This window comes from Girardinichthys multiradiatus, chromosome 7, assembly GCF_021462225.1.
Source record: "Girardinichthys multiradiatus isolate DD_20200921_A chromosome 7, DD_fGirMul_XY1, whole genome shotgun sequence".
NCBI lineage: Eukaryota > Metazoa > Chordata > Actinopteri > Cyprinodontiformes > Goodeidae > Girardinichthys > Girardinichthys multiradiatus.
In genome coordinates this window covers 26,067,626-26,307,801 of record NC_061800.1, presented here as the reverse complement: position 1 = coordinate 26,307,801, position 240,176 = coordinate 26,067,626, and the positions used below count along the sequence as shown (strand labels likewise).

The 240,176-nt window shown below is 40.1% G+C and overlaps 10 protein-coding genes and 2 long non-coding RNA genes across 20 annotated transcripts; 3 read left to right on the top strand and 9 right to left on the bottom strand.

Annotated features, from left to right (window-relative positions):
- Positions 1-22,162: 22,162 nt before the first annotated feature.
- On the bottom strand, positions 22,163-42,896 carry hat1 (histone acetyltransferase 1). The gene is made up of 11 exons (XM_047371623.1): positions 42,810-42,896; positions 40,528-40,599; positions 40,343-40,418; positions 37,454-37,574; positions 27,964-28,140; positions 27,738-27,859; positions 27,046-27,150; positions 26,577-26,683; positions 24,662-24,813; positions 24,409-24,525; positions 22,163-22,772 (listed from the first exon to the last, which is right to left on the bottom strand). Exons 1-11 carry the CDS (start codon positions 42,877-42,879, stop codon positions 22,602-22,604), a joined length of 1,290 nt encoding a protein of 429 aa, XP_047227579.1. The 5' UTR covers positions 42,880-42,896; the 3' UTR covers positions 22,163-22,601.
- Positions 42,897-47,594: 4,698 nt separating this feature from the next.
- Positions 47,595-76,137, top strand: LOC124871244 (calcium-binding mitochondrial carrier protein Aralar1-like). Its single transcript, XM_047370393.1, has 18 exons — positions 47,595-47,846; positions 48,300-48,353; positions 52,575-52,717; positions 54,284-54,399; positions 55,493-55,632; positions 57,252-57,398; positions 57,476-57,614; positions 58,475-58,568; positions 60,690-60,774; positions 64,222-64,303; positions 67,751-67,909; positions 68,769-68,821; positions 69,007-69,087; positions 72,211-72,351; positions 74,520-74,658; positions 74,896-75,054; positions 75,165-75,255; positions 75,611-76,137. Exons 1-18 carry the CDS (start codon positions 47,835-47,837, stop codon positions 75,795-75,797), a joined length of 2,022 nt encoding a protein of 673 aa, XP_047226349.1. The 5' UTR covers positions 47,595-47,834; the 3' UTR covers positions 75,798-76,137.
- On the bottom strand, positions 76,075-100,657 carry dync1i2a (dynein, cytoplasmic 1, intermediate chain 2a). The gene is made up of 18 exons (XM_047370394.1): positions 100,534-100,657; positions 99,006-99,117; positions 98,498-98,615; positions 95,885-95,972; positions 94,897-94,956; positions 94,465-94,580; positions 86,798-86,887; positions 86,186-86,191; positions 85,396-85,558; positions 85,212-85,311; positions 84,345-84,470; positions 81,935-82,081; positions 81,737-81,850; positions 81,317-81,450; positions 80,210-80,354; positions 78,557-78,697; positions 78,319-78,444; positions 76,075-77,763 (listed from the first exon to the last, which is right to left on the bottom strand). Exons 2-18 carry the CDS (start codon positions 99,105-99,107, stop codon positions 77,650-77,652), a joined length of 1,890 nt encoding a protein of 629 aa, XP_047226350.1. The 5' UTR covers positions 99,108-99,117; positions 100,534-100,657; the 3' UTR covers positions 76,075-77,649.
- Positions 100,658-102,385: 1,728 nt separating this feature from the next.
- LOC124870918 (plasma membrane ascorbate-dependent reductase CYBRD1) lies at positions 102,386-106,497 on the bottom strand. The gene is made up of 5 exons (XM_047369776.1): positions 106,278-106,497; positions 105,758-106,145; positions 104,301-104,509; positions 103,968-104,122; positions 102,386-103,869 (listed from the first exon to the last, which is right to left on the bottom strand). Exons 2-5 carry the CDS (start codon positions 105,942-105,944, stop codon positions 103,599-103,601), a joined length of 822 nt encoding a protein of 273 aa, XP_047225732.1. The 5' UTR covers positions 105,945-106,145; positions 106,278-106,497; the 3' UTR covers positions 102,386-103,598.
- Positions 106,498-107,621: 1,124 nt separating this feature from the next.
- On the bottom strand, positions 107,622-118,394 carry dcaf17 (ddb1 and cul4 associated factor 17). 2 transcript variants are annotated; one of them, XM_047369626.1, is made up of 14 exons: positions 118,260-118,394; positions 118,072-118,175; positions 115,890-115,980; positions 115,655-115,791; positions 115,478-115,556; positions 115,115-115,204; positions 114,930-115,037; positions 114,727-114,829; positions 113,379-113,518; positions 112,137-112,246; positions 111,930-112,014; positions 111,748-111,831; positions 109,746-109,901; positions 107,622-108,245 (listed from the first exon to the last, which is right to left on the bottom strand). In XM_047369626.1, exons 1-14 carry the CDS (start codon positions 118,386-118,388, stop codon positions 108,138-108,140), a joined length of 1,524 nt encoding a protein of 507 aa, XP_047225582.1. In that variant the 5' UTR covers positions 118,389-118,394; the 3' UTR covers positions 107,622-108,137. The 2 variants fall into 2 exon arrangements, with proteins under 2 accessions (XP_047225582.1, XP_047225583.1); XM_047369627.1 differs by having other exon boundaries at positions 118,123-118,175.
- Positions 118,353-126,850, top strand: mettl8 (methyltransferase 8, methylcytidine). 2 transcript variants are annotated; one of them, XM_047369629.1, is made up of 11 exons: positions 118,353-118,480; positions 122,047-122,203; positions 122,352-122,443; positions 122,536-122,693; positions 122,805-122,885; positions 122,996-123,045; positions 123,617-123,677; positions 124,535-124,674; positions 125,499-125,605; positions 126,138-126,203; positions 126,569-126,850. In XM_047369629.1, the coding sequence occupies exons 2-11, from the start codon at positions 122,052-122,054 to the stop codon at positions 126,721-126,723; spliced, it is 1,062 nt and encodes a 353-aa protein (XP_047225585.1). In that variant the 5' UTR covers positions 118,353-118,480; positions 122,047-122,051; the 3' UTR covers positions 126,724-126,850. The 2 variants fall into 2 exon arrangements, with proteins under 2 accessions (XP_047225585.1, XP_047225584.1); XM_047369628.1 differs by having other exon boundaries at positions 122,536-122,885.
- A 2,290-nt stretch (positions 126,851-129,140) lies between these two features.
- Positions 129,141-148,798, top strand: tlk1a (tousled-like kinase 1a). The gene is given in 23 exon segments (XM_047369631.1): positions 129,141-129,543; positions 129,545-129,580; positions 129,582-129,621; positions 136,316-136,437; positions 136,528-136,599; positions 138,887-138,962; positions 139,076-139,119; positions 139,231-139,326; positions 139,417-139,503; positions 139,586-139,678; positions 139,806-139,916; positions 140,016-140,152; positions 140,252-140,440; positions 143,610-143,676; positions 143,973-144,070; positions 144,259-144,340; positions 144,430-144,521; positions 144,635-144,724; positions 144,807-144,976; positions 145,058-145,193; positions 145,430-145,541; positions 145,615-145,722; positions 147,753-148,798. Coding segments are annotated over 23 exon segments (2,271 nt in total). The 5' UTR covers positions 129,141-129,501; the 3' UTR covers positions 147,924-148,798.
- Positions 148,799-154,414: 5,616 nt separating this feature from the next.
- On the bottom strand, positions 154,415-167,674 carry LOC124870812 (Golgi reassembly-stacking protein 2-like). Of its 3 annotated transcripts, none has more exons than XM_047369620.1 (10): positions 167,477-167,674; positions 162,594-162,674; positions 162,289-162,507; positions 162,121-162,207; positions 161,548-161,678; positions 159,796-159,922; positions 159,555-159,687; positions 159,343-159,426; positions 158,425-158,538; positions 154,415-155,029 (listed from the first exon to the last, which is right to left on the bottom strand). In XM_047369620.1, the coding sequence occupies exons 1-10, from the start codon at positions 167,537-167,539 to the stop codon at positions 154,815-154,817; spliced, it is 1,254 nt and encodes a 417-aa protein (XP_047225576.1). In that variant the 5' UTR covers positions 167,540-167,674; the 3' UTR covers positions 154,415-154,814. The 3 variants fall into 3 exon arrangements, with proteins under 3 accessions (XP_047225576.1, XP_047225577.1, XP_047225579.1); XM_047369621.1 differs by having other exon boundaries at positions 162,289-162,492; XM_047369623.1 differs by having other exon boundaries at positions 162,289-162,492; positions 167,374-167,509.
- A 6,548-nt stretch (positions 167,675-174,222) lies between these two features.
- LOC124871199 lies at positions 174,223-181,305 on the bottom strand. Its single transcript, XR_007038968.1, has 2 exons — positions 181,227-181,305; positions 174,223-174,961 (listed from the first exon to the last, which is right to left on the bottom strand). It is a non-coding gene; the product is annotated as an uncharacterized LOC124871199 (long non-coding RNA).
- LOC124871198 lies at positions 175,316-177,499 on the bottom strand. The gene is made up of 2 exons (XR_007038967.1): positions 177,406-177,499; positions 175,316-176,291 (listed from the first exon to the last, which is right to left on the bottom strand). It is a non-coding gene; the product is annotated as an uncharacterized LOC124871198 (long non-coding RNA).
- Positions 181,306-182,151: 846 nt separating the features above from the next.
- gad1a (glutamate decarboxylase 1a) lies at positions 182,152-206,848 on the bottom strand. Of its 5 annotated transcripts, none has more exons than XM_047370263.1 (17): positions 206,367-206,848; positions 205,553-205,755; positions 204,133-204,192; positions 201,889-202,044; positions 200,393-200,635; positions 200,176-200,266; positions 192,938-193,050; positions 191,570-191,685; positions 191,381-191,460; positions 191,240-191,294; positions 190,778-190,894; positions 190,610-190,674; positions 188,676-188,754; positions 188,414-188,563; positions 188,220-188,327; positions 187,968-188,057; positions 182,152-185,988 (listed from the first exon to the last, which is right to left on the bottom strand). In XM_047370263.1, exons 2-17 carry the CDS (start codon positions 205,638-205,640, stop codon positions 185,815-185,817), a joined length of 1,785 nt encoding a protein of 594 aa, XP_047226219.1. In that variant the 5' UTR covers positions 205,641-205,755; positions 206,367-206,848; the 3' UTR covers positions 182,152-185,814. The 5 variants fall into 5 exon arrangements, with proteins under 5 accessions (XP_047226219.1, XP_047226220.1, XP_047226218.1 ...); XM_047370264.1 differs by having other exon boundaries at positions 205,553-205,737; XM_047370262.1 differs by having other exon boundaries at positions 205,553-205,654; positions 206,367-206,847.
- Positions 206,849-225,588: 18,740 nt separating this feature from the next.
- sp5a (Sp5 transcription factor a) lies at positions 225,589-228,483 on the bottom strand. The gene is made up of 2 exons (XM_047370282.1): positions 228,050-228,483; positions 225,589-227,576 (listed from the first exon to the last, which is right to left on the bottom strand). Exons 1-2 carry the CDS (start codon positions 228,098-228,100, stop codon positions 226,500-226,502), a joined length of 1,128 nt encoding a protein of 375 aa, XP_047226238.1. The 5' UTR covers positions 228,101-228,483; the 3' UTR covers positions 225,589-226,499.
- Positions 228,484-240,176: the final 11,693 nt, after the last annotated feature.

The following is a 240,176-nucleotide window of genomic DNA, read 5'->3' as shown; positions in this document are numbered from 1 at the left end:
TCCTTTGTAACGCTCCAAAGTCACTTGTTTGACTGGTCAATTGCTATGTTTTTCCCCTTCACAGCCACAGAAAGTCAAATTGATATTTTCACAGTTCTGTCTTATGTTAAAGCTTGAGGGGAATATTCAGAGTCTGCTTTTATCAAATAACGTGAAATAGGCTAATGCAGAAATAGGAGGGATTCAGAGAGAAATTCCAGCACCTTTTACCTTTCTTGCAAAAGAAAAAAACAGATTTTTTTGCCTGTTTTCTTTCTGCAAAGAATAAAAGGAGTGTTTTCATATACAGTAGCTTTGAGATATTCAGTGTGTTTTATGTCAAGATGTTAAGAGTTGGGTTTCACATTGAAAGTTGCCCTCAGGACAGCCAAACACAGCAATCTGCTCCGGAAACACCTGCAGAGACCAACACATGTTGGTCTGCTCCCACGAACTGTTCAAACTAAAGAGACCGGGATCTTGTTTGGAGCATTTTCAGCTCTGGATGTTGTTCAAACTCCGTTGGAAGTGAAAGATAAGCAGCAGTGATGGCAGAATGTGCATCAAGCTTTTTGCTGTTGCTGTGCAGCAGCTTGGCTTCTCAGTACGGTGTAAGAAAGTTTGCAGCCTGGATAAATTAGCCCCAGAGCCAGAGTGTGGACAGCAGCTGGAGTGCAAGAGTCAGCTCTGGCAGCGGTGATAATCAACAGGGAGGATGTAGGGAGAGAAACCCCTGAGGGAGGAGGAGGAGGAGGAAAAAGGGTTGACTGTGATCTTACAGGCCCAATCAGAACACAAAGTGGAGCTGAGGCCTCACACAGTGTAACAGCACACCAGCGCACTGCAGCTCTCTACATCCTGGACACAGAGCAGGTCTCCTCCCTAACCCGCTGTTTAACCCTTTCACAGTGTGTGTGTGTGTGTGTGTGTGTGTGTGTGTGCGTGTGTGTGTGTGTGTGTGTGTGCGTGTGTGTGTGTGTGTGTGTGTGTGTGTGTGTGTGTGTGTGTGTGTAAGCAGCTCCCTGGGCCCTCATTCGCTCATCACTGCACTAATCAGCCTCAGAGACGGCAGCTGCAGGGAGCCCCACTCCTAACCTGGGCTGGAGAGGCTGTTGTACTCAGCAAGAGCAGAGCAAATACAGAGCTTATTGTTCTCAACGGGGACCACGGAGAGCCAGCATGTCCAACATCGACGGATTCATCTACTGTGTCGCACTCCGATAAACAACATCTGCAGACATACTGCCTCTTTATCCGGAGTGGTCGGACACAAGTGCTGCTCAGTAACTTCCAATATCAATACAAAGTTAATTTGTTTTAGTTCTTCAGTTCAAAAACTGAAACTAATATTATATAGAATCATTACAGAGATGCAGGTGTCATTTTGATGATTATAGCTTAAAGCTAATGAAAATACAGCACCTGGCCATGGGGCCTTTTGGATGAATTACTGCATCAATGCAGCATTGCATGGATGGGATCAGTCTGTGACTTTGCTGAGGGGTTAAAGAAGCCCAGGTCGCTTTAAGAGCGACCTTCAGGTCATCTGGATTGTTGGGTCCGGTGTCTCTGATCTTCCTCTTCCTCATAGATTCCCTCTGGGGTTCATTTCAAGCTAGTTTGCTGCCTAATCAAGCATAACGACACCAATGGGCGTTGAAGCAGAAACTTTTAGCAGTGTAGGCAGGTGCCAAATCCTGCTGGTGAATTAAGTCAGCATCTCCATAAGGCTTGCCAGCAGAAGAAGGCATAAACTGCTGTATATTTGCTGGTGGATGTCTGTGCTGACTTTGGACTTGATAAAACAATGTGGATCAACACCAGCAGGAAGACCTGAAGCAAATTGAGATCATGTGCCTCTTCACTCTTCATCCAGACTCTGATTTTCAAAAAATGCTACATTTTAATTTAGTAAGACACTTTTGACTGTGATCTTTGGTTCTGGAGTGGCTTAATACAACAAATGTAAGTTGTAGCCCTTATCCTGAAGACGTGTGTCTAGTGGCTCTTTAAGCACTGACTTCAGCTACAGTCCACGCCATGTGAATCTCTATCAAACTCTTGGACGGGCTTTGCTTCACAATCCTCTCAAATCTGCTGTTGCTTTTGCTACGCTTAGGTTCAGCACTGCGTGAACAGTCAGCTTCTTTAACAATTACTTTTTGTGGCTTTGGTGACTGTCTGCTGGAACACTGCCAAGTCAGTGGTCCTCCACCATTACCGTGTAAGCAATAACATGACCATAACACAGCAATTCTGTATTAAAAATATTTTGTATTGGTCTAATGTAATAACGCCAGATTAATATAAGCAGAAATAAACACATAAACTACTCAATACGCATAGTGTATTGCATATTATTAGATATTATTTATTATAATAAATCTAAATATAAATAAACTTTTTTAATTGAATAACTGAACTAAAACAACTCTTTGATGATAATTTATTGAGATGCACTTCTATGAAAGATGGCAAGAATGTCAAAGATTTTACTGAATAGGAACCACATTTGGCCACATCACTGACGTTAATTGTTTACACAAAAATGCCAATTTATAAAGTGTCACAAAAGCAAGCAGTTCTTCACCTATCCTCCAATGACAATATCAGGTTTAAATGTTTAATTTGTTAGCATTTCACTGAATGAAATGGACTGAAAAGGATTAAAAGGTATCGCTGAAACCTCACATAGACCTGGACATAATAATAGAAAACATTAAAAATACTGAATTTGTTAAAATTATGCATTAAGCCTCTAAAACAACATAATGGTTTCACGTTTACATAAAATACAAGTGTGCTTAGTTTCATTTTCTCCATATTGACCATAGTCAGTGTCTGCATTACATTAAACTAGAACTATCATCTGTCTTTGCCAAAGAAGTAGGGATTCGGTGCAGCACAACATCACAAAGATGCACACATACAGTTTAGTTCAGTAGTGTATATAGGTGTATATAAAAAGACCTTTTTCCTACATCAGAGAAGTGAGGCTCAGGCAGGTGGAGGACAAAATGTTTCTTCCTGTTTCTGCAGAAACACTAAAACTGAGGTGCTTCCTCCACAGATATAAAGGTTGGGATTGTAGTGTCCCTCATTTTGTCATTTATGAAAACAACCAGATAGAGCAACCTGTGTCAGATTCATTAGTTCATACCTTAGAAAAATAAATCACAAAATGTTGTCTGTATCTAATGTAGTTAATAAGTTGATCAATCTCAAAGCTCAGTTTTTAGAGTCCAGAGAGGGGTCAGGTGTATAGTGGGCAGACGTCAACATTTTACTTGCTACAAACTTAATATGGCCTCCAGATTACATCCAAACCAGTGTTTAGAGAACTTTATGGAATAGATTTTCAATGCTGAGCAGCTGCAGTCATGCATTATATTACCAAGTGCAATCCAAAGCAGTGGTGTAAAGCACACTGCCACTGGACTGTATAGCAGTGGAGACATGTTCTCTGAACATCACCTCTCTATGTGGCAGTCTAATGGATGAGCCTGGGTTTGGTGGTTACTAGGAGAACCTGCCTGGCTGCCTTTGGGGAGCAGATTATAGTGTGGGGCTGTTGTTCAGGAGATGGACTCACCCTCTTAGTTCCAGTAAGGAGAACTCTTGCAATGCATAACAAGACATTTTGGACAATGTTATGCTGTTTGGGAACAGTTTGGAGATGGCCCCCTTCATGTTCCAACATGGTTGCACACCAGTAAAGTAAAGGTAAGGTCCATAAAAACATGGATAAGCAAAGAGCAGAATTCTGACCTCAACCCAATAAAATCCATTGGTGATGAATGAGAGAGGAGACTGTGAGCCAGGCCTTCTCGTCCACCATCAGTGTCTGACCTCACAAATGCACTTCAGTTCCCAAAGACACAATCCTAAACCTTGTAGGCAGCCTTCCCGAACAACTAAATCTGTTGTAGCTGCAAAGGAAGCGCCGACACCATTATGGTACCCTATTGATTAAGAATGGGATGTCATTCACGTTTACATGTGTATGAAGGCAGATAAGTGGTTAATTTTGGCACACTTGTTTTTTCACATTTACCTTGTTTAATTGCACATTTTTTCATAACTATTTGCACCTACTTGTGTTTTACTAAGAGCTGCTGTAACAAGTTCATTTCTCCATTGTGGGATCAATAAGACCTATCTTATCTTATCTTATCTTATCTTATCTTATCTTATCTTATCTTATCTTATCTTATCTTATCTTATCTTATCTTATCTTATCTTATCTTATCTTATCTTATCTTATCTTGTGTCCCTCCAACTGAAACTACAACCTATCCCCATTTACGACACATGCATATAAGCAACAGAACACAAAAAGCTTACTTTCTGTCCTAGTGTTTGCAGCGTCCCCTAGGCTGTGCTGATCTGAGCATATCACCCATATCTTAGTTCTTATATGAATGGTGATCGGGGTGAGCCCCTCCTGTTTAACAAATACTGTAATAATAAGGTTTCACAGATCACAATATTTATTTGACTCCATCTGTAGCAATACTAATGCAAAACAAAAAATCATAAAAAATGCCCTAAAGATTTCATAAAACTCAGATTGTGTTTAAAAGAATCGATATGTGTAGAATAACCCATTTCAAGACTGACCAGTCTATTTAAGGTCTTGAATAAAATACGGTCCAGGTTCCACAAAAAAGTGAAATATGCCTTTATTTTAGTGCCTATTAGGAAAGTGAGAATCAGACAGCAACTTTAGCATGATTAGCCGTGCATTCATATTCTCTTGCAATGCTTACGACTGACTAGGTATGCAAATAATATTAAAGAAAAAAAAAAAGAAAAGTTGCAAATACCGGATATAAAACTCTTTTTGAAATTGGATGATTTTTTTCTTCTTTGGCTCACACATGCCTCCCCTAGACAGGATGTCACCCTGGGTAGTGAGCCACATGGCACATATCAAAAACCAGCAGATGTCAATTATTTTGTATTTTCATCAACTGGAGAATAAAGTTATTAAATTAATTATTAAATCCTTACTTGAAACAGTCTCAAGTCCAAATCATGTGACCTGAGTCCTCACCCTTGTCATGTAATGGTAAATAATGTTTTGTAATGACACAGATGAAGCTGGAACATGTTGGTTTACTTAACGCATGTTGGTCATTATAATCTAAACTCAGAGTATTTCAAATTGTGCTGAGGAGAGCAACTAATGATGCTCTTCCCTGCACAGCTTGAGTGGGTGCAGAATAAATCACAGTGAGTTTAAATAAAGCCCTGATGAATGTTAAAGGGAAATAAGTATCCACTGTTCTTCCCTGTTAGTCTCTGCAGTGCTGGTTGCTGTGGCTTATCCTTACTAAGTCAGGCAGCACGCGTCCAGAGCGGTTCATCAGCGTGTATGTGACACTCTGCAGTGATGGAGGGCATGAAGGAACGTCCGGACAGGTGGGGTCAGAGCTGGGTCCTGATTGCACAGCTGCTGGTCCTGCTGTAAGACTCAGAGGCAAAGCAGCGCCTCATTCCTGCTCCCTGACCTTTAAATCTATTCATCCACTGATAAAACAGACATAGTTGCTTTATTTGGTCCAGTGCACTGAAGTCTAATATCAGAAGTCTGATTTGCCTGTGATGTAGTTTGTGTTACTCTTTAAACAATCACAAATAAACAGCATAATGAACATCTCTGTAAAGCATGGAGTCCAAGAAAGATCTGTGTGATACTGGTGGAGCTAACGCAGTCTCTGAAGCCCTGCTTGACACGACATGAAACAACAATTTCATGTTGTCTGTCAAATATACAGAAAAAAAAATCAATGCAACATGACAGCGTTACATAAAGAGCCTTTGTGTCTTGATATGTCTTTTCTGCTAACGTACTTTTGTCTGGGGTGCAGCGAGTCGCTCTGCATGCCCGGGAGGGGGGGGGGAGCAGTTCTGCAGAGAACAATGTGGGAATCAAACGGCATGTGTTATCTTTTCTCTGTAGAATTTCTGCTGCATCTTCACAGATCATTTCATACAGCAACACCATCCATCACAGCAAACAGGTTACACAGAGTTTACCTTCAACAGGAACTCTGGACTGTGGATGCAAAACAGCTTCAAAACACAAGATAAATGAGGAGAGTTAAGATAATATCAATTCCACACGATATTATTTTTGGCGTCATTCATTTACTTGATATTTATTTTTGTAATCTGACTCGCTGTTCTCTATTTTCACTGCTGGCAAACTTGTTTTGTGGCTTTAAAGAGACAATTTCTGAATTAATAACAGTGCTGTTTATAAAACTGATCAATTGTATTTAAATCACTCACTCAGCATCCTCAAAATTAGTGCATCGATTGGTACATAATTATCCAGAGTTTATATTCACATTTCCATGGGAAATTTAGGGAAAAGGGAAAACACCAGTACATGTATGGCAAGATCAGAACCGGCCCAACGGATAACCAAACCAAACTGCAGCAGGTAGCCCCCAAGAGCTCTTGACATTTCACAGAATAAAGATTTGTTAAGAATAGGCCAGCTGTTATAATTAATTCTTTCTAAACAGTCATAGTCATTTTCTACCACTTATTCCATAGTGGGTCACGGGGAAGCTGGTGCCTATCTCCAGCAGTCCATGGGCGAGAGGCAGGGTACACCCTGGACAGGTCGCCAGTCCATCACAGGGCAACACACAAACAACCAAGCACACACTCATTCATACACCTAAGGGCAATTTAGAGAAACCAATTAACCTAACAGGCATGTCTTTGGACTGTGGGAGGAAGCCGGAGTACCCGGTGAGAACCCACGCATGCACGGGGAGAACATGCAAACTCCATGCAGAAAGACCCCAAGCCGGGACTTGAACCCAGGATCTTCTTGCTGCATGGCAACAGATTCACGTTTTTTACAAGCTGTGACTGCAAATATATCTCAAAAAATAGTTTACTATTAATGGATTTATTCATTTATACATGTTTGTAGTTCCAAAACTAAACACTTTGAACTACGTTCACAGCTCCAACTTGAACTAAGATCTCATTCCTGTATCCTAATTTGTCTGAAATAAAGTAACTTCGACATGGATCATGTCTGTCTTCTGTTTTATTCTCTGCTGTTTTCTTTGGTCAAATAAACTGTATTTTGAAAGGGCAAAATTTTCAAGGCAGCTAATATCATTTACATGTTTTAATAGTTTCATAAACAGAAAAGAAAATTTTACGTCCCTTTAGACTACGTTTGGAACTATGCTCACTTTTAACCCTGTTATTACCATCAAGTCAGCACAGACCGGATTTGTCAGAAGCTTTTTTTTCTCGCTGTAATTCTCTGAAAGCTGAAGCTGTGCAACAGAAGCAGCCACTTTTTAAATTCTACAACTATAAAAACATTTTAAAAAATGCCAACAAAGAACCCTTCAGTGTAACGTGGTAGTTTTGAGGGTTACGTAGAAAGCGAAGTGAAAGGTGACATGGTCAAGTTTAAAGCAAGGGAAGACACATAGGCCTAAATTACCAATATGGTTCCTTTACATGTGCTCTCAGGCATCCAGATTAAAAAACTGAAGAAAAAACAACCGAGCAGCGGTTTAGTTTTGAAATGTTTTGTTATGTTTTGAAATCTTGGGCTGCCACCGTTGTGGATGGGAGTCTGCTTTAACTAAATCTATAGTCCTACAAGGCCATTTGAAAAGTCCTGCGAAAAGACAGTTCACTGCTTCGCAGCAGGATTAAATTATTTGCTTACTAGTAATCTATTAATGTGGAGATGCTAATTTTGCGACAAAATAATGTTAGTGGTGCTGTGGTGATGTAGGTGATGCACTTAACTGCAAGTCAGCATCTAAATCAAATTCTGCCTAAATATTGGGCCCGCTCTGGATAATCTTATTGAAACCTCAGTTCAGTGATGCTCTGCAGCAGAGGCGATGAAGCTGGAAACACTGCTGATTATCCAGGTGCAGTTAGACAGCCTGAGATGGGTCCGTCTGCGTGGACCTACAGGCTTCAACCTGCAGTGTCTCAGCCATGGGTGAATGCTGCAGCCTCCCACTCCGCCTCTCACTCTGAAGAGGATCAGCGGTGGCTTAGAGCTGCCGGGCCGGGGAGGTGAACAAGTGGGGCTTTTGAGGAGCCCTCTGCCAGTCAGACAGAGAGCTCCGGGCCTCCAGCCCTCAGGGGTTAACCTCTCAGACTGCCAAGCAAAATACTGCAAGAGGCTCGCAATTACAGAGACAGTCAAAGGCCACACGCAATTTCCAGAGCTATTTACACAGTTAAAAGCCCCCCACCCCCCACCTTTTCTTCCTTCCAGACCCGCCAAGAATAGGCAGAATTAAGATGGCAGAGAGAGGGAGGGTTCTCCTTAAATATCTTTTGACCTCTTGCAGCTTTAATCCATTCACAAAGCAGCTGAAGGCTGCATGTTTGAAGTGCAGCAGCCATGCAGCATGTATAATACACAGGACACATCTACAAATGCACTCATAAATTCATGGAGCGCATACACTGAAAGGCACCTGTTCACTAACAATAAAGGGAAAAACATTTTTAGCAGTTCACGTTCTTCATGGCGGTTTTGAGCAAATTGGACATAACAAAATTTTTTTACTGAATAGTTCTAGATTTTCTTCATTGTTCAACAAAAGTCAGGGATTTGGATATTTAACTGATTTTCCTGTACACATTTTTCTCTGAACTCACACCTTGATTTTATTTGGTATGTTACTTCTCTTTGTGGTAATTATTTCCCTAAATGTCCAATTGTTAATGTGTGTGGGCTTTCAGGTTTCTTGAGTTATTCTCCTCTTTTAATTTTGACCTTTGCTTGTGTCTTTGGACAACTACAGACTAATTTTACCCCCACTTATTCTTTTGCAAAGTAGATCAAAACTAGTCAAATTGAATGGACAGCATCCAATTTGAACAGCAGTTTTCAGGTCTTGCTATATATTCTCAGTTGGACTTCGACTGGGCCATTCTTGATCTAAATCATTCCATTGTAACTCTGGCTGCATGTTTAGGTTTGCTGACATGCTGAAACGCGAACCTCAGACTCAAGTCTCTTGCAGCCTCCCCGTCCCCGTTGAAGAAAAGCATATTGTTGCCACTGCCATGTTTAACAGTGGAGATGGTGTGATTAGAGTGACAAGCAGTAATATCTTTCAATCCACACATGGTGTTTTGCACGTAGGCCAAAAAGGTCAATTTGGATCTCTTCTGACCTGAGCATGTTCGTTGGGGCCCCATAGGGTTTGTGGCAAAATGCGAACAGGTTTCTTTACGGCTTCCTTTTATTGATGATTTTTTCTTTCTGACCACTCTTTACAATAGGCCAGATTTGTCTTGACCAGTAGTTGCTCTGTCAACAAATTCTCGCATGTGAGATGTGGATCTCAGCAGCTCTTCCTACTACTTAAGACAAGAGGTTGCACTGTTCGTTACAAGAAAACCCAAAAACGTTTATTCCTCTCGTTACTCTTCAAAATTTTGCTCTCCTTTGTGTTGATGATCTATCTATAAAATTCAAAGGAAATGCATCAAAGTCTCAGGTTGTAATTAGACTAAATGTGAAAGAGTTAAAGGGATATGGATATCCTTGCAAGGTGCTGTACGTGATCATTTATGAAACCTTACTCCAGCCCTTTGGCTCATTTTAGTCATTTTAACTCCCTTTGTTTTGCCTTCATCTCTTCCTCTACATCTTGTACATATTTTCTTTAAAGCAGCTTTGTGCGGTTGGTGTAACACGTTTTAAATGGCAGTTTGATAACTTCTAATATCTAAGAGCCTGAGAGATGAAAAATAATCAGAAGAGCTATTTTTGTAATTAAACTTTTCCCTTTGAAGCCGACAGAAATCCTTCACGTTACCAGGTTTCCAAATAAAACAAAGAGGCAAAAATATTCTCTTTTGTCACTTGCCAAAAGACAAAATAAAAAAAAGAAACTCAGATCAGATGCTCCAAAGCCCTCACAGAACTGCAGACCAAAGTATATATTTGATGGTTCACAAATTTCTAATGTTTCGCAGTGCTCTGCAGAATTTTGCGAGTTCAAAGCTTCCAGTTACTGTACCATCTCACTCTGCATTAGACACTCTGCCCACTATATCCCTCAGTCGGTCATGCACAATGAGATTGTGCAGAGATGTCTGTGCAAAACACTCCACCAGCTCACCCTCCCAGGGGATCCGAGCAGCCTCTAACCCCGCACAGCTGTTCACCAGGTCTAGAGCCTCTGCGGAGCCTGGCAGTTAGTTTTACTTTTGAGACGGCCTGCCTGAGGGGGGAGGGGGAGGTGTGGGCGAGGGGGTTGGGGGGTCCTGATAATAACAACATCTAACATGGGGTCAGGCAAAAGACCGTGACCCCTTTTCCCAGAAACCTGGACAGGAGCCAGGACACAGAGCTACGATGCTGCCTGGGAGAAAAGGGCAAGGAGATCCATTGGTGGGTGGCTGGGGCTTTTTAGGTCTCCTTTCACTTCCTGCTGAATGCACCACCTCTACCACCAGTCTGAAAGCCCAGGAAGGGAGGGTTGGATTATAGTTTGGGGCATCAAACTTAAAAAACGTGGGAAACGTTAAATTATGAATGCAACAACTAAAATGCATCCTGTGCAGTTAAAAAATAATGGAAACTAAAAGCAAGGTGAAAATGTTTTGCTGCAGAGTGCCCACACAAATAAAACTGAACATAAATGACAAAACATTACAAAGGACACAGGGAAATGTCTACTCCTTTCAGATTCTTTGCTTTTCCTGAATTATCTCAAGTCTTTAGCAAGAATGTAATATTATTCTCCACAAAGGAACCAAAGCTGCAACCTGTATATGACTTCTATTCAAACTGGACAAACATCCTAACAGTTTATGTTCACGTGTTCAAACAGCTCCAGCCCAGTCAGGTCTAACAGGTCGGCCAGTGGTGCACTCACAGGTTCTCACACACTCGTTTGGGGAAAACTTGGCTCTAATTATCACCGAGCATCTGGCAAATGTCAGCACGTCTCTGTGCACAGAATTTCTTATTCACTCAGTGAACCTCGCTTTCAGCTGGAACATACACGGCAGAAAGCTTTGCAGTGTTTCAAACAGGCGTCCTGGGAGAGTGACATACAGTGTGGGTAGTGTCATTATCCAGCCACTCTTTAGAGTTTGCTGAGCATTCCTGGTGCCGCTGGAAGGTCCTTCACAACCACACAAACATGTCAGTTACTCTGTTAGTGAAGTAAAATACTCCTGATGTGGATTTGTAAAAGTTTCAATGAGGTTTGAATTGATGATAAGATTGCTTCTTTTACTGCCTGTGTTGTTTTTACTGCAGGTAGGTGGACTCCAGCTAGTGCAAATGTCATCAGAAAGTGTGCCAAGATCCATTTAGCTATCACTCACGACAAAACAAAGTGTTTCCCATTATTCTCTCATCCTGCTGGGAGTGTTTTCCCTCGATATTGCCTGTTCTCTAATAATCGAGTCTCACATTATGACGGCATTTCTTATTCACCATTAATCGGAGCACGTCTGACATTTTCGGGTCTTTTGAATTTGCAGCATGGTTTAGCATTGGAAAACATAGATCCTTACTGAAGTATTCAGACCCCTTGAACTGTCTCACATTTTATCACATCACAACCACAAACTTTATTGTATTTGTTAAGGGATATTATGCGACAGAACAACACAAAACAGTGCACAATTGTCAGGTGAAATTAAATAATTTATGTTTTTGCTCTGATACGCCTAAAAAATATCCAGTGCAACCAACTGCCTTCAGATGCTTAGTTTGTAAAGGACCCGCTGTTTTGTGAAGGTCTCAAAGGTTTGTTAGAGCACCTAAACCAGCTAAACTGACAGTTAGGGCAAGGAGAGCATTAATCAGAGAAGAAACCCGAAGTTTCCCTGGTAACTGTAAAGGAGCTGCAGAAATAAAAAAACAAAACTCAGGATGGAGAATCTGTTGACAGGACAAATATTTGTTGATTGCTCCATAAATATGTGAGTAATCCAAGACACAAATCTGGCCTTATGGAACAGAAGAAAGACAGCTGGTAATCTGCAAAAAGTCCAAATTGCGGTTATCTCCTAGTCATGTAGGCCAGGTGAAACACAGCAATCATGTGAAAGGTGTCTGTACAAAAGACCTTGTGTTGTGGAAAACTAACACTGAAAATCACCCTGAACACACCACCATCACTGTGAAACTCGGTGGTGGCAGTATCATGCTGTGGGGATGCTTTTCTTCAGCAGGGACAGGGAAGCCAGTCAGAGTTGATGGAAAGATGGGTGGAGCTAAATATATAGGACAATCCTGGAAGGAAACCTGAGAAGCTGCAAGAGCTTTGAAAACGGAGTGAGGTTCACCTTCCAGCCGGACGATGACCCTGAACATGCAACCTGAGCTACAACACAACGGTTTAGATCAAAGCAAATTCATGTTTTCAAAGGGCCTAGTCCTGACTTCAGTCAAATTGAGAATTTGTAGTAAGACTTGAAAACTGCTGTTCATAGATGTTCTGCATCCAGTTTGACTGAGCTTGAACTTCTTTGAGAAATGGCGAAAAGAAAATCCATCTCTGGATGAAAGTTGGTAGATGAATCTTCAGCTCTGGGGGTATGAATACAGATGCCAAGCTAATTTGATTTTTATATGTAAACATCATGAATCATTTTTCTTCCTTGTTCTAAATAAAATCCCAAAAAACACATCAAAATTTATGTTTTTTGAATTTATTTTATATATACTGTATATTTTTCAAATCTCTAATTCTGTGCTCTCTCCTTGTTAGGTGTTCCAACATGTAAACACCAAGCTAGGATAAAAGCTGGTGTAGACGCTCACACTGTGCAGCAGAAGACAAGCAGAGCTCAGTCCGATCGGCTCGATCTCAGCCCAGATCTCCAAGCTGACATGATTACTCAGAGGCTTCCTGTCTCCTGGACCTTGATACCATCTCAGTCTGACTTCTTGCTCCCCTCCCTCACCGCTCAGACCCAACCTTTAGATAACAGCAATTACAGCCTAATGGGACAGTCTGAATTAGAAAACTCCATCCAGCAAAGCAACATGTTCATCTAGCTCCAGCGGCACAGCTCGTTTAAGAGATTAATACCCGACGAGGCCCCGCAGCTCAAGAAACCTCACATTTTGGCTCATTCAAGGAGGCCATTCATGTGCAGATCACAACATAAAGCCCACTGTTAATGCTATTTTTCTACAGATACAATTAAATCCTCCACGCTGGGCATAACACTGACACATGAATGTTTCTTTCACCTCATAATTACTCACAAGTAATTTTTAGTTAAACACACACTGAAAATTAGTTCTCGGTGGATTTTTAACCAACTTCCTGGTGGATGTTGTTAATGTCATATTTCAGGCTGCACACGGAGCAAATGAAAACCAAATGCCACAGCAGGTTCCAGTCAGAGTGATTATATGACTTGAAAAGCTAGGGGTCGTCTGCATTTGTTCAAGTCAATTAAAACAGCACAACAGAAGGAGAGGAGCACAAAAAACAGTTTAGGAAATTAGGCCTTTTCAATAAGCGTTGTAGTATTTAATGAGCTGTGAGGAAGGAAAAGATTGTTCTGCGAGCATGCATCACTTGTGGCAAAAATAACAAGTCTACTCATGCCCGCTGTCAATCAGACTAACAAAATCCAGCACATTATGTGCAAAACTGATCTATTTTCATGTCATCTGAATAGAAATCCAGCTTAACGCGCTCTTGATTTGAAAGGAAAGCATGACCCCAATTGGGAAACAAAACCACACAGAAATCAATCACAACAAACACACTTTTCAGCTAAAGAAATCTACAAAGATTTCTTTCTACTTTGCTTTCAAGGATCCAGACTTCCGTCTGTTCTTTTAAAGTGGTTCCCATCAATAGTTCTCTAGAATTACTGAAGTTCTTTCATTTGACTTTTGCTGCCTTTTCACTTATTTTGAGGCCAGTGTTTGTACTACAGTGAAAAAACCTCCTCCTTGTCTGCATCACAGGTGGCTGGTACTCCAGCAGTCATTGGGTGAGAGGTGGGTACATGCCTGGAGAGGATGCCAGTCTATCACAGAATAACACAGATAAACAACAATACGCAAACATTTACTCCTAAGGGAAATTTAGGAAATTCAATTAACCCAACATGCATGTTTTGGACCGTAAGACAAACCAGGAGCATCTAGAAAGAACCCACAGAGGCATGAGGAGAACACACAAGCTCCATGCAGAATGGCCTTGGCTGGGGTTCAAATTCAGGACCTTCTTCCTGCAAGGCAACAGCGCTAACAATAGCTCTATTGTGCAGCCCAGACCATAACGGTGTGTTAAACAGTGGAAGCAATTACTGTCGATGCGACTGGCTGTGCTAGTATCAAAAGTCCCTAAAGATCTATGCAGTCCCTTGCAAAAGTATACGTAGCTCTTGAACCTTTTCATATTTTTCATGCTACAACAACAGCCTTAAAAGTAATTTGTTACTGTTGTATGACAGACCATCAAAAATATTTATATAATGTATATAAAATTGATCTCCTCCCACCCTGTGCAAGCATGCCCCATAAAGGTAATGTCCCTACCCACATTACATTTCTCCAGACTGAAACTTTTCTCAATTCTTTGCAAAACATGCCAAACATATGTGAGCATGAAATCGTGAAGTCTTGCCACAGCTCTATACTTTGAGTGGGGCATATATTTATCCTTTAAACCTCCAGTGTGAGGTATTTTGCAACCCCTAACATATTTTCTTCCGGGATTGCTCTATATTTAGCTCCATCCATCTTCTCATTAACTGTGACCAGTTGCCCTGTCACTACATAAAGCTGCTTTCGCAGTGTTGCACTGCCAGTATGGTTTGCTCAGGTTGAAGTGCAGTGTTCATTTTCCATCCCTCATGGTGTCCTACAAGTAACCCAAAAAAGTCCAGTTTTGTTCTCATCTGACCAGAGCACCTTCTTCCACATGTTTGCAGCAACCATATGTAGCTCGTAGCAAACTGGAAAAAGGAGTACTAGTGGTTCAACAATAGCTTTCTTTTTGCAGCTCTTCTACAGAGTTCAGATTTGTGTAGTGCACACAAATATTTTTCCAATGAATAGATTTTCTCATCTGAGTTCTGCTGCTCCTCCAGTTATCTTGACTGCTCCTCTGATTAATACTCTCCTTACCTGTCCAAACAGTTTGGGTGGGCGGATGATTTGATAACTCTGCAGATGACTTCTCCACTGGCCTGTCTGAGGTGTTCTTTGGTCTTCATGATGCAGGTTGTTCACAAATGTTCTCGAACAAACATTTAAGATCTTCACAGAACACCTGGATTTATATTGACATTTAATCACACTCACAAGTGGCATTCATTTATTTTTGAGGGGACTTTGGACACCTATTGGTTGCACTAGATTTTATGTTGGGGGATCATACTGAAGAGGGCTAAATATAATTGCACAACATACGTTTCAAGACAAAGAGCAGTTCAAGAACCGCTCATGACGACTATTAAATCGAGGCACGTGACGTCGCCCGGTACAGTGGAGCCGGGGTCCCACACTGGAGACAGGCCTGGGGTTAGGACTCGTCAGAGAGTGCCTGGTGGCTGGGTTGCTCCTCGCGGGACCCGGCCGGGCCAAGCCCGAACGGGAGACGTGAGGCCATCCCCCAGTGGGCCCACCACCTGCAGGGGGAATCGTGAGGGACCGGTGCAAAGAGGATTGGGCGGCAGACAAAGGTGGAGACCTCGGCGGCCCGATCCCCGGATGCTTAGGCTGGCTCTAGGGACGTTGAATGTCACCTCACTGGGGGGAAAGGAGCCTGAGCTTGTGCGGGAGGTCAAGAGATATTGACTAGAAATAGTCGGGCTTGCCTCCACGCACAGCGTGGGCTCTGGAACCCATCTCCTTGAGAGGGGCTGGACTCTCTTCTACTCTGGAGTGGCCCGTGGGGCGAGGCGGCGGGCTGGGGTGGGTTTGCTTGTTTCCCCCCAGCTCAGCTGTCTCGTGTTGGGGTTTACCCCGGTGGATGAGAGGGTCGCATCCCTGTGCCTTTGGGTTGGGGACAGGTCTCTGACTGTCGTTTCGGCCTACGGGCCGAGCGGTAGTGCGGAGAACCCGGCCTTCTTGGCGTCCCTGTCAGGGTTGCTGGATAGTGCCCCTCCCCGGGACTCCATTATTCTGCTGGGGGACTTCAACGCCCACGTGGGAAACGACAGTGACACCTGGAGAGGTGTAATTGGGAGGAATGGCCTCCCCGATCTGAATCCGAGTGGTGTTTTGTTACTGGACTTCTGTGGTAGTCACGGATTGTCCATAATGAACACCATGTTCAAACATAAGGGTGTCCATCAGTGCACTTGGTACCAAGACACCCTAGGCAGAAGGTCAATGATCGACTTTGTTGTCGTATCATCAGACCTTCGGCCGCATGTTTTGGACACTCGGGTGAAGAGAGGGGCTGAGCTGTCCACTGATCACCACCTGGCGGTGAGTTGGATCCGCTGGAGGAGGAGAAAGCCAGACAGACTTGGCAGGCCCAAGCCTGTTGGGGTTGGACTCTTTCATCACCCAGGTTGAAGTCACCAAGGAGGTTAAAAAGCTCCGCGGTGGCAGGGCTTCGGGGGTGGATGAGATCCGCCCTGAGTACCTCAAGTCTTTGGATGTTGTGGGGCTGTCATGGTTGACATGCCTCTTCAACATTGCGTGGCGGTCGGGGACAGTGCCTCTGGACTGGCAGACTGGGGTGGTGGTCCCCCTACATAAGAAGGGTGACCAGAGGGTGTGTTCCAACTACAGGAGGATCACACTCCTCAGCCTCCCTGGTAAGGCCTACGCCAGGATATTGGAGAGGAGAGTCCAGCCGATAGTCAAACCTCAGCTTCAGGAGGAGCACTGTGGTTTTCGTCCCGGCCGTGGAACACTGGACCAGCTCTATACCCTCTACAGGGTACTCGAGGGTTCATAGGAGTTTGCCCAAACGGTTCACATGTGTTTTGTGGACCTGGAGAAAGCATTCCACTGTGTCCCTTGTGATGCCCTGTGGGGGGTGCTCCAGGAGTATGGAATCAGGGGCCCTTTATTAGGGGCCATCCGGTCTCTGTACAAGCGGAGCAGGAGTTTGGTTCGCATTGCCGGCACTAAGTCGGACCTGTTCCTGGTGCATGTTGGACTCCGGCAGGGCTGCCCTTTGTCACCGGTCCTGTTCATAACTTTTATGGACAGGATTTCTAGACGCAGCCAAGGGCCGGAGGGGGTCTGGTTTGGGGACCAGAGGATTTCGTCTCTTCTTTTTGCGGATGACGTGGTCCTGCTGGCCCCCTCTAGCCAAGACCTACAGCATGCGCTGGGGCGGTTCACAGCCGAGTGTGAAGCGGCTGGGATGAGGATCAGCTCCTCCAAGTTCGAGGCCATGGTTCTCGACCGGAAAAGGGTGGCTTGTCCTCTTCAGGTTGGAGGGGAGTTCCTGCCTCAAGTGGAGGAGTTTAAGTATCTTGGGGTCTTGTTCACGAGTGAGGGAAGAATGGAGCGGCAGATCGACAGACGGATCGGTGTGGCTCCCGCAGTAATGGGGCGCTGTACCGGTCCGTTGTGGTGAAGAGAGAGCTGAGCCGAAAAGCGAAGATCCTGATTTACCGGTCGGTCTACGTTCCTACCCTCACCTATGGCCATGAACTTTGGGTCATGACCGAAAGAACGAGATCCCGGATACAAGCGGCTGAAATGAGCTTCCTCCATCGGGTGACCCACCACTACCTTAGAGATAGGGTGAGGAGCTCGGTCATCCGGGAGGGGCTCGGAGTAGAGCCGCTGCTCCTCCACATTGAGAGGAGCCAGTTGAGGTGGCACGGGCATCTATACCGGATGCCTCCTGGACGCCTTCCTCGGGAGGTGTTCCAGGCACGTCCCACTGGGAGGAGGCCCAGGACACGGCCCAGGACATGCTGGAGGGACTATGTCTCTCGGTTGGCCTGGGAATGGCTTCTTGGGCTCCCCCCGGAGGAGCTGGAGAAGGTGTCTGGGTAGACGGACGTCTGGGTGTCTCTGCTGAGTCTGCTGCCCCCGCAACCCGGTCCCAGATAAGCGGAAGACGACGAGTACTATTACAACAAGTGCGAGTACATACGTTTCAGATTTTTGGTCGGGTCGAGGAGAAAATACAGCAAAAGTAAAAGTTAAAGCAGATCAGAACCACTTCATAAGATTAGAAAGTATGTAGAAATGAGGGATGATTTAACACATTTGAACAATATAGCTATGCAGGGGTGCCCAAGTCCAGTTCACAAGAGTTACTATCCTGCAACTTTTACATGCATCCCCGTTCCAACACACTTAATTCAAATGACCGAGATCCCCAATCATCATGTCATTCAGTTCTACAGAGGCCTGGTAACAAGCATTTGATTCAGGTGTGTTGTAGAAGATATGCATCTAAAGGTTTCAAGATAGTAGCTCTTGTGGACTGGGCTGAGCACCCCCTGTTATAGAGGATTAAAAACTGAAACAGATGCACTTTAAATCTGCACAGTTTAATGTTGTGTCATGTTGGTTGTGAGAGGAACCGTTCAACAAGACTCCAGGGACTCCTGCCTTCAAACTATCAACAGCAGCACTTTCACCGCATCTTTCACAGGAGCAAATTACCGTATCAGCATCAGGATCTGAAAGCAGCCCTAAGAAACCACAATCTGTGCTTTCTGACGCACAATTAAAAGATGTCAAACCTGGTTTCTCTTACACTGTTTTGGTCTCGACTGTCAGCGCATCAAACATTATCTTAAAGAGGACTCATTTAGGGAAGAAAAGGAACCGTCCAGGTTCACTGACTGTGATGGGCAGATTTAGTAGCCCGGGGGTATCTGGGGAAGACAAAAGAAATGGATACATGGGTAGGGTGGTGGGAGGAGGTGGAGGTGGTGTTGGGGAAGGGAGGGGGACTCCAACTTCTCCGCATGGCTTTTTCCTGGGAACCTGGAGGCCAGGATGAAGGAACTCCTCCACACAGGTATCATGTTCAGCAGGTCCTTCAGTGCAGCCGGGCTCTGGTCCAAACACACTGACTGTCTGCCTCAGCGCAGAGATGTGGGGGCGCCACGAAAAAACAGAAGCACAAATGCCAACAGGCGAAACCAAATCTTCAAGCTGAGCTTGATACTGTTGTCATTCCACAGGAGAAGTGGCATTAGGTCTTTCTGCCTATTTCAGCCTGAGTGACGGGCAATTACTGGAATGAATAAACATCCACAAACAAAATATGGAAAAACAAGAACTGATGTGACTTCCTGTCCTTTTATGACAAGAAATGTGAAAATTAGAAAAAGAGAAACTGAAGATGTTTCAGGCGCACACCTCCACTCTGAACACAGGGACGTTTTTTTTTCCAATTTAAAAACCCAATAATGGAAAAACTATGCTTAATGAACTCCCGATTCATGCCCTAGCTGGTGGTGACCATTTCTATTTCTATGTCTAGAGCTGATCATTATTTGTTCCTGCATACTTCACTGATAGAGAACCAACAGCAGGTTCTCAATGGAGTTTAGATCTGGGGAGTTTCCTCATCACAGATTAAAAGTTTCAACATAATGATCTTCAAGCTCTTTGGTTATCACTTTTGTCTTGATATACAAAGCTCCATCATGTTGGAAAATATACAGATCATCATCAAACTGTGCCTGAATTGTTGAAAAATGTTCCTATGAAACGGTGCCTTGCAAAACTATTAATACCCCTTGAATTTCCATCATCCAATCGTCACATGTATTTTATTGGGATTTTATGTGAGAGACCAACACATAGTGGTGCATAAGAACTAAACAGGGCCTTACAGATCCTCCAGGCAAACCACTTCCACATCAGCTTGTTGCCTTTCACCATACATGTGCAGACCAGAGCTTTAGCATGCACGTGTTGCAGGCCAGAGAAGTCAGGATCAAAACTTATGCGCCCACTAAACAATAATCCCACTTCCCATTAACAGGTCGATGTGCTGAGTTAGTACAGTGCACTGCAAAATGTTCACTCAGTGCAGAAAAAGCAGATAAAACTAAAATGAGATGAGGCCCCTCATGGCCATGAGTGGATTCAATCAGTCTGAATTAGAGATGTGAAGGGTTCCAAGGTTTGGTCTTGTTTCAAGTGGAGAAAAATTGAAAATTGACCCGCAGCATTCATTTAGTGACAATGTGCTAAAGTAATATAAAGTATGATGGGTATTCATCACAGTGATCCGCACAAGCAGGGGCAACACAGCAGCACAAAGGGTTCTCAATTGAAAACTGTAATGCTCATTAGTCTCAACACTCAACACCAGCACCAATCAGAAGTTACATTAGCTGTAAGAGGGTGTCCTGGAAAAATTACCCAACAAAAAAAAAATCCCAGAACACACTGGGAAGTGAATCAGCCTATTGTGTTCTACAACAAGGCTGTCATATTTTATAGGGATCTATCTGTATATTACGCACTTTGTTTTATTCTGGGATCATTTAAGATGACGGCTCAGTGTTGCAGCCATGACAAGATGGAGATTTCCATCCTCGTAATTTCACATCATTAATTGTCTCAAAAGAGCGTGATGCCTGGGGATGAGGGAAAACCCAAAGATACTGCAGAAATGACATATAACTATTTTAGTCAAGAAGCTACAAATAGCCGTGAGTGGAGAAAAACAATACGAGAAGGAAGAAAAGAGAAATAACTGAAGGATTTTTCTCCTGGTTGAGAAAAAGAAAAACAAAAGTTCAACAGATCAAAAATATTTACAAAAAATGTCTCTGATAGTAACTCAGCAGTTCACACATTTAATTACAGTATTGTGAAAAAGTTTGGAGTCACCACTCTGTTCACCTTTAAGAAGCCAGTCCTAATCTTCATAGAGATCCATAGCCATAGTCAGAAAGATGTTCTACATTTGCATTAATCTTCCCTAAATCAATGTTTTTTTTGCTTTTGGGGTTTGTCTCATCTAGATGTTTTTTACATCTAGATACTGAAATGTTTGCCTATTCTTCTTTGTAAAATAACATAAACTCCATCAGATTAGATGGAGAGCATCTATGAACATCAATTTTCAATTCTTGTCACAGATTCTCAGTTGGATTAAGGTGTGAACTTTGATTAGGCCATTCTCAAACATGAATGTGCTTTGATCTAAACTATTTAATTGTAGCTCTGCTTGTATGTTAAGGGTGAATGTCCTGAAACTCTGCCTCATGGAAAAGCAAACCCACAGCATGACACTGCCACCACCATGTTTCACCTTAAGGAGGATGTGTTTAGAGTACTTTAGTTTTCCACCATACATACTGTAGCAATCGGCACGTATGTAGGCCAAAAATAAGTTTGGTCTCATCTGTCCAGGGCACCATTTTCCTACAACCTACAGGACTAGTATCAAACTGCTGGATGTATGGCTTCCTTCTTTCCACTAATCCTTAAAGGTCAGATTTGTGGAGTGCATGAATAAAAGTTGTCAAACGAATCTCCCACCTGAGCTGTGGATCTTTGCAGCTCCTTCAGTTATCATGCACCTCTTGGCTGCTTCTCTGATTGATGCTGTCTTTGCCTGGTCCGTTTTTGACAGCGATGTCTTGGTAGGTTTTGTAGTTTGTCAGACCTTTTTATTTTCAGATAATGGATTGAACAGAGCTCTGTGTTTCCAGTGCTCACACAGCACCAACTATAACTATAAACGTGAACTTTAGAGGAAATAGAAATAATGATAAAGTAGGATTATGTGCATGTGTGTTTACAACCATTTTTTTTTATAACCTAGCCCTGCTTTAACCCTCTCAACAACTGTTTGCTGTCTGTTCTTCACAACAGATCTGGGTTTTACTTCAGGGCATCACAGGTAATGGGCTGAAAAAAAAAGTCAAACTTCTTGGATCATCATTTGTAAATCAATGTTGCGTGTTTTCCTTCCATTTCTCAATTAAGGAACTTTTTTGTGTTAATCTTTCACATGAAATCCCAATAAATTGCATGTTTCCGATTGTAAGGTGAACAACTTGTAATGGTATGAATACTTGTGCAAGGCTTTATATCCAGGTCAAATTTGATCTATTTATGGGAATTCTTTCCATAATATTTTCCATTTTACTATGTCTCCTTTCGTTCTGTATGCTCTACTCATGCTGCAGACCCGTTTTAGACATTAGAACGTATCTGTAAAACATGTAAACTGACAGGATCAGAAATGAAAACAAAAAAGACAAATTCAGTTCCTCGGTTTTATTTGTTTTCTTAAGAATCTCCCCTGTTCGAACGACATACAAAACACTATTTAATTTTTACAATGAAGAGCTTCAAAAAACACATGAAACTGTAGACAGAAGTTTAGAAATGAATGGAGGATAAACCAGGTTTATCTGAACATTAAGAAGAACCTGCAGTTCCATGTGAAAATATTAAAGATCACTTCATATCACACAATGTGATTAAACACATGGAGGAGACAGGGAACCACGCCCTCCATCTGAATTAATTACCTCCTCTAGTATATAAAAATCAGCTGGGAATCAGAGAGGACGTTTCTGTTACGCCTATTATCACCAACAGACTTAAAACAGCATCATCTTGGCTGCAGCTCCAGTCCAATGGTGATGAGGGCTTCTGTACAGACCGGACTCCAGGCCAGCAGGATCTCTCAGTCAGATCAGGCCTGCGATGCTAGCCTTTCGATGATTCTCCTGTAATCTTCCAGGGCGAGCTGATAGCTCTTCTCCAGCTCCTCGTGCTGTGTCTGCGTGTCCAGTTGACCCATGTGGGACACCAGCTCCTCCGGCCGTAAGCACTTCCGCATCTTCGCCAGCTCCCTCTGGTTTTTCTGTATCGGCAGAAACGGAAACGCCACATTAGCCTCATCATTTCTACCGTCAAACTATGAACTTGTGATGAAAAATCTGGAGCTTTAACTCTTGACATCTATGTGACATCCATTGGACAAGGAACATCACAAAGGCGGCCCTTTCTGTCCTCTTCTGATGAGAAACTTTACCAGTAACTACAAGAATCTGCTACCATGTCTTAGTAGGATTATGGTGCTCTGTGGTGAAGCTGAAGAGGACAGAATCCAGCATAATAAGGAGAAGGATGGATGGATGGAAAGAATAATAAATGGAAGGATGGCTAGAATATACATGCGTGATACACACTTAGATGCTACACACAATAAAGTCTAAAAATACAAGTATTTTTCCAAACTATTTTCATTTTCATAATTATCCCACCCTGGAAAGTCCTTGAACTCAATTCGAGGCTTTTCCAGACTGTGTGGGAACCTTAATGACAATTCAAATAGCAAGGTAATAAAAGAGACAGCTAAGAGGACAACTACACAGCAAACATTAGTGACAGGGTTGTTAATTTCCCAGAGTACCAGCACGTTGCAAGACAAAACAGGCACGCACGCACACACCCCCCTACACACACACTTAGTCCTAAACAATGTCCTGTGTGTGGAGAAGCATGCTCACGCATGCTTGCAGATATATTCACCAGGGAACCGTGGCTCAGACCAGAAATGTACAGACCCTCTTACATTTGCAGGCCTGTGGCCTCTGTCATTCAACCAACTACAAGCTAAAATCTCCTGAGGGAAGCAAAAAAAAAAAAAAAACCCCCTCTGCATCTGGCCACCAGATCCCTCACTGCCACTCTCCCAAGGAATTCCTCCGTCCCACTTCGCCACATAGGTCTTTTCAGTGTCAGTTTCTGCCTTTTGCCTGAGACGTGCGGTTTCCCCGATGACAGCATATTCTCTAATGGATGGTATGCAAAGTTTCACCAAGCAGCTCAAGTACAAAATGTCACAGGCAAACAGGATGTAGGGAGTTATTCTGGTGCACATATCTACTTAGTGTTTCCCATGTCGAGTCTGAAACACGGACTCAGAGGAGTTTCTGTATTTTCTGGTGCAGTTCACCCAGAGCACAAAAAATAACAAAAACATGAGATAAAAGTGGACTGGTTTTATAAAAGCGCAGAATTTCAAATAGAAGCAGTTTTTTTCTTCCTTGAAATAGGGCTTCAAATGCACGATCATGAAATGATTTCTCCCAAAGATATGCAAACCCCGGCTAATGTCGTGCCTGAATAGAAAAAAGCCTGAGCTGCTGCAAAACCACAGACGCCTGGTGTGCCCCATTGTGGCTCTAACAATACGCCACTGGTAATCTATCAATTTTCACAGGCCTGCAGATCAATATCTCTGCTGTTTTAAAAAGGTAACATGATAACTAGTGACAATACCAGACTGAGCCAATCAACTGTGAGCGTACCATTTGTCTTCTCCCAATCAAACGATTGTCATTTTATGCTAAAAGGAGGTGGAGGGCTACACACTGATCCGTGTTTGACAGCAGAGACAGTCTGACGTTCACATTGATTTGAATACATAAGGAAATCGCTCAGAGTGACGCTCTGAAAGCCAACATGTGGAGCTGTGGTAATCATAACCTCACCTTGTAGGGTCCAAAGAGCCTTTTCTTCACCTGTAACCGGTACGCTTTGGCTTTCTCTTCGTCACTCATGTCTGTTGCTCTTAGGCGCAGGATTTCGTACACTCGCCTCGCATGTTTCTGCAAGAAACAAAAACCTAACAGTTGGCATAATGTCTCAACTGGAATCTTGGTTTCTTGACAACACAACCAGCCATAACCAGCCGGCCAGATAAGCTTAAGCGAAGTGATGCCTGTGGCTATTTTCTTGGAGCACCTTGTTGATTTTCAGCTTTTCTTGGGCCTCTTTGATCATGTCGGCGGAGAAGCCAAGGTGCAGCTTGTCTACATCGAAGGACGGCAGGTTTTGGCAGAGTTTCGTCAGCACGTAGTCTCTCAGCTTCACGTAGTTCTCTGAGGGGTCTTCAGCTGCAAAGACGAATCATTGAAACCATTTAAATTAGATGACTGTTGACGGTCAGGTTTTAGATTAATTTCCTTCCTGCCTGGGCAGAAACTTTGACAATGTAGTAAAACTGTCCAACTGGCTAAATACACTCCTGACAAACATCTTAAGACCAGGGAAGAAATGACAAGTATTTGCATTTTGTGTTGGTGGATAAGAACCAGGTTTTGTAAATGCTTCAACCTCAAACAAAGATGGTTGATAAATTAGTTTAATACAAAATCTACATCTTTCCTTTAAGGGTTTAACATTCATGACCCCATGAAGCTAAAAGGCAGAAAGGCTTTCTGTTTCTGAATGTGGTCGAATCATTGAGATGCACAAGTGAGGCCTCCTGCAATGTGCAAGAAACCCCTGCAGAGGTTGGACGCAATAAGACGGCCATTTTAAATTTCTTACAAGACCCAGATGAGGTTGGGACAAAAATGTCAAGTGGCTGAAAAATTCCCCCTGCATAGAGCTGGAGCAACTAATGTGCCATCTGTGAAGACACAAGGAGACCTTCAAACCCAAATTAAGACCTTCACAGATGAGGGAATCTGTGAGAGACGGGTTGAAAGCCCAAAAAAGTTATTCAAAGGCTGTTTGGACTTTGCGAGCTGACGGCATTCAATGTTACCGTGATGACAAGGAGATGCCACTGGAGATGCTTTCTACACGGCAAGGATGGATGAGGTTTCATCATGATCTGGGAGCTTTTTCCTTTAATGGAACCACAGAGCTTCAGGTTGTGGAGGGGCTATCTGGAGATGTCGAAGCAGACGTCCAGATGAGGGCAGAGGGCAGAGGGCCCTCATCTGTGTGATGATCACTGGGTCTTTCAAAGCGATGCTTTGACCCACTGAAGATATTCAGGGATGAATAGAGGGATTTCCAAACCATGGATGCTCTTCATAAATCCATCTTTACCACATGGAGCAAAATTCCCACTTGATAATGCAATTATTATTGAGTTTTCAAAAATTCACCTTTTCTGATTTCTTCGTTTTTGCATTTTGAAGCTAAACCTTGTTATTGATCCAGCAGCACAAAATGTTAATAATAGAAACCTTTTGCTCCAGGCCTTAAGATTATGATCAGAAGCCTTCATGCTCTGCATACTGGCAACATGCAGAACGTACAAGCATGATCCTTTAAATATAGCATCCTATTAAAAATTGAATCTCTGCAGTCCTTCAAGATTGCAGCGTTGCACTCACAAATTCATCAAAACATATCTGAATCTGCAGTAATTATTAAAAAGTTAAAAACAGCTGGAAATGTGACAAACAAGGTTGGATGAAGTGATATCTTTGGGTCCCCAAGTCTCCATCTAAAATCATTTGAGGATTTTTTTTACAAACCTTTAACACACTGAAGGTAAAAATGGTCTAAAACATCAGAAGTAAGTTCAGATGTTTATTGGCCTTCGTTTAGACACAAAAGCTCCTGGCTGCAACTGAAGAGGCCCTCTACAACACAATCCTGTCATTTTTGTATTATGAAAGAGAGAAAATCTGAAAATGCTTTCAGTTGATAGATGTGGTGAGACTGAAGGAAAATCGTTTTACACAAACATAATCAAATATGTTGTCTTATTCGTTCCAAAGTTACTTCTGCACACGTGATTTGCATATATATAATTATATTTTCATCTTGCATTTCTAGGAAAAGCTTTAAAAGCAAAGCACGCCTTTTTATCTTTTAAAGAGGTCTGTCCAGTTCTTTGAGGGAATCTGACGCTCACCGGTGATGTCCTGCACTTTGGGCAGGCCGCAGTAAAACCTGTGCACCGCCTCCAGCAGCTGAGCGCCATGACCCTCTCCTTGGAAAGGAGGCAGGATTAGCATCTGGCTGTTCGGTTAAAGGGACGACATACAAGCAAATGAGAAGAAAAAAAAACCAGCATATTTGTGAGTGATGTAAGTTGTTTTTCTGACAAGAAAGAGAAATTCCTTGATTGAAAGCAGCAAATAATAGACTTTTATACTGATTCGTCAATGCAACAAATCAAATCACATAAAAAGCTTATCTATACAGTTGTTTTCAGATACAAATATCCCTGGTTTTGGTTCTGAAACAAAGTCTGGATGAATAGCTGGCTATAGAAGCCAGTAATTTGGGCTCTTTGGGAAGAGGATAAAGAAATGTATAATTTTCCACTGCTTTTTTTTAATACAATAGAATGGGAAGGCACGCGCTGCCCCAGCAATTACCTTACACGTGGTCGGGTTTTGTCTGGGTATACGTAGTAATTATAAACTGTCATGTAGCCAACAGCGGCGTAGAGCGTCTCCCCGTCTTTATTGTACTTTTCAAATCTGCAGATAAAACACAAAGGCAAACAGGTCAATTACAGGCACACTCCCATGCAGTGTCCGTTTTAGCCTCTCTGTTCCTGCAACCCCCCCCCACCACCACACCGGCGCGCTTCGAGCCGCTGGGCCCCGATTGGTACACCTGCTGCAACCTGAATACATTATGCACTTAATTGGAGTACTGCAACTTAGAGGAAGAGAAGGGGTTGGAGGAGGGTTTGAGCTCCTCCAAATCACTTCAGTCCTTTTTGCCCATTGTCACTTCTAATAGGTGCCAGGGTAAAGAAAACACTGGCAGAGGCTCTTTTTACTGTTAAGACATTGTTCAGTGTTTCAAAAGACAACAGTATTCAATTCAGCCCTTTGCCCCTAAAAAAATCTGAAAAGGGCTTTGGGTACAAAGGAAGCTCTTGGCTGATCAACAATTCTCTGACAGGGGGAAATATAATCAAACTAGTCTGGTAATTGGTCACAAGCGCCTCAAAGGGGGGCTTTGTTTTTCAATGACACAATATAGGCTTTAGGGTAAAGTGTGGGGGTGGGAAGGCCCGGGGGGGAAGAGATTGGTGTCAATTAAGGAGGGTACTCACACAAGAAAGAAGTCCCAACGATCGTCGTCTACGTCGAGGAAACTTGCGGTCTCAATGAACCACATGAGGAAGGTCTGCAGGCGCTTGTGGTACTCTAAGAATCCGGGGCAGTGGATGTCGGCCTGGAGCAAACGCAGCGAACACCAGGCCGTTACGTTTACTGTGAAAAAGCTTCCCAAACAGCCTCAACGAGCCGCACTGGGAAGGAAGCGAGAGACGCTTGTACCTTGTGAATCTGGTAGGTGAGGTCTTCCGCCTCCTCGTTGTGGACCGTGTATGAGTGGAGCATTGTGCCGAAGGGCTTGAAGTTGGCCTCCTTCTCCAGCAGTGAGATGAAGTCATCGGTGTTGGAGGTGAAACCAGCAGGAATTATTTCCCGGATCTTTCCTTCAACATCGTCGGGCTGGTTGACACAATGAAACCTGACTTAGTCAACAAACATACAAGGCCTTTCACACCCGTTCGACTTCTCACATTTTCCTCTGTTAAAGCCTCAAGCTTCAATGCATTTTTTGTGACAGACCAACAGCAAGTAATTGTGACATGGAAAGAAAAGCATAAATGCATTTATAAATCAGCCCCCTTTATTCTGATACCCCCCAACATAAAATCCAGGACTACCAATTACCTTCAAAAGCCACCTAAGTGGTAAACAGACTGTACTGATAGGTCAGGCAAGGAGAGGATCAATCAGAGAAGCAGCCAAGAGGCCCATGGTAACTCTGGAGGAGCTGCAGAGATCCAAAGCTCAGGTGAGATAATCTGTTCATGGGACAACCAATAGTTGGACATGCAACAAATCCGACCTTTATGGAACAGTGGCAAGAAGAAAGCTTGGGAGAAGCTCTTCTGGTCATATTAGATTAAAGCTGAACTTTATGTATCCAAATAGTTGCTTGTGGTGGAAATGTGCCAATGCACTTCACCCTGAACACACCACCACCACCCTGAAACACGGTGGTGCCAGCATCATGCTGAGGGAATGCTTTCCTTTAGCAAGGGAGACAAGAAAGCTGGTCAGAATTGGTGTGAAGATGGATGGAGCTTCCAGGCTTCCAGGTTTTTCCAGTCCAGGAAAAACCTGGAAGCAAACCTTTTCGAGTTTGCTTAAGATTTGAGAATGGCAGAGTTTGACCTTATAGCTCGAAAGATGACCCTAAACATGCAGACAGAGCTATAATGAAAATGGTAAGTCCCCAAATATGTACCTGTGCTCTGCATCTTCATACAATCCCTTTTGTTGCAATGCCCCAAATTAGTCTATTTTGTATCGCAGTTCAGTATTTTCATGAATGATGGAGAATACATTTCATCAAAATGTTCAAACCTCACAGGTTTAACTGCACATTTTCACCTACAAACTCAGTGCTAAAGTTTATTCCCCCTTATTTTGGTTCTGATCTAGAGCTGCGTGATAGTATGAGCACATGCGATATGCAGTAATGCAGGGGAATGCTGCTATGACGACATGGACATGCTGCATAAAAAAACACGTAATGGCGGTAGTGTCTTTCTACTTTGGATTCATTGCAAACATAGACACCCCCAGACAGAGTGAACTCTATGCAGCTACTGGCAAAAAAAAGTTTTACTTCTATCTTTATTTATAGGTTTATTAAAAAAGCAGCATCTGGCTACATCTGCTGTTTAGGCGGTGCAATAGCTTCATTCTGTTAAAGAGGTTTCCTTTAGGAGAAATTTCTCCTAAAATACTTTCTGCTGCATTAAACAACAACCGTCAGCCAATGCATTACCGGCAGGTCGAGCCTAAATGCATGGTACTTATGCAACTAATATTTATTGCAATGCAAGCAGTTTTTTGCTAAACTGATATCATGTACATGAAAACCGCCGTAACTGTAAATCTGTAAGACTTGGTGCAGGCCTATAATGACCCATACTTTGGTCAGCTGACAGATGATGACCCCAGATCAAACTTAAACATTGCTCAGTGACCTCCAGCTAGGAAATACTATCTACTGGAGTCATTTTTTACAGCAGCCTATGAGTTGAACATAAAATATGACTTGCAAATCTACCAAAACTGCAAAGGTGGGAAACGGTGAAAGTGGGAAATGACTCAAACCCGTTTTAGGTCAAAGCATTTTCATGTGTTAGAGCGGCCCAGTCAAAGCCCAGAGCTAAATCCAATTTAGAATCAGTGTAAGGAGTTAAAAACTGCTGTTTATACAAACTCTCTATGCAATCTGGCTGAGCTTGAGTGATTCTGCAAAGAAGAATGAGCATAAAATGCCTGTAGAGCCATGATGCCATAGATTTGCAGCAGTGATTACACCTTGCAGTGGGTCTGACTCAAATGCACAAAACACTTCTCAGGTTTTTATTTTTCAAACTTTGTTGATCTATGACATAAAATATCGATCAAATTGATAAAGCACGTAAAATGACAAAGTGTGAAATAGTTGAATTAGTTGTAGAAACAAACTAGAACACGTGACATTTTTTTCCTCTTCATTTAGTTAGAGCTGCAAAAGCAAATCCGCAAGTGGACATTTTTATTGTTGCTGAAAAGAAACCCATTAGGCAATTAAAACTGTCAGCTGAGCAGAGGCACCCCCAACTTCCCACCAATGAGGCCACTTAAATTCATACATTTACTACTTACGTTAAACCATGAATATGTGATGAAGTTGACACAATAAACACATTTCTGCTTCTCACTGAGTAAGAAAACCTGATGAATTGATCTCAGCTTAACAAACCTTTTGGCATCCATAATAGAGCCCTCTCCTCTAATCCTGCCAAGTGAACCCAATCAAATGAATTTGCCCCCACGTTTTCAAAGAGCCTCAGAGACAAAGGGCCCCTACCCACGGACTTTTTACTCAGTGCAACGTGTGGTTAGTTCAGCTGTGATGTTTGCATTGTATCCATTTCCACAAGGATTGACATGAGAACACTTTGCTAAGCGGCCCTTTCACACCATTTACATGTGTGATGGGCATTATTGGAGCACAGAGACCCTCGCTGCTCTGCATTGAAAACCGGGAAATGAAGAAGGTCTGAGCAAAACGCACTACAAAAGGCTAATGCAACATACTGCTAATTCTTCGCCCCCTTTCAGACATCAGCTAATATCTAACTGGAAGTAATGCACCTGCAGCTGAATGCCTCTTAACTATTGTGATTGTTCGGCCACATTTCTGGGGGGACGAGGACCACACTTAGAAGACCATGGACAAACAAGTCGTTTTGTCCGGGCCACTCTCCTACCTACTAGACGCTAAATTGCACTGCCTCGAAGAATAGACGCCTCGGTTTGCCCTGAATGTAACTCAACAACGCTCCTTTGCAGCAGTTTGTTGATGTTCTTTCATTTCTAACAACAAGCACAAAGCATCTAATTTGTTGTATTGTTATAATTTGATCTGTTAAATCCATTGTGAGGGCCATACTACATTTAATAGTTATATTCCCCTGATTAGAAGGCAGAGTTTAGGGCATTCTTATGAAATCAAAATCAAACGAACAGCATTTAAAAATGTATTCCAAGTATTTCCGTTTGCACTGACATAATGATGTGGCATTAAATGAGTTTTCTGGGAGACATCCAGCAGCGCGAATGTTATTCTGGCTGAGCTTTAGTGGGATGAAGGTGAGTTCTGGTCAGAGTTTTGAATCAATGTAGCAAGCAGCTGCATCAACCCCCTCATCTTCCGCCAGCTGCACCGCACCCCGACCGTCTCCACGCTCACTCAGAGACAAACACCCTTCAGACGCAGCCTGAACCGTGTGGCTCCCCTCGCTCCCTGCAGCTGCACTCAAACCCTCGACAAGGTGAACCAATGCTCAGGGGTCAGTGTTGAAGTCGGAGGAGGGCTGCACAAAACGCCACCGCTCGCCAACAAGTCTCATGGCTCTCGATGGGATAAAACCCAGCAACAATCCACATCTTTGATTGACTAAGTCTAGAGCTGAACATTATATGGAATTTGGGTAACATGCATTCAAACTCTGCTTACCGGTGATATTTTTAGCCACCTGGGTGGATGTTCACTGTATACACCTGAGCCATAGCTTGCAGACTGGGATGCTAAAGCTCTGGACAGGTGGTGTGGACATCATGAAGATGGAAAAGAGATACAGAGTAGTGGGGAAAACCTGGGTTCATCACAATCAAAATGTCATGTTTTCTTAACATTATGCAGCCCTAGATGAGACCATATAGTGAAAAAATAAATATCAATTCTTGCTTATTTTACAACTTTAACACAAGATGTATAGAGATTAATTTATTGATTAATGCCGTTTTTTTTTTATTTTGCCTGATTCATGTCATCAAATTAAAACTATACAATATTTCACATGTCAAATGTCTAAAAACCGGCTGCTAAAAATAAAAGTTTTTGACACAATTAAGTTCAGTATAAAGTTCAGCTCTCAGAAAGACATAAAAAACTATCAGGTCATTTGTTGAGCTTTTATTTAATGAATGTGATCACTACATGAAGAGACTTAATTCAGATCATTTCTAGACCAATAACTCACTCCTGGAGAGAAATCATGTCTATACATTTCATCCAGAAAGCATTCACAATGCTGCATTTTTTTCCCCCCACATTTCCTCACGTTGCTGCTTTTTTCCAAAATGGATTAAATGTGTAAATAAGAGATTTTTTTTTTGTTTAGATCACATATACATAAGTATTTGGCAGGGATACACCAATATAAAATTTCAGTCCGATAGCGATATCCAATGTTAATGTCGCCGTTATGGCCGATAACCGATATTTATATCATAAATATCTCACTACCCTTTCAGCTCCGTGAAAAACAACCACACCGGTCACGGCGCTGATGGTGTAGGGGTTAAGCGTGCGATAATATGCAGAGGCTACAGTCCTCAAAGCGGCTGTCCAGGGTTCGAGTCCCGGACCCCCCTCTCTCTACCCATCTTTCCTGGCTGCCTTGTGTCAAAAAATAAATCAATAAAGGCCACTAGTGGCAAATAAATATCTTTAAAAACAACCACACCGCTGACATTGCTTCCCTGCTTCAATTAAACACCCTACAGTCCTGCATCACATCAAATGACCAAAGAAATACCACAGCCAACCCCCTCCCCCTTGAGAAACACAAACAGCAACAAGAGCAATAAATATCGATTATTAATATCTGCCCAGTTTTATTTATCAGACCGATACCAATATGTTAAAACATTACTGATATCGGCTGATACTGATATCAATGCCGATATATCGTACATCCCTAGTATTTTGTATTATTTGTTGATGCAACTTCGGCAGCAATTACAGCCTAAAGTCTTAAATATCCTGCCACTAGTTTTCCGCATTTTCACCCATTCCTCTTTGCAGAACCCCTCTAGCTCCATCAGGTAGGATTGGGAACATTGGTTCAAAGCCATTTCTCCACAGACGTTCAATCGGATTCAAGTCTGGGCTCAGGTTAGGCAAGGCAAGTTTATTTATAAAGCACATTTCAGTAGCAAGACAATTCAAAGTGCTGTACATGAAAAAAGGAAAAAGAGACATAATAGAAAAAGTACATTACAGTGGCATAAAGGTAATTAAATAATTGAAGAGAATAAAAAAATGAATAATTAAAAAGATGATTATAAAAATATTAATTAAATAAAAAAATGTATGATAAAAAGATTGATAAGCAACTGAAAGGAAAGTTGGACTGAAAACTTAACTAATAATATTTAGATATTACATTGAAAGGCCACTCTAAACAAATAATCTTGAATAATCTTGATTTAAAGCAACTTAGGGTTTTGGCACTTTTACAGTTTTCTGGGAGTTTATTCCAGATTAGTGGAGCATAAAAACTAAAAGCTGCTTCTCCATGTCTGGTTCTGGTTCTGGGTGTGCAGAGTAGATTTGAGCCAGAAGACCTGAGAGGTCTGGCTGGTTGATACACTGACAACAAGTCTGTAATGTATTTGGTGCTAAGCCATTCAGTGATTTATAGACTAATAGAAGTATTTTAAAGTCTATTCTCTGAGCTACAGGGAGCCAGTATCTGGACTTTAGAACCAGGCTGATGTGCTCCACTTTCTTAGTTCTAGTGAGGACGCGGGCAGCAGCGTTCTGGATCAACTGCAGCTGTCTGATCGACCTTTTAGGCAGACCTGTGAAGACACTAATCAAGACAGTAATCAATTCTACAAACGATGAACGCATGGATTAGTTTTTCAAGGTCCTGCTGAGACATTAGTCCTTTAATCCTGGAGATGTTCTTCAGGTGATAGAAGATCGACCTCGTTACTGTCTTTATGTGCTTCTGAAGGTTCAGGTCTGAGTCTATCACTACACCCAGGTTTTGAGCCTGACTGGTGGTTTCTAGCTGTATTAACTGAAGCTGTGTGCTAACTTTTAAATGCTCTTCCTTTGGTCCAAAGATTATTACTTCAGTTTTGTTTTGATTCAGCTGAAGAAAATGTAGGCACATCCATGCATTGATTTCTTCTAAGCATTTACCCAGCGCTTGAATGGGTTCATGGTCACCTGGTGACATCGTAACGTATAGCTGTGTGTCGTCTGCATAGTTATAATAACTTACGTTGTTGTTTATTAAAATCTGAGTTAGGGGGAGCATGTAGATATTGAATAGGAGGGGCCCTAAGATGGACCCTTGGGGAACGCCACGTGTGATTTTTGTGGTCTCTGATGTAAAGTTACCTACGGACACAAAAAAGTCCCTGTCCTTCAAGTAGGATTTAAACCAGTTGAGTGCTGTCCCAGATAGGCCGACCCAGTTTTCCAGGTGCTCTAATAAAATGGAGTGATCAACAGTGTCGAATGCTGCACTAAGGTCCAATAATACCAGCACTGTGGTTCTTCCACAGTCTGCATTTATACGGATGTCATTGAACACCTTGACAAGAGCAGTCTCTGTACTGTGGTGAGCAGGAAGCCTGACTGGAAGACATCGAAGCGGTTGGTCGTTGTTAGGAAGTTGTTTAACTGTTGAAACACAACTTTTTCAATAATCTTACTGATGAAGGGGAGGTTTGAGATAGGCCTGTAGTTCTGCAGTAGCAGCTTGTCCAGGTTTCTCTTTTTCAATAGAGGTTTGATAATTGCTTTTTTTAGGGTCTGGGGAAAATCACCTGACAAAATAGGTTGTGTTTATTGTTTGAGTTAAATCAGACATCATGACAGGCAAAGCTTTCTTAAGGAAAGCTGTGGGTAAAACATCTAGACAACAGGAAGAAGAGGTTAGTTGCTGTACGATTTCTTCTAAGATTTTGCAGTTTATTTGGTGAATTGGGAGTTCTAGTTGGAGACAACTTTGGTACTGGCGTTGATGTGGATGTGCTGACTGCCCCTCTGATCTTTTGGGTTTTTTCAGTGAGGAAGTAAATTCATTGCAGGCCCTGGTAGAGAGGAGTTCAGATGCTACAGTTACAGGAGGGTTTGTTAATCTGTCGACCGTGGTAAATAATGCACGAGCATTGTTAATGTTTTTGCTGATGATCTCAGAAAAGAAAGATTCCCTTGCATTTTTCAGTTGTAGGTTATATCTGTATAGTCTCTCTTTATAGATAATATAGTGAACCTGGAGTCCAGTCTTTCGCCACCTGTGTTCAGCTTTTCGACACTCCTTTTCTTAATTTCTGCCTGGTGGAGCACTTCCCACGGTGACATTTTCTTCCCAGAAACAACTTTCACTTTAATTGGAGCAATTGAATCAATGATGTCCGAGATTTTAGAATGAAAGTTATCTACCAGCTCATCTACAGTGTTACAGGGCAAAGTGGAGGTAGAAGAGTAAATGTGGTTAAAGGTTTCAGCAGCACTGTCCTTAAAGATGTGTTTCCATATCATTTCTCTTTGGCAAACTGAGTTATTAGAGATGATGCTTTCAAAAATAATAGAAAGGTTGGAAAGGTTAGGCCACTCAAGGTCAGTCACTATGTCATCCTGAAGCCACTCCTCAGATATCTTAGCTGTATGCTAGGGGTCAGTGTCTAACTAAAAGATGAACTGTTGCCCCAGTCTGGAACAAGAGTGTTCTCGAACAGGTTTTCATCCAGGATGCGTCTGAACTTTGCTACATTCATCTTTCCCTTTATTCAGACCAGTTTCTAACTTGGTGCTGCTGAAAAACATCCCACAGCATGATGCTTCCACCACCATGCTTCACTGTAGGGATGGTATTGGCCACGTGATGAGTGGTGACTGGTTTCCTTTAAATATAACACCTGGCATTCATGCCAAAGAGTTAAATCTTTGACTAATTTTATTTCTCATGATCGGAGAGTCCTTCAGGTTTCTTTTGGCAAAGCTCCCATGTGACTTTGGTCTGGCCACTCTACTATACAGGCCTCACTGATGCAGAGAAGGTTGTCCATCTGGGAGGTTCTCTTCTCTCCACAAAGCAACTTTTGAGGTTCAGAGTTCAGCCATCCAGTTCTAAAAGTCCTAGTGGTTCCAAACTTCTTCCATTTCCAGAGGCAACTTTGCTCATTGGAACCTTCAAAGCAGAAGAAATGTTTCTGTATCCTCCCCCAGATTTGTGGCTTAAGACAATCCTGTCTTAGAGGTCTACAGACTTGGTTGGTTTCTGCACTGACGTGCACCATCAGCTGTGACACTTTATTTAGACAGGTGTGAGCTTTTCCAGATCCTGTCCAATTAACTGAATTTATCACAGGATCCACCTAAGCTCAATTTTGTGTATTTGTGTCAAGTTATCAGTCCTTGACGCAGGCTGTCACGGGTCGACTATTTCCTGTCAGCTCACTTTCAAATAAATTTGTAAAATAAAGGCCACTAGTACCTAAAAATGTTTGAATAAATATTTAACATATTTGTAACTCAATAAACAGATAATTTAATAAATATTTTCATTAACCTGCCTTAAATGATATAAGGATCATGGTTAAACTATAAGAATCGCCTCTCAGAGTACCGTAGTTTAACTGGATCACATAAATATTTAAGTGGCATTTTGGCACCAAAATCAATGTTGCTTTAAAAAAAAAAAAAAGAAAATCCACTCTTCAATTAAAATGATCATTATCTATAATTTCTTAAGTATGTGATAGCAAATCCATGGAAAAAATTGTTTTGTACCACCATTTCAAACGTTGAGCCCATAAATCCAATCTATTTTATTTTCTAACCCCAGTATGTAGAGTACACCCACAGGCGTGTATACTTCACATGATGAATGAGGTACTATATTTTCTGTTCTTTGGATTATAATCGACATAATAGTGATACAACAATCAATAGATCAGTGATCAGAATTGGCCAATCCCCCCAGATCAGCGCTGACCTGTGATCAGCAGGTTAAATACAGGTTAAAAACAACCAGCGATGTCATGAAATTCTCCCTGTTTTCTACTGGCTCAGAACACAGCATCTGCTCCCTGTATTTACATTTGGTTCTCCCACCCCGGACACATCTGACAGACTTTGTGGTTTGCAGTGACCGGTTTTGGTTCAATTGAAGTGTTCTCAGTGTGAAAAGAAACCGGTCCACCAGAAAAAACTTACAAAGCAAACGACCTATAGATGTGAAAATGCCCTCTTAAAGAAACCCCAGCACATTTTTCTTTAATTGTCAATGTTTGTAAAATTTTATTTGTTAAAGTATAACAAAATAATTGCAAAGGAGCTTGGATATCTTACAATCCTTGGTTAGAAATTGCTGTCTTAAGAGTAGATATATATTGAAAAGTACGACTCCACATGTAAAGGAGTCTGCACTGAATTTCTTACCTCGACACAATCAAACGTGTCTTTAACTTTTGCTGAATATTTCACTTTGAAGAGGGTGCTCAGGTTTCCAGCGGTGTAGTAGAGCTGGATTTGAAGACCTTTGTATCCAAAAGCCACCTCACTGTGGAGAGAACATAACTCCAATTAGAAAACAAGTCTAAGAGAGTTCGGATCTATGTCAGAGACTCATAAAACGTAATGTTATAAAACTCACGGCTTCATGCATAAACTCATTACAGGGTGGAAATGAAAACCATCTGATTATTCTTTTTGCATTCGCTATCATTAAGCATACACCTGGCTGGGTATAGTGAACGCTCGCTAGGGTCACTAGTTTCACTTTGCTGCATTGTGGTGTGATAATGAAAGAAACAAATACATCACGGCAAAACAGGATTCATTATTCTGCAACTGTGTGATTAAGGTTTACCAGCAATTAACGCTTGCCGAAATAATTAATGCCCCAATTACAGAGTTCCTTTTGAGTTGATTGCAGCGAGCGCAAAAATAACCGATCCAAGTTTCGACTAATTTGGAAGCGCAATTTAGAGCAGAACGACAAGCTAGTGTACGTCCGCACTCAGAGACAGGTGTCACTGCCGACAACGCAGAGCTGCTCGAGTTCAGCGTCTCTTTGGTGCAACAAATTACTGGAATCCTGCAACTCCGCAAGGATGTGCAAGTTCCCCCCGTCACTAGAAACAAATCTGTGCTCATGTGCCCACATCTGGCTCCTCATTGTTTATCTGACTTAAAGGAAAAATAATAATCACATTTTCTATCAGAGTGTGTTATATCACAGTCGCGGGTACAAAAAAGCAATTTAAAAAAATGTGAAAACAATGATGAGCTTACTGAAAAAGTAAGTAAATCTGGTTAAATTCATTGTCACTTGATGAAAAACTGGTTTGGACATGTTATGACAAGAGAAGTTGCTTTAATAGCTCTATAAATATGTAATTTAATCAAAATAAAAGGCTAAAAACAACTTAATCCTAATAAAAAACATAAAATGTGCATGTCATCACCTCTATTTATTAAATGAGCTTCTTATTGCCTGAAACAAAAGTGCACATTTAGGTGGAAAACACATTAAGAGGATTGCAATGTACCAATTTTAATTACTAGCAGATGTCAAACAAAATACTGAACGAAGTGAGAAAGTTTGTTCAAGCCATACTCCGAGTATCTGCCACCATGCAGCATATAAAGCATATGATACACAAGACAGGATGTTATGTATGGTCATAAAGCAGCGAGAACCGTCCTAATGAGCTAGTTTCAGTGTTACTATCGCCTCCCAGCAAGATGTTTCCTATATTCAACGTGCCAGTTGACTAGATCCTCTCTGTGAGGAGTTTATGTGCTGTCCCCGGGCCGATGATGCGTGTGGCTTTCCTTCTGGACTCTCAAGATTCCTCCAAGAGGTTGGCTTGTCTGGCACATGCACGAGCCAAGGCAAGACAGTTTATGAGCGCAACAAGAGCTAATAAAGATGTTGCACATCCGAACGAGCAGAAGTAGGAAGATAAAAAGCTAAGCCGTGGAGAAACAGTTGCAGCACTTTGGTAAAAGGCGTCAGGTCTAGGTAAGGTCCTCCTGAAAGGAACTGGCTGGCTAATGCATTTTTTAGGCGCAGCTTTAGGGAGTTTTCTTGGGTTGACAAGCATTAGTGAGGAGAGTAATATGTTTGAAACTAAACAACTAAGTAGAAAAGTAGCAGGCGAGTTAAAAGATTGGAGGTAAACCAATTTGAACCAATTTTAATTTGGATAAAACCATTTGCTCAGCTGATGTGTGATTAGGAGTATGAATGGCCCTCTGTTTCTGTCTGTCTGTCCTAGGCCTATATAAAGCTGTAAATATCATGTATTATTTAGTTTATTTCCCTCTTTCTCTGCATCCTTCACCAACCAAGCTGAAGAGCATCAAGTTGGTGCGACCAATAGAACACAATAATAGGAATTACATTAACCCAGGTTGAAAAAAATCTTCCATCTTAGCCTAATTTTAAACAAAATTTACACTAGAGGTAAGGTATATCAGCTGATGATGTACAAATAGCAATAAACCATAACCACCCATATTGCACAAACAGAAGAATGTCCTACAATAACTACATGCAGGCTTTAAACTCTTTAAATGAAGGTAAAGGTGTAATTACTGACTCTGCAAAAAACGCATCTCACTGAGGCTACGTTTAGAGACTCGGTGTTGGGTCACCTTTAAACTGATGCTATTTTTACTTTCATTAATATGTACAACTGAAGGTGTGTTTGAACTTTGGTATACTCAAGGTGTTTTATCCCCATAACCTTTTTATCTACCTAGAACATAATCTTCAGTGCGATTCCACTGCTGGGTCGAACACCAGGTGGGTTACGCCTGGTGTTCCGACATTACGCTGATGTTGTTACCATCTGGGAACGCAGCTCTCTGGCCAACAGAGCAAAACCATATTCATTTCAGATGGTTTTGTAGCGGTTATGGTTTAAAAGTGTACCGGCACTCCAAACTGTGTGGAAATGTGTAGCTAGAATGGATCTTAAATAAAGTGGAAAGGAGAGATCCGATCAGGAGTAGAAAATGTTACAAAAAGAAACTTTTGATGACAATTTCATAGCGGTTAAGCGCTGAAACCGTCTTAAAATCACTTAATTTTAATTTCAAGGAAGTTTGTATCAATCCCAGATCTTTAATAATTAAAGCCTGCAGGGTTTGCCTCGTAGGGACAGTAACCACAACACTCACGCAGCAGCGTGTCTGCTCGATTCAGTCTTAAAATCTGTCAATAATCAACAATCCTGGGCAGAGTAGTGGGAATAATTACATCCCGTCTTTAGCTTTGCTTCAACTTCAAATACACAGTAGTGGGAGAAAAAAACTCACTCATCTCCAAATATTTGGTGGCTGTACTCTGGGTGGAATGTGGTGCCATCATCATCAAGATCATCTGGAAACCGAACTGGAAGCAACAAATCATTGATTACACTGAGACATTAGGAGAGGCCAGCAAAAACGTTGAATAATAGACAAATAGGATCTAACTTTTGAAGCAAAACAAAGACACCTACCTAACTTCAGGCAGGTTGCTTCATTTGTATCACACTTGTATTCAGCCAGTTTCTTCTCCATCGCATTTACATCTGTAGATGCCCATAAAACATAACTGTTGCCAAGGAAACACTCTCCACTTCTCATTTTCTAAGACATGTAAGATTTCTTTGGTTTCTTATGACAATATGATTCTGTTTTATGCTGTTTAAACACGTGTGTCCACCTTTACTGGCTCCTGAGACCCATATGATGAAATCTGGAGCTATACTTTGAGTAACATTGATGTCTGCAGGTCAACTGATTAAATAAAGCAAGAGATATGAGCACCTATGATTCAGGAGTCATTTTTATTATCTTCTGAAGGCCCAAATAAAGCCAAACTGACAAATAAATAAAAAGCAAATAGCAAGTGAAGCCCCTTAAACAGCTTATAGTTCAAGTATTTAGCTTCTGTCTGAACTTGTGAGAATTTAATTTAAAGCATCAAGCTAAACATGTCTCTTATACAGAAATAATACAGCTAAGATACAATCCAGTAAAAAAAAAAAAAAAAAAAAAAGGCTTTTCAGAATTCAGGAATTTACGTAAATAACTGTACGACAGTCTGACACATAAAGCAACATGCAATGGTTGATTAGTTCTGGATACTGTGCTTTATCAATGCAATTTAATGCATTCACTCATGCTATAGTGGAAAAATGGCCAGTGGAGCTTTTAAGTGTACATGCTTTTGCTTTTTTGTCCAATCTGAATGTGTCAGATCATCAAACAGATTTTATAAACCTGAGTAAATAAAAAATTTAGTTTTCAAATGATGATGCAACTTACAAAGGGCTATCCAAACTAATCTGAGCCTAAGTGAAAAAGTAATGACCCCTTGAATCTAAAAATTTGTTGTGCCACTCTTAACATCGGTGTCTGCCATTAGGTGTTTCAAATAACTTCCATCTGCAATTTTGAATCTTTCTTCTTTGCAGAAATGTTTCAATCTGGCCCCAGTTTTCAAGCATAAATGTCCTGTTTTTGATGATGCCCCAGGATCTCAATCAGATTTAAGTCTGGACCTTTAGTAGACTGATCTCTGTTTTTTTAATCATTAGGAGGTGCCCTTGCTTCTGTGCTTTAGGATATTGTCCTGCAGCATGATCTTCATGCGCCTGAGCTCAAGATTGACTTTTTCCCTTAAGACGTTTTGGTAGAGAGCAGAATTTGAGGTTTCATCTATTACACCTGCTTGTCCGTGTCCTCAAGAAGCAGAGTGACCCCTGAACACCACATGACCAGCACCGTGTCTGACTGTCCGTGTGATGTTGTTTTAATGACATGATGTGTTAGGTGTACACTGGACATAACAGGCAGCAAATCTTCCAAACATTTTCCATTTTATCTTTATTATACGAATAAATATGTTTTTTTTACATCTTTGTTCATTTAACATTTTTATCTCAGACATTAAAGGCATAACTAAATATGGCATACAACCTTCTATTGTTGTTTTTACTGACTTTATACATTCATACAATCCCAGTATTTGGTACTTTACTTAGCAAAATAGTGGAAATGGATGTATATCTTTATCATATATTTTGACCTGCATTTATAATTTATAATATTGATTTTCTATTTAATCTGTTTATGTCTGTCTGATGTTAAAGTCTGTTTAACAACCTGCAACATTTAGGTGTGAGAAAAATAGAAAACAAAAGAACCCTCAAAATGGGCAAATACTTGATTGACAGCACTGTATGTTCAATAGCTCTTTATAACCATAACTACATTATGGGGTAACACCAAAGAATGACACGTCAACATATCTGACTGAAATCTCAAGAGTTTCTGTGCTTAAACGTGTAGATGCTCTACAAAGACCCCTCACCACAGATAAGCTGGGCTGAAAGCTCATCAATCCATAATATTATTAATGAAACAGAAGGCCAACACTATTTCTGATTAGAGAAAATACAACAGGAAAGATGTCTGCAGAATAAACTGCATCATTGCAACACAACGAGAACTCCGCACTTATTAACACATCTACAGCCAACAGAGAGTTAACTCTTAAGTGTTACGAAAACCGAAAAATATGATGCCATGACAGCCTGAAAGCTAACGTTAGCGTGCAGGCCCCCCTCGGCTTCACTTGCTGTGTCGTTAGCTCGCTTTATGCGGTGTTTTATAGACGTTTCAGGTCAGGTCTGCGCCTCTACCAGGCTAAGAGGAGTCCTAACAGCTATAGAATAGCGTAATATATGTAAATGAATAGTAAATAATTTGCTAAATGTAACATTTAGCTCCTTACCCGCCATTTCCGCACACTGTGTTATTGTCCCAAAAGACCCGCGGAAAATGGAGTACTTCCGGGTCAACATGTTTCCGTGGAAACAGGATGTAGATCGTTAGTTTGTTTTATTTTATTTTATTATTAACCTCCAACCGACTGTTCATTTTTAACCGAAAGATTTTATACCGTTGTTGTAAATAAAATAGCATATTGTATTGCTGTAAGGCTATTTGTATCGTTTAGTTAAACTATGTCAGGGATCATCTCGGCTTTTTGAGTAAGGAAATATTATACTAAATTATCACGATATTGTCACGAACTGGTTCACGGATTGTCCCCCGGATTATGGGCAGGCGGTTTTCCTATATTTTATTTTATTATCAATTAAACAAATTAGATTTTCAGGTTCTTTTGCCGTTTTTAAAATACGTATTTTAAAAATAATATTGTTTATTTGAACGTTTTGATCTTTTTTGTTGTTGTTGTTGTTAGCTATAATACGAATAAATATGTTTTTTTTACGTCTTTGTTCATTTAACATTTTTATGTCAGGCATTAAAGGCATAACTAAATATGGCATGCAACCTTCTATTGTTGTTTTTACTGACTTCATATAATCCCACTATTTGATACTTTACTTACCAACATAGTTGAATTGGATGTATATGTATATCACATATTTTGACCTGAATTTATAATTTATAATATTAACCCTGCCTGAGTTAGATTTATTCCGAAAATCAACAAGGAATTCAGTCTTGCACTGCGTTTGTTTTCTTATTAAATCCGGGACAATGTTGTTGTATAATCATTACATTCCTCAAGTGAAAGGAGGTTTCTCCTTATCAGGAGACTTAATGGATTGGGTGAGATGGATGGATAGACAGATTATCCTCTACAGGTGAGCCACTGAGGGAATAATCATCATTTTTCCTTTAATTCCAAATGAATTTAATTTAGGTAAAAACAAAATATTAAAAAAAAATCATCACCATTGAAACATTTAGACTTAGCTGTATTACTTTTTGGGGGGGGGGGGGGGGGGTTGTTTCTGCATGGAGTTTGCATGTTCTCCCTGTGTATGCGTGGGTTCTCACCGGGTACTCCGGCTTCCTCCCACAGTCCAAAGACATGCCTGTTAGGTTAACTGGTCACTCTAAATTTCCCTTAGGTGTATGAATAAGTGTGTGCTTGGTTGTGTGTGTGTTGCCCTGCGATGGACTGGCGATCTGTCCAGGGTGTACCCTGCCTCTTGCCCATAGACTGCTGGAGATAGGCACCAGCTCCCCCGTGACCCACTATGGAATAAGTGGTAGAAAATGACTGACTGACAGATTTATGCCATAACGGAAACCAAAGGGAGCAAAATACATCACCAGAGTCTAAAAGGCATGTAAGCGTCCCTGCAAAACATTCATACCATGATATTGTCAATGGGTGAGAAGTGGGACACATCCTGGACAGTGTGTCAGTACATCACAGGGCTAATGAACTATCAATGGACTGTTATTTGGTGAATACACTATTAAGGGAATTAACCCTGCAGTTTATCTTGAGTCTATTCTTTTATGTTTGCTGATGTTCGGGTGCTAACCCAGATTGTATCCAAAAAACAAAAAACCACGGCTGCCCAAATCACGGCAGAATTAAATGTGCACCTCAACTCTCCTGTTTCCACCAGAACTGTCTGTCGGGAGCTCCACAGGGTCAATATACACGGCCGGGCTGCTATAGCCAAACCTTTGGTCACTCATGCCAATGCCAAACGTCGGTTTCAATGGTGCAAGGAGCACAAATCTTGGGCTGTGGACAATGTGAAACATGTATTGTTCTCTGATGAGTCCAGCTTTACTGTTTTCCCCACATCTGGGAGAGTTACGGTGTGGAGAAGCCCCAAAGAAGCGTACCACCCAGACTGTTGCATGCCCAGAGTGAAGCATGGGGGTGGATCAGTGATGGTTTGGGCTGCCATATCATGACATTCCCTTGGCCCAATACTTGTGCTAGATGGGCGCGTCACTGCCAAGGACTACCGAACCATTCTTGAGGACCATGTGGCACCCAATGGTTCAAACATTGTATCCTGAAGGCGGTGCCGTGTATCAGGATGACAATGCACCAATACACACAGCAAGACTGGTGAAAGATTGGTTTGATGAACATGAAAGTGAAGTTGAACATCTCCCATGGCCTGCACAGTCACCAGATCTAAATATTATTGAGCCACTTTGGGGTGTTTTGGAGGAGCGAGTCAGGAAACGTTTTCCTCCACCAGTATCACGTAGTGATCTGGTCACTATCCTCCAAGAAGAATGGCTTAAAATCCCTCGGACCACTGTGCAGGACTTGTATATGTCATTCCCAAGACGAATTGACGCTGTATTGGCCGCAAAAGGAGGCCCTACACCATACTAAGAAATTATTGCGGTCTAAAACCAGGTGTTTCAGTTTCATGGTCCAACCCCTGTATGTACCTGACTGTTGTGAAGTGCCTTGAGACATGTGTTGTGAATTGGCGCTATATAAATAAAACTGAATTGAATTGAACTGAATTGAATTGAAATGTATAAAGGGATGGCCCAGATTTTGACTTTTTGTAGAGTCTCTAACAGTAGTCACTATCTTACCCAGAATAGACAGTCCCCAGAATTCTTATTTTGGAGAATCAGAGATTAATTCTCATCAAACTAATACCTATAGTCAAACTTCCATTTTCAACCTCTTAGTCTTGATCCTGTGTTTAATGAACAGGACATCCCAGCACTCTCTGTGGTGCAGGGGTTGGGAAAAGGTTCATAGCTTTTTCAACATATACCAAGTAAAACAAGTCAAAAATGTAAGACTTAAAAAAAGGACTCATAAAAACAATAAAATAAAAACATTTAAATAATCATTTTTTCACAACCTATCAGTGTGTAAGATTATGTTTTCAAATATCTATTTAACAAAAATCTGCTAAATTGATTCTTAGAATATGATTATTTTTACAAACATTTTAAAAGAAAACACTGTATATTTTTTTTCCACTTTCTTACTACACTTGTACATTTTGTAGGATATGCATCTCCTATTTTTTATACCTGGATAGTTCATAGTCTTACTTTGTATTTTTAAAATCACTATACAGTCTCTATTTTATGTGTTATTATTTCCAGTGTTTAGATGTATCTGTGTGTTTTCCATTTGCCTGTCACTGAGCTGCTGATACATTGATTTTCCCCATTTAGGGCAAAAAAGGCTAATTCTATTCTTTTCTGTATTATTCTATTCCTTTAGCACCTACAAATTTACTGTCCATGATTTTAAAATACTGTTAATTTCCTACGTTTTGACATGATTCTGGTGTCATTTGATTCCAGGGTCAGGAGGGAGAGACAGACAGACATGGAGCATTGTGAAAGACAAAATGAGAAATCTAATTTATCAAAATTAGATTCAAACCTAACCCTGCCTCCTTTAAATTAAAATGTAAAAGACATTCTGCCCATAATATTTGTCAGCTGTGCATTGGGGGATAGTGCTGGTAGGGTTGTGGTGATGGTAGCAAATTCACAACAGGTGCTTAAGAAGCTCAGTGTGTCAACAAGTTTGACTTTGAAAATTACTGGTGGTGCTAATCTACTGGGGCACGTCAATTAATCAGAATAACAATAAAAATGTAGTTTGTTTCAGTAATTAATATTTAAAAATAGTTGATTATGGCTTTCAGCAAACAAAAACCTAAAATTCAATTTCTGAATAGACAGATAGTAAGACCAATCAAACAAAATATTTTTAACACAGTGATGTCTTCATACTGAAAATGATCTCTAAGTACAGAACAGTGTGTGCACTCAATGCTTGGTCGAGGCTCCTTTTGCATAAATTACTCCATCAATCAGCCTGTGGGTCTGCTGAAATGTTAAGGAAATCCAGGTTGCTTTAATAGTGCACTTTAGCTTGTGTCCATTGTGTTGTCTGGTGTCTCTCATCCTCCTGTAAGTCCATTAAGCTTGTGGGAGGCATGAAGTACTCTAAAATTCCCTGGTAGATGGCTGTGCTGACAGCAAAATGACATGGGTCCCCAAACCATCACTTACTGGAGAAATGCCTCACTGGACCTTAAGAACTTGTGTGCAAGAATGACTCAATAAACTACACAATACAACACAAAAATAAACAAAAAATTGTCAATGGAACTCAGACACAGGACTGACAGGAAAACAGAAAGTAAATGGATCACAGCGCACAAGGGAAGACAGAAGCTAAACTAAAACAGGAACTAAGGCTTGAGAATCTCATTAAAGACCTAAGGTACAGAACAAAATCATAAAAATACTAAAGCAACCAAGTTCTTGAATGGGCTTTGCTTCACAATCATCTTAGGACTGTGGTTATCACTGTCACTTGTGCATGGTTTTCTACAACCTTTTCCTTCCACTAAACTTCCCATTAATGTTCTTGAGTACAGCAGTCTGAAAACAGGCTCCTTATTTACCAATGATCTTTGTGGCTCACCTCCCCTGTGAAGGGTGTCAATGAACAGAAATCAAAATGAACAGAAATATCGCTATGTGTGCAATGAATCTAATGTATCTGCTTCTTGTTAAGAAATAAATTACAAAAACAAAATGTACTTATATTTAACATCTTCAAAAATAAATTTTTCAGACTGTAACAGAGAAAAATACATTTGCACTTGTGCGGTCACCTTTCCTAAATTTAGCCATGTGACCGTTGTGTTTGTTGCTTGTTTCTTGTATCATGTGTTGTGCTTTCGGGCAACAGGCAGCACGGACAGGTGTGTCATCTTTCCACCAGAGCAGACAGGAAACACACTGCAACACCGCAGGGGCAGCGGGGTTTTCTCCCAGCCCAGCGGCTCTCATCACCACACACACCGGCCAGGCCGCAGAGAGAGAGAGAGAGAGAGGGGACAATACTTGGATAAATTTAGCTCAGGGTCCCAGACATCCACAGCGTCGCTGACATGCCCGCGTGCTGTCATTCCGAACCCTGGCGCGTGCGCTAGTACGGTCCACTGCAGCTGACGTCACATCCAGCATGGCGGTCAAGGTGACTTCGTCAATATTTCTTTAGCAGAAATTAGATTAAAAAGGTGGTAAAAAAGCGGTCGCGGGCTTTGCGCTTTGGGGTGCGGAGGACGTCTAATCTGCGCGGACGTGTTGGGTTTTTACTGCTTCAGCGCAGCGGTCCCCTCCTCCCTTTTATTGTATTTTAGCTCTGCATCCTGACATATAGGCGCATCTCTCTGGCCTCAAAGAGACAACTAATTTGTTTCGAAGCTCTTAAAAAGACGGCTTTCTGCTGTGCTGTAACTAGTTACTTTTGCTCCTATGATCGATCCTGCTGAGCCGCCTGCGTTAAAAAAAAATCAAAGGAGAAAAGTGACAAAATGAAGTCCAGTTTTATTGATGACAGAGTTATGTGTGAATCTTAATTTTCGTACATCACTGTGCTCTTCTGAGAACTTTTTTTCCATGGTGACTTCAAACTTGTGTGTTACAGGTGCAAGCCACAAGAAGAGCTGACCCCAGTGAGTTGAAGACTATTTTTTTAAAGGTGAGTTTAACTTTTTGTGCCTCAACCTATAACATAAACTTAGTTTGTATGCATGGTTTATTACTGTATCTGTCAGTCCTGTTTTTGTAGTGCTGGGTATAAATACATCAAAGGTCATACAAAACATTTTGGCCAGCTTTGGTTCTGCTCTAATGTAGAATTACTGTGCAAAGTCTGAAAATTAAGCTTCTTACTCGTCCTCTATATTTAAAGCCTTTTAAAAACACATTTCTGTCCACTGGTGGTTTTTGATATGGGAGATATGGTTCTTTGCCTAGGGCAACACCTCCTTGGGGGCGCTCCAACTATGTTTTCTATTGCTTATTTGCATTTCCTCATCAGAGGGTAATGAGTCCCCCTCAGGATTGTTCACAATGGGAGAACTGTAAGAAAATAGGATCACACATGGTTGCTGGCTATAGTTACCATCTGATTTACAGCTACTGATTGGGTCCTTCAGTAAAGGGCAATTTAAGTTTTTATAAGAAATTGGGCGTGCATTTGAACATCCAGTTTGGTCAAACTTGAACTGAATTATTCTGCACTGCACAGAGATGTTCTAAAATACAAAGCCTTTATTCTTTCTATGAAGACACACAAGAAAACAAATTTCACCTACTTTATTTTTATGGCATTAGTACCACCTTAGATTGTTGCTGCAGCAGAGATCGCCAAGGGTGCCATTCAAGCAAGTATCGCTACTGTTTTCATCACAAGCCTGTAGATTTGTTTACCTTTTATAGGAGTATTGTTGGAAGTATAACCTTGTTCTTGAAAGGCACAAAGCTGGACATGCTATCTAATTCGCAGCCTCTGATTGTGCCCTTCTATAAAGGGCTACTTTATAGATTTTTTAGGATTATAGGCTGTATTTATTCATCTGTAGCTCAACATCTAAAATGCTCAGGCTGGTCAAACCTTAACTGAAATTTTCTGCAAAGTACATTTACAGATGTACTAAACCTTTGTTTTGTTGTGAAAACAAACATAAAAAGTAATTTCAGTACCTTCGGTTTTGGTCCGGACCAAACAAGCGGACCAAAGGACTTTCCTGGTGTGAATACACCCTAAGACATCCCTAGTTGTTGCTGAGGTGCAGACGAAGGGGCTTGTCCAGAGTTGTATTTAACCAACCCTGGACTATTTCTGTCTTGTTTGGAGTATAAACTTGTTCCTGAAAGAAGTGACTCGTTTGATATGCAGGTCTCCTTGTAGCCCTCAACATCCCTTCACCCAGCTGTAACAGCGCTGTGTAATTTCAATGCATATTCAGGTGGAAGGGTTAATTATTCACTCTGACTGCCTGTATAATTTGATTAAGAACTACTTGAGGCCTACTGTGAGGGTGAATAGATACACAATTGTGATGGAGAAGCATGGCAATGGATTGCTTGAAATTAATATTTTCTGTCTAAAACATTAATTCAGCAGAGTGCATTGAATTGTAGCTCTGAAAACACTTGGAGTTGGAGGGGTCTCCTCCTACGCCCTTGCTTTCTCTCTCCGAACTTGGCTCGGACCCATGAGTGTGGCCTTTCTGCTGCCGGTTCATGCTCCCCTTTTGCTTCCAGAGCTATCTTGGTGCCAAACTTGAAACCCTATCCAGTCTCTATAAATGACCATACATCTTAAAGCCCTGAATAGCATCAAGTTTTACCTCAGTCATGTGGAGTAGAATATTTTCAGGGCTCTAAAGGTTGGTGCTCTTATTTGTGTTGCATCCATTTAAAGCACATGTATGGGAAAGCAGACGTTCTAAATCAGTGATTGTAAATGCTTAAGGGAGACTTAAATCGTGATTTTCATATTTAATTTTCTGCTATTATGATGATGTTTCATGATAAAGTTTTATTGTTTAAACTTAAAAGATGCCACGATATACAATATTTAAAGATACTAACAATTTGTCTATTTGTTTTTTAATAACAAAGCTAATAAAAACACATATCTGGGCAATAAACTATAGTTGTGCACAGCAGGATTTCACGAAATATTTAAAAAAGTGTGCTGCACAAAGCCAGCTATTAATGCTTTGTGCATTTGGTTGATTACATCACAAGTGGTATGAGTAGAGCTAATCGGTTGAAGTTCGTAAATATTGTGGCAGTTAAGCGACTTTTCACGAATTTTAATACAAATTCTGGAGCATCCATTTCGCCTGAGATGCAAGAAGCTCAACTTACTGGGATGACGCCCAAACCATGACAGATACTCCAGTAGATGCCAATACTGAAGCAAGTGATGATGATTACAATAATATCATCCTCAGGATCTATTTTTATTCCTGCTTGAATTTTTCCTCTCTTGATTTCTATATAAGTGTGTTTCCACTCGTCAAAAAAATTGGTATATTGGCATATTCTGTTTGTATCACCTTCAATTTTCAATTTATTTTATTGTTACTAAATTTTCCTGAAATCCACGAAGTGTTCTCATATACAGTGTTGTGAAAAATGTTTTTCCCCCTTACAGATTTGTTTCTGTCTTTGCATTTTTGTCTGACTTACATGTTACAAAGATCACCTGAGCAAAGACAAAATGGAGTTTTCAAATGATCATTGTATTCATTAACGGAAAGCAGGTATCCAAACTAACCTGACCCTTTCTGAAAATATAATTGCCTTCCTTGTTAAATCATGAAACAACTGAGATTACCCACATTTTTAGGTTTAATTTCACCAGTCACACCCTGGCCGGATTACTATAAGATCAAGAAATCACTTATATGTTAGACAACATGAAGTAGGCTAAAAGATCTCAAAAAGTAACACCTCATATCCCAATATAAATAAATGCAATAACAGATGAGAAACATCGTCATTGACATTTGATATATTGAAAAGAGTTACAAAGCCATTTTGAGGCTTTGGGACTCCAGACATTACCCACACATGGAGAAAACATTGAACAGTGGTAAACCTTCCCAAGAGTGGCCAGCCTACCAGAGTTGCCACAAAGGAACATCAACAATTCATCCAGGAGGTGACAAAAGACCCAGAACAACTTCTAAAACATTGTAGCTTCATGAACCATGACTTCTGGTCTCTAGCAGACAATCATGAAGGAAAATATCCATCAGTTTGTAATCTTAACCTGAAGCACACTTGTTATGCAGTACGACAATGATCCAACGCTCACCAGCAAGACCACCTCTGGGGTGGCCTAGTCAAAGTCTGGACTTAAACCCGATTGAGTTACTCTGGTATGAACTTAAACTTTTTGCCTCCAAGAATGGCACAACCAGTGAATAGGTCTATGGAGCTTTACTACTTCACTTAGGGCTAGATGGGTTTTCTCCCATGTGACGACCCCACCATCAGGGGGTCTGTTTTTGTTTTCTTTTTCAGGCGGGAACCTGCCATTAGTGGCATGAGACACACCTGGGCGCGGTATCCTCCTGCCTGCTCTTCTGTGTGTGTCCTCTGTCTGGGGGTGTTCCCCCTGACCACCTCTGATGTTTAGTTTTGGTTATGTCTGGGTTTTTGCACCACATAGATTTCCACACACTTGTGCAATCTAACATTAATGCCATCTGATCAAACGTATTAGTTTTTGGTTTAAATGAATTGCTTTCTTAAAGGACTACCACCTCGTGTTGTCTCGGTCTGTTTGTTCGTCTTCAAGCCAGGCTGTAACACTTAATAAATGAAAATCATCATTTAAACATTTTTTTATTAACAAGAAACAAGAAAAAGACAAATTGATGAAACTAAAAGAGCTGTAATTAGTTGCCTTATTCCTTTTATGATGTCACCAGAGGCATGTTGGATTGGAAGCTTGTTTTTTTCTGAGAGTTGATTATAATCTTGAACAAAAAAATAAAATACAATAAAAACTGACCATGACATGCTGTTTTATAGATGACTGACTGTATCTAAAGTGAGTTTGACTGTTTCTTACAGAACAGTCTGGCAAGTAGCCTTAAATGATAAATGTGATATGAAAGAAAATGAACAATTCGGTTGTATGTGTCATTATAGCCTAAAGCAAAGCATTGTATAGCTTTAAAATACTCCAAAGCGTGAGTGAACTGAGATTCCTTTGTTCTTGTAAAGCACAAAACCATATTGTGACACAGAAAAGAGATCCCCATAGAGAGGGAAAAGCTCCTCATCTTTCTGTGCGCACAATGGAGTTTCTACCTTACAATTTCTCTGTCTGAGACGACATGTCAATCCACGCTTAGTGCTGTTTACAGCTCTGTGCATGTGCCCCCTGCAGTATGCCAGCGTGGTGGAGGATGGGGAACATTACATGACCCCCAGAGACTTTGTGCAGAATTACTTGGGTCTGCATTCACAACCTCAGCACAACCCCAAAACCGTGGAGCTGATAGCCGGAGTAGCCGACACCACGAAAGATGGGTGAGTAGTCTTGTGTTGGACTGAAATGTTTCAAATCATGTTCCTTATTATTAACATTGTTTTGCACTGTTTATCCACACAATAGTGTTAGAAATATTTGAATTTTCCTTTTGTGCTTTAAAATTATTGTTTGTTTTATATCAAACCTGCTATTTAGTTATTCAGTTTTTTTTCTGAGGGCAGTGAGAATTCAGACTGAAGATATGAAGCACAGATCAGTTTCCTGGTTTCAGTCTGTAGTTAAATTCCTGTCTTGATTCAAAAATAAAATATTACCCAGTTGTCAGTGTTTGCTCTACTGCCTGCATGTTTTCTGCATTGCCAATTCTCCATTACTTGATTGTTTCATTGTCTTCGCACTGCTCTTCTTTTCAGTTGTCATTTCATCCATCCCACTGCCCAAGTTCCACATCTCCTATGTCTTTGTAGCATCCATTGTGTCATGCCTGACTATGCTTTATTTAGTTTATTTTTTTTTTTTAATCTTGGCTGTCTTGATCTGTTCCACATATTCTTCTTTTCTATTGAATTTCTCCTCAGCTTGTGCAAAGCTCACTTTTGGTTATTAATTCTGCATCCAGAGGCTTGCATTGACTCAATGGTTTGAGCAGAAGCAGCCTCCTGATTAAGAGTTGTATAAGAAACTGATATATATATAAATGCATTCACATTTCTATGCAGCTGTTGCGTCATATCCGGTCGATCATGTGACAGATCTGAAAATTTTAAAGAAGTCCGTTTTATGTTTCAGATTTAAGTTATAAAAAGTAACCTTGAGTTTCACAGTAAATCATTTGGTTTTCAGCTGAACCATATCTTTCTTTGTTTTAGTTATCAATCAGTAATTCTTTACATACTTACAGAAGCAGCATACACAGCATAACATGTTGAATGTGTAAAAAAAGACTAAATATTTGTCGTTCTTAGTCTGTTTTAAACCCCCGAGAGCGTTTATACAATGTCATCCTGCACATTGTGCCCAGGTTAAAATAAATATGTGTCAAATTGGAAGAAATGATTCAGACAAAATCCAAAATTAATTAACCAGTTGGAGCTTATCACACTGAGGCTCTGAAGACTGAAGTTCTTTATTTTAACTGTTTTGTTTTTTTTGTGCAACATGGAACCCTGCAATCTCTGGTAACGTCAGCCCTGCTTCTTTGCTATTTTCCTCATCATCTTTGGTAAATATGTGCACCAAGGCTTTTACTTGAAAGCCCGGGAGAAAACTGCACACTGTGTTCAGAATCTTACTCCTTTCCCGAGTCTCCCAGCAACCAGCACAGCCAAACCTTGCCACCAATTTTGAGAGATGCATCCTCCTTCACACCTTACACTTCTTTCCAGTAGTCAGTGCATATGAAAGTCCACTAACTCACATCAAGAACGCTTTCGAGTGCTTCCCGTTTCATCTACATAGAGCTTTGTCCTTCAAATGCTTTGAAAACATGGAGGCTTGGCAAGTTTAATATGCCATCTACCTGAAGGGCATTTTTTTGAGTTTATTTCTCTGATTACTGCTGCTCTTTTCATTGAGATTGCATCTTTTCTTTCTCATCCAAACAGATTGATCTCCTTCCAGGAGTTTCTGGCCTTTGAATCGGTTCTGTGTGCCCCCGATGCCCTCTTCATAGTGGCCTTTCAGTTATTTGACAAGACTGGCACAGGAAACATCTCATTTGGTATAAAACATGCTAAGAGCAATTCAAACACTTTTTTTTTTACTTTTGACTTTTTGCTCGCTCCAAACTCTGCATCCTTACACTCTACTGTAGGAGTTAGATTAGCACTTCTTACAGCTCTTTATTAAAAATATCTTCCATGCTCTGAAAGGTTTCTACACAGTCCAGAAAAGTCTGGGATTTGGTTGTTCTTCAGGTCTTCAAAAGTATGGACAAAGTATTAAAACTGTTTCCAGCCTTTACTCCCTATCTCTAAAAGTTGTCCTTTATTCCTTCTTTGTGTCCTCCCTCCCTCCCTCTTCCTTCTCATTTCTTCCTGCTGTGCTTTCTTCTATCCTTGCACCTTTGTTTTTTATCCTTCCTTCTTTCTGTCTGGAATTTATACATATAAAATTTGCAGGAACCCTGTTTGTGGAATACCAAATTACATCAAGCATCCTATGACACAAACTCAAATAGGTTTTGTAAAGAAACCGTAGCTTTACTGGTTCTGTATACTGAACTGAGGAGAAGGCGTCTTTGATTCGGAGCAGTACTTCTATGCTGAAACGGCCTCGTAAAAAACTTTTAGTCAGGTATATAGTGTGGCGAGCCAATCTTTTACTTTTTAAATTTACTATTTCTTGTACTTTAACTATTTCATCTACCATCAAGGCTGTGGCACAGTTATATGATATGGGCACCATAGATGTCTTGTGAAAGGTCACAAGACTCTGTCTTGCCTCTTCTGTTTGACCTTTTGGAAGGACAGTGTTTGCATGTAGAGTTAAAGTTCACATGGCCAACTCAATTGGCTGGCTTGTGAAAGGCCCAGGTGACTTAAAAGGGACTCATCTTTCGGGCCAAATTGCACAACTGGTTTGTGATAAGGTCGAGCCTTGCTTTAAGCCTCTGCTTGGTGACTACTTACATTGCCGGATCAGACCTGTAACAACACCACATCGACTTTAACCACCAAAGGCTTTCCAGGGGAGTCTCAGGCACTTATTGAAAGTATTTACGTGACAGGGACAATTGAAAGGTGTGATATTACAACTGCATGTTGCGTGGTTATCCTTGAGTTGTTTTAAACCACTTCTTAATGCCTTTTCAGAGAATGTCCGAGACATCTTCAGCCAGACTACAGTCCATCACCACATTCCCTTCAACTGGGACTGTGAGTTCATCAGGCTGCACTTCGGCCATGAAAGAAACAAGAACCTCAGTTACGCAGAATTCACTCAGTTTCTGCAGGTAAACATTTTATCTCAGAGTTTTACTCAAGAGCTTTTGCAAAACAAAAACACTGAATGAAAAATAAAACACAATTAATTCCATAGAAAATAAATAGGGATGTCTTGGTCTCCCACCTGCAACCTGTTACCAACATGACCCAGTCTTGGTAAGCGAAAGACAATAGATAGGTTTTACTGTAAAATATTTCAGAATAAGATGGTCACAAAATATAATCATTCATAACTTTTAACAACTTATGTTTTAAAATGTTTTTATTAAAACATGGCTTTCAGAGCTGTACAATATATTAGATCGCAATCGATATCGCATTATCAGAGCGGACCGCTTGGATGAATATTTAGTAAGATTTTATATGTGTTAGGCTATCACTCTGCATATTGATAATACATTGGGACAGTTAGATGGACTCTGCCTGCTCTTATTACCCACACTAGATGTATATCTTCAGTAGCTGAGATGCTAAAACAGATGGAGAGTGGTGGGGACATTATATAATGGTAACGAATGAAAAGTATCCAGAAAATGCATGTTAGTCATAACCGATATTGTTAGTTAATTAATTAATTAATTAATTAATTTTAATTTGCATATTCTCTCATCTCTTTAGGCTTACAAGCTTTGAATAATGTGCCTATAAAGAACCCTAAGGTTGTTATTTTACTATGTGGGACCTGACCCCAATCTGAGTGACGGTTCTGTGCTGTGGGAGCGATAGCAGTGTATGTGAGGAGGAATCTGGTTTGGGCCTGAGGTCTGTGGGATCCCTAACAGCACTCTATGGTTTATTATAACTGACTCTAGTTTACCACCACTGCACCAAAGATCTTCGTGTGTACAGGAGTTCATACACTGGTGTCATTCTTGTTGTTTACTGTCATGGACAGGCATAGTCGGTTAGCGGTACAATAAATCTAAATTTATTTAAGTTTATTTGACTGTTATTCAGAGTTGCAGTGCTGCCACAATGTGTATTTGATTGAAACTGCAGTACTGGTGAGTATTAGATGCGTCAGCTGATGAAAATTGATGAAAGTTGTCTGCTTTCAACAAAAGACAAAAGAAAAGAAAGCATTGGGAGAACTCCATTTCAGGTCCAATCCAGTAATTAGGCCAGTGTTTCAATGACAGTGCTCCACACTTCTCTGGTTGAAGGTGATGAGCTCTGACAGCAGGGTTCAGCTTCCCCCGTATCCTCTTCTGAGTGCATGGTTGTCAAATTAAATCATGTCTTTGTGAACACACACCTGCCGGCCGCCGTGCAGCCGCTAGACTCTCAGATCAGGGTTCTTAGGACGTGGACTTCGTGAGTTTCCGGAGAGACCGTGGTAATTACAATAGCTTGTGTGTGACACTATTGTACCTGATGGCTTCTACATCTGTGAAGTTCTCAGGGGTCCTACAGAGTCTGGAATATGAGTGATTTTCTAGAGCTGGATAAGTATTAGAGAATAAAATAAAGTCTGTCTGTCCATCCATCCGCCGTGAATTTTATAGTGAACATTTACCTAATAAGAACTCAGAGTTCTTAAAATGTGACTCCAGTAATGATTTGGTGTTTGTAATGATTTCATGTAACTTGTCCTTTTGTCCTTAACCATTTGTATCTGTTTTTGTAGGAGCTGCAGCTGGAGCACGCTCGCCAGGCGTTTGCACAGAAAGACAAGAAGAAAAGCGGCACCATCACTGCCTTGGACTTCAGCGACATCATGTCCACCATCAGGCACCACATGCTGACTCCTTTTGTAGAAGAAAACTTGGTTTCAGTAAGTCGTACAACACAATAGTGATGCTATTTAAAATAAAAATCCTGCTATTCTGACAGAGTTGACTGATTCTTTAGGCTGCGGGAGGCAGCACCTCCCACATGGTGAGCTTCTCCTACTTCAACGCCTTCAACGCCCTCCTCAACAACATGGAGCTGATCCGCAAGATTTACAGCACCCTTGCTGGCTCACACAAAGAAACTCTAGTCACTAAAGGTACTTCAAATCACCTCCTAAAATACAGCAATCTCCTGAATTTAACATGTGGTGTGAAACTTGGCTGTTCGATCCTATCTTTAACTTTCTCGACAGAGTGGTGTGAGTGAACACACAGGGAACATTAACTGTAGCACTAAATTACACAGGTAAATGAACATTTTAAATGTGGTAATCCAATGACCCCTCCTCTACATGAGTAGCTGATCCTGTCAGTCACACCTGCTCCCAACTGTGTTGTCCATTGAGATCCAAACATCAGACTTCTTCTCTATCTCCATGGTTTTTCTGCCATTTAGAGATGACTTTAGGCAAATAGTATTTGCAAATAGTAGCCACATATCCTCCAGGTTTAGACAAACACTCACTTTTCATTTTTCCGTCATACTGAAGCAGGTTACATATTTGAGTCTGATGGAAAGGTCTTTTTCAGGAGTACTGAATAACTAACTCTTTTCCTTTCCTCAACAACTAACATTAGGTTTCCTTTTAGAAGAACACCAGATGGCCACTTTGTTACCTAGCAGGCAGCAATAAAGAGCTAAATTTGAAGCTCAAATAATAGAGCGATGCTAAGAGAGTGGATGTTCATGTGGCTAGTACTTTGGGAGAAGGAACTTAAGCACATAGGAAAGTAGTTTAATGGTTTATACTTTTCTTACAGCTCTACGTATTCTTTCCAGCAGCAAACATCAAAACTAAGACCATAGCCTAAACACATTAGGACCAGTATTTGCAAATACTATAATTAAAGCCTACTGTAGAAAATACCTTTTTTATTTCAACCTCTTGGCCTCTAGTTTGGCTTTTTGAGGCACGTTTGTATGATTTTGTTTTCTCTTCCCTTTTTTGAACCATAGAGGAGTTTGTTCACGCCGCGAATAAGTTTGGTCAAATCACTCCGATGGAAATAGACATCCTGTTCCAGCTCGTCGGCCTCCACTCTCACTCTGGGTAAGATGCTGCATCACGGCAATGCAACAGTGTAGAGATTTCGCACCTAACGTCTTAAGACTGCGGTTACAAGAGTGGGAAAACTATTGATCACGTCTAGCCTGAGAATAAATTTACAGTCGATTGTAGCAGATGGCCACTCATACTGAGCCTGGTTCTGCTGGAGGTTTCTTCCTGTTAAAAAGGAGTTTTTCCTCTCCACTGTCGCTATATGCATGCTCAGTATGAGGGATTGCTGCAAAGTCAACGCCAGTGACTGTCCAATGTCTCTACATGCTCATCCAGGAGGAGGGAATGCTGCAAGTCACTGACTGGATTCAATCTGCTGGGTTTCCTTAGACAGAAAAAGTTTTTATCCAATTTGAATAAAAAGCTAACTCCGACTGCACTGTTCAATGGTTAGTATTAATTGGAATGTATGTACCTGACTGTTGTGAAGTGGTTTGAGACGACATGTGTTGTGAATTGGCGCTATATAAATAAACTGAATTGAATTGACCGTTAGTAACAACCCAAGTGATTCACACATACAAATGAAAAAAAAAGGATATAAATAAATCTGTATCTAATAAAGTAGAATGACGCAGGGAGCAGGTATTGAGCATGTGAAAAAAATAAGCTGCAAAAAGGCAGTCCTAGAAACAAGCTTAAATCTGTCAGTCTATAGAAAGTAACCCTGCTCCTTATAAATAGATATTATCAGATGATTTTTTGTAATTGATGGCTTTCAAATGGTTTCTCATTACGAAGACATTGCACATTCCTGTTGCAATATCATCTGATGTCATTGGTCACAGACCTACAGTATTTCTAACCTTCTAAATGTTCTAGTGAGCACAGTTAGGGCTATAACCTGGAAGTAGAATTAATGTAATCTGAACTCAAACTAGCCATAGACAGGTACTCTTTACAAATGTCTGACTGATGAGTCAAAGAATAATCCAGTTATCTAAGGCCCACTCACAGAGAGCTTCAGAAAAAAAAATGCTGGTATAGTTTTTCTGTGATGGCACCAATGCAGGCTTATTACACAAGACTCCATTCCTGAAGAAAATGCAAGCTGGAGCTCATATAAAGTTTGTTACAAAATTTAGACAAGCCATTGAAATACCCAAAAATATAGTCTGGTCAGATGAGACAAAAATAAACGTCTTTGGTTGTTGCACACACCATATCTGGAGCAGGAATGACACTGCACACCAATAGTGCAGTTTGGAGGTGGTAAAATCATGGTGATGGATTATCTGTAAAGACAATCTAATGAGATGCCAAAAAATATGTAGATGTAAAAAACTGTTGCTGTGCACTACTGGTCAGCTGGCAGAAAGGAGGCTTCTAGATATTTTCCACGAAATGTTTCTAATTGCAAAAAACATGTCTAGGTGTGAAATCTAAAGTTGCGCCATCTTTTACTCTAAACGTCGGCATGCTACAAGCAAAACTACTGTAAAGAAGCCTGCTGCAGGCTACCTGCCTGAGTAGGCAACCTGGATAATCTAATATCACATTTTTTACTGGATCTGCTCTATAAAGAGCAGAAATGCATGTAGCTATAATATTCCACACAATAATCACTTGGAAACTACTACTTTATGTAGGTGTTTAATCCATAGTTTGGCCTAAGTCTGTGTAGAGGAAGAGTAGGAATAATTGTGGCTTCAAATAAAAACGATTAGATCATGTTTTTCTTTGTAGATATTGTGACACATGAAACTTTTTGTTTTTTATTCTTGCTTAAATGGAATAAATATGTTACAGGTCTTGTTTATTGGCTGCAAAGACGAAGTTGATGCCCATTTAGTTTAGTAACAGTGGCTCCACTAGCTTATTTTTACAAGACAAACATAAAACATGGATGCAGACTTTATGATGCGTCAGGCCAGCGGGGAACATTTTTGTCTCAAATATTCAGCAACAAAACACTTTCATTTACCTGCTGGGCCTCTGGCGTTTATCCAGCTTTGTTTGTATGTTGTTTTTGTAAGTTAGAATAAAAGTTGCAATAACTTCAATTTATTTGGTAGTAAAAACGACTGGAAAATCTTACATCACTGGCTGCTGCAGCTCAGTGGAGATGCGGGTTTTTTTCCTGGCCTAACTCTCCGGTCTCCCTTCTTTAAGGCGGCTGAACAATGCAGACATCGAGAGAGTTGCCCCGCTGGAGGAAGGAGCCATGCCGTACCACCTAGCTGAGACCCAGAGACAGGTATTCTGAGTGACTTCTCTAATACTCCTTGCATCCTCCTCCTCTTGCCTTTCATCAAAGCCTTTTCCTCCTCTCCGTCTCAGCTTTCCTCTCAGAAAAAGGAGCAAAGGAAGGCAACATGTTCGGGCTCTGAATTAGCAGAGAGCCCATGTTTTTCTTCCCTTGTGAAGTGCATTTCTTAAACTCCCAGATAAAAGTACACCAATTATAGTCACAGAAGAGGAATGGATTGTTGCGTTGCAGCTCTCTATGAAAGGCTCTTCCTATTTTATTCAGTACGACTGCACATACGCATCAGCTGCAATCACACATCTGAGGCGCTAATAAGAGGCTTTTATCACCGTGGGGCTTGAGTAGTTTTAGAAGCCTTTAGCGAAGTCTGCTAATGGCAGGAGGGGAGTGGGAGGCAAGGTGGATGTGGGAGAACAAAATAGTTCCTGCCTCCACCGGATAACACAGCTCTGTCAGAGCTTTCAGGCCACTCGTGCTCCCGAGACTCATGTTCAGAGGTCTGGAATTTGACTCCTTCTGGGGGGGTGCTGTAATTCTCAAGCCTGCCCTTCAGTGGAAGTAGACTAATTGGTTAAAGCCTTTGATCAAGACCTCGATCTTGTTAGCATGCGGCCCTCGATGGAAGCATCTGGGAAGAAGAAAAGAGCGATCTGCTTCACTCCCTTAACGTCTAGTCTGGGGGAAGTTACTCACACCCCCCAACCTGTGCACACTCATACTTTAACTTTCATTATGGCTGTTATAGAGTGCCTTGCAAAAGTTTTTACACCTCTTGAACTGGCTTACATGTTGAGTTACAACCACAAACTCCAATGTATTTCGTTAAGATTTAGTGTGGTATGCCAATACAAAGCAGCCGAGAGAAGGAAAATCATGCATGGTTTTCAAAATTAGTTTTGAGAAATAAAAATCTGTAAAATGTGGTGTAAATTTTTATTCAGGCCCCTTTAGTCAACACTATTCAGAACCACCTTTCACTGCAGTTACAGCTATAAATCTTTCACACAGAATAAATAAATCAAAACAAATGTCTCCATACTTCTTTGGGAAATATCTAAGCTTAGTTTGGATAGATTTAGGATTGTTGTCCTGCTGTAAGGCCGCCCTCCGCCCCAGCCTAAAGTCTTTTCACCCTCTAAACAGGATTTTTTTCAGGATTGTCCCTTTATGTAGCTCCATCCATCTTCCTATGAAATTTGACCAGTTTGTCTATCCCTGCTGAAGAAAAGGATACCCACAGCATGATGCTACTACAGCAATGTTTCACAGTGGGAAGAGTGTCTTCAGGGTGATATGCATGTAGGCCAAAAGGTTACATTTTGGTCTCATCCCACCAGACCGCTTTCCTACAAATGGACTTTTCATGGCTTTCACTCTTCCACAAAGGCCAAATTTGCAAGACTAGTTGTCCAATCTACAGATTCTCCCACCTAAGCTGTGGATCTCTGCAGCTCCTTCAGAGTTACCATGGACCTCTTGGCAGCTTCTCTGATTGCCTGTCAGTTTAGATGGACGGCCACAGCTTGGTAGATCTTCCGTAATGCCACACCTTTTCCATTTTTGGACGATGGATTGGGCAGATTTCTGTAAGACCTTCAAAGCTTGTATATCGTTTTTTACCTTAACCCAGCTGTAACTCACCCAAATGTTCATCCTTGACCTGTCTGCTGTGTTCCTTGGTCTTCATTGAAATTGAACAATTTTTGTACTTTTCTTTGCATTTATTCTTCGGTGGCTGCAAACCAAGTTGCCTCTTGGGGACAATACAGTTCTTGATCTTTAAATTTAGTCTTGAACTATTTTTTCTCTAATGTCCTCTAACAAACCTACAAAATATTCACAGAACAGCTGTATGTATCACACACAGGTGGACTCTATTCACTAATTGGGTGACTTCTGGAGACAGTTTGTTTCACTGGATTTTATTTATGGGTATGAGACATGACAAAAATGCTTTTTCTTATTTATATTTCAAAAATTTGAAAGCCATCAGCCATTTTACTTTCACTCATGGCTGGTTTTTGATGTGGGCGGTATAGGTCTACGCTTTGGGCGGCATGATAAGAGGGGCGCCATTAGCACTTTCAGTTACCCCAAACAAATTTTCTATGGCTTTTTTACAGTTGGCAGGTCCAGTCACTGATAGTTGTCGCCCCCTAGTGGCTAATGACACTGAAGCCGGTTAATGGTATGAAGCTCACAAGCCATGACTAAATTAAAAGGCTATTTAATTTTTTATATTTATTGTCTGTAGTGCAAAATTGAAAACACATGCACTGTTTTATTAAACACAGTTTGAGATTTGTGAAAGGTTTATTTTATTTGTCAAAACAGGCCTACCTCTATTAAAGACCAGAGCAACATTTTTTCAGTTCTTAATGTGTGATAAGTGACAGAAAAAAAAGGTGACGGTGTTTTGCAGAATGATGACCTTTGGGGCTTTGGGTGTGTTGGGTTCAGAATAGGACAAAAACACTTAATGTGATTAATTGATTACTGAAATAATCGTCAACTAATTTAGCAATCAAATAATCGTTAACTGGAGAATACTCTCTAAAACTCTAAAACATGCAACTTGCTGAAAAAACAACCCGCTCAGAGCAGTAATTAGTAATTAGGCTCTAGGTATTTAAGATTAAAAACCTTCTTTGTCTGTAAATATTCTCTATCCAGAAATCCTCGAGTGGCATAGTTTTAGCTTCACCTGGTTCAAATTCTGTAAAAAATCTCCTGTTAAGCAACTTTTGCTATCTGATTATTAATCGATTAATCGAAAAAAATAGTCGACAGTTTAATCGATTGTCAAAATAATCATCAGCTGCAGCCGTAGTTCAGAAGCTTTGGGCTCATCCATGGCAGCATTCATGCAGGAACCGGCACTGCTTCCACTTCACTACATTATGTTGGTCTGTCACATCACATCCCAAACCAAACACAATAAAGTTTGTGAATGTGAAGTGAAAAAATGTGGAAAGCCCAGGGAGTGTGAATATTCTTACGAGGAAATGTGTTTATGTAGATTCTTATCTGAACATGGAAAAGGGTTGTCGGCTAATCTGTTCCCCTGCACCCCAGTGGAAACAAAGAACATCAAACACTAATGCAGTGATGATGTAGATAGGAGAGAAATTATACTTCTTAAATAGAAACCAAATGTTTAGATCACAGCCTCCTTGATGGAGCATGTGTGGAAAACCCAGCTACAGGTTCACACAGTCACCCAGAGCTAATCTTTCTCTGACATTTAATACTGGCTGCTGGTGGAGCAGACTGTATATGAAACGTCCGCATTCCAGCTCCATAACATTTTTCTTTCCACAATGTATCTGTTTCACTGTGGCTTGATAGCCAGCCGATTCATGATTAGTTCTGTGATCCAGTCTACATCTTTCCCCAAATCCATTTGACCGCTGGTGTCTCTTTCCTCCCATACAGCACGCTCACGAAACGTCTCGATCCGTCTGGCTCCAGGCTGCAGAATCTGCCTACAGGTTTGCCCTGGGCTCAATCGCTGGAGGTGAGTGACATGTCTGCGGCGGAGGCCCCCGGCCCGTTCCGAGGGGTAACCTTAGCCGGCCCGACTGGGGCAACTGAGGCCTCGGGGCCCAGCCATTGTGTTTCAGGGGAGAAGGGCTGTGATGTGAGGCTCGGGCATTGTGCTGCCGTGCCACCGGTGGCTCCAGGCTGTCTTTGGAGACGGAGCTTTGGAATGACACAAATCTTCCGGAACCGCTCTCTCTGGAATCTCCCTCCCTAATTACACTGGAGGGACCAGAAACAAGGAACCACTGACATGACCGCCCCACAGACTGGAGCGCACTCTGACTTTGTGGGTGTATAAGACTGGGCAGTCGTCATTCAGCAGTAGCCGATTAAGACGGGGTCTGAGTGAGATTTCTGTCGCAAGACATTACAGTAAACTGCTATTTCTTTGTTGCAATGAGTTTCAATGAGTTTTTTTTTTAGGCTCTTTGCATGTTTAAGAAGAGTCAGTCCACCAACAATTAATGTCAGACAAGATGCAGCATGTGCAGCTGGGAGCAGGGATTTACTGCAGTTGACCTCAGCATCACTCAGGGTTACAGGAACAAGTCATTAGCATGAATGGCATTACAATTTGGGGCTTTTAAAGATGCATTTGAGCTGTCCATTTTTCAAATTGTAAGGATAATAAAACAACTTAATAAACACTGCAGTATAAATCTCAGGAAATGTCCCTTTTGCAGGTTGCATGTCTGCAATTCTGTCTGGATAACATTTTAACATAAAATTTTCTTTGTAAAACACTTTAAAATGACTACCAAGCCTGACTATGGAACATACACACATGTATGAAAGAATAAAATGGTGGTTGAGGTCTCACTGTGGGTTGAGTTTTCAAATGAGATTTAAAACCAACCACTGACGGTAGGGATGGCCAATTATCGTATCGTTTATCTCTGCAACGTTTTTTTATTGTGATAAGGATTGTTTTTTTTTATCATGACAACAACAAATTACTGATGGCTGGAAACCCCAGAAACCTACAGCATGGCTGGGATTGTTACTTTTACTAATTTTCTCCACTGTTTGCTCCATGATCAGTAAATATCGATCTTGTTTTAAATAAATGTACTGAATGCCGTTATTGTGTGCTTTTCAGTGGTACAGTTGCACTATTTATTGTAGCTACAGAAGTACACTATTTGATAATGGATACGTTTCATTTTTCAGGATAGTAGTTTTGTTTGTGGGTCTTTTATTACATTCAGTCACATAGCCAATATAAACACTTCAATGGATTTGTATGTACTTTTTATAGTCACATAAATACAACATGATTGTAACATCTGGAGTGTCACAGCGTTCCAAATGTAATATCTGCAACGGCAAAAACCTCTCGAAGCTGATCTTATTGAACAAGATGGGACCAACTTATTCATTTCCTCTGTCAAATTTAGATTTAAAAATTTGTTTTATTCAACAAACAAGTTTGTTTCTAATGGGTATTGAGATGGGCATCTCTCAGTAGATTAAAAAAACGACGTAAAAAAGGAGTGTCAAATTTTAAAAATAAAACTTAATATTTACGTCCTTGAAAAAGATTCATATCAGGAATCTGGACCGTTCCGAAACGTTAATATTACTTGGAGTCAGAAGATGGATGGATATTTTGGTCTTAACCGTATATATGTTGAAGTTTTGACAGGAAAGACGGCGCACAACTTTTAAAAGACTTGAAAATGTATAAAAGGATTCCAAAATGAATTAGAAGCCAGTAAAGAAAGCCTAGATTGATGCCGCTGCATTGTGAACCAGTTGTTGATGTTCAATAAAAGCCTCATTCTAAAAAAAGTGTGTTTAAAATGATCTAGAGGTAATATAAGCATGGGTCACTGTTTCAGGATTGCTTTTGGACAGAACAGGCTGGAAAATGCCATCAATTTCCAGATTTCATCTCAGTCCAGGAGAGGCCTGATACAGTCAGTAAACTATAGTAAAAAAATAATGGTGGATTTTTAACCACTCATGTTCTCAGAAATGCAGGAGTTCAAATAATTAAGTTGGTTTGTTGCTTTTTAAGTATTTTTTTCCAATGGGTCTGAGGTCGAGCCCATTCAAGAAGCTTAATGCTAGCCTTCTGATTTATGTCTTGGTCTAAATTTAGAAGTAGTCCTCATGCTACATTTGTCCATCCACTCCACCACTGGCAGCAAAACAGCCCCATCGCATGATGCTGCCACCACCATGCTTTACATCCTTTAGGTTTGAAAGCCTTGACTCCTCCAAACATTCTTCTTATCATTGTGGCCAAATAACCCAAATTTTCTCACATCTGACCAGAATATATTTGGTTGGTCCACGCAGGCAGCTGCAAATCTCAGTTGTTAACACTAGGCTCTAGGATCCAGCATCTCCAAGATAACAATAGGTGTGATCTTTGATGGTTCCCGAGTTGTTCTTTAACAACAAAACAAATTTAATTTAACTGAGGATGAGAGTTTGGGTCAAATCGTTAAAACGTTGAGACAAGAGGGTGGTCCAACAGGACAATGATCCCAAATGAACCTTAAAACTGGTTATGGGATGGATGAAGCAGGCTAACATTAAGTCTCTGGAATGGCCTCGATTAAAAATACATGGAATATGCTTAAAAGTCGGGTCTATAGCACAACCCCAACCAATTTAAACTAACCTGTCTTGTTATGAGGAAACATGGAAGTTACAACCTATGATCCATAAGTACTCTCCAATTTTACCTTCCCACTGTATGAACTGTTCTGGGCAAGAAAGCATTTAGGTTTTTGGCACCAAATGCATGGAAGAAATAACAGACTGAACTCCAGCTTCAAGCTGTTGCTACTTTAAGTTCAAAGCTATGGTAAAATCACCACAATCCACCTCGTTGGTGTGCAAATGTTTTTAATGCAAATAAGAATTCATTTTGTTAATTATAATGTAGTTGTGTTTCTGCCCTCTTGGTCAGGTCTCCGTTGAAAGAGAGACTTTAGATCTTAATGGGAGCGGCCTGGTTGAATGAAGGCCAGCCAGAATTATGATAGAAGCTTGTTGGTTGGTATAAAAAATCCACAGCTGAGATGCAGCTTGCTGAGGGACATTTTTCTCAATATTACTGGGAGTGAATGTAAATATTTGAGCCTGTATGTGTTATTTTCACCCTGTGAGGATTAAAGAAAATCCGATGTGTCTCCAGTTTGTGTTTTTAGAAAACAAAAAGTTGTTCCACCCATGATAAGTGAATGTAAAAGTCTCACCCACACTGTAGCTTTAAGGTTTTGTGTCTAACAAATGAATTGGTGTGTTAGGATGGTTTGCATTAAGACTAATGCCCAGGTGATCTAATCCTGCTTGTCTTCTTTAAAAGAAATGTGATTATAAGCAGTTCCCATTGTTGGATTTTTATTTTTTTTTTTGCGGGGAAAAGAAGATTTGAATAAGTGATGAACGTTTGTTTGCTCTGCAGCCACCGGCGCCACGGCCGTGTACCCCATCGACCTGGTGAAGACTCGAATGCAGAACCAGCGCTCCACAGGCTCCTTCGTGGGAGAGCTGATGTACAAGAACAGCTTCGACTGCGCGAAGAAAGTGCTCCGTTACGAGGGCGTCTTTGGATTTTACAGAGGTGATTACATTTCCACAGGTTTTAACAGCACCAGCATGTGCATGTCGTGCAAAGCAGCCCACGTGAAGGGAAAGTGTCAGGGTGCTAATATCAGGAGCATGGTTTTCTAATTGATACCAGAATCCTTTGCCCTCTGTGCTCAGCAACAGCCAGGGGTTTTCATTATCTCTGTACCTGTGAGAGTTCCCTAAGGGAAAACGACCAGCGGTATTCATGTACCGTCTGATCTGCCTCTGTCAGGTCGCTGATAATAGTGCTGAAGCCGCCGGGTTCTGCTTCTCACGACAGAAGTCAAGACTGCCATCTACAGCTGCCTCCATCGCTGCAGCGTCTCATTTCTCCCTCTGCACCCTCCTCTTGTTCATGATAAGAGACCGACTCAGAGACAGACACGCTCGGCTGTTTTCTGGCCGCATACCAGCAGCGGTCACTCAGCAGCTCCTTCAGAACTTTATCTGGTTTGATGAAGGACGGGCGCTGAAACAGCATGGCGGTTATCGCCACTGTAGCACCCAGACTCCCCCCTTAATCTTGTCCGTGGCCACACAGTTCTCTCTGTTCCCCACCAATAGCTGGATCAAGCCGACCCCACATTCAGGAGCGACCGTTTTTTGGACTTTTGTGCTGTTTCAATGGGACCTTTGTGTGTCGATGCATCGCATGTATCAGCCACCATCTGTAAATATTTACAGGTTTGTTTTAGGCTCCCCAGAACCCTGCTGGTCATATTGTTTCAGCTGTCAGTGGATGTATTCATATAGCTGAGATAAAAATGAGCATTCATCTAAGGGCAAACTTTGTCTCTCCCTCTCTCTCTCCGTAAGGTATTTAGATTGTTTCTATGAATAATATTTTGCAGGTCTCCTCCCGCAGCTCATCGGCGTCGCCCCAGAGAAAGCTATCAAACTCACGGTAAGTCATTCCACCGTGTAGCTAAAAAAAAGTTGCTGTGAATGAGTCTCTGAATGAAAGAACCTGAGCAATCTAAGATCTGACTGCAGCTCATGTTACATTTACTGTCGTGCTTTAAAGATTGGTTCTCATTTGGCTCATTTACGCTCTGAATATCTTCCTTTTTTGTTTTATTTTTTCCCCAGGTGAATGATTTTGTGAGAGACAAGTTCACCACACAAGATAATACCATCCCTCTTCTTGCAGAGATTCTTGCTGGTGGATCTGTAAGTATTAGATGATGCAAAAACTAAGAGGGATAAAAATGTAATCAATTCAATTCAGCTTAATTCATTTATGTTGTGCATCAATTCCCTTTACAGTGGCTCTCAAAACTCCACACACCCCTGTTAAAGTGACCAGCTTTTGTAATGTAAACAAGGAGACCATGATAAACCGTTTAAAAATGTTTTGACCTTTAATGTGACATTTATCCTGCACAGTTCTACTGGAAAAACAAACAAAAAGCTGCAGGCCACTGCAGGCTGCAGTGTGCTTAGCTTATGCACACTTAAATTACATACTCCGCCAATTCAATCCTCAGTATATTGCCAACTGGTATATAGAGATCTATCTAAGGAAGCCCAGCCGATTGCATCGAGACACTGACTTTGTGGCAATCCTCCATCCTGACCAAGCAGAGTCTAAAGGAACCAGCCCCTTTTAACAGGAGAAACTTCTCCAGCAGAACCAGATGCCCGATAAAAGACAGAGAAGCACTGCGCCAGGAATACTTTCTATGGCAGATGTGTCCAAACATTTTTGTGCACGGGCCAAAATGGTAACGTTGAAAGTACTCAAGGCTCAGAGAAACTGAATGTTTTTTGTTGCTAGCAGCATTTAGCTCAATTTAATGAATGAGTGTGCCCAGGCGGCTGTGTCAAGGACTCATAGTCCCCGTTGCACCCAAGCACTTTGCAGAAGTGCTAGGGTAAGAAGATTTTAGTTTGCCTCTTATTTCAATGCCCTTACATCAGTGAAGGTTTGGGCCTAAAAATGTTCAAAAGGGTCTGTCTGTATCAACCGATGGTCTGGCGGGTCAAACTTTTACTATTCTTAAATTGTGAGCTCAGGTCACACAAAACCATTACAGGCACCACACTTTGGACTCCCTTGTTAAATACATAGAATATACATACATCTGTCAGTGGATTCACTCAGGAAAAAGACCCAACTAAACACAGCAGCTGGGACCAGAGATATAGTGTAACTTGCATCTACATTACCCTGTTTACGACAACTGTTTGGGTTCATGGGACCTGGAACCTGTTACCTTCCTCAACAGCATGATGGCTGGACATTCTCATGCTGTTTATACTTGCTTGAAGAAATTCCAGGTTTGATTTGTTTTCCATGATGTCACACCAGCAGCCAGTGTGTTTGAGGCTTTGCCCTAAAAAAACATCCCCAGGCGTGGCTCCACTTACCTCAGATGTTGTAAATTAACCTATCAAAAGCTTACAAAGCCATGACATCATTTGGGCTTTCCCAATTTGTTTAAAGATGTACTGTGTGAAAACTCTTGATTTTGAAGAAAATATTAATTCTTTGAAAGAAAATCTTTTTAGAGTGTAAGTACAGGGTAAATATCTGGTTCCAGCTGTACACCCCAACATATATTTTGTTAACTGTCAGAAAATCTAATCTCTTCCACACCCTTTTTGTAGCCATCAGCGAGCTTCTGGTTTATTTCTGGACGGATATTTGACCGTTCTTACCGGCAGACTGGGTCACATGCGGTTAAACTGGTTGTTTTCTTGGCTTTTGAGGCACCTTTTAACTACAGTCCATTCGTTTTCAATAGGACTGAGGCCAGGACCATTCCAGAGGCTTATTGTCAGCCTGCTTTATTATTTATTTTAACAGGCTTGAAACATTCACCTTGACTCCTTCAAAGGTGGAAAAGGAAAGATTGTAAAAATGCACCTTGCTGGAATGAGGAGGTGCATATTCAAGAAACAGAAAGATATCTGGCTGTGTGTTGGTTCATGTACGAAAGGAAATGAACGGAAGTAGTTTGACGTTTTGAAGAAAATCCAATATTTCACCATCACTGGGAGCTTTGTTCAGTTTGGATGGGCAATTGTGAGAAAATGTGATTTATTGTTTTTGCTTTTATCAGACTATAATTATCAGTCTGTTTTGTCATGTCATGACTCATTAATGATGTCTCATGGTGAACCTTAGACCGTGAATCCCTCACAAACAGCACAAAATCAGCTGTCATTTTTTATTTTACACGATGTGCAGCCCTGTCACATTTTCTGAGAGCAGCGTTGGATTAAACATGTAATTCTATCACTCAGCGTAGATATGAGAAAGGCTGAGGGTATGAAGGCCTGCAGGTTGGACTGAGAGGAGTGGGGTCTTTGAGGTTGTGACCCCTGTCAGAGTGTAATTGGAGAAAGAGGCCCTGGAGGGTTCTGGATGAAGCAGGGTCTAGCTCAGCATGATTGAGTTTGACAACGGGGTCCAAACCCGTGGCGTGGTCCCGGTGCAGGTCTTCGCACAGGACAACCAGGGTGTTTCAGTTCTTAGCTTTAAACCAGAAGTTTGGGCTTCCTTAATTTGTTCTGAGGGGGGTTCCTGCTAATTGTCCCACACACACACATGCATGAAAGTTTAAATTCAGTTTAATCTGATAACTCGCTGAATTATCACTGCAGAAGATGAAAGACAGGAGATGAGTGCATCAATCTTCAGAGCAGCGGATATTCCCCCCTCCGCTTTGAAAATGAGCTTTTTTTAGCCTTCTGCTCGGATGTTTACAGATAAGACCCCTGCCCTGAATGTCAGCGGCAGCCATCCTGGGGCCTGATTAGATTTGGGGAGGGTGATAAATGTGCCCGAGTCAGAGGGTGCCGTGCCTTCGGGGCATCGCTTTCCTGGACTGTCCCGGTGATTCAGCGCTCTCCCCTGGGAATAAGGGTTGAATTAGGGAAGTGTGCGGGGGCGAGGCCAGGCCGGGCCGCTCACCCAGCCACAGGAGGTGCCTCGGGGGAGGCGGCGGGGGCAGAGGGCCGGTGCCAGGGTCAGAGCCACCCAATCATGAGCCGGTGGCTTCTCCTGCTCTGTGCTCCTGTGACCCCAGTTGTTCCTCCATCAATGACGGCTTTTTCCTCCTTCTGTCAAGGCCGTTCGGAAAACATCAGATCCGAGGGTGAAAATAAAGCAACTTTTGTGCTTAAGTTTATTGAGATGATTTTAAAATTCCTGTAAAGGGGGAAAAATGCTTACACACCATCCCGGTTCTCACCCAGAGGTCACCCCTAAGGTGACACACCCACTCATAAAACCAAAATGTCTGCATGTAAACAGCTTTATATTTGTGTGTGTGTGCTGCACTCTAGGCCGGAGCCTCTCAGGTGATTTTCACCAACCCTCTGGAGATCGTCAAGATCCGTCTGCAGGTGGCTGGAGAGATCACCACGGGCCCCCGGGTCAGCGCCCTGAATGTTGTGAGGGACCTCGGCTTCCTTGGCCTCTACAAGGTGGGTCAGCACCACGATGTCTGCAGGATCCACAGTCCAGTTGGCGCAGTGGAACAACTTACCAATAATATTAGTTTTCTATTCACTTTGGCACCTAAAATAAGGTTTCTACACATCTCCACACTTTTGCCAATTTAAATTTCCAAATATCTCACCCAGTTTTTTGGGCCATATTTGGCATCCCATTCAGAAAATTTACCAAACAAGTACATGTGTAATCTGTAACTCAAAAACCTGCTAAACCTGAGGTGACATCACTGTGCCCATTTATTATATTTCAATTATATTATTTTCTTTTGGAAAATGTAAAATGGGAAACATTCTGAATACCATAGACTTGTAAAACACTAAAAGCAACTGGCAAACTTGTCATTTTATTAGGATTTTATGCAACAGACCAACACAAAGTAGAGCATAGCTGCGAAGTGGATGGAACATGTTTTTTTCTCACACTAAATCTAAAAAGTGTGGCATGCACATTTCAGATTTTCAGACTTTTATTCTGCCCACCCGAGACAACACTTAAATACTGAAATTTTTGCCTACTCTCTCAAAGGCTACCCTTAGTCAGATTGGATGGAGAGCACCTGTGAACATCCATTTTCAAGTGTTTCACTGATTCTCAATTGAATTAAGGGCTGACTTTAACTAGGCCGCTCTACCACATAAATATGCTTTGATGTAAACCATTTTATTGTGGCTCTGGCTGTATATTTAGAGTGGTTGTCTTGTCTTGAATTGGCACTCCAATCTGAAGTCTTTTGCAGCCTCTGACAAATTTTTTCCGGGGTGGCCTTGATTTTAGGCTCCATCCATCTTCCTGTCAACTCTGACCACTTCCTGTCAGCGCTGAACAGAAGCATCCCCACAGCACAATTGCCACCACCATGTTTTACCATGGGGTTATGTTCAGGGTGATGTGTGATGCACAGTATGTGTGCGCTGTTAGCAAACTGCAAACCAGACCTCTCATGGCTTTCTTCTTGTTACTCTTCCATAAAGGCCAGGTTTGTGGAGTGCTAATAGTTTTTGTGATGACAGATTCTCACCCGAGTTGTGGATTTCTGCAGCTCCTCCAGAGTTACCATGAGCCTTACGGCTACTTATGGCCTTATAGCTTGTTAGGGAAGGTGGACGTCCATGTCTTGGTAAGTTTGCAGTTGTGCTAAACTCTTTCCATTTTTAGATGATAAATTGAACATTGCTCCTTGAGATGTTCAAAAACATTTTAAATATTAAAAAAATTGAAAACCATCGATGATTTTCTGTCCACTACACAATTATGCCCCACTGTGTTTTGGTGTATCACATACAACAGGATAAATCTCAGTTTATTGCAACATGACAATATGAGAAAGTTCAAGTGCGATGAATATTTTGCAAGGCGCTGCAGCGCTTCAACTGTCATTTCTCATCCTCGGTTGAGATCAGCTGTTATATTCTGTACTAATAGCTCGTTCATTTCATCTGATTATAACAAAAGTTGGACATTTATTGATTTATTTAAAAAAATTCAATGGGTTTTAAAATCTTATTAGAGCATATATTGGAAATATGCTCATTCAAGATAATTTTTCTTCTAATAGTTCATTATAATAATAGTTGAAAACAAAAAACACCTCATAAGGTTAAATATGTTTCATCTTTGCAAGTTTTTGCTGCTCAAACTCTTCTGTTTGTAGAAGCAGTTATATTATGTTTACATGGACATAATTTTGATGAGAAACAGAAACCTTAACATCGAACATGGTGTTGTTGACTGGTTGCTGCCTCCCAAAACAGCGTTAAACATGCAGATGGTTCAGCAGCCAACAAGCAACAACAAATTAGTGAGGGATTACGCTTTGCTACTGGTCGCCTCCAGATCCGTGTGGCTTTACTTACAGCTTTTTTTTTTCTTTTTTACATTGGCTTCCTCTTAGTAAGAGAAGCTGACACACAGAGGTCCGTGATGGATCTGTCTCCGGAGCCCCGGTGCTTCAGCCCCCCCCCTGGGGCTCTTCAGCTCCATCATCAATACTTAAGCCCCCTCCTTAGGTAGAATACATCAGCTCCCCGAACCTCTTAAGCCCTGCAGACAAACCAGCCTTACCTCTGTCTCTCCTCATCCATCAGTCTTTGAGCTGATGCATTTGTTTATGAGATGTTTTTTCTTTTTTTCTTGTTAGGGAGCCAAAGCTTGCTTCCTGCGTGACATCCCCTTCTCTGCCATCTACTTCCCGGTTTATGCCCACACCAAGGAAAAGTTGGCGGACGACGATGGAAGGCTGGGTGCGCTGCAGCTGCTTACTGCCGGAGCTATAGCAGGTAAACATCTGGGAGGACGGCACCATGTGGTTTTATAAAGAAACGTGTCACATTATCGGCTCAGAGGGGAAAAAAAAAAACATGTTGGTTTCCTTCCTGTTGTTTCCCCATCAATAGACTATAGTGTGATGGCTTTTTTTCCCCGTCACACCATGAAGGTATAGCCATTTCGGTCTCTGTGTGACACTGCCTGTGCATACCGAAACTGCAACATTATGTCTTTGTGCCACAAACAAGGCGTACCGGCGGCGTCACTGGTGACCCCTGCAGATGTCATCAAAACCAGGCTCCAGGTGGCGGCTCGGGCGGGCCAGACGACGTACAGCGGCGTCATCGACTGCTTCAGGAAGATCCTCAAAGAGGAAGGCTTCAGGGCGTTTTGGAAGGGCGCAGCAGGTAACGCAGTCCTGCATGCACTCATTCATCGTCCTGCGATTGCTACGGTGACTGCAGATGACATAAACTGTTCAGTCGTTGATCTCAGGTATACTTCTACCTCCCGTTAGCTCGTGTCTTCAGATCATCACCGCAGTTTGGTGTAACCCTGGTGACCTATGAGCTGCTACAGAGATTCTTCTACGTTGACTTTGGTGGACAGTAAGTACTTTAGGTGTAGAAATAAGAACAAACTTCTCCACGGTTTTCATGTACATCTCAACGCCCTGAAAAAGCTCACACTTTACTTACTTGATTATTGTTGAAGTCAGTCTCTATTTCTCTGGAGGCCTCAGAGGTTTTTTAGAGAACATTAGTGAACAAACAGCTTATGAAGACCAAGGAACACAGCAGACAGATCAGAAAGAAAGTTGTAAAGTTTAAAGCAGGGTTAGGTTATAAGTCAATATTCCAAGAGTCTCCCTTTGGAGATATTAGATTTGTTGCATGTAAACCAGGCATTGAAAATAAAAGCTATTCATTCATAACTAACTCAACATAACATCTCTTTCTTCAGTCGTCCTGCTGGCTCTGAGCCACTTCCCATACCCACGGTGAAGGACTTCCCCTCTGTAACTGCGGACCATGTGGGCGGTTACCGCCTGGCTGCTGCGACCTTTGCTGGTGTGGAGAGGAAGTTTGGTTTGCACCTGCCAAAGTTCAAGTCTTCTGGAGAGTCCAAATCTGAGCCTCAGTCCTCATAAACAGAGGCGTGACGGGGAGGGCTGCATGTTCCTCAGATTTCAAGTTAATGTATCCGAGAGGTCGTCTTGCTTTAAACGCTGCATGGGTGTGGCTTCTATTTTCTTTGCATTGCTTGCACACTTTTACTATACATATTGTACTTCTCAACAGAGGTACATTATGGCTCAGCGAGGAAATACTGCTTTTATTTCTTGGTGTGTGCACATGGGTTATATTTAACGAAAGATGTACAGATATTTTCAAAATTTATTTTGAAATCACCAGGGACAAGGGAAATAATTTAAATGTATTTATTGTATTTTATTGAAATAAATCAAAGTGTTTCTACTGGGAAACGTACATTCTGTTTCCGCCAGAGCTTTGTCTCATTCTGGAAATTTACACGTCAGCTATAAAACACAGCCGTGCAGCTACAGCATACACGATCAATCTGTTAGTCAAGACTCCAGCCGGGAGGATTAGTACAAAACAGCATCGAAGTAGAAATTCTGGACATTACGTCAAAATGAGCTACAGTCAGAAACTAACATACACTCATCATCCTCAGGAAAGGTCATCTATTTGGGAATTTTAAGGATTTAAACTATTATTTGAACTGTTCTTTTGTCACGGTGGAAAAATGATTCAGTGTTCAACCTTTACAGCAGATTTAATGCAGGTTTTCTCTGATCTACACATACATGGACACAAACCCAGTAATATTTGGATAAGTCACTTTTAACAAGAGGAACCACACTCTAGTTTTAGCCGTCAACACCCATAGAAGAAAGAACATTGGTTAGGATGTTCAGGACTAACCCAGGAATCTCCAACATAACTGGAAGCTGATCCATGGATCAAAATCCACCGTTACGTCCTCAGGAAAAGAGGCTCCTGCTCCGAAATCAACACCTTCAAGCAAAAAGTAGTAACTCAAGCATGGAGGTGGCAGCATCATGATAGGGGCCTGTTTAGCGGTATTGATGCCTTGCACCAATGGGTTATAAATAAAGGAGACGAGGTCTAAGTCCAAATTCTTTAATTTGCCTGAAATCAACAGCTAGATGGTTGAAACTTGGACACAAAATTAGAACCACAACACATAAGAACTGGTTTTGAAAAGGATAAACCGGCCTAAGATTAAACTTGTGGAAAGGGCCAGACCTTATCCATATTCAAAACCAACCAATTTAAATGTATTAATCAGAGATCAGATATCCAGCTAAAGAAACAAAGTGTGGTTTCTCTGCATGCATAAAAACACACTGGGTGGAAAAAACCCCCAAAAAAACCTCGGTTTTGCACCGAATATTTTATTATTTTTTGTTTTTTATTTATTGAAAGTGTTTGTTGTGTAATCAATGCATCCTGAAACAGAATGGTTCAGTTTATCATTAAAAGCCTCAAATGAATGCCACATTCAGGCCCAAGATGAGTGAAAGTAAACGTCTGACTTAAACTGCATGAGATGATTATTTGAGACCTGATTGGTTCGCCACACATTTAATGGAAACAGAGCAACTACAGCATGACGGACATGTTTGAGTGTGTGCAGCGGTGCACCTATTTGGCTTGAAAAACACAAAGTTAAGGCTCTAGTTGACAAGCTCCAACATATTGACGAATAAAGATTTTTCAGTTAAACTTTAAGGCATATGGTTTAAGAGAAGACGACCATTTTCTAAAATAAATGGCTTCATATTAGTGTCCCAGTTTGATAACCTTGCCGCTTGGATCTTTATTTGAGGAAGACTGGTGATGGAAATCAGAAAATGTTTACACTTTTATCCTTCAGTCATGTCTGAAAACAGGGCAGCAGCAACAGGCGCCCAACTGGTCCCTTAAACGCTGCAAGGAGCCACGGCGACGAGCTCACGCAGCCAGATGCTGAGCGGCCAGCTCCTCTGCATCGTCTCTGTTCTCGTTGATCTCTGCCAGCGTGCGGACGAAGCGCGCCCACTCGTCGTTTCGTGGAACCGCAATTTGCTGCGAGGGAGGTGCACAACAGCAGAGTTACTCCAACTGCTTCTAATAGGCGGCGTCCATTTTTACAGATAATGGCTAAATAACAGACTTCTGCTCAGAGTAGTTCATTAAATCTCCTAGATGATCCTTTAAATGCATCTCGTTAGACGGAAGTGGCTATTTTAAATAATTAATCACTCATTTATGCAACAAAGCTCAGGGTTCCTACACAGTTTGCATGTCAAATCTAACTTCTCATGAGAAATCTCCAGAGTTATTCAAATTTATGAATACTTAGTTAATCCCAAAGGGAAATTAAATAATGCATTATTCTTTTTAGTTCATTTTTAAAGTGTAAACTTTACTATGAATTCATGACAGATTTTCTTCTTCAATATGGAAACTGCAAAAGGGAGGGATGGATGGATCTTTAAAACAATGGGATAGGGAAACATATTCCTTATTTTTAGTTTTCCAAACAAATCCAGACCTGGAAAATAATAAAAGCTAATTTCCTGCAGCTTTCAAGCACAGAAGAATTCACCCCAAACTATATTAACAGTCATGTTTGCTCACCTCTCCGACCTCATATACAAGAACACGTCCATCGGAGTCTCCCACTGCAATCTCTCTCCCAGTGTGAGCCCATCTGACCCTGTTGAGGGCTGGGTTACCCTCAACTATAACGCTAGCAGTGGGCACCTAAAACAACAACAGTGTAGAATATCAATCAGAAGAGGAACCATGCTCGGCAAACAACACCATTCCTACATGTGGAATCTAACAGAAGATGGCGATGGAAGAGGAACCATACTTCTGTGTCGTTGTTCAGGTTCCACAGGTCCAGGTGGCCGACTCCGTCCACACATGCAAATAGAGCCGGGTGAGTGGGAGACCACATGACGTCGTACACGTAGTCAGAGTTGTCTTCAAATGAGTACAGCGGCTTGTTATTCTGCAGAGGGGAAAGACATGGGAACGCTCATTCTGCTGAAAATAGAAAAATAAACTGCTTCTTCAGTCAGATGCTGCACCGTGATGTCTGCAGCACACAGATATTCCTCTTATGACTAACCACACTTAAATAGGGTGAACAAATTAAGAGTCAAGATAAAGAAATATGTAGGTCACTACAAGCTGGAGCTTTAAGTACAGCACCACAGAAAAAAAATCAGCCGGTCACCACAATCGAATGTTTAGCTCGAATTCTCCGACCAGACCAGCTGTTTAGAAACGAGGAAAAAAATCCCATCGTTTTCTGAATTTCTTCCCGACTGTTGCTTCAACTTTATTTACAAGTACGACATTCAGACTGAAAGTTAGAAATAACACAACTTAAAGAAATATTCCAGTGGATCGCTCATTGACGACATTTTCCTCCCTTCTGCCATGTGCAACTCATGATCATCACTGGTGCTAAAAGCAACAGAAAACATTAACGACTGTGAGCGTCACACTCGCTCCAACATCTGTGCACAACATTGCACACTTAAAACCTTAAAAGAGCAGGCAAGAATGAACATTTAAAACAGGAACAGTTTATATCTTGTTTGTTATATAACACTTTAAACTGAAATAAAACTCAACTGTCTTTTACATTGTTTCACCTCCCAGCCACAAACTTCACACATTTACTATGATTGTATGTGACCAATGGAGGATAAAGCATCATTGTGACATAAAAAGAAAATGATATACGGTTTGAAAACTTTTAGACTAAAGATTTGAAAAGTGTGGCATGCATTGGTATTCAGCTTGTTGGCTACATTTTTACCAGCGTTTGCACATTTAAACACTAAAATTGTTGCTCATTTTAAATTGCAACATAATTCAAGTGTTTGTGGACATCAGATTTCTCTTGATCCGGACCTCTTAATCCGATCTAGATCTTGAGATTGAGTCAGTATTGGCAACATTTCAGCACGTTCTTGTCCCAGTCTCAAAGCTTTTGCAGCCTCTATCAGGTTGTCCTATAGGATTGCACTTTTATCAGCATCTGACCAACTTGCTTGTCGCTACTGAAAAGAAAAACATCCCCACAGCATGATGCTGCCACCACCACATTTCATTGTGAGGATGAACCTCAGAGGCCTTCACAGAACAGACGGGTTTATACTGAGATTCAATTACACACAGGTAGACTTCACTCACTGTTTAAGCGACCGCATTTTATTTAGGGGTTACATGATAAAGGGGGCTTAACTGAATCTGATTTTTTTTGTGTTGATCTCTCTCATAAAATCCCAGTGAAATACGTTGAAGATTGTGTTTGAAACATGATAAAATGTGTGAAACCTCAAGAGTTACCAATACGTTGCTAGGAGCTGTACCAACGATGTGAAACTTAACCACAGATGACCTGAAACCAAAACTAACTAAACCTTCAGTTTAAGAAACCTCTTCCAGTCTCTTTAACCAAAACCAAGAGAAGAACTTGGACCTCCTCGATTCCCTTTAGGAGTATTACCTTGGTGCTCCACAGTTTGACCGTCCAGTCGAAAGAGGAGGTGACAAACAGGTGGGAGAAGTCCATTGGCCCTGCAGCTGTGTGGCAGTCGATTCCTGTGATGGGCCCGTGGTGGCCCTCAAACATCTCACTGATCCCCGCTTTGCTGTGGAGCACACAGAGCAAGATGGACACAGACAGATCCGAATGAGCGTGATAAAAAGCAACAGATGTGAACCACCTCAGATTAGATATGCATGTTCACACACTGCAGAAGCATTCGTAACAAACAACGAAAATCTAAAAGGTTAACAGTCGGCTCCGCTGCTGGTGAGTATTTAAGCATTTCATTAAGCATGAAGGGAATCAACAGGCCCAGATGGACCTCTCCTGGACATGCTCACAGTAATCATTTACTTAGATCATGTAATTACCAGCAGGGAGGCAGAAAGTGCCTGTGTCCCTTCAACCACATGTTGCAGAGCTGTTATCCAACTGAGGCTCTGATAATTAATGTAGAAGGGTAAATACTCAGCATGAGTGATGCTTATGCATTATTAACTGCCATGAGAGTATCACACCATTGTAAATGAGGTGGAAAATTATTCCCCCAATTACAGAGGTGATTCTGCTGTGCAGAACCTCGCAGCTATGCCCTCTCTGGGTACACTGCAAAGGTGGCTGACGCGTTACTGAGTGGCTGCACTGATTCAAGCCACATTTCTGCACTCAGCAAGGGCAGTCCCAGTCTCACAAATGGGAACATTGTGGGATGAACTACAGTTTTAATTCTCTTTGGGACAACTGACTGTAAACAAACTGTCTACAGCAGAGAAACACACAGAGAAGGGAAAAAATGATTTGTTTTCCCCTGCATGTGTGCCCTGTTTATGTTGAACGACCTCTACAAACATAACTGACAAGTGGAAAAGAAAAACAGGATGACTGGGCAAGAGTGAAACCTCAAACAGCAGGAGATCAAGTGCTGGATGTGGGCTGCTCTGGGAAGCGAGTGGGTTTTATTTATTTGACACCCGGTCCTAGGTGGGCCCTAACAGGTTGCCTCAGTTTCCTGCAGCAGTTTGGGAAGAGGGGGCGTCATACGGAGGAGGGGGGCTGCGGTCGCACCTTCCATGACGACACGACATGTAGACGGAGCCGTCCTCGCTGCCAACCACAAAGTTGTTGACGTCTCCAACGGGGAAGGACATGGAGGTGACAGCGACGGCTTTGGACTGCTTGAAGACCAGCTCCATGCTGTCCTGTGGAGGGGAGGGAAAACATGGAACGACATCCGTTAACAGGCTCCCGTTTTGGGATATAGGCCAACAAGCACAACCTATAAAAATCAAACCACAGTTCAGTAACACATAATCCACTGTGACATTCGGGTGTTTGTCCTTCAAACTGAAGAATCAGTGAACTTGAACCTTGAATTAAGGCCAATGAATGAGACAACAGGAATAACATGTTTCAGTCTCCAGGATGTCGTGTTTTCACTGCAGCTCACAGCTTAAACTCTGAGTTATTCATGACCACTGCTCTCACCTGCGGCTGGGAGAGCATATCCAGACTCCAGGAGCAGATCTTGCCATCCGTTGAGATGCTAATCAGGTTGTGGGCGTTCTGCGTGCCGACTACGTTCACACAATACACCGGATGCTGCGAATACAGTGAAGGTGAATTTTCTGCTCCTATGCTGAAGATAAATCAAGTTAACTGCCGTGCGTGAGGTGCCCACAGTACCGTGTGTGCTGCCGCTGACAGCGGGGTCCTCTGCACGGGGGTCCTCTTATTGCTCCTGTTGTCCCACAGAACGATCTGACCCGAATACGTCCCCCCAACCACAACGTTCGGGTGAAACTTTGCAAACGCTGCGGACATCACGGCGGACTGTAAGACCAGAAGCAAACGGGACAAACTGTAAGATCTCTGATCATGTCAAACAAATAAAACATTTTAAATAAAATGACTCTTGGGGAGTTTGACTCATGGTTTGCAGTTCATTAACGGTGGTAAAAACAGCACAGAAAATGCAGGCGATTCACTTTTAGTGTTTTACTGTAACACTCCTGAGTATGACTGGTGCTTCAAGCTGAGGCACCGAGCCCTGATCTACAGAAACCACGTCTGAGAAGAACACTGACGTAACACAGAAGTGGTACTGCTAAATAAATTTAGTCATCCCTCGTTTCTGCATGTTTGGCTTTCAGGGAGCCAGACTTTCCTTGAATATTCTAAAATGTTCTTGCGCATTATTTCTTCAGGCTGTCTGAAGTTCTTTAAAAGTTTTCTTCAGATTTTGGCTGATTTGTTTACTTATTTTGGTCTATTTTGTTTTTTTTAAGCCAATAAAAATGTATCACTTTTAACATTTCTTAAAACATCACTATTAGATGAGTCAACTGCACAAAACACCATCATGTTCAGAGGCAACGAACCGACAGAAAAAAGTGTAAAGATAAACTTAGAATGGCCTTTAGGAAGCCTGAAGAATATTTTTCTATTAAAAAACAATTAAAATGCAAATCAACAAAAGTATTTGTCTAAAAGATTTCTTCTTCTTTTGCTTTGTCAAAATTAAGTTTCAGATCGAACTAAATGCGTTTTTTAAAAGGAAATAAATGTAACCGAACCAACCTGGCCCTCGGTGAAAAATGAATTGCCCCCTAATCCTAATAACTGGCTGTGCCACCCTGTCATCAAGCATTAGCAATAACTGGCAGTGATTCGCATTACTTTGGAGGAAATTTGACCTAATCTTTGCAGAATTGTTTTAAATCAGCCACGGTGGAGGGTTTTCAGCATAAACAACCTGTTCAGGGTCTCTCTACTGCATCTAAATCTAAGTCTGGACTTTATTTGGGGTTTTTTAAGCCATTCGGAGGTGGACCTACTGGCGTGGTCGGACATTCATACCTAGAAAGCAGAGTTTCCATCAATTCCAGCAAGTCGTTCAGATGCTAAAGCAGCAAAGCAGCTCCAGACCATCACACTACCACCACCATGCCTGGCTGTTCTTTTTCTGAAATACTGTTAGTTTAATGCCATATGTAACATTTTACAAAGTTACACTTTGTTGTCTCGACAGACCACAGAATATTTTCCCAGAAGTTTGGGGAAAAACATACAATATTTTGTGCAATAAGTGCTTTAAAACTACACTGAATATAGCGGGTTCGCTACAGTCCTTGTAAAAAATATAACAAACATACACGTGAAAGAAAGTTATTTTTAATGTAATTATTTCAGTAGAAAATAAGTCTTATTTTACCTTTTCAAATTGGAGCATTTAAATCCTGGTACACATTTTTGTTTTAGATATATTTGATGCACCGTGATATTTAACTTCATACCGTACTTACCACCGAACTCTTATTCTACCAGAATGCTAATAATCAGTCTGTTCTGATTAGGTTTCATATTAAAAGGAGAAAATCCCTTTTTTGTCCCAGAAAACAGAAATCATATGAGCTTTTTATTGCCAACAGTGTAGACAGACTAACTTGGGGTTTGTTTGGACTGCAGCTAAGGTGTTATAAACACTCTGACCGTTTCAGCTGTATCAAGCTTTTAATGAAATAACCATCCTGGAGAAAACGACAAAAATCAGCTTTTGAGCCAACTTGGAAGCACAAAGCTAACTGCATTCACCCTTCTGCTCAGGTTTATTCATCTTAGCAGCGAGCCTGCGATGACATCCGCTCTGCAGGCAACATGTGGTTCTACTCAACTTGTCTTGGTGAAGGAGCCTCGGGGCAAGCATTATAATAAAGCTGAGCAGAGCCACGGAGCTCAACCGGTCTCCCAGCTCGCTCTGTCTGAACACAGAGCCCTTGTTTAGATGCACACGATAACCAGCCCTGCCCCCACTGCCTCCCCGCAAACCCACCCACACTTAATCCTGCTGCGGTTCTTGGAGTCCGTTCAGGTCTTGCGCCACGGGTCTTCTCCGGAACATGTGTTTGTGGAAAGATGTGGCGGAGGTGAATGCCAGCGTGGTGAACTCACGATGTGAATGGAGGCAGGAGGGGGAGCGAGGGGAACGGCTGGCCGTGTTCCACACTTGTTGAGTGCGGCGGGTTGGGGGTGGAGAAGAAAAAATAAAGGACTGGAGCTCAAGAAGAAAAGGTAAAGGGATGTTGGTTACTGGTACCTGACAGTGGAAGACATACTCTGGCGTGGCTTTCTTGTACTTCGTGTTCCAGACCAAAGCCACGCCGTCTGGTTCGTGTGGAGCCTCCTCGTTGTTGTTGTATGAGGCGACCAGAAGCTCAGGATACTAGTAAAAGAAAAAGGTAAATAGAAAGATAAATAAGATGGAGCAACTTCTAAGAAGTAGATGTACTCCTCAGGCTTAGCTCTACATAGAAAAGCAACAGCTGTCAAGTGTGGCCATAATGAATAAGTAACCCTGAAATAAGTGGCTCATTTCACCCAGCTTACCCCTTTCATATCCTTAATAATGTTTTTATGCCTTTTAATATTACATAACAACATGACCTCTCCAGAATGGTTTCAAAAGCTCAATGAAGAACTTTCATTACTTAAAAATAGTGGTAAAACTGCATTAAAACCCAAAAAGGAAACACCACCATATAAACCATATAACAAACACCCTCCATGTTTGCAGGATGTTGCAGTTTTTCAGGTGTTAATGTCGCTCTGAGCTAGAAATACAGTGAACAAAGAGGTGGTGCTCAGTCACTGCCAAAAGCCATTGCAGAAACAGGAATGAAATGACCTTAGACACCAGAGGAAACAAATCATTACAGCCAGCGGACTCGGCAACAACATGCATGGGACACAAGTTAGTTTTCCTGAGGGATTTTCGCCTGAAAGGGAAATGTTGTCAAACTCAAGCAATGTACCCATAAAACATGATCAAAGCCATTTAAAAAGCCAATTAGAAACAATTATATTCGCTTTATCTTCTATTTTCTCAGAAAAAGGGAGAATCTGTGACTAAACAACTGCTTAATGGAGCTTTGAGGGAAGTGTTAAAATGTCAGAGGAAAATCACCTGCGGCGACCAGTCCAGACAGGTAACGACCCGATGTTTGGACCAGTGCTCGTCCATGAACTGCCTGTTGACTGAAAGCTTCGTACCGGCCTGGATTTCACTAGAGGAGACAAGAAACACCATAAATCGATAAACATTAATACCTCAAATAACAATTTACAGCAGTTGGATTAAATATTATTACCCCTCCTTCTCTTCCAGGTCGCGACCGCTGTAGTCAAAGAAGATGTCCACGTGCTCAGAGAGCGCTCGCTCAATGATGCGAGTGCTGTGGTCGAAGAAGCTTGCAAACTCCTCGGAGTGGAGGATCTGGAGTTTCTCCTCCTCTGTCAGCTCATGGGGGGTTGCTTGACAAAGAAACCAAAACTTACTGAGATGTTGGGAAGATTTGGAAAATAAAGTGAACTGCAAATGTGTAAAGAAATCTAAAGCTTTTCCAAATTGTGTCAAGTCGAAACCACAAACGTTAATGGTTTTTACTGGGAGTTTATGTGACACAGAGGAGCACATAACTGTGATGAAGGACAACATGGCTTCCAAACTTATTTTTTCACATGAAAACATCAAATTTTAAAATGGCTTTGGTGTTATGCTACTAGTAGCTTTTTACATTTAGACACCGACATTTTTGCCCATTTCTCAGATCAGTCAGGTTGGATGGAGGAAAATCTGTGAAAAGCTATTTTCAAGTTTTTCCACAGATTCATTTTTTGATTCAGGTCTGGCTATACATCAGATTTCTACTGGTAGGTAAACCTCTGCCCAACTGTTTTTTACAGCCTCTAAGAGGCTTTCTTTAATTATCCCCTCACTTTGAAGCCATCATGCTTCACCATGTATATTACTACCAAGATGTTTTCCTATCCAGGCTAAAAAGTTCAATTTTAATCTCATCTGACCAGAGCAGCCACATTACTTGAAGCAAACGGCAAAGAGGACATCTTCTGGCTTTCTTATAAAAATGCCACTTCCACACTTGGCTGACAGTTACCCGGCTACAGACACTCCCACATGAGCTGCAGATCTCGGCAGCTCCTCCAGAGTAACAGTGGCTGCTCCTGGCTGCTTCTCTAACTAATGCTCTCCCTGTCCAGCCTGGGAGTTAAATGGATGGCTTTGGCTTGGTAGGTCGGCAGTCGAATCATCATTATTTCCATTCTGAGCTGATGAATTGAACAAAGCTCTGAGTGAACTTCAAATCTTAGAATATTGTTTTATAACCTAACTCTGCTCTAAACCTCCTCACAATGTTATCTCTGATCTCTGCTGAGTTCCTTGGTCTTCATGATGCTGTTTGTTCTCTATGTTTTCTAACAAACCTCTGAGGGCTTCACAGAACAGCTGGATTAACAAGGAGATTAAAGTTCTAAAGGCAATTGGATGCAATTGGTTTTATTTAAAAGGCAAAGGCGACTGGATTCAAAGGCACTTTAATGAATTACTTTGTATCAGTCTCTCACATGATGTGTATGAATGCCTTTGCAAGGCATTGTGTTAACCAATGTGATCCTCTGTAAAACAATTATTTTAAATGCATTTGGAAGAAATCCCAAAAACTTTACTTTCGATCACTAGTAGTGAAGTACCTTCTTCTTCTTCTTCCTTCTGGTCCAGTTCCTCAGCTTGATCTTCGACTACTGGTTGAGCTGGAGCGATTTCTTCCTCCTCTTCTTCTGCTGAAAAAAGTCAACTTCATTAAAACTCAGCTCACAGATTAAATGAGGCTGAACCAAACTTTATCCTATCTTAGTATGTGAAAAAAAAAAACACCTAAAAGGTTATCCTTGTGATTAACTGTTTTGGTCTGAATTGCATATTAAAATAACATCAAAAATCAAAATAAAGTGGAAAACCGTATCAAAAAATGATTGCGTCTCCTGACAGACACTTCATACAGCTTGGCTGCTTTATTTCACAACTTCATTATTTCCCTTTTCAATAAGTGCTCCACCCAGAGATTACGGGCGGTGCAATAGACTGATTTGTATCTCTGCCTTGCATTTGTTTGGTTCGTCAGCACTATGTTGCCTTTCAAAGAGGAACCTGCTTCTCTATGGCAGGGAAGTTTGTCGTTTGTATTAAAGGGACACGGCGCAGCGGGTGTCTTGTTGTCATAGGGACCCCTGTCTTTTCCCAACTGTTAATGAGACACAATCCATTCAAAAGGAGTCTGGCTGTCAGTGTAGCTGTTTCCTCTGTGTCCCAGTTGCAGGTTGCTCCCTTCTAGGCCACAGGGCACAGGGTGAGGAGCAGCTGCCTCAGCCCATCCTTTTGGACTTGACCAGATGACGGCATGGTGCAAAAGCAGATGGTGATGCAGGGATTGTCTTGCGCTCTTCAGAGGTGGCATGGGGATGGCACAGAGGTTTTCCGCCTGGCCGCCTCGAGACAAGCCACCCCCTGAACGGCAAGCCTGCGCAATTACCGTCCTAGCAGGAGGTCCTGCAGCTCCTATTCAGGCTTGGAGAATGTACAACAAAATACAGGCCACACCAGCTGGCAAACTGCACACAGGTTTCACCTCAAAGAAGACTACCGTGATTCTTCCCAACACATCTTCTCGAGATAGTATTAAGCGTAAAAAGTGGGAGAAAAAAAAAAAAAAAAAAAACACATTCAAAAATGGGGGAAGTTCTTGCTTTGTTTCCGAAAGAGTTTTCAGTTAATCTAAGATTACCGCACCACAAGCAGGAATTTTTTTCCCAGCGAGATAATCTAAATGATAATGTCATCTGTCACTTTGTCCATAAAGTGATTTATCCCTTTTCTCAGACGGAGGTTTGAGGGACGAAGGTTATTGGGAGCGCTGATGAGTTTACAGAGTCGGGTTGATGACACGAGCCATTTCGATGTGCAGCCATACCCTACTCCCAACAGGAGAAGGTTAAAATCTTTCCTTTCAAGGGCCTCAATCAGGCTTAAAGGAAAACAGTAATCACTGTCTTTCAGCTAGTCCCGGCCGTGCTCGTCAGCCCTTTCTCCGGCGAGGCAGCCGGAGCAATCAACCTGCCAGGCATTAGGAGCGGACAGACAATCTGAAAATAAAGGGTATAATGCACCTGCCAGCCAAAATGGCCATTTGGAGAAAAGCTAGTGATCCTGGTGACCCCACTGGGGGGCTGTGCGCGTGTTCGGGTGGGGGGTGGTAGCAGCAAGGGTGGCTGGGTTGCATTTAACAGAATTCACCCGGATCACCAATGTCCCATATGCTGACACCTCTCTCAAAGCAAGTCCAATTATGGCTTTTGTACCACTTAAGAAATAAAAGCTTTTTTTGGCGCGCGGGGGGGCAGGACAGGGGTTGGAGCAGTGGGTTGGAAAGAGAAAGGCTAGTCCAAGTCAACATACAACATATATTAATGCAACTATGGCATGTGGCAAAGGATGAACAGGTTGTAAATGGTTGCAGATGTCTTCGACTTCAGCATGTGTGTCGTACTTCAAAGGCCAGAAGTGAACAGGTCAAAATTCTGTGGTCGATTTTGAATCTCTGGGTTTTTGTAAAGCTTTGATTTACTGATACAGATTTTAGTTGGTTCCAATTTCTCTTCAAGAACTACAATAAAAACAAATATGAGAACAACACTGAAAATATTTTCTGTAGTCTACCTGCTGTGACCCATCAGGTCTTTACTTAGTTATAATTTTATTAGGAGCAGGGGCTAAGTAAACACACATGTGAAAATTGTACCAATATTTTTAAACTGGCTTTAACAACTGATATTAACTTTCAATGACATCATTGTTGCTAGCCCTACTAAAACAGCAGGCTCTGTGTGCAATCCTCGAGAACCTAGACTCTTACCTTTAGGATTTTCAAAGAGACAACATTTAGCGCCTGTGTGCTCTGTGTCAGAGGTTGAAGGCTTAAAAGCATAAAACAGAAACCTTGCTGTACTCTGGTCAGCCTTCCTGTTATCTGTTGAAAGTGCCGCTCTCCCTCGCAGTCTAAATTCACCACAGATATGTCTCGACACGTCGTACAAATATAGTTTATTTTTAAAACAGCTGTGCCCCCTTCATTTAAATGATAGTGACAATAACTTAGAGAAGAGTGGTGCTGTTACTGCAACCTGGTAGTAATTAGTTTGGTGGATCAACGACTAAAACAATGATTTGATTTTTGAGTCTGCCACCGACCAGCAGATCACCGGTCCGGGCTAAAAATCATCCTTTTCTGGACGTTAGCCAATTCTTCAGTGTTTCTCTATTAAACGCCACTAAGGAAACATGTAATGGTACAACAATTTTTCACTTAAACATAAACCCTATATATAAGGGAGGGCAAAATTAGGTGAAGGAAAGAAAAACAACTATTGAGAGATTCACACATCAAAATCAAAGGGAGTACATTGATAAAAATCATGCACTGAGAAAATTTTAAAAAGAAAAACACAAAATAATCTACTCGAAATGATAAGCTACTCTACGACAGATATTAAGCGCTACTAATCATCAAGTGCATAAAAGCTGACAATTCCAAGTGGCATTCGAAAAAAGCGGGCATTTAAGGACTTTATGATTAAAAGTTTTGACCTAGATCTAAATTCAAAGTGATAAAAACAATGACATTCAACTAAATATGAGATCTACAGAACTGCTCAACATACGTTTTAAACCCGGAGCTGAAACCCACCAGTCCAGCCCCCAACCCACCCCACAGCGTCCAACAATATCTCACTCCATAATTACTGCCTTTTATCGAAAAGCGCGTACTGATGCAGTCTGGGAATACTGCAGCAGTGATGTCTCCACGACTCTTCATGAACTTCAGTATTTCAGCCACTAAATATTATATCAGAAGTAAGCATCGAGGGTGGGTCTAGCCAATAGACTGGATATATTATCTGCATGCAGAGCGTGAATGCATCACACTGGATCATAAATTAGCCGACCAAAAATTGCACCAAAGCAGACCCAACGGACAAATGTGATGTGATACAGTGTGCAGCTCTAACTGGGTGTGTGTTTTTTACATTGATGCAATTAAAAGTGTTTATTTAGTTAACTTTGAATAAATGCAACTAAGCTGAAAAGTCTGACTCAACCCAGGATTTGCACCATTCACATTCAGCAACCCAATTACTTTAAGCACATTGTTTAATGCAGGCTGTTAGCTCTTTTTAGCATTGCTTTGTGGATTTAAATGTCAGCTTTAAACCTCTGAAAGTGAAACAATTGTTTTCAGGCTTTTAACTCAATATACACTATATATTATTGTAAATACTATATATACACACACACTATAATATAATCAGATGTCTCCCAAACAGAAAAAAATCCAAAGATCTGAAGCCCAACAGAGTAGAGATACTCCAGTTATTCCCCTGCTGACCAAACTCTTCCAATTTTCAGCCTGACCAGATTCCTTAACCAGTGACCAGCTGATAAACCACTCAAACATCTTTACTTTTTCATAGCTAGGTGAATATTCTGTGCTAGTATTCATACATCTTAGCAGGGAAAGGTTTACTCAGACCCTCCAGGTCACCTCTCTTCTACGTCTGTTAAGTGTTTAACAGGAAGACAAAAGGAAGCACAAAGGGTTTAAGAGGCTACTTAAGTGAGCAGCAGACAGAATTTGCTCTAACCGCTCAGTAACGTTTAAGCAAACTTTTTATCTTCCTCTGAGACGGGTGAAACATTTCAATTCGGCTTCATTCACGGAGTGAGAAGTAATATTAAGAGTCCCGAATCTGTGGAGGAGCCTAAAGATTAGGGAGATGGCAAGGAGGCCTTCCAGTCTCGAAGACTTTCCACCAAAAGATAAATTATCAAAAAAACAAACATGTCTCAAATGCTGTATGCCAATGAAGATTTAACCATTGATTACTGATATTTAAATAAGTATAAATAATGTTCAACAGGCCGTTCTTTATTAAAATCTAAGTAAAACACTTTTTTTCAAACTTTATTCCTGCGTTGTTTTTGTGAAGCCTAAATCTGCCAAGGGTATGAATAATTCGGGGCTTTACTGTAGTAAAAACCTGAAAGTCATCGCTTTTAAATTATTTATTAATTATTATTACAGCTGTGGCAATCAATCTGACAGTGTTGCTGTACTGCGACGTGTTTATAGGAACCAGGCAGATATAGGAGCATCAGAATGTCTTAGGCCCCACAAAATATGGCTTCTCTTGTATTGTGGTTACAAATATTTTCTTCTATATATAAAAATAAGACCTTAAGTCTACAGGTTCTTCATCATGAATTGTTTAGCAGCTCTTTCTTGCAGCCTCAGCAAAAGCTTGTCAGCAAAAACAAAAGCTAATTAGATTGTATTCTTCCTGATTGCTCATTGTTTTGGGTTGTCTTTTATAAATGTGAATGTAGCTGGCGTTTTTCCGGGATGTCATCCCCACGCCGTTGGAACCCTCATCCTGCAGCAGCCGGGGCGTGATAGCCGCTCCCCTCTAATGCCACCTCCTGCTGACCTTGAGAGTGCGGCTGCGCTGCCTCCTTTCCACAACACGATAAATCACTCAATCGGAAAGCAGGCCAGACGCCACTCCGCGCGTCACAAATGTGGCCAACGGGAGCGAGCTGGGGAGGCATTGCCGTCTCATCGAGCGCCAGAAGTGATGGTGTGAAAACGCACAATGTCACTGAGTGCGTCTTGTTATGTGCCTGTTCGGTGAAGGGAGAAGACAGGGGAAGCGAAGGAGTTGATGAAATGATTACATAGTGGCAGAGAGGGGAAGGGGGGCTCTGTGTTGAACAGCTGGCAGAGAGCATCGTTGTTTAACACGGTTTTACTATACCCAGTGGAGGCCGGAGAAATAAAGAGCAAAAAAAGATGCTCTTCATCCTTCACTAGCTCCGTTTGTAGTGCAGCCCTCCTGCCTCCAAAAACAAAAAAGAAAAATCTGACCTAACTCACTCTGCATGTCATCTCTGCGTTTTCTACACATCAGTACAATGCTTAAAATCCAAACCAAGCTTTCATTGATGCTGAAAACATGTGTTAACTGGTGCAAACTGAGACGAGTTAAAAGACAAACTCACACAGTAGCTTAAAGTGAAGGTTCAAAACCAAAGTCCTCATCAGGACGTCAGACAAGGCTGTTATTCACCATCAGTCGTTGCAAACAAATCAGCTAACAACAAGCATCTCCACTGGGAATTTTGCATATTTAATACATGTGTTCAACATGTGGATTTCAGCACAAATATTCTGTTTGTCCACCCACATGAAAGCTTTGGAGCAGCAATTACATACATATCAACACGCTTCAGAGGCAATAAGCAGCCGAACGCACAGCACTTCATATCTTCCGCTCCAATCGCATTTCTCCTTCCTGTCACTGGTTTTCTCATCCTGCCCGTTAATTAGACCAAAGCCGAACTGCTCGTGGGGTTCAGAGGAGCAGAGCTTGTCTCAACTGAATCTCTGCCCTGATTGTGTTTCCTGGGTCTCATTTTTCCATCACTTTCATCTCAGGGCTTTGTAACGCTTTTTTAATTTGCCGTTTTTCCACAAATGTTCCTGTTACAGACCCCGCCCCCCCATTTGTCCAAACATATAATGTATGTGTGGAGATGCACAGAGAAATCAACTAGTGACCAGAAATGGATGATTTTCAGGCCAACAGCGCCTGACCTGTAACTAGGTCATGGTAACAACAACACTCTTCAGTGTGGAAGTTGTTATAGGAGGAGGAAGGCAGAAAGTTGACTATTTTCAGTGGAACAGAGATGTTTAAAAAGAAAACTGTATGTTCTACAATATCTCAAGACATGTATGTCCTTCATTCAGGTAGCGAGAGAGAGCAACACTTTCAGCAGATAACAAAAGGGCTTAAGAGAAGAGACCTTTTGAGCTTAAGTAAGGCTCTACTTTCTCTAAGAGACTTTTGTTTTGGTAATGCTAGCCACATACCTGTGCTAATCGCCAAGATGCTAAAGACAGTTTTTCACGTTAATCATTTTCTTAGTTTCAAAAGTTTCAATAGGAGTGCAGAAAAGTTGAATTTAGTCTCTCCAGGTGTTGTGGAGATTTCTTTATATTCGGTTTAGGTTGTATTTTTCAGTCCGTTCAATTTTCTCTATCATCGTTTACATTTTTCCAACTGTTACGAAGCAGTATTTACTGCAGAACAGCTAAATGAGGTCATGGACTTCCGACTGATTAATTTGACTGTGATTTTGTAGTGCGAGCTCAAGTATACCTATGCTGAGAGAGGATAGAATCAGTTCAGTTGTTGGTTGTATTAACCAACACAATTCAGTACACGGTCCTCCAGCATCAGAACCTCTTCGAAGTGCCTGGTTAAATTTTATTTTTCATGGAAATCTTCCCACATTAGTGGGAAAATTCCTATTTCCCCACTTGAAGGACGAGTTCTTCAGTGACCTCCACCAGTATCAAGTATTCATCTGATTAAGCGGTCAGTTCCTTATGTCAATGGAAACGATGGACACAGCAAAGCGGTAAGCTGCAAATAACGCTAAAATGACAAACTTTATTGTAGACCTGAATTTATTGTGTGTTGACGTCCTGGCCATTGTGTGGATAGCAGTAGTATCTTGCCTTCTGCTTATGTTAGCGCTGTGTGCTGCTTTTAGGTCCTTGGTATTATTACACAAACGGTTCACCATTGTTTTTGCCTTTATTGTCTTGTTTCTGCGTCGCTAGGTAATTGTTATCAAACTACAAAAATGGCAGAATGGGTTAAAGTGGAGTGCTCTTTGACCTGGAGGGGGGCAAGGTGTGAGGTGCCTCAAGAGCATTTAAAGAGACGACACCAAAACGAGTTGCTCTCAGATGCACCTCAGAACAGGAGTAAAAGAGGAGCCTGTGGAGCTACAATATCAAGGAGTTCAGACCAAAGCATCGCAGTTCCACTTTATATAGACCACAATTGAACGATTTAAGGGTGAAAAGGAAGGTACCCTGCCTCTTGCCCATTGACTGCTGGAGATAGGCACCAGCTCCCCGTGACCCACTATGGAATAAGCGGTAGAAAATGACTGACTGACTGTATCACAATTAAATATTTTCCGGATATACAGATGTACCAACAAAAATCGCTTCCAACATTTTGCAGCTCTAGTTCCTAACAGAATAATTATTTCTTGCTTGGAAAGCTACAAAAATTTTATGTATGGAGGCTGTTAAATGTAGTTCAGAGAAAGAAATTGGAATCGGTAGAAATCTGTAAAAAAACACACTAAATAAACAAAGATCTAAAGCTCTGATCAGTGCATCTCTGCTTTTTTTGCACAGTAAAAATAAAACATATGAATAGGTCACCTTCTTTAGGCTGGGATGGGGCTGGTGTCTGAGTCTCCTTCGTGTAGGACACCGTTTCACGTGGTGGGAAGTCCACTTGTGTGACTTTGGCCATTCCTAGTTTTGGAGTGACACGCCTATAAAAAACACACATCTACTCAAACTCTGCAACACATAACAAATTTAACCATCCTCAATGCATTTTGTAACAATTCTCACCTCACTCACAGGAACTCAGTAGCTGATCTAAAATAATTTGTCTTTCTTGGCACGGTGAAGATAATACATTACTTAAATCATTTTCAATACTTAGACTGATCTTTTCAACATGCAAGACGTCACTGTTTCTCCTGGACTGAATCGACTGAACCATGACTGAAAGCTACAGTAATCATGCCATAGATTGAGAGAAAGGAAAATGACCAGGAAAGGAGAGAAGAGAGTGTCCAGTACCCCAGCTCAGAATCAGAGTGAAGTTGAAGAGTGGACGGGTCAGAGTCCCAGTGCAGATTCCTGATTAGTGTCACAGCAACAAGGTAGCATTAGTGACAGACAGACAAGCAGGCACAAATGAGGAGAACAGATAATGTTAGCGTCGTGGCACAGAACATGCTGATTGGAACGGTCAAAAGAAAATCAATTAAACTTAGACCATTAAACATCAAGTTAAGATTTAATTTGCCGGCACAAAACCCAGAAATTGTACAATACATCTGTCCAAACTGTCACACCAAAGGCTCTGAGCGTTAGTGTAGTCAGAAAGGTGGTGGTGGTGGGGGGAGCCCTAAGGGAGAAAACATGACCTCCATGTGTGTAGGAAATGGCTATGCTGGTGAGGGAAATGAGTCAACACGTAGGGGGAACAGCTCACTGGGCCTGATGGGACACTGGGGGAGCTTGAGTTTCAGCCCAGGGAAGGGGACTCTAATTAGGGGTTAAGAAGTCCCCCAGGCGTCACAGCAGCCCGCTGTTTCATTGTTAATTTGGAACGCGTTCTAATTCGGTGACACATAAAAGAAATAAACATGTCCTCAGTTGGCATAAATTTGTCATCACTCATGCAGCGATGGCAGATCTAATCTGAGTTTAAGCTCAGCTGCAGCCTTTATCCGCATCCGTAACCTTTATGTTGCAGTAAAACGTAGCAACAGGCACATAAAAACAAAACAGACAAGCTCAGAATGCATCTCACCATATTTACAGCAAAACACATCTGCAATTTAAACTGTGCCAAAGGCAACATGCATCTGATTATATGTCAAAGCAGGAGGGGGAAAAAAAGTAAATTAACTTTTATAAAGAGATGCATTAAAGTATCTAGAATTTGCTTTAGGTAGGAAATATCTTCCTAAATAGGGAAGCCTGGATGATCTCCACACTTGTAAATCCCTGTGCTGTGGTCTGGACTCTTGCTGAGAGATTCTTGGGTGTGTTTGTGTACCTGGGTCCCACGGCTCCATCAGAGTCCTGGCTGCCTGCTTCACTTGGAGTTCCTGCTGATTTGGCAGTAGGAGATGTGGGAGGAGGGACTATGTTAGAGAAAGAGACAGAATAAGGTCGATAAGCTAAACTGTTCACGGCCCAACAGCACAAATATATCAGTGTTGCACATGTGTTACAGGAAGCTTTCCAATTTTGGAAGAAATTTCAGTGAAAGAGTGCATGTTAAGTGTATGAAACGTTTATTCAAGCAGCCAAGTATAACGCATAAATCTGCACAAACTGTCTCTCGATTAAACACAAACATATACATACTTTTATACATGAAACAAATAAAAAACCTTTGCACATCTAAACTAAGTTAAACTATCTCAAAAACACAACCATAGTGCTCGTTGCTTCATTTCTGTTTCAGGTTTGCAAAGCAGCTTCGGTGATGAATTTTTAATGGATCTCTTCTGCCACCTGCTGTTAATGTGGAGACATTGCGCTGAACTTTTTGCACGGGTGTGAAAAACTGTACACACAAAACCTTTTAAAAATAGTTTTTATGAGCATTTTCTCCTAGATTTTCTCCTTTCTGACTAAGAAATAAACAATGATTTTAAATATTAAGGGAACGGAAAAGGGTAGTTTTAGCAGTTCCTCTATGTGGTTTCTGAAGAATCGGATACCATTTCCACTACTGAATGAAACTAATGGTACAGGAGATTGTTATTTGTTCGGCCCGTTTGTGCAATTCAGCTGAAATCTATGTGCTTAATTTGTTTAAGTGGGCTTTTTTCTTTATTGTTTATAAATATGAAACAACTCAATTGGAAAAGTATTTTTATAATAATAAACAATAAAACAAATTCTATGCAGCATGAATAAAACTTAATAAACCACTTTTCGTTCCTGAGGTTCAAGTAGGTTTTGTGGCTCTATTTAATGGTTTTAAGTGGCAACAACATCTCTGTTGGTTGTAGAGGTTGTCGAATTTGTTTCCAGGTCATACGGACCTTTTTGAGAAATCTATTAATACCAATGGTTAGAACTATGTTTGACAAGTGTTCATGAAATCCTCTTAGCAATATAACAAGAGCGCATTATATATGTCTTTATACAAGGTATACAAATGAGGCTTTTTCAGTTTTATTGGCTGCGGTCTGTAAGAATTGTGCATTTTCTAACCATAAAATTGACCAGATTGACCAGAACTTTGGCTCCAAACTATTAGGATACCAGGCTTTATATAAAATTACAGAAAACAAATCACCAACATATCAAGATGCAACCTGTCTTCAGCATTAGTGGGTGTAAGGTTGTAAAAACAATAAACCAAAATAAATCAATATTCAGGTATTTAACATTGTTAACATAGTTGACACTCAATGCCATCACAGCCATCTATCTTCTGAAACCTTTCTCCGTCTCTTACACACCAACATGCCTTGCTGGCTTAAAACAAAAAATTGACCAATGTTATTTTAGTCCATATCTTTTTCAGTGTTCGAGAGCTAACACATTTGGTCAGATTTTCCAAGCTATATAGAAAGAGATACTAGGGAAAAGTGAACATATAGACATAAAAGTCTATATATTAAAGCATCACATCAGTAAGGCACCATGTATGCATCTGTCTTACTATTGTCCAGAATTAGCAAAGTAGCTTCTGGACTCAATCCCAAAATTTTTTAAAAATAAACAACAACTTGCAAGTGGCGAAAAATGCATAAATAAAAAAACACCAGATGAAACTAGTCAGTCTATACCTGCATTTTAACTGCACAAGAAACCTGATCAAATTTACATGTAGCCACATTCAGGCCAGGGTTCCCATTGTTTTTGCAAAGATGTTCTGTCCACACTTGGCGGGAGGAACACAGAGTTTAAAACGATAAAAGTGCATAGTAGTTCATTAAAATCAGCAGAATTTTAAAATGAAACATATCTATGACTGATCAGCAGCACATCAATCACATAAGACACTTGCACCCTATAAAATGCTATTAAATACATTCGATAAAACCAGCTTCCTGAGGTTCAGATCAGTTTGCAGTTGATTGCAAAAAGGCCTTGAACATTAAACTGAAACAATTTCCTTTAACAAGCAAGTAAATATGTGGCACCATGGAGAGAGCATCATCACTTATGAGACAAATATTCAATTTGAGCTCCTTAAAAAGTTGTGATTAACAAAATATTAAATGACGTTTTTGAGTTTGAGAACGTCAGCCTTGATTTATCTGCATTTAAAACTAATTTTAGGCGGTTTAAGTTGTTCTGAACAACATTAAAGTTATCAAGTTCAGGAATTCAGAAAATCTGGAAACGCAAACATTTTCCGTGCTCCATTTTCTTTTTTCCATACTTTTCCAAAATTTTTAAGAATGCATAGATTTACATCTGTCACGCACAACATTTGAATATCATTTTCCATTATTTAAAAGAGTTTAAGTAACTGATTTTTAGAAATGCCACACAAGCAGCTTTAACTGATTTAAAGGATTTAATTATAAATAAATGATTTTTTTTTTGGCTTCATGTATTTTCCTAATGAGCAAAACTGAAAAAAAAAAGCATCTCAGCAGCTTCTTTTGGACAATCCAGCATCAGTTAAATATCGACATACCAACTGCAGCATCTGGTGTTATCCCCACACTTTGCAGAAGAGCCTCAGCTTCTCGTCTTTTTTTCTCCAGGTCGGAGTCATCCTGCTGGACTGAAGTTTCCTTCAGCTGTTGGTCCGCCTGGGAACAGAGGAACATCAAGCATTAAGGAGAAATCTAGATCACATTCAGATATTCTTAGACAAAAACCATCCACACAGAGCTTGATGTCCTGTTGCGATCTTTCTGAGACCTTGCTCTGAAGGAGGTGCATAATCTCATTCAAACTATAAAATAAACAACCCAGGGATTCCTGCCTAATTTAGACCAACAACGCTTTATGAAGAAACAAGACTGAGCTGAACGTTGGTTTCACCAGCGAGCACGGTGGAAGAATTATTTCTGAAGGTTGGAACATTTTCCATCATTTGTTTTGACTATTGTGTAAATCTGAGGACTTTGTTTAATACATGTCACTTATTTAGATCCAACGTCAAACTTTGACAAATGTTTATGTACAAAAGTGGGTACCTTCTTGCGCTCCTCCTCCTTTCGTCTTTTCTCCTCCCTGATTTGTGCCAACCGTTGTTTCTTTCTTTCGAGCTCCGCTTTCAGCTCACTTTTATCAGACATGATGTCACAGCTGTAGAAACAAGAGAAAATAACGGATTTATCTAAACTTATATACTAAATATGTTTATGCTAAAACCTTTTCCCGAGATTTCCAAGAGGGATAAGTGAACGAAGCAAAGTTAGTAGTGTTTTCCAAAGCCAAGCTTCTTCTGATGAGACCTTCAACTTTAGGATCACCTGAGAAAGAAAACCACCAAACCCTACAAGAAATTCAACTACCTTTTATGGTTTTCTGTGTTTCTACTGTGTTTAAAATCAGTTTACCAGTTCGACATCTGAGAAAGTTTAAATTTTAATCTATGTGCAACAATTCAGAATATTTTAAAACCTGTTTTTGCACTAATTAATCTACAAACATAAAAAAAAAAGAACAAAAAAGCAAATATGTTTGAGTACAACCAGAAAATAAAACAAATCAAGTTCATGCTACCGTCTGTCATCCTGTCTCTCCATAAAGCAGATGCTGTTGGTGCACAGACGTCTTGATTACCAGGGTATTGATTGCTTGATAGGCTTTCATAGTCTTGATCTCTAATCTTTAAAGCACAAGTTGCACCACGGTGACAGAACCGGGTAAGAAGTGAACCAGCTTCCCTATAATGAAAACCCTAAACTGAACCTGAAGGTACCTCAATAAGCCACTAATCCAGGTGAATGACAAACTAAGTAGCAGGTCTAAAAAGAAAAAAATATTAAATTCTGCAATAAATAAAACCATTTTAAATACGCACCTAAATAAAAAAAGATTAATTTAAAGATCAATTTCAAACCTAAAATGTTAATGTGTTAATCCTTTAAGTGTCCTTTCAGTTTTCAGCTTGTTTAAAAAGGATTTATTGGCAGGAGTAAGCATGTATTGAATGAAGACTCCATCCAACAGGGTGACTTTCAGTCATTGTCATTAGGCTAACAGAGCCCCACCCTAAAGCTTCTATCATGCTTCCGTACCTTGTTAGTTTAAAACGTGGTTTGGCTGGTTTTAAATAAACTCCATAAACGTTAGAACATATAAATGAAAACTTCCAGCTCTTTTAAACTCAAAGCCAATTTATGAAGCGTCGAAATGAACGAAGAAACGCTATTATCCAACCGGCCTCTCTACTGCTGCTAGCATTAGCCTTCCTTGTTTATCAGAATTAGTCATGTAGCTACACCAGCCGTCCTATGTATAGCAGATTATGTGCAACTTTTTACTGGTATGTATCAATGTTTAGTTTTTCGTGCAACACAAAATGTGACACAGTTTAATCAACCTAAACCTGGAGAGACCGAGTTAGCTTAGCGGCTATTTAACAAGTAGACACGGTGCTGACCTGTGGTCGAAAAAAACAAAAGACTAGTTTAGATGTCAACACTGCAGAAAAAAAGTGCAATAGTATGTGATCTGTGTTATTGTCATCTTAATAATAAAACTTCGATTACAAACCTTGAAGCAGGCTTCTAACTTGACTACCAAACCTACAAAACAACTGAGCTGCCAACTCAACTACGGGTACCGAGAAGGTCCAAACCAGAAAATAAACTGTCATGGGAATTACCACAGGTGCAGAGCAAAAATACTTTATTTCGGACTTTCCGGCTGCAGCTGCTATTTTAGCAATGAAACAACTTTGCTGTTGTTTCTAAATTAACTTTCTATAACTTTTTAACGCATTTCTACGCTGCATGACCGAAAAATATTACTGGCAGAGCCTTAATGTGTGATAGTTACAATTAGCAGTCCAAGCACCTGTTTTCGAAATATTTACATTTAGAAAAATTGCATTTTATGCTAATTTTACATTTATTTACTGTATGTTTTTTTAATTGTATGTGAACTATCACATATATATTAATTTAACAAAGCCCTACTTCAAAATTAACATGATTTAACTGAAAGATTGAAGTGTCTAGCCTCAAACTTAGGCACCCTGTACCAACTGTCACACATGGTGGTGGCACCATCATGCTGTGGGGCTGTCTTCCTGCAAGTGGTTCTACTGTATTGCACAAAATGGATGGAAAAACAAAGATTCAGGACTACCTCTTAAATCTTCAACTTCATCTCAAATAAACAGGCCAGTCATCCCACACAAACAGATGGAGCAGGCTAACATTAAGTTTATTCCAATCTATTCCACCATATCCATCACTTCGCCTGCCTCTCTTCTTACCCTGATGCGACCATCACTCTGGAACTGGGTAAATCTGGACTCATCAGACCATATGACCTTCTTCCATTGCTCCAGAGTCCAATCTTTATGCTGAATAGTAAATTGAAGCTTTTGTTTCTGGTTAGCCTCATTGATTAGTGGTTTTCTTAAGGCTACACAGCTGTTCAGTCCCAATCCCTTGAGTTCCCTTCGCATTGTGCGTGTGGAAATGCTCTTACTTTCACTATTAAACATAGCCCGGAGTTTTACTGTTGTTTGTCTTTGATTTGATTTCACCAAACGTTAAAGTGATCACCAATCACATTTCTCCCTCAAAGACGATGGGTCCCCACTATCCTTCCAGTTTTTAATAATGCGTTGGTTCAGTTCTTAACCCAATTTTGGTAGTTTCTGCAATCTCCTTAGATGTTTTCCCTGCTTGATGCATGCCAATAATTTGACCCTTCTGAAACAGACTGACATCTTTTCCAAGGTCACAGCATGTGTTTATCGACATGGTTGTTTAAGAAATGAGAAGCAACTCATTGCACCAGTTGGGGTGAAATAACTTATTGCCAGCTGAAACATAATTGCCCATGCGGTAATTATCCAATGGGAGGCTTGTACCTAATTGCTTAGTTAAATCCAGGTGGCAACTTTTTTTTTGGCCAGGCAGTGTATGTTTAGACCATTTTTTAGTGGGGGTGTATGTATATATTTGAGCTTTCATGTATAATGTGTGGATTAGACAAAACAATATTTCAAATTTAAGCTAACAATTTTATTTTTTTTTAAATGTATTGAAAATATGTGTTGTCTAATCTTTCTACCAGTTCCAAATTAATATAACATTCATGACCATTATGGTCATGAATGTAACCCGTCTGTAAATTCAAGTTGGAAGATATTCCGTATTCCTAAATATTGGATTTTTGAGGGTTCAATCTACGAATGTTCGGCTTCTAAATAAAAAGATTAGCATTTTTATCCAAATGCCCACTAATTTAAGGAAACGTATGAAATTCTGATAGTTGTAAAGGAACACGAAACATAACTCTTAATTGTTAACGTAATACATTTACAGAGGGTAAGATAAATAAAAATTATTCCACACTAGAGACAAAATGAATGCAAAGCAAAAAGATGTTAAGCAAAAACAGTTAAAAATGTATTATAAACTTGGTTGTAAGCAAAAAAGTAAAAAATACAAATATTCAACTACAGTAGGATAAAGAGAAAACAAAAAGCAGGGTGTTCTGCAGTGTAAATGCCAGCATCTATTCCAATATAAGCATCTAATTCTGTTCAGCAGCTCAATATTTAAATGCACTTATAACAATACATAGTTAAGTATTATTTTAATTTCATCATTTACCTCATGTACCACAGCCTTGGGTGAACATTCTTTAGCACTATGAAGAATTAAAAAAATTCATTCTGCTGTTTCTTTCAATATTAACCTGTGAATTACTCAAAAAAGCACCTAACAAAAGGGAGAAATCACTGCTTGGTCTACACATAGCAGAAAATCTAGCAAGAAAACAAATGACATTGTGTTTTTAGACCCTTCAAAAATACCAATGGGAAAATAGGTCTTCAAAAGCCATCCAGGAAAGACAAAAACAGGGCCAAAAAAACATATCCTTTCAATCCATGTTTGTGAAAGCATCTCAAGAGACAGTACCAATGAAGATTAGCTCTCAAAAAATACAGATGAAAGTCTAAAATGTATAAACACAAAATCTCATGTAACAAAAAAAGATAAAAATTTGCATACAATTTGGTGGTTCCAACTGAAGTAATTCAAGAGGATTTTTGGAAGTTTTACAACAATAAAGCATGGTGTTGGCTCCATCATGATTTGGGGACTTAGCTAATGTTTATAAAAATTTATAGAAATACAAATGTAGAAATGGACTTTTCAGATTTTGCTCTGACAAAAAGGTGTTTGTAGCAACTTCAGAGCCAAAAGCAGTAAAACATAGAACACAGAAAGAAAAAAAACAGATGAAATACAATCATTCATGGTTTGGTCTCTGCAGAGGTTCAACCTCAAAATAATTAAATCAGCATTATAAGTTATCTTGACAGGTAAACTAAACAAAAGGCAGCCATTACCCAAAAGAAGATCTTTGAACTGTCATTCATGAAGGTTGGAGAAAACTTGATAAAGAATATACAGGGTGTGTTTTGAAACAAAATAGTGGACATTGTAAGAATTATGCAAACTTTATAGTGTATTTTCTTTTAGATGTTTGCACATTATTCAATAGATTTTCATGCCAAACCTTAGAGAAATGAAGAGTATTACAAAATTCTTGCACAGCATGTTTTTATTTCAATGATCCAAATTGTCAGCCTAGCTCTCTGATTTACTATTCCTCTTCCTGACATCTCCATCAGCCTCAAGATTGGCCCCTTCCGCCAGTTCAGAGAGGGCCGGACCAGCTTTGCTGTTGTCCTCACTTCCCCTGTTGGTATGCAGAGAATGCAGGATCTGGTCACTGGGGCGTTTCCAAGACGTTCGAGTGGCAATCCAGAGGACAAGAGCCCCATAAACAACCAGGAGGATTCCCAGAACATTCACAAAGATTGCCTCTGGGGGAGAGTCCTTGTACTTGGGGTTGCTCCTATATTGTACAGAGAAAATAAATTACACTGATTTATATAAAACATAAACATAGATAAAACATATACAGAACACACACACACATATGTGTGTACTTACAGGCCAAAGATAAGTTTTTCTGTGATGCCCATGAGAGCAACTGCTATGACGCTGGTGAAAAGAAAGAGACCGCTGTAGACATGGATGGGCATAAAAGCTGCTCTCCAGGACACAGGTGTAACTGGTATCAGGTATAGGCCGACTCCGAGAACAAGCTGCCCATTCAAGAACGGGGGAAAAAAAAGACATTTATCAGATGCTTCAGTCTTGAAACTGAAGCATCTTGGTATTCATCATGATTATGTTACAGAAATAACCAGTAAAGATGAAAAAAAACTCCTGAAAAAGCATGGCAAAATCAACTATTATGTTAGGAAAATAGGGTCTGTTTACCTGCAGACCGTACAGTATAACTGCTGCCAGACCCAGCCAGCTGTGCAGACTGTACATGTTGGGAATTTTAGCCACGTTGTGGAAGTCAAAAACTGCCACCATGGAAATAACGGCAAAAATGAAGGCTGCCAAGTTCAAGCCTGCATGGATGAACTTCATCATCAGCTTGCTGCACCGCCAGGTCCAGGGAAGCCTGTACACAATTATGGCTGCAAGAGAGGATCAGTGGCGGTGTCAATGTTTTCAACTACATGACTCTTAAAAACAGCTGACTCATTTGGCATAAGTTAGATAATATGCTTGCTGGACTTATAAAGGGTGCAACGTTTTAAAGGTCACTACACAGTGTGAAATCTTCGTTGTTTCCTGGATAGCACTTTCCTGCTGCGGATGTACAGTACCTTGAACTTGTTTTACATTTTGTATCATTACAACCACATACTTCAATGTATTCTATTGGGATTTTATGTGAAAGACCAACACAAAAAAGCACATTACTATGAAATAGTAGGAAAAGCACAGATTTTTTTAAGGAATAAAACATTATCCTGGAGTTGCAGCAGCAAAGCTTTAGGTCTGATGGAAAAGTGCTCTGTGAGAAGTTTAAACCTTAAAATGTTTGTTTTATAACCTAACTCAGCTTTAGGTTTCTCAGCTAAATAATCCCTGATGTGGTACAAAGTTTCTTTGTCTTCATGATGCTGGTTCTTCACAAATGTTCCCTAACAAACCAATGAGCTCTTTATAGGGCAGCTGTATTTCTGATATTCTAAGATTAGGTCTTATTTGGCCCTAAAAACACTCGTCACAACTTTTACACTTCTTTTGGTAAAAAAAAAACAAGAAAACTATGAATCATTTTCCTTCCACTTTACTATTAGGTTACTTTGTGTTGATCTGTCACCTAAAATAAATAAAGTTTATAGCTGAAACATGACAAAGTACAAAAACCTTTGCACTACAATTTATGGGTGTAGCACCGGTCCTGGCCCCTCTACTGAAGACATAATACCAAATCAATCTCTTAGGATGAAATGTCTTAGCAAAGAAACCGTAACTGACTGGTCACTTGGACCAATTTTTTTTAACTTTAACATTGAATTAAAAATCAAGTTGATGCACTTTTAGCTTAAGCCGTTTTGAGATAAGATCACAGGTTTCATCTAGTAGATCAAGGGTCTGCACCGTGGCTCACTTAATATATTAAATGATGAAACATTGCCCTGTTTTTTTTTTTTTTTTCATTCTTTCGTTCTGTGCCCACATGAAAAACACACCCACCCTGCCCCCCTGGTAAATTTGGTCTAGAACCGCCACTGCTACATTTCAATGCCAACACCCACCTCCCCCAAGATTCTGGAGAATAAAAAGTATTGTTTAACTCGGCTTCTTGATTTCCTCTCCAAACAGCCACAGTGTTTTCAGACGTCTTGGAATGAGAGCGTCATCCACCTTACCTATGCCCTGCAGGAAAATGAAGCCTGTGACGATCAGCACCGGATGCCAGTTGAACTCAGCCAGTCCGCCGTCCCAGGCCAAACCTTCCTTAAAGTGGAGAACCCACCTCAGCACGAATATTATGGCGACAAACCCGAATGCTCCGGCGGCGGACAGAGCGAACAGGAACTGCTTCATATTCTCCATCGCCAATTAGTGTGTGAGAAGTTCAGCAGCAGCAGGAGGAGGAGGACGGAGCGTCTGCGCTGCAGCCGCTGTTTTCCAACATCTACAAACTATTTCAAAGGTTGGCTGCTCGTGAAGGAGCGCCGTCACGTGACAGGGCGCTACGCAACAGTTTGGAGGAGCGACGTTTTGTAACTCCGGTGGTTACAAAAGTGTCTGGACCTGTGAAAAAAAACAGTATATATTTGTGCTGTGTCATCATCTGACCTCAGCTGGAACACATATCCTTGAAGTGCTTTCTTATCTGTCATGACAACCACAGACATAAACTCAAATGAGTCAGATCTGAATTACATAACTGGAGGAAGCCGTTAAAAGCTACTATTACGGTCGTTTATTAGGGGCGATATGGCTGTCCGCCCAGGGCTGAATGTTTTGGGAGCCTTATGAGCTCTTATAAAATAAAAATAAAAAGTTGTATAAGTTGCATTCCAAACATTTTTTTCTTTGTTGATCGTCAATCAATAGGTAGTGGCGCCATCTAGTGTTTACACTGCGTAAGTAATGTGAGAAAATGTGTTTCTACTGCACGGCTGGCTAATAACACTGAAATTGTTGATTGATTAAATAAAAAAGGTTATTTCATAGTTTTTTGAAGTATGTTCACCTCATTTTATTATCTTTAGTATAAAATCCAAAATACTTGGATTGGTCATACCTTTCTTTAAACACAATCTGAGATTCATGAAACCTTTATTAAAGAATTTGTAATGGTTTTTTTCTTTTTTTTTTGGCATTTTATGAGCCAGACAAGTGTCACAAAAACCAATTAAATGGAAAAATTAAAATGTGAATATGAACAAATTTGTAAAAGTTATGAAAAGAATAACTGTCAGAATTTATATCAAAATCTGTGGAAAAAACTCATATTTAATAATGACAGCTGATCAGTTTAATTATTGTTCGTTTAGTGTCACTGACCAAAATAGAAATAAAATGTAGCATTTCTTTTATTCAGTGCAATGAAAAATCCATGCTGTTACCCATTTGTCTGAGAACAAACACAAAAATTGGTGTAAACCAGTAAAAGAGAGATCAGTGCATCTTTGTTAAGGCATTATAAGAAAAAATGACGGTTCAGATCATTTACAGTGCTGTATAAAAGTATGTGCCCCCCTGATGATTTTTCCCAGTTTTTTGTTTCCACTCCTGGGAAAGTTCACCACCGTTCTTTGTTTTCTCCATTTTTGGGTAATAGCTCTCACTGTGGTTCATTGGAGTCTCAGATCCCCAGATACAGCTCTTTAACCTTTTATAGGCTCATAGATTTCAATTAACTTGTTTCCCCAACCATTCCTGAATTTCTTTAGATGTTGGCATGGTATTTTGCCCTCTGAAATCTTTTGGCCTACTTCATGTTGCGAGACAGGTTCTGCTTAAGTAAATTTTCTTGTTTCCCAGCGGTCAGGTGGTAATCAGGCCTGGGTGTGGTTACTCAAATTGAACTCAGCTTTCCAAAGATGTGGTTAATCACAGTTAATTCATGATTAACCACGAGGCCACAATCCACATTCATGATTAATGAATGTACATCACCTGGAAACTGTTTTTTGTATTTTCGTTTTGTCTGATACAAAAATTTCTTTGCTGATCTGAAACATTAAGTGTAAGAAATGAAGCAAAAACAGAACTACAGTGTAGTAAAAAGGTGAGTAAATTTGATTTATTTAGTACCACTCGGTGATAAAATTCACAAAGGCTTCACGATAAGAAACAAATAAAAGAACAAAATTCAATAAATTTTTTTAAAATTAAAGTTAAAAAAAAAATTGAAACAAATAAGTCTTCAGCCACAGTTGTGGTGTGACTGCTTGAAAGGAGCGATCTCCACGGGCTTTAAAGCAGGTCTGAGCAAACAGTACACGTTAGTACATGAAAATCTAAGCATTGCTGAATTTACTTCTTAAAATCTACTTTAAACTGGTTTGTATGTGCGTGATGGAAAGAAAGAGACAGAAAGCTAGTTGGAAAAATACATAATTTTAATGTTGTAAAAAACTAAAACCAAAGAATGTTTGCAATGACAAAAAAAACTGTTATTCAGACAAAATAAAATATACAATTACCCACAAGTTTAAAACTCTACATTGAAAAATATTACACAATATCTTTGAGGTGTTGGTTGTATTTCTGAGCAGCTTTTGGTCACATTAGTCATTTTCTGATGGTCCTGAGTTTGTAAACATGGCAGCAGAAGTTGCTGCTCTTTTGCTCGATGTGAACAATGGTGTCTTTGTCGAAGAACAGCTCATGTGGATAAGTCTGAAACAGAGGGTAGAAACAAATCCGTTCACACACAGACTACTCAGCCTGATGGTCATTTCCTTACTTTCTCAGTTTGCCCCTTCAACCAAGTCCGTTCCCATTTTATACCCACCCATTATTATTTTCTCCCAGTTTGCTTCTATTCGGTACCAATAAACAAACCATTTTGTACTTGTGTGCTTTACCATTGTGTTAAGTCAGTATTTTCTTGGTAGTTAAGCTTGTTGCTGATGTCTGGACATACAGGTACATGTAAAAAACATTAGACTATCATGAAAAAGTTCTTTATTTTTGTCACTCATTTCAGAAAAAGAAACTCATATAGATTCATTAATAATAATAATAATAATAATAGATTTTATTTGTAATGCATTTCCAACAAAATCTCAAAGTTCTACAGTTGATAGGAAGAAAACAATAACTAATAATTACACAGTGTGAAATATTTAAGCCTTTATTTCATTGCAATTTTGATGATTATTGCCCAAAGACAAAGACAATGAAAACACAAAATTCAGTATTTTAAAAAATTTGAATAATGCGTTGACTGTGAACTTTGGAAAACCCAGTGGACCAACACCAGCAAAGGACATGGGAACCCAAATCATCACTGACTGTGGAAACTTTCCACTGTACTTCAAGCAACGTGGATGCTGTGCCTCTCCACTCTGCCTTCAGACTCTAGGACCTTGGTTTCCAAGTGAAATGAATGAAATGCAAACTTTACTTTCATCTGAAAAGAGAACTTTGGACCACTGAACAACAATCAAGTCCTATTTCTTCTTAGCTCAGGTAGGAACGAAGCTTCTGACGTCTCTGGTTCATGGTTGGCTTGAAACAAGGAATCCGACATTTGTAGCCCATGTGTAGGATCCATCTGTGCGTAGTGGCTCTTGATGTGCTCACTCCAGCCTCAGTCCACTCCTTGTGAAGCTCCCCCAAATTCTTCAATATATTTTCCTTGATAATCCTCTCAAGGCTGTGGTTGTCGCTGGTACACCTTTTTCTATTACACTTATTCCTTCCACACAACTTTCTATGAATATGCTGATACAGCATGTGTAGGCCATAAAATGGCCATTACAAAACATTTAGAAATGAAAAGTGTTTCATTTAAATTAATGTAATATTCAAAATTTCTGCTTGAAATGTGTCATTATGTGTAATGGAGTTTTGACGAAAATTCAACCCGGAAGACTTCTCTAATTGCCACCTATGTATTTTTCTTTGTTAGTCTTACAGGATTGAAATGAATGTATACAAAAATAAGTTTGACCTTCTGAAATAGAGGACAATAAAATTTGAACTTTTTCAGGACATAGTAATGCGATACACCTGTAAATAACAAAACTACTGAAATATAATTTTTATTGAATGTATATAATTTTCTGAAGGTTTTATATCATCTTGTTTCTACTGATAGGAAAGAAATTACACGGGAACTGCAAGAGGACCAAAATAGCAAAGCATCAATTACCCAGCGTCCACATTACTCACCTCATCCCAAGGTTCAACCAGATCAATCTTTCGCCGTAATCTTCCTGTCTGGTTGTCATGCAGCTGGATGAGAGCTCTGCCTTCTTCGTCCTCCCCGTTAGTTACCCCTATGGCCAGAAGGTCGAGCTCGTCCTCGTATTCCAGCAACCGAAAAGTCTGAAGTATGAAAAGGCTGCTGTGAGTTCGACAAACTTACAGCTACTCCAAATAAACTCTGCATAAAAATATGAAACAAATGTAAAAAAGCTACTTCACAGTTGCTTTACTTTTTTCCACTTTAATTAAAATGTAAAATTAGTACAGAAAGGTCACAATGACATGTAAAAATAATCTGTAAGCACAAGATCTGTTAAACAAACTACACAGTAAACATTTCTACAGACTGAGCCTCGAAAGTTACCAAAAACCTTTATTTCATTATTTTAATTAGCAGCATTATCTAGAGAAAACGCTAAATTCTAAAGATACGTGACTACCAAATTCCTGAATGCATTTCATTTGCCAGACTTAAAGGTGTGACCTCAGCACGGACGGTTCGACCAGATCTCATTCATATCTAACTGTAGACTGGTCATGTGATGAGGGCCTCGTAACAAACCCAGCCTGTTCCACTGGAACTTTTTTGGTCCAGACAACTGGGTGATGTTAGACTGTGTTTATTTTAGCTTTCTGAGGGTGCTACTTCTTCTCCGAACAGAGGAGTTCAAAGATGGATTACAGAAGATCGGATTTTATGTAGACGGGATTGATTCAAAGTAAAATGTTTGTCGGATGAAAAATACATCAATGCAGAACTGTGGATCGGTTGTGTGTCCGCACAGATTCTGGGCAACTGCATTTAGAAGCATAAGCAGATTTAATCAAACAAGAACAAGGAATAAACCATGTTTGTCTATCTTTGTCTTCACATGAATTAAACTCTAAATAAAACACAAGCTTAGAGTCATTTTTGGGTCTCAAGGGAAATTATATCAAGAGTACAACAAATGTATATTATGTTTATATTAAAGGGGACATGCAAAATCCACTTTTCTAGTCCTGAAATACATTTTGTTGTATACTTGTAGTTTGTAGGAGTGCCGAAAAGTTGAATTTGGTCTCTCCAGGTGCTGCATAGATGTCTTTATATTCTGTTTGGATCATATTGTTCAATCCCTTCAGTTTTCTCTGTTATTATGTTTTTTGAACTGTTACGTCACAGTATTTGTCGGCCACCAATTTATGCATATCCCCCATTTTTATTTCTCGCTGCGATTTTGTAGTCCAAGCTCAAATACAGTGATGCTGCAGCTGGATAAGTATGAATGTTCGGTTGTTGAGTGTATAAACGAACACAATTCGTTACACCGTCCCACAGCATCAGAACCTCTTTGAAGTGCCTGGTTAAATATTATTTTTAATGGAAATGTCCAACCATCAGAGGGGAAATTCCTATTTCCCCACTTCAAGGATGAGTTCTTCAACAACCGCCACCAGAAGCAACGGACACAAAAAAACTTTATTGTACACATGAGTTTATTGTGTGTTGATATGATGTCCTGGCCATTGTTTTGATAGATGTAGCATTGTGTCTTCTGCTGATGTTAGCGTTGTGTGCTGCTTTTAGCTCCTTCAGGACAGAACCGTACTGCGTGTTTTGAATAGTATTATTATTATTACAAAACAACAGTTTTGCATTGTTTTTACTATTTACTATTTTTGTCTTGTTTCTGCGGCGCTAGGTAATTGTGTCCCTGCTTTCAAACTACAAAAATGGCCGAACGAGTTAAAATGGAGCGCTCTTCGACCTGGATGGAGGACCAAAACGCACCAAAACGAGTTGCTCTCAGATGCACCTCAAAACAGGGTCAAAAGAGGAGCCTGTGGAGCTACAATAATAAGGAATTCAGACCAAAGCATTGCAGTTCCACTTTATATAGACCACAACTGAATGATTTAAGTGTGAAAAAGAAGGATTTAAAAGCATATGTTCCCTTTAAGGTTCAGGACTGTCCATTGATACCTCCTGCATGGGGTCATCATCCAGCTGATGAAATCTCGATCTCACTGCACGGCCCGATGATGTGACGGTGACACGAGGGGAAGGCTGCAGAGCATTGACAGCAGCAACATTCAACACCCTGAATACATACTGTACATCATCAACATCTCATATATGGTAAACATTTTGAACATCACACTTACGTTGCTCCGATGTGTTGACAGAGAGAAATCCTCAGCTACCTCTGATGGCAAAGGACTGTTTAGTTCGCTGATGATTTTCAGCACACTTCAAAAGAAAGCAAAAAAAAACCCACAGAAATAATCATACTGTATGTGTAAGTGACAAAGAAGATAAAAGTGTTGTCTTATATTACTAATTAAAATGTTAACCTTGAGTGAATCACTCACTTTATAGTGGTAGGTCCAACGTGGATGACTCTCCCCGAATCGGCCGGATGGAAGAAGATGACATCAGTCTCCAGAGAGCAACAGTTCATGTTCTGGACTCCATTTGTCGCCTAATGTCATAAAGGTAAATATTTAATGTCATGCTACAAACACATCTTGCAGCTCAACCAACACAGCATCAACAACGTGCACACTGAAATTAGACTGATGGTCAGACAATGCGGGACATGCTCGGACATTTTATCACCAGCGGTAATGCTTTGCTACTCACAGTCCCATTCACACCCCTTGAACATTGTCTAACTTTGTCAGGTTACAGCGACACATTTTCATGTTTAATAGGGATTTTATGTAACAAACCAGCGCAAAGTAGTGTATAATTGTGGAGTGGAATGAAAAATTATAGTTCATTTAAAAACAAAAATCTGAAGAGTGTGTCATGTATTTACATTCAGCTTGCTGTACTCCGATACTGCTAAATAAAATCCAGTGCAACCACTTGCCTTTATAGGTCACCTAATAAGTAAATACAGTCCGCCTGACACAGGAGCGGAGGTTCACCTTCTAGCAGGACAAGGATCCTGAGCATCCATCCAGAGCTACAATGGAATGGCTTAGATCAAAGCATGTGTTAGAACGGCCCAGTCAAAGTCCAGACCTTAATCCAAACACTGATGTTCACAGGAGCTCTGCATTTAATCTGACTGAGCTTGAGCTATTTGGCAAAAAAGGATGGGCAACATTTTAGTCTTTAAATGTGTAAAGCTGCTAGAGACACAGTCCAAAATACTCCAACCTGCAATTTGCACTGCAAGAATTAGAAACTATGTGGAAGGTGAAAGTTATCACATTGCGAAGGATTTCAAACCTCATTTCATAGAGTTAAATCAGTTTCCATCCAACCCTCTGAGTAGCAACAATAAAAACTATATATTTGAAAAGAAAACAACCTAAATAAGCGCTACTGATACAATGACTGTCGCACCACCTTCAGTACTTGGGCCTAATGCTATCCCACTCAAAATTTACTGATTTGCACTTAAAAGACAACACTAATCAGGTTCATGTTCATAATTTGCCCCAAAAACTCTTAAAATGATTAGCTCATCCGTTAGTTAGTAGGAATATGTTCTTTAAATTATAAACCTCGAGGTTTATGTTATACAAAAAAACACTTTTGTTAAATGCAACATTAAAACCGGATGTTGTCCTGCAGAGATGAGGAAGACTCCCTGACTTTACCAAAGTGCTGTCCTTGAGTGAAGCGATGTGGTGAGTCCCTCTGTGTTTTTTGTGTGGTGGAGTGTAAATGTAGTGCCAAGGGTAACCACCGATCTGGATACCATTGTGAGAGAATGCCTCAAAAAGAAGTGGTGGCGGATCTGTGAATAAAAAAAATACAAGGAAAGCAGAACTATTAGATTGACTTTTAGATTAAAAACCCATGTTCCCAGGTACCATGCATGTTTAACCCAGTCTGACCTGTCCCTTTGCTATGAAGGAGGTTCAACAAACTAGTTAAGTTAACCCAGAGTTTTTAAGTGTGGATATGTATGTATATGTAAAAGCAGGTGGAGTTAAACTCTAAGAACCAATCACAATGAAGCAGCAAGAACGCTTGACTAAAAACACTAAAAAAACAGATATTTGCTGTTGTGTATTTCAATCAAATATTGTGCAGCAGATGTTTTTGGTCATGCATGTAAGAAAGTTTCAACTATCACCTTGGAGGTACAGCTACAACTGTTTTAACTGGTTCTGTGCACTGAGAAAAGGTGTCCAGCAGGCATAAATCCTGTCTCCTTTTTTGTCATCCAGAATCTGTTACATTATCACACTAAACATTACAGGTTAAAAGTGGTTCCTGAAAAAACATTTTATAGGACGGCTTTAATATTAAATTCGAAAAAATATGCTGATACATTATACTTCAATGGTAAGCTTTTAATGAGCACTTTTTGGTGTCCAATGGACACAGGTGGAGCAACTTATTTACAAAAAGATTTTCCACAAAGAATTAAGATTGATCAGAATCCATTTGCTGCCAATTTCTGAAACTCCTAGGCTCGGATAATTCCCTGGAAAATACTCTTCCCCAGTTTGCAACTGTTCGATGGGAACAAGACCGGATTTTTTGTTTTTTTCTTAAAAAAAAAAAGATGAAGAGAGAGACTTTAATCACTAAACAGGTATTTAAAGAAGTGAAAAGAAAAAAAATAATGAGCATTTAAGAGCTTATAACTTTAGAGAATTCAGGTATAATAATAACATAAAATATGTCTATACATAAAATTTCTCTGACAATTATTTTTGTGTCAACAAAAATTTTAAATTGATCCGAATCATTGGTAATTTCTGACGCTACCAGGCTCAGATAGTACCACCAAAAAAACTTTCAATTTGCGCTATGGGGTTGGAGAAAAAAATCCAACTTTTGTGTTTTTTCTTTTAGAAACAAATAGCTAAAACTCGTATTTGAGTTCCGAAAGTTTCCTGAATATTAAGTAACGTATAATGAGGACTGAGGTTTATAATGGCTTCACAGATGGAGCACAAAACGAAGGGATACCAGAGGGTTTTACTGCCTCACCTGTGACCTGGATGTTAGCTGGGATACCAAACGGAGCATCTCCGACAGTTTTGTGTCCCAGCAGTGGACTCTGCTGTCCCAGTGTTAGCTCTTCAGTCAGGTACTGAAAACAAAGACATTATTATTTTCATCTCAAGTAATCTGCAAATAAGTTTCAACAATAACATGGTGATGGAGATTGTTCCAACTGAACACATACATACTCTTTGGACAATGTGTTCCAAGCTGTAGAGTTTCACTGACTTGTTACTGTAAGACACAGCGAGGACGCCCTGGGACAGAACCACATCAGTAACACCACTTCCAAACCCCTGGAAAACAATTAGTTTCATCTTAGAACATAAATCCCAAATCAGGGACACATATATATTTAGATAAACCTACATACCTTTTTATTTATCTCTAAAATGCCCACAATTTGCAGGGGGAAAACATGAAAAATGGCCAGGTGCATCACAGCATGCTGCGATACACCTGCCTGAGGAAAAAAAAGCAAAAGGTTACATTCATTTTAACATTTATTAATAAAACTGCACGTTTCTTGGAAGAGGGGGAAAAAATACAGGCGTTTATTAATGGAGTCTAAAATGTAGCAATTAGCAACAGATTTTTGGGAAATATTTTAATAAATCAAAGCAGTCCATCAAAAATGTTTAATTCTTAAATAATACATTTATCTGATTCATTTTAATAAATAGAAAGCTGGAAAGTAATAAAGATGTAGACCCCTGAGACATGAATACTTTGTTACCTGTCTTGCCAAGGGTGTTTCTTTGTTTTGAACAGATTTAACATAAAATGTTTCTTGTAAAACATTCCAGGCAAGATACCTAAAAAATAAAAAATGAAAGGTTTCAAATATAGAAATAAATACATAAAATAAATCCTAACCAATCAAAAGACAAAGAATTGAGATCATTAAATTTACCTGAACTTGTATTTAGGAGAGAGATAAACTCTCTGTAGCTCTTTTCCTGTTTCAGCTGAAATGCGACAGAGCCAGTTATCTGCTGTCAGAGCTAATAGGCAGGGCTTATGTTCAGAGGGAGAGGATAAAGTTTTGTCCTAAAAGAAAATAAAAAATTAACAAATTAAAAATCTATCTAACTGGACTCTTTAACAGGTAGTTTGTCTTTACATAAATATGTCTAAGTTGTACTCACAAGAGGGCTCTGACAAAGCAGGGCGTCTTCAATTTTCTGCTGTTTGGACCTCTTTGGGAATTTGTATAAACTATGCGGCTGATCATGAACACTGAAAACAGAGGATTTAAGTTTCATGCTAGAACATTATAAAGGTCTGACATAAATAATATTCAGGCCCATGTTCTCCCCACTTATCTACTATTTCGTTATATAAGTTAAGCTTTGATATTTCTGAAGAGAAAATACAGATGATGCCAAAAAGTCTTAAGTGCAAAATATCCATATCCTTCAGACGTGTCTAAAGCTTAGATTGTTTCAGAACTGCTAGAAGTGTGTTGCTAATGTAGTTAAAAACCCAAAACAACAACAGGAAAAAATAATCTACTCACCACTCAACCTTTGACCGAGGTAAATATCTGTCCTTTAACTTTATGGCGTTAACTGCTAGTTTTATGCCTTTTTTAACTACAGCAGCATTTCTTATGTTAAAACTACAATATGGTATGGTTTGCTTATGGTCATATAATAATACTCTCCATCTTTAATTCAAATTCACTGACATGTTTCTGTAAGACCTTGACAGCTGAAATCTAATTGCTTAACTAAAGTCTGCGTAATTAAATTGAACAAATCTTTGTATGGATTTAGTGAGGCTCCAACCATCTTTGTCGGAATAATAATCCAACTCTGGTATTATTATTATTATTCATTTAAAATTACACAAAAGAATAGTCCACACACACACTCTTACACTCTCTTTTTCAAACAACAAGAGATTATTGTGGTTCAGTGTAGGGCCAACGGGGACCTAAAAGGGGCCCAAGTCTCAACCCATAAAAAAACAAAGAGGGAAATCTGTTTCTCTTTGGAGAACAGAAATCTGAGGCTGAAATACACTCACTGGCCACTTTAAAAGGTACACCTGTTCAACTGCTAGTAAAGACAAACTATAAATAGGCCAATCACACTGAAGTTACTCAATGCATTAAGGCATCTAAACAAAGTTAAGTCGACGTGTAGAACTTCGAACCAAGCATCAGAATGGGGATGAGAAGGGATTTAGGTTTATTTATACGTAGCATGGTTGATGGTGCCAGACAGCCTGGTCTAATATTTCTGAAACTCCTCATCTACTGGGATTTTCATGCACAATTACCTCTAGTGGACAGAGAATGGTACTAAAAAGAAAGAAAATACCCAGTGTGTGAGCGTTGTATAGATGAAAATGCCCAGCAGTCAGAGGAAAATGGGTGGATTGGTCCAAAAGATATAGAAGCAACAGAGGCTCAAATAATAACTCGTTACAACCAACCTATGCAGAGTAGCATCTCTGAAATGAGTAGCACCAGAAAGCTTGAAGCAGATAGGCTACATGCAGCAGAGGACCACACCGGGTATAACTCTTTTCAATTACGAGGAACATACTGAGGCTACAATTCACACAGGCTCATCAAAACTAGACAGTAACACATTTGAAACATAATCCTGTCCAATAGGTTTTGATTTCAGCTGCAACTTTAAGATCAAAAATCGGTGTAAACAACATAAAAGTATGGATCCATCTGGGTTTGTATCAATGGTTTATGCTGGTGTAATAGTATTTGGGATATCAGCACATTTTGACCATCTTATTACCAACTTAGCATCTTATATATACTACAGCCTACCTGAGTACTGGTACGAACAGCGTCCATCCCTTAATCACTACAGTGCACCTATTTTCTGATACAGCAGAAAAAAGCACCATGACACACAGCTCAGATCCTCCAGAAGTGGCTTCTTGAACATGACAATGAGTTTAATGGCCTTGGCAGACACCAGATCTAAGTCCAACAGAGTACCTTTGGGATGTGGTGGAACGAGAGATTCACATCATGGGTGAGCAGCCAACAAATAAACAGCAACTGTGCAAGGTCACCACGACAACATGGACCGAAATCTCAGAGGAATGTTACTAACGCCTTGTGGAATCTATGGTATGAAGAAATAATGCAGTTCTGAACGTGAAAGAGGGTCCAACCTAACCTAGTGTGCCTAAAAAAGTGGCCAGCAAGTGTATATCCCCAGTTCAACTGATAACCTAAACAGTTTAGGTATTTAATGTGTCTTCTGACACTTCTGTATCGACTAAATTTGCTGTTTTGATATGACTGCATAGAGGTTACACTGTAAATAATACAAGTCAATGATCCATACTCACCAACTGTAGCAGTTCTGGTAATTTTCACAGTAGACTCTACCACTCTCATACATGATTGCTGATTTTGAAGTCTTGCTCCATACTTTAATAAAGCTCCTGTTTTCCTACGGTGAGGAAATAATCATGTATAGTAAAACATGTATTAAAAACAGGTATAGATTAAACTTTAAATTGTTGCCTTATGTTACATGAAGAATTATGTTTCTGAGGATTTTCAAGCAGAGTCTGTGTAAAGTCCCAGCATCCCTGATTCCTCTGCTCCTTTGGTTCAAAAGCTCGACGGCGTTAAAAGCGCTCTTTCTGCGGAGGGGCGCCATCTGCAGGCGGATTTATGTTCTACAGGCGGAGCTGCTCAACGAACCAAAACCTCCAAAGGTTCGAACAGACGGAACACGATATCCATATCCAGGTAAGGACAGCGATGTTCTCCAAAAAGAAGAGCTTTTTACCAACTTTAATCTTTTCCAGATCGCAGTAGTTCTCACCCTTAGCACGAAAACCATCGGATATAACTTTTATTTTACATAAAAACCTCGATATGTCGCGAAAGTACTGCAGAATTTAAATATAGCTAGAAAATCAGACGTCTTAATGTTAGAAACAGTACGGCATAATTTGCAGGAAATATATTTGATCTGGAGAAATTAAATGTCGCTTCTCGGTTAGTGTTGTAGTTAGCTGGTTGTTAGCTCATAGAGCTGCACGTTTGTTAGCCGTCTTGTTCTACGGACAAAATAGATTAATATTTCTGATGGAAAACCACAGCGCCGCCGTTCGGTAGCTTTATTCTATTTCACTTTTTTGGACTTAAAGCATACCGTTTACTTACAGGTCCTTCTCAAAATATTAGCATATTGTGATAAAGTTAATTATTTTCCATAATGTCATGATGAAAATTTAACATTCATATATTTTAGATTCATTGCACACTAACTGAAATATTTCATGTCTTTTATTGTCTTAATACGGATGATTTTGGCATACAGCTCATGAAAACCCAAAATTCCTATCTCACAAAATTAGCATATCATTAAAAGGGTCTCTAAACGAGCTATGAACCTAATCATCTGAATCAACGAGTTAACTCTAAACACCTGCAAAAGATTCCTGAGGCCTTTAAAACTCCCAGCCTGGTTCATCACTCAAAACTCCAATCATGGGTAAGACTGCCGACCTGACTGCTGTCCAGAAGGCCACTATTGACACCCTCAAGCAAGAGGGTAAGACACAGAAAGAAATTTCTGAACGAATAGGCTGTTCCCAGAGTGCTGTATCAAGGCACCTCAGTGGGAAGTCTGTGGGAAGGAAAAAGTGTGGCAGAAAACGCTGCACAACGAGAAGAGGTGACCGGACCCTGAGGAAGATTGTGGAGAAGGACCGATTCCAGACCTTGGGGGACCTGCAGAAGCAGTGGACTGAGTCTGGAGTAGAAACATCCAGAGCCACCGTGCACAGGCGTGTGCAGGAAATGGGCTACAGGTGCCGCATTCCCCAGGTCAAGCCACTTTTGAACCAGAAACAGCGGCAGAAGCGCCTGACCTGGGCTACAGAGAAGTAGCACTGGACTGTTGCTCAGTAGTCCAAAGTACTTTTTTCGGATGAAAGCAAATTCTGCATGTCATTCGGAAATCAAGGTGCCAGAGTCTGGAGGAAGACTGGGGAGAAGAAAATGCCAGAAGTCCAGTGTCAAGTACCCACAGTCAGTGATGGTCTGGGTGCCGTGTCAGCTGCCGGTGTTGGTCCACTGTGTTTTATCAAGGGCAGGGTCAATGCAGTTAGCTATCAGGAGATTTTGGAGCACTTCATGCTTCCATCTGCTGAAAAGCTTTATGGAGATGAAGATTTCATTTTTCAGCACGACCTGGCACCTGCTCACAGTGCCAAAACCACTGGTAAATAGTTTACTGACCATGGTTTCACTGTGCTCAATTGGCCTGCCAACTCTCCTGACCTGAACTCCATAGAGAATCTGTGGGATATTGTGAAGAGAACGTTGAGAGACTCAAGACCCAACACTCTGGATGAGCTAAAGGCCGCTATCGAAGCATCCTGGGCCTCCATAAGACCTCAGCAGTGCCACAGGCTGATTGCCTCCATGCCACGCCGCATTGAAGCAGTCATTTCTGCAAAAGGATTCCCGACCAAGTATTGAGTGCATAACTGTACATGATTATTTGAAGGTTGACGTTTTTTGTATTAAAAACACTTTTCTTTTATTGATCGGATGAAATATGCTAATTTTGTGAGATAGGAATTTTGGGTTTTCATGAGCTGTATGCCAAAATCATCCGTATTAAGACAATAAAAGACCTGAAATATTTCAGTTAGTGTGCAATGAATCTAAAATATATGAATGTTAAATTTTCATCATTACATTATGGAAAATAATGAACTTTATCACAATATGCTAATACTTTGAGAAGGACCTGTATGTCCTGTAAAAAACAACAACAACAAAAAACATGGTAACACGATAAAAAATGGCCAAAACGGAAAAAAATGGACAACCATTGTTGCGCATTTTGAAATTACTACACAGCTTTTTTTCTTTGTGTTTAGTTTCTCCTCGTTTTCTAATGTATAATCGGAAGGCGGTAAGAGTTGGAGATGTTTTGTCTGAGAATTTTTCTTTTTATGTTTTGTCCAGTATTTTGTTACACACGACTCATCCATTTATCATATGCACACTTTATCCTGTGGAGAGTTGCGTTAGAAAGAGAAGCAAGAATTAGATGGTTTAGTATGGAAGCAAATCGTTACCATATTTCAAATGAAAAAGCATTTCAGAAAATGCTTTTTCATTTGAAATATGGTAACGATTTGCTTCCATAGTTTAGAGCCTAGCTCTAGTGGCCAATAGATAAATGGTGGTAAGTTTAGAACCTTCAGTCAACCTGATGTGAGTTTTTTGGATGGAGTGAAGCAGCCGGAGTACCCCAAAAATACTTGTGCATGCCTAAAGAGAAAATGTTCTCTTCTTGTTTCATTATATCTGACAATTCAAGTTTCTTTTTTCTTGTATCTAAGCTATCTAGTAATTCATCAAAACTCTTATTGTCAAAAGGTCTCTATAGTTTTAATATCAAAAAACAACTAGAATTGGACGATATAATCAAAAATATAGCAAAATATTTTTCTGCTTTAAACGGTTTTGAGATTAACCATGATACAGATTCAAATTAACAATCATGTTTCCAATGTATCATTGTTTCCAATGCAAACTGAAAGAACAAATTAAAATACTTTTGATTAATAACTAATCTGATTTATTCAAAAACTGTCATAAACTAAAGGTACAATTCCTATAAGCATTGTGGTACAATATAGGTTACAATTATGAAGTACAAAATTTCACTTTCTCATCTAGGAAAATATTATTGTACAAACCCATTTGCAGTACTGTTTAGGAGTCAAAAAATACTGCAAATTAAGTTTATACTACAGGGGTTTAAGTTTTCTCTCTTGTAAAAAATGCTTGAATAATTGTTTCTCCCCATACTGCCTGTTAGGCCACCTTTTTATTATTCATCTTTTTGAATTTTGAAGCCTCCTTTTATCTTTGTTAATTACATTTTCTGTTCCTTAATAAAATATTATAATAGTTTTTTTTGCCCAGCAACAAACAACTAATAAAGTTATTTCAAGTGGTTCTGTGTGGATGACAGCCTATTGACAGTTTTCTGTCAGAGGCCTGCAGATGTTTATGTAAAATGTCATAACCTTTGCAAGGAGTTTATCACACCAGGTTCCCAGGGTCTTTGGAAGAAAATCAGGCCCACCTCATCACAGATACTCTACCATACTTAACAGTGGGCATGAGGTGCTTTTCACGCACTTGTCCATCTTTTTTCCTGATGTGCCTCCCTATTCCTGGTCTCATTTTAAAACTGTGTATTGTTCTTAATAATTATTTTGTGTTTCAGGCTCTAGCCATAGACTAAATGTTATAATTGCTCTCCTCTTGATAATTTGCAGAGTAAATGCACAAGCAATGGAGCTTCTCGGTGTTCAAATGGGCTTCTCCCTTCATTCGGTTTTATGTGAGATTAAAGAGCACCAAAGCAAGACCCACGGCTCCTCTGGGTTCACGAATTCTGACCAACCCCGATGACGTCTTTAAACACAACATGTGGTTGGTGATAATGTTGTTAATCTGATTCTGTCTACTTGGAGTCACTCATTATTATTTAATATTTAAAGAATAGAATAGGGAGTATGTTTGAAATTATTACTTAAGTCGAGACGAGTTCTTTCAGTTTTTTTAATGCTTTCGCTATTAGGGACCATGTGCAGTGGACGGAGGCGGACCAAGAAGCTGCTCGGCAGAGGGCAGAAGAAAATTCAAGTGTACGACTTCCTTTAACAGAACAAGGTTATGAACACAATCACACATACTTTACCTCATCCGTCTGCCACTTAATGTGGAAAAAATGTTAAACATTTACTCCTTTTCCCTTCTCTCAGGTAAATTTGACACAGATGCTTGCCAGTACTGGGACCAGTTTTATGAGGTGCACCAGGATAAGTTCTTCAAAGATCGCAGGTGGCTGTTTTTAGAGTTCCCAGAACTGCTTCCTTCATCTGGAGAAAAAAGGAAGACAAACGCATGCTACAGTCATCAGGTAGCAGCAGACTCTGTTAGCGGCAGCTCCCAGACGGATGGGGAAACTGGACTGTGTCCACACAATGATCCCATTCAGCACCACCAAAGAACAGACACCTTTTATTTCCAGGAAGCAGCACCGGACCCAAATCAAACTGTCACACAGACCTCTTTTTTTCCTGGGCAGCATGCATCTTTCAGGATCTTGGAGGTTTTCAAAACTTTTAACCTACTGTTCATGTTCATCCTTTTCCTTAGTTTTACATGTTTGCAAAGTTATTTAACCACTTTAACTTAGCTTTCCATTTCTCCTCTCCTCAGGTTGGATGTGGAGTTGGTAACAGCGTATTTCCCATTGTTAATACCATAAAGTAGGTCATATTTACTACTGATTTACACATAATTACTTTTGTAAAGATTTACATATTTCATCATATTTTACAACTGTAAAGATTTCTCTAGAGACTCCAAATCTTGCTTTTCTAAGATTTCAATTTTTCTTTCTGGACTTTAAAACACACAATGTAATTTGTATAAACTTTATTTTAATACATCAATTAAATGCAACAAACTTTGGCCATAAATCTGAAGCAATGTGCTATAGGTCCTTTGATAGAGGTAGTAGTTTAAAAAGGGAAGCACCAATATGAACATTTGGGCCAATGTTGATATTCGATATTAATATTGCTGTTATGACCAATAGCTAATATATATCCCTACCCTTTTGACACCGTGAATAACGACCACACCACTGACATTACTTGTCTGCTTCAGTTAAACACCCCTTAATCCTTCGTTGCAACACACGAAACACATAGAAAAACAACAAGATTGCTTTTTCGTATCGGCCCAGTTTTACAAATCGGACCGATACCGATATGTTAAAAAATCACTAACACCAGCCCATATTTATGTTAATGCTGATTATATTATGTTTCACAGGAACACAGACTCCTTTTTATACTGCTGTGACTTCTCCCCTCGCGCCATTCGGCTGGTTAAGGTAAGCATTACTAGTAGGAAAAATGTATGTTATAATATTGACCTGAGGCTGACTGAATCCCAGACGAACTGACAGTTATGTGTTTTTACTTCATCACTAAAACAGGATGGAGATATTTAATTAAACCAAGATTAAGTTATGTTTCAAAGAATCCTGCTATACTAAGTCTACTGAAAGACAGGACTTTGCAAAAATATTCACACCCCCCTGAACCTTTTCACCTGTTGTCACATTACAACCACAAACTTAAATGTATTATTTGGGGATATGATAAAAATAGCACTTCATTTTGAATGGGGAAGAAAATAATACATGTTTTTTCAATTTGTTTTACAAATAAAAATCTAAAAAGCCTGAGTAAGGTAAGTAAGTTGAAGCTTGTTTAAAGTTTGCTGCAGAAGATTTATACAAGTGGTGAAATACTGAGAAAATAATGAGAATATAGTCTGGTCAGTTGAGGACAAAAGTGAACTCTTTGGAGGTCATTCAACTCACCATGTTTGGAGGATGAAAGGTGCACATCATCTCATAAAACAGCTTTTTTTTTTTTTTTTACAAAGTATTTGATAAATCTCTATTATTCAAAGTGAATTCCTGTGTCATTACAACTGTTTACCCCTAACTTAATTTCTGGAAAAATTTGCATTGAGTTCTTTGTATATGAAGGTAACTTAGGTTGTTGCTGACATCTGGTGTGAATTTTATGTTAAAGGTCCCATTACAAATATTTAAACTGAGAAAAACGTTGAGTTGTTCAGTACTTCTTTTACTTGCTGTGTGCCAAAGAAAAGTTCCCAGATTAATTTGGGAGCAGTGACAATTTAGTGAATGTGACTCAGTTTCTCTTCCTCTAATAGGACCATCCAGACTATGATGATTCGGTGTGTCATGCCTTTGTTCATGACATCTGTGTGGAGGCGGCCTCTTTTCCTTTTCCTCCTCAGAGCCTGGATGTTATCCTAGCAGTCTTTGTGCTCTCCTCCATTCATCCACAACGGTAGGTGAAGGTTAGAGTATAAAGGTGTTTGACTAATTTATTAGCTAGCAGCCCATTCACAACACTCCAACCCACCTTCTTGTTCCCGCATTTTTTTAAAACCTAAATACAGTGCCTCTTCTTACTGTGTCATGTTACAACTACAGACTTTACTGTATTTTACTGGGATTTTATTCAGTAGATGAACACAAAGTAGTGCATAGTTGTGAAGTGAAAGAAAAAAGATACATTAAAATTTTCTGCATTAAATTTCAAAGCAAATACGTGCAAGAAGGGGTTCTGGTCCTTTGAGATCGAAACTAAACTTTCTGGCTTTCATGTACAACATTAAGTGTGGCAGAAAACTAACACTGCAGTTCACACTCAATATGCCATACCCACCATAAAGCATGGTGGTGGACGTATCATGCTGTGGGGATTGCTTTCTTCAGCCAGGACAGAGGAGCTGGTCAGAGTTGATTTTTGATCAAATCTCTTAGAAGCAGTGAAAGTAGAGGTTAATCATCTAGCAGGACATACAGCCAGAACTACCAAGGAACAGTTTAGATCAAATCATTCTTGTCTAAGAATGGTCCAGTCAAAGAAATCCAATTTAGGTCTGGACAAGACTTGAAAATGTATGTTCACGGATGCTCTTCATCCACTTTGACTAAGCTGGACCTATTGTGCAAAGAAAAATGCTGCTTCTTGGGGTTTGGTGTTTTGACATCTGAACAAAAATATTCCTTCATGGCATATATTTTGTTCACACTTGCATTGACTTTTATTTGCTCTACACCCACTAAACCACAGAATATGATGATTTGTTTTCTGTTTCTTTGCAGAATGGAAAGAGTCATCAACCGACTTTCAACGTATCTAAAACATGGAGGAGTTGTGCTCTTTCGTGATTATGGGAGATACGACTTTTCACAGCTAAGGTTCAAGAATGGTGAGGCTTCTTATTGCCTTTAAAACTAAATATCCATTCAAATTAGAATGCCAGAATTACTAAACATTTTTCATTTAAAATTTTAGACTTAATATTTCTGGTTCATCAGTCCTTTTTTGTTCTTAAAACAAATAAGAAAAAATAAGTTCGTTATGAATTTAAGGCAGTTTCAAAGGAAGGAAGGAAACAAAGAAGGAATGACAATAAGGAAGGATAAAAGGAAGTTTGAGGAAGGAAGGGAACAAAGAAAGAAGGAAGGAAAAAAAGAAGGAAGGACACACAACATTTGGATAATAGCATAACGAAGAAAGTCTGGAATTTCTCTCTCTTTTATTTATTTATTTGTTTATTTATTTATTTATGCTCTTTTTCATTCTCCTCCATACCTTGAAAAAAGTGAAGTATAAATTGGTAATTTTCCAGTTTCCCAGACTGCCTAGCAACCCTGTAATGCACTGTGTGAGGTCTATTTTGCCATTTAAAATACGTGTGTATTCTTTAATGAAGTCATTATTGTTTTTCTAATTTTCAGGTCGGTGCTTATCAGACAATTTCTACACACGTGGAGATGGAACCTGTGTTTACTTTTTTACAAAAGGTATTGGTACTGATCTAAAGATGTACACTTTACTTCATGCATGCAGGGAAATAAATGGTGACAGCATCTTATTCAGGATGTATGACACAGAGTTCGGTGTTTACTAAACTAAGCAGTTGTGTACTTTTTGCCTTGGTAAATACTTCAAATTTGTAAATCAATTCCAATATTTTCTGACTATATATTTTTTATTTATCACTTACTTGAACAGTGAATATGTTTTTTAATTCAAGTTTTTCTCCCATGTGTATAGAATTTGAAAAACTAGCCTTAATTAAAAAAAAAAAGATAATATAAAAATTTTTATATTTTTAATAACCGGCTGCAGCTCTGGTTGCTGATTATGTTTTATGGATTATTTACAGAAGAGGTCCATGATTTATTTTCCAAAGCTGGACTTGAAGAAATTCAGAATTTGGAGGACAAACGACTACAAGTGAATCGTGGAAAGAAAGTTGTAATGCATCGGGTGTGGATGCAGAGCAAGTACAGGAAACCACCTCCACCATCACCACCCTAAAAGCCCCGAAAGCACAGCTGTGTTTCTTTTTTTTTTACATGTTCGATACTATTTAAACCTCATTTATTCAATTTGTGTAAAATTTTAACTGCAGGAAAATAAGTGAAATAAACTAACGTAAAATGTGGTTTTGCCATCTTTTCTTCTTTTCCCATCTCACTGTGTTAATAATCAGAAATAATAAGAATGGGTCTTTTAAGGAAACTTGGAAAGAATCAGTGGTGCCATGGGGGGGTACCCCACCCCAGTGGCCCCCCAGATGTGGTAAATTGTTGGTTTACCGACTGAAGCTGAGTTCTCCACGCGTCAGTGATTGCACCTGCCTTTTCCTTTAACCAGCTGTTATTACAGTTGTTCATGTAGCAGTCCTTTTGAAAGTCTGCTACCTGTTTGAAGTTATTTTACCTGTGATTGAAGTTTAGTAAATAGTTTCCATAAAGGTTATTGTTTTTAGTGGTTGCATTTTGTAAAAAGAAAAAATATTGTTTATTTTTAAGAGTCAAACTATTGAGAATATTTGAAGGCTGTGAAACTTTAATTGCTCATTTCTTGTCAGTCTGAAATATTAATTTGTAAAAATAAAACAAAAGACAAATGGTATTTGATAAGTTTTTCTGTAGTTCATTTTATACAGTAATAGCACAACAACAGCATTTTATCAGTCAGTCATTGATTTTGATTTTGGTGTGCTACGTTGAGGTTTTTAATGGCCCCATGTGAAAAATATCTGGGGGTGCCACTGCTTAAAATAATTGGGTTTGTATACACCTACAATGCAATATTTTGGAGGTTAGCAAATACTAACAAAGTTTAAATAAACTAATGAAATTGGAAGAGCTTATTAAACTTACTATCAATGATTTACCCTTGTCAAAGTTAGAATTTTATAAGAATAAGTGTCTTGAACACATTACAACCGCTATCTCTAATGTGTTATGATTTTGTGTGATAGTTTTAACACAAAGTGGTGCATATTTGTGAAGCGGAATGAAAAAATCCATGGTTTGAAAAATATTTTCCAAATTAAAATCTGAAAAGTGTTGTGTGCATTTGTACTCAACACTGTAGAACTACCTTTTGCTGCAATTGCAGCTTCAAGTCTTTTGGGGGTATATCTCCACCAGGTTTGTACATCCAGTAATTAAAGGTGTTGGAAAATGTGTGAATAGAACTTTTCATATCTTGCCACAGATTCTTGTTTATATTTAGTTCTGGTCTTTAGGCCATTCTAATGAATATGCTTTGATCTAAACCGTTCTATTATAGTTTTTAAGGCACTGTACCTTAGATGGGGAAGAAGGGACACCTGCAAGCCTTTAATGGCTTCCTGTTTGCTACCCTCTCATAAAGCCCAGATTTGTGGAGTGCATAAGTAATAGTAATCCTGTCTACAGATTCTCCCACCAGAGTTGTGGATCTCTGTAACACTTCCAGTTTTAACACTGGCCTCTTGACTGCTTCTCTGATAAATGCCCTTAACATCAGTTCTGTCAGTGTAGTTGTATGGCCACATCTTGTTAGGTTCCCTGTTGACCACTGGTTGCACTGGATTTGAATTAGAGTTATTAGAGTAAAGAAGGCTAAGTGTCAATGAATGCCACATTTTTTAGATATTTATTAATCAAAAAATGAAAATCATGATTCATTTTACAATTATGCACAAATTAAGGTTGGTCTGTTATATTAAATCCAGATAAAATACACAGAGGATTGGGGCTGTAAGATTGTGAAAACGTTCTAGGGGTGTGAATACTTTACCAAGGCACTGTACCTGACATTTAATAAAATCAAACGGATGGCATCACATTAGAAACATTTTAATTTACAAATGAACAGCATGCACATTTTTTAAAGCAAAACTTAAGATGCGTGGACTGTTGAGCTTTCTGTTTTATTAAAATGTGTTTTCTGTATTCTGCATTTTGCAAGATTCATTTTGTATAATTCTTGTATAGAACTTGTATAGTTCAACCAAAAACAGAGAGCGTCAAAACCAAAAAAGCGAGACTCGTAACCAAAACGTTTTTTCAAACAATTTTTTTCCTCCCCAAAATAAAATATTCCATTTAAAAAAAAAATGATCACAACTTAATATTTTTTGATTGAGATTAGTTTTTGTTTGATTGAGATTAGTTTTTTGTTTGATTGAATAATATTGAGACAAATTTAACTCCATATAATTCTTGTCTTTTGATTTTGTGTTCTCAACTACACCCTTGGTTTAGACTATAAATTTAAATGAATCTGGCGTCTTTCCCAGCATTGTGTTCAATATGTTGTGTTTTTACATTTAGAATAATTAGACATAAAACACCTTTTAATATTGACCAACTAAATGTTTTTTTACAATACAAACGCGCTGAACTGTATTGATTGGGTTAACAAAAAAAAAAATCATGTCTTGTGGCAGTGCCTTATTTAATATAAAGTTGACTGTTTATTTTTACACGCAATTATCAGCCATGATGATGGACATCGTCACGCACGCTCAGACACAACGCATCACCTCCACGAGAAGAATTTTTGCACACGCTGCGTGACGTTTCACAGACAACCACTCGAAGACGGGGAGAGGTGGCCCAGGAGCCCGGACGCTCTGCTTAGGTGTAAAGAGGTTCGTGTCCTAAAAGAACAGTAATTGTCCCCTTTTTTCCTCACTGGCGGTCGGTGTACCTGTGGAAAAACGAGATGTGGTACGCCGCACGGCTAGTTGCCCAGTCTGCGTGAGCGGCGTGCGCTGCGGCACCTACAGATAAAAAAAAAAAAAAAAGTAGCTTGATGAGAATCCAAAGTAGTGGAAGTTTGGAGGGGACGCCATCTTTGGTCCCAGCTCTCCACGTCCCCAACACGGACTGTGTTTTCAGCAGCATACCACGGCAGGGGTGAAGGCCTCGGAAGGTATCGTTAAATGTCTTAAAATCTCTAAATGTTTTCTGTTTGGTAGTTCTGAGCAGAGCATTAAGACAATTCGCCTTAAACTACCGACCAATTTTTTGGGGGGCGATAGCTGCTCGATACTAGCTAACGTTTACAGTGAAGCGTCAGCTCCAAAGTCCATTGAGCCTCTTTGGCTAGCTTGTAGCACTGAACACAGGACCGTAGCGTAATGCTCAGGCCAGTGCTATAACCTTTAGACAAATAACCTGCACTCGTGCAAAAAAAAATAAATAAATAAATAAAATAAATCCTATGCATTGCTTACCAAACATCACATTGCAGTGATGGCTAACACTTAACGACGAGTCAGTTGATGCAAGTAGAAAAATCAAGCAGTTTCTGGAAGTGTTTATGTGATATCAGTGGAGTCGTAACAAGCAGGGTAAAGGTGTACATCGCATCGTTAGCAATCCTTTGTGTCCTGGTTGTGGTGTTTACTTACAGTAATGCTTTTTATTATATTCTTCTGTTGCTGGAGGTATTTACCATCCGAACGGGACCGGAGTGCCTTGAATTGGCTTGTAATTTCACTCAAATTAGGCGACTGTTAGTAGATGCCCCCTTGCTATGGATGCTAACATACTGGACGCATGGTATCCTTGTTTGACCCCCATCTCTTTATTTGAGTTTGTAAAATTGTCAAGGGGGATGCAAGCTGTTGTAATTTGCTCTTATAAGGTCCTATGTGAATATTGATCCCACGTCCTTTTAGGGTCGGTACCTTTCACCACATTTTGCGGTGATGGAGGACTGAGCTCATATTTGGAAACTGGTATGGCTTCTCTCTGCTCCTTGTGTTGTCAGTGTAACGTACACTGATTGACAACAATGATGGCTGCCTACATCAGAAAGCCACTTGTCATTCATTAAAAACGTGCTTCTTCTGCTTTGAAGTTGAAGTTGTCAGTGAATTAGCTCAGGTGTTAATGGTACACTCATCATGCCTCAGATGTATTTCTAACTCTCAAAGAGTCCTGCATAAACAGGTGGTCAGCCTGCTGAACAGCATGGAGTTAAATTGACTTCCACAACAAGGGTTGTAAGGGTTCAACCGCAGGCTCCTGCAGGGGCTTCAAAATAGATAACAGTCATGCATTGAGGCCTTAGTGTTTGAGACAGAAGGAAATCCTTGATTAAAAAGGACAAATGTGTGTGTGAAACTGGTATACATATTTGGTCAACATTGGGATGTACTGCAAGGCCCCTTAAGCCTGTTTTATTCATCTTCATGTTTTCTAAGAAACCAAAATTTTTAAATCTAAAGTGTTAAATCGTGTGATGGGAGCCAAGAATGCGATTCTCATGAAGTAGCGGAATATTTACATTAAAATTCAAAATTAAAATGTTTAACATGATCTTATTGCTCCTTCTGCTGCTGAAATATAACACGTTGTTAGAGTTGTTTTCTACAATATTGTTTATTTTTTTATTTTTAAACAAAAAATCTAAAATTAACACTCACTCAATTTAATAATAGCCTTAATGTGCTTATTACATAGAACACAAGTGCAATGAGCTGATATAACCTGGCTAATTAGTCAGGCTATCTGCTCAGGTAGCCAGCTTAGAGTTGGTCACCAAACAGTTCTGTTATCTGTTGTTGTAACACTGTTTTATCTGAACAAAAGTATTGCCAAACAGACAAATTTGTCCTCCTTCTAAGCAAGTGAAAAGTGTAAGAGCCTTCTTTCAGCCAGTTGATAAGCAGTCTGCAGCAATATGTGTGGGCAGTGTTACTTTACCTGATGCTCTGTACAACCACAAAAAACTGTGGTCATTCTGGCGCTTCCTCTTCGATCTAATTAAAAAAAACTTTTAACTTTTAGAGCGGCACATATAATTTGAGAAATTTCAACAGTTTAAAGAAAAACATATAAAACTGTGATTATACAGAGATACCAATCACAGGCACATACCAAATAAGGGTAATTTAAATAGCAGCAGTTCAATTGGAGATGTTTCGGTTCAGAAACAGTTGTATTTTTAAAGTTAGTTATTCAAGGCTTTTATTAGGCAAAATAAAGCACCTTAGATGTGTTTTGCTCATTGAGAGGAGAAAAAAAGGCCCTTCCATTTGTTAAACTTAAGTGGATTACGTATAAACTTAAAACTGTACATATATTTAAAAAAATATTACATATATGATAATGTGTCCTGTGTGATGATTTCAATGCAGCTGTTTCTCGTATTTGTTTTTGTTTTTTTATGTCCTGAGAAATCTACAGGGCAACCTTCATATACTTTTTAAACACTGGGTTATCATGTTTTTGCTTATTTTTTGATAGAACCCTTTTGATATTAATCAGCCATTCTATGTTTTTCTGCAGATCCAGTTCTTATAAAAATAATTTCTCCTGGTTTATAGAAGCATTTAAATGTTATTGTGCTCTAACGTTAGCGCTTGCATCAAATGCTGGCATCTAGGCCTTGGCTGTTAAATGTATTTTGGCAGATTCCTCATGACACGGTGCCCAAATGCTGTAGAAACAGTTGCCTAGCTTTTTCCCATTCTTCTTGACATGTAAAGAACACAGACAGCGGTTTGGAAAAAACAGATGCAAAGGTCTCAAATTCCAAAATTTCGTACCTTTTTGTTTAAATGAGATATTTGCCGTAATTTGTCATTTAGTCCGCATGATCCGCACTGTTTAAACCATTGGAACCTGCCATCGTTATGCTTCCAAATCAGACAGATCAAGGTTGCTGTGAAAACCAGCAAAATAAGGAGTTTTAGAAGTAGCACTTCCCCTGTGGGTTGGTTGAATGCCTACAACAGCTGCTTCCTGTGGATTTTGCAGTTCTTATTTTGGAGATCATCATTAGCAACACTGAACATACCAGTCATTTATTACCAGCATGATTTATATTTGCCCAGTCAAGCTGGTAGAGGTTAAAGGTGAAAGCTGTGCCATTCATCTGAACAAGCTGGAAATAAAGTGGATGTTTTGCAGACCCACATGTTTTATTCAGGTTTATGCTTTTATTACAAAATGGTCTTAATAGTTGATGGCAGCTGTTTGTTTTGCTTTCCGCTTGTGGTTCCTTGAATGTGAAGCAAATGCAGACAGTATTCCTGTGGTTTGAGGCGGATGATTGCAACAATAAAATGTGCTGCAGATTTGATTGGAAGTCAAAGACCTATTGTGGGAAACGCTACAAAACTAGTTTGTGGGTTTCTTGGGAAGGGGGTGGAGGAAATTGAATAGCTGCCAAATTGTTTCCAACATTTTTCTTATTGCACAGGAGCTGGAATTTTTTAATGCAATTATCAGGAAATGTGCAGTTAAGAGTTTTGAGTTTTTTACGGACGAAATTCCCTAGATTGTTGAATTATAGATACATTTAAAGAAGAATGAAGTGTTGTTTTGATTAACTGGGAAAAAACCTTAAAAGATAACAAATGTGTCCTGGTCTAAATAATTCTGGAATAGTGCATTTAAATTGTAGCTGTAACTTGATGGCCTTATTGTGCTTCTTTGTGATTTTAGTTAATAGAATTTCATCATATTTCAGTTCTGAATATTGTTGATCTTTCTTGGTTTTGTATTGCTAGACTTCAGCCGCCTACGTGACTAAATAATAATAGTGTAATAATAATGCTTTCTAATCTAGCTTTAGAAAACAATTCATGGTTTGAGAAAAGTAGAATTTATCCATAATATTTATCCATATTTTAATTCTTAACCTCTTTAAGCATACTATTAACATATTTCTGCATAAACTTTATTATAGCACCGGATCCAGTTTAGAGATTACATTTTTTCTAGCGGGTTTTTAAGAGTGAATTGGTCAAAACTGGTTATTAATGAACATAAATATTAGTTTTGTTTGACATTGTGTTTATATTCACTAGATGGTATTGTGAATGGAATTAAATGAAAATAATGAATCTGATAACAGTTGGTTAAAATAAGACTTTATTCATCCCCCTAAGGGGGATTTGAAATTGTCACAGCAGTAAGACAGAGTAACAGGTGCACATCTAGAAAGATATTTTAAACAAAATATTTCTAAAAACAAATAGGTCAAGCAAAGCATCAAAAAGAAATAAATGCTAAATATAAAAAATAACCTCTATATATAAAACAAAGTTACAACAAATATACATAAGACACAATAGAATAAGGGTTATAAATGAGGTGAAATAATTAATGTATGGCTGCATTGTACAATTCTAGGTTTATTTTAGAGTCCTTTTGCTGATGGGAGAAAGGATCTTCTAAGGCGCCGCTGCCTGCATCTGAAGGGGCTGCTCAGAGCGCCCTCAGTGTTGTAGAGGGGGGTGAGAGGCATTTTTCATGATGGATGTCAGTTTGACTAACATCCTCCTCTCTCCCACCTTCTCTATGGAGTCCAGGGGACAGCCAACATGCAGACTGGCCCGCCTGACCAGCTTCTCTGGTCTGCTCCTGCCCCGCTCTGTGCCACAGCATAGAACACTGCTGAGGCTACCACAGTGTTGTAGAACGTCCCGAGCAGAGCCCTTCACACATTAAAGGACCTGAGTCTCCACAAAAGGTGGCGGCGACTCCGGCCCTTCTTGTACAGGGCCTTGCTGTGTGTGGACCAGTCCAGTTTATTTTCAGGTGAATGCCCAGATACTTTGTCACAGTCTCAGTGTCCAAGTCCTGTCCAAGTTCTCTTGGAAGGCAGTCACATCTCCATAGTTTTGTTGATGTTGATGCACAGATTGTGATGGCCTCTCTGTACTCCAGATCCTTCTCCTCAGAGACAGTGTCCACAATTGATGTGTCATCAGAGAACCTCTGGAGGTCACAACTGGCAGTGTTGTTTGAAGTCTGAGTTGTAGAGGTTGAGGAGGACAGTTCTCTGAGGAGCATCTTGCATCTTCTAATAAATGGTATTTTCCATTTTGATTACTGTTGTTTCTCTCAGTGGGATCATTGTTGCGTTAGCTGTGTAGTTACACAGCAGAATCCTGTAGGTTTGCTGTAATAATTTACCAAACTGAGCTTCTGCAGCAGATTTTCAATCAGTGATTTTAGTAAAGCTCAGACCTTATACATATTTGTGTTCTCTAAAGGGGCTATAAATACCATACAAGTTTTATTTAACATTGGTAGTGGCTGATGTTTGTTAACTTTTAACGTATCACATCAGTACGATATTAACAACCAATGTTTATTTGCATCTTGTTGCCGTTCATGTTTTGGGAGGGGGTCGGTCATGTGGTGTTTTTTTTTTTTGGGGCATGCAACAGTGATGCAGCGCAGGATTGTGGGATATTTAATTGAAACGGAGAATGACAGATGCGTAGTATTTCACGGTGTTGAAAAGGTAGGGACATGTATATAATATTTGTAAATATTGGTTCAGCCATAACATCAATATTAATATTGGATAATGGCTCAAATTTTTATATTACTCCATCCCTAGTTAATGTATTGCTAATATAAAGGAGCCTTTCTGTCACGATTGATCATACATTTTTTTATATGTTAAGTGGCACTGCAGTTAAACAGGATTTACTTATAATTCAAAGACAAAAATGATTATGGGGTTGACTTTAAGACTTTAAATAGTCTTTGGCATGTTGTGTTTGCCCAGTATTTCTCAGTTAGTGCATGAAAAAATTTCTGAGAATGAATGATAGAGGATGATTAGCGAACTTCACGTGCCTAGAGTTAATGTGTATTAGCCTGTGGAATAAGTAGATCCTTATCTTAACTCAGATTTCCAAAAACGTGGCGACGTTTCCTGATCCAATGTCTTCTACTGGAGAATTGGACTCTTTAAAAGAATAAAAAGGAGACGACTCTTCCTGTTATCTGCTGACTCCCTGTTGTAGCAGCATGAATAAACACCCAGAGAGCCTTGGTAGAAAATACAGCTACCTGTCTGGAAGCGTCTTACAGCCTTTGTGTTCCCTCTAACTTCACTTTATACACCTCACTGATACTGAGAAGAGCTTTGAGTCTTCGTCCAGCTAAAACAACCTTCAGCGTTTCCATTCCTACCACTCCGTAACACTACAGTTTGGTAAATTCACTGATCGGAGGTTTGGTTTCTGACTGGCAGATTTCTCTGTGTGTCTCTATTAATTAATATAGGAATAGTGTGTGGCATATTTAATTTGGCTTATTTAACCATTTTGTTAAGTACATAGGCTGTTGACCTAGGCATTGTTTTTCTAAATGATTTATTAAAAATATTTTTAAAATATAATTTTTATTTATTTTATTTTTTTCCATTGAATAATCCAACCTCTAAAAATGCTTTGCTAAGGTCTGGTAGCTTTTCAAAATGGTTGTCTCATTAAAACGCAGGTTTAGTGTGCAGGCAACTCAAAGTCTGCAGGAACACAGAATCCCAAGGAGCTCCTGTATCATTCCCAGAGGGACACAGCATTCAGCATTGCCTAGCAATTGAAACATTCTTTTCCGACTCTCAGGATGGCAGCGTTTGCAGCACAGAAAAGGCTGTAACCTCTGGTATAAACGTTTTTAATACCTGCACTATTCTTAACAGTTAGTTTGGGCAAAGGTGAACTGTATTTGAAATTTATTTTTAACTGGAGTGGATTATGTCGGTGCCCCTTGAGAATGGATATAAATTAGTTCTTTATGTAAATGTTTTTCCATTAAGTAGACCCCTAAATAACAGGCGTACTGTGAATTGTTGCTTATCTACCCAGGCACCATGGAGGAGCTGCACAGCCTGGACCCCCGCAGACAGGAGCTGCTGGAGGCACGTTTTATGGGCGGGGTCAGTGGCAGCACAGGGGGAAGCACTTGCAGCACAAGTGGAGGAACCAAAGTGAGTCAGTGTGTTGTCAAGGTTTTGTTTTTAATACATTTTGGGGTTCCTGGAACGGATTTAAACCTAAATGTATTGTATTTCCTGCAGGGACTGACCAACAATGAATGTTCAAATCATAGTTTTGGAAGTTTGGGATCCTTGAGCGACAAGGAGTCAGAGGTAAAACATCACATATGGCTTCAAAACCTCTGTACACTCATTACAGTTAGAGGAACCAAATCACAATCCCCAATCTTTCAAAATGATCTGTTTTTGCATGTAGAGCTGCAGAAAGTGAAAAATATAATTAATTAAAATATGACAAGATTTTAACTTCCTTTTATTGCAGTGAAATCAATAAGTAAGGGACAATTCAGCCCTCATTTAGACAAAATATTAAATTTAAAATGTCACTTCCCTGTTTGGTGAACAGTGAACAAGATAACACTTAGTATAAGTGTTAATATTCTTTCTGGAAGTGTGTATCTCTGATTTAATCGTGTAATTATTTTTATTATAATGGCTTATCTTTAGTGTGCAACTGTATGCTTCCATTTGCCTGTCAATTTATGTTACTGCCGAGGGACAAATAAAGAATCATTTCAATTACTTTTGTATATCAAGCCTTATATTTTCTCAATAATGGACACCAAGAATAAAAAGCCTGTCAGCTTTTAAAACATAAAATACTTCTTTAATTTTATGCGTTAGAATGATTTGAACCCCCTGGTGTTTTGTGTTCATGGCATACTCAAGTTAAATCTATTTCCTTTATTCCGTTCGTACTAATTTCTGTGTTCTTGTCAACGTGATGTGTGTCATGTTCCATTTTGTTGATCTTAATAAAGTTTGAAGAAGAAAAAAGCAAAGATCAGAGATTGGTCCGAACTCTGTACCTGGAAAGTGCATCTCGACATGGGAGCTCAAACCAACAGAACACCGACACTGGACTGGCTGTGTCCGTGAATTGAATATTTAAACAGATAGCATGATCTTATGTTGTCTGACAGGTTTACTGCAGGAGATTTACTGACCTTTCTAAGTTGCTCTCAAACTTCAGTGTTGTAGCATTGGCTTGTAGCAGGCTATAGAGGGTCACATGTTTTTTGGTTTTTTTTTTCTAGCTGTTCTCGCCATGTTAGAGTTTAAAACTTCCAGCAGCTCATTGTTGTGGTCCGGTGAGCGGCTGCAGGGAGATATTACCGCGCTGCTGCCGGAAGAGGTGCGACAATTTGGACAAATTAGAATGGGTCTGTTAATTAAACTTCTGAATAAATTATTGTTAAAATATTGATTATAGCAATATTGCCATTATTTTGACAACCCTACTGTGTAGCTAAAAATGATGAGCAGATTTGCTCTTAATTCTCATGAAGAAGAAATGATTAATGGACAAACTGGTCGGATGGTGAACTTTACTATTGTTGCTTGTCTTTAAAAAGTTGCTCTCCTAATCACTGGTAGCTGAACGTTGGTCTGATAGGGTGGTGTTAAGCTTGTATTTGTATTGCCAGACATGTATTGCAAACTGTTTTCAGGTGGAGTTTTGTTTGTCTGGTGGTTGATCGTTTGTGCTCTGGTCATTGGTCAGAAGGATTTGTGTTTTCACTAAATCATGTCATTAGTTGTATTTTGAAAATATGATCAAGAAGCTAATCTACTTAGTTTTGTAAATGAGTATTCAAGGTGCTCCGTAACCTTTGCTTTGGAAGTCACTTCTATGTTGTATGCAGAAGGACAGCTGGAAACCAGGTAGAAGATATTAGACTGTGTGTTCAGGTCACAGCAGGTGATCTGCTCATATTTTACGTGCAATCGTTTAATTTCATTGTTAATATGTAGTTAGTCTGGGACCCAGTCAGTGTTTTTTGTCACTGCGGAGAAAGTTAAATGTATTCATCTGGTTGATGTGGATTCTCTGTTCAGATGGTTTGGACTGAATAATAATTAAAATGAATGAATGAAAATAAATGCTATTGATGTTTTAATTATTATCACTTTAAAAAATAAAGTGACAGGTAAAAATAGATTATGACCCTGTCAGTCAGAATGACCGACAAGTCTAGCACAACCTCTGTTGTATTTTAGGATTAATGTTGCTGCTGCTGTTTAAACATTAGTCTAGTAAATAGTCTTTGGTTTTGGTCCAAATGTGTCCTGTTTTTCTTCATTTATTGGGGTCTAATGTTTATTGGGTATATAAAATATACCCAGTATGAAATATGTTGCTGTTTGAATTGTTTTATTATTGACTTGTTGGTCGGAAGTGGTCCTTATACTTTATGAAAAAATGGAATTTAAAAAATCAATTACAGAAAAATCAAATCAAAATCACTGATGTTTAAACACTGATTACAGTCATCAGTGTAAAGAGTTTGGGGTCAGCTGTGTTCTCACTAAAGCCACAGTTTTGGTGGATAAAAGGTTAAAAGTTGTGTTGAAATCATCACTTCCTATTAAATTTTAGACTCCGGAGAAGAAACAGTCGGAAACGACCAGAGGCAGAAAAAGGAAGCCTGAGATCCAGTCGGAGAGCAGCCAAGGTTTAATTATTTTTATTTTTCTGAGAATATGTTGAACTTTTACTAAATGAGGTGGCAGTTTGTATTTAAAATATTTCCATAAACCTAAAAACTGCCTTCTTTCCTCTTTGAAGGGAAATCGGCTGTGCGAGGACCCAAAATAAGTGATTATTTTGATGTAAGTTTGCAGTTATACATTTCTTTACCGTGCATGGCTTGTTTAATTTTCTATTTACAAGATGAGACCTCTGCAGTTGGCAGATTGAACAGAACTTTCTTCGTCCTGTAGTTTCAGGGAGGGAACGGGTCCAGTCCTGTGAGAGGTCTCCCTCCAGTTCTTCGCTCACCTCAGAACTCACATTCCCAGTCGGCTCAGGGCGTTGCTGTAAGTCATCCTAGATCTTCATATCCAGATCTTCTATGGTTGCTCCATTTGATGTGAGTTGATCCTTAAAAGGATCTTGTTCTGTTTCAGGTTAGGCAAAATAGCTCATCTCCTACTAATATGTCTTTTGGGGACCAGATGATAAATCCAAAGCAACTATCGGTCAAATTTGTTCAGGTGAGGGAAGACTGAATCCTGGCACCAAATGATTTTTTTTTGATAACCTGCATTAGTTTTATAGTTTCCTTCTTTATTGTAGACTGATCTTACAGTTTTGAAGTTGGCTGCCCTTGAAAGCACGAAGAACCTAGACCTTGAGAAGAAGGAAGGTAGAATAGATGACCTGCTACGGGTAAGAGACAAACTGGTTTATGATCACATTACTCTCTAACAATTAAAGAAAGCCATCTCAGTTTTTAAACAGTTACATTGAACGTGTAAATTAACTTTTGTGCTGATGTGTTCATCCTGCTTCTTAGGCAAACTGTGATCTTAGGAGGCAGATAGACGAGCAGCAAAAATTACTTGAAAAGTATAAAGAACGCTTGAATAAATGCATCTCGATGAGCAAAAAGTTGCTCATAGAAAAGGTACATTTATTTTCTTTTACCGTCTAAAAAAAAATCAAAAAAAATCATTGGAACCTGTAAAAGATTTGTGAAAAATAAGCGTTTGATCCAATCCTTCAGAGCACCCAGGAGAAGCAGGCCTGTCGGGAGAAGAGTATGCAGGATAGATTACGTTTGGGCCATTTCACCACAGTAAGACATGGGGCCTCATTCACAGAGCAGTGGACAGATGGCTATGCCTTCCAGAACCTCGTCAAGTAAGAACCTTTTTGACATTCTCTTTTTAAACGGTTTCACAAAAGAGATAAATTCGACTCGTGAGTTTAAAAATGCAAATCTTGTATTTGCATTCGCAGACAGCAGGAGTGGATAAATCAACAGAGAGAAGACATCGAGAGGCAGAGGAAACTTCTTGCGAAGAGGAAACCTCCAACCTCAAGCAACGCCCAAACACCGACCATAAACTCAGAGCCAAAGCAACGTAAAACCAAGGCAGTGAACGGAGCAGAAAGCGATCCCTTTCTAAAACCCAGCCTACCTCAACTGTAAGTCTAGGCCTTTGCATTTGTTTTCTATATATGCAGTACAGACCAAAAGTTTGGACACACCTTCTCATTCAAAGAGTTTTCTTTATTTTCATGACTATGAATATTGTAGCTTCACACTGAAGGCATCAAAACTATGAATTAACACATGTGGAATTATATACTGAACAATAATGTGAAACAACTGAAAATATGTCTTATATTCTAGGTTCTTCAAAGTAGCCACCTTTTGCTTTGATTACTGCTCCGCACACTCTTGGTATTCTGTTGATGAGCTTCAAGAGGTAGTCACCTGAAATGGTTTTCACTTCACAGGTGTGCCCTGTCAGGTTTAATAAGTGGGATTTCAAGCCTTATAAATGGGGTTGGGACCATCAGTTGTGTTGTGCAGGAGGTGGATACAGTACACAGTTGATAGTCCTACTGAATAGACTGTTAGAATTTGTATTATGGCAAGAAAAAAGCAGCTAAGTAAAGAAAAACGAGTGGCCATCATTACTTTAAGAAATGAAGGTCAGTCAGTTCGAACAATTGGGAAAACTTTGAAAGTGTCCCCAAGTGCAGTCGCAAAAAACCATCAAGCGCTACAAAGAAACTGGCTCACATGAGGACTGCCCCAGAAAAGGAAGACCAAGAGTCACCTCTGCTGCGGACGATACGTTCATCCGAGTCTCCAGCCTCAGAAATCGCAGGTTAACAGCAGCTCAGATTAGAGAACAGGTCAATGCCACACAGAGTTCTAGCAGCAGACACATCTCTAGAACAACTGTTAAGAGGAGATTGTGTGAATCAGGCCTTTATGGTAAAATAGCTGCTAGGAAACCACTGCTGAGGACAGGCAACAAGCAGAAGAGACTTGTTTGGGCTAAAGAACACAAGGAATGGACATTAGACCAGTGGAAATCTGTGCTTTGGTCTGATGAGTCCAAGTTTCAGATCTTTGGTTCCAACCACTGTGTCTTTGTGGGGCGCAGAAGAGGTGAACGGATTGACTCTACATGCCTGGTTCCCACCGTGAAGCATGGAGGAGGAGGTGTGATGGTGTGGTGGTGCTTTGCTGGTGACACTGTTGGGGATTTATACAAAATTGAAGGCATACTGAACCAGCATGGCTACCACAGCATCTTGCAGCGGCTTGCTATTCCATCCGGTTTGCGTTTAGTTGGACCATCATTTATTTTTCAACAGGACAATGACCCCAAACACACCTCCAGGCTGTGTAAGGGCTATTTGATCAAGAAGGAGAGTGATGGGGTGCTGCGCCAGATGACCTGGCCTCCACAGTCACCAGACCTGAACCCCATCGAGATGGTTTGGGGTGAGCTGGACTGCAGAGTGAAGGCAAAAGGGCCAACAAGTGCTAAGCATCTCTGGGAACTCCTTCGAGACTGTTGGAAAACCATTTCAGGTGACGACCTCTTGAAGCTCATCAACAGAATGCCAAGAGTGTGCGGAGCGTACTGGTGGAGGAAAACGTTTCCTGACTCGCTCCTCCAAAACACCCCAAAGTGGCTCAATAATATTTAGATCTGGTGACTGTGCAGGCCATGGGAAATGTTCAACTTCACTTTCATGTTCATCAAACCAATCTTTCACCATTCTTGCTGTGTGTATTGGTGCATTGTCATCCTGATACACGGCACCGCCTTCAGGATACAATGTTTGAACCATTGGATGCACATGGTCCTCAAGAATGGTTCGGTAGTCCTTGGCAGTGACGCGTCCATCTAGCACAAGTATTGGGCCAAGGGAATGCCATGATATGGCAGCCCAAACCATCACTGATCCACCCCCATGCTTCACTCTGGGCATGCAACAGTCTGGGTGGTACGCTTCTTTGGGTCTTCTCCACACCAGTAACTCTCCCAGGATGTGGGGAAAACAGTAAAGGTGGACTCATCAGAGAACAATACATGTTTCACATTGTCCACAGCCCAAGATTTGCGCTCCTTGCACCATTGAAATCGACGTTTGGCATTGGCATGAGTGACCAAAGGTTTGGCTATAGCAGCCCAGCCGTGTATATTGACCCTGTGGAGCTCCCAACGGAGAGTTCTGGTGGAAACAGGAGAGTTGAGGTGCACATTTAATTCTTCCGTGATTTGGGCAGCCGTGGTTTTATGTTTTTTGGATACAATCCGGGTTAGCACCCGAACATCCTTTTCAGACAGCTTCCTCTTGCGTCCACAGTTAATCCTGTTGGATCTGAAGCAAAGACACTAAAATTAAAGATAAATAAAAATACCGATAAAATCGTAACAAATAAAATAAAAAAGTTTAGAATCAGGATAAGAACAATACAATCAAAATTAAAAAGGATCGGCGCAAAGAAGAAAAGTAATCAACCATCCATAAGACAGAAGTACTGACGATTCAAAGCTTATACAGTATGCTGTATTAAACAAGTAACAGGCCTGTGAACACAGCGGTCCAGCTGCTGTATCTTAGACAAATGCACAAATGTGATGGCATATACTATTTTATATGTAAAAATGTAAAATGCTCCGGCCTCCGTTGAAAGCCAGATTCTAGAGCTGGAGTGACGTGAATATTTACTGGTACTTGTGAAAAGCCACATTTGCCAAGAGGATGGAGGTTACCTCTTGGCAGATGTGGGTTTTAACATGCTTGGAAAACATGCACTCTACTGTGCAAACTGGAAAAGCATTTAGTTTAGTTCAGGTATTTTCCAATTCTGGATAGGTTTAGAAAAAAACTAAGTGGAGTATGGTCAAATATTGCATATCCTTAGTGTATAAACTCATGTTCCAATACCTTTATCTTCCTTCCCTTCTCCCTAATTTACTTCCTGCCCTTTTTTCCTTTCTTGTTTTTTCCCTCTTTTTTATTTTTTTCCACCCTTCCTACTTTAATTCCTTCCTTCCTTGATTCCTTCTTATTTTACTTCCTTTTATGTATTTTTCCCTCTTCCTTGTTTTGCTCCTTCCTTACCTCCTTGCTTTTGCACTTTCTTATTTTTTTTTTCTATTGCTTTTTTTCTTATTTTATTACCTTGCTTCATTTGTTCCTCCCCCTCTTTCTTGAATTTATCCTTGCTTCTTTCCTTCCTTATTGTTCGCCTTCTTTGCTTTCATTTCTATCTTCCTTTGTATTTATACTTTTAAAATGAAGTGATTAATTCCCCCCCTTTAACTCTCATCCTGTTAAGGCTGACTCTAGCAGAGTACCATGAACAGGAAGAGATCTTCAAGTTGCGACTTGGACATCTGAAGAAGGTTCGTTTGAGATTCGATATTTTCCATAAAAACAGAATATTGTACGCAATATTCTGTTTTTACAGTAATGAACAGTAGTCATTTTATCTAAAAAGCATGACTGTACAGTCTCATCATTGGTGTGTATAATTTTATACTCAATTATTAGAAATTTAAGCCAATTCTTGATTTTTCTATCATTTTAAACCAAGTCAGCGTGTTTGTGGTGGAAGGTTGTGATGATCTTCTCTCCCTGCAGTCTGATTCCAACGTTGTTTCCTTGCCCTTGTGTGTTGACATGTTTAAATCATTAATAGGAAGAAGCTGAGATCCAGGCTGAGCTGGAGCGCCTGGAGAGAGTCCGCAACCTTCACATTAGGGAGCTGAAGAGAATAAATAATGAAGACAGCTCCCAGTAAGTCTAAATCCATTTCTTTGACAGTTACTGCATTGACATTGGAGCATAATGTGCGCACACCAATGCCGTCAACATCCACCGAACTGTTTCTGAGTAGTCCTGTTACTTGACAAAATACTATGTAAAGAATGAAGTAAAATAAACTGTTTTCATTTTAATCTTTTCCCCGTTCTTTTCACCTTCAGATTTAAAGATCACCCCACGCTAAATGAACGCTATCTGCTCCTTCACCTCTTGGGGCGTGGGGGTTTTAGTGAAGTTTACAAGGTAGGCCCTGAAGTGTTGCTGTCTCAAATTAAAGACCAGAAAAGGTTCTTCTGCTACTCGAACTTACCTCTACTGTATTTGCTCCTCAGGCTTTTGACTTGATTGAACAACGATATGCTGCTGTGAAAATTCACCAACTTAACAAAAACTGGAGAGAAGAGAAAAAGGAGAACTATCACAAGTATGTGGGTCCAATTGGAAACCAAGACAATTGGTTCAGTCTGTTTATAAGCTACTGTGTCCAGGCGTGTTATTATTGGTTTGTTGATGTAAATGTGGCCGTATATGTGACAGGCATGCATGTCGAGAGTACAGAATACACAAGGAGCTGGACCATCCCAGGATCGTAAAACTTTACGATTACTTCTCACTGGACACAGACACGTTAGTAACTTCATGAAGTCTCATCCTTTCAGTCGTCTTTTGTTAGATGTCTGCTTTAATCATTTACCATTGCGTTGAACAGGTTTTGCACCGTTATGGAGTTCTGCGAGGGCAACGACCTAGATTTCTACTTGAAGCAGCATAAGCTAATGTCCGAGAAGGAGGCTCGGTCTATCGTCATGCAGATTGTGAACGCACTTAAATACTTAAATGAAATCAAACCTCCCATCATCCACTATGACCTTAAACCAGGTAAACGTACCTTCTGAGCACTTAATGACTCTCGGCACACGATCATGGCTTTAGTTGACCTCACTGTGCTTCGCCATGCAGGTAACATCTTGCTGGTGGACGGCACAGCCTGCGGGGAAATAAAAATCACCGACTTTGGTCTTTCCAAAATCATGGATGACGACAACTATGGCGTTGATGGGATGGACCTGACGTCGCAGGGTGCAGGGACCTATTGGTGAGGAAAGAATACTGCTTGCATGCATGCATCATATTTATATTGATTTAGCAGGTGTTCAAAGCAATACCAAGCAACCAACAATTAATTAATATTCATCGTCTACTATTCATGTGGCCTAAATGCTGCTGCTGCAGGACGAAGTTGTATTTTTGGTTAATAGGTATTTAATGTTAAGTCCCTGGATCTAAATATTTTTTGCCAAAGAAAATAAGCAATTCTGATCTGGTTCAAAGGTACCTCCCTCCTGAATGTTTTGTGGTTGGTAAAGAACCCCCAAAGATCTCCAATAAGGTGGATGTGTGGTCAGTAGGTGTCATCTTTTTCCAGTGTCTGTATGGAAGAAAGGTAAGTGGTAATGGTTTAGGAATATTTGTCTCTTGGTAACTCGAGCCTAAAGCAAGTTTTCCCTGTTTTCCAGCCTTTTGGCCACAACCAGTCACAGCAGGATATCCTGCAGGAGAACACTATTCTCAAAGCTACTGAGGTCCAGTTCCCTGTAAAGCCAGTTGTCAGTAATGAAGCCAAGGTGAGACAGTCTTGCTTGGCTTTGATTGTTTCAGGATGGTATGTGTTTATTTTGTGTGTTTGTTTTTTTTACCTGGTACTGGAAAGTTTTAGTCAATTTTAAGGAATTGCTTTTGCTAGGAATGTACGATATATCAGTATTAATATTGGTATAGGCTGATGTTAGTCATTTTTTAACATATCTGTATCGGTCCGGTTAGTAAAACTGGGCCAACATTAATAACAGATATTTATTTCCACCTTGCTTCTGTTTGTGTTTCTGGTGAGGCAAGGCGTTGGGCGTGTGGTATCTGTTTGGTCATGTGCAGCGTAGGATGTTTAACTAAAGCACAGAAGCAATGTAAATATCTTTTTTTTTTTTTTTTTTTTGCCATAACACCAATAATATTGGGTAATATTTATGTACATTATATTGGATATCAATATCGGCCCAGATTCTCATATTGGTGCATCCCTAGTTTTTGCTATTTGGAAAAGGGATGATTTCCAGACTTTCTAAAAGATCTGATTTTCTAAAAAAATAAATTGATTTGTAAATAAATCATATCTAATGCCTTGATTTTACCATCTGGCCTTTCCTTGTCTTTTCAGTCACTCCCACAGCTTTTTAGATGTCATGTTCTAGTCCATCACCAGCCTGTTATTCAGTTTGTTTAGTGGAGTACAGCACCCTCCACGTTTAGTGTCACCCATGGAAAAGGTGTGTAAAAAGACGTAATCTTAATATATTTTTTAACACCGTTGCATCTTACACAGAAAATAAAATGAAAAAAATCCAACCTTTTAATTTTAAAGTACATTTATGCATCAGGGAAGAAATGACATTAAGCAAAAATAGTTTTTAACAAAATTGATCTAATTTTTAGAAAATAAATGTGATTTTTATTTTTTTAATCACATTTATTTAGCACCCTCACATTAATCACATGTGGGGGTGCTAAAGAAAAACAAAATTTTTTAAGCTATTAAAAGCTATTGGATTTGAAGGTGTTTGGGAGGGTTATCTTGCAGCTTAGAGGGGCATCATTGTTGTGAGTTTTAGCAATTAATTCACCTGTTTCACACAACTTTAACATCGTTAAGTACAGAGGCAGCACACTGTCAGAAATACATAGTTTATTTATATTTGCTGACCGGGTGGCATTAAGTAAAATTATAGATTCAAAAGCGAGCGCAAATGACCTAATGTGAAGACCTACCGGGGTCATCGGTGGTTATTACCAGCCATTGGAAGGCTTCTTTCCATGCTGGATCGATGCCAGACCTTTGTTTCTACTGCTTGTTAAGCCCTCCAACAGCAGAAATGACAGACGCAGTGCTAGTACTGGCTGGAGGCCCATTATTTTGCTCCTCGTCGTTGGTGGAACGACTGTCGCCCGATTTCTGCTTAGCAGCTAGCAGGAAGAACGCCGTGATATGACGCCGTTTATACCTACCCTTCGAAGGTGACATAATTTTAGAAAGCTTTACCGTTAGCGGTCACACAGAGTCATAGGGTGAAAGGAAGCGGGAACAGACTCAGCACATGCGCCATGGCTGACATAAACTAATTTCAGCGTAATGGTGACAACTTTCAGCAAATGCGCTGGCGAGACCCTGGGAAAGGAGGAAGGGAAGTTAAATGTCCAGAACACATTATTCAACTGTATCAAATTCTTCAGTGTGAGATTACATCACTTGAATAAATTCAATTTATTTAACAGATCTTTACCAGGGTACTGTCTCTTTAAGCTGAACCTTTTTTTTTAATTGTTGCTGTTTTGCAACAGCAATAAACATTCAGTGTACTTGTTTATAGTTGATCTTTATGGGCTTCAAAACTTAAACCATCATTACATAGCAAGAGTTTAACATAACAGAACACAGCTTGTAAAGTAACCTTTGGATTTCTGAACCTTTAACTATACATTGATGATAAATGTTCAATATAAACGACTCGAATCAGCTATGAAATCTGGAAAAGATGGAAATCAGATCCCTGATTGTACATCTTCCAGCTAATAGACAATTGTTTCTTTCGCCTCCTCCTAGGCCTTTATAAGACGCTGCCTGGCGTATAGGAAGGAGGATCGAGTCGATGTCCACCAGCTGGGAAGCGACCCCTACCTGCTCCCTCAAATGCGAAGATCGAGCTCCTCTGGAAACCTGCAGATGAGTGCCGCTAGCGCCGGCTCAGCCTCATCCAGCCTCATCTCATACTGACAGTTTTGACCTTTATAAGACAGGCGAATTGACAACTGAAGTTGCAACCATGAGGCTCATTGAGAGGCCTGGACTCGTGACAGGAGCAGCAGAAAGACCAGGACACAAGTGGGGATGTTTCTTGGCCTCCTCTGACCTGCACCTGAATTCTTCTCCTTCACTAGGACTTTATCAGTGGCAGGACGGAGAAGTGTGTCAAAGAACGTGGATCGTTGCTGGGGGGGGGGGGTCTGACAAAAGCACTGAAACTGTGTATTTGAAGAAAATGTGGCTGGACACCTAGTAGAAATGTTGCAGACGGATGGAGCGTTCAGTGGCTGAATGGAGATTCGGCTGTGTGCCATTTAGATTTAATAAGACTGTCCTGCCAGGATGCAAATTATTCAGCTGCTAGAAGTTAATTTACTGTGAGAAGAAGTCAGTCATTGTTAAATAGAACTACAGAAATTTCACTATTGATTTGGATAATTGTTCAGTTTTTTTCACAAATGTTAGGCTTTCATTTGAGTTACTTAGCCATGGGAATGTAATGTGTAGCATATAAGTGGCATCTAGTGTCATGTAGGCTGGAGCAGCATACTTACATACATTAAATGCACAAAGTAACCAAATGTAGAAAAATGATGTATAAAACCCTATGCAGGAATATTAATTAACATATAAATTGGAAACTGTATATGCTGTATAGGTGAATTTTCAAAATTTGAACTGCAGCAGTAATGTGTACAAGGAGTTAAAGTTTTCCTGACATAAATGAATTTCCTGGAGTGTTTTCATTTTGCTGCTTCTCTGCTCTTGCTTTTCCAAGGGCTGTATGTTCCACTTTGGGTACAAGTTCTGCTTAGAGTGAATAATAAATTCCAGGAAACAAGTTATTTTTTCCCCTCAACGAATGTTATTGATTACCTGATATCTAACACCTATCCATATTTACAGGTGTGTATCAATATATAACATGCGCTGCTCAAAAGAATCAAAGGAACAGAGGGGGTTGTTAATTAGTGTCAGCTGTTTAGCTGTTAATGAAATCAACAACAGGTGAACTAAAGGGGCAACAACGAGAACCCCAAAAACAGGAATTGTTTTGCAGGTGGAGACGCAACCCGGACTGTACAGAGGTTATACAGGCAGTCCAACTCCACCAGGATGGCACATCAATACCTGCCATTGACTAAAGGTCTCCCAGCACAGTCTCTTGAGCAAGGAGGAGATCCCAGGAGAGAGGCAGTTACTCTAGGAGAGCTGCACAGGGCCATTGGGTGTCCTCTACTAGTCCATGTGCTCACTGCTCGGCACCGTGAGGCTTGACTGGCATTTGCCAGAAAACAGGATTTGGCAGGTTTGGCACTGGCCCCTGTTTTCACAGATGAGCAGGTTCACTCTGAGCTCGTGACGGATGTGAAAAGGTCTGGAGAAGCTGCTGTGAATTAAATGGTGCCTGCAACATTGTTCAGCATGATTGGTTTGATAGTGGGTCAGTTTGTTGTGGGGAGGCAAATCCATGGAAGGACACACAGACCTGTACAGGATAATGATGGCACCCTGACTGCCTTTAGGTGTCAGGATGAAATCCTTAGACCCTGTTTTTCCATTTGAATTTCTTGTTGACTTTGGATTAAATTCTCTGTGGGTTGGATCATTTTGATTTTCAAATGATGTGGCATCCTACTGTTCCTAACACATTACCCATTCCATATCAGTGTAGATATCCAGTCTGATTTCTTTTCAAATCTTCCTTTATTCTTTTAAGCAATCAAAGCACAATTATTAGTTACATTTTAAAGTGAAACTTGTGTTTTACAAACATTTCTGTTCATTTTAATGATTGTGGCTTATTGCTAATGAAAACCCACTTTGGTTTCCTATAATATACAACACCAATAAAGGGATTGTTTTTAATACAGAAATGTCCACCTGTTGAAAAGCAGGCCAACACATACAGTACTGAGTGCATATGCTGTACCATTAGAGGTCTCAATTCCTGCTGGAAAATGAAACAACCATCTCCAAAAGGCTTGTCTTCAGAACTTTTTTTTTTTACTCCATTTTATCCTTCCACTGAACTTTCTATATGTATGCTTGCATACAGCACATTTCAGTCTGCTTCTTCAGCAATGACCTTGTTGGGCTTACCCTCATTGTGGATGGTGTCAATGACTGATGGAGAACTGCTGAATCAGCAGTGCTCCCCATGATAGTTTATGCCATAAGATTTCTTTAGCACAACTTGTTTTTAATTATCTGAGACATTAACCTTTGGGTTTTCACTAGCTGTATGCCATAATCATTGAAATGAACAGAACCAAATTTAAAATGCGTGTATGTAATAAATCTCCTAAAAAGACAAGATTCTTAATGTTCAAACTGATAAACTTAAATCCTTTTTTGCAAATATTCACTCATTCTGAATTAAAAGTTTGCAACATGTTGCAAAAAGCTGAGACGGGCAACTAAAGACTGGAAAAGTTAAGGAATGCTCAAAAAACAGCTGTTTGGATCATTCCACAGATGAACAGGTTAATTGGAAACAGGCGAGTGTCATGATTGGGGATAAAAGAAGCATTCCTGAAAGGCTCAGTTCACAAGAAATGATGGGGTGAGGTTTAGCACATTGAACAACAGTGTGACCAAGCTGTCCAACAGTTTAAGAACAATGTTTTTCAACATACAGTGGCAAAGAATTAAGGCATTTCTTTATCTACAGTCCATAATATCAAAAGATTCAGAGAAGCTGGAGAAATCTACATGTAGGCAGCAAGGCTGAAAACCAACACTGAATGCCCGTGACATTTGACCCCTCAGGAGGCACTGCATTATGTTTATGATATTACCACGTAGGCTCAGGAACACTTCAGAAAACCATTCTCAGTTAACACAGTTCGTCGCTAAATCTACAAGTTCAAGTTATGACTCTTCCATGCAAAGCAAAAGCCACATATCAACACCCAGAAGTGCGGCCGGCTCTTCTGGGCTCATCTGAAATGGACTGATGCATAATGGAAAAGTGTGCTTTGGTCTCAAGAGCCCACATTTTAAATTGTTTTTGGAAATCATGGATGCCGTATCCTCCGGGTCAAAGAGGAAAAGGACTATCTGGACTGTTATCAGCACAAAGCTCTAAAGCCAGCATCTGTAATGGTAGGGGTGTGTGTTGGTGCCCATGGGTAACTTGCACATGTGGTAAGGCACCATTAATGCTGAAAGGTACATACAGATGTTTGAGCAGCATACAGGTCCTTCTCAAAATATTAGCATATTGTGATAAAGTTCATTATTTTCCATAATGTCATGATGAAAATTTAACATTCATATATTTTAGATTCATTGCACACTAACTGAAATATTTCAGGTCTTTTATTGTCTTAATACGGATGATTTTGGCATACAGCTCATGAAAACCCAAAATTCCTATCTCACAAAATTAGCATATCATTAAAAGGGTCTCTAAACGAGCTATGAACCTAATCATCTGAATCAACGAGTTAACTCTAAACACCTGCAAAAGATTCCTGAGGCCTTTAAAACTCCCAGCCTGGTTCATCACTCAAAACCCCAATCATGGGTAAGACTGCCGACCTGACTGCTGTCCAGAAGGCCACTATTGACACCCTCAAGCAAGAGGGTAAGACACAGAAAGAAATTTCTGAACAAATAGACTGTTCCCAGAGTGCTGTATCAAGGCACCTCAGTGGGAAGTCTGTGGGAAGGAAAAAGTGTGGCAGAAAACGCTGCACAACGAGAAGAGGTGACCGGACCCTGAGGAAGATTGTGGAGAAGGGCCGATTCCAGACCTTGAGGGACCTGCAGAAGCAGTGGACTGAGTCTGGAGTAGAAACATCCAGAGCCACCGTGCACAGGCGTGTGCAGGAAATGGGCTACAGGTGCCGCATTCCCCAGGTCAAGCCACTTTTGAACCAGAAACAGCAGCAGAAGTGCCTGACCTGGGCTACAGAGAAGCAGCACTGGACTGTTGCTCAGTGGTCCAAAGTACTTTTTTCGGATCAAAGCAAATTCTGCATGTCATTCAGAAATCAAGGTGCCAGAGTCTGGAGGAAGACTGGGGAGAAGGAAATGCCAAAATGCCAGAAGTCCAGTGTCAAGTACCAACAGTCAGTGATGGTCTGGGGTGCCGTGTCAGCTGCTGGTGTTGGTCCATTATGGAAAATAATGAACTTTATCACAATATGCTAATATTTTGAGAAGGACCTGTATTTTCCATAATGTCATGATGAAAATTTAACATTCATATATTTTAGATTCATTGCACACTAACTGAAATATTTCAGGTCTTTTATTGTCTTAATACAGATGATTTTGGCATACAGCTCATGAAAACCCAAAATTCCTATCTCACAAAATTAGCATATTTCATCCGACCAATAAAAGAAAAGTGTTTTTAATACAAAAAACGTCAACCTTCAAATAATCATGTACAGTTATGCACTCAATACTTGGTCGGGAATCCTTTTGCAGAAATGACTGCTTCAATGCAGCGTGGCATGGAGGCAATCAGCCTGTGGCACTGCTGAGGTCTTATGGAGGCCCAGGATGCTTCGATAGCGGCCTTTAGCTCATCCAGAGTGTTGGGTCTTGAGTCTCTCAACGTTCTCTTCACAATATCCCACAGATTCTCTATGGGGTTCAGGTCAGGAGAGTTGGCAGGCCAATTGAGCACAGTGATACCATGGTCAGTAAACCATTTACCAGTGGTTTTAGCACTGTGAGCAGGTGCCAGGTCGTGCTGAAAAATGAAATCTTCATCTCCATAAAGCTTTTCAGCAGATGGAAGCATGAAGTGCTCCAAAATCTCCTGATAGCTAGCTGCATTGACCCTGCCCTTGATAAAACACAGTGGACCAACACCAGCAGCTGACACGGCACCCCAGACCATCACTGACTGTGGGTACTTGACACTGGACTTCTGGCATTTTGGCATTTCCTTCTCCCCAGTCTTCCTCCAGACTCTGGCACCTTGATTTCCGAATGACATGCAGAATTTGCTTTGATCCGAAAAAAGTACTTTGAACCACTGAGCAACAGTCCTGTGCTGCTTCTCTGTAGCCCAGGTCAGGCGCTTCAGCTGCTGTTTCTGGTTCAAAAGTGGTTTGACCTGGGGAATGCGGCACCTGTAGCCCATTTCCTGCACACGCCTGTGCACGGTGGCTCTGGATGTTTCTACTCCAGACTCAGTCCACTGCTTCCGCAGGTCCCCCAAGGTCTGGAATCGGCCCTTCTCCACAATCTTCCTTAGGGTCCGGTCACCTCTTCTCGTTGTGCAGCGTTTTCTGCCACACCTTTTCCTTCCCACAGACTTCCCACTGAGGTGCCTTGATACAGCACTCTGGGAACAGCCTATTCGTTCAGAAATGTCTTTCTGTGTCTTACCCTCTTGCTTGAGGGTGTCAATAGTGGCCTTCTGGACAGCAGTCAGGTCGGCAGTCTTACCCATGATTGGGGTTTTGAGTGATGAACCAGGCTTGGAGTTTTAAAGGCCTCAGGAATCTTTTGCAGGTGTTTAGAGTTAACTCGTTGATTCAGATGATTAGGTTCATAGCTCGTTTAGAGACCCTTTTAATGATATGCTAATTTTGTGAGATAGGAATTTTGGGTTTTCCTGAGCTGTTTGCCAAAATCATCCGTATTAAGACAATAAAAGACCTGAAATATTTCAGTTAGTGTGCAATGAATCTAAAATATATGAATGTTAAATTTTCATCATGACATTATGGAAAATAATGAACTTTATCACAATATGCTAATATTTTGAGAAGGACCTGTATGCTGCCATCTAAGCAACATCTTTTTCAGGGACGTCCCTGCTTATTTCAGCAAGACAATGCCAAGCCACATTCTGCACGTGTTACAACAACGTGGCCTCGTAGTAAAAGAGTGCGGGTACTAGACTGGTTTGGGTTAGGGTCTGCAGTCCAGACCTGTCTCCCAATGAAAATGTGTGGCGCTTTATGAAGCACAAAATATGACAACGGAGACCCTGGACTGTTGAGCAACTGAAGTTGAACATAAAGAAAGAATGGGAAAGACTTCCACCTACAAAACAATTAGTCTCCTCAGTTCCCAAACGCTGATTGAGTGTTGTTTAAAGGAAAGGTGATGCTACACAGTGGTAAACATGCTCCTGTCCCAGCTTGTTTGGAATGTGTTGCAAGCATCAAATAAAAAAATTAGTGTATATTTGCAAAAAAATATAAAACATGAAATATCATGTCTTTGTGGTGTAGTGAATTGCATATAGGTTGAACAGAAGTTGCAAACCATTGTATTCTGTTGTATTTACATTTTACACAATGTAAATAATGTAGTTTACACCCCAATTCCAACTTTACTGGAATTAGGGCGTAAACTGAATTACTGAAGGTTAGCACTCATGTGTAGTCTCAAAGATACAGCACCACCCTCTGGTTTTGTTTGGAACTGTATGTTTTCTTTCCCCAAAGGACACAAAATGAATCAGGAGAACAGAATCACTGCAATCAAGATTATATCCAACTTTAATATGTTCTTTGCAATCAAAGATGGTTTTACAGTGCAAACAAACCTGACAAATCCTCAGCAGCCTCCTCTTGATACTTTTCAGTAGCCTAACCACTAAAATGAAATGATATTAACATCTGCACTCAAATATTCCACATTTTATTATTGGTTTTTGAGAAAAGTGAAAATGCATAGTACCAACATCAAGTTGTTTTAATTCGGTTTTGCAAAAACGTTTTACTTCAGCTGAAAGATCTCACTCCAGTTGGGTATCTTCAGCAACCTCCAGGAGCTCGTATCTGAACGAAGTTCAGATCGTTGTCAGCTGAGTGGTGCAGCCACTGCTTATGTTGTGGAAGGACTTGAAGGCAAGGTGTCATATTTACGCGTTGCTCTGTGCTAAGAGGAGTCCACAGTCACTGTGAAATTCAATGATCCAGACTTGGGAGCTGATGAATTGTTGGGGACTTTGGTCAGTGAACTGTTCATATGGATAGTGGAAGAGGGATAAATGGTGGTGTGTGAATTAACAGCGACTGGTGGATAGATGAAGTCAGCAGGAGGAGGAGGAGTAACACTGGAAACTGGGCCTGGCTGGTTGAGAGGAGGAAGACCTGGAGAGAGCAACAGAAACCAGGCTTTACTATTAACGTTTTTTTTTTTTTTTTTTTGAAAGTCATTTCATCGGACATACCCAGACCAGATTCTTGTAAGAGCTGTAAAAGTAAAAAGAAAACACTTAAATGGAACCTTTATGACAACATGAAGTAGGCTAAAAGATCTCAAAATGAAACAACAGGCCCACATCTTAATAAATTCACAAACAAATAAACAAAGACACCAACATCTATCAATATGAAAAAAGTTTCCAAACCATTTCTAAAGCTTTGGTGTACTCCAGAGAACCACATTCAGAGTCATTTTCCATAAATGGAGAAACATTTAAATGACCAATCCCAGGAGTAACTGGTCGACCAAAATTACAGCAAGAGCTTGTTGGCAATTCATCCAGGAAGTCACTTAACAATCCAGAACAACATCTAAACCTTGAAAGGAGAAAACCTCCTGACCAAAAAGAACACAAAGGCCCGTCCCACATTTCTCCCCCAAAAAACATCTTCATGATCCTCAAGACTTTTGAGAAAATATTCGGTGGGCCAATGAGAAAAAAAGTCCAACTTTTTAAATGGCTACATCTGGCTTGAAACCAATACAGCATTTCAGAAAAAGAAACTCAAACTAATAGTCAAACATGGTGGTGGTAGTGTGATAGTCTGGGGCAATGGTACTTCAGAACCTGGATGACTTGCCAAGTTGGATGGAACCACGAATTCTGCTCTCTAGTAGAAATCCTGAATCAGTGTATTATTAGGTTTATTATTATTAAACAGGGAATGTTTAACTAACAAAAGATGAGAACATGGTGTTCCCTAACTGAATGGGTTTATCACATACTGGGTGCGTTAGATATTTGCTTACCATATCTTACTAAGCTCTCTGGCAAATGTAAATGAGCCCAGCTTGATGAATTATTACTTGACCTTAGGGCAGATATTTCTAGTATGTATTCCCCAATTATTTTAAAACATGCTGTTGTGGAACAAAAACTTAAGAAACAAACGTGCCTTGACCAATCAGATCCATAGAACTTTATACCAATATCCAGGCTGCTGTTCCTGGTTGTGTCCAAACAACTCACATCTTTCCTAGAGACTCACAACCATCGGTCTATATTGCTGGTTTGGATATTGCTGATTAGCTGCTTTAGATAGTGACATTAGCACGCATTAGCCATTGCTATTCATTGACTCTGTCTCTCACAGCAGCGCAGAGACACATAGAGACAGCCAAAGAGGAAAGGAGGAGCAGAGAGGGAAAGCAAAGTGCTGTAAATTAATATTTGTTCATAACGGAGCAGGTGAGACATAAACACTAGTGGCGAAGAATGCTAGCATAGCTTATTTTAACCTGGTGATAAAATGTCCAGGAATTCAGACTTTCCTCATTCATAAACTCCTCATATAAATTACTGTTTATGATTATTGAAATCCTGATATTATTTTATTTAACCAATTAAAATGTTTTGTTTTAGTATTTTAAACACTGCTATTATGGCATACATGTACATCACTTATTTTTTCTAGAATTGTTTGCAAATTACATTCAAGTCAAACTGTCAAAGCAATATGTTATTCCACTCATAGAACTTTATTGACCTTTAAAAAGAAACAGTTTTATGTACTTCTGACGCTACTTCTGCTTTAGTCCTAACTTAATGCATAGCAGTGGCGCATGTGTGTCATGCGATAGTTACGTGATAACCAATCTAGTAATATATATCGATGCTCACAACATTATGACACCGTCTGGCTTTCGGAAACGGCACTCCAGCAAAATAGCTTACTAAAACTGTCCAATGACATCCTAATGTCCGCCAACTCTGGGAGATGTACTGTTTTAGTCCTGTTGGACCTCTCCTTGGCTTTCGATCCAGTCAACAACCACATCCTAATGAAAAGACTGAGGGATGTGGTTGGGACGACTGGTTCAGTTTTGAAGTGGTTTTCCTCCTATCTGACTGGCAGGAGTTTTAGTATCTCCACTGCTGAACCCTGTGGGCTACCTCAGGGCTTCGTCCTGTGACCAGTTTTATTTTTGTTGTACATGCTCCCCTGAGGTAGGTTAATACAACGGTTTAGTGACGTCCTCTCACCATCTATTTGCAGACAATATCCAATTGTATTGTTCTTTTCAGATGTCTGAGGCCCATAAATTGAGCTCCTTGACCAACTGCCTATTACAAATAAAACAATAAAACTGAGACTCTCATCATTGCTCCAGATAGTGCTATCCTTGGCATCAAACAGCACCTATGCAGCCTTAGCCAGGCATCAAAACCTTGCCTAGGAGTCATTTCTGATGAAGCTATGTTCCTAGAACATCACACATAACACATGCTGTTTCTTGCAGCTGCACAACATCTCCAAACAGAACAATCGTTGCTAAAATCTAGCTTGAGGTGTTGATTCATGCTTTTGTTTCATCGCATTTAGACTACTTTAACAGTCTGTTCACCGGTCTAAACAAGAAAAAGTTGGCTTTTCTACAGATGGTACAAAGCTCTGCTGCTAGTATCCTAACATGCACTAACAGAAGGGCCCACATTACCCTCTTATCGTATTATATCGTATAAATGGTTAAATTCTGGTTTAGACATTCAGAGCGCTGGATGGGCAGGCCCATCCCTGGCCATGTGATTTAATCTATTGATGGTTCTACGCACTCGTTTTAGGACCCGAGGAGACAGATCCTTCCAAGCTGTTGGACCAAGACTGTGGAATTAACTTACAGTTTACTTGCAATCACTGGACTCTGTTGATGCTTTTAAAAAGCAACTCAAAATATAATTTTTTAAACAAGCATTCTAGCTTCCCTGGTCCCATGGCTGCTATGATCGACTGTATGTTGTTATGGTATATTTTTAAATGTCCATGTAAATGTATTTAATGAGGTCTTCTTACTGTGTAGCACATTGTGACTGCTGTCTGAAAAAAGGTACTATAGAAATAACACACTTTTATTGCCCATTAAAATGATGTTAGGATTTTTTTACAGAGTGAAAGGAAGACAGCTGCTGTGAGCAGGAAAGTTGGTTAAAAAAGGGTTATCAACTGCTGATGAATCTTCCTGGTCAAAAGCACTAGATCTTAGACCATCTCCAGCCTGTATTTATTATGTGGCAGGCTTGTTTTAAAAAAAAAAAAAAAGCTTAGTTGGTATTCTGTCAAAGTTTGGATTGGATCTTTTATTTATTATTTTATTTAACACTCCAGTATACAGAATAGTGTCACGTTTAAAGCAAACTTCAAACTTTAAACAACAGAGGATGTCTGCTGGACAGTCAGCTAATACAGCTTTTGTCTTTTTCATGGTATTTTTGTGAAACACTAAACTTCGAACACCCACAATAATTTAAAACCTAAGAGCACAGTGGCAGAACAGAACATACCTTCATGCTGTATCCCGAGTCCAGGCGGCAGAACAAGACCCACATCTGGCAAGGTAGCATTTAGGTTTGGGAAATTAGAAAAGGCTGGAAGACCTCCAGGAAGGGATATCAACCCTGGGCGACAAAATTCATAGCAGCTTTAGACAGTTTGGAGTCTATTTGTTTACAATTATGGCAGCTATCAATTATTTTCAACCCACACTGCAATTTACGTTTATTGGCAAGGTGTCCAAACTAGCACCTGTTTACAATGAAAACAAAAATCAAATAGAACAATTTAAATATCTCAACGCCACTAATATTTAAACAAGTTTCTCCAAATTCAACACAAAATGCCACTTAATGACTACTGTAGTTTTTGAATTATTCAACCCCTTCAATGCTTTTTGGTCAGTATTGGTGTACCTGCTGGAGGTCAGACACGGAGCCCTGCAGGGTTTAGTATGTACCTTTACTGTGTAAACTGAAACCCAAGTCTTGCTGCAGGACTTTTGCAGTCATTCGAGGGTTTTTAAACCACCGGATTCTTCAGGAATCTTGTGGCAGACATTTAAAGCATCGTCTTCCTGCACTGAAGCCACTGATGCTTTAAACCAGCAAACTATGCTTCCAACCGCAACTCTGTGAACATTAAGGGCTTTCTTTTTGTGTTGTGTCCTTATCCATGCTCAGGAATGATTTCTCCTGTAAACGTCTTGAACAATCTTTTTGACTTAGCAGTGAAAACGTTATTGTTAACAGTTCTGGTATTTGAGCTATTCTCAAGCACACCTGATGTAACTAATGAAGCCCTTGATTGATTTCATTATTATTTTATCACAATTATTACCTGAACAATTTTCAATTTTGCCAATATACACCTAATTTATAAAAGGAGCTGAATAATTGTAGTTGTAAAGTAAAAACGAGTTTATGAACCTGGTTGTGTTGCAGCACCATTGACAGGCAGAGGGAAAGTCTGTGTGGGGGTTACATGGTTGGGCGGTGGGATGATGGGGATTCCTGAAATAACAGAATTGAAGTATAACATGTTAACAATGGGGAAAAAAAGATCAACTTCAGGATCGGTTTAGTCCTTCCACTGAAATGTAGCTTTATTAAATGTCTAAGAATCAGAACCAGCGTTTTACCTGTCGGTGGGTTAATCAGTACAGCTGTTGGCTCAGAGCTGACTGATAAACTGCTGCGAGGCTGCTCTAATCCGGTTGGAGCAGAAGATGAGACAACAACTGGAACGGTTGGAATGACAGCAGAGAGTTGGACCTGGGAACCAGAATTTCTTTATCTCTAAATGGCCTAAAAATCTGGAACAAGATGAATAAAAGTGTATTTTTTTCTGGATGGAGTTACTTCATGAAAATGTTATCTTACCTCTGTATAACCATCTTTAGGTGTACAAGGTGCTTCATTATGATTTTGGGCAGGCGAAAAGGAGTTATTTGCGTCTTTAAGCGTAGGTATCCTGTGCAGGTATCCAAACCCAATCTTACATCCGAGACTGTGGAAACAGAAATGCAGACAAAATAGCAGGACAGCTGAATAAAATATCACGGTTTGGAAAAAGTGTTCTTGATTTTTCCAGAAATAAGGACCATAAACAAATCAAACGTATAGTTAAGCTAAATCATTACTTTAAAATCTGAAAGCAAAACAAAAATATTTAACGATTTAACATATTAACAGTTTCAAGTTAAATCCAGTCACCAGAGAAAACCCTTGTAGGCCTATAGTGTATCATAAAAGTGAGTACACCCCTCACATTCCTGCAGATATTTAAGTATATGTTTTCATCAGACAACACTGTCAAAATGACACTTTGACACAATGAAAAGTAGTCTGTGTGCAGCTTATATAACAGTGTAAATTTATTCTTCCCTCAAGACAACTCAAGATACAGCCATTAATGTCTGAACCACCGGCAACAAAAGTGAGTGAGTACATCCCTTAGTGAAAGTTCCTGAAGTGTCAATAGTTTGTGTGGTCACCATTATTTACCAGAACTGCCTTAACTCTCCTGGGCATGGAGTTAATCCAGAGCTTCACATAGCCCTTGTCAAACTCAAATTGCGACACTCAGCAACTTTTCCTGCTTCTAACACATGAACTGTAAGTACACAATGTGCATTTGCTGCATATTATATATCTTTCAGTGGTCATAATGTTATGCCTTATTTCTGCTCAAATATTGAAGGATTCATTTAATGTACAGGTTCTGAGAATAGGTCTGCACTCTCTGATCATCTCCATGCAGCACTGCAACGAAGATTTTGAGGATTCATGCACAACAGGTAAAACGGGTCGCAGGTTCACCTCTTTTGTCAGCACTTTTAACCTTTGATTATAACCCAGAATTAGTTTTAAAACATTCTATTATAAAAAGTCTGCTTTCCTTGAACACACTGGAAGCATTCCTTGACTGTCAGGCAGAACAACTGGGTCAAAACGATGACGGAGAAAAGTGGGAAGAGTTTTCAAATTATCACCCTCTGGTTGGTTGAAGCCTTCATCCTATTCAGAAGAATCAGACGTAAGTTGTTATTTAAAGTAAAAATCCTATATTGGGAGTCAACTATCAAATCAGTCACATTGTCATAGGAGGCGTCCCTCTATCTTACCGGTGTAGGAGAACAGGGGTTCCGATATATGTCCTGCTTGACCAGTTGACAAATAGTACACAGTCAGTGACGAGTGTCATACTTTGGCATTTCTTTAAGGCATGTCTAGGTGTTGCACAAATAATCTACTTGAAGAAAAATGACTAAGCAGGGAAGTGTCTTTTCCTATTCATGGCTAAAGGTGGTAGAGGAAATCAGGCTTGTACACTGCAAGATTTCACAATAACTGAGTTTTAGAGGAGACACTATTTGTAAGCAGGACCTGCTTTTTGCAAATAGGCACAGTTTCAGTCATGATATGTTTTTATGCATCCGGCCCTTAAAGATTCAAGAATAAGAATCAGATTAGCACCAGGATCAATTAGGTTTTGCACCTTTTGTTGTGTCTCAGCAAAATGATCAGCAAGATAACATCTAAAATGTGTCTCCAAACTATTACCTGAATTGTCTGCTCTTAAAAGGCGAATAGAAAAAGGTACATGGATCATTTTAACTGTGAGTATCATACCTGCCCTCTCCACCCCAGGCAGAGTTTGGGGTGATGACCACCTCGCGGCAGTTGTCTGCGTCTGTGTTGTAAACGTACAGCTTCAGCTCCTTCCCTTCATGCGCTTCAACGACGGAGAACAGGTCTTCACTCTGTTTCGGGAACAAAAAGACAGACCAGGTATAAATATGCTACAAATTTCATCTAAAGTGCCTTGTAAGAGTATCAAATCGTCTTGAACTTCGTCACATTTTGCCATGTCACAACCAAAAACTGCAAAAATTATGTGTTAGACAGACACAATGTAACGTTGGGTGGAGGAAGAGGGAAAGAAAATGATTTTAAGAATAAACTGAAAAGTGTGACATGCACACTAACTTTTATTTCTAAAAAACATGGAAAACCATGTAAGCTTCTTGTTTGAATACACAACTAAGCAACTATTCTGTTGGTCTGACATAAAGTCCTGATGAAATATACTGATGTTTGCAGTTGTGCAACAAAATGTAAAAGTCTTGAAGGAATCTGAATTATTTTGCAAGCCACAACACACATAACAACACAACACACATAACCAATCACCAAAGAGGGTACCTCACGCATGGCTGTGTCTGCTCCGATTATATAGTCAATGAAAGGCCTCAAATCAGCTAGGCCTGCAGGAGAGTTTGGCTCCACCTCCTCAAATTAAAACACATGCAAACACATTAATTCAATGGATCTAATGGAAAAATAGAGCTTCAATGACATCTGCACACCCACCAAGACATGCCAAACATTTTGATTGGCTCTTTCAAAGCTGCAGAAGCGAATGCTAAGTCCCAGAAGGCCCTGGCCGCCCCATGTGTTACTAGGTGTGATGGTCGTCTCCCTCACAGTTTGCGTCTTGCTGTTGTACAGCATCATCTTTACAGGCCTCTCCGCATTCATTTTCAGCAGCTCTTTCAGGGTGTCGTTGTCCCTGTTCTGTTGAAGAGGATACTTCAATACATTCAAATCAACATTCAGCAGGAAGGCATGGTGGTCTTCACCCTGAATCAGAAAGAAACTAACAGAAAGAAACTTACCAGTCTAGTGTCACAAACTGAGATGATAAAATCAAAGAATGGCTCCAGTCCTGCGTGATAACCCGGGGAATGTTCTTGCACCTGAAAAGGTCAGATAGATTTTTCAGTTCAGGACACCTGTACGAAAATAGAAAGATTATCAATGAAGATGTTTGTACATTCAACAGGAAGGAGTCCATACACTAAATCCCATTATATATGTATGTTTTATGTCAAAGCGATAAGATCCAAAATGCTTATTCACAGAGCTTTCCTCAAGGTTTTATTTGATAAAATGCGATTATTAGAGATGACTCCTGTGAGGCGCAAACACCTGGATGCAGAAAAAAAGAGGATCACACACAAATGTTTAAAAGTAATGACATATGTTGCTGTTAAGTGGCCAAATGTCAATACCTATGAATCAACGGAGACTGGAGAAACCCGAAAACTGTGTATTTAGCATTACATGTGTTAGTACATTAATTATTGAAAGAACTAGCTGAGGATAAGGTCATATGAGCAACTCTGGACACACTACACTGCACGTTCATAAATACAGGCAGTCAATTATAGAAAGTGTTGTGTGAAAACACGCTATGTTTTTCACATTCAGAACCACCTTTGGCATGAATAACTTGAAGTGTTTTCTGACATCTCCGAGAAGGACGTTTGGCTCACTCTGCTTTACCTTGCTGGTTCAGTCCTTTGATATCATCAGGAATTTCAAAGGTCCTGGAACATATTTTTAACGAGGCCGAGGTCTGGCTTTGGACAATAATTAATATTTTTCTTTGTCAGACATTTTTTTTGTAGTGTGGATTAAAGTTGAAATTTATTTGCTAAATTAGGCCTCACAGTCTGTCTGGGACATAATGACATTTTCTTGAGATTGAATATTTGACACTTTTAGAGATTGTATGACATTTTGTAAGCCTAATATCAGACTTTTGTTTGACTTTTGTCTTCCATCTGTCCTGTGACCTTCTGTTTAATGCTGTGCCTGACGTCTGTGTGCCCTGTGATTAGTTGAAGGAGATAGTGTGAGCGGGAACTGCTTGGACTCCTATCAATGTCCCCAGAAAAGGGATTGTTATTGCTGTTACTTCCTAGACCTCTGTGGAACCTGTAACCTGCTATGGCATAATAAAGACTGTTGGACAGCTGGTCTTTCAACTGACCCTAGAATATATTGATGAACAAAGGAATTCAGGTTTGACTCAAACATTGCAAGCTACCCTGTGTTTCTGTGGTATAAATAAGCCCAAATCGTCAACCCTCCACCAAACTTTGGTCTCTTATTTGGTTTTGTTCTGTCTTATAGTTTTTTCACAATTAACTTTAATTTACTATGTTAACTGATGTCTGAAGAGTCTGAGATGTAGCATCATTAATGTCAGACTAGTTACCAGGGTAACAGTGCATTTCCCTTTTCTCCCAACCTGTTAATCCTGTTCATTCCTATGGCAGTAAAGGTGCATACACACATTTTGGTTATCTTGGTATTAAATATTGTTGAGAATTATACATTAGACACACAATATAACTGAAATTTACTGTTATCCAGATATCACTGTATGCAATATTAAAATCGCAAAGATCTGCTTGGAAAGCTATGAAATATCACCGATGTTCAGGCGATCTAAAGCAGAAATATATTTGGTCGAAGTTTGTTGTAAACACAGTAAAAAATGTTATAGGAGGACACCGAGACGTTCTGGTAAAAGCATTAGAAAACTAAATTGTTTTAATGGCAAAACAGCAGATATTAAACTTTTCATTAAAACTATGTAGTTAAGAGAGGAATAATTTATTTTCAGTAGCTGAAAAGAACCCAAGGCAGAAAAACGTTATTACCGTTTAGTTGAAAATTAGACTGTAAGGCATATAACCATTGTGATATTCCCCAACATGACTGCATGTCGCATGTTTACCTAATAATGATACATTATATCTGGTTGGTTATTTGCAGCTGTATTTTCCTATTATCAAACCTAATGAGGGAACCAATTGTATTATGTAAAACTTTAGAATCAAGCTGATTTTTTGCTGAGACTGTGCAAGAGTAAATACTGTGGGGCTCTCTTTTCAGACGTGTTAGCTTTAAAACTTTGAGAAAAGAATGGATGCAGCTAATAATATAATTTTGTTATACAGTAAATGAAGATCCATCCATTTTCTATACCTGCTTTTTCTGGAAATTTGATAAAAGGACTAAAAAACTGCCTAATTTTCCCTTTTACTATAATAATGTAGCAGTAAGTCAAGGTAAAAAATGAAATGGCACAAGTAGAGAGCTGATAAGGCTTCCTGTTTTTTTTGTAAAGGTCAATTAAGCATCCTGGGAGTCAGGACTTACTAGTAGTAAGTAGCCGTATTTTAAAGCAACAGTCCTCTGGGTTAAACGTGAGCTTGGCTTTGTTTTATGGTTAAACCGGTTCAGGTTAAAGTTGTTTGAAGAACAAACAGGAATGATGTCCCTCTGAGCAGGTACAACAACAATATACATTCGAGTCAGTGCAGTCTCATAGCCACATTGTCTTCCCTCTTTATTATAAAGAACTAAGATTTTTGAGAGTAAATTATTCTTACTGGTTCTATGCAATCAAACGATTACATTGTGGTAAATCTACTTAAAGATTGCCATGTCGATAAATCTCACCCCGAGAGTTACAAAGCTTATTGGAGCTGCTTTTCAGGTTTCCTTAACAGTTACTAAAGAGCAGAGTTTTGTATAAAGGGGACAGTTCTCTACAAGGACATCCAGCAGGTCAGCCTTGTTTTTGTTCACAGCCTTTAAAGAATAAATATGGATATAGGCGACCTCAAAGAATTTCATATCATATATTAAAGTGAAGTCATGAGGACATGGCGACTGCTGAGTACAAAGCTTCAGATGGAGACACCATGCCTCACATGTCTAAAACACTGCCATAACTTCTTAATTTCAGCTGGGAGGTGTTTCTTTTTTATGTACAGTCTATTTTAAGTCAAGAATCTGAATAAGATTAAATGCTGGGCTTTGACCCGACCCAAAACTTTCCATTTCTTAATTCTTTGCCAGTCCTTGGTGGATTGACTGGTATTTATTGGGTCATTATTCTGTTTCAGGGTCCAGTTCTGGTTCATTTTTTTATATAGAGGAGTTCACATTTTCCTCAACCATCCTCTGATACATGGCAGAATTCATGGTGGGTTCTATAATGGTGTGTTGGCCAGGACCTGCTGGGGCAAAGGATCCCCTGATCCATGACACATCCACCTCCATGCTTCACAGTTGGTATGAGGTTTTTGGTCTTGGAGTAAGTGTGGAGTGCTCTTGGAGAGCTGCATTTGATTTATACTAAAAATTTTCTTTGTTCTCCTGTACAAATAAAATCAATTTTAGACTCATCTGTCCAAAAAACGTGATTTCAAACGCTCTAGTCTTTCTAGATTTGACACACCCATGAATGATTTTAGCCATTTAAAGTGGAAATAAATGTTGGGGTGTCCAAATTTATTCATCAGCAGAAATATTTTTTTCAAATTACATTTTACAAAAGGATTTGAAAGAAATTCTCTTTGGTTTTTAGTGTTTATTTATAAGACCTGAACTTTTCAGTATTGCTAAAATTCACAATATCGAAATATCCAAAACACACAGGCTTTCACAAGGTGACCTAATGTTTTCACAGTACTGTATAAGTGAAATGTTACAACAGCGGCCCTGTCTTTGAGCAATGCTAAAAAGTGTAAATTGATCATTTCAGTCGGTCAAATAAGTATTTCTGGAACTTTTTCTCCTAAATTATATGGTTTCTTAATGTTAGATGTCTTTAAACATAAACATATGATTACGTTAGGGACAAATGCTTCCATACATAAATGAGGACAGTCTTGTAATTCCTTAATTTTCTGTTGGACTGCAAACTGCAACCACTATCAATGAACCTGCAGCACGTTTACTCCTTTATGTGTTATGGTCAGACAAAAATCCAGAATCCAATTTTTCTCAAGAAAAAGAGAAAATCTGGATGTGCCCCTCTAAAAATAATTTCTTTTTAGTTTTCCCATCATTCTTTGTAGGCAAAATTGAAACTGAAATACAAATGCAAACAAATCTCCCAATCCTACTTTATGCTTTTTAATTTTACATATGGTCCTGAATAAATTCATTGCATTGAGAACCTCTCTGACAGCATGAAGTAAGAGGTTAAAAAAAAAGCATCACATCCGATACTGATGAAAAGAAATTCAGGAACAGATGAGAAAGTCCCTGACATGTTTACAATTACATTTTAATTATCTGACCTTATTTTTCCCTGTTTATAAGTACAGGTGTTTTACTAAAACTATACAACCCGATTTGAAATAATTCTGCACTAAGTGAGATTTCACAATGATATTTTTCTCCTCAGTACAGTGATAGATATGCTCCTCTGGTGGTGATAAAGAATCATCTCTATTCGGACTACAGGTGGGGACAGGACACACCCTTCTCCATTACTCATACAGTGGCCACACCGGTTAGTCTGTCATCATGCAGAGGCAGGTTCCTGAGAGCTGCGTGGGAACTGGTGATGATAACTGGACAAACAGGCAATAAGCACGTCCAACATTTTATTTCAGTTCGCATTAAATTCCTAAATGCATTTATTTCCTGACGCGCTTGAGTAAAATCTGGTCGGACTCTCCATGTCAGTCTGGTTAATCTGCTCCACATCAAAGAAAAGCAGCTGTTTTCTTTTAGATTCACATTTAAAAATCACCATATCTCAATATTTGAACACCCATTATATGTTCCCTGTTAAATACTAACCACTGCACCGCAGTGTGAGCTTGTGTCTGGTTTCCTAGAAGAGCGTTTCAACGTTAGCTGGGCTGAGCGGAAAAAACTCAGACGACATTACGGCTGCTCTCACCCGGAGGACGTGGTAACCTTCGGATCCTCCACCCGGGATCTGGACGCTCTGAGAGCCCCCCATCTTTCCGACCGTCAGGGTGGGATTCCTGCGCTGGTTTAACTGGCGGCTCCGGGAGAAGTCATGTCGTGATTCCTGTTGTTCGTGGCGTCCTGCTGCACTTCCTGTGCTGCAGTCCTCCCTCCTCCCTGCCAGCTGTTTGACGACATCTCCCGAGCTATGACGTCACCGACTCCAAAATAAGATGTGCAGGTGCATCTCAGTAGTTACAATCTTTATTACAAAGTTTATTTATTTCACACATTCAACCTAGTTAATTTTCATTATTATCCTCAGCGCTACAATGACCCAACATTCGGTTTAATACATAAGACCAATCAAGAATAATAATACAGAAAGGGAATGTTATGGGGAAGACTGTCATTGACACCCTCCACATGGGGGTGCTGAATCCAAGCATATTATTGGAAAGTTAAGTGGAAGAAAAAAGTGTGGTAGAAAGCAATGAACATGTGACGGGGATAACTGCAGTCTCAAGACATTGTAAAGCAAAGCTCATTCAAGATGACTCACCAGTTTGTGTTCAATTCAAATATATTTTTTCAATCCCAACGGGGAATTAAATGTTGTAACTTATAAGTTACAACAACTTATGAGTTACAGAGTCATGGAAAGTCATCTTTCCATTACTCTTAGCCATGGAAAGATGACCTCATGTAAGGTGCTACAAATGCAGTGTCAGGTTTGCAGTTTGTGAGGTGCTTCAAAAAATGAAGAACATTATGGATCACCTTGAGCATCATCTTTATGATACAGTTCATAACAGTCAGAGGCTTCTTCGCATCCGCTGTAAGACAGACTGCTACAAGAGATCCTTCCTGCCAGCATCTACAACAACACTTTTAAGAAACTTGTATATTATAAGTTACAACAACATTTAATTGCCCTTTGGGATTGTAAAAATATTTTTGAATTGAACCCAAACTGCTGAGCAGCTGAAGCTCATATTCAGAAGGAATAAACTCTGACATTTTATCATTATGCCAGCAATGCATGTTTTCAGTTCCCAAATAAATTAAACATCTCCATGTCCTTATATAAACTTTTTCTGTGTTTTGTAGTTTTACTGTATTTAGACTGATTAATAAAGCAATTTAGTGAATGTAAATTGTTTTAGTTTTGTACAATTAAATCAGATATATTTGCATTTTATCCAACTCCATTGTTTATTATCTTTTTTGAAAGGGGGTTTGAAGATAAATTCGTGTAATGTTTATTGTTATTCCTGGGAGGTGGTGTAAATCTTTGCATTGGGACACTTGCCCTTTCAAGCAGCAGATAAATAAACTCCAAAGTTGAGCAGCTGCTTGGTGATGCCTTAAAATGGTACGATCACTGCTTTGGATCGCTGCACTAAAATTATTATTCTACACTCCTGCAAGAATTTACAACTAAGGCTGCAAAAAAGCGCAAGGCTGTTTTGTTCTTTTATTTTTACCACAGAAATCTAGTTGGCCGAACACAAGAAGACAGTCCTTCTCTGTCCAGTTTCCCTCGGAGAGACACACACAGTGGATTTCTATGCTGCAAGCGAAGCAAAAGCTACAAACATCCTGAGCCATTAATGTCAGTCAGTGGCTTAATGCTGTACACCTGTTAGAGGTCGAGGTTATTTTTGTCCAATAAATAAACGCTTTTGGCTGATGTATTTCATTCTGGATTGAACTGCTGATAAAGTACACACAGGTTCCCTTTACTTTTTTTTTTAACTAATTTAGTGACTTCTGAAGGTAGCTCGTTACACTGAATTTTATTCAGGATATGTAATTTTTATTTGTACACTTTGAAACCACAAATCATTTTCCTTCCTTCCAGGGTTTTTGCATCCTGGAGAGGCTGCAAGTGACTCGGTTTGAAACACAAACTGCCACACTGAGGAAGTCCTTATCCCCATAATGCTCCCTGGGTGCTGCACAGTACCAGCCCACTGTTCCCTTCAGCATGAGTCAAATGCAGAGGACAAATTTTGTTGGAATGTATAATTGCGACGACAAATAAAGGTGATTATATATTATAAAAATCATGATAATACGTTGAAGTTGTTGGTTGCAAAGGGACAAAAGGTGGAAAAGTCTTTGAACATAATCACATATTTTTCCTCCTAGTCTGCACCAGGAGGGGAAATGACTCACCGATCCTGCAGGAAACAGCTTTAAAACCTCCAATCTTGAGCGGTCAGGTTGTTTTCCCCATCAAGCTCGTATAACAATCCCCTTGGCAATATTATCTTGGTTTTCAAGAGTCAGTGAGCAGCAGTATTACTGCCCCAGGGCTGATGTCCTTGTCTTCTTTAAGCATTCAACAGTTTAAATAGAGACATTTTAAAGAACAGTTACATTATATTTGCACTGAGATGGTCAAGTTAGTCTATGTTTTAACATTCATTCTCCACCTAAATTAATCAAGCTATGGAAACAAAGTCATTAAGAGAAGGCCATTAAGATAAGTGTAACCAACTATAATTAGGTCAACAGACAGAGGCTGTATGGTGTTAAAATCCGGTTATCACTTTTTGGTCGAGTGCACTTAGTGTTTGGGTTTACAACTAAAATGCCCAAATTATGTTGGTGGATAAAGACAAATTCATAAATAAATTGTTCTTCCTCTTTATAACATTGGCCCCCTTACAAGCAAAACTGTTATCAAAAGTAACAATAATTATAATTTAAGATTAAAGCTAATTTAAAGAGAAGCAGTTTGTGTGCGAAGCTGCGTGTGTGAGCAGTGTGTGGATGAAGAAGGGGGAAGGGCTGGCAGGCTGCCTGCAGTCAATATCATCTTTTCATTAGACTTCCCTCACACAATGGGACCATCAGTATCTATCAGGAAACTAATGTGGCAGTGATTCCCAAAGGTAGAGATATATTTAGCACATCGGGGAACGACTGACAAGATCTGTGGATTTATAAGAGAGAGAGATACAGAGAAGAAAATAGCAATGCTGAAAAGCAGAAGGTGGTCACCGACTCATCATGGAAACTTTCCAGAACCTAAAAGTTTTCCACCAAACTGATGTGCTTCAGTGGAAGAAATATATTCTTGTTTAAAGCCAGTCTTTGTCTCTGATTTCTTTTGATGAGGGTTGAATCTTCTGTATACAGACCAGACAAGGCAGAGATGCTTTAGAAAGTTCACTGAGTCAGCCCAGCTGCCATTTAGAGATAACTGCAAGAGCTAGACTGCTATGACATCAGTGGTGGTTTTTGATATGGGGCATATCTGCAGCTGTACAGGGTGGCTTTAGAGGGAGGGGGTAGGAAACCAGGTTCTCCATATGGTATGCCTGGAATGCAGAGACAGGACATGAGAAAAGCTAAAACGGAAAATCTTGATCTGTCTGTGTGTCTGTCTGTCTGTCTGCAAATTTCTAATCAGCCAATCACATGGCAGGTATTCAATGCATTTAGGCATGTAGACATGGTCAGGACGATCTGCTGCAGTTGAAACCGAGCATCAGAATGGGGAAGAAAGGTTATTTAAGTGACTTTGAACGTGGCATGGTTGTTGGTACCAGACGGGCTGGTCTGAGTATTTCAGAAACTGCTGATCTACTGGGATTTTCATGCACTACCATCTCTAAGGTTTACAGAAAATGGTCCGAAAAAGAGAAAATATCCAGTAAGCGGCAGTTCTGTGGGCGCAGATGACTTGTTGATGCCAGAGGTCAGAGAAGAATGGCCAGACTGGTTCGAGCTGATAGAAAGACAACAGTAACTCAAATAACCACTTGTTACAACCAAGGCTTGCAAAATTGGACAATAGAAGATAGGAAAAACGTTGCCTGGTCTGATGAGTCTTGATTTCTGCTGCGATATTCAGATGGTAGGGTCAGAATTTGGTGTCAACAACATGAAAACATGGATCCATCCTGCCTTGTATCAATGGTTCAGACTAGTGGTGGTGCTGTAATGGTGTGGAGGATATTTTCTTGGCACACTTTGTGCCCCTTAGTACCAATTGAGCATCGTGTCAACGCCACAGCCTACCTGAGTATTGTTGCTGACCATGTCCATCCCCTTATGACCACAGTGTATCCATCTTCTGATGGTTACTTCCAGCAGGAAAAAGCGCCATGTCATAAAGCACGAATCATCTCAGACTGGTTGTTTGAACATGACAATGAGTTCACTGGACTCAAATGGCCTCCACAGTCACCAGATCTCAATCTAATAGAGCATCTTTGGGATGTGGTGGAACGGGAGATTCGCATCATGGATGCAGCCGACAAATCTGCAGCATCTGTGTGATGCTATCATGTCAATATGGACCAAACTCTCAGAGGACTTTCCAGTACCTTGTTGAAACTATGCCATGAAGGATTAAGGCAGTTCTGAAGTATATATATATATATATACATACATACAGTACAGACCAAAGGTTTGGACACACCTCATTCAAAGAGCTTTCTTTATTTTCATGACTATGAATATTGTAGCTTCACACTGAAGGCATCAAAACTTGGTCTGTACTGTATATATATATATATATATATATATATATATATATATATATATATATAGTGTGTGTGTGTGCGTGTGTATTTTGAGAACTTTATTTGTATTTTTTCAATTTAACATACAGACAAAAGATATTACAGAACAGAATATCCACAGAACAAACACAAGATGAAAAAGTGAAACCCTTACTCAAACTCTCTTAAAAGAGAATTAAAATTCACAGGTGATAAGACTTGTAAAGCAAATGGGGGAGAAGTTGTAATAATGTATTGTTATAATTACACAAACTATGTTCTGTTACCAAAACAATTCACATACATGACTTGAAAATAAAGTAAAACTAAAAAAAAGATAAATGTAACAAAAAATAAAATAAATGTAATTACATATTACAGTATCATAAAAAAGATTTTTTTAATCTAACCTTTAAAAGTCTTTTAAATTCAAGGCCTCTTATTCAGTGGGAAAAAAAAATCCCACATTAAGAAATAAATAAGGAAAGTATAACTCAATAATGGTCTGTCAAGAAAGTAAGACTCCAAGTTGAGGTCCCTTCAATTTATTTTCTTTTTCTGTGGTATGGTGTTAAATTCTTTAAACATCCCTAACTTCTGTGCTTTTGTAATATTCCCCTGCACAAGCATAGATAGCTTTTTATTTTTCATCAAAACAAATGAAGATTTCTAATTACATTTTTGTTTACATTGCCTGTAATTTTGTTTCTACCCAGTAACATGAATACTTGTTTATGTTTATTATTATAAAGTTGAATTTATGAACAATGCATGACTATCTAGGAAGCAACATTGAGTAACATTGAATTTATTTTTTTCCTTCATGTTTTTTGGTTAGAGCTTGGACTGGGCAGTATATACGGTGTTTGTTTTTCTGTTTATTGGCATTGTCGGAGAATAAATGATTAGAGTTGCTTGCTGTTTCGTTGCAAATTCTGTCTCCTACAATTAGCATTCCTCAGAGTAGCTCCAGCTCCACAGACTTTAACTTGATTTCGACTCAGTTTTAAACCCAGCTTGTGACCAAAACTAACATACATTATTATAAGGAATGAAAATAAAGTAAAACTAAAAAAAAGATAAATGTAAGAAAAAATAAAATAAATGAAATTACATATTACAGTATCATAATATTATACAGATTTGTTTTTATTTAACCTTTAAATTCAAGGCATCTTATTCAGTGGGAAAAAAATCCCACATTAAGAAATAAATAAGGAAAGTATAAATCAATAATGGCAGTCATTGCTACCCTTAAAAATCTCTTTAAAATAAAAATAATTGAAGTATTTATTTACTTTTATAACAGGTCAAACCTTTTATTTTGTAACCCATGACTTATTGTTTCCTGGTGGGGTAATCTTGATGTGACATAGAGTCATTATCTATAGGTCTTAATTTTGTTTTCGTATTTGTATTTTTTGTATATAGTTAGTTTGTTAATAGTGTTCCATAGTAGTTGATTCCTGTTGATAGTTTTAAGGACAACGCACCTCGGGAGTGCCCTGTTGTGGTGCATCTTTTGATGAATGTCAAGCGACGCCTTTAACACATATTCTCATGTCAAAACAGATCTTTAATGCCATTAATGGCAGGGGGTGAATTTATGCCAGGAGAAACAAATGAATTACTAAGCCAAAATGAATTTACATTACCATGAAGTGTTCATTGTATACATTTTTACACAACTTAGCTTTGCATTCCTTCTTTTTATATTCACTTAAACTAGATTTTTTCACCAGAATAGGCAGTCTCCAGAGAAATTGTTCTCCATGCAATATATTTTTGTAATTTTCCTCATAATGATGAGATTATGGGTCACCTATATATTTTTATATAGGTGACCCAAATATTGAAATATGTTTCCACCAAAAATGGCAAGTAAATACAACAGTAGAAGAACAACTACCAAAGTAGCACAGAAGAAAAGCATCTATGGGGGCCAGAATGTGGTTAAATCTGCTATTATGTGTTATTAAGTAGCTCTGATGCTCCTGAATAGTGCATTTTCGAAAGGAATTGCTGCCTCGGAGCGTTGGTCCTCGACCAGATGCTGAGTGGTTGCATTGTTTCATAGAAATAATAGGGGAGTATTTTGGAGGCCCATCTAATTTTGCCAATATACATTTTTTCTTTCCTTTTTTGATGTCTTTGTGTATGAGTTTAGAGTGTCATGCCAGAGCCTATCTTTAGTTTTTGGTTTGGTGATGTCTTATTTCTTGTTTAATTCTCTTTATTTTATTCAAGCTTCCATGCTTGGGTGCTTCAACAGCTGCGCTCCATTCCACTGATTAATCACACATGCTTCTCGTGCCACTCATCAACCCTCCCAGTAGTTAAAACCCCATCAGTTATCTCATCTCCTCGCCAGATTCTGTTGTTCCTCGTCGTCTGTGTCATCCATGCCGTTTTCTTCAGGTCCTGTCTTCACTGGCTCTCCAGTATATATTGCACCAGTTCTTTTGGTTTTTGTAAGTTGTTTTTCCAATAAACCTTTGTCTGCAAAACGGAACTGCTGCCATGTCATCTGCAAGTGGATACATCTCAACCACAAACCATGGCACACAGAAGCCCATTTCAGCCGCAGGCCAAAAGGCTGAATGAGGACCGAAGTTTATTTTACCACACACAGTGAGAAGGATGATAAGGGGAAATCTAATGAGTGGCATCATGGGGTCACCAGCTCTTCATGACAACCATCAGATGCTATTTACGCGCACTGGCTTCTTCATTAGGTACCTGTTCTGTAGATTGCCAACACAATTAGTGAATAAGCCTTTCTCATGGCAGCAGCCCTTGGATCTCGATGTGGTGAAAACGACTTCTTGAGGTTCAAACTGACCATCGTAATAAGTATAAATGGGATTTAAGTGACTTTAATTGTGGTATAGTTGTTGGTGCTGATCTGCAGGGATTTTCATGCACAGTTATCTCTGTGGTTCACAGTGAATTGCCTGAAAAAAATAAAATACCCAGTGAGCATTAGTCTTGTGGAAGGCCTTCTCAATATGTGGCAAAAAGGAGACCAAAACTAATTGGAAACACCCTGCCCGGTCCAATACGTCTTAATTTTAGCTGCAACATTCTGAAATTGGTGTAAACAACAATAAAAATGAACTTTTTCCATGGTCTTCTAAATCCTCTGATCTACACAAAACCTGTGGAGTGACCCAAAGAGAAGAGAGCATGAGAGACGCCCCAGAACTCTGTACAATCCAGAATGAACGTGCAAAGAGGAATGGTCACAGGTTGGATTTTTCACAAGTTTTGGTTGTGATATTGTGCAATTGTAATAAAAGAGTAATTCATTTTGAGGCTCATTACACATCTTTATGAGGGGTGACAATAAGTACACGGCTGCAGACTGATGAGAAAAAGTCTGAAGAATGCATTTTGAAAGCAACCATCTCTTTTTTTTTAGAAGATTTCAGTAAAATTATATAAACTTATATAAATAAAACTTGACTTAAAAAAAAAACACCCTTGGCATGACAAACTAAGAAGTATTTTAGCACTTTCTGGCTAACATTGTAAATAATAAATGGCCCCTTATGTTTTGCCTGGTGAAAAAAATGTTAATGAAAAAGTCTGAGACATAAAAATTACACAAACATTCATGATGGACCTCTTCTCTAAAATTGTTTGAATAGGAAATAATTTAACATAAAATACATTCATACTATAAGTATTTATCTTTATCATTTTAGTCAGTAACAGTATAAACCACTTTTAAACAGTTTTCACCTTCATATTCTAACTCCATGTTACCATTTAAAAAAAAAACAAAAAAACTTGATTCTGCATTACGCAGATTAAATCCCACATATTATGAGCTGATTTACTCTGACAAGATGAAACATTGATTTACTCCAAAACCTACCAGACTGTGACCGACTGCAGGTGCTGTAAAACCTGTTTCAATTTGCATTCAATCATAATATTCTTCTGCGGCTGCCTCCAAATTATCCGTATTATTATGCTTTAGGAACATTTAACCTTCAAGGATACAATCATTCAAAAGGCACCAAACAAAAGCAAAAATTACTCCCTCTGTAGAAGGGAGTCAGAGGTGCTTTTCAATTGCTCCCTCCACCCCTCTGTTCTCTGCAGCTTCACAAAGCCTCCATTGACATCAGGTCTGTAATGATTGCTGCACTGAAGCATGAAACAAAGAAATAGCGTCGGCCCGGTGGAGGAAGGGAGGAGAGCTGCTCCAACAGTCACTCGATCTTTTTGTGAGTGTGTCGAGATAAAACACAGCGAGGCAGATCCTTGGAATAGGCTCTGCGGGAGTGGGGGGGGGGGGAATAAATGTTAAGAGATCACAGTTGAATGCATTTTATAACAAAAAGTGTGAGGAAAGGGAGAAAGGAGGGAAATGGCTGTGGGAGCTCATGAAATTTCAAATGGGAGATTATCAGTCATTAAAAAAGTCTCTTAGGGGCGATTAATCTGACTAATGGTTCTAACAACACTGGAAGGATGTTTTAAAAAAACGGACAAAACCTTTTTGAATAGAGAACTTGCGTATTTATGCAGCCTAAAGATTTGATGTCCTAGATTAAAAAACAAAAAACATCTGCCAGATCATGGTTCACTTGTCTATGCACACCATTGATGTTGCATGAACAATCCATGTCAAGAACCCTTCATGACAAAAAATCTGGTGCAAAACCTGGTATTTCAGCAGACAATGACACCAGGCATGGGCTCCATGTTGTGCTAGCTGTTAGCCGTGTTATGTTGCAGCAAAAAGGCCCTTGGTTCAAATCCCTTGTGGGCTTTCTGTATGGAGTTTGTATGTTCTCCCCATGTATGTGTGGGCTCTCTTACGGTACTCCAGCTTCTTTCCACAGATCAAAAACATGCATGTTAGATGGATTTGTCTCTAAATTGCTCTTAGAAGTGAGTGTCCTTTGATTAGCTGGCAACACATCCAGGGTGTACCCTGTCTCTTGATCAGAAACAGCTGTCATAGAGAAATACCAGGCAGAAAGACTTATAATTAGCCCAATCCTACCAGTTGGCCTCACCATGCATGCACCTGCATTATTACCATCATCATCATTCCAGTCAACACTTTATGGAAGACATAAGAAAAACAAAATGTTACATTGCCTGTGTCAGCTAAAATATAGGGTTCAGACTGCATGTAGTGGTGCCGTACAAATCATGTCACCATTTAAATTGACCCAAGCAGAATACAGCATTTTCTCATTTTATAAGCGGCAAATATACTTAGAAACCAACCTAATGGAAAAATACAAACAAATAAATCAAATGTTGCTCATCTACTTGCTGATTAGCTCTATTCTTTAACCTGTTTTGATGTCATCCACCCAAATATACACAAAGAAGAACAGCAGCTCTTCGTGCCCTTTTAAAAAAGTTAACTTACTGTATTTTGTGAAATCCTACACTGGAAATCCATTCTTTATTGCCAAGCTGTGCTATTATTGTCAGTGTATGTGTCAGGAGCTGTGCCATGTCTGTCTGTTTGGTGCTATTTCTGTTCTTAGCCTCTAGATGGCATTTGAACCGGAGGAGAGGTGACAGGTGTTCTCTATCTCTTTGATGATCTGCTGAGGAGTTTTTAAGGAGGAGGCTGCCAGCAACTCACTGCCAGAGTGTTGTCCTTTGTGGTACAGCTCAAGCCACATTACCTTTGCCTTGACCTTGCGTTGCTCTTTTGTAATTTTGGATTTGTTGCCTTGTAGGTTACCTGAACCTGACTTTGCCTTCAGCATCAAACCCAGCCTGGATTACCATCTTCTGGAAAGAAACTATCCAGCTCCATGAACAAAGACTCAAGCCTCCTGTTACCTCATTGGATCAAACCAGCTGGCAGTCTCCTGATTCCTTCGTTCTGTGGGTCTCTTTCTGTGAACCCTGTCCACCCTCCTTCTTCAAATTGCACCAACTACAGAAACTCTTGGACCATCTATCATCCTGGCCCACCAGTATTCACAGTCTCCAGTCCCACGGGTAATCAACCTCCTGGTCTCTCCACCCCCCTCTGGCGGATCTCTCCTTCAAATCAGTAAGACAGCATTATCATTTAAGAACATAGGTCCAGAGTTTTCCCTTGCTCACCGTTCTGTTTATTTTACAGTTGGTATCCCGGTTCCAGTTTCCTGCACATTTCAACTTCCTGTAAATAAACTCCTTACCGTTAAACTCTGTTTCCTGAAATGCTTTCTGCATGTGGGATCAAATCTGTTCGAAACAATATGACAGAACACTCTGGCCAATCCGACCCAGCAGAAGCATTCAGGAGAACTCTTTCAGAACAACATCATCAAATCACAACTCATGACTCTTCCCTCCGTTCTTTTTTTGAACAGCAAAAACAGACCAATCAGCAGATCGAACAACTAACCTCCTTGTTTCAGCACACCCTAAGCAACCTCACCGCCCCTGCCTTAGAGGGTGCTGCGGCCTCCCCGGTCTCCCAGCAACTTCTGCACTCACGTGATGTCACTTCTCCAAATCCTGAAAAATTATCTGGGGAGAAAGGTGATTGTAAGGGTTTCCTCCTCCAATGTACTCTTGTCTTTAATCGCTCCCTTTTGACTCAGTGAAGATTTCTTATGTTCTGAGATTACTCACCGGTAAAGCCCTGAGATGGGCGGAGGCGCGTTTTTCTTACTGTTTAGATTTTGGGTGTACATTCTCTGACTTTGAGGAGGAGTTTCGACAGGTCTTTTCCTGTGAGATTGATTTAACTGCCACTGCACGAAGATTATGGTCAATTAAACAGAGAAACCAGTCAGTGGCAGAGTTCCCATTGATTTTCGTACACTCGCAGCAGCCTCTGGTTGGAATGACTGCGCAGTCAGAGCAGCCTTCTTCCAGTCTTTAAGCGATCCGTGAAAGGATGAGTTAGCATTAATCGACGAGCCCAAGACTTTGAATGGGCTAATCAATTTAGCCGTCAGACTCGATAACCGAACGAGAGAGAGAAAAAGATCCCGACTTGAACATAGCACCATTAGGATCCGTCCTCCTAGCCAAATCACTGAAACGTCTCGCCCCACCTCAGTTTCACATATTACAGAAATAGAACCCATACAGATTGGGCGGATTCGGCTTTCCCCGGAGGAAAGATTGAGACGCTGCCAGACTAATCAGTGTTTCTACTGTGGCTCATCTGAGCATCTCCTGGCTGACTGCTCTATTCGTCCCACGGGACCAAAAGGCCAGGTCCATCAGTAAGTATGGGGAGGCTGACGCACCGTCCACTTACCCCTAGACTCTGCTTACCCGCCACTATAATTTCACACCGCCCTTTTCAGAACCTATCTGCCCTTATTGACTCTGGTAGTGATCAGAACCTTATTGATCAGAGGTTAGTTAATGAAGCACAAATTGTGACTGAACCACTTCCTGCGCCCCAGTTAGTGTCCTCATTAGATGGACAAAATTTACCACAAATCACTCATTGTACAAAACCTTTGACCTTAATCCTTTCTGGAAATCATAGGGAGGAGATTTCTTTTTTTGTGTTTCCCATTGCCTTAAATTCTGTTTTAGGTTTTCCTTGGCTCAAAAAACACAATCCTCACATTAACTGGGCGGAAAACCGAATTGAATCCTGTTCCACAAACTGTCATTCCTCTTGCCTACAGTCAGCAGTCGCCTCACTCCCCTCTGATTCAGCTCCTGCAGTAAATGAGATTTCCGATCTCTCAAACGTCCCTCCTGAGTACCATGATCTGAGGTTACTGTTTAGCAAATCTAAGGCTTTATCATTGCCTCCGCATTGACCATATGACTGTGCCATAGACTTGCTTTCAGGAGCCCCCCTGCCTTCCAGTAGGCTTTATAATATCTCAGGACCTGAGAGAAAGGTTATGGAGGATTATATTAATGAGTCACTGGTAACGGGGTTAATTCGCCCCTCCTCTTCTCCACTCGGAGCAGGTTTTTTCTTTGTAGGAAAGAAGGATGGCTCACTCCGCCCATGTATCGACTGTAGGGGATTAAATCAAATTACTGTAAAAAATAAGTACCCTCTCCCACTTCTTTCCTCAGCTTTTGAACCAGTTCATGGCTCTACCATCTTTTCTAAGTTAGATCTCCGTAATGCCTATCACTTAGTTAGGATCCGCCAGGGGGACGAATGGAAGACCGCCTTCAAGACCCCGTTGGGAAATTTTGAATACTTGGTTATGCCTTTTGGACTGTGTAACGCACCCGCAGTGTTTCAGTCACTAATTAATGATGTCCTTAGAGACTTTTTGAATGTTTTTGTCTATCTTGATGACATCCTGATTTATTCTAAAGACTTTAAAGAACACATTCGTCATGTCCGTCTAGTCCTCCAGAGGCTTTTGGAAAATAGACTGTTTGTGAAAGCTGAAAAGTGTGTTTCATAAGACATCAGTCACATTTTTAGGCTACATCCTGGAGGGTGAACAGGTTCGCTCGGACCCCGAGAAGATCAAGGCAGTACTGGAGTGGCCTGTCCCGGACTCCCGCAAACAGTTACAACGGTTTCTTGGATTTGCAAACTTTTATAGAAGGTTCATCAAGAACTTCAGCTGAACTGCTGCCCCTCTCACTGCATTAACCTCCACTAAAGTAGCATTTTCCTGGACACCAGAGGCAGATAAGGCTTTTCAGACCTTAAAAGAGAGGTTTTCTCAGGCTCCCATACTGGTTCACCCCGACCCCTCCAGACAGTTTATTTTGGAGGTGGACGCCTCAGATACAGGGGTTGGAGCCGTACTTTCTCAGCACTCTTCCTGTGATGGAAAACTCCACCCATGTGCCTTCTTTTCTCGTTGCCTAACAAACACTGAGCAGAATTACGATGTGGGAGATAGAGAGCTACTTGCAATCACGTTAGCTCTCGAAGAATGGAGACATTGGCTAGAGGTTGCAAAACACCCCATCTTAGTATGGACCGATCATAAGAATCTGGCTTACTTGCAATCAGCCAAGAGACTTAACTCATGCCAATCACGTTGGTCACTGTTTTTCTCTAGTTTTGATCTCACCATCTCTTACAGACCTGGTTCCAAGAACCTCAAACCAGACGCTCTTTCCCGGCTTTACTCACCTGACACCACTGAGAAAGAGGCAGAACCCATCGTACCATCCTACTGGACTTTTGGAACCGTAGTTAGCTCTATTCTTTAACCTGTTGTGATGTCATCCACCCAAATACACACAAAGAAGAACAGCAGCTCTTCGTGCCCTTTTAAAAAAGTTAACGTATTTTGTGAAATCCTACACTGGAAATCCATTCTTTATTGCCAAGCTGTGCTATTATTGTCAGTGTATGTGTCAGGAGCTGTGCCATGTCTGTCTGTTTGGTGCTATTTCTGTTCTTAGCCTCTAGATGGCATTTGAACCGGAGGAGAGGTGACAGGTGTTCTCTATCTCCTTGATGATCTGCTGAGGAGTTTTTAAGGAAGAGGCTGCCAGCAACTCACTGCCAGAGTGTTGCCCTTTGTGGTACAGCTCAAGCCACATTACCTTTGCCTTTGCCTTTGCCTTGACCTTGCTTTGCTCTTTTGTAATTTTGGATTTGTTGCCTTGCAGGTTACCTGAACCTGACTTTGCCTTCAGCATCGAACCCAGCCTGGATTACCATCTTCTGGAAAGAAACTATCCAGCTCCATGAACAAAGACTCAAGCCTCCTGTTACCTCATTGGATCAAACCAGCTGGCAGTCTCCTGATTCCTTCGTTCTGTGGGTCTCTTTCTGTGAACCCTGTCCACCCTCCTTCTTCAAATTGCACCAACTACAGAAACTCTTGGACCATCTATCATCCTGGCCCACCAGTATTCACAGTCTCCAGTCTCACGGGTAATCAACCTCCTGGTCTCTCCACCGCCCTCTGGCGGATCTCTCCTTCAAATCAGTAACACAGAATTATCATTTAAGAACATAGGTCCAGAGTTTCCCCTTGCTCACCGTTCTGTTTATTTTACAGTTGGTATCCCGGTTCCAGTTTCCTGCACATTTCAACTTTCTGTAAATAAACTCCTTACCGTTAAACTCTGTCTCCTGAATTGCTCTCTGCATGTGGGTCAAATCTGTTCGAAACAATATGACAGTATGTTTGTTGTTAAAAATGATATGACTGGATAATATCTTTAAATCTTTCAAACAAACCACAAATAACTGTCTGAAGATGTTTCACAGCTCATGTCTTTATTAGTTTTGTGAATACACTATTTATTTATCCATGTTAAGGTGCTCACATTAAGTACTACAAAGGGCATTTCATCCCCCCAAAGATCAGGAATGTACAGGTGTTTACTCAGTCTTAGTACAGTAGCAAATACATTACTTGTTTCAAGCAAAATGCTTAATGGAAAACAATCACAAAGTTTTTCTTCACTTACAATTATGCCCATAGAAAGCATATTGTGCCCACCATAATTTTGCATATTATAGTTATACTCCACTTCACATTATATAGTACAGACAATCATAAGTCTCTAAATTTAAAGCTGCCCCATTCACATGATTTAATAATGTGCTTTTTGTCTTAACTGAAGCAGCAGCCGGACTGCCTGAAAGTTTTGATGACTCAGTGAATCACAATGACGTTGCGTGGTGACACAATTGCACTAAAGTCAAAGGTAAATCCATTTCCATGAAGGAAAAAGGGCCATGAAGCTAATCACGAATTAACCTAACCTTTCTTTGGTTCACAAATACACCAAAACATGTTTTACAGCAAGGTTTTCTTGAACAGAGAAGATATCCTTTTCACAATAAAAGCCTCTCCATATAAATTAAATTGTCAATCTATCACACAATATACTGCATGTTTGATTTACATAGAATTTGTTTGTTGTGAAACTAGGACATATTTGGCACGAAGGTAATGTAACAGTACACAATCCACACAAAAGTCACAGCAGTCAGTTGCAGTGACTGTTTTAGATTTGCTGTATATCTGAGGGAAATAACAGCTATAATGTTCCAACTGACTTGATAAAGACAACACTGATAATTATTACATGTCATACATTTCTCTTATGTATGTTTTTGCCTATGTTGTGAGGTTTTCTTGTAATTTTAATCTGCTGAGTGTGAAAATATTTTGAGTATTTTATTTTTAACACAGATTAAGCGTATAGGGACATTCTTTGTAGCTGATGTACAGGCACAGGGAGAGGTAACATTTTCAAAGGAAGCTGTGGGCACTTTCTGAACTAATAATCTGTTTGATACTTATTAGTATAATTTACTTGCTATACACATGGTTTTTATCTGAAAACAAACTTTAACTTTTCTCAGTCTTTCCATCCTAGAAAAACTGTAAATCTATGTTGTTAAAACAAGAACCTTTCATCATGGAGGTCTGTGCATGTTTTGGTAATTTCCTTTTCCCAGAAATCTGTTCTGACTAACAAAACATTTAGTTATTTGATGTTTGTTTTAAATACAAAATACCTCAACTTGTATATATATATATGTATATATGCTTCACCCTGGGGTGAAATAAAAAATGGAACAATTCAAAACAAACAATCATAAAGTTTAGTTACAGTGGTGTGAAAAACTATTTGCCCCCTGACACATTTCTTGCTTTGGTTTTTTCATTTGGACGCATTTAGTCAGAACCTGTGTGACAACAAGAAATCTGCTAAAAGATTTCAAAAAACAATAGATCATGTCTCAATCTAAAGTAATTCAAGAACAGATGAGAAACAAAGCCATTGACATTTAGCTTTCTGGAACAGGCTTACAAAGAATTCTTACAAACCACTCCTGAGCAAAAAAGACACTAACGTCCATCCTACAAATCCCCCCAAACTCACTTTGATAATCCCCCAAGACTTTTGGAAAAACACCCTGTGGACTGATGAATCAAAGGTGGAATTTACATTTGGTATAATGCAGCAATTCAGAAAAAGAGAAATAACACCAATAGTCAAATACGATGGTGGTGGAGTGATGGTCTTGGACTGCTTTGCTGCTTCAGAACCTGGACGACTTGCCAGAATAAATGGAACCATCAATTAACATGGCAATTAACTAACCTAGCAAAATGAAGATTTTGGAGAAGTTAAATTAAAGTCTGGACTTTAATCCAATTTATATGCTATGGCACAACCTTAAACTGGCCTGTCATCCTCGAATACCCACCAATGTGTCCTAATTAAAGCAATTCTGCAAATAAAAGTGGGTCAAAATTCCCCCAAAGTGACATAAAAGACTTATATCCAATTATTGCAAATGCTTAAGCAGATGCTTTCCAATCAGTCTGACTTAATGGCACAACCAGTTATGGCATTAAAATGAAAATTACATTTTCACATTGGGCCAGGTTTGTTTAAATAGCTTATTTAATTATGTTTTATTATTTTATTTATTCAATCATCATTTTAAAACTGTATCCTATATTTACTCAAGTTATCTTGATCTGATATTAAAATATGACTGATGATCTTAAACATGTAAGTGTGACTAAAAAGCAAAAACAAGATAAATCTGCTATGGGGGAAACAATTTCTCAGCACTGTATGTGTTTACTTTATATGTTCTTGTTCACGTTGTTTTGTTCTTGGTGAATTGAGGAAACAGCGCCTCCTACAGTTACAGGACACGATGGTCGTAGAAGCGTATGTCTGTCTAGGACATACGCTTAAAAAATGTATAAATCTTTTTTTAGTTGTCAGTACCAGGTTTTTGATGAAAACACCCAATAAACTAAACATGCACAGGCCTTGGTGGCTATTAATCTCTAACACCGAACCAGTGTCCTAAGCCACACCAGTATAGAGAGGTACTGAACACATTCATTTCATCAGCATAAATGATATCCACCAGGTGAAAATTTATTCAGAGGACATAAAAGATTTTAACTGCTGCTTTTCTATCTACCTGCAGCATCTAGCTTTCCAGCCATGCTAACATTAACTTTACATTGACAGGAAGAAGAGGAAGATATCTAGTTTCTGTCCCCTTCTATTGCAGTACACACTACTGCGAAAAAATATTTTTGTTAGTATCTCCATTTATGAAAAAATATGATGTTCCTTGCTACTGCTTATGTAAAGTTAGGTTGGTAAATCCTTCAGACTCCAGAAATCCAGTGCTAATGGTGCTATAGACAGAATGCTTACTTGTATATTCATATCTGAAAACCAGCATCTCTCAGCTGATCCCGTTCTCAAAAATCATCTCTTCATAATCTTTAAACATTGGATGTCATGTCTGTGCATTAATTTGCACTAATTCCAAGCCTTTCTGCTTTTCACACGTCTCAGATTTCTTGTCACTGATTTTCTTAATACCAGTTACAATGAAAGATGAAATCTTCAAATTCTTGTTCTTTGTAATTTTTTACTTTTATGTTATTGTAAATTATGTCTATTTGTCCACACATTATTTGTTTAAAACCAACTGTTACCATCCTCTCCCATTATTTTTTAAACAATACATTTAATTAAACATTTATTTATCTTTTATAAATCATTTATTTCCCTAAATTTCTTTATTCATATTTTCTAACAATATTTTATTTTCTTTGTAAACAAGTTTATTTCTACATGAAAATTGCCCCATTTCAGTTTTCTCACCTTAACATTGTGGTTTATTCCCACTTTGCATAATAAACAAGAATGCCATTGTGCTTTGTTCTTTTTTTCTGTCAGATGTGCAAATGTTTTAAATACATACATCACTGTAGCTAAGGACAGAACTGGCAGAAATACACTGGGTATACTATTATTAGTTGTGCATTACCAGAAAATACTTTGTTTTGAAAAGACAAACGGAACATTAAGCAAAGCTGAAGGCTCGTTAATGTCAGAGGATACACTCTACAGACGGTTCTCACAGTTCAGGGCCCAGCCGCTCAATCTCTTCAATCAGGAAGTCGATGTCTGACCTGGTGGCTGCAGGGTTGGAGATGACCATGCGGAAGAAGTTGACTTTGTCTCCTTGCGGCTGGTACCCCACCATGGTGGTTCCTGACTCCATCATCATGGCCTTGATCTTGGGAGCCACCTGTTGCATATATTGTGCAGTTAGATATCAGCTCTACAGCGCCTTTTGGAGGAGCAGATGCCCTTTAACCTTTTTCACACTTGTCACGTTACCATCACAGACCTCAATTTTGGATTTTTGTTCATAGTAAAACAGAAAGCAGTGCTTCCCTATGAAGTGAAAGGAAAAGAATACAAATATTTCAAACCTTAATGAATGAAAAACTGTAAAGTGTGATGTGCATTTGTATTCAGCTCTTTTGATTCAGACACCCATAAATAAAATCCAGTAAAACTAATTGCAAACAAAATAGCAAACAGAGTCCCCCTTGTATAATTTAATCTCAGTATACATAGAGTTCTCTTTGAAGGTCTCAGAGACAGAGAACATCATTGAACCAACAGCATCATAAAGACCAAGGACCGCAGCAGACAGCACAGAAAGAAAGGTGTGAAAATGTATATTAGGTGATGAAGAAGTATAGGGACTTCTCACAAAGCACTGTTCAATCCATGATCTGAAAACTAGAAAGAGTATAGCATTACTGCAAACGTACTAAGACATGGCTGTACACTTAAACCGCTGGTCTGCAAGCTGTGGCTGAGGCTTTGGAGCCTCCACAGTGGCTCCTTATAACTGGCCAAAAATCATAGAGAATCTAGCAATTTTTTCAAATATATAGGCAACACATCAATACTAGCCATAGCAGTTTTTATTCTTTGTAAATAATTTTGTTTGTAGTTTTTTTTAGGTTGCAAACTATATGGTTTTTGATGTAATTTTCAATAAAACATTGCAGAAAAAGTATACATTCCCTTTTATTTAAAAGCTTTTTGTAAACCTAAAATAGAGAGTAATTGTTTTTCTTTAATCTATAAATCAAAACACATTTCCTAAAATAGATATTGTAGCAACCTATTATTAGTTATTTCATTTTGAAGGGTCACTTAGCTTTTGTGGCTCTAAACAAATTTTGTTTAGCTGGACCGATGGCAGAAATGGCTCTTGGGGTTGAAAAGGTTGCTGACACCTGACCAAACTGACAGGCTGGGCAAGGAGAGCATTAAACTCAGAGACAGTCGAGAGGCCCTATGGTAACTCTGGAGGAACTGCAGAGATTAGCTCAGGTGGAAGAATCTATCCACAGATCCACATCTATTTGTCGTGCACACTACAAAATTGGCCTTTTTGAAAGAGTGGCAAGAAGAAAGTTATTGCTGAAAGAAAACCATGAAAAGCTCTGTTTGCAGTTTGGCCCACATGCAAAATACTTTGTGTAGTAGAAATCTGACATTGCCCATCACCCGGTTTACATAATACCTATTAAAGCATGGTGGTAGAAACATCATGCTGGGGATGCTTTTATTCAGCAGGGACAGGGAACAGGTCAGAGGTCAGAAATATAGAAGAAAGCCTACTAGAGGCTTCAAAAGACTTGATACTGGGGCAAAGCTCCAACTTTCAGAAGGACAACAACCCTAAAAATTTAGATCCCAACATGTTCTGGTGTTAGAACGGTCCAGCCAAAGTCCAGAACTAAATCCAATTGAGAATGTGTGGCAAGACTTGCACATGGATGTTCACAGATGCTTTCTATCCAGTCTGACTGAGCTGAATTTGCAATAAAAAAATGGGCAAAACATTTTAGCTTCTAGATGAGCAATGCCAAAGACTTGAAGTGTTGACTGTGGGGGATTAAATACAAATGCCTTTCACGTTTTTAAGGTTATACTTGTTAAAACAATTGAGACCATGTAACATTTTCTTTCTGCTTCACAATGATGCACCACTTTTTGATGTTCTGTCACATAAAATTCCAAAAAAAGAAATTCAAATTTTTGAAATGTGAAAAGTACAGGGGTTGTGAATTATCTTGCATGGCACTGAAAACCATTAAAAGGGTTCTTTTCCTTTGCCAAGTGAGCCTGTTTATGAATGAGTCATGTGTGAGGAGAGACGTTTGAAAAACAGGCTTAATTTGCAGATTAATGAGTTATTACCTTGTGCAGCCTCTCGCGTTTCTCTTTGCCATCAGGCATGCCACGGAGGCTCGGAGGAATGTACCAGAAGCAGACATTAGTGTGCTGCGGCTGATAAGAGAAAACAACATTTGGAACGGTGCTGCTTGTCACTGTGTCAACAAAGTAAAATGATCTAATCAGTTGTGAAACCAGAGTGAATTATGCCTCATTATTTCACGGGTTGATAAAGCCATTTTACTAACAGCAGCATGAAAACTGGTTTAATCTTACCTCTGTGTTGAAAACCATCTCAAACCCCTCTCTGTTTTTTATTTTGTCGTAGAGGTACGCAGACAGATCCAAGCACTTGTCAATATGCTGCTCAAATCCTACTGTTCCCTTTTATTATAGATAAAAAAAATGAAATTACAGTCAGTTCTTAAATATGTGAGTCTGACAGTGAGCAAAATCAAATAAATGCTCACCTTTGCCTTCCACATGAGCCAAAACTTGAAGATATCAACATGGCGTCCACACTGAATGGCCTTATCCCCCGTGTCGTATGTGACATCGTACTGTTTGTCTGGCTGGAAGAGGTAACCCGCACACATGGAGTTGCAGCCTTGTAATAGTCCCTGCAGTGGGAACAATGTTGATGAAGGATAAACAGGAAGAAAGTGCAAAGCATTCAACTCAACTGACTACAGTAGTTTTGCACAGGTGGAAGAGTGGATGACACAGACTTACCCTCTCTCTGACCAGAATGGCAGAGCACTGCAGTGGCACTCCCATCATCTTGTGAGGGTTCCAGGTGACTGAGTTCGCCCTGCACAGATATGGAAACAGTAAACACATTTTTGTCAGGGACTGAGTGTGTCAGGTCTGCAAACTCAAGCAGCAAGCTAAAAACATATAAAGATATCATTTCAGATAGAGTATCCTTTAGCATATTTGTCATTTGAAGAAGACGAAGCTGATGTATTGGGAATCATAAGAAGATTTGAGCCTGAAGGCTGATTTTTATCTATGCAACTCAGGAGTTTTGTATTTGCATTAATAAGATAGTTCCCTCAGTTCTACGTTTTAGATAATATGTTAATTTATGTGTCTCAAAAAACATTATTTACTTTATTTAGTATTTCCTGACAGGATTGTGGAATAAATTCGACTCTCTCCTTAAGCTGCTGTCACACCGTAGGTCTAAATGTGAGGAAATGAAAAGTTTTTTTTGTAATAAATGAAGTTCTATGTGTGTCCCATTTGATACACTCCTGTTTTTAGCAGTGTATGTGTGTCCATGTCTGGTTGTGGAATTCATAGTGATCTGCTGTGCCAGTTGTGTCAATTAACTGGGCTTCATGGTGCCGCTGTTGTTACCACTGTTGCCTTGCTGCAAGAAGCTCCCGGGTTCAGGTCCCGGCCTGGGCTCTTTCTGCATGGAGTTTGCATGTTCTCCCTTTGCATGCAGAGGTTCTCTCCAGATATTCCCTCCAACAGTCTAAAAACATGAGTGTTTGGTTGACCAGTCTATCTGAATTGTCCTTAGGCATGAGTGTGAAGGTGTATCCTTATTGTGTCCTGTGTGTTTTTGTGTATTCCTGTGATGAACTGGTGACCTATCCAGGGTTTACTAGGTGGAATTTTCAATGCAATATGAGATCCCCTGAGTGGCCAAATATTTATTAGCTGAATAAATAAAAACAAAGGTCTTGTCATCAGTTTCGCTTTTAGTTTCAATTGCATTCGATATGCCAAGGTGAGTGAATCTCCATGAGATTTTTGGGCCATTGCAGCGATATTCAAGTTGCAGTTGCACTGATTATGTCACAGTGGCATATGTGTGGTATATATATTTTTATCCTATGGCCTCATGTCCTCCTAAATTATTGAAACAAAAGGCAGATATGCAGTTGTGTGATGTGATCGGGGCATAGATGGCAGAACTAGTACTTGACTAGCTTTGTGAATGTGCCACTGTTACACTATTGCATATCAATTCTGCCTTTTAGTGATGTGAATACGCAGATACGCAGCTTTAAGCAGATGGTATTCCAGGATGACTTCTCTACACATCTGATACTGTAGTACTGTAAAAATAAAAATGGCGGCAGTATTGTACTTTAGAGACAATAAATAACGGACATAGGCGCTGCTGCAATGAAATCTACATAAATGTTACTAAAATGTCACAGCAATGACTCGATAATACCATCACTTCTCCCGCTCACCTCGGCATGCCAAATGCTCGAAGTGTCCAAAATGGCAGGGGAACTCCCCCAATTTTCTGATTTATTCTGCCAATAATTGTTTAACCACTAGGTGGCAATCATAGACTGTGTGTAAAGCATTGCACTGTTTTCCCCACATGGTCCGGTTGCTCATTAAGGATGAAAAGACGACAAGAAGGGACGCCCTGCAAACACGAACCTTATGTGCCTATACGAAGCCCTTTCCAATTTATTGCACATGGAATATAAAATGATAACATATAATTAAAAATGCACAGACCTTACGTATTTCTATGTTTTGGACTCGTAAAAAGCGTTTTTAGAAACACCAACATGCATGGCAAGATAAGTTAAACCCCCCAACCCCCCCCCACTCCCCCCCAAAATATTAAACTTATTTATTCTGAATATGTCGTTTCCTTTAAATAATTAAAACATCAGGATGTTCTTTACCTTTCTACTCCATTTAGCTTGTGTTTGTGTCTTCTGGACATCAGCAAGCCTCCTCCCCATGCAGCCTGCACAGCACAACATGATGTTCTATAATAACACTGATACAAGATGTGCAACAAATATCAGTCATGTAAATTTGTGTTTAGGAGGAAATAAATGTTCACTTACATCCACATGAAGCCATATGTTGTACTTCTCACAGATGTCTGCGATCTCATTGATAGGATCAAAGGCTCCATAGACAGTGGTGCCGGCAGTGGCGTTCACAAACATTGGAACATACCCCTGAAGGCCAAAGGCAGAAGAAAAGAGATGACTGAGCTCTAGGTTTTACATGCTGTTTAAATCCATTTGATTGTTTGTATCAAAGGGAAAGTTATTGCATCCCTCCTTTTTTATTGAATTCCCATTTCTTCTACTCTGAGCATCAGGGAAATTAGTTCCTGGAGAAACATTTTAAGACCACTGTAGCATCGTAATGTGAAGTGACAGCAGCAGCGGTCTCATTAAAGTAGCCTCAATGACCCAGTGCACAAAGCTGAAGCTCATATGAGAGCTTCTGATTGTAGGATGTAATGGACAAAGGGAAAGAGATAGATTCGAGAGGTGATGTCAGAGGCCTGTTTTTACCTTTTGCTTGACCTCGATTATTTTCGCCTCCAGATCAGCAGGAATGACTCTACCTCTGGAAAAAAGCAGGCATCAGTATTCCACATGTTAATATTTTGCTAAACTTGATACAAGCACTTGTAGATTAAACACAAAACAAACCTTGCATCTGTGTTTAAAAGGATAAGGTTCTCTGTTCCAAAGCCCAGAGCTGCACTTGCTTTCTTGATGGAATAGTGGCTCTGCAGGAACAAAAATATCATCAGTCTCAAATAAATTCATCCAGCTTATTATAAGTTTAAGTTTGTATTTTTAAGGTAATGAGATGATCGGGGGCAATGTGGGACTAACATGCTCAGAAGTGAAGAGCACCAGTCGGGGTGCAGCTGCCATGCCTTTGGTCTTGACTTCAGGGAAGAACTTGTACCTGGCGATCATCACGCTGTACATGTTAGAGATGGCGCCACCTATAGAGTCCAACAGTGTGCACATTTATAGTTATTTAATATCAAGAATAAATAAATGAAAGAAATGGCACTCAACTACACTAATATAACAGCAAGATCAATGTCCTTTTGCTTACAATTTCCTGTGTTGTCAAGAAATATATTTGTGCTCATTTTGCACTCTTTGATGCACAAACTCACTCATGTTAGTTTGGTCCATTGCATTGTGATCTATGTTTTTAGATTTTTGCTTCGTGCTTCCAAAGTAGCTTATACCTCCAGGCGTCCTCTTGTCTCTCTGTCTTTTGTTTTGTCTGTGCCTGTTTGGTTGCTACAGCATTGCCTCTCTAATTAAACTTGGACTGATTACGGTTGAATTCATTCTGCATTTGGCTCATCATTTCTATGACCAGTTAGAAGATACTTGCAGAGCAATGCTAGTAAATCTTTAAAGCAATGTGTGAAGCTTTGTTGTGGGCGTTTATCATGAAGTTATTTGCCCCATATCATATTGGAAGATATTAGAAGATCATCAACTAATTTACATTATTTCCTCCTCGATAGAAACATCAGTCTTTTTCTGTTGTAAGCCTCCTTGCAGAGAAATTTTCCAATTTTATTGTTTACTTTGGTAGCATTTTTATTACTGTTTTGAATGTATACAATTTACATTGATTTTCTTCTAAATGTATACATAGATAGAAATTATTATTTTCTCTACCGCTGTTGCATTTATTTGTCCTTTGTCACAATGTCTTGATTTATTGTAATAGAATAAAATATGATAGAATAGAATAATACTTTTACGTATCCTTCAGTGAGGAAATTCAAAGTGTAACAGCAGGAAATAATTCAATAGAAACACATATAACACATTAACAAACAATACAAACAATAAATTTAAGTAAAAAACATTACGCTGTAAATAAAGGGAAAATAAACATCTTAGAGTATACAAATGTTTAAATCCTTCCTCTTATATTTCAGCAGAAGTTAAAACAGCCTACGTTTCAAGCTTTAGCAGTAATAGCTTTAGGCTTTGTTAGTCTGACTATTTCTTGACTATTAGTTTTCTTGCTCCTAAATTATTATATGATTTTGAATATCAGTAATTTTCTAGGAAAGCTAGAAGGTTCAGGACATTATGTAGTCACGGGTACGCTCCTAAATATTAAAATAGAAAGCGGCACTCGGGGTTAAAATTTTGCCATGTTTTTGTCAAGGTTTAGAACCTTTTCGAGTTCTTTTAGAAGATCATTAGTCCCACTTTTACCTGGAGAAAATATACCGTCTCCCTCTCCGTTCGGCCAGCCGATTATCTCTCTCATCTTCTTGAGCGTCAGCTGCTCCATTAGCACAAAAACAGGGGCGATCTCGTAAGTGAACCTAAAGCAGACAAAATGATCACAATTGATTATAGGTGGTAATAAAAACCAACCCAGAGTTTCATCGCAGAACACCCACCGATGTTTTATGTTTCAAATGGACACCAACGTCTAGAAGTCACAATATCAGCATTAAGTTCCTCGGAGTACAGATCTCCAATGACCTTACTGGGTTGAAGAGCATCGCAGGCATCATGAAATGGTCTGCAGTGGATAGTGAGGGGAGCTGAGAAATTTGTTAAGGCCTCCTTACCCTTCTCTTGGATCCGTTTCAGATCCGCTGCAGGATCTGAATGCTATCAGAGGCTCTTGACACCCTCTCCATGAACCTCTTAAATAGATGCCATCAGGCAAACAGTATCCCAAAATGAAAAGCAGACCCCCTGGACTTTTACTAAGCTTTCTGTCTCCAGTCAAACAGCTATTAAAACTATTTCACATATTTTTGTATGTATTTTGAGTTTTTATCTCGTGGGTTTTCCTCCAAAAAACTGTTGAAGAACCCAACGAAATGTACTCTTGCTGTTGTTTGCTGTTATAATGAAAATGAATTGATCTGATTTGATAATAAACAGTATAAATAATGTAAGCTGTTTGTGGCAGTTTTTATCCAGGTTGAAAAACACCTCCTAAAGGTTGCAGATGATGACAACGATAGTTAGCTGCATTTAAATTCTGAGTATTCTCAGACAGTTGGGCTGCACGGTGGCGCAGTTGGTAGCACTGTTGCCTTGCAGCAAGTCCTGGGTTCGATTCCCGGCCTGGGGTCTTTCTGCATGGAGTTTGCATGTTCTCCCCGTGCATGCGTGGGTTCTCACCGGGTACTCCGGCTTCCTCCCACAGTCCAAAGATATGCCTGTTAGGTTAATTGGTCTCTCTAAATTGCCCTTAGGTGTATGAATGAGTGTGTGTGGTTGTTTGTGTGTTGCCCTGTGATGGACTGGCGACCTGTCCAGGGTGTACCCTGCCTCTCGCCCATAGACTGCTGGAGATAGGCACCAGCTCCCCCACGACCCACTATGGAATAAGCGGTAGAAAATGACTGACTGACTATTCTCAGACAGTTACAAGCTGATTAAAAGGGGTTGTTTTATTATGCTTATCTCTTGAAAATGCACCATTTAGTTAAAACTGTGCAGAACTGATAACAATAACTTGCTGTTATGCTCTCTTCCATGAATTTCTTATATCTTCTCAGAGCATATGGGGCTTGTGCAAATGAGCCAAGCATTGTGAAGGCTCTCTACAACACAGTCAATTTGGAGTTACAGTACAGGCAGACTCATCCATCTTTTCCAGACCAGTGATATTGTAATTAAATAAGTATGCCGTCCGTTCATCCAAAGCAAGTAAATGAATTTGAGGAAGATTACAGTACGTCTGCAATGTGGCTCAGCGTTTTCAGCAGAAGCATGTGTGCAGACCAACAGCAAACATGTCATGCGTTAATTTCAGTGCACTCATTCCTGCAGACAAGCCACAGTTACTCTGGTTATGAAAGAGCAGAATGTGATTGTCAGTCTATTAGTGTCAGTCAATTTTTATCTGGGATAATTAGGACTGATGGAGTTATTAATAAAAGTAAATCAGAGAGTAAGCAAGCTCACACAGGTTCACAGTGATGATGCCACAGTTTTTAAGGTTTGATAGAGATTCAAAACTTTTATCTCAGCTTATCAAAAATAAGAGCAGAGAAAACCCCCAAAATATTCAAACTGGTTAAAATTTTTCATAATTGGTCACATTAAAACTACAAACTTTAATGTATTTTACTGGGATTTTATGTGATGGAGCGAGGCAGCATTGCTTCATTCTCAAGAAAAGTGAGGAGTCTTGATTCAAATAAACAAAGTATCAACAATAATGTTTGAAGCCTGTAATGTTTTATTTTAACATTAGGTAATTTAATGGTGGCAAAGTGGTTAGTTCTGTTTCCCTGCAGCAAGAAAGTCCTGGGTTTGAATCCCGGCCTTGGGTCTTTCTCCAGGGAGTATGTATGTTCCCCCGTGTATGTGTGGGTTCTCTCTGGGCACTCTGGCTTCCTCCCACAGTCCAAAAACATGACTGGAAGGGTAGTTTGTTACTTTAAATTTCCTATGGGCCTGTGTTTATCCTATGTTGCCCTATTATAAACTGCCAACCTGTTCAGGGTTTACGCTGCCTCTTGCCCAACGACCTCTGGGGATAGGCACCAGCCCCCCCAGGACTCTAAATGGGTGTGTATAGACAAAGAATGGATAGTTATTTAATATTTTCAGGACCTACTGTTCTTTCACAGAAACTCCGAGTAATTTGAAAGAATTGGAACCTTGTGTTCTACAGCTGTTTTTACAGATGTTTATTTTAACCCAGATACATTGTGTTAAAGTCTCCTGAAATACAGTGCCTCACAAAAATAGATCTATTTTCCAAATGTTGCCACATTACAATCAAAACCTTCAGTGTACTTAATTGAAATTGAAAGGAAGAAAAATGTTTTTGGGTTTTCAAGATTTTTTACAAATACAAATCAGTGATGTGTGGCTTGCTTTTGCAACCAACTGCCTTCAGAAGTCATATAGTTAGTCCTTCTGTGTTTGATTTAATCCCAGAAAAATACAGCTGTTTTGTTGAGTTCTGGAAGAATCTGTTGACAAGACCACAAATCTGGTCTTCATGGAAGAGTGGCAAGAGGAAAGCCATTGTTGAAAGACAGACACAAGACATCCCTTTAAAATTTTTCTCAAGCTGTGCAGGGGACAAAGCAAACACGTTTGCTGTTCTGGTGAGACATAAACTGCATGCATAAACACTACAGGGGTTGGACAATGAAACTGAAAAACCTGTCATTTTAGTGTGGGAGGTTTCATGGCTAAATTGGACCAGCCTGGTAGCCAGTCTTCATTGATTGCACATTGCACCAGTAAGAGCAGAGTGTGAAGGTTCAATTAGCAGGGTAAGAGCACAGTTTTTCTCAAAATATTGAAATGCACACAACATTATGGGTGACATACCAGAGTTCAAAAGAGGACAAATTGTTGGTGCACGTCTTGCTGGCGCATCTGTGACCAAGACAGCAAGTCTTTGTGATGTATCAAGAGCCACGGTATCCAGGGTAATGTCAGCATACCACCAAGAAGGACGAACCACATCCAACAGGATTAACTGTGGACGCAAGAGGAAGCTGTCTGAAAGGGATGTTCGGGTGCTAACCCGGATTGTATCCAAAAAACATAAAACCACGGCTGCCCAAATCACGGCAGAATTAAATGTGCACCTCAACTCTCCTGTTTCCACCAGAACTGTCCGTCGGGAGCTCCACATGGTCAATATACACGGCCGAGCTGCTATAGCCAAACCTTTGGTCACTCATGCCAATGCCAAACGTCGGTTTCAATGGTGCAAGGAGCGCAAATCTTGGGCTGTGGACAATGTGAAACATGTATTGTTCTCTGATGAGTCCACCTTTACTGTTTTCCCCACATCCGGGAGAGTTACGGTGTGGAGAAGCCCCAAAGAAGCGTACCACCCAGACTGTTGCATGCCCAGAGTGAAGCATGGGGGTGGATCAGTGATGGTTTGGGCTGCCATATCATGGCATTCCCTTGGCCCAATACTTGTGCTAGATGGGCGCATCACTGCCAAGGACTACCGAACCATTCTTGATGACCATGTGCATCCAATGGTTCAAACATTGTATCCTGAAGGCGGTGCCGTGTATCAGGATGACAACGCACCAATACACACTGCAAGACTGGTGAAAGATTGGTTTGATGAACATGAAAGTGAAGTTGAACATCTCCCATGGCCTGCACAGTCACCAGATCTAAATATTATTGAGCCACTTTGGGGTGTTTTGGAGGAGCGAGTCAGGAAACGTTTTCCTCCTCCTCTTTTTTCTTTCTGCTCTCGGTGGAGGAGGACGCTTTTTCTCTGTCTCCCGCACCCCTCCCATATCTGCCCTGCTTCAGCTCTGTCTTGTCTTCTTTTTGGAGCCTCTTTTTGCATATCTTCCAAATTCTGAGTTATGGATTTGGTCAGCTGATCTCTCAATTCAATTGATCAAATTTTCTCGACGAGAAGACAGGGTGAAGGAGAGCCAAACTTGTCCGGACTGGACGTTTTTCTCTGGATATACAATGGACTCCTGGCAGAAATAGAGGATTGTGTGTTTGTCGATAATGTCAGTCGAGGATGTGGAAGATGTGTATATAATTGGATGTTTGATATCAGGATTTCTGCTTTTTGGAGTCAGCGGTTACCTGGCATATCGAGAAATTCTGAGAATGTCAGCAGCTGTTCTGGCAATTGTGAGGCTGCCTGGCATGTGTGATGGGATCTTCTGGGTGATCAACACTCAGACTGAGATGTTATGTGAGCTGAATCTCAGACTGGATGTGATCCTTACACAGGATCGCAGGCAGGTTGCGGTTCCTGGACTCAGGGTGAAATGGGATAAATCTTGGAGAAAGTTCTTCGCTCGGATCTGGCAGAAAGACCAGGAATTTGGCTGTTTGGATTCGCCTTTGAGAAGCACCAGCGAGACTGTCAAGGCTGACGGAAAATTAAGAGTCAGCCTAACCCAAATAATTGTTGTTTTTCTGAATCTGGGTCCCCTGCACGGCCTTGATGGCTGGCTATCTTCAACTTCTCCTGGAAGTTATGTAAACATGACGCTCTGCTCCCTCTGCCCCATCCCTTCCCTGAGGACATCTGTGGACCTGCTCAGAACTTTGTGGCCGGTTGATGAACATTCCAACGTACCATCAAGGACAATGGCCTCTGTGACAGTGCTTTATGGACTTACTTGCACACACTCACTTGCACACACACACATGCTCGAGATAAACATATGCACCCCCTCACATCGCCTTCACCGTTCCCGGCATGATGTTGTTTTGTAAACTTGTTGCTTCTTTGTGCTGAGGTTTTTTGCAATCTCAAACTGAATCCTGCTAAGGATAAAGTGTGAAGTATGATTTTCTCCCTCTACTTTCCTAATGTGGCCTCTTTTCTCATCTAGCAAGGGCAGCGCCTGTGAGTGGGCAGCAAAGCCTCGGTGACCCGTCCCCCCCCTTCTCTTGTGTCATGATGTATGTTTGGATGGGTTGTACTGGAATTCTAATTTCCCCTCGGGGATCAATAAAGTATCTTTGAATTGAATTGAATTGAATTGAATTGAATTGAATTGAATCACGTATTGACCTGGCCACTATCCTGCAAGAAGAATGGCTTAAAATCTCTCTGACCACTGTGCAGGACTTGTATATGTCATTCCCAAGACGAATTCAGAATCAGAATCAGAAAAGCATTATTGCCAAGTATGTTTTTGGACATACAAGGAATTTGTTTTGGCGTAGTCGGTGCAATACAATACAAATTAAACAGTATAAACATATCTACAATTTAATATAAATATATGTGCACAGTTTTAAGTGAGTGAGAGTAAATGTAGAGCAGTATAAGATGCCAGAGCTGTACAACAGTGCAGGTGATCAGTGTGCAAGTATGGCAGTGCAAGTAAAGCAGGAGTCCAAGCTGAGCGTTAATGTAACGCATAGAGTTGCAGGTTACAGGTGTAAAAAAAAAAAAAGGGGGGGGGGATTGACGCTGTATTGGCCTCAAAAGGAGGCCCTACACCATACTAATAAATTATTGTGGTCTAAAACCAGGTGTTTCAGTTTCATTGTCCAACCCCTGTACGTGTTGACAAAAAAAATGCTGCACATCACCCTGAACACATCATTCCCAAAGTCAAACATGGTGGTGATGGTAGTATCATGCTGAGGAGACACTTTTCATCATTAGGAACATTGAAGCTGGTCTCTTTGAACTACTTTCTGTTGTAGCTGTAATATGAAAAAATATGAAAAGGTTTATAAGGGTGTGAGAAGTTTTGAGAGGCACTGTAGGCAAACAACCCAGAAACCCACCTACAGTCTACATTTTTTCTTACTGTGCAGAAAAAGGATCATTTATTGTTATACACTGATGAAGATTAGGTGCTTTTGCTATCTGAAAGTTAATTACTGTAAAGGAAAATCAATTTTTTCTGACTTGCAACCCTTAATTTATTATTATTTATGGTTTAATCTATAATGCATAAGTAAGTAGCTGATTAACTGTAGGACATTTGTTGTGAAAAACTGCTTTTCAAAGGGACTGAAATAAAAAGTCAATTGAAATATTTCAAGAAATATCTTTTTTTGTCAACCATGTGTTGGTGTGGATTTACTCTGCTTTTTGTTAAAAGTCCCTTAATGGATATATGATCCATTAATTGAGAGTAATTTCTGCAGGACTACTTTAAGATTCTGCTTTATTTTTTTATTTCTTTTATGGGCAAAACATAAAGCTTTTAATTCTCAGGTTTCCCCAAAAGTCATTTGTTTCAGTTTTACACCATACAGTAGTTGATAGTTTGATTTAGCGATCGGGTGGTAAAGTTGTAAAGGGTGAACAATAGAGGCATAAATCTTGGGTTTATGGTATTGATTTCAGTCTGTAGGACCTCTGGGAATCCTGAGCTGGCATTATCTCCACAATCATACAATGGGCTGTATCTGTTTATGGGGTACACTGCTGCAAGATGCATCCATGATGACGACCACCAGTGTAGCTAAATCAAGAATTTTGTGATGGAGAGTCACACAAAATGAAAAAAGGGACTTAGTTAGAATAAAAAACGATTTATTGCAGGAGAAAACCTCCCACTGAGACCCAGTAAAATTACTCACATTATAAACACATGGCCCGAAGTGAGCTGAGGCTGTTTTTCCATTCATGGCATTGTTGTGTCACAGGAACTGGCATAACATGCAACAAAGACACCATGTAAACTGTGAATGCTAATCAATATGCAATTTAGTTTGCCTGCAGGGTTGAATTATGCACCACCTCCTCTAAGGATAGGCCAGTATCGACAACAGTGTAGGGGTGTAGCTGTACTAATGTCCTCGTTTGTGTTCTTTTATCTTCTTGCTTGATTGACAGTCCATTAGGGAGTCCTGGGTTTTTCTTTAGCCAAAGACAGTAATTACTGTCCGTCACTTCAACTATTCCTCCATCTGATAATGGCACCCCCTTCATGGACCATTGGAAAGTAAATGGGAACAAATACAGTGTGATTTATCCCAACTGTACTCACATATTAGTGTTGGCTGTGGAAGTGAGCCATTCTCCTGCCAAGCCTATGATGTCTAATCCAGTGGACAGCTGGTTAAAGAATCTGGGGTGGCCTGTGGGTAATAAAGAGGGAACAAAGCTGCACAATGCTCAGAAAACAATTAGCCATCTGTGAATTGATGCAAGCCTTCAACCCTGGGCAGAATGCAGACTGCAGCTGCAGTTCTCAGGCCTCCTACCTGTTCTCACTCCATATTTCAGAGTATCCCTGCAGTCCACCAGGATCTGCTCCAGAGATTCAGGCTGGTCAGAGAGCTCCAAGTTGAAGCCCTCCATGCCCTCCAGCAGCTGGTGAGGATGGTGGAAGTCAAGGACCTTGGTGGATCTGTCAAAGGTCTTCCGGATATAGCTGGTGAGGATTTCCACAACCTCCAACAGGAACTGCATGGTTGTCTCCTCGCCATTCTTTGAAGGTAACAGATCTACAAAATTCAGTTTACTTTATTTGAGTGCCAGAAATATCTGAAGGCATTTTCAAGACACACAGGTTCATTCCATGTCTACACTCAACAAGCATTTCATTAAATAACATTTCATTTCCAGTTAACACATAAAAAAAGGTGTGTGTCGGGTTAAATGGATTTATTCTAGTAAACATAATGTCATGAAGATAAGATTAACTCATCTGTTTTTCTAACAATTATGTGCAACTTGCTGTGTGAAAACTGTTTCATTAAATATTTTGAGTGTACTTATATAAACATATCTAATCAATTTAGTCCAGTTCTAGATAGGGCCCCTGTAGAACTGGTCGTGGCCCCTGTTATGGCCTTGATACTGAAGTCATAATACTAAATCCATTTCTTATGATCATATGTGCTAGCACTGAAACCGTAACTGACTGGTCCCTTAGACCAATTTTACAATTTTATTTTTTACCTTTACAGTTTTACTTTAACAATGAATAAAAAATTAAGGTGTTGCACTTTTAGCTTCAGCCATATTGAGATAGGATCACAGTTTTCATCTGCATTTCTAGCTTCTTTTTCTTCTTCTTTTTTAACAATGCCTTCTTTTCATCACTCTTCAATAAAGGCCAGATTTGTGTAGTACTAATACTACAACTTCCTGTCAACATATTCTGGCAGAACTTTACGCAACAATAACTGGACTCTATTTGCCAGTTATGAGACGTCTGGAGGCTGCACGGAGTTTTCTAAAGAGTGATCAGAATAAGGGGCTAAATACAGATGCACGCCACACTTTTCAGATTTTAGTTGTAAAAAACATGCTAAAAATCGTGTATTGTTTTCCTTATACTGTGTGATTATTTGCCACATTCTCGTTAATCACATACAATCCAGATACAATTATTGTTTTTATTGTTATTGTGACGTAACGAATTTAAAACAAATCAAGGGTTTTGAATAATTTTGCTATATATTGTATGTTATGAATCGAAAGCTTAGATAACGATTGGCAATCTCTTTAAAACTTTAATAAATGTCCATTCTATCGTCAGTGGCAGCCTCCCTTTGGACGCCTATTTTACGCAAAAATGTACTCTAAATGTACTCCATTTAACTTCAATTGTACTAACTTAATGAGGAATGCCATGTTCATTACATCTAATACAATTTCTTTACGTGTACTTTTTATAATTTCTCCACCAAATGCAACAAGTCTTGTTGTTGATTTTTTTTTTTTTTTTATCCTCTGTTTTGCAGAAACCCACCTCTGGCGAACAGGTTGGAGAAGTCGGTCTCCGTGCGCCTGAAACGCGCGTCTCCCCCGGTGTTATCGCAGGCAATTAGGTTTTTGGCGGTGCGCTCCTTCAGGGACCTCGCGATCCTGCTCCTCTCTTCCATACTGTCATTCTTCTGCAGAAATCCTAAACGATTGCAAGAAGGAAACAAGTCCGGAGGATGATCACACTGTCCAAACATGGTCAGGGGTTGTAAAAAAACAAAAAGGCTAACTAATACGTCTTTTTTTTGTTTTTTTTTATTATGTCATCCCCCCTCTGCTCTCCGGGGTCTGCACTGTACCGTGTTGGTCTGTTTTTAGATGTAAATGGGAGCCAGCAGTTCCTTATTTATAGGCTGGAGGTGGGGAAAGGGGGGCGGGTTGCTCTGGAAGGTTAAGCCCGCGGTGACATCAGCACCAAACTCCAGTCGAGCAAAAACAAATCATTGTCGTGTACTGTAAATCCCCATTAAAGCATGAGGTTTTTCACAGTAGGTTGGAGAAAGGAGCTATGAGCGCTTTTCAGTAGGCCGCGCTGATAATGAAGCTTTATCAGGATAATAAAAGAGCAAGTCAACAAAGTTTCAAAGGACCATCATTTTACTTTAGGTACTCTTATTTACCTTTTGCTTCTTTGGCTGAGTTTGGCGGGTAAATTACTTACAATAATTAAATAGCCTTAATAAAAAAGCAGCAGACAGCGGGAAAAAAGCAGAAAACTGCGCTGCGCACTGGTGCGTGATATTCAACATGACGGTGGATGTCAGATCGTCATTGGTTGGCTGGAGTGAGACTGAAAATAGACTCTCAAAGTGGAAATTGGAAAATCCATCCCAGATAATTTCCCTCTTTCATTTGTTCACACAGGAGGAGGAAGATAAGCTCTGATGCAGCTTTTCCATTGCCGGTTGAATTTAAATTGTGTTGGTAATTTAGGATTTTTTTTTATTATATATATTTTCACATTTAAATACTAATCTTGCAGACGACTGTGCACAGAGTAGAGTAATGTAGGACATAAAGCTTGTTGTCAATCACGAAAACTGAAACATTTTTCTCTGCTTACACTGTAAAACATTTGTTGTTGTTTTAATTGTAAAATTACTGCATTCACAGCAGCTCTTTACTATTAAAGTAGTATATAGCAGGGAGAAAAGTAAAAAGTAAAAGTAAAACTATTGCTCCACAGTTCTGTGCAGTATAATCCGTGTACAGCATACTGCTGTAGATTTCCAATGTATTGTAAGTTAAATTAAAGTAATATTAACTAAACAGGAAAATTAAACATGCTTCTCTTCTCGACTTATATGGATTTTCTTCATTCATTGTTTTTATTTTATTTGATTGATTAATCTTTTACGTTAGCCTAAAAAGAAAAGAAATATTTTAATAAATGCACTTATAAGATAAGATAAGATAAGATAAGATAAGATAAGATAAGATAAGATAAGATAAGATAAGATAAGATAAGACAGACTTTATTGATCTCACAATGGAGAAATATCTTGTTACTCATAGCAACACACAAGTAGGGTGCAGATATGAAAAGACGTTGAATGTATAGTTGAATGTTTTACTAGAAATTGCTGTTGTTGGATTTTTACAGTTAAATAATGTTTTTAATGTTGTTAGCTGCACAGAACTGAGGCCCCATACTGAATTAGTTTAATATTAATTGTGCTTCAAAATTAAAATGCAGAGGTTACTGTGTAATTTGATTGCTGTTCAATAAACAATTTACAGTTCCAATCTCCCCTTTCTGTCGTTATAACAGTAAATTGCTGTATTTACAACCAGATTTAAAGCAATATATAGCAAACATGTTCTTGTTGAGGTATTGGGTTTAGTAGTTAAACTATTCCTAGTTGTTCTATTTTGTAAAATCTATTTATTTCTTGATGCGGTAGATTTACAATGCATAGGTAGTGCAATTTAAGTTGCTGTAATATTAAATAAACAGAAAAATATTATATATTAATATAAAAATAATAATAATAGAAATGTTCTGCACCGTTACCATGAATTTTGTACAGCAGCATTTTTGTTATTGGATTTGTGTCGCTGTTAGATGACAGCCTACTCTCTCCCTGTAAGACTGAACATATAAGAGCTGCTCGGTAATTGTTGAAAGTTTATTAAAAAAAGAAAATTCAAGGAATTACTGCCTTCATTTTAACAACAAACAATTTACAGTACATTATTCAAAAAATTTAAATGGAAATTACAAACTTACCACATATCATTCCTAATTTTCTTGTACATCCATGAGCAACTCCACACCACGCATCATAACCTGGCGTTATTTAGAAGAAAACAACCTATTAGAAATATCCTCTATAGATTGTTCAGCTTAGGACGTTTTGGTTTTGTTTTGCTTTGCTGTGCATGCGATCCAGTGATGCAGCATGCAGAAACATAAAATATAATCATATTTTAGGATGAGCGTCATCGTCTTTATCTGGATTTGCCTGCTTGGTTAACCGTGCGTTACCGTTCATCATCCACGGACCATCCACATTAATTTGACGTTTAAGTCCGCACCAGCTTGCTGGTCTAATAGACTGAAAAGATACTGGTTAAAAAAAAGGGCGAAACGTGCTTCTGCAGACATCAGCCGGCTGGTTGGTGACAGATAGAGAATTACTGCGTTATCAAGGGCTTCCAGCCTCAAAGGGGATGGGGCACCTTGGATGGGGAGCAAAAGGCGGAATTCTCAATAGCATGCGATTTCAGGGAGAAAAGGGAGGGGAGGGGGTTACTTTTTAGGGGAGGAGGTGGTGATCTTTGCGATTCCCACGTCCCAATTTAACCCTTGCCCTGGACTATTAGATAGATTATTTCCCACTGCTCAGCCTCCCTTAGAGATTGTACCAAAACTGGAGATATACCAGTAAGGAGACAATTTGAAAGAGGAGCAGATGTGCTGATGGATATAGGATTCAGACCAGAAAACGCATTTAGGCTGCAGAAGTGCGGCAAGAAGACAGAGAAATCATGGGCCTAATTAGGTATAATTATAGCTATTAATCAGACTGAAAGCAGAAACAAAGCTTTGTAATCTTTTTATTTTTTAATTCAAACAATAGATTATATGAATTTATTTGTCATCGTTCACAGAATTGAGAAAAAAAGCTTATTTCTACTTTTATTTAGTACTTAATTTATTGGTTTATTATTATTTCGTACAGGCTTCGAGCGACTGACACAGAGAAGCCCGGCATAGCTGAGTGGTCTCTTTCTCTTACCACAATGTCCCTGCTTCAATGAAGGCCATTAGAGCCCATTAAATGTGACTGAATTACAAGGCACTTCAGGGCAATTTTTAGTTATTTTAGGTGTTATTTTACGTATTTTGTATATATATATACATATATATATATACACACACATATATATATATATATATATATATATGTATATATATATATATATGTTTTGCTGTCTGTCAGCAGGAACGGGGGGGGTCCAGCTGATTTTGCCCCCCGCCCTTCCTCCTTCCGTCGCGACACCCCCCCCCCCCCCCCCCCCCCCCCCCCATCCCTGCCTCCCCTCAGCGGCCCCCACCCCACCCACCTCGATGAAAATGATTTATGGCGACGGTCGCAAAGTAAATAGCACAAGTGAAAATAGCATTTTATCGGTGATGGACCTACTTGAGCCCGGCGGCCGTAAATTTGTCGAGTTGGGATCCGCTCCGGCGCCGGAGGAAGAGGAGGAGGAAGAGGGTGCAGACGCCGCCATCACTCCCAGAGACCCTGAGCCAGAGTCAAGAAAGCCTGGTCACTTTTCTTTCCTTCTTTCTTTTTCTCCTCCTCCCTCCCCAAAAAATCCCTTCAGGCTATCAGAGAGGAGAAGGCTGTTGGAAAAACCCAAATGAATCTAAGACCCCCCTAAGAAATGGACCATCAATCTGGACAAGGGCACTGCCTGCCTTGGAAGTTGAGATTAAAATCTGCAAGATGCCATTAAAATCTGCACGTCAGAAACCTGAATTTTACAGTTGAATAAAAACCACTTATAATAAATTTGGCTTGATGCTCACTAAGAGAGTCATGCTTATCATTAAAAGCAAATATCTGACATCTTAAAATAATCCAAAGTAAAAAATAAAAATACAAGAGAGAAATTAAAAGGCTTATAAGAAGTATATGATTATTTTATTCTCTTTACAAATAAATTGCACGGCCAAAATCTTCAGCAGAGATCTGCTTAGGCTCCTGAATGACAGATGTCAGGTTCAATGTGATTTCAGGTTACAGAAAAAACTCAAAAGCAGGATTTATTTTCTTCTGTCAGAGAGAATAAACCTGTTTAGCATACAAAAGACGTCCAGTTTAAACACAAACTATCTGAAAAACAAGCAGTTTGCAGCTATTAAAAAAAAAAACACCTGTTAGAGCATCTCAGGTATAAATGAGATTCTGTAGTTTACAATGTCCGGTCGCACAAATGTGTAAGTTCACTTACCGTACTGAAGAGTGTCCAGGTGAACAGGTGCAGCCCCTCAAAAAATTAGGAATTTGAATTTACTGCCAAAATAAATCCTGAAGAACCTGCTGCGCTCCCACTCCACCGATGCGAGAAAGAGGAGAAAGCCTGAGCTCCAGTTTTCCCATAGATCCCACTCAAGGTGACCCCGCTTCACAGTAAAGATGCAGCTTTGATTTGCTCTTATTTTAAAGAAAAAAAAAATAAAAAATCTGTTTGTGAGTGAACCTATGCGCGCCGGTGAGTCACAGCATGAAGCTCCAACAGCACCTCCAGCTCGCCCCGGTGCAGCAGCAGCTGTCTGCAGACTGTCTGCGCGTTTGGCTCCAAATGGCGCCGCTTTCGGCCCCCAGAGTGCGACTTTTCCCGATTGTTTTCTATCCAGGTCTGGTTGTGATCCTGGTCACGGACATGATATTTGGTGCTATATGAAGAACACACTACGTGAGGAGGGATCAGGATAGAAGAAGGAGGGAGGAGGAGATTTGGTTTTGTTCTAGGGGGGAAAGAGGCGGAGGGGGACGTGAGAGAAAACGCCTAAATACTGCTTTTATTCGGGGCTTTTATTTTAATGCACCCACTCTCATGACACGAGGGTTTTTTATTTTTTTAGTGCTAATAAATAGTCCAGCCACAATCCTGTTCATATAGTCATACACCTAATTATTACGCCTGTCACCTCTTATCTTCCTTCTTTATGTGCGGACCGACAGGTGTTGATGTAACCTGCGACACATCCAAAGTGCAGGACACAATCCCTCCACAAGGTGGCAGTGAGAACCCAAAAATGATTCCTGCAGGAGCACAAGTGGGCCACTCCAGTAAAAAAAAAAAAAAAAAAGACCTTTACGGATCTAATTATACACAGAGGCATGAATCTGGAACGCCTCGTCAGCACGCATGACAGCAGGGACACGAGTGGACACACAACCAACCGCACGAAAAGATCACGCAGCCGCAGTTTAGCGCAGATTTGTTGCCTCTGTCGGTGATGGATCGAGCGGAAGACGATTTAAAAGGTCGACTCACATGTTGAGCAGAAAGCTGTGGTTGAAAACTGGAATAAATGGTTGGGTTTTCAGCACTGGACAGCTCCATTAAAAAACTGTCTAGCCCTGGAGGACCAACCCAAAGGTGGGAAATTCAGGTGTTTCCCTGCTGTAAGACGCCCAAATGTTATTGTGTCAGAGCTAATTTGGCAGATGATAATTTTAGATTCATTTAAAATTTATGAAGGCCTGCATTACTGAGGACTTGAGTGTAATGTAAAAAAACCCCAAATAATATATAAGCATCTGCATTTTCTTTTCTCTAAGAGAACATTTTTACTGAAACTGTTACTGAGAACTGCTCATTCTGTCCAGGGCTGAACTGACCTAAAGTGCCCTGTAGTGTTGTTGACCAAACCTGCAGTTTTTATATTCCTTGTAAGGAAATGCAGCTCTGTTTTAGCCCTGTAGTTGCCCCCTCCCCGATTTAACAGCCCTTATTCTGCCAAAAAAGGCCAAACTGCAGGTCGTTATTATGACCTCGATATGCCATCTTTAGAGGTCATCACAAACAAAGTTTACTTTCAGGCTTCTCTTTTGGCATGTTGACCAATAGAGCTGGAAAACAGGATCTGAAGGTGTTCAGCTTCATTCAACTAAAATATTTTAAACTTAAGAAAAATAGTGAAAAAGTTTAAAAAGTCTTTCTTTAATTGGTTATATAACTTTATATAACTGTCATGTCACAACCACTAACTTCAAAGCAGTAATTTGGAATTTCCTTCTAGTCTCTGACACCCCTAAATAAAATCCAGTGGAATCAAATCACCTTATTAAAAAATAGAGGCCCTCTGCGTGTAATTTAATCAGGGTTAGGTTATGTAACAATATCCCAAGCATTGAGCATCTCACAGAGCACTGTTCAATCCATCATCTGAAAATGAAAACAGTTTAGGACAACCTGAAACCTGGTAAGACATGACTGAACTTAAGCTAACAGGCGGAGTAAAGAGAGCATTAAATAGAGAAGCAGCCAAGAAGCTCATGGTAACTTTCAAGAAGCTGCAGAGATCCACAGATCAGGTGTTGGGTTTTCTTCAGCAGGAGCTGGCCCTATAGATACAGCCAATCTCTGGCAAGACCTACATAATCTGGGCTTGTTTTGCAAAGATGAATAAGCAGATATTTAAGTCTCTAGAGATTCAAGGCTGGTAATTCAATTGAAATGTAGTTCTAAAAAGTATTGACATAGAGGGGCTAAATACAAATGCACACCAAACTTAATTTTTTATTGCTAAAATAATTTGAAGCACATGCACCATTTTTCTACGACTTCACAATTATGTACTAATATGTGTTGATTTACGGCATAAAATGGCAATTAAATACTATGAAGTTTGTGCTTGTAATGTGACAAAATATGAAAAGGTTCATGGAGTATGAATACTTTTGGAAAGCACTGTAAGAGTGAGCACATGTTGAGGAATCACTGTGTAGAGGACAAGAACAAAAACAAAGCAGTGAGGAGTTTTAGTTAGCAGCAGTAATCCGTGGACAGTTTACTGCTGCAGGCATAGATGCAGGTTAAATTGTGTATTAAATAATGATATAAAAAGAAAAATAGTGACTCATTTTGAGGGGCACCAAAACGTTGTGTCTTCCTTTTTAAGATGGACTGAAACTGAGTTAGAAGCATCCTGTGAGAGGGACCTTATAACATAAACAAAAGCAAGGATCCATACAGGAATACATCAGTGTGAAGGCCATGGGCAACATAAATAAAGGAACAAATGCTGCCATCCAGATTATGTATTTTATATGGATTGTTGTTATTTTTTGTTGCAAATTATATCCAAACATATTTACGGACTAACCATGCCTTATAGTTCTCCAAACATATGTGAAAACCTGTTCCGTTATAAACTGAAAAAACAAACCAGGACAGACAATATGCCCAGGTGTAGCTCAGCTGAAACATTATGACCAACAAGAAATATTTTACTTTAAATAGCAACTGCTCTCTTCATTGTCAAAGAAACTGAAAGCAACATCTGAGACCACAAATAGAAAAACATGTCCCTGTGGATTTCAAATTAGCGATAGTCTATGAAATATGAAATTTTTTTACATGGATGACACCTTGTTAGGATCGATTATGGTTTAGCAAAGCACAACTATGATGCCACTACTACTACGAATAATAATAATAATATTAATAATCAAGCCCACTGAAATTGGCTTTACCTTATTCCTTACTGGATACATAAAGACTTGGTGAAAATGCTGCCAGTGGATACAATGATGCAGAGGGATCAAAAGACTTAAATAACTAAGACCAAAGGGACTTTAACAATATTTTTACTTAGAGTTTTATTAAGATGTCCACAAGAGGGAGCAATACACAAATGGAGAGGGGGAGAAGGAAATGTGAGAAAAAGTAATAACAATAATTCTAACATGCTCTTGTGTGCCTCTGTGATTCAACATCTGGTGCAACTGAGCCTAGAAAACCTTTAGCATAACTATACCATTTCATATGACAGGGGGAGGGAGGTACATATCCAAATGCAACAACTGCTCCAATGGAAAAAGGAAACTTTAGGCAGAATTGAAGAGGCAGATTAAGATTAATACCAAAAAGTAAAAGTTAAACACCTGGTGGGAGAAGCCGTGTGATGAGAAACCTGCAGCTTGGAGCTGAGGATTTGGGATGAAGTGCTGCACCGTGTAAGAAGCCCTGTTTGATCTTACTTAATCAGGTGAAACTTTGACAACATCTGCAGCAATCATAAGATGTTTAGGGCAGAAGCCAGGATTTTAAAAGAAGTGAAGTTAAAAGTGAAAATACACCTATTAGCTTAGTTCTCAGAAAACAGTCTGTGAAATCTCTTTTCTTCTTATTTTCTTCTTACTGAATGAAAGTTAGAATAAATGTTGAATTACTGTAGTTTTTTCTAATGCTTTACAGCAGTGTTGTCATATTTTGATTTATATGTTTTGTAGCCCAAAATAACTTATTAATCTCTGTTTACGTTTGCTCTAAATCACATAGTGTCAGGCTCTTTTTCCATCTAACTCTTAAAGGTTGTCCAGAATTATGACCAGTTTATAAATATTTTACATGCAGTGAAACAGGCACTCTTCATTTGGATAAAACAGAAATCAGATTTACTACTAACAATGAATTAGATCAAGGCTAAGATAAAATCCATCCATCCATCATCTGAGATTGGGTCGCTGGGGCAACAGGTCTAGGAGGGAAACCCGGAAATCCCTCTCCTCACCTGCACTCTCCAGCTCATTCTGGGGGTTCCTGTAGAAGTGGCACCCAGGAGCCATCCTGATTACATACCAAACCACCTGAACTGACTCTGGTCTACTAAAACAGTCTCTTGCAAATGAGTTTAGAACACCTCTGTCAGGATTTTAACACTCACAGAAAGACAAAAGCCCTTTACTCTAACGCTTAATCCCCTCCAGTCGCTTCCAGCATCTTTCAGAATTGATTTTTAAGATTTTATAAACTGCTTTAAAATGCCTTCATGGCCATGATCACAACATTCCTAATGACATGAGTAACAGGTATGTTTCAGCTAGATTGGTAAAGTCATCCACTGTTGAACTACAAGTAATGCTTGAATGTAGCGGTAAGAGGCTGCGTTTAGTTATCATGGTCTGAAACTCTGGAACACTCTCAGATTGTCCATTTTAACACTTTTAAAAAGGGTTTTAAAACTTTAATAATGCGGCGTCAAATTAGGGGCCCTTTTCTATGTAGACCGTGGATATTAGTTCAAATTGCCTTTATTTTAAAAAAGCATGCATTTTAGATACAAGATAGGTAAAAGTCCCCAGAAGAGATTGATTCAAAACTACTTTTATATAAAATTGCAACATGTATTACATTATATGCCAAGCCAACTTTATTTATAAGCACTTTAAAAACAGTACAAATGACCAAAATGATTAACAGTTACCACATGTAAGCATTAAGATGTTATAACGCAACTTGGACAAATAAAATGGGTTCTCATGCTGGGCCAAAAGCCACTGAAAAAAGATGAGTTTTCAGAGCAGATTTAAACATATACAGCGAGGAAGCCTGACTGATATATACTGGCGGTGAATTCCAAAGCCTTGGAGCCGCCACAGAGGTTATATCCCCTCAGAGCTTCTGCTATACGTCCTCGGCACTTTCAGGAGAAGCTGGTCAACTGACCTTAGTGAGCAGGAGGGACAATGTGATTGTAAAAGCTCAGAGAGGTAGAATGGGGAAAGATCATTTAAAGATTAAAAAACAAATAAAAAAAATCTTAAAATGAACCCTAAAATGAACAGACAGCCATGCAGTAAGCCTAAAACAGGAGTTATGTGCTCTCTCTTCCGTGTACCACTTAAAAGATAAGCAGCTGAGACAAGACAGGGATGTCTGTGAGACACCAAAGTATAGAGAGTTACAGTAGTCAAAGTGTTGCAATAAATGCATGGATTAGAGTTTCAAAGTTCTGTTAAAAGTTTCACTTAAGCCAGTTGTCTCAGTTGATAAAAACTGGATTCCACCACTAAACTGATCTGCCTGTCAAGATTAAAATCAGTCTCCATTTTCCCCCCAAGGTTAGTGATTGTAGGTTTTATGTAGCGAGCCAAAGGGCCAAGCTCTAATGAGTACGACCCAGTGGAGACCCCAAGACTAAAAAGTGAAACCTCTGTCTTTCTGTCATTAAAATGAAGGAAGTTGAGAGTCATTTAGGCCCGTACTTTGTTCAAGACACTAACAATAACCGCATGGCGTGGGAGTCCTCTCAGTTAAGAGGAAAATAAACCTGGCAGTCATCAGCACAAAAATAAAAGGGACATTTGTGTTTCCTGAAAATGTAGCTCAAAGGAACAGATACAATGAAAAACAGAGGCCCAACAACTGAGCCCTGTTGGACGCCACAGGAAAGGGAAACAGAATAAGATTAAAAATTGCCCAAGCTGACACAAAATATTCTTTCTGTCAAGTAGGACCTGAACCAGTCAAGGGCAGTGCCTCAAATCCCTATAAAATGGTCTAAACAAGATATTAAAATGTTGTGATCCATAGTATCAAATGCAGCTGTTAAGTAAATGATACTAGGATCACACAATTTCTGGAATCTGTCGCTAAAACAATATAATTAAAAACCCTGAGAGGTGCAGATACTTTGCTTTGAAGTTACGTAATAGCAGACTGAAAGACCTCAAAAAGGCTATGTGCTATTAAAAAGCCCATCAACTCTATATACTGTAGACTATTTTTACCAGCTTGGATATAGGTCTAAAATTTGACAGTACAGTTGTACCAAGGCTATGCTTTTTAATCAAAGGCAACACTATTTCATATTTCCAGTCATTTGGAACAACACCCAAGGACAGAATACTGTTAATGCCAGGAGGAGCAGAAGGCCTCTGTAAATAACCTAGGTGGGAGGAAATCCATAGGAGAACCTGAGGGCTTAAAATCAGGTCGTGTCATTTTTCAGCATGAATGTGGTTTGTTTTAAGCTGTGCTTTTTAATGATATATGTGTTCATAGTACTCTTCTTTTCAACCAAATGTTGTTTGAAAGTCAAAACTCTCGTTCAACTTTTTGGAAGACTAGTACTGATTTTCTGTTTTAACTTGTAACAGCAAAGCAATAATTTATCATCAGAGTTGGGAGAATGACACTGTTCAGTCTTTAATATAAAACTGATATCATCTTGTAAAGACAAAGATGGTCTTTGTTCAGTAAAATGAAGACAAAGGACAGAGTATAAAAATATGTGAACCCTGACTGCTTCTGGAACAAAAACATCCTTACTGGTCCCAGTAGTTGCACTGTTTACTTATTATTGGTACACCGAGCAGGAATGTAAATCCTTATCTGCATCAAAACATATTTATATATTCAATAAAGATAGAGAGTAAGAGACGAGGAAGGCTTGGTATAAAGACACTGACATGTTTTAATTACATTTTAATCACTGCACTGATGTATAAAACATGAAGCCCAGCGTGAAACCCAGCTCTCTCTGACCCCTTAAACACAAATTTCCATTCAAGGCTCGCCATTTTAATCAGAACTGGCATGAAATTTCTTCTTTATCACACTTATATGTCCAGATACACGATGTTGAATCAGAATCCAATTTTACTATTTTTCATGCTTTTAACACCCATTACCATTTTCCTTGAGAGCCAATTAATATGAACAAAAGAGCAATCCTTTAATTTTCCCATAAAAATGTAAATACATAAAATGACTAGGGACAATCAGAAGAGTTATTTAACACCAGGAAATAAAACCGGACATCTCAGTGAAGTTATAAAGCAGTGACATTGAAGAATAGGGATTATGTTGTTCTTCTCCTTCTGATTTGTCTCTGCTTAGGTTTGCAGATGAGATGCAGCATTAAGTCTTTCTCTAACCAAGCTTCTTGCTCTGGATGTTGAAGTGAAACAACATTATTCCTTTCACAACTGGAGATGTTTGCTGCTTGAAAATAAATGCATAGTTCAGGATAAAGTCATCAAAATGATAAAAATTTAGTCCCAACTAAAAAAGAAATCTACACATTGCATAAATCTCTTCAAGTGATACCCTTGAATGGTTGAGTGACTTAAGCTGCTGCAAGTGATGGTCAGCTGGAATTAGTTTCAAAAATGGCTAAAGTTGGATTCAAGATAAAACCTGATTTTAATTTCTCCCAATTAAAATAAATTACATTTATAAGATTCCAGTATCCCCAGAGGAGGTCTCTCCACTTCTTCTTAAACTCTGAAGTTGAGACTAGTCTTCTGGGACATTCTGTCACAATTCCTTCACAAGTATTGAAACCGTCAGCCAACCCATTTCTGACACCTCACATTATCAGGAAATCTGTTTTCAACATGTATGATCAGACAAAAAGCTGTCCTTAACAGGCTTAGATGCATAACACAAGAAGGAAAAACATGATACAAAAAAATATCTGATCAAAAGAAGTTCTGGTTACACCACACGTTCAAAACAGTCTGAACAAAGAGAAGAATGAGCATGTGTGAGCACTTCTAATACCTTTCTTTATCAGAATTTAACATTTTTAGATAGAGTTTGAAGGCTGTCTGAGCTGCAGCTCACCCTTGTGGAGCCTGAAGGACACAGCAACTTAACAGGAACTTTACACACGATGTTGGGTGTTGTAATACTTTTGAAGAGGACAGAAATCATACTCAAAAAACACATCTGAAACTAAATCTCCATTTTTGCTCCTGTTTACATAGCATTGCAGCACAGCTATCTGCTGCAGTAAACTAGAATAGCGGCATTAAAACGTCTATAAGATACATCATTGTTAAAGCTGTAGGGTTGTTTAAGATCAGTCGCTATTAAGGCACACGATTAAAGTAAAAAAAAATAGGGCTTAAGTAGTTTTCACTAATGGTGTTCGTGGTTACATGGCCCAGATATATCCAGTCAATGGTAAAGCGGCTCTATAAAGGTTTGTTTTGACATCCATTTAGTAGTAAGCTTCTTCCCAAAGGTGTAACCTTTAAGCACTGGAAAAAAAAATTTTTAAAGAAATTTTACAAAAGGTCACAGACTTTGTGGAATAGATGCAGCTATCCCAACACATCAAGAGCAAGCAAGGGCCACAAACACCAGATCCAGATGGTCAGAACCCATCCAGTGGCCAAGAGTTAAACCAGAGGAAGACATCTATACCAATAACTAGATGAAAACCCTCTTATATAGAGATCTCACTAAGCCAGAAATGGATGTTCTAGCCAGATGTTTGAACTTTATGTCACCACCTGACTACATTCCAGTGTAAACTGAGAGATGTACAGTGGTGACATTTTGAAGTGAGATCCTACAATCAATTACAAAATTGAAGTAATCAACTGCTTGCAAGCCCTGGAAAACCATAAAGCCATAGACTGCAGTCATTGCCTGTTTAGCACCTATTTTAAATACAAAAATATATTTTATAGAGAGAGAAATGGCTGGGCTCACCAGTGTCCCCCCATTGTGACAAACCTGCACGGACGGAGTTTATTTTATACTGCAAAGTAAACAGACATATCAGGTTACAAAATAGGGTTGCGAGACAGGTCAGGCAGAGTTAGAGAGTGGAAAGAGGAACAGCTGGTTCTGCTTTCGGGTGTTGTGAAACCAGCTACACATAGACCAAAATAACAAGTGAGTGCAGAATGTTTAAGAACGCTGGGTCACATCTGGATCTGACCTTTTAGAATAGACAAGAAATATATATGTGAGTGACAATAATGAACATTAATGTATATACATTCAACCTAACACCAAGGAAGAAAAGAGGAACAACCCATTTTTCTTCCTTGAACTTGGGAAAGGATGAGAGAAGGAGGAGGCCTTCTGGTGGAAGTTTACTTAATACCAACCTAAACCAATCAGTATCCTATGTTTCATTTTCACAGTCCACTTGAAAATAAAATAGAAGTGATTTGGACTGTGCAACACAGGTTGACGAGTTTACCTACAACCACCCAGGAGAGGTGGTTGTAGGTAAACAAGCAGTGAAACAGTGTGTGTATTCTAAAAAAGCACAGAAGACAAAACACAGCAACAATTAAAATAATCATCACAAAGTGAGATTAAATTATGTTATTTGGCTTGGGCTCTTTGAATGGTTCCAATTTCTTTTTTAAGAACAAGATCCTTGCATATTTTACTCCTCAGTAAACAATGACATAGGACCTAGTTAACTCTAAGGATCTAATACTAAAAGCAACAAAAGAAACATGATCAGATCAGATAAGATCAGAAAAGATCAGACAAGATAGACTTTATTGATCTCACTATAGAGAACACAACTGCTCAGAAGACAAATGTCTCATCACAGGAAAGAAAACGACTCAGGTCATGAACTGGCAGTTTACAACCACCCGAAAAAGAAACAACACAGTTTTGAAGACCAAGATGTCGACATTCTGGATAGAGCAGATGGGTGGTCTGAAGGAGGTGTCAAAGAGGCTATTTATGTGAAGGTGGAAGCACCCTCACTAAATTGCCTTCACTTTACATTTTAAAGGCAATTCCTTGTCACTGCAAAAATAAATAACTCAATTCTTCCTCACTGAGAGAGGAAGCAGCACCAAACTTAAATGACTGGGAACACCATTTTCCTAGGCAGCATGAAAAGACTACAGCTCAATAGTCATGTGACCTCACCTGATGAGATCATGTGACTTCCTTCTCTGTATTAAATGCCTAAGACATTTTCTGTTTGCTTTGACCATAACAGATGTTTAATTTAATTCAGAAATACTTTATTAATCCCAAACGAAAATTAAATGTTGTTATAGCTCTTGTTATACAGGTTTCTTCAATGATCTGTTGTAGATACCGATGGCTCTGGGCAGGAAGGATCTCCTGTAGCAGTCTGTCTTATAGCTGATCTGAAGAGGCTTCTGACTGAAGACACTTTGTTGTTGTACAACAGTCTCATGAAGATGATGTTCAGGGTCCTCCATAATGTTCTTCTTTTTATGAAGAATCCTTCTCTCTACAGTCATCTCCAGGGGTTCTAGATGAGTCCCCAGAACAGAGCCAGCTTGTTGAGGCTTGTTAAATAATCAAAGTACTTTTCATTAGTTTATTCATACAGAGATAACCTGTGTAAAATACAAGATCTAGGTTTCCAATGATGATGTAATTTATATTAAGGTAAAAAAAAAAAGCTACATAACCGACCTGGACCTATGTTAAACAATATTTGTCCGCTAAATCTATTAAATGGTAGTGTCGCCCTTGGCAACATTGACATACATCAAGCATTCACAATAAGTATGAGTCGTGGATGGAGGAATGTTGGCGCACTCTTTGCAGAATTTTTTGAATTTAGTCGTATTGGAGGATTTTCAAGCATGAAAGGCCTGTTTAAGGTCATGAGACAGGATCTTATTAGGATTTAAATCTGTAATTTGATTATGCCACTCCAAAGCTTTCATTTTTTTAGCCATTTAAAAAAGTAGATCTGCCGGTGTACTTTGTATCGTTTCCCTGCCGCATAGCTCAAGTGAGTTCAAACTTTTGGCAGGACATTATTCTTCAGGATTTTCTGGTGCAGAGCAGAAGTGAAACTTACCTTAACCACTGCAAGTCCTGCAGGTTCTGGGGCAGGATAGCAGTCCCAGACCATCATACTGCCACCACCATGATCTGCTGTCTGTATGGTGTTCTTTTTTCTGAAAAGCTGTTAGTTTGACTCCAGATAAAATGGAACACACACTCCACTAAGTTTCACAAAAGTCCCACATTTGCTCTTCAGAATATTTTCTCCCCTCCTTGAACCACCACCTTAACGTGGTGGAGGGGTTTGAGTGCTCGAATGATCCTAGAGGCTATGTTGTCTGGGGCTTAAATGCCCCTGGTAGGGTCTCCCATGGCAAACAGGCTCTAGGTGACGGGTCAGACAAAGAGCAGTTCAAGAAACCCTCATGACGACTATTAAATCGAGGCACGTGACATCGCCCGGTACGGCGGAGCTGGGGTCCCACCCTGGAGCCAGGCCTGGGGTCGGGACTCGTCAGAGAGCGCCTGGTGGCTGGGTTGCTCTTCGCGGGACCCGGCCGGGCCAAGCCCGAACGAGAGACGCGAGGCCATCCCCCAGTGGGCCCACCACCTGCAGGGGGAACCGTGTGGGACCGGTACAAAGAGGACTTGTGCGGGAGGTCGAGAGATATCGACTAGAAATAGTGGGGCTCGACTCCACGCACAGCGTGGGCTCTGGAACCCATCTCCTCGAGAGGGGCTGGACTCTCTTCTACTCTGGAGTGGCCCGCGAGGAGAGGCGGCGGGCTGGGGTGGGTGTGCTTGTTGCCACCCAGCTCAGCCATCTCGTGTTGGGGTTTACCCCGGTGGATGAGAGGGTTGCATCCCTGCGCCTTCAGGTATAGGACAGGTCTCTGACTGTCGTTTCGGCCTACGGGCCGAGCGGTAGTGCGGAGTACCCGGCTGTCTTGGCGTCCCTGTCATGGGTACTGGATAGTGCCCCTCCCGGGGACTCCATTATTCTGCTGGGGGACTTCAACGCCCCCATGGGAAACGACAGTGACACGTGACACCTGGAGAGGCGTGATCGGGAGAAATGGCCTCCCCGATCTGAATCCAAGTGGTGTTTTGTTACTGGACTTCTGTGCTAGTCACGGATTGTCCATAATGAACACCATGTTCAAACATAAGGGTGTCCATCAGTGCACTTGGTACCAGGACACCCTAGGCAGGAGGTCAATGATCGACTTTGTTGTCGTATCATCAGACCTTCGGCCGCATGTTTTGGACACTCGGGTGAAGAGAGGGGCTGAGCTGTCCACTGATCACCACCTGGTGCAGTCAGATGGGAGGGACAGTGCAGTGACATGCCTCTTCAACATTGCGTGGTGGTCGGGGACAGTGCCTCTGGACTGGCAGACTGGGGTGGTGGTCCCCCTTCATAAGAAGGGTGACCAGAGGGTGTGTTCCAACTACAGGGGGATCACACTCCTCAGCCTCCCTGGTAAGGCCTATGCCAGGGTATTGGAGAGGAGAGTCCGGCTGATAGTCGAACCTCGGCTTCAGGAGGAGCAGTGTGGTTTTCGTCCCAGCCGTGGAACACTGGACCAGCTCTATTCCCTCTACAGGGTACTCGAGGGTTCATGGGAGTTTGCCCAAACGGTTCACATGTGTTTTGTGGACCTGGAGAAAGCCTTCGACTGTGTCCCTTGTGATGCCCTGTGGGGGGTGCTCCAGGAGTATGGAATCAGGGGCCCTTTATTAGGGGCCATCCGGTCTCTGTACAAGCGGAGCAGGAGTTTGGTTCGCATTGCCGGCACTAAGTCGGACCTGTTCCTGGTGCATGTTGGACTCCGGCAGGGCTGCCCTTTGTCACCGGTCCTGTTCATAACTTTTATGGACAGGATTTCTAGGCGCAGCCAAGGGCCGGAGGGGGTCTGGTTTGGGGACCAGAGGATTTCGTCTCTTCTTTTTGCAGATGACGTAGTCCTGCTGGCCCCATCTAGCCAAGACCTACAGCATGCACGGGGGCGGTTCGCAGCCGAGTGTGAAGCGGCTGGGATGAGGATCAGCTCCTCCAAGTCCGAGGCCATGGTTCTTGACCGGAAAAGGGTAGCTTGTCCTCTTCAGGTTGGAGGGGACTTCCTGCCTGAAGTGAAGGAGTTTAAGTATCTCGGGGTCTTGTTCACGAGTGAGGGAAGAATGGAACGGTAGATCGACAGACGGATTGGTGTGGCTGCCGCAGTAATGGGGCACTGTGCCGTTCCGTTGTGGTGAAGAGAGAGCTGAGCCGAAAAGCGAAGCTCTCGATTTACCGGTCGGTCTACGTTCCTACCCTCACCAATGGCCATGAACTTTGGGTCATGACCGAAAGAACGAGATCCCGGATACAAGCGGCTGAAATGAGCTTCCTACGTAGGGTGGCCGGGCACTCCCTTCGAGATAGGGTGAGGCGCTTGCCCATCTGGGAGGGGCTCAGAGTAGAGCCGCTGCTCCTCCACATCGAAAGGACCCAGTTGAGGTGGCTCGGGCATCTATACCGGATGCCTCCTGGACGCCTTCCTCGGGAGGTGTTCCAGGCATGTCCCACTGGGAGGAGGCCCAGGGGACGGCCCAGGACACGCTGGAGGGACTATGTCTCTCGGCTGGCCTGGGAACATCTTGGGCTCCCCCTGGAGGAGCTGGAGGTGGTGTCCGGGTAGAGGGATGTTTGGGAGGCTCTGCGGAATCTGCTGCCCAGCGACCCAGTCCCGGATAAAGCGGAAGACGACGAGTACGAGTATGAGAATATTTTCTCAAATGTTACTGGGATCATCAACAGATTTTTGCTGAACTGTAAGTGGGGTCTTTGTGATCATTTTGGTCAGCAGTGGTTTTCACATGTACTCAATCTCTGCCCAGCCTCTTTCTTATTGCTGAATCATAAACACTGACCTTAACTGAGGTAGGTGAGGTCTGCACGGATGTCGTTTTGGGTTATTTTGTGACCTCCTGGAAGTGTTGTTGATGCACGTCTGGAGTAATTTTGGTAGGCCAGCCACTCATGGAAAAGTTCATCATCTTATAGGTGTTCTCTATTTGAGGATAGTGGCTTTTATTGTATTTAATGGAGGCCCAAAGCCTTAGAATTGGCTTTTACTGTTACTGATCTGTTCTCGAATTTCTTAAAATCAGGGAGTGTGATGTGTTCCTATTTTGAAACCTTTTAGTATACAGTACATTAGGTAATTGCAACACTGCTAAAGCTTGCTTTACATAGAAAATAGTAAAATACTATATTAATTTATTTTTGTGAACTGGAGAAAAACAAAAATCTGGTATCCTCATCAGTAGGAAGACAACATTCAAAGGCACACATGAAAAATATGTTAATTAGAATTAAAACTTCAAATTTTATCTCTGATTTCAAGCTGTTGAATGTCATTCAGAGTGCTGTGTGTGTCTCTAAATTTCAACAACCTCAGAGGGAAGGCATAGCTCCTCTTTCACTGTTTATTAGCTGTTAATGCAGCTCTTGGTTTATACATCATGGTTTGATTGGTTTGATTTAAACGGGTCAAAATCTTTACGGTTAAGTTCTCCTATATGGCAATGCTCTGGTGAAGATAGGAAACCGTAATCAAGACTGATTATACAAACAGTATCCCCATGTTTTACATACAGCAGCACATACAATATGTCATTTTGTGTAGGTAATTATACAAAAATGGCAATTACTTAGTCATCACTAATTAATCTTTTATCTGATTGAAAATTTAATAAAAAGAAAAGAGTTTTATTTTGGAAATTCATGCTGCATCTTAAAAAGCTTAATTATCGTCATATTTATCAATCAATATGTTACCAAAAAAAGCAAGGGTTACCCATTTAGCACCCAAAGATTAGCATTTGTCTTTGATTTATTTTCCTTTCATAAAGTATGGAACAAAGCTAATGTTGTTCAAACTGCTTTAGGTCATACGGTCCAACATTTATCATGATATTACGGCATTTATCCCATGTTGCCCCACATTTCTGTGATATTCTGAATTAAATCTGTTATTATTTTCCTTGTTAGCTTATTATAAAGAACCTTGCAAAAAATATTCATACCTCTTGAACTCATGATACAGTCACAAACTGCAGTGCATATTATAGGGATTTTTTGCAATAGACCAGCACACAGTAGAGCATACTTGTAAAGTGGAAGGAAAAGGAAACATGGTTTTCAACCTTTTTAACAATAATCTGAAAAGTGTGCTGTGCATTTGTATTCCCAAACCCTTTGCAATAACACCACTAAATAAAGTGGGACCAAATATCTTCAGATATCACCTGATTTATAATTAGAAGGTTTAATGTAATGTTAGGGCCACAATTAAATGTTTCAACTTTGTTAATGATTGTGTAAATAATGATTAATTCTAATTATTAATAATTGCTAGAAGCCAATCATTAACAAACAATCATTATTTCACAACACTAAGCACTGGTCAATCCACCATCTGAAAATGGAACAAGGGTGACACAACTGCAAACCAACCAAGACATGGCCGTCCACCTAAACTGACAGGGTGGAAGATCATTAATCAGAGAAACCACCAAAAGACCCATGATAACCTAGGAGGAGCTGCAGAGATCCACAGTTCAGATTGAAGAACATGTTGACCTAATAAAAATGTGTTGTGTAGTATACAAATCTGGCCTTTATGGAAGACAGGCAAGAAGAAAAACATTGTTGAAGGGAAGTTCTAGAAATTCCTATTTGCAGTTTGCCATAAACCATGTAAGGGACACAGCAAACATGAGAAAGAAGGTTCTTTGTCAGATAAAGCCAAAGTTGAACTTTTTGGCCTATATGCAAAACATCTGGTGTAAAGTGAACTCTGCCCATCACCCTAAACACATTATCCACAAAGTAAAACATGGCCCTGGCAGCATCATGTTGTGGGGAGGCCCTCCTTCAGCAGGGAAAAGGAAGCTGGCCCTAAACATAAGTATAAAGTCAGAGCTTAAGTGAACTGGTTTAGATAATAAATAATTTTCATGTGTTAGAATGAGCCAGACATTAATGCAGTTCTTTAAAATTGACTTGAAATTTTATTTCAATAGATGTTCTCCCTCCCATCTGACTGAAAATTAAATAAGATTGGTAAAACATTTTTCCACCTGTGTAAAACTAGTGGCCCTTGATAAGCTGACTCCAGGCTCAGTCCATTCCTTGTGAAGCTTTGGTTGCTGTTTCTGGTACACCTTTTTTTTTAAAACCACACTTTTTCCTTCCACTCATTTTTCTATGGATATGCTTGGATACAGAACTCTGTGAACAAGCAGCTGCTTTAGCAATGACCTGTTATGGCTTACCCTCTTTGTGGAGGGTGTGAACTGTCTTCTGGACACCTGTCAAGTCAGCAGTCTCCCCCCATGATTGTGTAGCTTACCGACCCAAACTGAGAGACCCTTTAGGGGCTCAGGACACCTTTCAGTTAATTAGCTGGTTAGGATGTTTCCGACATTTAACTTTTTCACAATATTCAAATTTTCTGAAACACTGAACTTCAGGTTTTTATTATCTGTAAGCTATAATCATCAAAATTAGTAGAAATAACGGACTGAAATATTTCACTCTAATGAATCTATATAATATATAAGTTAAACTTTCTGAAATGAGTGACAAAAAATATTGAACTTCTTCATGATATTCTATTTTCTCAGCTATAAAGATTACAAATAAAATTTTACCTGTGTTTAATGTTTTTTATTGTGGTTAACTCAAATAATGTGAAAACAGCTCCCTGCTGCCCCGCCTTACATCTGGTTGGTGAAACATTCAGTTTGAAATATCTATCTATCTATCTGTCCGTCCGTCCGTCCGTCCGTCCGTCCGTCCGTCCGTCTATCTATCTAGATAGATATAGATAGGAATTGTCAATGTTAATCTATTGTGCACACCTTGATTATTGTCTGAGAAAAGCTGCTATAATATTGAAGAAAAGTTAAAACTGAACTGAATTTATTATCGTGGTTTTATTAGGCTAGAATGTTTTTTGACTTAGGATGAAACACAAAAAAAGATTGTTTTCTTCTAACTTTGATATATAAAGTATACATTTTCAATGCCAAAAGACAAGTTTGGATAAAAGAACTGGCAATAAAATTTAAAAGCCAATTCAAATTGGGGGCAAGAGAGGATAATCACGTTTGGCAGTCGATGAAAGATTTAAGATACATCTACTGCTTAGTGAAAGAAAAATCCAAAACGTCTAAACATTGCATTTAATTTTATAAACTACTATTAAACCTCATTGTGTACAGCTGAGCATTACGTCCTCCACCAGAGTAAAAAAAAAAAATCATTGCTCCATCTTTGAGATTTAAGTCAAACCAAAAGCTTTGTGAGGAGACGGTCTAACTGCATTCAACTTCCCCATCCATAGCATGGCATAGGCTTTGTTTTATAATAGGATCAAAATCTGGATGAAGACTTTATAGCTCATATTGAAAAATCTCATCCCGTTGTGTCGTTTTTGTTCCTTTCGTTTTGCTTCTACTTCCATTGAGGAAAAAATGCCATTGTTATGGAGATTATTTTAGAAATGTTTGATATTACTCACTGCCTTACTGGTGTATGTTCAGGATCTTGCAGGTAACCGCAGAACAATATGTTAGAACCTATAAATCAGCTGCAAATGAAACAAACACTGAAATCATTATCATTCATACTAATGTAAACAGCTCATTAGTAAAGATTATTAACACAAACTGCATTTTTAGGAATTGATTAACAGGCACTACTGTTAAAGAAAAGATTGTAACCAACCAGAACAACAGTAAAAACAGCAAACATGACATAAATCACGTATGGATCTACTGGTTTGCATTTAGGTGTAGGATCAGTCTTTAGATTAAACTAATTGACTGTTAAAGACTCTTTCACTGATCTATAAAACTGCAGTATGTTTCCTTGATGAAAACACAGTGGGTAGTAAGATTTAAAACAGATAGATTACTCTAGGATAATATGCACTCTAATTCTTAATGATTTTTTAAACAATGGGCCTTACAAAACGTACAAAAGGGGGCGCTGTTGAGGCAAATAAAAAAAAAACAATCAAAAAACTGCCAGCTGAAACTTCCCTGAATGGCAGCTTTCAGCCTGACAATTTCATTGATCTCAGACATGAGAGCAGAAGGACTTTACTTACTGAACGGCTGGAGCAGATGGATCAGTCGTTGATTAGGGCTTTGGATCTGTTAGATATAAAGTGTTTCATTGCGTCTCCTTTATGCTGATCATTATCATGGACTCAAGAACTTTGGCATTGGAAATTTAAAACAAAATTTTAAAAAGAGGGTGAAGAAGGTCAAGATAAAACACTTGAGTTTCCTTTGAGAACTGTATAAATGTGCCACCTGTAGCAGACAGAGGCGCCCTTAAAAATAAGAGACTGTTAAAAGCTTCCTTATCTTTTGCTGACCTGAATGAAATTTGCATTAAACGTCTATTAAGGATCCCTGATTTCCTGAAAGCTGCTGAATATTTTCTTTGTCTAACTCTGCGAAATAAATCCAGTGATTCTTGGTTTCCTCTCAGCCAATAATATCACTCCTGCACTAAACAAATTGACCCTTAAGAGACGGTCAATACAATATTAAAAGAATCTGCTAAAACAAATATAAATGTATTCAGAGGATCTTGAACATCAGGCTGCCAATATTAATTGCGGATTAGAAGCAGGAATACCTGAAACACTCAAGGAGATTTTGCTCAACTGGTGCATCACATTTTCACCTCTAAAAGCCGTATATTGTTATTAAAATCTGTTGTATTAATAAATAAAAGCTATTCAAACATATCTTAAACAGCTTGTATTTTGATGCCTTTAAATTTTGAAAAATACAGAACTTATTCTGAACATTTTCTTACAACAACATAGCATTTCAGTTATATCTTTAAAAATAAGCAAAACTGATAGACTTAAGCAACAGATCCAAATTGTATTTCACTGAGACTCTAAACCACAAGAATTAACAATAGACATAATAAAGAGTTTTTAGTTTTATCCCATAAAATTAATAATTGGAAATGGATCAAAGGATTTTTTTCAATTGTATATTTTCAACAGTTTTTGCAGCTCATGTAGATTTTTTTCGGGTAAAATATAAAAAACAAATCTTGTTGCATACTCAGTGATACAACCGAATCAAACTCCTTAGATGAGGGAAAATGTTATAACTTTTATTCTCACACAGTATTTTGGGTCATGGCAACAATAGCAGATCTTTTCAAGAGCATGCTTCTTTAAAAAATAAAATAAAACACCCCCATATGGAGCAAAAAACAGACACTTTCATTCAACAAAAGCTATTAAATAGAATTTACAGGGGAGTGAAATCTTCCACCGAAGACAATGGATCAAAACACAAGTCATAAAACTTGTCTTTTCTTGGATGTGATATAAACAGCGAAGAACCCAAACTTGTTTGTACCTCTCAGATGAACTTGTTAAACTTTATACACACAGAGAGAAATGTGCCACACAGACCAGCAGAGTTAAAAACTACGGCCAAGATGTAAGAAATCAACTCAAATAATTTGAATATTCTGTAAAAAAAAAATGCAGCTTAATGTGCACTTTAACTAATGACTGACTGTATTGCACTAATGGTATTAAATGTCTACAGCTGGAAATAACTAGCAGGTGTGTTGAACCTTAAAGAGAGCTGGTCAGTTTGCTCCCTTGCCATTTCGTACTTTTTGTCATTTCGTACCTGCAACTGACAGCTGATGAATTCAGGTAATTGTCCTTTTTCTACTCGTGGTCTACTGGAAGGTAATTTTATGACTCGTATATATCATTTTTAAGGAGGAGGTTGGATCAGGGCTCACACAAGGTTAGTCTTCATAAGAGCAGATTGGTCTAAAAATGGATCAGCACAACACTCAATGGAAATAGAGTTTCTTCAGAAAATGATTGGCAGATTAATTAAATTAAAAGTCAAATTTGACCATTTTTATAATTTATTATCTTTGTAACATGACAAAACCTACAGGCTGATAAGCAGTACCACAGTATGTAGGTACGAAATGGCAACATTTGGGTACGAAATGGGGCGCAGTGAGCCGTGTTACAACATATTCCTGGTGTCCTCTCTCTTGACATGGTCAAGTGTCTTCTCGTGGCACTTGCTCCTCTTATTCTGGTGCGTTTTCACGTGTTTGGCTAGATGGTCGCTCCTCATGAACCTCTTGCAGCAGTCCGGGCACACGAAGCGCTTCTCCCCCGTGTGAGTCCTCAGGTGTCTCTGCAGCTCGTCCGACCTGGTGAACCTCTTGCCGCAGAAGAGCCAGTTGCAGACGAACGGCCGCTCCCCGGTGTGCCAGCGCAGGTGCGCCTTCAGGTGCGACGTCTTCCCGTACACCTTCCCGCAGCCGGGGATGTGGCAGATGTGCTGCTTCTTTTTGCCGGGCTCGTCAGTGGAGGTGGAGGACTGGCAGTTGGGACACCTGCACCGCCTGCACCTCCGCGCTGTCGCAAGGGGGGATTTGCTGTGCAGCAGAGCGGCGATTTGCGTCTGGTATTGCGCAAAGTCCGTGTGCCCCAGCACCAAGCCTCTCTGCAGCTGGAAGCGGTGGGGACCCAGAGAGGAAGAGTGGCTGACGTGGTTCCCCTGCTGCAGGCTCCACCACGGGATGTCCTCCCCGGGGTTAGGGGATAACTGTTTCTGCTGCTGGTGGACCAGGCCGGACGGTCCCGTCACGAAGCCCGGCATCTGGGGCGGGATGGGCGCCGGAGCTGCGTAGCTGACCGCAGGGACGTAGGTGGGAGGACAGGTGGACTGGAGGGACTGCATGGAGCAAGGTAACATCTTAACCGGGGAGAAATCATAGGGGTAGGAAGGGTCTGCCGGAGGCGTGAGGGGCAGTTCGTGGTGGGAGCTAAAGGAGCTCTGGATGTGCGCAGACAGCTGAGACTTGGAAGATAGTCCGAAAGTAGAGTTGCCGACCAGGCTGCTTTGGGGGCTCCCCTCGTTAGTCCATGGGTGAAATAAACGCGAAGGGGAGCCCAGAGTGGGATCGTAGGGGACTGAGAGGAAATCTGGGTGGTTGGATCCGTGGTGATGTCCGATCCGGTTACATGTGGCGGCAAGGAGCGCCAGCGGAGAGTGCTTACAGTTCTCTGGAGAGGAGTTTGGAGTGCGATCCTGGAGGACAGAAACACAATGAAAAGACATTTAATGGATAAAACTGCCCCCAAACACAAAAATAAACCAAAATCCAACTTTTTAAAATATACAGCGGAGTCTAACAGGAAAGAAGGAGAAAAAAAAACAAAAAAAAAACAAATTGAGAATAATAAACTTTTTGCAGGAGTATCCTGGTCGGAGTAAAACAAGAAACCCCACAGATTCATTCACTTTCAACTCTATAAGGCAAAAACAAATACAGACAAATGCATCCCTTTCTACTTTAAAAAGTCCTTTATTAATATTCTAAGAGATCATTTCTAAGTCTAATAATTGGTTTCAACAATAAGAGGCAAACGTTAAGAAAAATGTGCACTTCAACCATTTCCTTTCCTTATTTTGTTAAAGAAAGAAAAAGTGTCAGTTTTTATAACATGTCCGCGTTTACGATCCCAAAGCGCTCAAAGTAAAAAAGAAAGTTGCGTACAAACCTGGAGAAAAGCTTGCAGTGTTTCATTCCGCAGAACAGCCACCGCTGCCATGGTGCGCGTCCTCCTCCTCCCGATGCAAACTAATAATAAATAAACGCGCTAATTTTGATGAATATGTGGCCTTCAGAGCAAAAAAAGAAAAAAAAAAGAAGAAAAAATAGGTTCTTGTCGGGGCAGGTCTTCACTCTCCAGTGCCTCCTCTCTCCGATATATCCTCGGTCTATCTGAAGAGTGAGGGATCACTTCTTAGAATTTGATAAGGACTTTGGTGGGCCGCCAGCCAGTCAGAAATAAGATTTATTACTTTGAAGTTTGCCGCTGCCCAATCATCAAAGAATGGCGGCTCTTTGAGAGGGGAAAGCAAATCCTTTGAATCCACAAAGCTCCTATGGTGTGTTTGTTGGTCTGGATAAAGGAGCTGATTATTAGGGGGGCTGGGAAGGGAGGAGATAAAGGCGGGACAATTAATGAAGTAATCACTATGTGGGAAATGTATATACACAAATAATTGGATTTTCTTGATCAAAGACCCCCGCGCCGCCTGGAGACCCCGGCATTGGATGCTGTAGTCATCTGATCCTCTTTTTGTAATTAAGGATTTGTAGCAGAAGCCTATGTGACAATGTGACATTGTTATCTCTGGAGATCTCCAATAGCGTTTTGGCTGCGTTGTTTGATGGAGGGAAAGAGACCAAAATCAAGTGACTCTACATGAAGTTCTAATCTCTGAAGAATCTAAATTTCTTATATGGATTCAAATTTCTTGTTGTTGTGCCTTTGAACCATAGGTTGGCATTAGAAAGGATATAATCATTTATTTCAATCATCTATTTTATCAGATTCTAATTTTAATTTAGATTTTTTTCTATCCTAATTAAACAATGGAATTTGTAACAACAATAGGAGCCTACAACAGTAATTCAAGTTAACACCCATACCCAGCCAACTTTGATATATGTGGTCCCCATATGGATTTTGTTTAGGCTGGATAGGTACCAAGTTGGTCTTATTCAGAATGATCTACTTGTTTATGACCAAATTAGGTTGGCCAATTAGAGCATGTATTGGCAAAACCACTTGGGAATCCTATATGGGTCTTAGCTGGTCTCCAATAGGCATTAAGAGAATCAGTTCAAAAAGCGCAATGCACATAGGGCCCATATTGACAATCTAATGTTGGGTCCATTATTGAACCTATTTCCTCCCAGCCAGTATTTACATATGGGGCCCATACTTAATTATTTCATTTTAGTTGGCTGCTTTATCAGAAGCATTCCCAAATGTATATATCTTTTATTTTTATGAAGCAATGCAATTTGCTATGAAATTAAGAGCCTGCAGAAAAACAAAATTTAGCCAGTAGCACTTTTATTCATTCAAAACAATGGGTCCCATACAGAAACCCATTGTGAGTCTCAGCAAAATCCATATGGGGCCCAAAACATTTTGGCTACAAAGTAATTGATAAAAAGTTACTTTTTAAGTAACCTCAGGTTTCCCAAAAAAGCTTCACTTAGATATCTTAATGGCAGATAAGTGGTCAGGTGACCAGAGAGATATGCTTGAAAAGGAAGTGCTTCTCACTTGTTCATCGCTCAGACATCATTCCTACATGTCTCGAACTCTGATCTTACCTGAGTGTGTGTGTGAGAGGTGAAATTCCTGTAAACTAAAAGCTTAATTTGCTATACAGCAATAGAAACACAAGCAGTATGAACAAATTAAATCCAGGATAGATTAGCATAAATGGTAAATGGACTGAACTCATATAGCGCTTTTCCAGTCATACAGACCGCTCAAAGCGCTTTACACTAGAGCCACATTCACCCAATTGCACTCACTAACACTCACATATTCATATACCGATATGCAGATCGGTAGGCAACTTGAGGTTAAGTGCCTTGCCCAGGGGCACATCGACCTATGGCAGGAGGAAGCTGGAATTGAACCCACAACCTTCTGATTGCAAGACAACTACTCTTCCTACTGAGACACAGTCGCAGAGGTTGTTGGTTCCATATGATGCATTTGAGTTACAGTTTTTAACATCAAGAATCACGGGCCTTGTTTTTATCTTAAAACATAGTGGAATGGGAGCTTATTTTTATGTGAATCAGTTGTTTTATCAGAAGCTTACTTAAACTAAAGCTCTTCAATATTTATTAAGCAATGCAATTTGCAATACCAATAAGAGCCTATCCTTAAGAGTGGAAATGTCCCAGTGTGTGGTGGTGAAGGACCAAAGTGGAAACAGGACATTGGCAGATGCAAAGTGAATGTATACATCTCAATAAAAACTCACAGAACAACAAAAGAAGCACAGGAATCCGGATAACAGGTGACCTGACAATGAGGAAAAAGAAAACACGGAATTAAATACACTGCTCAAAAAAATAAAGGGAACACTTAAACAACACAATATAACTCCAAGTAAATCAAACTTCTGTGAAATCAAACTGTCCATTTAGGAAGCAACACTGATTGACAATCAATTTCACATGATGTTGTTCAAATGGAATAGACAACAGGGGAAAATATTTGGCGATTAGCAAGACACTCAATAAAGGAGTGGTTCTGCAGGTGGGGACCACAGACCACTTCTCAGTACTTATGCTTTCTGGCTGATGTTTTGGTCACTTTTGAATGTTGGTGGTGCTTTCACACTCGTGGTAGCATGAGACGGACTCTACAACCCACACAAGTGGCTCAGGTAGTGCAGCTCATCCAGGATGGCACATCAATGTGAGCTGTGGCAAGAAGGTTTGCTGTGTCTGTCAGCGTAGTGTCCAGAACCTGGAGGCGCTGCCAGGAGACAGGCCAGTACACCAGGAGACATGGAGGAGGCCGTAGGAGGGCAACAACCCAGCAGCAGGACCGCTACCTCCACCTTTGTGCAAGGAGGAACAGGAGGAGCACTGCCAGAGCCCTGCAAAATGACCTCCAGCAGGCCACAAATGTGCATGTGTCTGCACAAACGGTTAGAAACCGACTCCATGAGGATGGTATGATGGCCTGACGTCCACAAATGGTGGTTGTGCTCACAGCCCAACACCGTGCAGGACGCTTGGCATTTGCCAGAGAACACCAGGATTGGCAAATTTGCCACTGACGCCCTGAGCTCTTCACAGATGAAAGCTGGTTCACACTGAGCACATGTGACAGATGTGACAGAGTCTGGAGACACCGTGGAGAGCGATCTGCTGCCTGCAACATCCTTCAGCATGACCGGTTTGGCAGTGGGTCAGTAATGGTGTGGGGTGGCATTTCTTTTGAGGGCCGCATGGCCCTCCATGTGCTCGCCAGAGGTAGCCTGACTGCCATTAGGTACCGAGATGAGATCCTCAGACCCCTTGTGAGACCATATGCTGGTGCGGTTGGCCCTGGGTTCCTCCTATTGCAGGACAATGCTAGACCTCATGTGGCTGGAGTGTGTCAGTAGTTCCTGCAAGATGAAGACATTGAAGCTATGGACTGGCCCGCCCGTTCCCCAGACCTGAATCCGACTGAGCACATCTGGGACATCATGTCTCGCTCCATCCACCAACGTCACGATGCACCACAGACTGTCCAGGAGTTGGCGGATGCTTTAGTCCAGGTCTGGGAGGAGATCCCTCAGGAGACCATCCGCCGTCTCATCAGGAGCATGCTCAGGCGTTGTAGGGAGGTCATACAGACACGTGGAGGCCACACACAATACTGAGCCTCATTTTGACTTGTTTTAAGGACATTACATCAAAGTTGGATCAGCCTGTAGTGTGTTTTTCCACTTTAAGTTTGTGTGTGACTTCAAATCCAGGCCTCCATTGATTAATAAATTTGATTTCAACTGATGATTTGTGTGTTTTTGTTGTCAGCACATTCAACTTTGTACAGAACAAAGTATTCAATGAGAATATTTCATTCATTCAGATCTAGGATGTGTTATTTGAGTGTTCCCTTTATTTTTTTGAGCAGTGTACAACAGAGATGAAAAGAAATCAGGTGCATGTAATCAGAATCAGAATCAGAATCAGAATCAGAAAATCTTTATTGCCAAGTACGTTTTTGGACATACAAGGAATTTGTTTTGGCGTAGTCGGTGCAATACAGTACAAATTAAACAGTATAAACATATCTACACTGTAATATAAATATATGTGCACAGTTTTAAGTGAGTGAGAGTAAATATAGAGCAGTATAAGATGCAAGAGCAATACAACAGTGCAGGTGATCATTGTGCAAGTAAAGCAGTGCAAGTAAAGCAGGAGTCCAAGCTGAGCGTTAATGTAACACATAGAGTTGCAGGTTACAGGTGTCCTGTCAGCAAAAAAGGGGGGTGTGGGGGAAAGGGAGAGTGTCAGGGTGGTTTCCGGGCTTTGTTAACCAGGCTGGTGGCAGATGGGAAAAAACTGTTCTTGTGGCGTGAGGTTTTGGTCCGGATGGACCGCAGCCTCCTGCCAGAGGGGAGAGTCTCAAAGAGTCTGTGACCGGGGTGGGAGGGATCAGCCAGAATCTTCCCGGCCCGCTTCAGGGTCCTGGAGGTGTACAGTTCCTGGAGCGACAGTAGACTGCAGCCAATCACCTTCTCAGCAGACCGAATGACACGCTGCAGCCTGCCCTTATCCTTGGCTGTAGCAGCGGCGTACCAGATGGTGATGGAGGAGGTGAGGATGGACTCAATGATGGCTGTGTAGAAGTGCACCATCATAGTCTTTGGCAGGTTGAATTTCTTCAGCTGCCGCAGGAAGAACATCCTCTGCTGGGCTTTCTTGATGAGGGAGCTGATGTTTGGCTCCCACTTGAGATCCTGGGAGATGATGGTTCCCAGGAAGCGGAAAGATTCCACGGTGTCAATTGTGGAGTCACAGAGGGTGATGGGGGCAGGTGGGGCTGGGTTCTGCCTGAAGTTCACAACCATCTCCACTGTCTTTAGAGCGTTGAGCTCAAGGTTGTTCTGGCTGCACCAGTCCAACAGATGGTCCACCTCCCATCTGTACACAGACTCATCACCATCAGAGATGAGTCCGATCAGGGTGGTGTCGTCCGCAAACTTCAGAAGCTTGACAGACTGGTGACTGGAGGTGCAGCTGTTGGTGTACAGGGAGAAGAGCAGAGGAGAGAGAACACAGCCTTGGGGGGAACCGGTGCTGATGGTCAGGGAGTCAGAGACGTGCTTCCCCAGCCTCACGCGCTGCTTCCTGTCAGACAGGAAGTCAGTGAACCACCTGCAGGTGGAGTCGGGCACACTCAGCTGGGAGAGCTTCTCCTGTAGCAGAACTGGGACGATGGTGTTGAAGGCAGAGCTGAAATCCACAAACAGGATCCTGGCGTAGGTTCCTGTGGAGTCCAGGTGCCGGAGGATGAAGTGAAGGGCTAGGTTGACTGCATCATCTACAGACCTGTTGGCTCTGTAGGCAAACTGCAGGGGTCAAGGAGGGGGTCGGTGATGTCTTTTAGGTGTGAGAGCACAAGGCGCTCAAAGGACTTCATCACCACAGAGGTCAGGGCGACGGGTCTGAAGTCATTAAGCCCTGTGGTCCTTGGCTTCTTGGGAACAGGGACGATGGTGGAGGACTTGAAGCAGGCTGGCACATGACATGTCTCCAGTGAGGTGTTAAAAATGTCTGTGAAGACTGGAGACAGCTGATCAGCGTAGTGCTTCAGGCTGGCTGGTGAGACAGAATCCGGACCAGCAGCTTTCCGGGGGTTCTGTCTCCTGAAGAGTTTGTTGACGTCCCTCTCCTGGATGGAAAGAGCCGTCCTCGGCGTGGGTAGGGGGCTGGTGGGGGGGAACTTCAGGGTGGGGGTTGGAGGTGCCAAGGCCCCTCTTGAGGTTGGAGAGATGGGGGTGGTGGATTGTGGCTGCAGCTGTTGGGGGGCGTCGTGGGAGATGGTTGCAGGACTGTCCCTTTGTCTTTCAAAGCGGCAGTAGAACTCGTTCAGGTCGTTGGCGAGGCGTCGGTCGTTGATGGAGTGGGGGGCTTTCGGCTTGTAGTTGGTGATTTGCTTGAGCCCTTTCCAGACAGACGCAGAGTCGTTGGCTGAGAACTGGTTTTGGAGCTTCTCAGAGTACAGTCGTTTGGCCTCTTTCACTGCCTTGCCAAACTTGTACTTAGCCTCTCTGTATATGTCTTTGTCCCCACTCCTGAAGGCCTCTTCCTTATCCAGTCTTAACCTTCTGAGTTTAGCTGTGAACCAGGGTTTGTCGTTGTTGTAACTCACCCTGGTGCATGATGGTACACAGCTGTCCTCACAGAAGCTGATGTAGGAAGTCACAGCCTCTGTGTACTCGTCCAGACTGTTGGTAGTAGTCCTGAACACATCCCAGTCTGTACAGCCTAAACACGCCTGGAGATTCTCCACAGCCTCACTGCTCCACTTCCTTGTCGTCCTCACAACAGGTTTGCAGAGCTTTAGTTTCTGCCTGTATGCAGGAATCAGGTGGACCATGATGTGGTCGGATTGGCCCAGTGCAGCACGTGGGATGGCGTGATAAGTGTCTCTGATGGTGGTGTAACAGTGATCCAGAATGTTGTCCTCTCTGGTCGGACATTTTATAAACTGTCTGTATTTGGGGAGTTCATGGGTGAGATTACCTTTGTTAAACTCACCAACAACGATTACTAAGGAGTCCGGGTTGGTCCGCTCCACACTCAGTATCTGGTCGGCGAGCATGCGCTGTGAGACCTGCACGTTAGCTTGCGGCGGGATGTAAACACCGACCAGGATGAACGAAGCGAACTCACGGGGGGAATAGAAAGGCTTACAGTTTATGATGAAGGTTTCCAGGTCTGGAGAACAGTGCTGCTGAATCACTGTCACGTCGTTGCACCAACCACTGTTGAGGTAAAAACAGATTCCTCCACCTTTCGCTTTGCCGGAGAGTTCCGTGTCTCTGTCCGCTCTGTAGAGCTGGAATCCTGCCAGCTGCAGCGCAGAGTCCGGTATTAATCCACACAGCCACGTCTCCGTGAAGCACAAAACTGCCGATGAATAAAAGTCCCTGTTTTTCCCCAACAACAGTTGTAGTTCCTCCATTTTGTTGGGAAGTGAGCGCACGTTAGAGAGAAATATTCCAGGTAACGGTGTTCGTAGTCCACGCTGGCGAAGTCGTACCAGCACCCCAGCCCGTTTCCCTCTCTTCCGGCGTTTCACCTCGTGAACAAAGGTGAGCGGAACCTTTGACCAGAATGTCCAAAAATTCCAGAGCAGTAGGCAGAAAAGTGGGAAATAACTCCTCTGGTGTAGTAGCCCTGATGTTCATGAGTTCTTCTCTGGTGAGAGAGCTCCGGATACCATCACAGAAGACCGTTTTAAAGCAAAAAACAAAACAAAACAATGCGCACCAACACGCCGAGGCGACAGGTGCAATAAAAGGTTGAATAAAAGAACTAAGATTTGATTGTCCAAGGGTTACATAATGTTCCCATGTTGTAAAGTCTGATATAGGACAGTTGTGAATCATGACAGGGAGCTCCTCGGCCAGCCTCCAAGACTTCATTGCCCCCACCTGACTCCAAAATTCCCGGCCTCTTCTGCCAGCCTCCAGGACTGTGTGCCTCCACTGGTCGCCCGCTTGACCTCTCGGTTTTCTTTTTTGATTTTTCTCTCATTCCGAGGCCCCTCTCCCCATCCGGGTTCGGGTAAATTTTTTTGTGGTTCTTGGACTCTTGAACTCACCTGGTTTTCATTTAGTTTATTTCATTCACGCTGTATTTAAGTTCCTGGTTTCTGTTTCTTCTTCACTGGATTCTGCTGTTGCGCACGTCTTGGTTCCCAAGTTTGGTTGCTTCATGTTGCTGGGTGTTCTGAATTCTGCTCATTAAATTATTTGTTTACCATCAAGCATCTGCTTATGTCCTGTTGCCATTTTGGTCTTCAATCACCTCCAATCATGACACCCAGAAGGTCAAGAGTTACATAATGACCCCAAGTTAATTGCCTGTAGGTTTGATGCAAAGCAGTTTTTGGTTAAGAGTGGGATGCATATGGGTGCTCAGTGTGTTGCATAATTTGAACCAACTCAAAACCCATAGCAAGCTAAGACCCACATAGGCTGGCTTTGTCAATTGATACCTATATAGGGGTATGTGGACCCTTATTATACATACACGTTGTGGCTGGATAAAGAGTAACCATTTTAGTTCAATCAGGTCTCCAGTGTTTTAAGATCCTAATAACAATAATATTGGCCTTAAAAGTGGAACACAGGTGGATTATGTGAAAAAAGCTAATTCCCCACAAATGTATATGAAATAACATATCTGCTGTTTTGTTTCAGAGGGTATAATGAAGGTGAAACTATGCAGCTTTCATAAGATCCAAAAACTTTTGTGGTAGAAGTTGAGAATTGGAAGTTTGCAGTTTAGCTCTCTGATCTTTATCTAGCTTCCCTGCAGAAACAATCACTGTCCTCTCAACTAGTTTGGAGCAGCAGATTTTGAATTAGATCTGTTCCTTTGAAGGGATTAATGTTCCCAGTCCTCTCCCACGGCTTTACACACAGTCATGAGGGAGAAGGGGGGAGCCCTGCTGGGCTGCACTTGAGTCTTGTTAAACTACAATGGTAGTTGCAGAAGGCGTAAAAGAAGGAAGATTAACCTTGTTTACATCAAGCTATGGCAGTTGTAGTTTCTAATTTGTGTTAAGAAAAAAGTCAAAATTGGAAAACAAGTCCTTGCTGGTTTACAATGCTTTAAGTTTCACCATAATTTTTAAATGTATTGCAAAAATATCACTAGATGAGAGAGGATTTTATTTTACGTCAAAGAGACCCTCTTCATTATTTAATCATAAAATATACATTGAAAACAATCAGATTTCAACTAGTTAAAGTTTTGAAGGTGATTATAGTCATCATCGCCGTTTATTGAGGTTGCATGGTAGAGTCCGTCATGGGTTGACCCATCATTGGAGTCAAACTCTGGCTCAGACATGAAAGGATGACACCCCCCCCCCCCCCCCCATAGCACAAATACAAGTCAAATCGTTTAAAATCTATGTTGAAATCTGTCAAAATTGGGGTAGGAATGTATAAGTTTATACTTCCACCTACTCCTTTTTGAGCATGGAAGAAGGAACTGTAATAAGTGAAGATGTGACTTGTTAATATTGTGAATCTTTAAAATAAACCTAAACCTTAAAGTCAAAATCTGAAAAAAACCCTACAAAAAGCCCCATAGTGTCCATTTTTCTGTCCAGTCATCTTAATTATTGTACCTCTTGTGATGTCATCAACCCAAATACAAACAAGGCAGAATTTCTTTCTTCTGTGCCCTTTTTAAAAAAGTTCCTTTTGTAAAGTACTGCAGAGGCAATTAATATATATACTTAGCTGTTTCTATAATGAGGGTACAATTGATTATTTAAATAAATACACCACTCGTGTTTTTAGCTAAAACAACAATTTTAACTAAAAACAATCTTGGTCCTGGAGAGCTGGTTTCCTGAATGCTTTGGAAGTTTCCCAGCTTGAATGTATAGTCTCGAGATAAATGGAGCATTAGTAGACTCCTGCAGTACTTGGTGACAGACTGAGGAAATAATTCAACTATTTGTTTCAGGTGTGTTCAAGCTGGGAAACATCTGGGGAAAGGATTTACCTAATTTGGAGCTACACCAACAGATTTGAGCCAGATCAGAACGTTTACAAGATGTCATGTGGGGTTTGTGCTTAAGTATTAAGAACTATTAATAAATAACTTTTTCTCTCAATGTTAAAACCCTTAAAGAAAAGTGCAGCTAAATACACACACCAAACAGAAAAACAAAGCTGAAAACCTCACAAATTTTGCATTATTTCCAAAATGCTGAATTTTTGCAGAAGTTTCCTTGATTCTAATCCTTATTATTAAGATCTCATTGCAACATAGTGTCATATATCTTACCTGGGCATCACCATTGCGCCCCTTTAGCCTATGTAACAATTGTAAAGAGCCTTTTTTGGTTGTGGATGGTGAATCTTGTTTGTCTGAACTTACAGCACCTGTGAAGGTATTGATATGTGGCACACCTGAAGAAAATCTGAAAGGAGCTACCACAGCTTCATGCACAAGGCTGCATTGATTCTAACTTCATTTACTGTTTTGCAGTGAACGGCACTAAACCGGTATACAAGTCCTCATATTCATCAAAGGATATGTCAACACAAAGAGACTGAAAAATACAGAGAGCCTCAAAAAAACAGGAACAAATATTTTCCCATCTTCTCTGAAATTTGTATATGCGCAGCAACGTGCTGTCAGTTTTTTTTTGCTTCGAGGTTTAAATGTCAGATAAATGTCTCATGTGGTAATCTGCTCTTTCATGTCAAACCAGCAAACTATTAAAGCGGAGGGGGGAACCAACTGGAAAACAGAATATTTGTTTTGTTTGTTACCAATAAATTGCACATATAAATTCTTAATTTAGAGTTCACTTCTTCATAACTCAGCTGTTCATGCAAGGTAACGGGACATCCAAGACAAATTTTATCCGTGGGTCCTAACTAACTGATTTCTGCGAGCGTCAGCATTAATATTGATCATCCTTTGAGATGTTTGGTTTATCTACATATAAGCTCTAAGATTTTTATGCACCTCAAAAGGACTCCAGCTAATGGATGAATTTGGCTGAGCAGGGGTTTGATACAGATTGTCACAAATGTGTTGACAAATGCTTGATACGCTAAGTTTACTTGCACCAGTCCATTACTGTGCAGTGGCCAGGCTTCAGAATTTTGTTTCAGTATTTTCCACGCCTGCACTGCGCTTTGGGTACGTTATTTTATGTTTCTTCTGCAGGATTTATTAACGAAATGAACATGAAGAAAGTCCCACAGCTGTAGGTTTTCTGCTTCTGCGCTCAAAGATGGGAATCAGTCAGAACCACCTTTTTGTGTAATTCACACAAAACTTCAGACTCTAGCCTGGGTTGGAATACTAGCTAAAGAAGCAGACGAAGGAAGTCAAAGATTACAATATGAGAAAGATTGTAATAATTGTGAAAAGTTGTAGGAAATTATACATGATTTCCAACATCTTTTACAAATAAAAAAACAAAATGTAACATGCATTTGTTTTCAGCCCCCTTTATACCCCTAAATAAAATTTACTGCAATCTAACTGACTTCAAAACAAAGCCAACTAGTAAATAAATAAAAGTATAACTGCAGCTTTTCTGTAAAGTTCTATAATTATATGTCAACTGGACAGCTAGTAGTAATGCACTCCACAAATGTGGCCTTTATTTAAGAGTGGCAACTTTGTTGAAGTGTTGAAAGGAAGCCATAAGAAGTCGAGTCTGCAGTATACCAGCAGCACTGTAGGGGACACAGCAAACTCTGCCTGGTCAGATGGGATCAAAATTAAACCTTTTGCGAAATACTATATGTGGCAAAAAACGAATACTCTGCACCACATGGAGGTGGTAGCATTATGGTGTGGGATTACTATTGTTCAGCAAGGAGAGGGAACCTGGAAATAGTTGATGGGAAGATGGATGGAGCTGAACACACGGGAACCCAGGGAGAAAAACATGTTAGTGGCTGCAGAAGACTGGGGACTGAGGATGAGGTTCCCCTTCCAGGAGGGATGACAATCCAAAACTTACAGCCAGAGCTACAGTGGAATGGTTTGGTCAGGGGTGCCCAATTCCCATCCTAGTGAGCTACTGTTCTACAACTTTTGGATGCATTCTTTTTTCAACACACCTTACTCAAATAAATGGGTCACCAGGCCTCTGCAAAGCTGAATGACATGTTGATGACGGATTTCAGCCATTGGATTCAGGTTTTGGAGAAGGGACTCGAGGATTGAACTAGGGCATCCCTGATTTAGCTCATAGCCTACTCATGTGTTAGAATGGCCTAGACCTAAAATTAATTGGAAATCTACAGCAATATTTGAAAAATGATTTTCAGTGGCACTCTATCTAATCTGATTGAGCTTGAGCTGTTTTGCAAAGAAGAATGCACAAAAATGTACTGGAAGAGACATACCCTTGCAGCAAATATTATACTGAAAGATCGTAAAATAGCATCCCAAACGTTTCAGATTTATATTTGTGAAAAATTGTAAACATTGTGAAGAATCTTTGGTATGGTGGCACTGTGGTTAGCAACATTGCCTTGCAGGAAGAAGGTGCTGGGTTCAAATCCTGGCCTGGGCTC

What these genes read in the sequence shown, in the direction of transcription:
- sp5a (XM_047370282.1), bottom strand. Translation starts at nt 228,100, where the DNA reads ATGGCAGCGGTGGCTGTTCTGCGGAATGAAACACTGCAAGCTTTTCTC. An exon ending in CACTGCAAGCTTTTCTCCAG is followed by an intron (nt 227,577 to 228,049) that starts GTTTGTACGCAA and finishes TCTGTCCTCCAG; the next exon opens with GATCGCACTCCAAACTCCTC.
- LOC124870812 (XM_047369620.1), bottom strand. Translation starts at nt 167,539, where the DNA reads ATGGGGGGCTCTCAGAGCGTCCAGATCCCGGGTGGAGGATCCGAAGGT. An exon ending in AAGGTTACCACGTCCTCCGG is followed by an intron (nt 162,675 to 167,476) that starts GTGAGAGCAGCC and finishes TGACCTTTTCAG; the next exon opens with GTGCAAGAACATTCCCCGGG. An exon ending in CTAAAGATGGTTATACAGAG is followed by an intron (nt 159,688 to 159,795) that starts GTAAGATAACAT and finishes TCTGGTTCCCAG; the next exon opens with GTCCAACTCTCTGCTGTCAT.
- hat1 (XM_047371623.1), bottom strand. Translation starts at nt 42,879, where the DNA reads ATGTTGACCCGGAAGTACTCCATTTTCCGCGGGTCTTTTGGGACAATA. An exon ending in AGCAACCTGCCTGAAGTTAG is followed by an intron (nt 40,419 to 40,527) that starts GTAGGTGTCTTT and finishes TGTTGCTTCCAG; the next exon opens with TTCGGTTTCCAGATGATCTT. An exon ending in TCACCTACCAGATTCACAAG is followed by an intron (nt 27,860 to 27,963) that starts GTACAAGCGTCT and finishes CGTTTGCTCCAG; the next exon opens with GCCGACATCCACTGCCCCGG.
- LOC124870918 (XM_047369776.1), bottom strand. Translation starts at nt 105,944, where the DNA reads ATGGAGAATATGAAGCAGTTCCTGTTCGCTCTGTCCGCCGCCGGAGCA. An exon ending in TTATACTGTACGGTCTGCAG is followed by an intron (nt 104,123 to 104,300) that starts GTAAACAGACCC and finishes TTGAATGGGCAG; the next exon opens with CTTGTTCTCGGAGTCGGCCT. An exon ending in GAAAAACTTATCTTTGGCCT is followed by an intron (nt 103,870 to 103,967) that starts GTAAGTACACAC and finishes TGTACAATATAG; the next exon opens with GAGCAACCCCAAGTACAAGG.
- mettl8 (XM_047369628.1), top strand. Translation starts at nt 122,052, where the DNA reads ATGCACAAGCAATGGAGCTTCTCGGTGTTCAAATGGGCTTCTCCCTTC. An exon ending in CATCTTTCAGGATCTTGGAG is followed by an intron (nt 122,886 to 122,995) that starts GTTTTCAAAACT and finishes TCCTCTCCTCAG; the next exon opens with GTTGGATGTGGAGTTGGTAA. An exon ending in CCCATTGTTAATACCATAAA is followed by an intron (nt 123,046 to 123,616) that starts GTAGGTCATATT and finishes TATGTTTCACAG; the next exon opens with GAACACAGACTCCTTTTTAT.
- LOC124871244 (XM_047370393.1), top strand. An exon ending in TGAAGACTATTTTTTTAAAG is followed by an intron (nt 48,354 to 52,574) that starts GTGAGTTTAACT and finishes TGCCCCCTGCAG; the next exon opens with TATGCCAGCGTGGTGGAGGA. An exon ending in TAGCTGAGACCCAGAGACAG is followed by an intron (nt 60,775 to 64,221) that starts GTATTCTGAGTG and finishes CCTCCCATACAG; the next exon opens with CACGCTCACGAAACGTCTCG.
- dync1i2a (XM_047370394.1), bottom strand. Translation starts at nt 99,107, where the DNA reads ATGTCTGATAAAAGTGAGCTGAAAGCGGAGCTCGAAAGAAAGAAACAA. An exon ending in GATGGAGCCGTGGGACCCAG is followed by an intron (nt 94,957 to 95,884) that starts GTACACAAACAC and finishes GACACTAATCAG; the next exon opens with GAATCTGCACTGGGACTCTG. An exon ending in GACCTGGAAGAGAAGGAGGG is followed by an intron (nt 85,312 to 85,395) that starts GTAATAATATTT and finishes TGTCTCCTCTAG; the next exon opens with TGAAATCCAGGCCGGTACGA.
- gad1a (XM_047370263.1), bottom strand. Translation starts at nt 205,640, where the DNA reads ATGGCGGCGTCTGCACCCTCTTCCTCCTCCTCTTCCTCCGGCGCCGGA. An exon ending in CTCCAACCTGTTCGCCAGAG is followed by an intron (nt 200,636 to 201,888) that starts GTGGGTTTCTGC and finishes TGAATTTTGTAG; the next exon opens with ATCTGTTACCTTCAAAGAAT. An exon ending in AACGCGAGAGGCTGCACAAG is followed by an intron (nt 185,989 to 187,967) that starts GTAATAACTCAT and finishes TATATGCAACAG; the next exon opens with GTGGCTCCCAAGATCAAGGC.
- dcaf17 (XM_047369626.1), bottom strand. Translation starts at nt 118,388, where the DNA reads ATGGCGCCCCTCCGCAGAAAGAGCGCTTTTAACGCCGTCGAGCTTTTG. An exon ending in TTTTAGAGATAAATAAAAAG is followed by an intron (nt 115,038 to 115,114) that starts GTATGTAGGTTT and finishes ATTGTTTTCCAG; the next exon opens with GGGTTTGGAAGTGGTGTTAC. An exon ending in ATGATGACCCCATGCAGGAG is followed by an intron (nt 109,902 to 111,747) that starts GTATCAATGGAC and finishes TTCATACTTCAG; the next exon opens with ACTTTTCGGTTGCTGGAATA.